This window comes from Brachycentrus maculatus, unplaced genomic scaffold (genome assembly GCF_059751285.1).
Source record: "Brachycentrus maculatus isolate JH-2025_06_01 unplaced genomic scaffold, ASM5975128v1 h1tg000345l, whole genome shotgun sequence".
Lineage (NCBI taxonomy): Eukaryota > Metazoa > Arthropoda > Insecta > Trichoptera > Brachycentridae > Brachycentrus > Brachycentrus maculatus.
The window spans coordinates 247,920-536,277 of record NW_028281094.1 but is presented as its reverse complement, the minus strand read 5'-3'; the positions used below and the strand labels follow the sequence as shown (position 1 = coordinate 536,277).

The window sequence follows — 288,358 nt, the reverse complement described above, 5'->3', positions numbered from 1 at the left end:
TTACTTTTATGACGTAGGCATACATATGTGTTTATGTTATTTTACAAATAGTAACATATTCCTATATACATATTATTATGTATAAAAATATGAGTGTGCTGGAAAAATATGGAACAATTTCATGAGCCAATACGTTCTTCCTAAAGATTCTAATCGTAAACTACATATTACCAAAATAATTGATGAGAATATTTTTATTTCCCGATAAATAAATATTGGAAAATCATAAACTAGGCTGAGATAAGTATTATCGAAAAAATTAAAAACGGTTTCGAGATGGTTTGGATGTGAATCGATTGATTGAAGAAAGAGCAGTTAAGACAATGTAATACCGAGGAAAACTTGGTTTGACAAAGTTTTTAAAACTTAAAAGCCGGCAGGTTAGGAATAATCGGCGGGTATGTGTGTGGAGATCCATGAGTATGGAAGGGCAAAGTTTGTTTGCAAAGACAGATTGGTGTCGCGTTCTATTCTCTCTGCCTACCTCTGTGATGGTTAGTTGGTAAGTTATTTTATTTTATTTTACTAACGCAATTAAAATGATATTTTAATAAAAACATTCTAAGGAATATTTATAAGACTGGAAGCATCTATTTGTTCAATAAAAAAGATAAAATGGGATACAAATCGCTCACTCCTTTCAAGAACGTCATAAATCAAAAAACTTGATTATTCAGGATAACGTTTTCAATGTATAAAAATATAAGACAATGTATTAAAAATAAATATCAAGCCACTTATTGAACTTTTTACTGTGCAACAGATCTTTTTAGGTAAAACCTGAAGGTTTTTTCTCCATATTAAAAATATTTAGTATATTTCAAAAAATAATTAAACAATACCTTTTCTTTAAAATGCAAAAAAAACACTTTCTGCCCTGTAGCGAGTAAATATTAAGTTAAAAATATGCCGCTTTTGCTGGGATATAGTACATTTCCTGGGCATTCCGAAAACATGCTCACCTGAAAATTGACTATTTTTGATTTATGACGTTCTTGAAAGGAGTGAGCGATATATGTATGTAACGTAAAGAGATTACAAAACTTCCAGTACAAAATAGTAAAATCCGAATAACAGTAAAATATTGTGCAAAGTTATTATATCGCAGTTGCGCGAGTTTTGTGCATTGCAGATTACTCGAGATTGCACATTTGTTGCATAGTAAGTAGTGCAGGGACGTGAATTATTGTTAGCGAGGCTTTCTTAGATCTTTGTCAACACTTCTGATTTATACACGGGGCGTGTTGCCACACTTCACTTTATGTGCAGCCAGCCACCCTGCCAAGTATTGCAACCCCCATAAAGTTGCCAAGGGAACTTGTCACCGATGTAAAACATGTCCCCAATTTGTGAAATTGTCGCTGAAATATCATATTTTAAATTGATACAAAGTGCTCGTTGGAGGGAAAATTGTCGGATACAAATAAAAGTATAATATGTGCCTGTATATTATATTTCCAACGGCTCACTTATGATAAAGGCACGAACGAACAATTTTCTCTTCTTTGAAATCGTAGCTATTATAAACACTTATATTTAGTGTCGGGTTGTAGTCCCGTGGTTAGTGTCGCAGTCTCTGAGTTAAAATTTTTGAGTTTGAATACAGTCTACTGCAATTTGATACCCAATTTGGATAATGAAACGCTTTGGCCCAAAATATTATGTGTACATTGTAAAAACAAAAATAATTCTGTTAAAAAAATATTTCTATTATAAAACACTGTTCTCCCTATTATTGAATATCCTTTTTGACTGGATTCTTGGAAGTTGTATTAATGATGTATTTTAACAAGCGATTTCGATTCAAATAAATATTTTAGGAAATATTAAATATTAAAATATGAAATAATTTTACTGCTATAATTTGTATATTAAAAAAATTCAAGAATTCTATTTCAAATCCGTCACATGTATATTATATTGTACGATAATATTCTGACATTTCCAGGAATGTTATTCATAATACATGTATAAAACGGAAATTGGTTTATTTATTCAATGCAGGGAAATGTCTGGAATGGTAAGCTTTTGTCATATTATTCATGTCGTATCATTATGAAATTCTTAGATCAATCGAACTATTTTTGATTTGGGCTTGTGTTTATATTTTTATATTTATATTTATTGTTTACTATTCTATTTTGATCATAATGTATATTTCGTTCATATTTCATAATGAACATGAAGAAAACAAAATACACTCAGTTTTATTATTTGATGTTTCTATTCAAAATATACGGATTAAAAACATGCGTAGTTAATATGTATTATTTATAACATTGTTTCACTTGCATACATATAAAATTTACCAAATTTCCTAATAAAAAATATTATATGTGTCGCTTCCGTAGTATAGATGTCGAAGTGTTAAGCTATCGTACTGCAGGTCTCGGATTCGATCCCAGGAAGATCAAAATAAATGTAAGTGTTTTTTACATCTAGTATTTATGTGCTACAAAATATAAACACATAGTTCTTTTTGACAAGTGACCGGATTTCGTCATCACCGACTTCATCAAACTGATCACTAACAGATCAATCTGGTGATATCAAAACGACAAAACCCAGTCACTGGTCAAATAAAATATATGTGGAAAAAATATATAGTTGTAATTTTTATAATATCTATGCAGAAATGCAGTTTCACTACGAAATGTCAGAAAAAACTGATTTTTGCAGTAACTTTAGACTTGTACCTTATAAGGCAGGCCTAATCACCTTTCTTTTGTATATGTTATGATCAAGATGACACTGCTTATAAACAATGCAGTGCTCTATGCACTATTAGATGCGGATAAGGGTTTAAAAGATAATGCCTCACAAGACGGAAATAAAATTGTACTATCTAAGGAAATGTATTTCAAGCCTATGCAAATTTTTCCGCAGTGCAAAATGGGGTCACACCAAGCACCTGACATTTCGCAGAGTAGTTAGAATGTCTCGGATAGTATTAAAAATCGATATGTATTAAAATCTGAAACAAAATTCAGGGTTGAAACTTGACAAAGATTAAGATCAGTTCAAAAGTTGGTGCGAATTTGAAAGTATACGAGAAAGTTATCGAGGTTAAACTTGAATAATAAGTTTGGGAAAAAGCCGCAGTTTGAAGCGCAAAATATCTATCTTGGGATTTAAGTTTATCTGCCGATTTGTAGGGAACAATCAAGGATCAGCGAAGGAAATCCCGAGGGCTTAAATACCGCCAAACACGATACAATGAAAGTCGAAATAGAAGAAGTTAATTTTCTTATCTAAAATAAATCTTGACAACAATTGTTATTTCTTAATTATCATCATATACCTAATGAAAACTAACATATTATGGTAATGTTCTCTAAATGAGGTTTCCCGTGCAATTAAAATATAAAATATTTTTTTTACGTATAAAAGTGTCAAGGAGTTTCAGTTAAATTTTCATGTATAGTTTGTGCTAAAATTCATATTTGAAAAATTAATTGTATCATAAATTTATGTAGGCACTTTTTCCTATTTTTAATTTTCCCATGGAAATTGATAGATTGGTTTACAAATCTGCTATATGGCATCACCGATACTGCACGAAAAATTTAGGTACTTTTCAAAAAGGAATAACCCGCAAAGCGTCTATTTTAGATGCTTGTCTGCAGGTAGGATATTGAAAGCTGTCTCACCGCACGCCCAGATCTGAAACAGATCTGCTTCCTGACAGATCTGCTCTTGCAAAGCAATTTTTTTTAACTACGTTGTGAAATTTATTGAAAATGTGAAACAATATAAAACAAATACAAACATTTATTTTGTATTTTAAAAGCATTGGGTAATAAAACACTCTCCTTATAATCCTTTGTTTACTTTATGTAATAAAAGTGGTATTACACAAAGTAAACAATGGAAGATAAGGAGAGTTTTTTATACAAACATTGTTCGAAGTGCACAAATTACTTTAGAAACCACAATTAAAATACATAAGTTCTCGTATGACCCATCCAACAAACGTCAATTCAAGTGTTGTTTTGACAGTAACTAGAATTTACGCCATTAACTTTAAATTGGATTCATTCAAAATTCAACGGAATGGCGGTACATTCTCGCCTGGAACGAAAAACCTCCGTCATTTCATTCAAAATTACCCCTAACTTTAGAACTGTAAAGTGCAAATGTTAATTTTGTTTTGTCGCTCTGGAAGTATCTACTTGTGCTTTTATTTGTTTAAAAACTGTATTTTTGGTTACTTTGAATTGTTTTTTCGTAATTTAGGAAATGAAGGGGTTGGTATTTGGTAAACTTTTTGAATAAATAAAATTATTTTGTTTCGCGATCTTCCTGGTGTCTCAAATACACTCATTTATTAAAGATTTTATGTCTTTACTTTAGTGTTGGTAGTCTTTTCTTTAGTGTTGGTTGTAGTAACTTGCCTTCATGTAGTAATATTAATTAATCATAAAAAATCTAATAACTCTTCTACCATACAATGCAAATTAATTTCACCTAATGATTTTGAAGCACCAATAAATAAAAACTTATTATTCCATATAATACATTAAAATTTTATCATTATTATTGCGATACGTTTTTAATTTTTTGAAATATTAATCAGTTTTTTTTTAATAAAATTTCATTGGTGGCGATTAAAAAATCGCTAATTGGACGAGAATTGAAACTGAAATTTCAAGAAAGTTTCAATTTCTCTATCATGTACATCGAATCGGGAGTGAATAAAATAAAATGATTTATACACAACGATAAAATAAGATAAAGTACATGAATACGTCAGATGCTATATATAAACAGCGAAGTACCACGCATTGTGTTTTTACAAACCTAACGAATCAGTTTAAAAAAAACAATAGGTTCACTTTTTTCTCGTTTTGTCGTAAACATCAAATTATGAACATACACCTCTTATTTAAGTTACTAAAAACTAAATCAGCATTATTTATTCAAGCACCAATAAATGTTAGTGTGAAAATTCAATAAACATTATATTTCTTTGAAAAAAATTCTATCGTTGTATTTATTTTGTGATGCTCTCTCTCTCTTTCTCTCTTTCACACTAAATGTCTCTCATTGTCTATTTTTTAAGAAGTTTCACTTTTATCACGTGTGCGGTGCTACACGCGCATTTTTTACATAAAAAATTACTCATTTAAGAGTAGACTGAAATAATTCACATAATTTTACATATTACGACATTTTACATTATTTTTGGCTTTATATTAAATACCGAATTTTGGTACCAAAATTTTAAATAAGTAAGAATTACTCCACTTTGGGAAGACATTGAGTTTTTGTAATAATATTATCAAAAGGTTTCAAGGCTCACTTTGCAGATACTCAACCTTAAGTATTTCAAAACAACTCAGTCCAAGAATTCCTTCCAATATTGATTTGCTCGTCTAATATATTTTTATATCGCCCGAACTTAAGAAAGACGGCTGAAGAAGGTTCGAAAGAGGGTTGTTATAACAATATAATGTACGCTACTAACTTTGTTATCTTAATTTATTAACTTACTCGTAATACCTCCATTGTTGCTCTGAAGCTAGAACGAAGAGAAGCGTTGTGATACTGTTTTCATTTTTCCGCCTCTCGTCAAAAATCGCGGGAAACATCTCGTTCTTGGCGCGGACAAAAGATGGCGCCTCTCCCCGCAGGATCCCAACCGTCTGAATTTGCATAGAGCCCCGTGGAATTTATTCATCAAGTCCTAAATGAACATCGTGAATGTGCCACGTGGATTTACATATTTCTTGTTCGCTTTGGCTAAACATTAATCTCCTTAATCTCGGGATCTACAACCGGGCCGCGGAATGTTTGAATAATTTTATGAATTTAAATTGTTGTAATAAAAATTTGATAAACACTGGCAATCGTTTAGGATAAAAGCACTGAATCTGATATTCAATTCATTCAAATCCTTATCCGCACCCCAATGGTGTATAGGGCACTGCATTATATAAAAGCAGTGTTATCTTGATCGTTAACACACGAAGGAAAGGTGATCAGCCCTCCGCTTTAGGTACCAGTCCAGGGTAATATTGAATAAATATTAGAGGGAAAAAATCACTTATATTTATTTGACCCCCCGAAAACAGTAGCCGAGCGTGCTGACCATTACGCTACGGAGGCGGACGATAATCTGATAACCGAGCCATATTATGATAAGCGATCAAATTAACACGTCTCTTTCTTATGCCTAACATGTGTCTATTCTTAATATCTATTCAAATTAACATGTGTCTATTCTTATATCTGTACAAATTAACTCGTGCATATCTTCTGCGCAACACGTGTCTATCGTATATTTCAATACAAAATAACACGTGTCTTTCTTATGCATAATACGTGTCTAACCTATATGTCTATACAAATTAACGCGCGTCTATCTTATGCGCAACACGTGTCTATCTTATATATCTTTATAAATCAACACGTGTCTATCTTATGCGTAACACTTGTCTATCCTATGTCTATACATATTAACACGCGTCTATCTTATGCGTAAAATGTGTCTATCCTATATGTCTATACAAATTAACACGTGTCTATCCTTTGCTCTGTTGCAACGGTTGGGCGGAATAAGCTTGTGGAAACATCATATCTAAAGCTTTTATTGTTACGAATTTTAGTTTTACGCTTAAGACGAACTTATGTTGATTTTATCATTTATTATTTAAAATCACCATAATTAACACATTATTTTTATCACGTTTGGTTCATTTGAAGAATTGTGAGAAAAACGTGACATTTTAATGTAAATATTCTTCCAGACGACAAAGCGTGCTAAAAATACGTAATTGCATCGCGAAATACGATGGTACATAAAATATTTCGGACAATAATTCGCATATGCAGTGCTTCATATAAATCGGAGGTCAGTATTAACCCCTGGGACATATGGTTTTATATATATTTTGTCCACCTCCGTAGTGTAATAATGGTCAGCGCGCTCAGCTACCCTACTGGAGGTCCAGGGGTTAACTCCCTGGGGGGGTCAAATAAATATATGTAATAATATAATACTCTACGATAGTGGAAAGAAATAAAACGATAGCATTTAAATAAGATATATTTAAATTATTTTTGATCTTATTTAAATGTCAATTGAATTAAGTTTTTAATTTAAGAAATGTCTGTCAATCACAGAATGCAGTCCGGTCTATTTCAGACGTCAAGAGGTTAACAAGTTCCTTATTTCATAAACGGTGAGCATTATTACGTGATTTTAACAAAATAGCCATCATGTTAAAACTGGCCTTGTGTTCATTACCATTTAATTCCGCAAATTCTATTCATATAATTAAATCAAATAGTTTATTTTCATTTGTAACGATAAAACAATGCGTTCTCAGATATTTGGTACTCATTGTAGACAGGATAACATAAACGTAAAGTATTCAGCAAATAGTTCCCGCTTCCGGTTTTATGTTAATATTCCGAATCATTAAAATACATTATCACTACCTCACATAATATCGTCCCCTTTCAGGAAAAAGTCACCGTAGTAACTAACAAACACAATGTTGACATTTGTAAGCCTAGAACACAAAACGATAAAACGAATGACATATAATTTAAACTAATCATTTCTATTAATTATTACTTTCAATTTTTTTTTTAAAAATTGAGAAATTTACTAGAGAAATTTCCATGATGCCTTCAGTCTCAAAAGAAACGATTTTTTTTTCAAATTCTTCAGTGTTGTATCCGATAAATAATAATACTAACATAAAATAAAAATAAAGTATTGTAAGGATATCTACATAATATTAAATAAGATAAATCGTTAAATTGGAATATCGTATAGATATAAGTTTGAAAACAAAGCTTTGAATTTTTATACAAGGATACACCTACATTTTTTAACTTTTGAGATCTCAGCCTTAACTAGGAGACAATGCTCTGGTTACAGAAAATTTTGAAATAAGTCCTAAAGTTTAGAAAAAAGGGATAGCCATTTAAAAGACAAATATTTAAATACAAAAAATTTGTAGAACTACATGAGTATTATAAAAATATGCTTTTGACATTTGAATTTTTTTATGTATAGTTATTCGAGTATACATATTTAAGAAGCTTATAAGGCTAGAGTCTTCGAGATAGAATAAGAAACGCCAGGATCAGGGAAATATGCGAGATCGAAGATTTCGTTAGTTGGGGAAGGCAACGAAGGAGACAATGGTATTCGCATGTGAGGAGAATGGAACCATCCTGACACCCCCACATCGCACTATATAGCCAATCCCATGGTAGACGACTCCCGGGCAAACCGATATTCATTGCATCACCTTATGAAAAAATTCGAATTTTTTCGTATATATATTATATTCTCTGAATTAAGCATTAATTCATAAAATCTTTTCAAGCCGTAATTTTACGAAGGTGTCGCGCAGTATTGTTTTTCCAAACCCTTCCTGAAATTTATCTCTGAGTTTAACTTATCCCTTTATTATCAGGACTGAAAAATCTTAATTAGAACGATAACTACCTTCCAAGCCCTTAGGCTTAAGTCTTTTAAAGATGCTACATCATCACATTTCTCTAAGTTTTAATCCAAAAAACACTTTGAAAAATGTTAATTGAAAAGATTTTTTACGGGAGAGATATTTAAGAAGGTTAATTAAGGTTGTATATAGATAGAAAAAAACTAAAAGAAACCAACTTAAATTTGTTAGCGTTGAATTTTTTCTTAAAACATATATTTAAAAAAATATTTTCACAAATATTCTATTTTATGTGTAGAAGACGATGTTTTAAACTAAATTGTCTACTTATTGGCATTTCAATATAGATGAAGAAGAATATGGAAGTCTGGGCATTAACAAGGCTTTGGATCAGTCATAGGTTGATTGAAGTGATCACTTTATATAAGTGTAACATTCACCATTCTACCCATGATTGACAACCAGACTCAAATTTATGACACCCACATTTCAAATAATTCACACGTCTCTTCATGGGTAAGTTTACGGCAGTATTTATGGTTGATTTGTGTAAGCTTTTTATTGCGCAGAGACATTTTTACTTTTTGAATGTATACAAGTTCTCTTTCGAATTATTTTATAATCTGCGAGATGCCTGAAAACAAGATTTCTAATTTTTATAAGCTTATAATTTGAGCAGTTGTTTTACTAGCTACATTTTGGGTGTGTTCAAATACTTGTTCACAAATCTAGATTTCTCTACTCAGGAGTTATTTGAAATAACTCCTTAGTGGAGAAACTTTAATTTGTGAACTGATAACAAAACTTCAAAAAAAAAATTCTTATGTAAAATTATATTTATTTTTCTATTTAACCTTCTTTTGTATGCTAATTCTTCGACACCATCATTATAAAAAAAATAATAAAAAAATTAAACCATATCCGCTCCCTAGGTGGAGCATATGGAGTCCACAAACTGTCTCCAGGCTTTTCTGTCGGCTGCCAGCTCCCTTTCATCCTCCTAAGTCAGATCCGCGTCCCGAAGTTCTGACGAGAGCTGCCGACGAATTGTCAGCAGTGGTCGTCCTGGGCGGCGCGAACCTGATGCCTTGAACACCATCATAGTTTAATAAAAATACTTAGTATTTATTGAGTGAAATTTTAATTTACAAAAAAGGTGAAATCTTTTTTCAACCACCCATCATTACACCCTAGTCAATTCATACAACGTCACAAGGGTAACATGGAATATTTATTTATTTTTTGTTTGAATTAATCAAATGTTTACATGTCAAAACGAAGTTTGAGGGAAAAGTTTTTATTTAATCTTCTCTAAACCCTTTTCAAAGAACCCTAAACTACTCGATGTTGACGTATCGCATTTGTTAGTTTGAGGTTATTCCCATACTTGGCAGTTTTCAGATAGGAATCCAATTTCTTGGAAATGTCAAACTAATGATGTCCTTACCAACTTCGGTTGTAACATAGTTTGACGTTCAAACTTTACGTTCTAAATAAATGTTTGAATGACAAGTTTCGGATAAATAGTTTCGATTCGTAAATTTACCATGTTCATATATTTAACATTATACTCATGTTTTTACCAGGCTATATATATAAAAATATAAAACCCTTATCCGCACCCAAATGGTGCATAGGGCACTGTGTCATATAAACGCAGTGTTATCTTGATCGTTTATACATGAAGGAAAGGTGATCAGCCCTCCGCTTCAGGTACCAGTCCATGGTAATTTTGAATAAATATTACTGTGAAAAGATCACTAATATTTATTTTACTCCCCTTGGGAATCGAACCCGGGACCTCCAGAACGGTAGCCGAGCGTGCTGACCATTACACTACGGAGGCGGACAAAACAAAATACCGGGCTATGCATATGAATATAACTACGTTTGGCTTGTTTTAGATTTCATTCATATTCGAATTAATATGTTTTTAAATTTGTTGTTGATATTTTGGTTGCATTTTTTTTAAGTTAAAGTGGACGTGCAATAGCGTATTTTTTTTTAATAAGTGGACTTGTGATATATGTATTTAATATTGTGTAATTTTTATTATATTTATATTTATTTGAAATTGTGTAAAAAGTAAGTTTTTTAAGTCAAAGTGGACGTGCGATTTATTTGAAATTGTGTGAAAAGAAAGTTTTGCTTGGCTGAAGTGGACGAAATTGTGAGAAATGATTTTTTTTTAGTTTAAGTGGACGTGCAATTTATTTTAATAAATGTACTTTAAAAAAGTGCAATCGATTTGGAATTGTTTATAGCTAAATCAATAAAAAATCAGTAGAATTCTATACATATACTATCTTAAATGGCTGTATAGAAATTTCAGCTTTTTTGTAAGATTAGACGTGACATTTAAAATTGTTGTTACACTAAAATATTTAAAATGGCAATTGAAGTGGCGAAAAAGTTGAAGAAAGACGAGGAAAATTATGAACAACTAAAAGGCAAGGAAATTCTTCAAGTAAATCGCTCTTTCCAGCAGTAAACTTTGGCTTTATCCCATAATTACGATTCAGGTCAAATGTTCCGGAACTGCACCAGTTTGCAGTCAAACTTTTCAATACTTCCTGCGTCTTGGGGAAGTAATCCTGCTTCCTGCTCCTCCTTGCTAGCTAAATGGTACCCAAATGGCGCGGGGTTGTCGAATACTGAACTGCTTCGTCGATTTGTCCGAATATATTATATTTATGTAGAAATATATTATTTATTTATTAAAACTTATTACAACATTTTGAGTGTGTCCAAATACTTGTTCGCAAAATCTGGATTATCTCTAATTACAGGAGTTATTTTCATATTATTTTGTGACATCTCATCAAAGATGAAGAAGAATTTGGAAGTATTTGAACAAACTCAAAATGTTGATGTTTTCTGGCGTTTCTCATGTATGTGATTACAATCCAGGATTCGGACCTCACATACTAATAAAAGAGTTTCTGCTCGATGAAAAGCTTATTTTCATCTCACCAATAGATGTCTCTAGTGAAGTTCTAGTGATTCAAGAACAATGTTTTAAAATCGGTTCACATATGTAGAATTTACCAAGAATTTGACTAGTGGTGAATGTCTTCTAACCAACCAAAAACAACCTAGTGATATTGGTAAAAACGTTTGATATAGATAGCTGTTTGCAATTATAGATATAGCTGTTTGCAATCAGAGGGTAGATAGTGCATGAACATTTAAAAAATAAACATAAATTACAAAATGATATTAATGAAGAAGGCAAAGAAAAAAGACAGTTAAGGGAAGGAGGTAGAGGGAAAAACTATGGGAGGAGGTTTGATGGACAGTGAGGAATCTAATGATAGATACTAATGCCTGAGACGTTTCTTGAAAGTTATAAGAGAAGGTGCATTTTTTTACAAGGAAAGGTAATTCATTACATAGTCTGGCCACTTGGACAAAGGAGGAATTACTGAAGAATGATGTGTTATGGCGAGGAATGGAGAGTGTTCTTTCTTGGACAGAACGATATATTCCACTACGCGATCTCCTAGAATAAGCAAGCTTTTTATATCAACCACAGCATCTTGTGTCGACTTCACAGGATAAAACATTTAATGTTGGTAAGATGCGAAGCTAAACAATTTTTTTACACTTACTAGAAACAGTAAAATGTAATGTTTGCGCATTTTATGCGATAATAATGTGATTTAACAATGAATTACGGAAAGTAATTTGATGAGACAAATACATCACGAAAAATTACTTAAAGACGTACAGAAATAAGTTATTCAAAAACAGTTAAATCCTTATATAGTTTTGTAATTTTGGTAATTAAAAAAATATTAAAACAAGTTTTAAAAATTGTGATCAACCGATCGAATATAAGTAATACTATCCTCAGCTCTCAATATTTTCCCATTCCTAGAAATAATATTCATAAAAACTCTACGCCTCCATCACCTTTCATTTCAAACTTCATTTGATTACCCACTCCTTTGTCTCTTATGATTTCTACAATTTATTTTGTCATCTCATTTTTATTATCAAATTGAATACAGGAAAAATTAAGTTATTTCGTGTTCAGTATAAAAATATAAACTGAGTTATTTGGAATTTTTGTGACCGTATTTAAATAATTCCATTTCGAACCGTAGACCTTGTCAACAAGAACAAATTGTTTAAATATTTTGTTTGTATGTACAAAGTTAAGTACAGGTCGCTTCAAGTAGCTTCAAGTGTCGTTGGACGTCTATTAAGAATGGCAGATATTCCCTCCATGGAAAATAAGTTTTCAACAGCCGTTTCCTTCGGAAAGGATGTTGTTATTTTGTTATAAGGGAAATACTTTGCTACATCTCTCGGGATGCGGCAGGACGACCTCCACCGGTGAAGTTTGTGAGAAGGATATCCTTAGTCTTGGTGCAATGTTTCGTTGATGTCTAAAATTGAAGGAGAAAAGAACACTTTAGAAATTGTGGTTTTCAGTCAAATAATCCCATGGATCTAGGAATATCGGATGATGGAAGTAAAATTATCACTCAAAATAGAGCACTTATTTCGAACTTAGTAACCTCTATATTAATATTTTAAACGGGTTTTTACATGTATGGTGATTTTTTTGTAATTGATAAATAAACTTTATGTACATATAATCGTCACTATGATTTGTTGGTTGATGGATATCCGAATATCTTTATATTTGTAAAAGAGTCTAAATCTAAAAATCTCTGGTAATTTATGGCCCTTTTTCAATATATTTGTACAGATTTGTATTTAACAAATCAAAGTTTTGAAATCATCGTGTAAACAAATTGTCAAATAAACTGTTTTTTTATAAACATTATCAAGAAAGCATTTTTAGCGTACAAATACGAAAAATACAAAATAAGATTTTGATAAATTTATTCATTGAAATCGACTATGCTAATACACACACGCAGACAAACACACATATATTCTTCTTCTTCTTCTTCTTCTTATGTGTACATATGTATATATGTGTGTGTGTGTATGTGTACTCATATGTATGTTTGTGTTTGTGTTTGTTTCCCCTAGTCTCCACCTTGTGTTGTGTAATTTTTGATCAAGCTAACACTGCGTTGATCAAATGCTATGCTTTATGTATAATTTGTTGCGGTTAAGGGTTAAAACAGGACTACAGAAAAGTATTTTAAATGTTAAAATAACTGACCATTTATATAATATAAAATTGAGACTTCCTTGGGATATATAAAATTTTAGTGTTCAAAATACCTTAATGATATTTTATCTCAATTATGTATTTATTTAAGGTTTTGGATGGTTTTCATAGGTCCCGTTATCTCTGTTTATACAAATATAAACGGAAATCGGTTTGACTTAACCCGTAAACTCGTCATAAATTCATCATACAGAGGAGGAAAACTCGGAGGGAAATTAATTACAATACACCTGAACACGTGAACAATGCACCCCGTTTCGGACGTTTCAATGGGGATAGGCGATCGAACAAAAATCCCGCCAAAAGCGGGTTCCAAAAACAAAAAGCCAATAAGGAACAATGGCGCCGCGCGCACCGGACCGCGCATAGATTTAGTAATTTAATTAGCCCGTGTGCGTGCGTTTGATGTACAAGGATTGCCTCACTCGGTAATATATTCAGTCAAATAATAGCGGAGCCCATTGTCTGACTTTATTCGGCCTCATAAACACGGCCAGCCAAGGACGGGATACAAAAGTGTGTGAAAACATTCGGCGGCCATTGTTCCTTCTCGGAATAATGCGATTGGACGCCGTTTTGAACGCCGCAGAACACGGTCCTAGAAGTTATCAGCGATATTTAATTAGTCCGCATATTATGTTGTCTTTGCGATGGGCTATTTCGAAATGGATCATAATTCACTAATTTAAGTCAATCGTCATTTAACACATGTAAATACCTATTTATTATAATTATTATTATCACACCTGAACATGATGTGCTGAGTAAAAAGCTCTAAGGTTTATATGACATACATATTATACAACATACAATAAAAGTTAAATTAAGTGAATATATATTTAGATATATATATATATATATATATAAATTATATATATATATATATATATATATATATATATATATATATATATATATATATATAAATATAAATATATGTATATATATATATATATATATATATATATATATATATATATATATATATATATATATATATATATATATATATATATATATATATTTATATTTATATATATATATATATATATATATATATATATATATATATATATATGTATATATATATGTATATATATATATATATATATATATATATATATATATATATATATATATATATATATATATAAATATATATATATATATATATATATATTTATATATATATATATATATATATATATATATATATATATATATATATATATATATATATATATATATATATATATATATATATATATATATATATATATATATATATATATATATATATATATATATATATATATATATATATATATATATATATATATATATATATATATATATATATATATAAACATATATATATATATATATATATATATATATATATATATATATATATATATATATATATATATATATATATATATATATATATATATATATATATATATATATATAAATATATTAATGTATATATTGACAAATTTAAAGTTCCTACCTACTTTATGAAAACTAATGTCCAAACATCTCTGAAAATTGTTCAGAAAATGTTTATGCACACATAAGTAAAATAGATATGTACACAAGTTTTAAAACACGAAAACTGAGTATGAGCAGTATATTTTCTTGTAAAATCGTGCTTCAAATGAAAATATATTACTGTTTCTACTTCAACAAAGATATAAAAATGCACAGAAAATGAGTGTGTCTAACAACCTTTGGAAAAAGTGCGCTCTTTGTTATACTATAAATTCAGAATGAAAGCGGAAAGCGTTGGTTATATTTAATGAAAGTTGATTCTTAAAACAAAATAACGAATCTTTCAAAACCTTGCTTATATTCATGTGTCTGCTTCAGAGACTGTCATAGAAGGGGTCGTACCATAATACAAATCTTGTATAATATTTTTAAATCATAAATTGTGGGGGTCCTCATCGAAAAGTTACATTTCCAATATCGCAAGAAAACCCTTTAAGTGTAAATCTGTTCGGTATTCTTTCAAAATCTTAATTAAAATTACCAATTTGAAATAATGAAATCGCACCAAAACGTAGCAATTTTACATGGAAGAATTCCTGATTACTTAAAATCTTAATAAATGGAAATGTAACGTTTTGGTGAGGACCTCCACAATTGTACAACAGCCTGTCAAATGACAATGGGAAAAAATCATGTTTTATGCATCTATGAATGGGAATTCGAAAAAAACACATTTATTTTCTTTATTTTTTATATTTAACCCTGACACCGTTTATTTGTTGTTTATTTCGATCCATTTACTTGTTGTTTTATTTTATTTTTCATATTTGCAATTTCAAAAATGGCTGACTAAATGTTGCACTTACCGCATAGTCAAGTTAGAATATTTTAATTTAGTGCTTTATATTTTTTTTGACATCTCATCAAAGATGAAGAAGAATATGGAAGTCTGGGCATTTATGGGGTTGACGACCGTCTTAGGCTGGTTTAAGTTTTTCATATTATTTCAAAAAATAATATGAAAAATAACTCCTTTAATTAGAGATAATCCAGATTTGTGAAAAAGTATTTAGACACACTCAAAATGTTGTAGTATTTTAATATTTAATAACGGACAGAATGGTGAATGTGAGAACAGTGATCAAGCCAAGCCGTTCCATAAACCCTGGGAATGCTTTGGCTTCCATATTTCCTTCTTGTAAAAATATGTATTTTGTCTCTACAAAGACATCTAAAAAATACCGTCCTAAGGGATCAAAATCCAGTAATCAGTAAAGTAAATAAAAAATAATCTAATTTTCTATTTGAAATTTCAACATATTTAAATTTAAGTTTTAATTGATATATATTTCTTATTCGATGTGTAATGATTAGGATGTTTGTCCACCACTCAAAAGGTTTTCGATTAGATTAATGATGTAGATACATAAATATACATATGCAGACCAAAGCAGTTGTAATTTTAGATGGCCTACCCTTTATGTACAATAACGTATTTTGTCCTATTCCTGCGACAAAAAGTAGTATAAAGCTAAATAAAATAATATATGTTATTATAATCCAGGATTCGGACCTCACATACTAATAAAAGAGTTTATGCTTAATAAAAAGCTTCTTTACATCTCACCAATAGAGGTCTGTAGTGAAGTTCTAGTGATTCAAGAACAAGGTTTCTAAATGGGTTCATATATACAGAACTTCCAAGAATTTGAGTAGTGTGGTTGTCAATAATGGCTAGGATTGGTGAATGTTACACGTGTGTAAAGTGATCACTTATACCAGCCTATGACGGTCTTCAGCCTCGTAAATGCCCAGACTTCCATATTCTTCTTCATCTTTGATGAGATGTCAAAAAATAATATGAAAATAACTTCTGATATTGGAGATAATCCAGATTTTGTGAACAAGTATTTGGACACACTCAAAATGTTGTAAATAAAATATACTTTTTTAAAGCAAATACGCGATGGAAGTACAGTATTTTTGTAGACTTGCTACTTCAACGTGAAAACTGGAATTTCTTCCCCTGAACTCCCTATTAAGACAAGTGTTTACCCCATTTGACGTCATAAGATGTAGCTTACGATGCAAGATGCAATTTATTTCAGTAACTGACTGTTTTTCATCCCATTGGGGTGGCATTGTATTGTGTAGGAAGATTTGTTCTGCTGCATAAGTAAATGATGAGCAGAACGCTATATATGGTATTCATTGTTCAGACGAGAAATTTGATATCCTGGATTCCTCTTGTAAAAGCACATCCATTGTCTGGAACTCGTAAAACATTAAATTTAATGTTTGAATGCAGTATAAAACCTAAGGGAGTACCTAAACGCGAAATGGAATATTTGCATAGCTTATTTCTCTCCGCGAGCAATTATTTGAAAATAAACAAAACATTAAATTTAATGTTTGAATGCAGTATAAAACCTAAGGGAGTACCTAAACGCGAAATGGAATATTTGCATAGCTTATTTCTCTCCGCGAGCAATTATTTGAAAATAAACAAAACATTAAATTTAATGTTTGAATGCAGTATAAAACCTAAGGGAGTACTAAGGGAGTACCTAAACGCGAAATGGAATATTTGCATAGCTTATTTCTCTCCGCGAGCAATTATTTGAAAATAAACAAAACATTAAATTTAATGTTTGAATGCAGTATAAAACCTAAGGGAGTACCTAAACGCGAAATGGAATATTTGCATAGCTTATTTCTCTCCGCGAGCAATTATTTGAAAATAAACAAAACATTAAATTTAATGTTTGAATGCAGTATAAAACCTAAGGGAGTACCTAAACGCGAAATGGAATATTTGCATAGCTTATTTCTCTCCGCGAGCAATTATTTGAAAATAAACAAAACATTAAATTTAATGTTTGAATGCAGTATAAAACCTAAGGGAGTACCTAAACGCGAAATGGAATATTTGCATAGCTTATTTCTCTCCGCGAGCAATTATTTGAAAATAAACAAAACATTAAATTTAATGTTTGAATGCAGTATAAAACCTAAGGGAGTACCTAAACGCGAAATGGAATATTTGCATAGCTTATTTCTCTCCGCGAGCAATTATTTGAAAATAAACAAATTTAATGTTTGAATGCAGTATATAACCTAAGGGAGTACCTAAACGCGAAATGGAATATTTGCATAGCTTATTTCTCTCCGCGAGCAATTATTTGAAAATAAACAAAACATTAAATTTATGGTTAAATAGATAAATAAAATAAACCAAATAACTTAATTTACAAAATATTTGATCAAATTATGTATAAGCTAAAATAATAAAATGAAAAGGATATTATCTGGCGTTTCTCATGTATGTGATTATAATCCAGGATTCCGACTTCACATACAAATGAAAAATAGTTTCTGCTCAATAAAAAGCTTCTTAATCTCAGCAATAGATGTCAAGCAACAGTGAAAATTCTAGAGATTCAAGTACCTACAATGTTTCGAAATTGGATCATATATATAGAATTTCCAAGAATTTGAGTAGTGTGGTTGTCAATCATGGGTAGAATTGGTGAATGTTACACGTATGTAATACTTAAACCAGCCTATGACGGTCACAAGCCCCGTTAATGTCCAGACTTCCATATTCTTCTTTATCTGTGTAGAGATGTCAAAAAATAATTTGAAAAATTTCATTGATTAACGTTTTATGTTTTTCAAATCAAATGCTAAGCATTGGCAAATTGTTCAAAATTCAATCACAAACAATTGGAAAGAATGATAGGAAACGAAGATATGAGGAAGAGAAATATGTTGCAAACGCCCAGACCAATTGAAAACTAATCTTTCTTGAATCCATCCACCTTCAATTGATAGGAATTGAACCCTCCACGCCAATTTCGCAGTCGAGCGCCTACCCAACTACGTAACGGCGTACGCCGAATGTTGCTGCAGAATACTATCAATAAGTCAGTACTTTAATTTAAATTTCCCTCTCACTTAATGATATAAGATCTAAATTTGTGTCCTAACAATAGTTTAATGTTTACAAATGTTTGCGTTATATGTAAGTTGTAATTATTTTATAAACCTAAATTTCACAAAGCAAATTTGTTTAATTTATTGTTGAATTATGATTTAAATGAAGATTAGTGTTAAATTTTTGTAAATGAAGGTACAAATTGAATAATATTTAAAAAAAAGAACTTTCATTACATTTTTGTAATTATTCGACTTTTGTAATTTTATAACTTTGTTCTCAAAATAAATTAAAATTCATATGTTATTAATTTGAGAACTGAAATAATTTAATTTGAAATAACGTAATCATTTTCTATAAATACTTTCTATAAATACTTGAAGTATTAAATCTAGATCTTCACCTAATTGCTTTGATTTTCGAATTGAAATTGGCTTTTGGCTTATCATGGGATTTTCTTATTGAATACTTTTTTAATGTTAAAAAAATCAAGTTATTAAAACTTTTGACGTTAGTTAGATGGTATTTACATAAGACTTTTTTTATGAAAAAATTAATGAAAATAATCCACAAAATGTATTTACTATATATTTTTACGGAGGTTTGTTAAAAACGCACAAAAAAATGTCATTTGAAAATGCTTCAGAAAATTAACTCAAACAATTTGTCACAGGAGTTTTTCAATTGATTTTTCAATTTAAACAAAAAAACAAAAATACGGTATTATAAAAATACGGTTATGTATGAGAAAATTAACATGCCTTTTTGTACATGTTTTAATGTATAATTTTGTAACACAATATATATATATATATATATATATAAGTAAACGAAAAAAATAATAATGTCTCACAAAAAAACGTTTTTCAATTATTATTTACGAGTAATTATTTGCGTTTTTTTTTAAGAAGTTACGAAACTATTACTAAAAAGTAAACATTCTGTAGAAATACGTTTTTAAAAATCATTTTTAGAGTCAAAGAGGTTTATAAAAAAAACTATGATACTGCCATTGTTGACAGTTTTATAATTATAAAAGTATTTTGTCAAAAGACCGGGGATTTTGATAGTATCTCTCTGTTTTCTGAGTTTTTTTTAGTTTAAACACAATGAATGACTGTGTCGACATCCACGCACGCAAAAATACTATAATTGCTATTTAGGTCGTGTATTTCGCCATCCGATTGTATGGGTGCCCATATATAATTATGGTTTATGGTAGGATGTGACGTTTATTATGATTCACCAATACTTGATGTGGCGAAATTTGTAGAGTTGCAAAACAGAAGGAAAATTATGTACACAATTTTTAAGCTTTTTTAAATACTCGTTTTCTTTAACAATTATTCTTCTTCTTATTATTATTATAGTCCTTGCGGCCTGTTTTTCAGAGGGATTAGCCTCCTGCGACGTCGATTCCCAGCTATCGACTCATCTCTTTGGTGGTCTGCCCGGGTTGTCTTTTACCATGGGGTTGGCCGTACAGTGCGATTTTAGGGGAGTCTGGATGGTTCCATTCTCCTCACATGCGCATACCATTGTCTCCTTCGTTGCCTTCCCTACCTAACGACATCTTCGATATCGCATATTTCCCTGATCCTGGGATTTCTGATTCCATCTCGAAGACTATTGCCTGTTACGCTTCTTAAAGTCTTCATTTCTGACACTCTAAGCGCGTTTTTTGTGGCGGCGGTGTCTGCTCTACTTTCGATTCCATACGTCATGATGGGTCGGACACAAGTTGTGTAGATCTTGATTTTGCTGCCGATCTTCATCTCAGGGTTGTTCCATTATTTTTAACAATTATTCATTATTTTTATTTTAATAACTAAATTGTACAATAAAATTTGTATTTGAAGCACAAACTTTAAATTTTATAATTTAAATATAACTTTGTCTTTGTATACTATTATAGTATTAATCTGTCTTGATAAAGCAGAGGTTAGCTTCGAAACCGGTAGATATTATAATTAAGTTATAATAAAATATTTATAGTGATTTTAAATTAATGTTACATTTTAATTAAAAATTGTATCACTTGTCTGATGATGTCATTAATGAAACCCAATCACTGGTTAAGTAAAATAAATGAGAAAAAAACTGCTTACACTGTGCTTTATTTTTATTTATATAATGAAGTTCCATTGAGGCATGCGAGTAAAAAACACATACATGATTTTCTAAAATACTATTTTGTTCATCCTGTTTTTCTCATCAATACTATTTAAAAAATCCATATTTCTTTTATAGAACCACATATGTACTTTTTTATGTGTTATTTTATAAATATATCCTTGTACAATAAGTCTATGAAAAAGAAATGTCTATAAAAATACTAGGGAAATATTTAAGCGGCATTTAATCGAAACGATTTAACAAAATATAAAAAATGCATTTCATGGACATTAGTTATGATTTACAGTAAAATCATCATTGTTATCATCATTAATCTTATTTGATACAAAAAAGACGAGTATTAAATACAAAAATATCTTTATTATTATTCGTTACAAGAAGTGAAATCACAAAAATACACTACGCAATTATAAAACACAGAAAATCAATTAAGTATAAATACAAATTTGAAGGACAATTTAAATCTTTGGTACAAATTTATTTGAAATACTTATTTGTCTCTTCTCCTGTACATTTAACATTGCATATTTTAATATAAATATGATTCCTCATTATGTGTATATAAAAACATAAGTTTTCTATTTTGGGGTGTCAACAATTATACGTAAATGTAAATAAACAAATGCTAAGCGATTACAAAACAGAAGATCAACCTACTAATATTTTTAAAGATAAATTTCAATATAATGTTCTAAAAATAGTAATTATATCATCAATTAGAGGGTTAAGTTCTGTTTTGTTCATTTAAGAAATACATGCATACATTTCTGCTTTTACTTTTTTGATTATTAACTAAGTAGTACTTAAAAAAAGGGAATTAAAAATTAGCTTAGGGATAAATGTATTGTTTAACACGTATACATAAAAAAACATCATTTAAAGAAGTGAAAAAGGTGGTCAATCGATTCCAAAATGAGATCGAGAGTTACGATTATAATATTTAATATTAAATCTTCCCAACTCAAACATTTTGAAGAAAGGAGGTATAATTTTTAAATAATGTAAAAAAAATATAAAAAAGTATTTTAATGTTCATGGAAATTTTTTATGTGGCAATTTTTTTAAAACTTGAAACTAATGTATGTTTTGCGAATTTTATCAGCTCTTAGTAGGATGCACAGATTAAAATACGACGAGATAATGTCCATTGAACCCTTTCCCTAATAATACGACTCAAATTAGGTTGACAGTTTTGAGGGTGTGTATGGTAGCTGTTTAAGATGATTCAAAAGAAAAAGTGATACTTCATCTATAAACGTTAAAATTTAACTCAGTTGCAAAGTATATTTATGAATCTTTTTTTTCGGGGATTGGAGTAGTTTCATCATTTTTCTGCTCCCCTTGGTCCTTGTTTTGGTTGTGATCTTGGCTATCTTCCGGGGTCCTGTCATTCATCGCGGGAGTTGATTTTTCAGCTGAGGGGCGGTCGTAGAGGTAGTCTGGTCGAAGAGGGGGAGCGGGTCTTCTCCACCCACTGCCTGGATTGCTACGAGGGCAGAAAGAAGATTACTGCAGTTAGTTATGATGTTTTCAATCAGGCAGATGAAGAAATTGGTAAAATTTTGCAGATATACAACAAGTATTTACATCATATTTGAAGTGAAAAATATCCATTTTTAATTGATGTATTACTTAGTAAATACCACTTTTTCTTAAAATCTACTGTGACACGTGTTTCGATGCATTCCGTATCATTTTCAAACACCGTATTTTACCACAAAGTGACTGCCGAATCAATTATTGAAAAAATGAAAAATACCCTTTTGAACGTAGATTAATCGTCACACGAAAACAACTATAGAAAATGAATGCTGGAAGTTTAAATATAAAAATAAAACACTTACTTTAGATGTTTTCATCAACAAGTTAAAATCATCAGGTTATTCGACAAGGTCCAAATTAATAAATTTTTGAATTTCAAAATCATATTTATAATTTTTTTTAAAGAACAGATTTTTTTATTATTACTTTAAATTTTAAAGAAAAACCTTATATTCAATTTTTGAATTTAATACTATGGGAGCCATTTCCGAATTCAAACGCTGTCCATTAAAATTAGTTCCAGTTATTCCTTTTTGACATTGTAGCTTTTGCAGCAATCTAACAATATTAATTTTCAGCAATAATTTAGTACTAAAGGATATTAATCGTTGAAATTTAGCTTAAATAAAGGGAATCGGCTATTTTTATCATTTCAAACATACATATTTTCCCCCAATATGTATAGACTGACATACATGCTTATTGTTTATTAATATGGCAATTAATTTTCCCCATTTTGCGGGAATTTGTTCAAAATAAATCGTTTACCCAATACGCAGTCCTTTGTACTGAGCCAATTAAATTCATTCAAGGATATTATTAATGACGTCGATATTTCGAGATTTTAAATATACATCCTCACAATCATATTTTACATTATTATTACGGGCCGTTTTAGACGTACTAACAAATTATTAATTGGCCAGCGTATTGGGTTAATAACAGGGATGAAATACTTCTATTATGATAATTATTTTATTGTTTTGAAAAAACAAGCTTTCCCGCTTATTTTTATTTCGTCTTGTATCTCGTTTTGTAAAAAAATACCACAAAGTAAATGTTATTTATATAATAAAGTAACAACTATGTATTTTAAAAAGATTAAAAAATACGTTATTTACAAAATCTGGTGTAAATCAAATAGTTTTCATTTTTTTATAAATATAAAGGTATTGTGAGTGCAAAAAATTAAAAGAAGAAACAAAATCGTAGTTTATCATCAGAGGCAAGGTAAAAACACCAATAAAACATTTTCATTCAGAATTGACCTATGTTTTTCATCCTGCGGAATCGGATAGTCTGGACCACAAGATATAGCTAGTACAGTAGCCCGTAAGAAGAAATCTATCCTTAAAAAAAATAATTATATCAAAAACTTGTAAAAAGTGATTTTTACTATGTAAAAGTTGACATAAAAAAAACTTTTATTTTATTTTATACGTGTTGCTAGTTGAATTTGAAACGCATTACAATTTGAACTGAAAATATTTGGCGCGATATTTAGAATACAGTTATGAAAATGAAATTGTTTCCTGTAAAACTTTCAGCGGTTATCACTGGAATATATTACATTTTATTGTAATGCAGTTTTGAAATACCAAAAATTTGTGGATTTAAATGTTTTTATTGGAAACATAATATTTGAGATACAATCCTTTTACAAAACGGACAAAGAATATTATATTACTCGTACAATAAAAAACGTTTTTCACTGGTAAGTACTTTTGTAAATCATATTTAAATCAAAACCAAATGTTGCACTTGCTGCCTTACGGTGTTTGAAAATTATGTGGAACGTTAAATTAGATTGGATAGATTTTACCGCAAAGTGACTGCCGAAATCGTTAATGAAATAAAATACCGTCATTGTGAAAATATATCATGAAAAAATATTATCATTAAATTGGTCATTTTTACTTTTACCTAAATTATATATTATAGTTTCCATTTCACCGTAGTACAAGGGAAATAAATGGGAACGTATTATTTTGAGGCATGCTCGCTATGCTATTTCGTCATAAAAATAACAATTTGAATAATCATAATATCCGGTCGATGTATTTATTTCATTTCACCAGTTGAATTGCGTAGGTTGTCACGGTGAGGGAATCTATTGAAATATTCAATTATTTTATCCAATACTAATATAGTCGTATATTCAACGGACGCTGGGTAAAATACCGTTTTTCGATACATAACGGTAAAAATTTCACAAATTCGTTGACATGTCATTTATTTTGCATCCGCCTATTGTGAGAACGCGATTTATCATACCTACTAGAGGATATTGAATGTTTCGAGGACGTAATAAGCGACGTCATGAGGTCAAATATAATAATTAAACGAATTAAAGAAAAATACAACATTTGGAATATATCCAAATACTTATTCACAAATTAGGATTATCTCCAATTTGGAGATAATCCAAATTTATTAATCCTAAAACGTTATTTTTGGACATCTCAACATATGTAGGTGAAGAAGAATATGGAAGCCTAGGTGTTTACGGGGCATGTGACCTACGTATCATAGTTTGGATAAAATATCAATTTACACTAGTGAAAAATTATTAAAACTATTTTACCCGTGATTGATACACGCTTCCATAATCTTCTTTATCTGTGAGAGATGTCAAAAAAATTGTAAAAACAACTCCTTAGTGGAGAAAACCCAGATTTGTGAACAAGTATTTGGACATACTCAAAATGTTGTGAATTAAAATAAACTATGTATTGATTTTGCATTGACTTTAACACAAGACGACGATTTTCATTTCAAATTTTAATACTTATTTAAAAACATTTATTTAAAGACTACTAGTTCTGAGAACTACATATGATCAACAGGTGAAAATACAAACCGTTTGTATTTTCCGTATGTAGTTTGTATTATCACCTGTCACTTCGTAACTGAATTTATAACCAAACTCTTATAGTCTAAACGCAGACAAGTTAAAATAACTACAATATTATCCTCTTAGAAACATGATGCTTACAAAGATAGGTACAAAATAATGCCCATAACTGAATAATGAAACTTTTTCTTTTATTTCACTTAAATATAAAAATAAAATACTTTTGTGAGACCACTTTTGAGTTCATTTATGACTAGCCTCGAGAACAACACAAGTGTTCATAATTTTATGTATTTTCTTATAAACGAGATCAACTAGTTCTTAAAATCAGTCGTATTTACGTGAATATACTTTTGATATACTATAAATATACTATAAATGTAGTAAAATAAGTGTTTTATTAAAAAAATATACATATCATTTAATTCTACAAATTTAATAACAAATCAATAAATTATGTAATGTATTTTAAATGTTTAAAATATTATGGAATATAAAAATAGCATGTGAGTTGTTGTAAAACATGAATTTTCAAAGCAACTCACTCTAAAATAATTAAAGACTGCCTTTGGATTTTCAAACTAAAACCAAAAGATAATAATAAATATGACTTAATCGAAAATATAATGAGGTCTCAGAATGAAAGAACTCAAATTGAAAGTCAAATAAGATAAGAAAGTAATTTGAAATTAAACTGGCTAAGCCGTATTTTTTCTAAGAAGTATAAATTATTTGGATACATTTTCTTCGAAATATAATTTTACAAACAAGAGAAAACGGCTTAAATTTTTTACGCTTAGTCATAATTGAAAATTGTTTTGAAGTATAAGAAATTCATACAATTTTTTTCGTATAAAATTATTTATGTAATACGTTCTAAGAACTAATATTTCTGAAGGAGAATTCCTTGATTAGTTTTTGTTATAATAATCTTTCGGAAAATATTTTGGGATTTAGCAGGAGGAATATTTTGTGTAGATGTAATATCACACAAAGAAGATAATTGAAAACAAGGATCCATTTTTATAATATAACTCTTCAATTTATAGTAAAGTAAACCCTCGATATAACGGACCTATATTTAACGAATTTCGGATATTATGGACAAAAAATCAGGAAAAATGTACAAAAAATAAATAAAAGGATCTGTTTATATTACATGCTCTGAAAAGTGCAGCCGCATTTAAACAATTTTTAGCGGCCATGATAATCAAGGATGCAAGGAAGCAAACAAAACTTGATTCTTTTTTCAAAGCAACTGAAACCGAAATTAAGTGCGTCGATATCAAACAGCGACATCACTTCACGACGAGTGTCCTAAGACAATAAATATAATTTTATTCACTTTATAAAATAAAATAAAACTTTGTTTTAACCACTTTTTATTGATACACTTTAACCGGTTTCGACAAGAACCTTGTCATCCTCAGGGTTTATGTAATAATTCTAAAACGTTGAAATACTCAAAGTTAGGTTATAGTTAATTACCCTTCCCTTACGATACCAAAAACTTCCACGTAAGAAATGTTACATTTAAGTTTTGTACTGGTACTTATTGGTGGAACAGCATTTTATATAATAAAATAAAAAACTCAGTATGTAGTACACAGTATGTATGCACAAAGTATCTGCAAGAATCATTCAAGAAAATAATTTTATTTGTGTTTTGTGTTATTTATGTATATCTAAATACAGTATTCATATTTTGAAATTACTTTTTGAATACCTTTTTTATTTTTATTTTTTAACTGACTTTCGGCATCCTTAACAGACACCCTCTGCCTCTAATTAGTCCGTTATATCAAAGTTTTACTTTACATTTAAATTGGGTTAAAATGATTACATTTGAAGGATAATAAGATTAAATATTAAATAACTTCAAATTACAGTCATAGAGGTTTTCTGATCAAGCTAATGAAGATAATTTGATACAAACTTATAATTCAATTTGTACTGTAATGGAGCTTAATACAAAGTTATAAAACTATCCAACAAAAGGCGTTCCAGCTGTTGTAAGGATTTATAATTAAGCTCGCACCGGGCTCCAAAATACCCCATCCAAGAGAATAAAAACAAATGAAATTGCGTCCTGGATATCGTAATTCCCAGTGATTGCTGATAATTTGGTGTAAGGGTTCCAAAAGGGTCCGAAAATACTGAAAACACAATCTAGGCGCAGGTCGTCGGCAGAATCAAAAAGGGTCGTAAATAGAGTAATCATTGATATCGAGAGAATTTATAGGACACTGGATGCTGATAAGAGCTCCGCACATACATATATTAGAAAACACTTAAGGTGGGCTTATTTCAAATCGACGAGTTTTATCTAAGAAAGAAACGCTGTTTTTAAGATAAACGTTTGTTCTTTCGAGCATGTAGCTCACTCCTTTCAAGAACGTCATAAATCAAAAATCGTCAATTTTCAGTTGTGCATGTTTTCGGAATGCCCTGAAAATATACTATATCCCAGCAAAAGCGCCATATTTTTAACTTAGTATTTACCCGCTACGGGGCAGAAAATGTTGTTTTTGCATTTTGAAGAAAATGTATTGTATAATTATTTTTTATAAATATACAAAAAAAAAAATTCAAATGGAGAAAAAACCTTCAGGTTTTACCTAAAAAGATCTGTTGCACAGTTAAAAGTTCAATGAGTGGCTTGATATTTATTTTTAATAGATTGTATTATATTTTTAAACTTTAAAAACGTTCTTGAAAGGAGTGAGCGATGTGTCAGCATTCGAGTAATATCTTAGAGAATTTCAAGAATATTTTCATTATGGTTGAAATACGATTGGAAAAAAACTTCATTTGTAAAACCATCACAAGTACGCTAGATTAAAAACATATCTCTTGAAATATAAAAGGTTTATGTGAACGGAAAAAGAAAGGATTAAATGAATATTTGTATTTTTTTTCCTCTTACACTTTTTGCACTCTGCTTATAAATGCAAGGTCATGCTACGGGTAAGGGATTCTTGCACTTTTGCTATAGTGCTTTCCAGTATGCGTTATGTGGGAGTATATTTTTTTCATTAAAAGCATTGTTAACATTGAGCTTTGGTAATAAAATACCTTCCTTATCATTTATTGTTCACTTTGTGTAATGCCACTTAAAAACACTACTTCATGACTACCGGTTTCGGAATAACTATTTCATCATCAAGTTAATTGTAGTCTACATTTGACCTGATGATCGAATGGTTATTCAGAAACCAGTAGTCATGTAGAGGTGGTATTAAAAAATGTTAACGATGAATGTTAAGGGAAATATTTTTACTAAAAAACTATAATGATATGAGTTTTAACACAATTAATGGTACCACCTTAAAACTTATTAAAAACATATTTTAAATTATAAAATTAAACATGCTATTGAAAATATAGTAGGGTATATTAAAAGTACTATCAATCTAAAGCGCAGTGAAAAACAACTTTTTTTATTTCCTGAAGCGCGTATTCTGAAATGGCATTAGACTGAAAAGAAATTTCAGTTTCTGAATGTTTCATGAAAGGAACAAACGGTAGTCAATTCAATGCTGAAAGCCTACAACAAAATTCTGCTCCTGAATTTACATTCAATGTAAAATGTGAATTTGTTTAACAACTCGAAGGGCGGTCGCGTCATTTATCTTGTGTCACTTTGCTCCAGATCGAGGGGTGACAAACATCAACCAACTAAAAATTAGGATGCGAGAAAATTCGTTGATTGGTCGAACAATCGCATGGTAACAAAAACCCTCCTAAGTACAATAATAAAAATGGTGGTTATAATAGAGCTAATTTAAGATAATTATTAAACATCTTTTTAAATTCTCTATAAGTAAAAATAAAAGATCATCGAAAATTAAAGTAATCTCGAGTTTAACGTGTAGTGTACCATATATTGTGTCTAGTAAGTTTGTTAATATTGAACATATTGTTGATATCGTTGAAAGAACTTTAATTATTTGTTATTTCTGTCATTATGTAAAAACAATTAAAAAAATAGATTTATCAATTTTTATTATAATGCAATTCTTCTTATATAGGTATCCATTCCATCAGTATTGATATGAATTCGCACATTTTTGAAGTCTAATATTATTACAAGTTTTTGAGATAGTGTTTTTAAAACATTTTTTAATAAACTCGTGTTTACCCTAAAAAATCTATGTAAAGTAAACGTGTTAGTTTTTTTAAATTAAATTTTACTCAATCAATACAAATAAAAACTTTCAAAATACCTACATGTTTCTATCACCTTCTGCAACATCGGTCTTCAATCCAGTACTGGATGAAGGTCTTCTAAGGGTTTTTTTAAGCATTAATATATTTCTTAAAAATGTTATGTATTCAATAAATATTTATAAAGTTTTAAAATAAAATAAAAATAAAATAACATAATTGGTTGATTAATATAACCTTTCAGTTTTCTTATTTTAAAAAAAATTCAATTAAATTTCAAAAATAAAGTGCTATAGGTAGTGGAGGTAGATCAATCATGATCATCAAATCGATCATGTCATTCGCCATGTTATCCATGATTTCATGACTGTGTTACGTGAGAAAGTAACGCATGATTAATAAAAAAAAACAAATTAAGTTTTTTCAAATGTACCCTCGGTACGTTAAATCTCGGTGAGAACACATTATTGTAAATCAAAATTAAACATCCGTGTACGGTATTTTTGTAAAAGTTAAATTATTTTATACTCTCTCTTTAAAATAAATATAGTAAGAAATGTTCTTACGAATTTTAAATGCCTACATATATTTCTGCCTTATAAAAGACTACAATACATATGGTGTTTATAGAAGTAGTGAATCTTTAAAAAGTTACGAATAATAATGTGTTATCTATTTCAAAGAAAATATATATTTTTTCACAGATTTTAAATAACTTTTCGGTGAAAATAGTTTTATTGGTATTCATGACACAAAAACAATAATAAATTTAAAGAGAAAAAAATAAGGCATTCAGAAAATGAGAGCATTGAATCTGAACAACCCTTGTCGCCAAAGGGGTGTATGGCTCTGTGCTACACCCATGTTCAATGTTACCATCGTGTGACATGCCAACCTGCGGTCTGTAACATTTTTGGATACACCACTGGTTATGTCGAAAGGGGCATGTTTCCCAAACATACAAGCGGAACTTCCCAAACATAACACTAGATTTTTTTGTTAATAAAATTCATGATTGTATGAAACTTTTGATGAAAATATTCAAAATATTTTTTTTTTCAAATAAAATTAACTAGGCGAAAAATCCAGGGGGTACAAAAAATCATATAAAATAAAAAAATAGTTTTCTTATAGAACTTTAAAAAAAAAATTATACCTCCGTAGCATTGTGGTTAAGACGTTTGCCTACCATGCTAGAGATCCCGGGTTTGATTCCCGGGGTGTCAAAATAAATCATTGATTTCTGGAATCACTGATCTGAGCTGATATATGAAGCGCAAGACTGATTGCATTCAATGTATACAAAAACTATCCTATTGAATAATTAAAATGAAGAGTAAAGAAATTTTTCTATAATGAAAGTTAATTTAATCACAGAACAATTTTTAATTTGTCTGCAGCTGAATTGTAAACAAGTCATCATAACAGAAGTTGGAAAGTATATTATAAAAGTACATACTTTAATCTTTGCTACTTTAGTATGTCTTATGGAATATATTTTTTTATATCATGATAATGATTCTAAATAAGTCGATTTAAAAAATACCAATTTTTTTCATTTAAAATTTTGCTTTTGTATTCTACATCACTAATCTACACTTGAGTAATGTTTCAAAATTGGTCCTCTCACCCTTTAACTAATCCGGTAAATGTCACTGCTAATTATTCTAGGCGGACTATAGCGTACGAAAACTGTTCGGAGCAGTTAATATCATTAACATCCCTTATACATGCAGCCGCCTTGAGAGAAATATAGCGAGAGGTAGCGAAATAATACGCTAACTCTAATTTTATTAATTTACCAATAAAGTATGTTTAAAGCTCGGGAAATTGCAAGTACCGTACTGGCCCGAAGTAATAAATTATAATTAGTTACTGCAGAAAATTAATATCGAACACTTTATGAAGAAGGTAATATTAATAGTGATAAAGTATGACCCGATACTTAAAATAAAACCATAAACAACACAGTGGATGGAACTGCTCAATAAATTTGATTAAGATTTTCATGTTTTTATTTAACTTTTTCGGTAAAATTTGGTTTTAATATCATAGAACAATTAAGATTGTAGTGTCTAAGATATTTCTAAAATCCTAAGGGAGTAACTTCGTTTAAAAATTAAAGTAGAATTAAAGAAGTTACTACGTTCGCAAAGTATGATAAAATTATACAAGTTATATTGTCTCTTAAATATAAAAAAATGTGGATATACATCGTCTACAAAATATAGTAAAATAAAAGAAGTTACAACGTCTATTAAATAAAGCAACAATGAAAGTAACGAAGTCTATAAAACATAATAGAATAATAGGAGTAACATCATATAGATTAATGAATTATATATTTAGAATAATGAATGTTACAATATCTACCAAATATGACATTAAAATGGAAGTTACAAGGTCTACAAAATATGATAAAAATAATAAAAGTTTTACCATCTTCAAAAAAAATGTAAAATGGGAGTTTTATTGTCTTCAAAATAAAATCGAATAAAAGGAGCTACAACGTCTACAAAATATAATAGAACGATTGGGTTACAATGTCCACAAAACATAAAAGGACGTTAGATATTACGAAGTCTAGTTTGAGGTTAGAAAATTATAAAACAAAACAAAAAGAGAATTTTATAATTGATTATGTATTTTTCAACTCACCGTTGATCACTCCAGCCACCACTTCCTGCTACTGCACCCGCGTACCAGGTACCCCCACCTCCAGTATCGCCCCTACTGCCGCCGTAGTTCCAGCTTGAAGCGTAACCCTTATCTGAATCTCCTCCCCATGTCGATGTCGCACCAACGTCTGGTCTCCCAGACGCGAAATAGTATCCCCTTCCGCCTTTGTCGAACCCAGAAGTCCCTCTGTATGTCTCATCCCAAGGTCTGAAACTCCCCTTAGAGTATCTGTCATCTACCGGCCGGTTGTCGTAACCGTACCGGTCATCGTTCCTGTCATCGGGTATATAAGGCCTAGCAGTATCATAACCACCTTGTCTGTTGCCATAGCGATCGTAAGACTGCCATCCACCACGGTCTCGATCACGGGGTCTGTCTCTTTCTGGTGGATAATAAGGTCTTCTTTCGTACCTTTCATCTTCATAAGCGGGAGCTCTATCATACCGCTCATCAGGGTAGTAGGGTCTTCGATCGTAACGATCGTCATACGCAGGTCTTCTTCTTTCATATGGATCGTCGCGTAAAGGAGGGCGGCGATTATCGTAACCATTTCCTCTATCATCATAGGGATCATAATTGCTTGGTCTGTATCGATCTCTGTCTCTATTTCTATCGTAATCTCTATCCTGATCTCTGTCTCGGTCTTTATCCCTATCCCTGTCCCTGTCTCTGTCTCTATCTCTATCCCTGTCATCGTAACGATCTCTATTTCCACCTCCTCTTCTATCTTCTTCGGGTCTACTATCATGTCGGTTGTCAAATTTTGTATCAGGCTTAGACCACCGTTTATCATCTACTCCATCGCCACTCTTATTTCTATCGCTTCCTGAAGGTCTCCCATAACCAGAATTTCTGTCATCGTTTTTATTGATTCCTTTATCGTCATGTTTATTATAACCTTTATCGTCGTATCTATTATATCCCTTGTCATCGTGTCTGGTATCCGTTTTTTTATCGTCATTTTTGTTATATCCTCTGTCATCGTGTCTATTGCTGTCTCTATCCCTCTCATTATTGCGATTACCATATCCCCTATCCCTGTCCCTATCACGATCGTTAGGTCGAGGTCCATATCTGTCATTTTCTGGATACCTATCTCTATCGTATCTGTCTCTATCATTTCTATCAGAAAATCGATCGTCGGCGCGACGCGGTGGCCAGTCATCACACCTACCGCAGTTGGGGTTACTCGCTCGTGAGTTTCTCTGCACAGATGACTGACCTCCCGCATACCTAGTTATCTGAAGTTCGTTGCTTTTAGGGTTTTGAAATAAAGAAGGTGGTGCTGGCGTTGTTGTGGATAGTAGTGGTACCGGTATAAATGTGTTAGCCCATACAAAATCTCCCAAAACCAGCAAAATCACTAGGATTTGGTGTCGAAATTTTTGTTCCTTCATCTGAAAAAATAATAAAAAATTCAATCTGTGTTAATGCAAACATTTGCATGCATTGAAAATGAACAACTTTCAACGAAAGTCTACGTTAAAATACATAAATAGTACGATCGAGCGAATTTCTATGGCGTTCAATATTGCTATTGGAAAACGTTTACTTGGAGCGTATTCTCCATTTTCCTTTATATGAGGAAAACGTAAACTTTTCTACTACCTCGAAAATGAATGGACTCGTAATTAGCAAACAAAACCCGGAAAATGAACGCCAGCGAGTTTAGTGCTAACTGGAAATACTGCAATAAAGTTTAGGCATAAAATAATAAATAAACTTATGTTCGACGAGTGATGAAACTTTAACAAGAGCATAAGCTATGTTTTTCTCTAAGTGGGTATAAAAAAAGCGTCAAAATAATTTATAAATTCATATTTGTAGTGATTCATCTATGACTTTCAACTTGTGATCTGCCGGGCTTGAATATGTATTCCGTTTTTTTTACTACTTATAAACTAAAACGTCTTGAATATCAATAAAAAGTAATGCAAGGATAATACAACATTAAAAGCCAAGTCTTCCGTCAAAATTGCAAAATTTGTGAAGGGTTTAACTGCAGAAATAGTTTGGAAAAACCTGATATACTGTATTGACTTAATATATTTAAATTTTAAGTAAAGTGTGTTGAAAGCAACTTAAGTATTTACCAATATCGAAAAATGAAAAAAAATCTCCATTCCGTTAAGACATTATGAACTTCATTCCAAATTGATAAATATTTTTCAAACTGTCTTCAAACAGCTTAGAAACGGAATTTTAATTTTACCTATATTCTATTGTATATATATATATATATATATATATATATATATATATATATATATATATATATATATATATATATATATATATATATATATATATATATATATAAACAATTTTTGGTAATACTTCAGTAACTCCATCAATAAATTATTGTAGGTTTGATCTCCAAACCCTCAATAAACTTTGTTTAATGCATGATCTTTCAGTACTACAGCGACAACTTACAAATTATACCATATTAAATTACATATTTTCCTACCGGTGAAATAAGAATAATGTAAGATGGCAGGTGCATATCTATAACGGTAAGACATAAATACAAAGTTGAGAAAAAATACTGAAATATTGAGGGTTAGATACAATATTTATAAACAATGATTTATTTACAACATTTTGAGTTAGTCCAAATACTTGTTCATAAAAGCTGGATTATCTCCAATTATGTTTATGAGTTATTTTCATATCAAAGATGAAGAAAAATATGGAAGTCTGGGCATTTACGGGGCTAAATGCTCAGACTTCCATATTCTTTTTCATCTTGGATGAGATGTCGAAAAATAACAATGATTTATACAAAGTCAGAATATTGGTTAATAAATAAAGAAACTGTCAAAAGTATAAAAAAACGAGATATTCATTTTTTTAGTTACCTAGATATTTAAATCCCACCTATATAAAAAAAGGTGTTAGTTCTATTTCCAATTAAATGTTTCAACAGATGGGGATTTCTACTTGCATGTATTTTTTTTCTTTGTCACATAAGATGAATAAATGTTTCAAAATAAAGGTAATGATAGACTGTGTAGAATAGTGAATGTTTCGAGTAGGTATATAAAGTTATCACTCAATGAATGGTTTTAATTCCTGAAAATGTCCCGACTTCCGTAAACCCCTAATAATATTTATTATAATGTATCGAGTGTTTAAGCGAGAATTATTATAATGTTAAGAGGAGGGGTGATCACCTTTCCTTCATGTGTTAACGATCAAGATAACACTGCGTTTATATGATGTAGTGCCCTATGCACCATTAGGGTACGGATAAGGGTATTAAAAAAAATAATGTATCGAGGTCAATCCTCGAGTAATGTAAAATTTAACATAAGAGAAATGTGTACTTTCTCGTTTCATTAATTTTCATTTAAGCCACAAGAGCCACAGCCACGCGTGGCCGGGTATAGCTAGTACTTAGTAATATTGGATAAAATACTTAATTTAAGTATCAAACTTAATATTACGCCGCTTCCCCATAGTGGTAAGCAAATTGAATAGAACGCAATATTAATCTGTCAATGTTATCAATCATCGCCTCTTCCACTTCTAATTTTATCGATTGTGTTTATCTGAGTAAACATTTTATTCATACAAATAAACTGACAGAAATAAAAGTAATTCGTCCCTCATGAATTTATTGAAGCAAAAAACTAGAAGTGGTTCTGATGATTTTCTCGACGAATCGAAATGGTATTATTTTATTGACGCGTATTTTAAAAGTAACGTCGGCGTCGGAGGAATATTAATGGGGGCCAACTGCACCAATGGCTGTCGACAGAATGGGAGGAGAGTACGTGAGAAAGGAGGTTTATTATTATTTGGATTCGAAATGGAATGCATTTGCATGCCAGAGCCGATTTACCAAAAATGGTTTCCGAATCATAAACCGATCTTACAAGCTTTTCTTGATGTTTGAAATCCTGAAATTTCAACGATTTTATGTTAATATGACTGTAAATGACAAAGCTATGAGAATATCGTAGTCGTACAGGAGAAAGTGACCAACTAATAAAACGTAAAATGTTCAGGAGGCCCCATTTAAGTCAGTTTTGCTTGGCAAGAAAATAAACATCAATGTAGTTAGTCATTTTCAACAAATCAATATATTATACTTTACAAGTTTAAAATCCTTTGGGATTTTTTCAGGGCAATATCAAGCTAGTAAGATGTCAAATAGTAATGACCACGGTTTTATAAAAAATGCACTTGGTCACTTTCTCCTGTATTACTACGATATATTGGCTGAAATTTTTTAAATGACTTAGACACTGTTATCAAAAAATATATTTATGAATATGCATATAAATTAGTGTATACTTATATCGACTCCTATACCATTTAACCGTTGGCGATGAAAGTAACAAGGGTGTGCATGCCAAATACAACAATAAAATGCCAAAAATAATAAATAATAAGAAAAAAATATCATCTCAATCGGGTAATTGAAAAAAAGGAAAAATTACCCATAAGTAACATCTCTTGCATTATATAAGTATTATTTTCCAACTAGTATCACCCATACACAGACAAATGTTGGTTTTCGGTATGTTTAAAAAAAATATATTCGTAAGATAGATTTAAATATATTAATTAAGACGGGGATCTTAAAAGTACTATCTTACTAGATTGATGATTGGCAAATTTAAGAAACTGATTAATGAGTTAAGAAAGGAAGAAAAAAACATCAATCATTGGGGCGGAGGTTGGTAAGAATCACAAACAGAAGATAATGAAAATGTAGAAAAAAGAAAATGAATCGACGAAAGAGTTGGAAAAGTAACCTTTATTTTCAATTATTCAGAATTAAGTTTTGCTACATTATTACGAAAATATTTATGAGGCGTTGATATTTAAAATTGGCATAAAACATTCATTTATATTTCGCCTTGTAATTAGGATCCATATTTTTATTGCTACAAAGTACTAAAAAAATAATATTAAAAAAAAAACATTTAATATCTGAATTGAAAAAGTCAGACCATAAAAATTCAATTTAAAATTGCCATAAAATATTCATTATTATTTCGCTTCGTAATAAGAATGCATATTTTTATTGCAACGCAGTAGTAAAAAATAATGCAAAAATGTAATATCTGAATCTTAAAAGTCTGTGAATGAATTTTCATTTAAGAATAGCCCTAAAATATTTAGAAACAATTCACCGCGAATTAAAAATGCATATTTTTAAAGTCTGAATCTGATCATTAAAGAGTGTGATTTTTTTTATAAGGCCTGAAAGTTTTTGATTTAATATGAAATTATGTTATTACTTTTTATTTTTGTGAATTTCGGACTACATATGTTAGAAAACTGTTAATCAAAATATTTTTTCATGTAAATATATTTCTTAGTTTTTTTTGTCTTTAATGTAGTTTTAATTGTATGATTTGGATTTTTTAGTTTTTTTTCTATTTATTTGAATTTTTCTTCAAGTTTGACGTTTAACCTAGTTCTGTTTTATTTATGTTTTAATGTTTCTAATGATTATGTTCTAGTTACTTTTACTGTTTTGCAAGTTTACCTTTTTCTCATTTTTTTCTACAATAAATATCTGTCACATCAATTTCTTAAAGTAAGTTAGCTATCTAAATCTAATAGCATTTTTTAATGTAAATATTACATCCATTAACATGTTAAGGTTTTTAATACATATCTATTTTTTATCTTTTAAGGTTTTTTAAAAATGTATTGAGAATATTCTAAACGTAGCTTTATACAATATTTAAATAAATATAGCAACATGTTTTTGAGCAATGTATGAGTATTTTAAATTAATTAATATGTCGTAATACCTTTAAGTTATTCCAAAAAACACTTATTCACGTTTTATTTTCCACCATTTTTGCACTAAATCAAACGTCTAAAGATGATGACAACCATTTTCCACACAACACATTTTTCATACACGAAAGTTTTTCATAAAAAGAGTCTAGAATATGTATCGAAATTCGATTTGAAACACCAGGAGAACACGATGTAAGCTGTCGGGATTCTTGGCCGGATGCGCGGTCTGCCTACCGGTGTCTGCCCAACTAATGTACACCCACACCACCTCCTCGCGTTTATATGGCTCTGGTAGATTTATTCTCTCGGGCCATTGTTTTATTTATCCCCCCGTGATAATTAGGTCCGTCGGATGACCGGCGATAGAGGTGAGTACTACCTAACATAGAATGGGCTATTTAGCACTGCCGGCGTCGGAAGGGGCGGTATAATATAACGCGTAGAGCCAAGTGAACACCGACGAACATGTCATGTTCTCCTTGCCGGATGACAAATACATTCAGGAAATTTTGTAATAAAATGCGTAAAATTTAGGACTGTGAAATAACTGTTTTTTAATAATGATTGATTGCATGGCTAACTATAATTTGCTTTGTTTGAATGTCATTCATGTTTTAATGTACGTATCGTAAACACATGCGATTGATTATAATAATACATGATTAGCAATGAAAATGTACCGTAATTATATATTTTTATACAACGAAGCGGAAAATATCCAGTTTTATGACAAAATACCGGAACTCATAAATTTGTATCACCATAAGCATGAACTATTCGAAATCAAATATACAATTTTAGAATATGTATATTTTTCCACCATATGATACATGAATTACGTATACTTATGAAGGGTTCTAACAGAAACAACTATAATTTATTGTTCTCTGATCCATCCTACATATCCAAACCATTTAAACACACATTTCTTAATTTTATCGATAGTGCTATTTTCAGCTTTGCATTACCTTATTTCACCATTCGAACATCTATCATACATCGTTTTGTCGCACATTCATCCGAGAAATCTCATTTTGACTGCATTCAGAGTACTGTCATCCTTTTTGTGCCTACTTCATGCATTACTTCCATACATTAGGGTTTACTACTTAAATATTACTGATGACTACTTATCATATCTACATATGTATTTTGTCCAGCTCCGTAGTGTAATGGTCACCACCCTCGGTTACTGTACTGGAGGTCCCGGGTTCGATTCCCAGGGGGGGGATCAAATAAATACAAGTTATTTTTCCACCCTAATATTTATTTAATATAACCCTGAACTGGTTCCTTAAGCAGAGGGCTGATCACCTTTCCTTCATGTGTTAAATATCAAGATAATACTGCGTTTAAATGAAGCAGTGCCCTATCCACCATCGGGTGCGGATAAAGATTTTAGGGTGAAGAATATGACTACTTATATACTTTTACAAAATATAATTTATATTTGAAGTACTAACTTTGTGATTTTGCATTTTATAATTAAAATGTAACTTTTTTTTAAATCACTATAAATATTTTATTTTAACTTAATTATAATGTCTACCGGTTTCGAAGCTAACCGGTAGACATTATAATTAAGTCATAATAAAATATTTAAAGTGATTTAAAAACAAAGTAACATTTTAATTATACTTTAAAAAACTTTCTAAAATCCTGAAATGAATTGAGTGAGAATACAAATGGCCTATTAAGTATATTAAATAATTCAATTGTACGTAACAAGTACTAACGCGCCGTTATTTTTCGCTCCTTTTTGTACGTTCATGCGTATGTCGTGTTCCACCCAATTTATGACTTGTGGATTCTGTTCCATACAACTGGTTTTTGACCGTTTAGTTTTCAATATACGGCCCCTTTAGCTTCCGTGAAACAACGTGGTCCACTTTAACCTATTAATACTGACGACCTACTGAAAAAAAATGTAAGTAAATATTTCAAATAAAAATGAGTATATAAGTATCTTCGACGTAATTTTGAATGAAAATTGTGATTTTACTAGCTTTTTATTTTACTTTTATTATTTGAAAAATCTTTCATTCACACCTGTACTTAAGCCAATGCAGTTTATGGTGTACAAATTTGGATTAACACGGTGTTAACTTGATCTTTAAATACATCGAAATACGGTCATCAGTCCAGATTGTTTGATCTGGGAGTGGTAAATATGGTGGGACATAGATGACGTGTCCACTTTAACCTATTAATACTGTAAGTAAATATTTCAAACAAAAATGAGGATACAAGTATCTTCGACGTAATTTTTAATGAAAATTGTGATTTTACTCGCTTTTTATTTTACTTTTAGTATTTGAAAAATCTTAAGCCAATGCAGTTTATGGTGTACAAATTTGGATTAACACGGTGTTAACTTGATCTTTAAATACATCGAAATACGGTCGTCAGTCCAGATTGTTTGATTTGGGAGTGGTAAATGTGATGGAATATAGATGACGTATATATTTATGCACTGTGGAAAGGTATATATCTATGCACTGACCCTTATTTTCATTCAATGGTGCATAGGGTACTGCATTGAATTGACCTCTTGTATGGTAGCCAAATGCTAACAACTACATTATACAGGAGTACAAAAGTACAATACAACAGTGGTAGTATACATGTAAACAATTTTATCATTTTTTCACCTTTTCAACCACGCTTTATTTTGTGATCTATGTGTATATAATAAATAAATTAAATTTTTAATAAAGCTTTACGTAAAAGCTTTTAAGTTACAAATCGAATCAAATGGATTTTCATAAACTAAAAATGTGGAATTTTATAATCGGAATAGTAAAAGCTCTTATTTCTTGTAAATTATTTATGCGAATGACAAGATTGATGTAAATATTCTGTAAAATTCCTAAATAAAATTAAATTCAATTCAAAATAACGTGAGACAATATATAGATCATCTTCAAACAGCACCCAATGGTGCATAGGGAGCTACATCGTATTGACGCAGTGTTATCTTAATCGTAACTTACATAGATAAAAGATGAGAGATAAATAAATATTAGAGAGCAAAATCACTTATATTTATTTTCACCCCTCCTGGATATCGAATCCAGGACCTCCAGCACGGTAGCGAAACACGCTAACCATTATTATCATCACTACACCGTGAAGGCGGTGTATATACCTACACAGTATCATTAATATATGAAAATATTGATATATTGATGGTACTGTGTACTAACGTATATTTTCAAAGTTAACTCGGGAATCGAACTAAACACTCTAAGTACAGTAGTTAAACATGTCACTAACCTGTGCAGTGGATAATGTAATATAGTTTTATTTTACGGTTTTGTCCAATTTCATGGTACTTCATAAAAACATTAGTTCCACCGCATTGAAATTGAAGGAAACGGGAGACAGTAAATTTGCAGACACATTACTCTCAGCCAGTTCTACTTTTAATATCCTTCGAGCCGACCTTCCTAAGGCTTCTAGAAGTTACGAGCCAACAGCAGTTATTCTTATTTTATAAGCGTTTACAACCTCAAATCTACCTACTGTAATAAACGACGATAGTTCTGCCAAGGAAAACTTCACAGTGGATCGCCAAAAAAATATTGAAATAAATTAATTTTTCACATGATATGAGGTACTGAATATCAAAAGTATTATACCAAGTAGTATTTTATCATGGATAGTAATTAAATTATGCGGATTTTTTTTGTTTTTAAAAATAATAATAAAAACGGATGAATGCTATATCTTCTTCTTCTTCAAACCCTTATCCGCACCCCAATGGTGCATAGAGCACTTCATTATATAAACGCAGTGTTATCTTGATTGTTAACACATGAAGGAATGGCGATCAGCCCTCCGCCTCAGGTTTAATAATAACCAGTCCAGGGTTAATTTTGAATAAATATTAGAGTGAAAAAAAATCACTTTAATTATTTTACCCCCTCCCTGGGAATCGAATCTGATATCACCAGAATGGTAGCCGAGCGTGCTTACCATTACACTAAGGAGGCGGACAATATCATGAATAGTGCTCAAATAAATCATATATTTTTTTAAAAATAAAAATGGTTCAATACGATAAAATCATGAAATAATATAATATAATGTGGCAAAACGATGTATGTTGGTGAATTTTACACGTGCATAAAGTGATCACTTAGCTTATAAGTCATGAGTTGTCTGAGTAAATCCTCAGACTTCCATATTCTTCTTCATGTTGAGATGTCAAAATAACTCATAAGAATGGTACCTGAAGCGGAGGGCTGATCACCTTTCCTTCATGTGTTAACGATCAAGATAACACTGCGTTTATATGATGCAGTACTCTATGCACCATCGGAGTGCGGATTAGGGTTTGCCATATGTGTGTGTCATAAATAATAAAACATTGAAAATAAAAAAATAAAAAAAATATGTGGAGAAAATGTAGATTTGTTAACAAGTATTTGGACACATTCAAAATGTTGAGCAAAAAGAAAAGTTAGTTTTGTACTCGTTAAATATTAAAGCATTTTTAAATACAGACATTTTTAGTTTTGAAACAAACGTATTTACATTGAGCTTTTCATCGAATTTCTTCAGAATAAATCAGCAGTAGCGTCTGTTTCCGGTACGCAATCAACGTATTTTCGCACAAAAATTGTGAATCCTTTTACGATCTGATCTCAAGCGAAAAATGTTTCAAGGCGAGGAATGATTTGCCGGTTGCGTTAATGAATTCAACCTAACTATGCGGCTGCAGACCACGGAAGGTATTATCAAAAATACACCTTAAATAGGGGAAGGTGTGGTGCCTTTAAAACAATTTGAATATTTTTTCTTCTAGAACTTTTAATTTTTATTGTCTCTGTTAAATATTATATTTTGACATCTCAACATAGATGAAAAAGAATATGGAAGTATAGGCATTTACGGGGCTTATGACCGTCATGGTTTAAGTGATCACTTTACACACGTGCAACATTCAGATGACTTCCATTTTCTTCTTCATCTACATTTTTTGAGATGTCAAAAAATAATATGAAAAATAACTTCTATAATTATAATCCAGATTTCTGAACAAGTATTTGGACACACTCAAAATGTTGTCTCTGTTAAAATGTGACTTATACACCACAAATGGTACTTTATTAAATTTAATTACTTAGCTAGCTTTACCCGGCCACGCGTTCCTGTAGCTCAGTCTGGTTAAATGAAAAATAATTTTTTAAAAACGACCACATTTCTAATACGTTTTAATTTACATTGCTTGTGAATATATACTATTTTAACAGCATTGAAGAGCTACTTCATTTGCCATTAACAATAAAAAGTATTGCAGTTATTTAATAAAATAGAAAATAGAAACCTAACATTTCTAATTTAATTCATTTAACAGTGCTTGTGATGCAACTGAAATATTAAAATCAATGAAACAACAATGTAATCAAAAACATTAAAAATGCTAAGAGACAGAATCATTTCACCAAGCTCAATGAGTATTACTCGCGTTGCTGTTAATTATAACAGATGGCGCTGCCATTAAGCTTAAAAAACATAACAGTCACAGATAAAAACATTAAAGGTGTATTTAAAAAAAAAAAACAAAAATGCAAATTTCAATGTGCCAAAAATTTCAATGAAATCAGCTAATGACTTTAGAATATTAACGATTTAGCACATCAGCATTATTATTTATACAGATAATCACAATTTTTAAAAAAATCTATTGATATTTAAGTTTTAACGCCTTGTTGCTCTCAACATTCATACTTATTTCTTCTCACTATTTTGATTCCGCAAAAATTACGATCGTTACGTGAGGTAATAAACTGTACATCAACCTTTAAATGGCTGTGAAAATCGAAGAGATTAAAAATTAGGATTAGCGAATAAACAACTCACTCCAGAATATTGTTTCTTAGTATACAAATTAGAACCACAATAGAAACGTCGCAATACTTCTTCAAATTAATGTTTTTAGAACAGTATGCAAAGACACAATACCTCCCCTCTTTACAGAAATCATTAATTTTACTAATGGAAGGTCAAAAGAAAAATGAATCTGGCTCTTTGTTCCGAATAACTCTTTTCAGGAAATTTGCATACAGAGTATGAAGAAGCCAAGTACCAACAACGCACCGGATGTTATCGGCCGTGAAATTTAATCATCGAGAAGGTCTACGTTGCAAATTAATACGTTATAGGATTTCAATAGGTTGCGCCTGGTAAAGTTCAACTTCATACCATATATTCAATGGCCGCTTCTTTTCTTTTTGAGCTTTGAAATCTGCTGTTTTTGAGTGAATATCACTTGTTTAAGTTTGATGTTAAGTTTGCTTTAAAAACTTCAATTTTAAAGACCCGACCGCTCTTTAACTTTTTTTACTGCACACTAGAAATATTTACAGAAAATTATAAGATTATAGGTAAATTTATTTCCTTTTTAAAGTTTGAGTTTTATCTAAGAAGGAATCACAATTTCTTTTCATACATACTGGTATACACGAAATATTCACTTAATACGTAGATTGAAGTCATAAAACCAACTTTACTTTTTAAATTAAGTTTTACCTAGTAAATAAGTGGTATTTACTTATTAAATCTTAAATTTAAAATATATAGATTTTACCACAAAGTGACTGTCGAATCAATTAATGAATGATGTACTTTATTGAAAAGTTATATTTTTTAATTAACGTTTTACTTAGTAAATACCACTATTTCTTAAAATGTACTGTGACACGTGTTTCGATGCATTCCGTATCATTTTCAAATACCGTAAGTTATATGTCTGGATCCCCTTCAAAGTATTCACCTTCCTGACGCTCACACTTATGCCAACGGTGTTTCCACTTTTTGAACCAGTCCTAGAACGCTTCCATTGTGATGTCCTTCAGCTCATTCGTCGCATTTGCCTTAATCTCAGGAATCGTCTCAAATCTTCTTCCTTTCAAAGGTTTTTTGAGTTTGAAGAACTAAGAATAAGTCAGAAGGAGTAAGATTAGGTGAGTAGGGTGGGTGGGGAAGAACAATGATCGAGTGTTTGCCCACAAACTCAGGAGTTATGTAACCTGATTGGTCTGAATCTGATGAAACAACAACGCTCCAAAATCTATTTTTACCGTTTTAAACTTTATAAAAGCTTGTATAAGCTAACTTTACTAACTTAATAACGCCTGTTAAATACCAAGAGGCCAAAATGCAAAATAAATAATCTCTTTATTCAAAAAATGGTATCTAAATCGTCAATATGTTCATAGTATAAAATGGTTTTTAAATCATCAACATTTTCATATTTGAAAGACACCCATGATTCTAGCGTTAGAAGTTAACATTTTTAATGTTAGAGTATGGGTTTTTTCGAATTGTATTATCATTTCAAGTCTATCACAAATATTCACCCGACTTCACCATTTACAATCCCATAGAAACTTGCATAAGCTAACCTTGCTTATGACAGCTTATTTTGCATACATATCATTTAGCAATTAGAATTTCCTTATAATATTTTCTTAGACAAGTAAACTTAAGAACGTAACTAATGGCGAAATAATTTGAATAACACGTTTCCCGTCATACAATAAGTGGCCTTAAGTCTGTACAAGTCCCGTTGAGATATTATCAAAATTTAAAGATACCTATTTGTTTTTAATGTTTTCGCCATTGTTATCGAGTAGATTATTCTCACAAAAAGATGTTGAACAACATTGTTTGAAAATGCCGATTACGCTATCGGTTTGACAAAATGCTTTGTACTATAAATTGAAGTAGAATATTTACTTTTACTATCTGATTAATGCGTTTTTTTAAATATTTGTTTGCATCATACACTTATTAATTTATTTATTGATATTTTTTTAATTTTTTAATATTTATGGAAAACACAAAATGATTTAAGTATAAAAATAAAACACTTGCATTAATAAAATAATAACATTATAGTTTTTGTAGTTTTTGTATTAGAATTTTTTTATTTGACCAGTAATCGAGTTTTTTACAACTGTATAAAAAACTTTGTCCGCCTCCGTAGTGAAATGGTCAGCACGCTCGGCTACTATTCTGGAGGTATGGGGTTCGATTCCCAGGGGGGGTAAAATAAATAAAAGTGATTTTTACACTGTAATATTAATTTAATATAACCCAGGACTGGTACCTGAAGCGGAGGGATGATCACCTTTCCTTCATGTGTAAACGATTAAGATAACACTGCGTTTATATGAAGCAGTGCCCTATGCACCATTGGGGTGCGGATAAGGGTTTTATTTTATATATTATATAAAAAACTACATACTTAGTTGTTATTTTATTATATAAGATTCAGTTCCACCAATAAGTATCAGTACAAAACTTAAATATAACATTTCTTGCGTGGAAGTTTTTGGTATCGTAAGGGAAGGGTAATTAACTTTAACCTGACTTTGAGTATTTCAACGTTTTAGAATTATTACATAAACCCTGATGATGACAAAGTTCTTGTCGAAACCGGTTGGATAAAGTGTACCAATAAAAAGTGGTTAAAATAATTGTGTTATTTTATTAAGTTTAAATATAACATTTGTATAAGACTTAGTTTTGAGTGTATTAATGTAAATACATTAAGATCAAAGTAATATAGAAAGTCATATTAAACAAATATTTTACTTTTTAATTAAAATTACAATTTATAATCAGTAATTTGTCAATCTTGACCAAATCATACCATCTGTTTCTAATCTAGCTACTTCCATGATATAATTGTAAATAGCTTTTTTACTAATTAGTTAATCATTTAAAGACTTCATGGAAAACAAAAGAAGGATGAATATTTTTGTAAGGAGTATAATACAGTTTAGAATGTAATAAAATGTGTGGATTCATGATGGGTATATCGTAGTCGTACAGGAGAAAGTGACCAACTAACAATACGTAAAATGTTCAGGAGGGCCATTTAAGTCACTTTAGCTTGGCAAGAACATAAACATTAATGAAGTTAGTCATTTTTAACAAGTCAATATATAAAACTTCCAAGTTCAAATCACTTTAGGATTTTTTTCATGGCAATATTAAGCTAGTAAGATATCAAATAGTCAATGATAATGTTTTTGTAAAAAATGCACTTGGTCACTTTCTCCTGTATGACTACGATATGTTTGATTGGATGGCGTAAATAAAAGAGCTCAGGTTGAAAGACAATGGAAAAGGTAATGAAGGAGAATAACAAGTACCTAATATAAAAGCGAAAAGGTCGTATAAGTAGTCAATAATTAGGTTTTTGTTAAAAATGCACTTGGTCACTTTCTCCTGTATGACTACGATATACGAGATACGATGTAAGTTTTATATTTATGTAATCCACAGTGCGTTTTGCTACCAACTGTTTAACGCTAAAAATAATGATTGCATAAATAATGCAAACTAAATTTTCCCATGGGAATTATTTTGAAAGGCATACATATATTATAAGGGAGTAACATACCATAACCGAGTGCACGACTCGTGTTAACTACTGGTTTAGACAATACGTTCATTTACGAACCGCAGTAATCACCGCTGCATAACGAGTGCATTTCCATTTATTATAACCATTACATTATATTGCATCGTTTTGTTTATTAAACCTAATCGCTTGGTTAGTCCCACAGAACCCAGTTCAATTAACTCGCTTAATTAACACCTTGAGATACGTGTTAATATTAATGAACAATGTTTTACGGGGTTCATGACATTGTCACAAATTGTGTAGGTACATCACATTCGTGCATGAAAATGTAACACCATGAAAAATACAATTTTCGATGTAATGATTTTATCATATTAAATTTGCTGGCCAAGCTAGTGCATGAAAATGTAACATAATGAAATAAACTAGTTTTGATGAAGTTATTTTATCATATTAAATTTGATAACCAAGTATTATTGTAGCTCAGTTAGGTAAAAGGAAGAAAAAAAAATTGATTTAAAAAAAAATTCTCACAATTTTTTTTTACTTATTTTCATTTATTTTTCAATAGGATTTGACGTATTTGCTACGCATTGCACAATAAAACAATATTTAGGAGTTTTTTTAATCAAATTTTTAAAATCATATTTTCATATGGTGTACGGAGTGTGTGGAAGTTTTTACGGAAGGGGAGGGTAATTAACCATGAGTATTTCAATGTTTTAGAATTTAGTACATGATGATGATGACAAGGTTCTTGTCGAAGCCGGTTGGATAAAGTGTACCAATTAAAAGTGGTTAAAACAAAGTTGTTTTATTTTATAAAGTTTATATAATGTGCCACAAAGTATCTGCAAAAACATTCAAGAAATACAATTATTCTATTCAAAGTACATTTTATTCTATTCTCTGCATTCACTCGTCTGTCAATATCTAGTAAAAAAAACATTGTAATATTCAATATTTTACTTATTATTACAAGCCATTTTTTGGCCAGATTTTTTTATCACCCTTAGAAAGCCTTCAAACTAGTTATCCGAAGTTATTTTCACTACACTGAAATTCTTTTTACTCATTCAGGCATACATGTTTCTCTCTAAACCCTAAGATTTTAAAATCTCGGCGAACAAATCTTAATCCGGGATTCAAAGGTTAAAGGTTCGTGTTTTCACGAGTGCCTTATTTACTAGTTACGTTAGTAATGTAATTTGCTTGCAAATTGTACTTGAGTTGCTCTCGAAAGAGCTGAATAAGGAGATCCTTTAAAATATTTACAACTTTCGGTGGCAATTCCAACAATAAAATACCCCGCGTTAATCCTGTGACGTTGCTTTAGCTAGTATTTAAAAGATAAGACAAAATTTAGCGTAGGTTGTGATTTATAATTACAAAATATCATATATATATATATATATATATATATATATATATATATATATATATATATATATATATATATATATATATATATATATATATATATATATATATATATATATATATATATATATATATATATATATATATATATATATATATATATATATATATATATATATATATATATATATATATATATGTTTGTAAAGTGCTTTTTTAGTAAAAAAAATATATTTTGACCTTTTCTTTTTGATATTGTTCGTTTTAATGTTTTAGTAATATATTATTAGATTAAAACCAATATTTTTAGCTTTTCCACTTTATTTTTATTTGACCAGCGACCGGGTTTCGTCGTTACCGACATCATCAGACTGGTCAGAGGTCGATACGAAATCCACTCTATTATAAACCATCACACCTGGTCAGAGATGTCGGTAACGACGAAACCCGGTCGCTGGTCAAATAAGAATAAAGTGGAAAAGCTAAAAATATTGGTTTAAATCTAATAATATATTAAAATGCAATTCTATCACGAAGTGTCAGTGGATAATATAAATCTTCTAATAATGGTTTTATTTTTAAACTCATAAATAATAACTTTTCAAAAATTCAATTCAGAGCATGAATTAGGGACATAAATTATGTTTTCTTTAATTTATTTGGCAGTTACTTTGTGGTAATATCTATCCATTTTAAGTTTTATAAGGTAAATACAACAGTTTCTTAAAATGTATAATGAGACTTTCGATGCATAATATTTCCCAAAATTTTTAAACACCATATTTGTTTGTAGCTTGTAGGTTTTTGAAAATGATGCGAAATGCATCGAAACCTTACAATAGTTAGAAATAGTGGTAATAACCAAGTGAAATTTAAATCTTATTTAAGCTTAATAAAATAAAAGTGAAATAAGCTAAATCGTTTTAGTTTTATTTTACGTTTATAATATATATATATATATATATATATATATATATATATATATATATATATATATATATATATATATATATATATATATATATATATATATATATTTATATATATATATATTTATATATATATATATATATATATATATATATATATTTATATATATATATATATATATAAATATATATATATATATATATATATATATATATATATATATATATATATATTTATATATATATATATATATATATATATATATATATATATATATATATATATATATATATATATATATATATATATATCTATATATATATATATATATATATATATATATATATATATATATATATATATATATATATATATATATATATATATATATATATATATATATATACATATATATATATATATATATATATATATATATATATATATATATATATATATATATATATATATATATATATATATGTATATATATATATTTATTTCTGTACGCTTACGAGTATTAATAGATACACAGTGTTTGTTTTGTAATACCATAAAACAGGTATTACCTCATTTTCATGTTTCTGTACAGTACATATGTTTGACCTCATTTATAGTGCTGCCAAATCCCAAATATTGCGATAGTTATTCATCAAATCGCATATATGAGAGAACTACGTAACAATTCAAAATTCATGATTTTTCAAGAGTGTGCTATGTATATCTATCAATTTATCAAGTTCTATCAATTTGGAAGGCAACTATTTTTGTTTTTATTTTACTGCTGAATAATTAAATGGAATAATGTTTTAGCAATACGATAATATGTGTACAAAAATAAGTTCTGGTTTATTCTTTAATAGGACACATTATAAATACCTCACTTTAACGCTCATAAAGTGTATTGTGACGTCGTTCTCAGAAATGAGTTATATCTTCTTCAGCGGCCTTGGGATATCATACTCCGGTCAACTTTCACTACTGAAGAGGTCAGACACCATAAACAATGACCCCAACTTTTTATTCTAAAAGCCATTATTATTGTCATTAGTTATGGTACAGTTAACACGAGCAGGGGCGTTCAAGGGAAACAGATAAAAATAAAAGCTTTAATTGCGATAAAAACTTCGTCAGATAAATATTATGGTTTTAAATGACAGAAATTAAAAGGGAAAATTATTTATAGAACTTGAAGGATTTTTATCCGAATTTCTAAATAAAAGGGTATTGTAAAATACCCTTTTATTTACTTTATAAAATTAAACAACTTTGTTTTAACCACTTTTTTTATTATTAATATACTTTAACCTATCGGTTTCGACAAGAACTTTGTCATCATCAGGGTTCATCAAATTCTAAAACATTAAAATACCCATAAAAGGGTATTAGTTTTGATCAAAAGTGTCGACGTTAATTTTGAAGCATATACGTTTATTTATATATGATTTTATAACCTCATATAAAAGTATAATTACTATAGGCGACTCAACTTGATATGTAACATATTTCGTTCTTTTTATATCAAATCAATCAAAGTCTGAGCATCCCAGAGCTGGTATTTGGCTGGCTGAAGCGATCACTTTAGATACTTGTGTAATGGTCACCATTCTGCCCATTATTGAACATCCATATTGCATTAATTTTTGAAACCCTAGAAAAACTCAGGCTTCCTTCTTCTTCAGTTTAAAAATGATAGACGTTTCATCAAATTGAGACGCCTATAGCATTTATTTTATCTATTATTTGCATTGGAAATTGAAATACAATATATTATTTTATGTTCATAATCTTTTGTACAGTGATTATAACAAAACAAAATCAAAGGGAGACATTTAAAAACGGTCAGTAAATAAGACATAAAACTTCAAATTTAAAAATAAAAAAGCTCAATTTAAATTAAGCGTGTTGTCTGCTATAAAGGAAATTTCATACTCCCGGTCATGGCGCAATATAATTTTAATATGTCTGCAGACAATAAACGAACAGCGTTTTCCTGCCAAACGTAATTACGTACGTCCAATGACGCTTAGCGGAACCTGTGTCTAATATTAATAATTATACACACACGGCACCCGGCCAACGTCCGATACAGATAATACACATATGTACCTACTACGTAACGTTCAATGCTTTCAACGTTACCAACGTTTAGGTTACCGCTTTTCAATTTATTATACATAAAAAAGTGATTGAAAACAAAGTTGTTTCATTTTTTTTAAATTCGTATATTTGTTTGTATGTATGTTTGTACTCTACAGACTCTTATGCTATTTTGAATTTTTTAATGAGAAAAAAATAGAGTTTTATTTATGTATAAATGTCAGACCGTAATTATTTTATTTTAATGACCTGATGATGGAATGATTATTCCTTAACTGAAAGTCATGAATTAGTGCTTATTATTAGTGTAAGTGGTATTACACAAAGTAAACGATAAATAATAAGGAGAGTGTTATATTACCATACCACAAAGTTAAAAATAATTTTTATACACAAAATACAGGTAGGTTTAATTTATTTATGAGTTCATCAAACAACTTTAAAAAAATAGAATTGAAACAAACGAAATGAGATCATACTATCCTTCAACTGTTAGAATAATGAAATATATTTAATAGTGAAAATAGTTTTTAAGGGTAAATAAAAAATGTGTGCAAAATACTTTGAGGATAAAGTAAGTGAGTAATATGTGCCTTTTTTGTGGCCGGATACTGCTAGTATATTGAAAAAGTCCATATATAAAGCCTTATGCATCACAATCTGCTGATATGTAAAAACGAAGTATTCAAACTTACTAAAATAATAAATCGTTTCCCAATATTGCCGTTTAATTCTACTGAGAATTAATTTTTTGGACACCATTGTTCAAAAATAAGGGCCGCCAATATCAATCGCTTGGGCAATTTTATTTTGAAATATACTATTTTATTATTTACATCATCGACACCATTAAGAAATAGTTTAGCTTAGGCAATAAACATATTGAATGCACGTAAGTACAAAATGATATACACACATAATACTGCCAGTTTAACATTAGTCATGCCGGGAAAAAACTGTCTGAAAAAAGTATTTGGCAACCGTCGTGTCCTTGCCACTGCTGACTCTAAGGCGCTATTAGACGGTGTTGATTTTTCAAATTTGACTGAAAGCTATTAAATTTAAATTCACAGTATAATCGGGTAATAATTTTGAACAAACTAACTAACCAAAATTTCGTTTCTCCATGGGGAAACGAATGCCACACCATTCTATCTTTGCAAACATTCATCAACATTCATGTTTATACCCGCCGATTATTCCGACTCCTGACCAGACAGCTTTTATGTTATTTCCATTACAAATACTTGAACGTACCATGTTTTCTTCAGTCTTTCTCTGGTCCGATTTCTAACCACATTTATCTCATAAATTTGTTTTACCATTCGTTCCACATGTCCAAACCATCTTAATACCCCTATATTATTTTTTATCGATAATGCTTATCTCAGCCTTGCATTTCTTCCTTATTTCACCTTTTTTATATCTTTCACACATCGTTTTGCTGCACATTCGTCTGAGAAATCGCAATTAGACTGCGTTCAGCTATTTTCATCAAGGTAAGTGTACTTTCATTCAGACTACATTAATTAATTCTGTTTTCATCGGTAATAGATATTTTTTTTACAAAAATTTATTGTTAGATATTCTCAAATTTTATAAAATATCAATGTGAAAAATTCAACAATTACTATGGAATATGTGTTTTCACTTCGGTCTCTACCGATTGTTTAATATTTTTGTACTCTGCGTTCTTGAATAAAATCTAAAATAAATTTACATTATAAAAGTCATGTTTTTCTTTACACTTGGAATACTGTATATTAGGAATTGGAATGAAAATTTATATTACGCACCGGTAAATTACAATAATACTATGTTAAATTCACACTCAATTGTTTCTGTTTTTTTTTTCATTGTAGATAAGGAAATAATATTCGATTGTTTGTGTTCAAGAGCGTTCGCTGGCTGTTGAAACAATAATTAAAGTAATTTAACACTTAGGTTACTATCAATCATATTCTCATGCTAATGTTATAGCCGTAATTTAAAAGCAATTGTTTCATTTAGGCGCAAAGTTAAAATAATATGAAGCAATTTTTAATGTCAAGTTGATAACTCTAGGATTTGCTGTTTTGAATCCTTATGAATTATATGAATTTCATATTGTCTACCTTAAGAGTTTTATCCGCCTCCGTAGTGTAATGGTCCGCATGCTCGGCTACTACGGCAAATGTTTAAAAAAAACACAAGTTTAAATGTAAGTTCAAGCCACTTATGGGATTGAGGCAAGAGCATATACTTCTAAAACAAAATCTCGACTTTTAACCTCCGAGATGAAGACTCTCCGATCCATAACCGGAAACACATTGCGAGACCGAGTAAGAAATACCAACATCCGGAGCATGTGTAAGACGTTGGGACGACAACGAAGGCGATACTAGAATGATCATGTAAACAGAATGTCAGATGACAGGCTTCCACGTATCGCCCTTTAAGGAATCCCTTAAGGACGCACACCCCCAGGCAGACCTCCAAAAAGGTGGAAAGACAGCTGGGAGTCAACATCCTAAGAGTTACAAGCGGAGGTACAAACAGATCCTGAGAATCTAAAAAAAGAGGAAAAAGTTTAAACAAAATTCCTTTTAAACTATATCAACGTTTGCATAGTAATATCTCATTGTCTGGTTCAACGAAACTCTCTGGGGTCGAGAGTTGTGTAGCATGAATGTAAGATAAAAAGTTTTGTGTGATTTTTTATTATATTTCTTCTAACCCCAAATATCTTTATTAACACAAAAACTCGGCGAACGAACAATTCAGCCGAAGCCCAAATTGACGGAGAATTTTTTTCTTTCATAAAAAGATACAAAACCACCCTCGTTATTAAGTTCTTCATATATACTCATGGTACAGAGGTCATTTAGCCCGGTTTATTCGAGTCACTATGCCAATGAATGTGACCTCGTTCGGAATAATATTTCGAAGGGCTAGCTAGCTTCAGGAAGAAAAGGAAAAAAGAGATCCGCAAACCAAATCTGACACTTGACGCAGAGCCTTAAAAAAAGTCGTAAAAAATTTCTTCACATTGACTTAAAAGATAATATTTTCTCATTCCTCGCTTATTCATAGGCAATACGAGGTTTGAAAACACCACTAGAAAAGATCCAAAATTATTATTAGTATTTGTATAAGAAGGTATTACTAATGGTATAAATTTTATCTGCCTGGGTAGTGTTATGGTCAGCAAGCTCGGGTACCGTACTGGAGGTCCCGTGTTCGATTCCCAAAGGGGGGTCAAATAGAAAAGTGATTTCATCACTCAAATATTTTTTCAATATTACTCTGGACTGGCAAGGCTGATCATCTTTCCTTCATTTGTTAACGATCAAGATAACACTGAGTTTATACGATGCAGTGCCCTATACACCATCGGGTGTGGATGAGGGTTTGAAGATACGTTATTTGAAAAATGGAAACCCATAACATACGAGTATGAAAATCTAACTTCTTTAAATTTATCCGAGTGCAAAAAAATACTTAAAAATATGCTTAATAATGGAGTAGTCAAGTTTTTCAATTCGTTTTGATGGTTTCCGGAATCAAAGTTCGTTAAGTGACAACTTTGAAGGACAATACAAAATAATCATATGTGAAAAGTTGTTAATGTTTATATACTCGCATATATGTTTTTGTCGAAAAAATCGGCAAGTTTGTATGAGGAGGTGAATGAATGTGGAAAAGGCGAATAATCTTTAAAAAGAGTGGTGTGCCGTTCTGTTCTCTTCTACCCCTGATATCCATTTCAATGATACAATTTATAATTATTTTTTTAAATTTCTTTATTTTACTTATATTACGACTAATTTAAACTATTATTTACACTTAATTTACATAATTATATATATATAATTATTATATATAATTATTTTTATTGGAATATACTATTTGAATTTATTAAATTAGAATATATTTTGTCGGAAAAAGTATTGAATATCATGGTTTTTATCATTAAAAAAAACATTTTCTCATTTTCAATGGTAGAATGAACAATTGACCATATAATAATATGAAAGTCTGAAATTTAAAGCCGAATGTAAATGGTGTACCAAGAAATCATACTGTATAGGTATAATTATTGTAAATGGCTCTCCTTTAAAAAAAGTACCTTTTCAAGTATACCATTTTTAAAAGGGTTTTTTTTATTATTCGAGAACCTTTTTGCTTAGTTGGCTATATGTTTTTCTTTGTTAAAAGGACTTGGGAATGTGTAGTTAGGAACAAGCAGTGTCCACTTCATAAAATTGAATAGGCTCTGAAGGTTCAAGTACAGAAAAAAATCAATATCGATAGTTTCAATGTTAAATCATCCTATAAACCTTCCCATAAAAATATCGTTAGGCATCCTCACAATCAAATAAAATATTTTTTGACGTAACATTCCGATATTCGCAAAATCAATCCAATACGTTATTATCATCCTAAGCTTATAAATAAAAATATGGCTTGCTATCTCGTTACCTTGATAGTCATATAATCTTATTTATACAACATTTTGAGTATGTAAAAATATACGTGTTCACAATTTCTTTTTTTTTTGTATACATTTATTTAAATCACAATTTATACATATTTAGAACTTTTTTTTTGCAGAGACCCACCAAGCTACCTTGTGTGTCTTGTCGGTGGAGTTCTTTTTTAATACATTTTTTATTGTTTTTAACGATTTTGACCTAATAAAGACACAAAAAAGAGAAAAAAATTAAGAATATAAACATTTTACAATTTTCATAAAATTAACTCTTGAACATATACATACCTATTCCTTTATTTTGCCTTTGTTCCATATTTTATTTTGACCTCTAACATCCGTCGGCAACAAATTAAAAATGTTCGGAACGATATATTGCAGTGTTCGACTCCTATATTTATTATTAATTCTTGGTTGTTGAATCTTGATTTTCTTGACTTAGGAGTTATTTTTACATTTTTTTCACCTCTCAATATAGATGAAGAAGAATATGGAAATCTGAGAAGTAATCATCCTATGCCGGATCATAAGTCCTGTAAATATAAACTCTTCTTGATCTATGTTGAGATGTCAAAATGTAGAATAATTTTTGTTGAATTCGAACTTTTTAGCACAATGTCGGTTGAAGTACATTGGAAAATTATTTAATATAAAAAAATACCGCTGAACGGAAAAAAAATGCGGACATTTTCAAAACATTAAGATTAAAATAAATTCTATGATATAAAATATTTAATTAAATTACACCTCAGTATTTAAAATAAAAAAAACAGGATTTTATAAATACAATTATTTCAAATCAATAATATACTAACGTAAACTTATGCCTTTTAGTTTAAAACCCTGTCATTTAATGAGATTATTTTTATTGTGGTTGTTCAAAACTTTTAACCCTTATCCACACCCAATGTCGTGAATATTAAAATTGATTATTGTTATTAATTTCGCCATTTGAAGCATCATTAGTTATACAATCAATTAGGGAATTCATATCAATAACGAGTAGATACATTTATATTCTTATACCCACAAGATTTGTGCGTAACTAAAAATAAAATGTATTGCTTATGAATTTATTTCATAGAGCTAATTTATAAATTTATAAAGTGTGTTTAACTACCGTGCTGGAGGTCCCGGGTTCGATTCCCAGGAAGGAGGGCGAAAACAAGTATCAGTGATTTTACACTCTAAAATTTATTTAATATTTAATAGTACCCTGGACTGGTACCTGAAGAGCAGAAGTGATCACCTTGCCTTCATGTAATTGACGATCAAGATAACACAGCCTCAATGCAGTGCTCTATGAACCATTGGGTGCGAATAAGGGTTGGGAGATATGAATAAAAAAATATGGATTTTAAATAGTTTTAAAAATATTGAAATAAACTTTATATTTGTAATAAGTTATATTTGAAGCACTAACATATCTTCTACACCATCAATATAACTTACTTTAGTGGTAGCTGCAGAGGTCAAAAGGTGAAAAAAACGTTGTTAAAAGAAAACGAGAATGGCGTAGGTGGTAAAAGTGTTTGGGCGGCAAAGTATTATGGGCGGCAAGAAGAATGGGCGGAACTTTTATGGGCGGCAGAAGTAGTTTTTATCAAGGATAGTGTAGGAGTCCCCACTATATGAAGCCGTCAAGGGCTGTTAACCCAAATTGAAGCGGAATAAGAAAAAAATATGTAAGTATATTGAGAAAATATGAATGCATATATGTATGTACGTACATTATGTAAAGATAAATATGGAAAAATGTATACAATATAAAAAATTTCTTTAACTAATTTTTACACTTGTCTTTTTTTTAAACATGATACTCAAATAGAATTTTCGAATAAAAAAAATAAAAAACAATAACCAAATTACAAAAAAAAAGAAATGCCAAAAACTTCCATGTACTCCGTACACCATATGAAAATGTGATTAAAAAAATGGGAAAAAACTCCTAAATGTTGGTTTTATTGAGCATTGCGCAGCGAATACGTCCACTCCGGACGACAACTTGTGGGCTACAAATTTGAAGTTTTTGGTATCGTAAGGGAATAGTAATTACATAACCTAAATATTAGTTTTGCGATGTTTTAGAATTAGAACATAAACCCTGATGATGACAAGGTTGTTGTCGAAACCGGTTGAAAAAGTGTACCAATAAAAAGTTGTTAAAACAAAATCGTTTAATTTTACAAAGCATATTTTTTCGCCCATAAATTGTAAAACATATTGCATGATTAAAGACGTAAACGATTGTGGCGTCACTCTGTCAGGCATGTACAAATGGGTTAGTGTATAGGAGCATGTATAAAGGTATCTATTGCCAACAAAATGAACTCTCGGGGATAAAAAAGCGAAGACCACAGATTGGCTAGTTGCTGCAGTCAATGTTCTGTCCGCAGTGCGGGGAAACATTAACAGGGAATTCTCTACTATACTTCACTACACTTTCAAGTTACTATTTATCAACGACTGGTTATAATTAATGATAAAAGAACAGGTAGTTATTTTACATACAAAGCATAATTTTTTATGTTTTGAATATGTATGTAAATAATAAAAACACTTTTTTTTAAATAATCACATATATTTGGACACACTCAATATAATGTCGCTATGTCATTATAAATAAAAATAATAAAATAGAAATACAAAAAGTTTAGAAAAAAACAGCAATTTAATTAAATGTTCATACATAAGCACTTGTAGTTATGGCCAGTTCAGTAACTTGTTTCGGCTGTGATGAGAGCGCGAGCGGCTGGCCCAAATGTCGTTACTCTTAATGTGTTGGCCCCATATAAAGGGGGCACAACACAACGTACCTTCCCGTACATGGGACGCCTCTATTCACCACACGGACATGATATCCATCGCCCCGTATTGAAAGTTAAGCAGACCGACCGCGGAGCATCGAACTATATACGAAAATGTCATGGCGTTTTACTTTTTGCGATTTTTCATACAATGTACAAATTCGATTTAGTGAAATACATCCAAATTTGTGTGAAAAAGTGATTCATATATATATTTTTGTAAAGAATGAGGAATATTCAATATTTACAAAAAAATACTCCGATTTTATACTATTTCTGTGAGCCTAAGCGGCTCATTATTAGAAAAAGGTATCAAATTGTGATAGAGTGGGTTTGAACCCAAAAACTCTGACTCAGGAGTACGCGACACTAACCACGAGGCCACAACCCGACGTTTTGGCATTCGATTTTTCATAAACTTAATTAATTGAATTAATTTAAATAAAAAAAAAAAAACATATTGAGCTTCAAATTCAGGTGTTTCATGCACACATATAATGAACAAACGAGTTAAGAAGGAAATATTTTTTAAAATACGACTCTTAAAAACACTTTGACGATACCGGGCAATTACAGGTAAGGGGGGTTGATATTCATAAATTTAAGAACTTAATTAAAATATCATTAGCTGGTATACATGTTCTATAAAATATATGATAATCAAAATTACGAAATTCATTATTATATAATTTATTCACCCGTTGATTTCCCAACCGACGTACATTATGGATAATTAAAATGTTATATTCCGACCCTTTTTAACGTTCTGTAAACAGACTATAAATAAAGATGCTAATAATACTGGCACAAAGTGCCGTGAATAAGTTTAATCGCAACTACTTAAAAGTGGACTGTGTAATTAGGGAAACGTGGTTTGGAACATCATTTGTCACTAACTTCGGATCAGTCTAATTGAATTCCGAGAGCAGTTTAAAGTTCAACGATTTGAAGTTTTGATGGCTTTGAAACGTTGCCATCCGAACGGCGGGGTGCATTTCGCGTTACGAAAAATAACGATTTGAATATAAATGTTGTCATCAAATAAAATAATTTATTCACTTAATCTATTTATATTTTAAACATTTATAAATATATGTATTTATAAAATGCCAGTTTATTACTTATCAAAAATGAAAATATAACCTCAGTTAATGTGCCTTAGATTTCCAGATATTTCCACTTTTATGAAGTGCCCGAACATTTACGCCAAGTCAGTTTTTTGAGTGTCACTTTTTTAATTTTTCATATTCTAGGATTCTAATTTATGTTTCACAATACTGTGTTACTATTCTGTTGATCACAGTCCAAAATATTACCAATACTGGCTTGCCTTGGCGGAAAAAATATATAAATGCCCAGTCAATGATTTTAAAATCAATCTTTAGGTGACTCTGACTTTGCTAACCTGGCACGTTATTTAATATATATAAGGTAAGTGTCTATAAAACTGACCTAGCCCCTATTGCTGACCTATTTCAAAGAAACAACAGATAATAAGACACTGGTTCAATTATTACTAATTTTTAATATTACCAACACTGCAGCCATGCTTGTGTTATGTGATGACAATGTTTTACAGTCAATATTTTGATTTTTCATATTTGAAATATCAGTTATAGTTTGGACATCTGGCAAGTAGCGCGCGCACACGGAAAATCCTTAACAGACAAGCCTAATCTTTCAAGTTTTATTTTAAAGGTGTATTATTTTTATATGATTGATATTTACTAATATTTTATATGTGTTAGTTAGTTTAGTGTATTGAATTTACAAAAAACAAAGTATTTGTGAAATAACCATATGATTAATACAATACATTTATAAAATAAAAGTTGTCAGTATTACATTCACCCGAAATTTCATTAGTTTCCTTTACTGACCTATAGGTCAGTAATGAGTAAGACGAGAGCATTTTTAAAGTTTACATAAATTTGTGAAAATTCTTAAATACGTAAATTTCTTGCGTGCTTTGGATAGCATACAGTTTTTGGATTATGGGGCCCTAATTCTGACCTATATATTTTTGCTTGGTTTTATAATAATAATAAATAGTTTCAGCGGTCAGTAATAGAAACGAATCTAGATCAGTATTATAAACACATACTATTTCAGAAAAGGAGTTTCGTTCTGAGCCATCTTTTTGTGATTTTTCTAATGTTAAAATACAATTTACTTTTTCTTTTTTAACATAATATCAACAAAAAAAACCTTGTTTATTATCAAACATAAACTGATTCCATTATACTCGCATGAGTGATCACCTTGCCTTCATGTAAGTAACTATCGAGATAACACTGCGTCAATACAACCTCAGTGCAGATGCAGTGCACCATCGGGTGCGGATAAGGGTTAGTAGATATATATATATATATATATATATATATATATATATATATATATATATATATATATATATATATATATATATATATATATATATATATACATATATATATATATATATATATATATATATATATATATATATATATATATATATATATATTTAAATATATATATATAAATATGTATATATATATATATATATATATATATATATATATATATATATATATATATATATATATATTTATATATATATATATATATATATATATATATATATATATATATATATATATATATATATATATATATATATATATATATATATATATATATATATATATATATATATATATATATATATATATATATATATATAATATATATATATATATATATATATATATATATATATATATATATATATATATATATATATATATGTGTATATACATATCAGGCACACTACCATCATGCTCTAATAATACACACCCAAATGAGGTTACTTCCTGTAAACCTCCAAATCCCACGATCTTAAATGTTCTAACAGCGTTTAACTGTCCCGTTCCGAAGGGGATATCAATTTATTTACTAGCGCTGTATCTATCTCCACAGTTTAACCATCGGCGGTAGATCCCCAAATTTGCACGCGTGTGAATCGTGTTTTCAATACGCAAGCGTTATTTGGCAAATACAGAGTGTTTTTTTTCGTTTCTAATAAGAATTATTATTAATTTAAATTATCTACTGAAATTTCTTGGTGCAATTGCATTTTCATATTTATTTTATAAATATCTACCTTTTTACACTAATTAAATTGTCATAATTTTAATATTTACTTTACCCTAACAATGAGTGGAAAATAATTGACAGATGATATGATTGAGCAACTTCTGAGCTATACGGACACTGATGTATGTATATAAGTGATGATGAATTCCATTTAGGGTTAGAAAATAAAGATTATGCTTCCGACGCCGACTCAGATAACTATATAATCCAAGAACTTGATGAATCTGACTCTAACAGCGTCAAGCCCGTACATATGGTAGACAACAGTAGAAATGAAGAAAATTTGTTCACTACCAAATCAGGCTACAGATGGACAGATATTCCCAAACCCAAGTCCAAACTGTTCATACAACGTAATGTCATTTTTGTATTGTTTCTCGCTATCTGATTTTTTTACCATTCTTTGTTTTTTTTTTCACCATAATATACGACAAATTAGAAACCCGCTAGTATGTACCGAGTAGTATGCTTCTCTCTCTCTCTTTCTCTCCTCACCCCCTCTCGCTTGCATCGTTTCCGGCCGAAGCGCCTAGTGTCCAGTGATGCTTAAACATTGGGCGGAATTGAATTGTCATTTCCGCAGAGAACTTCTTCACAACTATGTTTTTTTGAAAGTTATTGTTTATTGCAGAAAATTCAAATTTAAATGGAAAAAATAGAATAACAATAGCATGATAAACATTTTGACATTAGTCGAATTTGTGAAAAACCTGTATTTTTAGCATTTTACTTGGGGTATTGCCAGTACCCCCTTCGGAACCCGCGGATTGTTTTTTTTTTACTCTGGACAGGAAAGGTTAAGCAGTCTCTGTGTGCCAGAAGATAAAGTGGCAGAAAAGAAGAAAAAAAAACTGAAAATCACCAAGGGTCTTCAAAAAATCTTCCTCGTAAAAACTAAAATAAAATGAGTCCTGTATTGTAAAGTAGGAAGGGGAATTTTTTAGGAATTGTAATAAATCCCAAAAAGGATGGTTCCGCTTTGATCAAGGTCGTGGTATGCCTGAACTGGAAGTGCCAGAAAAACAGGATACTATATAGTATACTTCAGAAGGAATCATAAAAACAATTCCAGAACCGGTGTGACTAAATGCTAGAGGAAATTATTCCATTCCAGAATTACTTATTTATAGTGTGCTTAAAAAAATACATTAACAATACATTTTGTTTAACCAATATGTTTTTTTTAATAAATAATAATTTGTCACATAAGTACTTACTTTAACATTTATTTCCATTACAAATACTTATATCTTACACCAGTTTACATATGGTAAAATATATTAAAATATGAACTGAGTTGTCTTTTTCACTCATAGTCAGTAATAGGGGCAACAGCGGTCAGTATTATGAAATAATCCATTTCGAATAGGTCAGTATTGAATACAAAGCCTTTAAGTGTTTATTGCGTGGATTTTAATATATGCACTTGACTTTTGACTATTATTTTTTTAACTTTGTAAGGATAAAACTATCCCATTAAAAAATAAAAATAAATTAAAAAGATTATCAAGCCGTTTTAATATTAAATAAATATTTTAAAAATATGGACCGGCTTAAGACAAAAACTAGGTCAGTATTATAGCCACTTACCTTATATACATATATATATATATATATATATATATATATATATATATATATATATATATATATATATATATATATATATATATATATATATATATATATATATATATATATATATATATATATATATATATATATATATATATATATATATATATATATTGGGTTGATGCAAAAGTTTTGACCGTTTTTTACATTTTTTTTTTTTCTTGTGTATTATTTATTTAATAAATTATATAATTTTCATCAGTTCTTATAACCTTCTCCCATCTTTCTATTAACTTATAAATACCAGTAGTGTGAAATTCCGTGGATTTTAATGCGAAAAATGAAGTAAGGGATGTTTTTACCTGCTCTATTGAATAATTTTTTTCATCATTTAAATTTTTTTGCAGTGATCGGAATAAATAAAAATCAGAAAGAGCAAGATCTGGAAAATACAATGGATGCTTGATAACATCCCAATTTAACTCATTTAGCTTGTGTTGGGTCATCATAGCCACATGTGGTCGCGCGTTGTCGTGATGAAACACTGCCCCTTTTCTGTTTACCAATTCTGGTCTATCCTTTTGAAGGACCATGTTCAATTTGGATAATTGCTGACAATATCGTTCTGCTGTACTTGTCTTATCGTGTTCCAAGAGTTCAAAATACACAATACCCTTATTATTCCACCAAACACAAAGTATAACTTTTTTTTATGGATTTCGGCCTTCGAAGTTGTTAATGGGGCTTGTCCAGGTATAGTCCAATGTCTTTTTCTTGTCATGTTGTTGTACACGACCCATTTCTCATCTTCCGTCACCAAACGATGCAAAAAAGGTTCATGTTTTTGTCTCGCACTCAAAGCAACGCGCGTTGAAACACGATCCAATAAATTGGCAGCCGACAATTGATGATGTATCCAAACGTCGTACCGCGAAACCATTTCCATACGCTTCAAATGTCTTAATGCGATTGTTTGGTTGACTCCCATCATTGACACAATCTCCCTGATGGTTATATATATATATATATATATATATATATATATATATATATATATATATATATATATATATATAGATATATATATAATATATATATATATATATATATATATATATATATATATATATATATATATATATATATATATATATATATATATATATATATATATATATATATATATATATATATATATATATTAATATATGTATATATATATATATATATATATATATATATATATATATATATATATATATATATATATATATATATATATATATATATATATATATATTATATATATATATATATATATATATATATATATTAATATATATATATATATATATATATATATATATATATATATATTTATATTTTTTTAATCATTGTTTATAGAAATGGAAAAAAAAGAAAATAGAAACCACAGCGCTTGCAATGCAAATATAAAAAAAGTATGGAACAGCAATGAAATTAAAAGCATTAAAAATGCTTAGGGACAGCAGTTATCAAGAAGCATGCTGTTCGCCATGGGCAACTGGCACTGCCATTGCTGTTAAAAAATACTAGTCAGCTGCTATATTTTTACTAACGCAAATGGATTAAAACACATGCATTATACTGCGGTTTTTAAGAATTTGAGCAAAAGCATACTTTAATCAATTTATTTACGAGATAAAAGCTTAAAAAGCTTAAAAACACGCTCGTATTTGAATTTAATGTTGTGTCGAAATTTCAAATCAGTTGGTGAATAACTTAAGGTGATATAAGATTTTGAACAAGTGAATATTTATTTGACATTGTAGATCAATCCTTCAGGTACCAGTCCAGGGTAATATTAAATAAATATAAGCCTGAAAAATAACTTTTATTTATTTAACCCCCCCTCCTGGAAATCGAGCCCAGTGCCTCCAGTACCAACGCCAAGCCCGCTGACCATTATACTACGGAGACGGACCTCTACAAAAACAAGTATGAATAATCGTCATATTTTATGATAGGGAAATAGTCGCAATTCGCTCACTCCTTTCAACAACGTCATATATCAAAAAACTTATTATATTCTTAAACAAAAAAGTTTAAGAATAAAATAAAATGTTTAAAAAATAAATATCAAGCCACATATTGAACTTTTTATTATGCAACAGATATTTTGAGGTAAAACCTGAAGATTTTTTTCTCCATTTGAAGAGTATGTAGTTTATTTAAAAAAATAATAATACCCTTTCTTCAAAATGCAAAAAACATCACTTTCTGCCCAGTAGCGGGTAAATATTAAGTTTCAAATATGCCACTTTTACTGGGTTATAGCACATTTTCTGGGCATTCCGAAAACTTGCACAACTAAAAATTGACGATTTTTTATTTATGACGTTGTTGAAAAGAGTGAGCGAATTGTTCACACTCAGTATTAATACATATAATGCATAAATAAGTAAGGTCGGATGTAGGAAATGCACCAGTACGCCAGTTTGCAAGACATTGACCCCGCGCGGTCACAATGTCCAATTCGACTTGTCATGACGGGGTTATGTCGGATGTGGAGGAACAAAGAAACGGTGTCAGACCGGATGCGGATGTTTGCACCAGTACCTCTGCACACAGCGCACACACGGAAGGACTGGGAAGTTTATTAGTCATTTTTGTAAAATTTTTAATTTGTTCTTGTCGAATCTTGGTTAAATATGTATTTTTATACCGCTATGGAAATGTGTAGTACTATCATATCGACGTACCCTACGTAAAGTGCTCTTACTACAATTTTTGTCGATTTTGAGATATTTGGTGTACGTTATAAACTGACCGTTATCTACAAATATAAACAAACAAAAACATTTTCTATTATTATTTTCAGGCGTATAACACGCTATCCATATTGAATTTTCGATATGAATTGAACTCCTAAAACGCTAAGTACTTAATTTTGACAAACCATAAAGTTTTAAAACGATTCAATACATTATTTTGTCGTATTTTTTAATGTTCAATACTTATTTAGAATTTCAGATAAAACCGTTAATAATTAAAAAATACGTTGAAAAAAATCTTCTAAGCTCTCTCCTGTAAAGTAACAGATTTGCAGATTGAGTACTTTACGTAGAGGCCGTCGATATATAAATATATAGATATACAAAATTGGATAATATGGCTTTTAAATTTTAAGTAGGCAACAAATATTTTAAATTATTTATTTTGTGTATGAATAGCATTGCTAACTTTGTGGTATGGTAATATAACACTCTCCTTATAATTCATTGTTCATTATATTTTGAAACAGAGATATATAGATATAAATATATATAATTTCATTTTAATGACTTGAAAATGAAATGATTGTTCCGAAACCGGTAGTCACTAATTTGTGTTTATTAAAGTGGTATTACACAAAGTGAACGATGAATGATAATAAATTATTATTCTTTTAACATTCATCCGCACCTTTTAACTAGTTGACAATATTTGAGTGTGTCTAAATTTTATTCACAAATTGTGGATTTGTTAAAATATAGATGAAGAATAACAATCTGGGTATTAACAAAAAAATCTTACTCAATTCAACCATGGATGGTGCCAAGAACTTACATGTAAAGGAAGGCGTTAATTAAAGGATATAACTTTCGAAACTCAAGTAATGTTGTTGTTAGTCATAAATAGAATTGTGAATAATATGCATATATAAAGTGATTACTTAAACCAGCCTCAGATAGGTTAAAAACCCTGACCCTGATACTGATAATACCCAGACTTCCATATTTTTCTATGTTGAGATATGAATATAACATTTTGAATGTGTTTTGTGTGAATATAAAATGTGGGCGATTTTTTGTGTATGATATTTTTATTTAGATAATAGCATGAAATAAATTAATAGAATTTCGTTCACAGCACAACAATCAAAAGAACACAAATGTAGTTGAGCTGTGGTCCCGTGGTTAGCGTCGCGAACCATGAGTCAGAGTATCTGGGTTCGAACCAACTCCACTCTCAACCTTTGAAGGCCACAACTTGTGACCTACAAAAATAGTATGAAATGAAAATATTTGTGTATGTAATTATAACACAAATATTTGTCTTTTTAATAAATAATGTAAAAATTTAGTTGAAAAAAATAATTTCGACTCTAATTGAAATGAGGATTTAAAATTAAAAGGTTAACATATTCATTACGTTAGATGTTGTTTGAAAAGTTAAGAAACTTGTTTTATTTACTTTTATAACTTTTTGCCAACGATTAATTGTATAAATAAGGAAAAATATTAACAAAAAAATCAATTGATTAATTTAATAAAACTGAAATACAAAGAAACTACGGAAAATGATGATTTATTTTAAATGTCGTAGAAATTTCAGAAGTTCTCTACCCCTGTTATATTGTATCTTATTGTCTCACTTCACAATTATTGATACACTACTCGTATTTGCCATAAGCTTCTTGCTTAAAATAACCAACGACAATTTCGTACAATACCACTTGATTTTGCGCTGTGAAGAGTATCTCGGCATTTACAACTGAAAACCAAATGCCATACAACATGATTGTCTAATAATTATCATCTATTCCGAAACAAAACGCCAATCAATTCGCCGAGACGGAACTCGTTATGTATGTAATACGAAGCTTTCCATCATTTTGGAATCAATCTTTCCCACCCCTCTTTTGTTTGCCTGGGAGCGCTTCCAAACTACTGCCGGGGTAGAGTGGTATTGTTGCTTCAGTTCTGAGATAATTAATAATCTCAGATGATGTAATGTGATAGGGAGTGTAATTAACCCCCGGGATAAATAAATAACATGTGAGGGTTGGCGTGTGGTGAGATTCGAAACAAGAATGATAGACAAACAAGTGATCGGAGAAACTTATCCACCGCAGTGTAAATATTTAATAGTATGTAGCAATCGTACAAAGTTTGTGAATTTGTTGATGAACCTAATGAAATTTTGCGTTCTACTGTTTTACGAGTCAAAACGTGATTTATCTACTTCTAATATAAAACAATACCATTTAATAAATGTAATAAATGCTTACGGAGTTTTCAATTATTGTAGTACCACTTTGTCTAAAGTTATTTAACGTTTAAAGGGTATTTCACTGTCATGCCGTTTAAAAAATATGTGTATCACTTAATAAATATTGTAAAACTAATTTTTCAATTACAGGTTAGAATTTTGGAAGAAGTTACCATGAATAGGCCACAGCCTACTATTCCACTCGGTCTTTACACAAAGCTCATAAAATATGACAAAAAATTATGGAAATAATTTGAACTTGAATTTGCCCAGACTTCCATATTCTTCTTCATCTTTGATGAGATGTCAAAAAATAAAATGAAATAACTCCTGTAATTGGAGATAATCCACATTTTGTGAACAAGTATTTGGACACACTCAAAATGTTGTGAGTAAAAGCATAGTAAATCAAAAGCAAGTCAAATAATAATCCCAAACCTCTATAAAAACAGTTATGACTTTTATGATAGAATTGAATATGACAATACGTAAGAAAATTCAAAGTAATTGAATTTCGAGAATGAATTACGTTAAAAAAGACGTCAAAAAAACTAAATTTCTAACTCATTAAGGTCGTATAGTAGTTTATATTCTCTTACAAAGCTTATAAAATTTTTGTTGTTGTTAAAAAAGTCGTACAAGATTTTTTTAAAATTAATATTTACATTAAATAAATTAAAAAATGTTTGTATGGTTTATTTTTAAGCTTTGGGAAATTCTTCTTTTACTGACAAATAGCTGTCACTAAATCAAAATCACCATTACGTAGATTGTTGAATCCATGTTCTTTTTAACGGTTTTTCTGTTATGGATATAAAACAAAAATATATTGAGTGAATTCTGATGAAACTGTTTAAAATGCTTCAATTTGGCAATATTTAAAGATGAACAATACATCTGGCAAAAATTATACGAATAATGTACAATGCAATTAGCGTTATACAATCCTTTGCAAAAATTACTTGCCATGGCGGTACTTGGAGAAAGATTCAATTCCCTTTTTATTTCACCCATTTTTCGTTGGAAATAAAACGGTTATTGAAAAAACTTTTTCAACTGAAAATTGAAGAAAAAGTTAAAAGTAAAATTTCCAATATTCTATGTAAGAAATTCATCATATGCACCCTACCTAAATTATTCTTGTAACTCACCAACGACATCTGGTGTTTTTCAGCCAAACTTTGTTTCCTGAAAGTTGTGGCCTGAAGAAATGAAGGCTTCTTATTTATCATCCCAGAAAGTAAAGTATTTTTTACATCGATGGAAAAAATATTCCAAAACCGGCATATTTTAAGAAAATTGTGGCTGTAGTTTTAGAAATCGGAAATTCATAGATGATAACTTTTTTCTACAAAAACATCAAACGGCGAACAAAACATCAGGTACCTTTATCTTTGTGATTTAAACGTCTTCTCCACTAAATTAGAAAATCAAATAAAATTATTCACATTTTAAGAATAAAAAAATTATCAGCCTCCCTCTAGAAATTAAAAATATAAAAGGCACAAACACTCTAAAAAAGAAACTTAACGAAAACTACAAACATATACAGACTATTCAATAAAAAAATAAACAAGACAACACTCTCGTACAGCATAAATATATGTCTTCCCCTGTTATTTTTTTGTAATAAAATAAATCTGATACTATAAACAAACAAAAATAAGAAAAAAGACCCTCTCCAAGCAGAAGAGTCAGTCAGTCGCTGGAGAGGCTCAGCTCAACTAAAATGATAGGATTGTGTTATGTAGAAATGTATTGAAATTATATTAAATTTTATTAAAATAAAAATAATTAAAAAACGAGTGTGTAAATCTGTGTTAATCCACTTACTTTAGTAGTACTTTTCACCAGAATTTCAAAACATCTGTTAGTTTTTTAAACTAGTCGTGTGTAAACAAGTAATACAAGTGTTAAATTAAATTTTTAAAAAAATAATTTGTGTTGGATTTTTTGCTATAGAAAATGAAATTGTTAATTTATTGGTCACCGATTCAGTTTTTGTAAAACAGTATAAGTATGTATTAATGATATTTTATCACATGCAATGTACATAATATGTATAATAGTTTTGAACCTATTGACAAATTTATGACACGTTAATGAATCATGGACAAGTTTATAAACTGGATTAAAACTGACATGTTTATTAAGCCTTTTAAAATGGATAACCCAAAGCTAGTATATGATGGTACTGCAGTAAGTCTAAGGGATGGTCGTTGAGCGTCGTTTTAAGCAAAAATACCCATAAATATTTATTTATATTCATGACCTAAGCGGATCATTTCCGGGTTAAAAGCACTAAAATAAACCATTTTACTCACACATAGGTAAATATAGGGCAGTGAATGTATTATTTATCATATTTTTAGATTCATAAAGCACATTTAATACGACAATGTATGTGTTTGTATTTTTTCTTCATAATGGGGTATTCAATAACCCCCTTAAATAACATGATTAATTTTGTTACAATTATATTATTAATTTAATTTTGTTATATTAGATTGCTTTAAAAAGAGTTGTTTAACATTTTATTTGTGTATTTATTGAATTTCAATGTAATTTATTTAGATGGTGTAACAGTGTATAAACATATACCTACACACATAATTCAACAAGTCAAACAAGTTTTTAATACTCATTTATGTTATCCGTGTTCAATTTTTGTAAAATAGTTTTTCTATTCATTATTTCAAAAAGTCGTTTTTCAGGATTTTGAGCTGACAATATAATTTATTTAAATATGTATATAAATATATATATTTACATATCATGAATGAGGCGATAATATGATACAATACCTCATGCATTTATATTACTTCAAGTAAAGTTGGCTTCTTGTCTGAGAATGACGTCACGGAGTTTTAATCTCTGCTTTTGATGGGTGTTACATGTTGCGAAAGTAATTAATTGTCATCTTAGTTAAGGAAACGTCACAAGCAACCCTGCTTAAGAAATAATAAAACAAAAATATGCTTACGTTGTATTTTAATCTTTGAATGGTTAGTTATGTTTTGATAACTCAGTAAGTTATGTTTAAACTAAGAGCTTTAATGAAGAAATAATGGTTGTAAAAAAATATTACCCTGATATTTTTGTAATTTTATAAATTTAATGTTTTCTTATGATTATTTCATGGTTTAAACATTTTTTTTTAAAATCAGATTTTAAATAGTTTAGCATTATTTTTTTGACATCTCATCGAAGACGAAGAAGAATATGGAGGTCTGGGCATTTACGAGGTGCATTTATTTCATCTTTGATGAGATGTCAAAAAATAATATGAAAAATACTCTATAATTAGAGATAATCTAGATTTGTGAACACGTATTTGGACACACTCTAAATGTTGTGAGTTGTGAGTGTCAACTTTGTCATTTCGATGAAGTGCTCTATTCTTGCGCACTTGGGACAGATGAAGAAGAAAAATAGATTAAAATTTAATTTAATGTTTTGTACTTATAAGTACATATCTTGGTTGCACTACATTTTATATAATATGAAAAAATAACGGTGTAGCTAATTTTACTTTTATTTTAGTGACCGGGTTTCATTGTTACGTGCATCATCATATCAATCTGGTCACTAACCAAATAAAATAAAAATGAAAAAAGCAATTTCGTTAAACCTAACCTAACCTAACCTAATCAAACTTAACTTAATAACAAACTAAACTTAACCTAACCTCATCTTGAAACCGGCGTGAGTTAAATTAGTAAATTAATATAGTTAAAATTCGAATTTGTCTATTTACCACACCAATTATTATAAAATACACCATCCCTGATGGCTCTCAAGTAAAGCTTGAAACATTACAATCTATCCTTGGAACCGTAACTGTCCCTCATAACATTATTGGTTACCTTTTCCTCTCCTCCTCAACTCTTGAACTGATCCCCCATTTTTTACCTCCCTAGTTTTCAACAATTAACAGTTAATTTAATTGTTGTAATTATTTTAAATAAGTATTGCAATTAATTGTATTTTTATAGTTACATATCTACCCTCTAATTGTAAAAAGCCATATAAGTTTTAACACTTACTAGTCCAATGTTGAATCTCATTCGACATCGATTTTTCCTCTTAGGTCCCATGTCGGATGTTATTCGACATTTTTTTCATCATTAGTTTTATTTCTTTAAATTCCAAGCTTACATTTTTGTCACTCGTATCTATTACAACAGTATGTGGAGCAGAGGACAAAAGATTTTTCCAAATGGAATGTAACTGTCTACCTAGATTTTTTTTTTAATTTTGGGGTACCGGAAAGGGTTAAACTTTTTGCCGGTTCGCTAGACCGTTTTTGGTTGTTTGTAAGATATTGCTTCTCTGCAATAGGCCCAACATTTTACGTGTATTAAGTACAAGAAGTTAAAATAAATAAAGCATGAAAAATAAATAATTACTGTTAAATAAATTATTACATTCGCAGAAGTTTGTTACACGAGCTTAACTTCTAAGTACCATAGTTCATATCAGCGTAATAAAGTTATGTTATACATATACTTGTATAAGTATTCAATATTAATTTGACAAAACGCAGAACTGTCGTAGTATTCGCATCCTTAACCGTTGGATTCAATAATGTAAATCTTAACTTGCAGTCGCGTTTGGCAGTTTCGATTTATGCATCGGTTCGATTAATGCACCAATGTACATGCACTGGGTCTCTCAAAAATTAACAAGAAAAAAAGGTAGTTTTTTTAGCTGTTATAACGTGGACATTATACGCCAGTATATTTTTGTATTAATCGTTCGCTCCTTTCAACAACGTCATATATAAAAAAAAACTTGTTAATGCCCAAACTTCCATATTCTTCTTCATCTTTGTTAAGATGTCAAAAAATAATATGAAAATAACTCCTGTAATTATGTAGAGACAATCCAGATTTTGTGAACAAGTATTTGGACACACTCAAAATGCTGTAAATAAATTATCTGGTCAAATTATAAGCTTAAATAATACAAATAAAAATGATATTTTCTGGCGTTTCTCGTGTGTGTGATTATTATCCAGGATTCGGACCTCACATACTAATAAAAGAGTTTCTGCTAAATTAAAAGCATCTTTTCATCTCACCAATAGATGTCTTTAGTGAAGTTCTAGTGATTCAAGAACAATGTTTCAAAATTGGTTCATATATATAAAACACCCAGAATTTGGGTAATGTAGTTGTCAATAATAGGTAGAATTGGTGAATGTTACACGTGTGTAAAGTGATCACTTAAACCAGCCTATGACAGTCGTCAGCCCCGTAAATGCCCAGACTTCCATATTCTTCTTCATCTTTGATGAGATAACAAAAAATAATATAAAAAATAAAGGCTCACTTAAAATCAAATTATGGTCTTATTTTATTACCCCAGAGTGTATCCATATTGCATTGAGCGCATGCAGTCTGGTCGGTACTCTATCATAGCTGCGGGTAGAGCTAGTGTAGGAAGGGGTTGTGAGCGGGGCAGGGGGTAGGAACCGGATATTACCTCCTCACTCCTGAAAACGTACTAGCAGAAGTGATAAAGCATGACCATAGCAAAGGGAGAATTTAGTACTAATTTTGTAATGCAATTACATTCCAGGTATTTGGATAATTAAAATAAAACGTTTGGAGTTTAATATCACTGAAAAAGAACTCGAAATTGGTGCCGGTAGATTTTCAACCGTGATTTTCTAGCCAAAATGAAATTATCCGAGTGGAAACTGAAAATTGATGATGTTTTTTGTTGTTATTTTTGCTACAACCGATGCCCAAAGCAGTATGTATTTTTAAAAGAAAAATGCTTTTTTTAGGTCAAAGCATTTAAATTGTGTCTTAAAATTTTTGTGATGAATAAATCAATACTTAATTGAATAAATCGGATTTCGAAATTATTATCCTCCCTGAATGCAGAATAAAACTTGATTTGTTTAACCTTAAAAACATGTTTATACATAAAATGTATCTTCATTTATTCCTAAAAGTGTTATTCATAAGTGGATGATGGAAATGGACAGATCCGAAATAGATGTCGTATTTGATTGCATGACTTTTTTTTTAACTTTACAATTATCAAATAAATTTTGTAAAATGTAAAACTCAGTGAGGGTACATTATTGTTATTTGTTATTTGCAACTATATAGATGAAAATAAATCAATAAACTTTATTTTTATATTTTCTGCCTTACATAGTAAATTATTATTTCATTTGTGTTATAATCTGTTACAAAAATTTTAATCTGTAAAGTTTGTTACGTTATTACGAAATCATGTGGGAAGAGCGAGTTCGGATCGAGTGGTGAGTATAGCAGCGGACAGCAGCATAAGAGGTAGCCGACCCCCAGGAAGACCATCTAAACGATGGAGAGATAGCTGGTCTTCCACCTCCCAGGAGCAGACCCGAGAATGACAGGACATAGTCCTAAAAAAAGAAGAAAAAAAGGAAGAAGATTTCATCTTGCTGAATGCTGTAATATTATGGTTTTAACATATTGTATTTTTTGTAAAGTTTATATATTTTTTCGTCGTTTAATACAATCATTGTGTGATTGCCAATATAAACATTATTTCACGTAACTATTTTTGGTTTCAGGTAATTAATCAATGTGGAAAAGATTGTTTGAAAAGACATATTGTTTTGAAGTTCTATTCTCTCTGTCTACCCCCGCGGAGAAGCAGCTTGATGGTTAGTTAGTTTGTTTGCAATATATTGGTTATTTTAACAATTATCTCCTAATATTGAAAGTATTTTTTTGACAAAGCACGCACAATTGAGTGATTGACATCAAAAATTATTCTAATAGTAAGGATTTTTTAACGATTTAGTTTAAATGCCCTCACAAGTAACCTGATGTCTGACATAAGGGTTTCATTGGGTTTACACATGTTAAATGAAAGTTGTATAAAACATGCAGAGTTCCTCGGAGAACCATTCTACAAACAAACTTTCAATTTAAAATGTCTAAAAGTTCACGCTGAAAATGTCCCCGAAAATTTAATTCCCATTATAAGTCAAGGTTAGAACAACATTCTGACTTCCGGCATGGCATCAGAATATAAAGCGATGTCACTTCGAGTGCGATTAAAGATAATATGTTAACATTTAAACATGCAACCCAACTATCACGATAAGCCTTGTCGGGAATAAGACAATGCTATACAACAATGTGTTGGTTTTTATGTGATACCAACATGAATATCACAAAGTAGCAATTGTTCAGAATAGTACCGTAGTAACTCAAACTTTGACCAAATTAATTTATCAATTATTAAAAGACTCGACCCTAAATATTAACTTGATAGAAAATATTTTTAATCTATGGAAAACCTCATAATATATCGACATACGAGTATTTCGAGTAAGTATTATATTTACATATTATAGTTGTGGGTGTATATTAAGAACTTTCATAGTTGTATTGACATCTCAATATGAATGAAGAAGAATATGGAAGTCTGGGTATTTACAGGACTAACAACGTGTCAATGATTTGAGTGAACATTTTTTACAAGTGAAACATTAACCGTTCTATGTACCTATGATTTTATATGAACTCTTTATATTCAAAGTAACTTTAGTTTGGTAGAATGGTGAATGTTACACGTGTACAAAGTGATCATTTAAACCAGTCTTTGACTGGTCGTAAGCCCAGTAAATACCCAGATTTTAATGTCCTTCTTCGTCTTTGTTTGTTGAAATGTCAATAAAGAACTTTTTGTTGAAAGAAGTCGTGTCATTTATGGGTGAAAAATATTTGCCATCTCAGAGGCATAAGTTAATATAATTATGATTTTTTAGTTCTCCAGTTTGCAATAAGGTAACTCAGGTGTACGATTTAAATTCTACGATTTTACAACATTTTTACTGTGTCCAAATACTGATTTACAAATCTGGATTTTCTTCAATTAGGAGATTTTTTTTTTTGTATAAAATATAAGCTAAAAATAAAAATGAAAAGTGTATTTTCAAGCATTTCTCGAGTACGTGAATATAATCCAGGAGGGGAACCTCACATACAAATTAAAGAGTTTCTGCTTAATAAAAAGCTTCTCTCATCATAGATATCTCCAGTGAAATTAATTTCAAACAGTTTTATTTTGAAATTAATCATTATAATCAGAAGTTCCAAGAATTTGAGTATTGTTGTCAATCATGGGTAGAATTGGTGAATGTTACACTTGTATAAAGTGGTCATTTAAAACTAACCTATGACGGTCGTAAGTTTTATATTCTTTTTCATCTTTGTTGAGAAGACGAAAAATATAAACAAAAAACAAAAATCTATGATTTTATCAGTTTCCATAGGACGTGATTTTACTTATGTACTAGGTAAACTATCTTACCTTTAACTTAAATATGTACTATACTAAACTTCAACTAAACTTCATAATTAATTAGGGTCCGGTGAAAGCGCGGTGGTCAAGGGCTCGTTGGGGGTGACGGGTCAAACTATGAAAGTCATGAAATAATGCATCGGATAATCTCAATATTATTAATATTTAAAGCATTTACTTTGTGCATATTAGTGCATGTTTGTTTTGCAATCCCTAGTGCATGATGATCCTCGAGTAGACCAAAATCGCATTCGATCAACATTTTATGTTATAAGTGTGTGAATAGTGCTATGGTAGTGACGTGTAGTATTGTTTGCATGCTGTTGTATTGATTGTCCTGATGAAGAGGTGGGTACGTCTCAAAACCTGTAGACAAAAATCTCGGTGAGTGGTATACTAATAAAGCGTGGTGAGTGATATACTAATAAAGCTAACATTTTTGTAAAAAAAAATGTAAAAGTAATGCATTGGAAGTTGTGTTTGTACAGAAAATATATAGAATACGAGTACTATTGAAGACAACACGGGTGTGTTGCCTCAGTCACAATGAATAATAAATAAAATATTCACTTTATCTAACTTACTTTAGATGAGTTTCCAATTATGTTTCCTTCTGTGCGTATCATGTCAGTTGGACCCGGCGTCGACTATCTCTGAGCAATTGACCTTGTCTCTAAACAGCGCCTTAGCGGTTCTGATCCCCGTATAATTTCGTTTATTCCATAGTCTTTTTCCATTTGTCTTCTGCCCACATCTCTTCGACCTTCTAATTTGCCTTTTATAATTAGGTCCAATAGCTCGTACTTCTTTCTTCTTAACTCAGGCTCTAAAAAAGACACTTTCCGGACTTTGGTATCAGTCAGCCACTGTGAGGTCAAAATAAATGTTAGCGTTATTTGACTCTTTTACTTATTTAATATTACCCTTGGCTGGTCCCTGAAGCGCAGGAGTGGTTACCTTCCCTTCATGTAATAAACGATAAAATTAACATATCATCAACTTAAAGCAGTGGCTTGCATAGCATCAGATATCTATAAGAACCTGTAGTAGTATTGAAAATATTAATAATTTTTGTATTGATATAAAAATATGCGAATATTATGGATGAATTTTTCGACATCTCAACATAGACGAAGAAGAATGTGGAAGTCTGAGGGCTAACGACCGTCATAAGCTGGTTTCAGTGATCACTTTACACATGTGCAACATTTACTAATTCTACCGATGATTGACTCTACTTGAGTCACTAGAATTTCACTAGAAACATCTTTTGGTGAGATGAAAAGCCAAAACTTCCATATTCTTCTTCATCTATATTGATATGTAAAAAATATGAAAAATAACTCCTATAATTGGAGATAATCCAGATTTGTGAACAATTATTTGGACATCCTCAAAATGTTGTAAATTATGGATGAATATATTTCAAGAAATTATTTTTGAAATCTAATTTCTCTCATCTTTTAATTAAAACGAGATACTTAACAGGTTACTTAAAATGTATTAAAATCATATCTTACAAAAGCACTTTAGCGTGTTTATTGTTATTATCCAATAAGACACTCTTATCGTAATGAAATATCTTTAATTTAATGTGCTTATATTTTTCAAGGAGAAAATTGGATATCACTAAATGGGATTTTCCCACGAATCGTGTTTCAACTTGCAAAACAAATTAATTAGTGTCTATGGTGGTAAGTAATTAGATATTAGGCGTTAAAATGTATTACAAAATATATTGTTGGCGTGATGAAAATCAAGGGAAATAATTATCCTCGTTAATGTTGAATTTCGTTTTCAAGGCTTTAGCGAACACGCATCACTTCAAATAATTATTTTAAAGTAAAAAATATCAGATAATTAAGAGTTTTGTGTTTTCTTCATCCCGAGAAGATTTTAATGAATAAATTTTATTACAATAATGTTTTCATAACATGCGATCCCTATCAATCATCGCAGAACAAAGCCAGTATTAAGAAAATATTTATTTTATTTTATTAGATGTTCAGAAATATTTTTTTATTACGCTTTACGTGGAAATTAACATGATCTAACTTTTTTGTTAAAGGAATAATCCGTAATCCGTCTATTTTTTATGCTTGTCTGCAAGTATAGGGAAGGTAAATGTGAAAAATACATCACAAACATCCAGACTAATTGAAAATAAATCTTTGTTGAATTCATTTTGCAATTGGCGGGAATCGAACCCGCGATGCCAGTTTTCCAGTCGAACGTCTACTGAAATACGCCACAGCGCCTGCCTTAATACAATGAGGGCAATATCTGAATTGATTTTGGCTATATGCATAAAAACTACGGATCATTTTTTCGGTTATTTTTTAGTTGATGGAAGGGTTGAAGCTATCAGTAAATCGCTTTTTTATCAATTGATTTTCACGTTTTTTTTTTAAACAAAAATGTTAATAATATTAGTATATAACCACTCACCGAGATTTTTATGTCTACCGGTTTCGAGGTGTACCCGTCTCTTCGTCAGGACAATGACTACCACGCATGCAAACAATACCACCCTTCACCACCACAGCACCATTTACACACATAAAACTACGCAAAATGTTTAACACAAGTGATTTTTGTTAATATATATTTTTTTTAATACCTGAAATTATATGGCATGCTTATATAATAATCCATGATTTAAAATTGGAATGCCGAAAATTCCTTAAATTTTGATGTCTCAACACAGATGAAGAAGAATATGAAAGTCTGTGTATTTACAGGGCTTTTTGACCAATTATAGACTGGTTAAGTGATACACTTTACATACATGTATCATTCGTCATTCTACCTATGATTGACACGAGTAGAATGACGAATGACAATGGTAAATGTTACATGTGAGTCAAGTGAAAAATAATGAATGTTTAAATGTTTATATTATTGTACACATATGTATACAATCATCAAAAAATTTATTAACATAATTAACATATATTTTTTTTGCAGAGACACATCAAGCCACCTTATGTGTCTTGTCTGTACACCTCGAACTGTTTACAATGAGAGAAATCATTCCTTGATGTTTATTATTATTTTTTCTAATTATTTTCAAAATAAATACATAGATAAACATAGATAAACCTCTTACAATTCTGATAAGCAAGCAATTTTCCTTCTCAAATAAAGCGTCTTTATTTCAAAAGGAGATGAAAATAGTAAAAAGAATTTTGTTTCCCTGTTTTCAGCGTTGAAATTCGCTTGCTATTTGTTTAAATGTGTTTGTTCTCTTGTAAAATTTTGTATTTCAGCGTATGTGCCTTTGTACAGCGATATTACTGAAAAAGGGTACTTTGTTTCTTTGCTAAGAATTTCACCGATTCCTGAATGTTTGCTAAGATTGTTTAAGTCTCAATTCAGATAACTTCTGAAGTTTGTATCTACTTGAACAAACATCGAGACGGGGTTTACCCTACATTCGAGGAATAATTCAATAAATTTGTGCACATAAATCGGAATGCTCCGCACTGAGCGTACTAGTGTATTCTCACAGTATGATATTTTATTGCAATATTAAGCTGTCAAGAACTAACGGCAGTTCTGCACATTCAAATAAAGTAAGTATTTTTCAGTATGTTAAAGATAGAGCACGTGTGACTATCGAGCCGGAGGTCTCGGATTCGATTCCCAGGCAGCCAAATTTAATATCAGTAATTTTTTACTATGTAAAATACTTAATAAAATGTCAACTTGGACTGGTATCTAAAAGCCAATGATCAAGATAATACTACATTGATATATTGCTGTGGTTCTTCTTCTTTTTCTAATCCTTATCCACACCCAATGGTGCATAGGGCACTGCATCGTATTGATGTAGTATATTACCTTGATCGTTACATATATGAAGGCAAGGTGATCACTCCTCCGCTTCAGGGACCAGTCCTGGGTAATATTAAATAAATATTAGAGTGTGAAATCACTAACATTTATTTTCAACCCTCTCCCCTGGAAACCCCAGGACCTCCAGCACGGTAGATAAACACGCTAACCATTAAACCAGGGAGGTGGACCATTTGGTGTAGGTAAGGTTTTTGTTTTTTGTGATGACATTTTAAACAGATATAAACACATATGTGATATCAATGTCACAATGATAATTTATCATAGATATAAAAAAATAGAAATCTGGGTATTCACAGGGCTTACGACTTGTCATAGGTTTTACGAATAAACTACAAACACGGAAAATATTATCCCTTCGTAAAGACCCGCTTTATTAATCCCTCACACCAAATCGATATCCGTTTATCTCTTAATTCGTATTTGAAGAGTTCTTTCATCCCAATTTTATTTTGATTATCATCCATCCGCGTAATTATTATTTTCCAAGAAATAAATTTTCTCATCGCCTATTTTCAATCATTTATAAAAGACTAGATGTTGTGTATATGTATAGATGTTGGTATTCACAGGATAAGTACAGGGTTTCACAAAAATAAACTGTGTTTTTATCGAGAAACATAAATGGAGAATGATACCTTTTTCTATTTTCATGAATTATTGTCATTTAAAATAAGGCAGGCAAAGTAGTAAAACATTTGTGTTGTCTTCTATTTTTCAAATTAATATGTTGCCAACAGAGATGAATTATCTTTTATAACCATTTTATCATTAATTGATTCGGAAGTTATGTACTTTGTGGTAATATCTATTTTTTTTAATTAATGGTTTACTTGGTAAATACGACTATTTCTCAAAATCTAACGTCATATCGCTCACTCCTTTCAAGAACGTCATCAATCAAAAATCGTCAATTGTCAGATGTGCATGTTTTCGGAATGCCCAAAAAATGTACTATATTCCAGCAAAAGCGGCATATTTTTAACTTAATGATTACCCGCTACAGGGCAGAAAGTGTTGTTTTTGCATTTTGAAGAAAAGGTATTGTTTAATTATTTTTTTAAATATACTAAATATTTTTCAAATGGAGAAAAAACCTTCAGGTTTTACCCAAAAAGATCTGTTACACAGTAAAAAGTTTAATAAGTGGATTTTTTTTTTTAAATGCATTGTATTATATTTTTAAATTTTAAAAACGATCAGAGAAATCAAGTTTTTTGATTATGACGTTTTTGAAAGGAGTGAGCGATATGTGTTTCGATACATTCCGCATCATTTTTTTTCGTACAAACGGTGTTTGAAAATGACGCGCAATGCATTGAAACGCGTATCACAATAGATTTTTAGAATTAGAGGTATTTACCAAGTAAAACTTAAATTAAAAATTATGCAAATTGTCTGATTTTTTTTTTGTAAGCTGGTGGTGAAATTCAACACTTATTTTGTTTATTAGTTTAAGCTGCCGTTCTTTAAGAGCTTTATGAAGTGAATAGCTTCATCCTTTTTACCATTGGTGAAAATTATTTCGATGCCTTCCATGTAGTTTTTTTTATAAATTATTTAATTAATGGTAATATTAGTAGATAACCATTCACTGAGATTTAAGTCTTCCTTAATCTTTTTTAGATTCTAGTTTTTAGATATACCCGTTTTTTTGTCAGGACAATTACTAAACAAGCATGCATCTTACTACACGTAATTAACTACATACTACACGACACAGGACTTTTGTTACACTAATGATATGATAGTGACGTGTAGTGTTGTTTTCATACTGGTGTAGTGATTGTCCTGACGAAGGGATGGATACGTCTTACTAACATTTTTGTAAAAAAAACGATAAAGTAAATGCTATCACCGCGAGACCACTAGCCACCAGATACTAGTCTAATGATATCGGTAAAGAAAAAAACTCGTCACTGGTAAATAAAATTTATGTAGAAAAAACTATTAACTTGTTATTTTATTCTATAAAATGCAGTTTCAACAAGAAATGTCAGTAAAACACTTTAACACCAAAAATATGTTATAACGTTCTATTTTTATGTATCATATAACTGAACTGTCGTATACAAAAATACAAAGGTATTAATAATAAATAATCTATATTTTTTTCAAATAAAATGACAATTTTGAGATTTTTAGTTCGTTTAAAATTTAAATTGTTAAATTGGAGAATTTAAAAAAAAATTATGTAAGTATTTATATTTATAAATTTTATCATTTCAATTTGTTTGATAATAGAAATTATTCGTATTTTGTAATTTTAAAGGGATGTTATTAACGCCACAGTTTCATTAAAAACAGACATTTCATAAATTTCACTGTGATTATGTTATTATAATTATCCACAAATTATCCGGAGCGCATAAATGTAAAGAAGCACATACGAAATGTTTAATTTACGTTTTCAAGCTTCTCATTCCAGAGCGGGAATCAGAAAGGAAAATTAGATTTATAGGTTAATAATATTATAAGTTTATATATCAGCCTGAGGCGCCTACCGACCGCTTTGGTTATATCATTCTGTTAGTCCTTTTGCCAACACATGTATTTGAAGGCGTAAATTTACTTGCGCTGAAATCGCTGAACCCAATCTAGATAATTCTGTAAAACCTCGATTTTACGGAATAATTTGGCTGAAAGGATGACCGTGAAAAGCAATGTAATTTTAAAAATTTAAATTAAGTTTGTAAATTTATATTATTTTAAAAAAAAAAAAATTAATAAACAGATCCAAAATACCAAAACACATCAAACAAAACCTTTTTTGGCAAAAAAAAAATTGATAACTTTGCAATAAAGCTTTGAGCCTTCGGAATGGAAAAAAGTTAGTAAAGGCTGATTAGTTTATCGTTTTTGTTATTATTTGTAATTTTAAATTGTGTGTAAAACGAAATATAAATAAATTATATTAGAGCGGTACCTAAAACGCATGACTCATCTACTTGCATTAATGCAATTAACGATCAAGATATCACCATATTGATCCGATGTGGTGCGTTATGCACCATTTGGGTGCAGATAGAGGTTAAAAAATAAGCGAACGGTTCATTTCAGGTAAGCATATATGTATTTATTCCACTAAGAGGCAAATATTTAAACTATCAATTATATAATTGTCCATTTATAGATGTTTTTTGGTAATTCATATGTGAATAAATGTTCTAATTTTTATTGAATTTTTGAAGGTCAAAACAGCGGTGATTGTAAATTAGGAATCAAGTTGTAGTAAGGAAAGCCCGAACATGAAAACTGACTGGGAGTTTGTGACACTAACCACGGGACCACAACCCGAATCAACAACATTTACTACTCAATGGTGTTAATTCGATGATACCCGACTTTTTGCTACATCCTGTAATGCTACCCAATATTAGACCATGTTTAAATTATTATCTAACAGTATTCCACTGTATTAATTTCGCTAGAAATTTGAATCGCTTTTCTATGCTCCGTATTGTCGCGGGGAAAATTTAGCAGATCGGAATGATTTCATCCCTGAATGCCCTTCTCACCCCTAGCTCCTCCCCTTGTCACGTTGTTTACGACAAGTTCTCTTGTTCGCCGGCTTAATGCCGTGTCGGGAATGTAATAATGAAATTAAATCGCTATAATATAATAATTAAGTTGTGACAGTGCTGTTTATAAATTCAACAACCGTTATAATAGTGTTTGCGCTAAGAGCATTTACTTGCTTCAGAACTTGGTGACGAATCTCTGCTAATGGCTTGATTAGTACAGTAAGTCCTTACTTGCGTAATTACTTCGTTCCAAAGGTGTTCGTGAAAGCCGAATTTTTTTTTAATGATTTTTTAGATATATGGTATATAATATGCACTAGTTTCAAAGGATAAGTTACATATCGCTCACTCCTTTCAACATCATAAATCAAAAAACTTGATTTTTCTGATCGTTTTTAAAATTTAAAAATATAATACAATGCATTAAAAATAAAATCAAGCCACTTATTGAACTTTTTAGTGTGCAACAGATCTTTTTAGGTTTAACCTGAATATTTTTCCTTAATTTGAAAAATATTTAGTATTTAAAAAAATAATAAATCAATAACTTTTCTTCAAAATGCAAAACAACACTTTTGCCCTATAGTGGGTAAATATTAAGTTAAAAATATGCCACTTCTGCTGGAATACAGACCATTTTCTGGGCATTCCGAAAACATGCACAACTGAAAATTGACGATTTTTGATATATGACGTTGTTGAAAGGAGTGAGCGATATGTGAAAACAAAATAGATCTACATGCATATATTTAATAAACTATTAATTTTAGAAGTTAATAATCAGATTCGTACATAATTATTTATGTGTACTTATTATATATACATAGTTACATTTATCTAAGCTTAAACTACTGATTTATTATTTATACTCCTCTATCGTTGGTGATTTTCGTAGATTGCATTATAACTGTGTTGTTTTACTTAGTATTTTTGTGAGTATCCTACCTTCAGATAAGCCTTTAAAGGTTTTGTGGGTCGATACTTTGGAAAAATTGTTTCTTTTTAAAAACGAAAACGTGGATTTTTTTTTAAATGCCTCACATTTTTTATAAATCGTGTAAATGCGAATTGCCGTTAGTCGAAATCACGTAAGTATAGGACTTGCTGTATTATTAAGACCCAGTATTCGATAAATAAAAATTTCAATTTCTTTTCACGACATTTGCCGTTATTTTTTTTCACTGTTTTCGTATTGAAAAAATATTTTTTTCTTCGAAATAAATAAAGTTTAGAAAAGAAAAGGGTTTTCGAAACGTATAACCACTTCCAATATCAAAGTCAAACTAAAATCAGTTGGTATTTTTACCCGTTGATGACAACATCTGTAGTTTTTAAAACTAGTCATGTTTAAAATAATAATCTTTAAAAGTGGAATTATAAAAGTGTTTTATTTTTTGTGTAAATACAAATGTAAATAAGAAACATAAATAAAACAAGGTTTTTACTGATATCGTTTATTATCTCAGACAGGGTTAATATGCAACGCATCTTTTATAAACAGTTCATATTTACATAATTTATTTATATTAAGTTTTATATAATGGATATTACAAACTATTTAATAAACATTTTTATATATTATAACATACATAAATAATACTTTGTGCTTAAGACGGAAAATACGAAACTAAAATAATATCTTAAAATTATCACTTGGATTCGGTTAGTAAAATTGAATATTGAAAACGTTTGCAACGTAGTATTTTCATACATATTTCTTTTACCATTACATTAAAATGATAAATCTGATCTTGTCCTCCTCCGGAGTGTAATTGTCAGCACGCTCGGCTACCGTTCTGGAGGTCCCAGGTTCGATTCCGAGAGGGTTCAAATAAATCAAAGGTGATTTTTTCATTCCGATATTTATTTAATATTACCTGATGTGGAGGGATGATCACCTTTCCTTCGTATGTTAACGATCAAGATAACACTGTTTTTATATAATGCAGTATCCTATGCACGATTGGGGTGCGGATATGGGTTTGAATGAGAAAAAAAAGATAAATAATAATAAACCTTAAATAAGATTTATTATAGGTGCATCAACTGAGACATCTATTAATTTTATATGAATGATGTTGAAATCGAAGCATCCCAGGGCTTACGACCTGGTATATTCCATGCTTAAGTAATCTCTTTATACGCTTGTGTAACGTCCAACTTTCTTTCTGCCTATAATTGAAGATAAATATTGCATTTTTTTTCAAGACGTATGTGTGCGCTGTTGTTTGATTTTCAGATTTTTCGATGTTGTGGTTATTTTGATAGATTTCGAATTTTCAGCTGGCGGTGTTGCCATCAGTTGAGCATAAGATCACGACGAATTTTATTTTTCAATTAATATTTTTTTCTTTTGAATTAACCATTATTTCAATAACTTAGTTAGTAAAAATGTAATATTTAAATACAAGTACAATAATAAATCGATTTGTGGTAAACTAACTTTTTAAATTTTGTTTTCAATAATGGTAAATAAAATATGTATGAAAAATTAGAAAAAAATCTAATAATTATTTTAAGAGAAGGATTTACTTGTTTAATTTTATAAATCAAATGTGTAAAAATTCAAAATAAAATCGATTCAATAATACATTCAAACTAGGTTTTGAAAAAAAATTATTTACAACAGAGAAAACAAATATTTTGTCAAGTAACATAAAATGATGTTTCCTTATCGGCCTACATTTTTTTATGTTTCAATATATCAATATTTAATGTTACAAAGTTCTATTTACAATAATTACATTATATCACCCCAATGCTTTGAATGTAGGCTTTTATTTTTATAAAAGCTCAAAATTTAAATCAAACATTATGAATACTAAATACCTATAAAATTATACAATCTTATGTCATAATTAAGCATATGTTAACGATTATTGTTCTACAAATTTAGATATTGGGATATATACATTTCGTATGAAAATCATGAATTACTATGGTTTTATTTACGGTTATTATATATGTGTATATATATATATATATATATATATATATATATATATATATATATATATATATATATATATATATATATATATATATATATATATATATATATATATATATATATATATATATTATAAATATATATATATATATATATAAATAAATATATACATATATATATATTTATATATATACAACGTATATATACAAACAATACCCAAAAAGCTAAGTAACAAATTTCTTAACATTTCACAGTCGCAATATAAAATTATTTTGGCATGAACTTTATTTTTTTTGTTACAGTTTGACAGACTTGAAAGGTTTACCTATATCTTGTTCTCCATATTTAAAACAAAAATGACAAAAGAAATACCTTGATTTGATTTTTTTAAATGCATCTGCCTGTATACAGCAATATATATTTATATATGTGGCAGCTTTAATAAAATATTTTATATTTTAATACATACATATACTCGTTTATACAACATAAATACGAACGTAAAAGGTTTCGTACACTGTTACTCCACATATAATTTGATAACAAAATTCATTCACCCGCCATACCATTTCAAACAAAAACACGTCAGTTTAGAAAATAAATAAAAAATATTGTTTTTATAAAATAAAACAACTTTGTTTTAACCACTTTTTATTGGTACACTTTTTCCAACCGGTTTCGAAAAGGACCTCGTCATCATCAGGGTTTATGTACTAATTCTAAAACATTGAAATATTCATAGTTAGGTTATGCAAAGTTGTTTTATTTTATAAAGTTTATAATATGTGCCACCAAGTATCTGCGAAAAACATGCAAGAAAAAATATTGTATTTGAGATCATCATTTACAATAGTTTAATTTTGGATTGACTTATTAATAAATAAAACTAAAGTTGAGTAGCAAACTTTTCAAGATCTCAAAAGAACGAGAATAAGGGGGTGTTCTTTCCTTTTTCGCAGTAAATTATTTCAAGGGTTTATTTTAAAAACCATTTGTGAGAAGCTTTCAAAATGAATTAGATCTTGGAGTTTTACGCTCCGACGAGTCCGATTTGCGTTTTTTCCTTCGCACAATTTTTCGTTTACTAGGAACATTTTTATTTTCATACTCTCTTGAAACATCAAGAAATAGTATGAAGTTCAAATCCTTGTTGAAAGGATTTGACGACACCAAAATGTCGGTTCGTGGTCCCGTGGTTAGTGTCACGGACTCTTAATCAGAGTTTCTCGGTTCGAACACACTCTACAACAATTTGATACCTTTTTCTAATAATAAGCCGCTAAGGCTCACAGGAATAGTATGAAATTGAAACATTTTTGTAAATAATAAAAACACAAATATTTCTCTTTAAAAAAATGAGAGTAATGTTTGTTTTACGAATTTCATACCCTCAATTCACGTTGGAAATTCAACAATTCAAATTCATTCATTTGATCTGTTATTTGTTTGATTTAGAACTCGATCTTCCAGAAGTCGCTGCTGTGCGGCTGCAGGTCCGATCAGGTGGCCGGCGCGGCGGCGTGGCCCTTGCGGCGCGCCTCGGCCTGCGTGCGGACCTGGTTGCCGTGGGCAGCGATGTCCTCCCGGAAGGCCAGGAAGCCCAGCTGGGCGTGGGAGGCCTCGTTCAGCGCCCGTGACCTGATGCAGGCCCGGTACTGCTCGGCGGAGAGCTTCTGGCTTCCGCTTCCTCCGGAGCATACCTAGGTTAATGAAATTGAGTTGATATAATACATATTTATCATTCTTTTTCTTTCTTCTAACCTATTTTTAAAAATATATTAGTTTTTATAGAAAATTCTCTCTGCCTTTTATGTGCAATGATTTATAGCATATTTAGTTTTTGTGTTTAGATGGTTTGGACATGTAGAACGAATGAGTGAGGAATGAACGGTAAAACAAATTTATGAGGCGAATGTAAGTGGAAATAGGAGCAGAGGAAGACCGAGAAAAACATGGCACGATCAGGTATGCCAAATACTTGAAAGTGGTCAGGTTAGGAGTCGTAACGATCGGCGGGTATGTACGAGGAGATGCATGAACGTGGAAGAGGCGAAGAATGTTTGCAAAGATAGAGTGGTGTGGCGTTCTATTCTCTCTGCCTACCCCTGCGGGGAAGTTAGTTTTTGTTTTTTTTGTTTATATATCTTAAAAACTAAAACAATTTAATGCTTCATAATAAACAATAATAAAATGAATAAGGTTGATCTCTAAAAACAATACAAAAGATACAATGAATTCAATATCTCATTTCAATCAAGATTTGTCACATATGTAGCTCACTTATTTGTCTTAATTGTGATATTTTCTAAATAAGACACCACTAAATCCGATAGATCTTTAAGTCCTATTATTGTCTTATAATTTTTTGCCAACTAAATGCTTTCTTTTACACATTCTATTTCCAATTAAAATCTTTCTTTTTCAAAAATAGGAAATACCCACTCAAAATGAGGAATATCTTGTGAAAAGTTCTCATCACATTCACAAGAAGAGTTTTGTCTGATTTTAAAACGGAAGAGGTATTCACGAAAAAAACGGAACGGTATTCACGGAAGAGGTATTTGCTCCACGACCCGTAAAAAATTGAGATAATGCAAGTAATTTTCTATGTCTTTTTTTAATGAAAATTCAATTCTGATAGAAAATAAAGGAAATTGTTAAATAATAAAAATGCTATGCCATCTGAACGCCCCAAATATGTTACGATGACTAATAATGTAGTAATGCTCATACTTGATTGAACACGTCTTTTATATTTGTATTCAAATGAAATGGGAAACTTTTGTGAAAAAAAACAGTAATGCCATGCTAAAAATCACTCTTTACCTTTTAAAATATTTCCATAAATATAAACCTAATAGCTGCATTTATGTTAAAGAGATGGTGCCATCTTTTACCCGGACTTTTCTATTATGCACTTCAGTTTCCAGCGCCATTTCTCTACCATCTACATAATGCAAGGAAGGATTTTTAATATCTTTGTGATTTAAGATTATTGAATATTGAATTTCATTTTGAACTGTGAACGTGAAAGCTTCCTTTCTCGTGGCAAACTAATAGATCGGAAATCTCAAAGGAATCTGGAATACTGGTAAAATGTATAAATTTAGATTGCTTGTTTAATGTGCAATATCTCCTATTCAATTACTTCGGCGAACAATGATGAAACAATAAAACTTAGATCATGTTTCATGTATTTTAAATTATATTGAAACACTTTAAGAACGAAAACTAGGAAATTTGTAGTGATCTAGTCCAAAATATGTAGAAAGTCTACCATTATTGTGTTGTGGTTAGCACATTTGGACGTTTAATATACAATTGTATTCCATTTTCATTTTCAGCAATCTAAATTTTAAAGATCAAAATGAAACAATACTCTTTTTTTATAAAATAAACCTGAAAAATTAAAATTACAAGGTTTCAGGTTGAAGTAAATCTGCATTCGTTATATTGATTGCATTATTTATGTTGGTATTTAAAAAATAAACTAAACATACCAGTATTATTTGCAAGAATAAAAAGTCGTAAATAAAGAATATTAAGAATAAAAAATAACATGTTCACGCAAAGAATAAAAATATATTTTACACAATACTTGAAAATTATACAATAAAACAATTAAAAATAAACATATTTTATTTAAGGTAATTTATTAATTTGGTTAAGGATGATGATAAAAATTTACAATAAAAATTATTTTGTAAAAGACCACTTTAATATTATTCGTATCTTAAATTGTAAAAATACTAGTTGTGTTTACATTAAATAAACTTAAAACTGGTCCTACGCAAGTGTTTAACTTATATTAAAAAAAATATTTTCAAACTGGAAAAAGTTAATCAATTACAAAATATAATTATAATACATATACTCGTATACTCGTATGACTAGCAAATCTATAGAATTCTTCATTATTATAAATGTAAAAAAAATTGACAAAAAAGTCCCGATAAACTGGTAATAAAGCATCAGGAATAATAAAATGTTGTTATTACATTCATTCTGGTAAAATATAGTTTTGGTTCAATATATGAGCTTTATCGTAAATAGAATCGAAATGGCACAAAAACAAAAATGAATAAAACCCAAACCAACCTTCGGATGCCAGATGTGGAAGATGCCCGGATCAGTGGCGCGAACAACCTTCATGTGTGACCGGACATACTTCCGGTACAGCATCACATCCTCTCCCCCCCAGCCAACTATATCCTCGTCAAACCCGCGCACGTTCAGGAAGTCGGACCTGGAAACGGAACGACAAGCATGAGGTATTGTTTTTGGATTCGCAAGAAAACAATATGACGAGGGTATTCGACGTCCAATACAATATAATATTATATTTAGTACGCTTGAATCATGCGAATATCTGAAGGGTGTATGTTGTTTGTGTCGAATAAACAAGGAACATAATTGATATCTAAACGTTAATGAAAGAGAATCTAATATAAGGGTATATAAATGGCTAATGACCTGTCATAGGCTGGTGAATGGAAATATTACGACACGTTATATACAATTGTTGCTGCGGAGGAAATTTAAATAGAATTAGTGGCTTTCTATTTTTAATACTTTCCTCTTAAATACCTTTCACTGATAAAAAAAATTCTTCCAACATCTCTATAGATTTCATTTTTGACTCAATACTTACGACTTAAATTTTGGAAGTTGTTTTATGTTTAATTTACACCGTCTTTAATATGTTAGTACTCGGCACCGTATACTTTTCACTTGAATCTCAAAGATTTGGATGGAGGTGATCAACGAATTATAATATAGTTCACCCATTTGAAGCTTGAACTTCTATGGTAATCACCCCTTCAAATATCGTAAGCATTTATTTGTCTTTAGAAGAAAGGCTTGTATATAATTATATATGTATATATATATATATATATATATATATATATATATATATATATATATATATATTTATATATATATATATATATATATATAAATATATATATTTATAACGTGGTAATAATTTTCTTTTGTAAATTGGGTGCAAATAATATGTAAAGTGGGTGTATAATAATAAAATAAACAATGTGTTGCTTTGTAATTAAAGTTTATATTTAAAGTTTATTCTTAATTTATCTTTATAATATTTTTCCATTTATCTATCTGATTCTGACAGTGCAGAATATTATATTTTTTCTATCTCATGTCTTTTGTTTTATTCAGTGCGACATCTGGTAGTAGATCTGTTTTATGTAGGTACTATATGTAAGTACTTAATAAAATGTATAGGTAGGTACCTAGGTATTTTATGACATATATATATATATATATATGTCATAATATATATATATATATATATATATATATATATATATATATATATGCGCAACATTACTGAAAAGTTTTTGTCCAAAAACCAAAAGCTTTTCTGTGCTTTTGTGGATTTGCAGAAAGCGTATGACCGAGTTGATAGAACGAAGCTATGGAAGGTGTTATCTGAGTATGGGGTAAGCAGTAAACTTATCCAAGGCATAGCATCCTTGTACGAGGATAGCACTGCATGCATAAGGGTAAGTGGTTCATTTTCATCCTGGCTTAGCATCTCTAAAGGTGTTAAGCAGGGATGTGTAATGTCACCGTGGCTGTTTAACCTATACATGGATAATTGCATGAAAGAACTGAAAGATTTAAATGTTGGAGCCAGAATGAATAATTTGACTGTCTGTTGCCTTTTGTATGCTGACGATGCTGTTCTTCTTGCCGATAGCAGAGAAGACCTGCAGGCGTTGGTGACAAAAGTGTATAATGTGTGCAAGGAAAGTGACTTATTGATGAATGTTAGCAAATCTAAGATTATGGTTTTTGAAAGAGAAGAATGCAGATCTGAATGTGAAATATTGGTAAACGGAGAGATTCTGGAACAGGTAGATGATTTCGTGTATTTGGGTAGTATGTTTTCTAGGGATGGAAAGATTGATAAAGATATAGAAAGGAGAGTGAATGCTGGGAACAAAGTGAACGGTGCACTGAAATCAGTTATAGCAAATAAAAACCTATCAGCGGAAGCTAAACTGGCAGTGCACAACGGAGTCCTGGTTCCAACTCTAATGTATGGAAGTGAAACATGGAGTTGGCAAAAGAAGGATGAAAGTAGACTGAATGCAGTCGAAATGCGATCTCTCAGAAGAATGTGTAACAAAACGATGTATGATAGATGTGCGAATAGTGAAATAAGGAAAGAATGCAAAGCTGAGATAAGCATTATCGATAAAATTAAGAAAGGTGTGTTGAGATGGTTTGGACATGTAGAACGAATGAGTGAGGAAAGAACGGTAAAACAAATTTATGAGGCGAATGTTAGCGGGAAAAGAAGCAGAGGAAGACCGAGAAAAACATGGCACGATCAGGTATGCCAAATACTTGAAAGTGGTCAGGTTAGGAGTCGTAACAATCGGCGGGTATGTATGAGGAGATGCATGAACGTGGAAGAGGCGAAGAATGTTTGCAAGGACAGAGTGGTGTGGCGCTCTATTCTCTCTGCCTACCCCTGCGGGGAAGCGGCGTGATGGTTAGTTAGTTAGTTAGTTATATATATATATATATATATATATATATATATATATATATATATATATATATATATATATATATATATATATATATATATTATATATATATATATATAACTCATATGTATTTTGAAGTAATTTTTACATTGTAAAAAGACAAAAAAAATTACTTCATAATAATATCAATTTCATACACAAAGTAAAATACTCTTTTAATTTACGCGCTAAATAAACCATTTTACGGTTAAAAAAAACTCGTTTCATTTAACCTTTACACCAGACTGGTGTTTAGCAGTGGATTTAAACTTTTTATTAAAATAAATATTAAATCTGTTTCAAATTGAAAAATATGATTTATCCTCCAAGCTACAAGTTAAAATGGAACGAATATTGAATAAACCGTCAGATACTGAGGTAATTTTAATAAATGTCTAACAATTTTGCTTTGTAGTGACTTTTTTAAACTAAGACCTTTAAGGTTGTAACCTTATTTTATAACACTATTAAATACTAATAGATACGTATTTTATTTTACCTGAATCTTTTCGCTTTGATTTATCTGCTATTTTTAAAACATCAAAGAATGTGCTCTCAAAAGAATGTGCGACAAAACGATGTATGATAGATGTTCAAATAGTGAAATATGGAAGGAATGCAAAGCTGAGATAAGCATTATCAATAAAATTAAGAAAGGTGTGTTGAGATGGTTTTGACATGTAGAACGAATGAGTGAGGAAAGAACGGTAAAACAAATTTATAAGGCGAATATAATTGGGAAAAGAAGCAAAGGAAGAGCGAAAAAAACATGGCATGATCAGGTACTCCAAATACTTGTAGGTGGTCAGGTTAGGAGTCGTAACAATCGGCGGGTGCGTATGAGGAGATGCATGAACATGGAAGAGGCGAAGAATGTTTGCAAAGACAGAGTGGTGTGGCGTTCTATTCTCTCTGCCTACCTCTGGGTGGAACCAGCGTGATGGTTAGTTAGTAAATTAGTTTTTAAAATATAAAACAATTTTCCCAACTTTCGTAATTTCGCAATGGCTTTGTAACGAAAAGTTCAAAAAATAATTATGTTGAAAATATCTTATTGCTTTACTCGGGATAAGGGTACGCGGGGGTGGACTTATCCTACCTGAGCCACAAAACATTCATCCCTTTGTAATGGGCTCAAGGCATACGCGGAAAGAGGAATTACCAAACCGAGCATGATGATGCAACCTTCTAGGGGGGATTGCTTAATAAATGAAAATTGAGCTTTATGGTTTTTCTCGCTTTCAGTAAAATAACGTTTCCGTCCTGAAACCAACCCTAAAGTCCTGGTACCAACTCCAATGTATGAAAGTAAAACACGGAGTCAGCAGAAGAAGGATAAAAACAATCTTATGCAGTCAAAATACGATTTCTTAGACTTATGTGCAGCTCAACGGAAATGTATCATTACAAAATGTAATGATTCATTTCCGAATAGTGAAAAAAGATAAACCTTATCTATAAAATTTAGAAAAGTGTGTTGAGTTTGTTTGGACGTGAAAAAATTAGTGAGGAAAGGATGGCAACATAAATGTATGAGGCAAACGTAGTTGGAAAAAGAAACAGAAGAAAACCGAGGAAAACTTGGCGTGATGAAGTTTGTCAAATACTTAAAAGTTTACGATATCTCAAAGAAAAGTGCAAATTTGCATAATGGCTTAAATTATGAGAGATGTGTTGAGATGATATAGATATGTGGAAACAAATAAGTTGAATAAGGAAAAAACAGTAAAAAAATATTGGGCTAATGTAGTTAGAAATAGGAGCAGAATAAAACCGTGGAAAACTTGGCACAATCTAGTAAATTGAAACCCTAAAAGTGGTGAGTGTGATGGAATTATGGGCGAGTATGTATGATGAGATACATGAATGTGGAGGAGGCAAATAATCATTGAGAAGACAGAGTGGTGTGGCGTTCTTTTATCTTTGACTACCCCTTCGCCGAAGTGGCGTTATTGTTATTTTTTAAGTTTAGAATGTAAAAATCTTTTTTTTCAGTGTTGAAACAATGCGTTAGGGACCAAAGGGTATTATTTTTTTATTATTTAATTTAATTTGAAGGCTCCTTTGCTGAGTTCGAATAAGCTCCTTAGCTACTCTGGTGGTAGTTTTGATCCAATGTTTATGGCAGGACCCTTCTGCAATATGACCTTTTAACCAACCCTCTTTGTCCCGGGATCAAAATGTGTACCCGTTTTTATACGATCCAGGAGAAAATTGTGTTCATTTGGTTAGGAAAGAGTAGATTTTTTACATCCCCTTACCAGCGGTCGGCAAACTTATTAGTCAATAGAGCCAGATATCTACAGAACAACGATAGAGATCTCATTCAAGAAACAAATTTCTCAAGCTTAAGACTATGTTGATAGGTATGCTGTTAATTAACTTATTTTTTATTTATTTAGAAATTTAACAGAACATTAACATATATCGCTAACTAATTTCAAGTAGGGAGAGAGAATAGAACGCGATACCAATCTATCTTTGCAAACAATCTTCACTTCTTTCATATTAATACATCTCCTCACGCATACCCGTCGATTATTTCGACTATTAACCTTACCACTTTCAAGTATTTGAAATACTTGATCTTGCCAAGTTTTCCTCGGTATTCCTCAATTTTAAATCAATCAGTGTATTACACTAAATATGCATTTCAATTATTATTTCTTTAGATTTGTAAGCTTCATTATTTCAGAAATGATTCACATGAGTCATCTAAATCGACTAATGCAGTGTGACTCACAACCCTATAGTCATGTTTGAGTCACGTTTACTAGATTTAAGATTCTTTAAGCGTTTAAATATAAACCGCCTATAAGTAGATGGAGATTTTGTGATGCTAAACCTCGCTTGATTATAGCCGTAGTTTGAACAACTGGATATCGGTATAAAAATGGAATCAATAAAGATAGGATTTGTAAACCTCCAAAGTCTACATTACAAGAACAATCACAAAAAGCAAATTAAAACGGATTTGAATTCCATATAGATAAAAAAATAATTTTAACTTATTGATTCGACAGTCGTTTTGTGGTAATATCTATCCATATAGTATTTGGACACACTCAAAATGTTGTAAATATCTATCCATTTGTAATTTACGTTTTACTTTGTATATACCACTATTTCTACGGTTGAAAATAATGAGGCATGCATCGAAATACGCGTCACAATATATTTTGATAAATAATGGTTTATCCTAAGTTTAGTTCAAATTTAAAATGAAAAAAATATTTAATTGACCTTTTGTTCCAAATCTTATTACTTTCAATTTTCGATACTTAACTGCTTTCGAATAATAAGAACTGCTTTTCCTATATCTATATCAGGTAAAATATGCATATATAAACCGCAATGGAAGCACCATTTGTTGGTTTAGCAGCAACATACTCAAAACTTTACATAGCTTATGGCGGACAATATTTTTCTTGACACCTATCCTGTGATCAAATTGTTATTTCAAAGATTTGTACTATTTTCATTAATGCTTCACATTCAATGACGATAGAAACATATTGGAAGAATGTATTTTCTTTTTTTATTTATTTTTCATTTTACCAGACTGAGCCATAGCAACGCCTGGTACAGCTAATTTATGGTATTATATAAATAAGTGTTACCAATATTACACATCAAACCAAAAATTATTTAGAATTTTATGCATCATAAAAAGTTTTTTTTGTAGGAAACATATTAAAATGTGTTTTCTATTTTTTTTTCAATTTAACCAGACTAAGCTATAGCCAAACGCTTAGTATAGCAAATTTATAATATAAAGAAGCGTTGTCCAATAATATTCAATACATGAATAGTTTCATTTTATATGCATCTAAAAATGTTATTAAAAAGTAGGATAAGTTAAATATAAACAAATATGTGTTCAAAATATGAATGATAATTATAGACAAAAGGGAATGTGAATGGTGAAATAACAAATCACACGTAATGCGTCTTGTCATCTCTCAGATTAATACTAAGCCACGTGCCAGATCTACATTGCGAAATACCATTTCGGAACATCAGATTCTGACATATTAAGGACATCTAGAAAAGGGAGAGATTTCCAAACTCGAATTATTTGCCTTCTTGAATTTTTTCTGTAATACAGGAAAAAACTCAAGGTATTCACGTAAACAAATTCAGGGAAAAATTCATTCGTATGAGGGAAAAAAATAAGGGTAAATAGCATCTTTTTTAAATAAGCATAATGTGATTATGTGAACTGGCCAATAACAGGACAGCAGGTCGAAAACTATCTTAATAACTTCTTTGTCCACTAAATTCTTCCATTTTCATAAAATCTTCATCTGTGTTGGGATTTCAAAAAATTATAATAAATATTCAATTATTTTCAATTAAATTTATTTATTAATAAACTTTATAAAATGTGCCACAAAGTATTTGCGAAAAACATTCAAGAAAATATTTATTTATAGTTGACATACACATTACAAACTAAAGTTTAAAGCGTATTCATTGACTAAAAAAATCGAAAATAAGCAGGAATATGTGTAGCTTTTTCAAAATCTTACTTTCAATATCTCTATATCGCATTTTTTTTTAATGTTACACTTACCCGTTTTTTTATTTGCTATATTAAAATGTACGTTATTTGTATAAATATAACATTTTCTTCGCCGAGTCATTCCAAGTAGTTTAGTTTGTGATTTTCATTTCCATCACATACAACATGTAAAAAGTGGTCCGTATATGAGGGATAGAAAAGAGTTTTTTTATTAAAATTTTTATGTAACATTTTCGACACTGAATAATTTCAATAATTAGTTTGAGCTATGTAAAAGTCTCATATAAAATATTTAAAAGTAGTGCGTAGATGAGGCATCGAAAATGAGTTTTGTAATTTACATTTTCGTATAACATTTTGTACACTGAGTAATTTTAGTAATTTGGTTTGTGATTTGCTTTTCTTTTATATTTGTTTTTGTTTTAACGTGGTAAGTAGATGTAGCATTATTTTTTGTTGTTATTATTTTACATTTCAAAAGGACTTTTCCTTTACTGATTCAGTCTTTTTTTTATATGTAAAAGTGGTGAGTATATGAGGCATTAAAATATATACATTAAAATGTATACATTTTCTGTACTGATAAACTTGTGCTTTTCATAAATTTTCTATTAAAAATATTTAAAAAGTGGTGAGTAGATGAGAAACTAAAAATAAGTTCTGTAATTCACAAATTTTGTGTAATTCCATTTTAATATGACATTTTAAAAATACATATATTACTTATTAAATGTGTGTGTTACGCATACATTTTTTTAATATAAAATATGCAAAATATGGTGAGTAGATGAGGTATTTCAAATTAAATTATCACATCATGTTTTCTGCACTGAGTAATTTCAACAATTTTACTTTAGCTTTGTTTATCTTGTAAATAAAATATTTAAAAAGTGGTAGGTAGATGAGGTATTAATAATTAGTTTTTTATTTATCTTGTGAATCTATTTAAATTATTTCCAGTGTAAGGGTATTTTATAAATATATTCTGGGTATTACTATTAATTTAAGGTTAAACGTTATGAAGGGTGAAACGGGTAGACCTTGATCCATTTACATTTACCTAACTGAATCCCTTGAATATACCATGAAGGATGTGGTTTCAGAATGAATAGTGATAGATTGAAGATAGTGAAGATGATGGTTATGTCCATGAATACGTTCGTGAATGTTGCGCTGGCTGTAATGCGGAAGTAATATTGATTTATCGGCTCTAACCGTACTTAGGTTAGACCACGTGTGCACGTGTGTTGCTGGTATTCATAGACATGAAGTGTTATATATTTATCAAAGTAATAGTGATAATTTGGGGTGAATTGTAACCTGAAATATAAATGAATTTTTTTTTCAGTGTCTGAAATAATTTAACAACAAAAAAGATTCAACTGATTTGTGAATATATGTCCAGTTACACATGTAAAATATTATTTTTTGTGATATATCTCTCACTCCTTTCAACAACGTCATATTTCAAAAATCGTCAATTTTTGCTGTGCATGTTTTCGGAATGCCCAGAAGATGTACTTAATCTCAGCAAAAAGGCATATTTTTGACTTAATATTTACCCGCTACAGGGCAGAAAGTATTGTGTTTGCATTTTGAAGAAAATGTATTGTTTAATATTTTTTTTTAATACGCAATTTTTTTTCGAATTGAGTAAAAAACCTTCAGGTTTTACCTAAAAAGATCTTTTGTACAGTAAAAAGTTCAACAAGTGACTTGATATTAATTTTTAATACATTTTATTATAATAATAAACTTTTAAATCGATCGCCTGAAAAATCAAGTTTTTTTATATTTGACGTTGTTGAAAGGAGTGAGCGATATGTGAGAATTTAATAATTTTCTCCAAATAAACATTACCGATTTGTATTATTTTTTTGACATCTCATCAAAGATGAAGAAGAATATGGAAGTCTGGGTATTTACGGGGCTGACGACCGTCATCGGCTGGTTTAAGTGATCACTTTACACACGGTCGTCAGCCCCGTAAATACCCAGACTTCCATATTCTTCTTCATCTTTGATGAGATGTCAAAAAATAATATGAAAATAACTCCTGTAATTGGAGATAATCCAGATTTTGTGAACAAGTATTTGGACACACTCAAAATGTTGTAAATTACCGATTTGCCTATATTCTATCTGAAATCATAAAGGTATTAGTTATTTTTTTAAATCATATAATTAGAATCGTTTTATTATTAGGATATTTTTTCAACTAAACTAATACTTTTTTATTAGATTTAAGTTTTTATTTATTTATTGATTCGGCATTTACTTTGTGGAATGACATTTTGATTTTTTTTTGTATAAAACACTTGCAATAACGAGTTTTATTTTTATTATACACGACTAGTTTCGAAAAATTACAGATGTTTTCATCTACAGTTGAAAATTAAAACTAATCAAATTTTTTTTTTTAAATTTTCACCTGTAGATGACAACATCTGTAAGTTTTCGAAACCAGTCATGTGTAATAAAAATAAAACTCATTAAGTGGTTTATTGCAAATGTTTATTTTTTTTTAAATAAGTTTTTACTGACTTTTGATAGAATGGTAAATGTAAACATTTGCTTTTAACCACTTATATAACTCAAGTGGTAAAAAACAAATGTTTTTATTTACAATCTCATTATGTCTTACCACAAAGTGAACGTCGAAACTAAAAATAAGACTAAAATTTATATTTGAAGCACTAACTTCGTGATTTTACATTTTATAATTAAAATGTAACTTTGTTTTAAATCACTATTAATATTTTATTATAAATTAATTATAATGTCTACCCATTTCGAAGCTAACCGCTTCTTTATCAAGATTGATTGATAATCATTGAAATAAACCTTTCATTAAAAAATAAGGCATTTGATAGAACAGCATTTTATATAATAAAGCAACAACTCCGAGTATATGTTTTTTTCAGTTTAATTTCTACATTCTACACTCGCCTCATAAATATGTTTTACCGTTCTTGTCTCACTCACTCGTTCCACATGACCAAACCATCACGAGTTTTTTTTTTATAAAATAATTATATACATTTCGCTCACTACTTTCAACAACGTCAAATATCAAAAAAACTTAATTTATCAGGAGATCGTTATTAAAGTTTAAGAAAATAATAAAATGTATTAAAAATAAATATCAAGCCACTTATGGAACTTTTTACTGAGCATCAGATCTTTTTAGGTAAAACCTAAAGGTTTTTTCTCCATATGAAAATATTTAGTATATTTAAAAAAAAACCTTTTCTTCAAAATGCAAAAACAACACTTTCTGCCCTGTAGCGGGTAAATATTAAGTTAAAAATATGCCACTTTTACTGGGATATACATAGTACGTTTTCTGGATATTCCGAAAACATGCACAACTGAAAATTGACGATATTTGATATGCCATAAGAGATTGTTGAAAGGAGTGAGCGATTTATACGTATAATATTGTATTCAGAGACGATATTCAAGTTTATTTTCCCTGAACAGGTTTCATTACTCAGCCCTATGTGGCAAGCATCGGGGTTTAATTTGACTTCCGACTAGGAATATGAAGGATGTTGATCAGTTGTGTTTGCTGATATCAGCGGTTCTGATTGCATAATGAACACATATTGGTTCAAAGTGTTTGCCTTGGTACAAATTTGCCAGTAATCAAGGCAATAACTGCGTACTAACAGATACGAAATAACTAATTTGTTACGTATTGGTAATAAAGAAGATAACATTTAACATTCTACCTATGACACAACTCAAGTTTTGGATCATGTATATACCATAAATCCCATATGAAATTATTGACTTGTTATTTCATATGAAAGTGCTTACAAGCAACTGTGGTGGACTAGAGTAAGCTTTTTAAATGTATAAAATAATAGAATGTATAAAAAATTCTTCTCAAATTATTTTACATACTAGAAGACGCGTGAAAACATGATTTTCATTTTTTACTAAAATCATAATTTGATCTGTTTCACAACATTTTTACTGTGTCCAAATCCTTATTCACAAATCTGGGTTTCTCCACTAAGGAGTTAATTAAAATATATTAACATCTCAATACAGAAGAAGAAAAATATGGAAGTCTGGAGATTAAAATTATTATTGGTACTTACAGTAGTCATGGGTATTTTAGTGAATTTTACACCTGCAAAAATAATTTTAACTAGCCTTTGACAGGTACAAAGCCCTGTAAATACCCGGATTTTCAGTTTTTATCTTTGTTAAGATATCTGAATAAATAACTTCTTAGTGGAGAAACCCAGATTTATGAACAATGATTTTAACACACTCAAACTGTTGTATCTCAAGTAGAGTGTAAAATGGTAAGAATTTGAGTAGTGTAGTTATCAATAATGGGTAGAATTGCTGAATGTTACACGTGTGTAAAGTGATCACTTTAACCATCCTATGACGGTCGTCAGCCCCGTAAATGCCCAGACATTTATATTCTTCTCTATATTTGATGAGATGGAAAAAAATAATATGTAAAATGGTAGGTTATTATTTTTTCCCACTTGGTTAAAACTAAATTTATATGAAAATGAATTCTTTATATTATGATGTATTGTTATACCTTTATATCTTATTTACGTTTCATGATATACACAAGTTCGAGAAACGTTAATACGTAACAAATTTGGATAGCAGTTACATTTGCTGGATAACAATATTGACAGGTTTCGGTTCCATTCCTAGCAAGCTTAGTCTAGTTTAATTTCCTTTCCCCCATATCCACGTATTACTTCCGCTTCCAGTTACCCCGGCACATTTTATCACTTAGTAATTCCCCAAACTAACACTGAATATTTAACGCCTATCTTGCATGCGATTAATGTTATATGGGGGGCACCGAGTTCAGGTGCGGATTAATTGTTAGTTCTTTGTTTCCAGATGAGCATGCAATACTTCCCGGTGAACTTAAGATAAAAAGTTGGTTTAAACGGAAAAATCTTATGTTTAACTATGTAAAGTTGTGAGTATTATAAAAAATATATTTTTTCTGATTTATGATTCTTACTTTCCTCATCATTCTTCGTTTTCTTTGTGTAATAGAAGCAGAGGAAGACCGAGAAAAACATGGCAAATACTTATGCCAAATACTTGAAAGTGGTCAGATTAGGAGTCGTAACAATCGGCGGGTATGTATGAAGAGATGCATGAACGTGGAAGAGGCGAAGAATGTTTGCAAGGACAGAGTGGTATGGCGCTGTATTCTCTCTGCCTACCCCTGCGGGGAAGAGGCGTGATGGTTAGTTAGTTTTTTTTTTTAAAATCGACTTTTCGACTAACGGTTTAAGAATGACTATCTATGTTCTCATCAGGTCAACAATAGACAACTAAAGACAGCTATTGACCTGATGGTGGAATGGTTATTCTGAAACCGGCAGTCGTGAAGTAGTTTTTTAAGTGGTATTACACAAAGTGAACGGTAAATTATTAGAAAAGTGTTATTTATATTACCATTCCACAACGTTTAATGTTGTAAATTTTATTTGGTATTAACCTAAATAGACTTAACGAAATCCGTATAGGAATATGGATGTTCTATTATGGGCAGAATGGTGAATGTTACACAAGTGTATGAAGTGATCGCTAAAGTCAGCCATAATAAATACACAAGTAAATGATTTTTCTAAAAGTCCTTTATTAAATATGTTTCCAATCACTTATCATCCCTGATACCTTTTGACTGTGACTGCCACTCAACACAAAAAAAAAGCCACTTGAGATCTACCCAAGCTCCTTTACCTAACCGTCAAAATATTTTGAATTTTGTTGAGTAGATAGTGTTTAAGTATTGATCAGTCTTGATAAAGAAGCGGTTAACTTCGAAACCGGTAGACATTATAATTAAGTTATATTAAAATATTTATAGTGATTTTTAATCAAAGTTACAGTTTAATAATGAAAGTATCCCAGTATGAGAGTATCCCAGAGATGACGACTTGGCATTTGGCTAGAATAGCGTATAATTACTTTATACTTTTGTAATGTTTACCATTCTGCCCATTATTGAATATCTATATTACTAGATGGATGGATTTCAAATCATTAGATCTATGTAGGTTCATAACAAATATAATTTTAAGATATTCTCACAAATTGTATTTTCAAAAGCAGAATACCCACTTTTTTTCTTTATATTATATAAAATAAACTACCACTGCTTGAAATAAATGAAATTCCTTTTCTATCCCTTTATTCCAGCTGCATGCTGGTGGAGCGAAAGTTGTTATCTCCGCAGTTCTGTCGAGAAGCTGGGAACGTTGGGTCCATTCACAAGTGGCAGATAAGGGTTGTCAGAACTAAGGGGTGGCAGAGCTGAACACTCAGGAATTGGGTGTGAATTGTAAATAGCGTGTGCATATTTTACGTGGATTCCCGAAAATAGGAAATCCGACAGTCGGAAATATGAAGTTTTACTGTCATTCTTATAAAGTAATACATTTGTACTAACCACCCTTAACTCTCTCCTGGGGTAGGATTATGTTTGGGTATATTTTTATGTTTTGTAGATACTATGATATTTTATATTAGATATTTTTAGATTATGAAACACTGCAAAACAAATGAAATAATTTCAATCTTTATATTTAATTGAATTTTCCATACGATATGTATTACCACGTAAATTTACCCGGAACTAATGAATGTTTGTTTAAGGCAGTTGAAATGCACTTTTCTGTTATATTTTATATGCAATAAATTTTCTCTTGTACATACGTTTATTTTACCTTGTACGAGTGTATGGTGCCAAAATATGTCAAAATAGAGAGGCTGAACTGTACTGCCATACCTTTTTTTTCCATACGATATGTATTTGAAAACCCTTTAGTAAATCTGTAAAAATTTCTCGGTATTGTTTAATTTTTTTTAAATATATGTACAATATATTTTTCAAATGGAGAAAAACATTCAGGTTTTATCTAAAAAGATCTGTTGCATATTAAAAAGTTTAATAAGTGGGTTGATAGTTATTTTCGGTACATTTATTTTATTTTCAAACTACAAAAACGATACCCTAAAAAATCAAGTTTTTTGACATATGACGTCATTAAAAGGAGTAATCGATTTGTAATTTACCTTGTTTTTATAGGCAGGGTACAAACACTAAAGGAAATTAAAAAACATTTTTGAACATGTTTCCACTACTACTGTTACTACTAATACCATCACATTATTTCTTTACACCAGTAGTCAGAAATGATAAAATGCCACACTCGTCTGTTCTGACATACACTCCTACCTTCTTCTACATCCATACATCTCGTAATACATACTCTCTAGTGACGAAAATTTTCAACACGACTAGATTTTAGGCTCTGATTGATTTGGTCGTACCGAGTCTTTCTGGCTGTCTTCCATCTGTTTTCCCATTAAAATTTGCAAAATATACTTTTTTAGTTATTTTCTCCTTATCTATTTACTACGTATGTATCAGAGTAACTTTCTTAATCGTTAAAATTATTTTATGTTTAATTTTTGCTTAATAAACAAAAACCGTTTTTTAAAATCTATTGTAACACGTATGTTGATGCATTCCGCATCATTTTTAAACACCGTATGTGAATCTAAGAGTCGAGTCCTTGGGACGTTAAAGGTTAAAAAGGGGTAGGTAATTTTAAAGTAAAATTAAGATAAGTTTTACATGCGGTTTTTTAAAATGCATCGAAACACGTGTCGCAGTAGATTTGAAAAAATAGTGGTATTTACTAAGTAAAACTTAAATTAAAAATTACAGTCTAATATTTTAATGTTTTATAAAATGTGCCACAAAGTATCTGTAAAAAATCAAGAATACATGTAGACTTATTGAAATAATGTATTCATACTCAGCGATACATGTAAGTAGTTTGTATATTTGTTAGCAATACACGATTTTATTGCTGGAATTTTTAGTCACTGAGATATTGTAATTTTCGGATTTATGATGAAAGTCAGAATTATGGTACCATCTAATATTTTCGAAGAACGTACTTAGATTATTGGAGTATGTGTACTTGTGGAGTTGCTACACGAGATCGAATAAATTCGCGAATCAAAATGGTGGATTATCCGATTTGACTTTTTACATTTATCCCACTGCTGGCGAAATTATATCTCTGTAAGTAAAGAAACATTCGTTTTTATTGAGGTATTTCAGAGACTTAACGTCATGACTTCTTGAACTTTTAAATGAACCAAATGGCAAATCGTAAGCCCTGGAATGCTCAGATTTCTATTTTCTTTCGTGTAAAAACGGTACAAGCTTCATCTCAATTGAGATACCTATAGTGTGGTTGAACTGTACTTACTTAGATACAATACAACTATATACTATACGTATGTAGGTACAATACAACTTTATACACAAATGTGTGTACATATTTAAAATATATACAAACAAATGGACATTTTTTTTCATCAAGTCTTCATATAGCAGTCTAAACATTGTCCGAATACAAATTTCGATAATTTCATTTTGTTAAAAAATGATGCAGAATGCATTGGAACATGTGTCGTAATAGATTTTAATAAATAGTGATATTTACCAAGTAAAAAATTAATGCAAAGCGAATTTCGGTAATAGGGTCTTCGCCGTTGCTGGTCCCGCGGCGTGGAACAACTTACTCCCGAAACTGAGATCTATCCAGAATTCTGCCGAATTTCGATCTTAAGTCACCTTTTCCAAATCTCTTACCCACAGTAACTAGATCGAATCAAAATTTTCACCCTAACTTTTATCGTAAACATTAATTTTACAGTAAAAGCATCACGTATGTATTTACATATATGTAAATATAATATTAAGAAGAAAAAACTAAAAAATTAAAAATGATCATATTTAGTAAAGCCCCTGTTTTTCTCGCGATAAAAAGTGCATTAAAAGCTCGCTATATTTATTATTATTACCAAGGGCAATTAGAACATATGACAATGCTAGTATTTAAGTAGAATTTCCATCTAGAATTTATTAAAATAAATTATGATTTAAGAATTAAATTATATTTGTAATTACAGAGTTCTTGTAATTAGGGATTCTACTTTCAGATCATCAAATCCCAGAACGTATTTCCCTCCGTTATTTAAATTTGTTTCTCTCTAAATCCACTTAATGCCGTTCGGTAGAACTCGTAAGCCAAACCAGTTCGAGAGGGTTTTGTAATACATCCTTTAGGATATGTCCCGAATAAATTACTTTTCACTTCATAAAGTAAATTCATTTAAATTCTTTAAGATCGGACACAGACGGTTTTGTAATTTACGCCTGTAGTAAAGATCCTGTCACATAAAACACTTAAATGCTCGCAATGTATATCTAGTTACTTTAAAGTTAATGCTGGATTGAGTTATGTTTGAAGTTGCACGATTGTTTATATTTTTTTATTCACATAAATCAGAAAAATTATAAAACATATTAAAAATATATTTTTGCAGAGACCCACCAAGCCACCTTGTGTGTCTTTTCGGTGGAGTTCTTTTTACATACGTTTATTTACTGTGTTTATCTATTTTAATCTAATATACACACAAAAAAAGAAAGAAAAAAAAATTAAACTCTTTAACTATTTTCATAGAATTAACTCTTGATCATTTAGGTGCGCATTCTTTTATTTTGCCTTTCTACCATATTTTATTTTGACGTCTTTGAACGTCATCGGCTACAAGTATAAAATAGATTGGGGTATTGATACCTCGCATAACTATCCACATATATAACTAACTAACTAACTAATTATCACGCCGCTTCCCCGCAGGGGTAGGCAGAAAGAATAGAACGCCACACCACTCTGTCCTTAAAAACATTCTTCGCCTCTTCCACGTTCATGCATCTCCTCATACATACCCGCCGATTGTTTCGACTCCTTGTTATCTATATACTTATATGTAAATATCAAATTGTAAGAACAGAAAACTACCTAACTTAAAATCACTTTAATTTGCCAGCGCAATTACAGCGCCTTATAGATGATTTTTCATGAAATAAGCTTAATAAATTAGCCACATTTAAATTTTATTTTAAGTATTAAAATCAAGCACTGATTTTAATGTTCCGCAGTGCAAGGCGTTAACTCATTCAGATTTATTTATATATTTATTTAACATGTTTAATGGAATTTTTATGAACAAGTTTAGTAGTTTTTACATTAATAAAATATTATAGAAATGTGACATATCATATCAACAACAACAAAATTAATGATTTTTTAAATTTTTTGAAAAAAAAATTATTGGAAAAATTACACTCATATTACCATTCCGAAATCTAATAGTGATATGAATATAGTTTTTTTTTTACAGTTTCTTGGTTATTAAAACAATTAATGTTTCTCCTAATAAAGATATAATTTTTTTGATAAAGCACCCACAGTTGAGTTATATGTATTAATAGTAATTCCACTTAAAACATTTTTGCATGAGATGCATGAACATGAAAGAGGCGAATATTGTTTGCAAAGACAGATGGTGTGGCGTAATATTTTCTCTGCCTTCCCTGCGGAGAAAAAGCATGATGGTTAGTTAGCTGTTAGAATTTTTTTTTTTTTTTTATTTAAATTTATAAAATAAGTATATATTATATTTATTCAATATTATGCTAGACTGGTACCTGAGCGGAGGGCTGATCACCTTTCCTTCGCGTGTTAACGATCAAGATAACACTATGTTTATATAATGCAGTGCCCTATGCACCATTGGGTGGCGGATAAGGGTTTGAAAGTGTTGAATGTTAAATCTCGGGTTGTATGACTTTGAATGTTTGACAAAGGTATGTACGTTGAAAAGGTGGTGGGTAAACGTTTTCGAATAAATCATAGAATTTATGTCGAGGGTGGGAATTCTAGAAAACCCTTAATCCGTACTTGCCGAAATAAGCCGAGACGGCAGAATATGTAATCTGTGGCAGCCGCTGGACCAATAAATCCCCCCGGGGTATTCCCCACCCGAACACACACTTTTAAGGGTTAAGTTTCATACATGGTTGATCGATTCGAACCTTCGACCTGTTTGCGAATATGTAATTCGACCGTAAATGGTCGTAAAGCATTTTCATTTATTTTGGTATTTGCTTAATTTTGTTTGAAAAGGAAAAGTCAACATGATGTATGAGGCAATAAAATAAATAATGTACCTTTTTGTCATTAACTAGATATACCTAGCGTCGCGTTGCTGTGACTCAATCTGGTTACATAGAAAATAAAGAAAATATAAACTACACATTTTTAATATGTGTAATATCAAAAATTTTGTGGGTATAAAATATTTAAGTTACCGTCACAAGAAACATGTCACCCCTTATGTTAAGAATCGCGTGTTACGTTCAACAAATGGCGCTGCCATTGGGGTAAAAACATGTTTTTTTTCAAATGTGTGGTGTGTATGAAGAAATACATGAATGCGAAAGAGGTGAAGATTGTTTCCGAAGACAGATTGGCGTGGCGTTCTATTCTCTCTTCCTACCCCCGCGGGGGAGCGACGTGAGGGTTAGATAGTTGATTGGTTTTATTTTATCTACTACCTTTTAATACATAATAATATAGTTTCAAGTGTACTTTTTTATTGGCATCTCAACATAGATGAAGAAGAATATGGATGTCTGAGTAGTTACAGGGCTTATGACCTATCATTGGCTGGTTAAGTGTTCACTTTACACGCATGCAACTTTCACCATTCTACCCATGATTGACAATCGCACTACTCAAATTTTCGGAACTCGTTATGTTGATCAATCTCATGACTCACTTCATATGAGTTCACATCAGCCATCTATGTTGGGTTGAGAAATATTTTATTATGCAAAAACTTTTTTATTCGTCTGATAAGTGGAGGAAACCAAAATTTGTGAAAAAGTATTTGGACACACTCAAAATGTTGTCAAAATTAGTTAGTTAGTTAGTTACAACATTTTGAGTGTGTCCAAATAGTTATTCACAAAATCTTGATTATCTCCAATTACAGGAGTTATTTTCATATTATTTTTTGACATCTCATCAAAGATGAAGAAAAATATTTACGGGGCTGACGACCGTCATAGGCTGGTTTAAGTGATCACTTTACACACTTTGGCCCCGGTAAATGCCCAGACTTCCATATTCTTCTTCATCTTTGATGAGATGTCAAAAAATAGTTAGTTAGTAAGTTAGTCTCATTAATTGAATCGGCAGTCACTTTGTGGTAAAATCTTTCCATTTTTAATAAATGTTTTACTTAGTAAATACCACTATTTCTTAAAATCTACTGTGACACCGTATGGTGTTTGAAAATGATGCGGAATGCATCGAAACACGTGTCACAGTAGATTTTAAGAAATAGTGGTATTTACTTAGTAAAACATTAATTAAAAATACTTAGTTAGTCAATAAAAACAAATACATCAATATATTTGGCTTTAGAAAATCACTACTGAAAAGTCAGAATACCATCTCATCAATGAGATATAAACTCTTCGCCTTAGCAAAGAGCTAGCTTGATATACCAGGAACTGGTTAACAAGCAAATATGTCCTGATGAAGTAGTTGATTTCCTTCTCACAGACTTCCCAGCATAGCATTGCTCGGCCAACCCCAAGGTATACGACTCCTGGGCAGACCACCAAAAAGATGGATTGACAGATGGGAATCAACATCGCAGGAGGCTAATCATAAAATTTATTTCATTCACTACCTTTGAAAACAGATTTACATATAGTTTTAAACACATTATTTGGACACACTCAAAATGTTGCAAACGTACGCATTTGACAAAAATATTTAAATGACTTGTGAAAACATATTTTATATTTAGGGTAGTAAATTCGTGGTTGAGTTTTCATGAACTACCTTTATCAAACATTACATTGTTTGAAATGTTACTGGTAAATACCGCAAACCAATATTTAAAGTCCGGTATCCTCATATAAAATGAAAACGTAACGCTCTTACCATCTGAAACTCCCTTTGAATACATAATGTATTAACTTCTTATCCATTTACATCTGTATATTGACATGCATGTAAATAAATATATCATAGTCGTACAGGAGAAAATGACCAACTAACGAAACTTAAAATGTTCAGGAATCAATTTTAATAAGTCAATATATACAACATTTAGAGTGTGTCCAAAATACTCACAAACATGTTCACAAATCTGGATTATCTCCAATTATAGGAGTTAATTTTCATATATTTTTTGGACATCACATTAAAGATGACGAAGAATATGGAAGTCTGGGCATTTACGGGGCTGACGACCGTCAAAGGCTGGTTTAAGTAATCACTTTACACACGTGTAACATTCACAAATTCTACGCATTATTGACAACCACACTACTCAAATTCTTGGAAGTTATATATATATACATATATAATAATAAAATAATAAAACCCTTATCCGCACCCCAATGGTGCATAGGGCACTGCGTCATATAAACGCAGTGTTATCTTGATGGTTTACACATGAAGGAAAGGTGATCAGCCCTCCGCTTCAGGTACCAGTCCAGGGTAATATTGAATAAATATGACAGTGAAAAAATCACTTATATTTATTTTACCCCCCTTGGGAATCGAACCCGGGACCTCCAGAACGGTAGCCGAGCGTGCTGACCATTACACTACGGAGGCGGACGCCTCTATATATATAGTTCTATTTATTGTGATTCAAGAACAATGTTTCTGAATTGGTTCATATATAGCTAACTAACTAACTAACCATCACGCCGCTTCCCCGCAGGGGTAGGCAGAGAGAATAGAACGCCACACCACTCTGTCTTTGACATCTCCTCATATACACCCGCCGATTGTTTCGACTCCTTACCTGACCGCTTTCAAATATTTGGCATACCTGATCGTGCCAAGTTTTTCTCGGTATTCCTCTGCTGGTTCATATATAATAAGAACGTGTTATTTCTATGCAAAACCCCGACAAAATAAAAAGCACAATTATCAGTCCGTTAATAAACCATGGTTCGATGTCACAGCCGAATATCCATCCCTCGAGACATTTCCCACACCCGATAATCTCGCACTTTTCAGATAACATCCCGTATTTCATGCATAAAAATTAGATGCCTTAAAACATGTCGAATCTGAACGGAATACAAATTTATTCAAATCTGTTGAAGATCCAAGATTCAATACATAAATCACAAGCCTGAGCAACCGGAATCATGATTTGGTGTTCTATACTTTAGACCCTTATCAATACCGGAAGTGCCCCCCGCGGAGCCCGATGGGAGTCGTAACAATATCTTGTTACATGTACACACCGGAAGTCCCACGGGAGAACGCATCTAAACTCTGCAATTTTATATGTAAACGCTGCAAGCATTACTTATGTTAATTTTTTTCATATTTGCCTTAAGTTTTAGAAAATTAAGTATTTATGATGTAAATATACAATGTTGTTGGATTCCTTTCATATGCGAGTAGTTTACTAACCTAACCTAACTTGACCTTTCCATCACACCGCTTCCTTACAAGGGTAGGCAGAAAGAATAGAATGCTACACCAATTAGGCTTTGCAAACAATTTTCGCCTCTTCTACATTCGTGCACCTCCTTATACAAACCCGCTGATTGTTCCAACTCTTCACCTGACCACTTTCAAGTATTTGAAGTACTTGATCATGACAAGTTTTCCTCGGTATTCCTCTGCTTCTATTTTCAATCACATTATTTCTTCACTCATTCGATTCACATGCCCAAACCTTTTTTCGCAACACACCTTTCTCAATTAAACAAAAAATAAAGCTATAAAAAAAAACAATTAATGTTTCATTTCAATTTGAGACATAGAGAATTGTCTTTTTATTTTACATTTTCTTCGTAAAAATAACGATAACTGTAATAATTTTATACTTGTTATTTCAGACTGTAGGATATTAAATAACTAAGCGTTATCTGAGTTAACGGAAGGTGCTGGTTAGTTTGCGGATTAATTTTAAACGACTCTAGGAGGGTTGGAAACTATTATTTAATGATAAGATAGCCCCTATTGTTGAACATTCCGACTCGCAAATATAGCGAAGGAACTGGGAATGGAACGGAAGTCGGGTTCCGTGTGATGGATTGCTGACGTCATCCAACGGGAAAATTAATATGGACATTAGGTTCACAATGGGAACTTGAAATATGTGTCAGATTATATCAGTGATTCCCAACCTTATTTGTACGATGCCCCACTTTAACTAATCAAAACATTTATTTTTTTAAATTATTAATAGATCTAGCCGAAAGAATTGATAATTTACTAGAAATCTCTTATTGTAAATCCAGACTCGCGCAAAGATACTCATTTCTCATAGCTCCAATTTTTTTTAATTCATTCCACAAAGACATTATGTAAGACATTACCTAAGTTTTCTTCATTTTAAATTTGTACTTAAATTATTTAATAAAAAAAAACAAATTTAAGTACCTTTTTTCTATTAAACGTTTAACTCATATAGTACATATTTTCAATATTATTTATATTTAAAGCATTTACTTTGTGGTTAGACATTTTTACCTATTCATTTTTTTATAAAAATGTAAATAATATTAGTATTTGACCACTCACCGAGATTTTTATGGTGCTAAGGTGGTGAAGGGTGGTATTGTTTGCATGCTGTGTTAGTAGTGATTGTCCTGACGAAGAGACGGGTACGTCTCGAAACCGGTAGACATAAAAATCCCGGTGAGTGGTTATATACTAATATTATTAACATTTTGGTAAAAAAAAAAATAAGTACATATTTGTTAACTTCGTAAATGCCAGACTTTATACCATATTCTTCTTCACCTATGTTGAGATGCCAAAAAATAATATGAAAAACAATTTTAAATTGCCGACCTCATATTCTCCAAAAGTCAGTTCAATTTCTAATTTTTTTTTATTATTTATTTATTTAAAGTAAGAAATATTAACAATTTGCGCATTGCCCCCCAAGACATTAAATTGCCCCCATGTGGGGTGTGCGCCCCACGTTGGGAATCACTGGATTAGATGGTAATCTTTCTCAGAATAGAACTGGTCAGAAAGCGTTATAAACGCAACCAAAATAATACAATTAGTTTAATTAACAATACCCTGTTTATTGTGATAAAGTGGTCGCTTTTCGAGTGACACAATTTGAGGTACTGTAAATTGAACGTTACGTTTATTGTTTCTTAGGCATAAGTTAAACAACCGTTGGAATAAATTATTCATTCGGAAGGGGAAAGCTATTGTTTGCACAATACTCTATACAAAGCTCCCAACCGATGGCAGTTCCATCTGTCAGATTCATCTGAGATATGACAGCGGTTACTCCGTACTAAATTTCTTCATTTTTTAAACCCTTATCCGATAGTGCATATGGATATATAAACGCAGTATTATCTTAATAGTTAACACACGAAGGAAGGGTGATCAGCCCTCCGCTTCGGATACCAGTCCAGGATAGTTTTTAAAAAATATTAGAGTTAGAAATCACGTAAAGGTAAAATAAAAACTATACCGTTTTTTTTCACTTTCATTATATTTAACGTCTGTCCACGAAATTTGATCACTGGTCGAATAAAATGTGATTAAGTTCTATATTTATGATAGTTGTTGTTTAAAATGCATATTAAATGCAGTTTTACTTAGAAATGCTTGTATAAAACTTCAACCAATATGAAATTATGCGATACGAATGTTCAATTATGGGCAGAATGATGAAAGTTACACAGTATTGAATGCCAGGTAATAAAATACACATGGTTTTAAATAAGACAGTAATTAAATATACATATATACGAATATTCACACAAATATATTGATTTCAATAGTGTAATTTACAATGATGGATAAAATGGTAAATTTTACACGTGTGTAACGAGTATATGATAATATTTTTTCAAATAATTAGGTATATTTATAAATATTTTGTAAAATTTGCTCGTGGTACGGAAAAACTCTTTACTTTTATAATATTTTGTAATTATGTGTATAGTGAAATAAAAATTAATAAATAAAATACGTCGTTAGCCTTGTAAATATTCAGACTTCCATATAATTTACCATCAATTTTGAGATGTCAATATATTGTGGAGATGAATCCAGAAACTGTAATCAATGATTCCAAACATCCAAAACGTTGTGAATATATTTTAAGGATCTCCTATTAATAACTTCATTATGTTTATTGAAATATTGGTTAATTCTTTACTTGTTCTTACCTATATTGGCAGGTCATGCCATATCCGAAATCTCTCCAGAATCCCGTGTCCCTGGAGATGAGCAGCTGGTCGGTCTCTGGAGGCACTTCTCTACCCTGGAGTGTGTACACCACGTGTGGGTTGTACAAGCTGAACACGACGGGATAGTAGACCTGGAACAAAACACATAATATCTACATTATATTCATATCTACGTTTGTACTACAAAACACATTAGGTATTTTTGCATATGTAAATAAACCTCTGATTCTCACGGAACATATAAAAATGGAAGTGTTTATCGTATTTATGATGCTGGATGATGATTGAACGAATATGTTGGATAGAAAAAAGCGACTAATAAATAATATTATTAAAAAAATCAGTAACCAACAGGCTGCTTTCGCAGGGATAAAAAAATAATCGATAAAAAAATTGGTCAATTTTATAGGTTTATAAGTATGTATACGTACACATATTCAATAATTAAAGAAAACACTTGTTTATACCACTTGAGTTTTATTAAGGACTACATGTTTCAGAAGTTAAACTTCCATCAATCAGGTCTGTATAATAACTAAAATATAAAATATAAAATTGTTCTATAAATAAGGAGAGGGGAAATTTAGGGGGAGGGGGTTAGTCAAGGGGCGGAGTTTGAAAACAAAGGAAAAATGGAAAACAAATGTGAAGAATTTTGAAACAATATATTATTTAATAAATTATTATGAGAATTTAGGTTTTTTTGGTTTTCTAAATTTTCAAGATAATTCATAATTTGGCCTTTATATGGAACAAGGTGTAATAATTTTAATTTATGAGAGTAAAATTAGTGATAAGTATCCATTATGTGATTTTCAAATTCAAAGTTTAAAAAAAAATCATATATATTCGTATACATATATATTAAAAAATATAAGGATTGAATTGTTTGCTTCGATAAACAGAATTCAGTAGGCCAATTTTGTACTCCCTGGAAATGTAACTCTTATGAAACAAATATCTCAATATATTCTGTCAGTAATGTAATTTTATTCTAACATTACAATTCTAATGTATAATTTCACAACATTTGCGATAAAGTAGAAATCAAGGGAGCCAAAAAGCAATCCAAAATATGAAAAACGATAAGTGATAGCAGTTGTGCTGTCTGCCATAAGTAATGCTTAATATTGCGTGTGTTAATATACGGCACTGCTACCGCAGTAAAAATATTGTTAAGAAAACTTTTTTTGTAAATCAACTCTTTTAACATTTTTATATAAAACCGAGTATTGTCGAAGTTTAAAAACGGTTGGTGCGGTGAATAACTTAAGATTGTGGACAAAAAAAATTTGAATATTTTCAATTATAAAGCTACATATTTAAAAAAAAAAAGGTTTTAATGTGGCTTTCACATGGTTCAATAACAAACTTTTTTTAGTTTTAATTTGCACCAGAAGATCAAAACAACTCTCGTTTTCGAAACTAGTCGTAAATAAAAATAAAACTCGATAAAGTGGATTATTCAAGTGCTTAATTTTAATAAAATAATCATGTCATTCCACAAAGTTAATGCCGAATCAATAAATAATAAAACTTTTTTAAAGTTAATAATAATACATGTTGTTTTAATTTACATATGTAAGCTATATACCATATTGTTGATATTAGGAGATTAAAAAAAAACACATATTATATTCCGTCGGCCGGTAGCTTTATGCTTTGTTTGGTATAAATAAATACCTTCATTATTAATGAGAAAGGAGATACCCTCAAATATATTATACAGTATCTGACAAAATTAATGATACCTCTCAATATTAAGCAGCATTTTACATTTATAGAATTTACTGGTGGAATACTAAATAATTTTCACGTATTAAAAAGCTTCACAAATTCTCAGCTGATGGCAGAACCGTCGGCCAAAATTGCACGTCTATTGAAATCACAACTAATACACTGTAGGAATCTAATAACACTGTATATCTCACATTTCTTTTAAAATATAATGCAAAATGAATGTTTACTAATAAACGGAATGGTGAATATAAAATATTATTTTTTAAATTGACATTTTAAAAAAGACTTCGTTTCCCTTCTCTGATTTCTTAATCCAACAACATTGACATTATAAATCCGTTTTTGATTTTTTAATTTTTAATTTTTTACTTAGAAATACCACTATTTCTTAAAATCTACTGTGACAAAAATATGATCGAAAATCCGAAAATTACGGTATCCCAAAAACTAAGAATTCAAGCAATAAAATCGTCTATTGCTAACAAATATACAAACAACTTTCATGTTTCACTGAGTATGAATATATTATTTTAATAAGTCTACATGTATTCTTAATTTTTTACAGATACTTTGAAGCACATTTTATTAAACATAAAACTGCCATTTTTAATTTTAGTTTTACCTAGTAAATACTACTATTTCTTAAAATCTACTATGACACGCATTTTGATGCATTCACAGTAAGTGAAGCGTATTCTAAATTTTAGAGTTGGGTCCTTGGGACGTTGAAGGTTGAAGAGGGGGTAGGAGCTGTTTCTTATTTTTATTTATTTATTTAATTTTAATTTTAATTTTATATTTTTATTAAGAATTAGCTTCACATACGGTGTTTGAAAATGATGGGAATGCGTCGAAACACGTGTCAAAGTAGATTTTAAGAAATAGTGGTATTTACTAAGTAAAATATTAATTAGAAATAGATAGATTTCACCACAAAGTGACTGCAGTATCAATTAATGAAATTATAAATCCGTTTAACCATTCATTTATTCCACGTGTCCAAATATTTTTATTCTTGTTTCCTTTCCACGTTTCTCGATTTGCAGTATTGGAATAGGTATCTGATAGAGTTGTGTGGATTCTATTAAAACGTCTTGGATCTTCTAAGATGTTTATTCTCGTTGAAATAGATTAGTTGAGTGATTTGGGACGCTTACCCAAGTATATGGATATTTGCGATAGGACAACTGCCTGTTTATTCGAGTCAAAGGTTAATGCGAAAATGAGTTAGAGAATCCTCTCAACTTGTATGGAATCTTTGTAGTTATTTATCCTAAATAAATCAGTCATTTAAAGATCATAGTGTTAACATCAAGTTTCTACTCGTGTTAAATCATACAAAACATTAAAATGAAAGCTTACCGATTGCATTCATTGTTCATTTGCAAGATTAAACATAACATATGGATATAGATCTACAACATTTTGAGTGTGTCCAAATACTTGTTCCCAAAATCTGGATTATCTTCAATTAAAGAAATTATTTTCGTATTATTTTTTGACATCTCATCAAAGATGAAGAAGAATATGGAAGTCTAATATTCCTAGAATTTGAGCAGTGTGGTTGTCAATAATTGGTAGAATTGGTGACTTAGAATTGATGTTGCACGTGTGTAAAGCGATTACTTAAACCAGCCTATGACGGTCGTTAGCCCGGTAAATGCCCAGACTTCCATATTCTTCTTCATCTTTGATGAGATGTTAAAAAATAATAGAGATATAGATCTATAAATCTGGTTGGTTTACTAACATACATACATTCGGAATAGTATCTGGAATTTATGATAATTTTTTTCAACTTTTAGCTCAATTTTTGATTATGCAAAGTTCAATTTTCCTTTCTCTTTCTTTCGATCGCTATAAAATGTAATTAAATCAATATTAAATAGACCACTGCACTCACACTTTCATCAAAAACTATATTTTTACTCGAAAATAATTTACTACTACTACTACCATCACGCCGTTTCCTTTTACATGAGTAGCCAGAGAGGATGGAAGGCCAAGGTTTTCTGTCCTGACACACTCCTAGTTTTCTTCACGTGTGAACGTGACATCTAGTAATACATGCCTTCTTATTGCGTATAATTTTGACACCACTAGATTTTTGGCTGTGATAAAACAGATCGTACTAAGTCTTAATCACTCATAATTTAACAACTGTGTGCTTGAAATATAGTAAAATGATTAAGGAAACACTTGTTTTTACACCACTTGAGTTTATTAAGGAAACACTTGTTTTTATACCACTTGAGTTTATTAATGACTACTAGTTTCGGAAGCTAAAATTTCATCGTCAGGTCTGAATAAAATGATTAAGGAAACACTTGTTTTTATACCACTTGAGTTTATTAATGACTACTAGTTTCGGAAGCTAAAGTTTCATCGTCAGGTCTGAATAAAATGATTAAGGAAACACCTGTTTTTATACCACTTGAGTTTATTAATGACTACTGGTTTCGGAAGCCAAACTTCCATCGTTACAGACTTAAGTTTAGCTTCTGAAACTAGTAGTCATTAATAAACTCAAGTTGTATAAAAACATTTTAACATGTCTTACGACAAAGTAAATGCCAAAACACTAAATAAAATATGAATTATGGTGTTCATAGAATTTTAGCCAATGACTGTATTACCAATACATATATTGTTAACTTGTGTTTCACTCAGCACACATTAAACACAAAACATAAAGTTAACGCTATCACGAGTAAGACGTGTGCTTTGTACCCAACAAAAGGATTATCACATTGGGCTTTCATTTCCCTTGAACAGGAAGGTATGAACGATAAAGGCGACGCTGTAAAGGATTTGCTGGAAACTTTACAGTATCACAATTGATACCGAAACCTGCTGAATAAAAGGTAGTTATTATCTTGCGCAAAAATTAGACACCGTCGACTAAATCTAAATTTGCATAACAACAGAAAACGTACTGAAGAAAAGCAAACACGTAAATGTTCAAATTTAAATTCATTTACAAGGATTTTACGCTCATATTCCTTTGGTAAATTTATATGTTACAGTATTTATATAATAATAATAATAAAACCCTTATCCGCACCCCAATGGTGCATAGGGCACTGCGTCATATAAACGCAGTGTTATCTTGATGGTTTACACATGAAGGAAAGGTGATCAGCCCTCCGCTTCAGGTACCAGTCCAGGGTAATATTGAATAAATATGACAGTGAAAAAATCACTTATATTTATTTTACCCCCCTTGGGAATCGAACCCGGGACCTCCAGAACGGTAGCCGAGCGTGCTGACCATTACACTACGGAGGTGGACAGTATTTATAAGTACGTTTTAATTTTTGTTCACAAATTTGGGCTTGTCCAGGTATTTGTATTGATATCTCAACATTTGGAATTTGTAAGAAACAACATCGAATTTATCATAAAAATTATTTTAATAAAAAAACAATTGTTATCAATCGATATAAATCACAGTGTTTGAAGTGTGTGAAATGGTCAGCACATTCCGGACGTCTCAGGTTCAATTTTCAGTCAAATAAATGTATCTTATTTTTTCACTCTAATATTAATTCAATATTACCCTGGACTGGTACCACAAGCTGAGGGTTGATCACATTTCCTTCATGTTTCAACGATCAATATAATACTGCGCTAATATGATGCAGTGTCTTGTGCACCATAAGGGTGTGGATTAAGGTTTGAAGAAGACGAAACGTTTGTACAAAATTATAAATCTTGAAAATTTATTCATTGGTCATTTTGAAATTTTTACGTTGCATTTTAATACGCGTGTGTTTTTATGTACCTGCGGCAGGTATTTTTGCTTTTGACAAATGAAAAGTGTTATTTTTAATAGTTTTTTTTATAACAATGACAGTGCCATCTGTTAAACGTTGCTAGGGATTAAAAAAAAATACAACATTTTGATTGTGTCCAAAAACTTAATCTAGGAGATTAATTTAGGAGTTCCTTCAAAAATAAGTTTTTTTCTTTTAAAATTCTCTTAAAAATAGTTTTTTATTGAACTAAATATATGTTTACCTACTCTGTCATAGATTAATCCTATATCTTGGAGTTCCAAAAATATGAGTAGTGTGATTGACAATCATGAGTAAAATGGTGAATGTTGCACGTGTGCCAATTCATCACTTAACCAGCCTATGACAGGACATCAGCTGTGTAAATATCCAGACTTCTTCTTCTTCTATATTTAGATGTCAAACAAGGTAAATAACCCTTATTACAACAATGAATTTCGTTATCGAGTAAATATAAAATAAATTGAATCGAGTAGAATGTAAATTTTGGTAAATCGTCCAAAGTCCACCCCTTCCTGGAGTCGGATATAAACAAAAGAACGTTTGAAATTTATGGCGCGACAAGTCTCACCATTTCTGAAACCTTTTTACGACAGAAGTAATAATAGAAGCGATCCGTATTATCAAAACATTTCATTAAAAATTAAACATTTTCCCCTTCATCCCCTTATCAAAATATTTTGTAAAATGACAAAGGTTTTAAATTTAAATTCTTGTATTGTATATTATGAACAAAACAACAATCGTTTTCTCTTAAAATCGCCAAAAATATTGCTTGGGAATTTCTTTAATTTATGTAGAGATAACGAGATTCCAAAACGGTTTTATAGTAAAAACAATGCAATACCAAAGAAATAAACAGAATTTCAAATATTTAGGAACCAAATATTTCAAAAACCTTGTTACAGGTTTACATTATTTTTAAAAAAGAATATTATTATTTTTTAAACAAATTGAATGTCATTAACATTTTTGACATATATGTGTAAATTGAAGAAACACAAAAAAATATACAAAGAAAAAAACTATTATGTCATTCATAAGTATAAACAATGAGTGTAAGTCGCTTTCTAAACACAAGAGTTAAGTCTCTTTTTGGAGAGGCAGAGTGTAACTAGTATTAAGATGTTTTAAAGGTAGTAATGTCTAGAAAATGAATTCAAACAATGTTACAAAATATCGGGGTGTTAATGTAAGAAAAAAATATGAAATCATAATCCTTAACGTTTCTTATTAACCATTTGAACTGACAAAGATACATAATATTCAATAGCTCTTGATAGGAGTAGAACTATAATAAATGTACGATAAAATATCAATTTAAGAGTTTCTTACACATTTATTTTATACATCAAAACCCTTGCCATAACTTGAATTTAGTTATTTTTTTATATAATACATTGCTTTATTCATATTGTAACAAAAATTATAACAAATCGTGGTTAAAACTGATTTAAAATTGGATTCATACGAGGAATCTTTGTCACTGGTCAAATAAAATAAATGTGGAAAATACGATATGCTTGTAATTTTATTTTATGAAACATTTCAAATGAATTTTCTTATAACTTAAGCATTATTTCAACTATAAAGCTACCAATAACATTGACTTCCATTTATTTTAAGGAAACATTTATTTAAAAACCTATCATCGCTGGCCCTAGAGTCGTATTTAGGTTTTCCAATGAGAAGCAACTGACGACAGATACTGTTGCATAAAACATTAGTTTTGAATCAAGAATGCAGTAAGCAATTAAAAGAGAAGTTAGACGAAAAATATAACCAGTTAAAATGATTTTATAGGAAAGGTTTCAATTTTGTAAAACATGTCATAAAATTCAGTTTTTACAATTTTGTAATAACTGGTTATAAATTAAAACTCTATATAAACATAAATATAAAAATATGTATATATATATATATATATATATATATATATATATATATATATATATATATATATATATATATATATATATATATATATATGTATATATATATATATATATATATATATATATATATATATATATATATATATATATATATATATTTTTATATATATATATATATATATATATATATATATATATATATATATATATATATATATATATATACACAATATATACATATATATATATATATATATATATATATATATTTATATATATATATATATATATATATATATATATATATATATATATATATATATATATATATACACACATATGTGTGTGTGTGTGTGTGTGTGTGTGTATGTGTACTATATCTGTTTATGCGTGCGTGGGTAGATAAAATGTTGAAACCATTTGTAAGATCAATGTGAATATTCTATGGATGAATTTAAATCGGCAATAAAAATTTATATTCCACTTACCAAATAAAAGCAACGCTTCCGCCTCATAAAATAATTTAACGCAAAAAACATAACTTGTAAATATTGAAACCGAACCAAATGAAATTTTTGAGGGTCTTCAAGTTGGAGAATAATAACCAGCGTAATAATAAACTTCCGATTCAAGTTACCAAGAAACACCGCTAATTAAGTAATTATTTAATTTCACGAGTACCCGGGGCTTTACTTTGGAAGTCGTCGAGAATAAGGCACTTCATATTTCTAAATTTATTACCCAAGTTAGATTTCTTATTAGCAAGGGAGCCCGAGGGGATGGAGATGATTCCGAAATAGTGTCACAACGGCAGGATGTAGGATTTATGACGTGGCATTAATTTTTCTCATAAATATTTGTAAAGAAGATGAATCTTGATAGTAGGAAACGCTGTACACTAAAAGGAAAAATAAAGTAAGGGAAAGAGTCAGGAAGGGTCAGGATGATAATGTCAATTTAAGTAGCGGTCATAATTCTACGAGGAAACCCGCTTTTTGTGGACTCGACTTTGTTTTGTGCCCTTTTGTTAAGGAAAATAAAACGTTTCCTTTATTTAGAGGATCTTTATTACCACCTTTTTCTTAAGGCATTACAAATAATGCCTCTATGAAGTATTAAACAGTCTTTTTCTTTCTTAAAGGATTTAATTTTTCTCGTCAATAACTCTCAATTAAAGTTTGAATGACCCATTTGTTACTATAAATGACAAAAGAATGAGATTATAAAAACATTGAAAATAAACATATTTATAAATAAAAACATAGCTTGGTTGTAAATTTGAGTTTAGTGTAAAGCTTTATAATAAAATTTTTAAATAAAAATAAAAAATATAAAAAAATCTAACCAACCATCGAAGCTTCTCCACAGAGGTTTACAGAGAGAATGGAACTCCACGCCAATCCGTCTTTGCTTCGCCTCCTACCCGCCGATTATTTTGATCATTCCCAAGTTTTCCCCGGTCTTCCTCTGTTTCTTTTGACAACCATATTCGCCTCACATACTGTTTTTCTATTCTTTCTTCAATTATTTGAGAATAATGTTTTCTAAGAAAGAGTACTGCCTACCCCGACGTGGAAGCGGCTTGATGGTGAGTTTATCGTAAGAATATATAATTTAAGAAAGTATGATTTAAAAATTATATGAATAACTTTAAATTTAAATGATCAAAAGTTTCCTAATCGTTTAAACTTATTTGGTTACAATAAACTACAGGTTGGGCGTGAAGCCTCGAGTCGAATAATATTTCTCTTATAATAAACTTCATCTCAACCCGAACTTAAGATTTCTAATTCGTTTTAACCTTCCTCGTCCCGAGATTTAAAAACTACGCATGTTCCAAAGGGGGGTATTTGAAAGACCCTTGTGGCATTCATTGAAATAATATTATTATTACATAGTATGTAAGATTAATATGGAATTTGCGATGGATCACGCAAAAATAGCATGTTTATAGATCGACTGCGTGAATAGTAGCGTGAATGATAGGAATAATGCATATCATACTTACTGTCACGCTTTCAAGCAGTTATGTCGCGCAGTAGTTAGAGTGAAAATCAAATGACTCGGGTAAGTTTGAACTAAAGAGGAGCATTAACTACAGAGGAAGATCCGCTTAACCTACTGCGAAACTGGCGTCGCGGGTTCAATTCCTGACAATTGCAAAATAAACTCAAGAAATATTTATTTTCATTGGTCTGGGTATTTGTGATGTATTTTTCACATTCATCTGCCCCATCCTTACTATTATACCTGCAAACAAGCCTCTAAAAGAGGTTTTGCGGGTTATGTTTTTGAAAAATAAAAAATATATTTTTAGAATATTTTAAAACAAAGAATGCTTTAGATTATAATTTGAAAATTAGAAAGAAAAAAAAACTTTTATAATATATAAGTTATTGAATAAAACATTGTTTTAGGCAGATTTCAAATATTCCTCGCTGTCCCGTGTAGGTTAAGATCAAAATTTAATTTATGGTAAAAATTCAAAACAGGCTTCTGAATAAATGAGATAAAAAAAAATTTTTTCAAGCTTTTTGTTGTGGGTTATTTCTCAGTATATGAAATATGAGTGATTTCACTTAAAATGTATTATTATCTCCCTCGTATGAGATTGAATAAATAAAAATCAACCTAGACATTATTTACGATAACTTTTCCCGTCGTAAATTTTCAAAGTATCAATTGAAATTGTAATAAGCAGAAACGAGAAAATATATATTCCATCTCAAAGTCAGGTTGATAATATGCTTTTCCCGGGGCTAAAATTTTGGAAGTAATTCTCGGAGATATCATACTTCCAAATAACTTTTACAGTTGAATAAACTGAAACGATTTAAGCATCTTTAGTAAATCTTCTTTTGTGTTTTTCCAGTTCAAAGAATTTGAATCTGATAAATACTTGATAATGAAGAAATATTTTAAAACTAATTCATCTTTTGTATTCATCTAACATATTTCTTATTATTTTCAAACAAATAATATAAACGCGTGCTATTTCTTTGGTGACATCTATGGTTGAATTATTTTATATGTTAGGAGACGCCTGAAAATTCCATTTTTAATCACTTATATTTATTTTTAATTATTTTGGTCAGTGTGATGTTTTTGGTTGAAGCATAATTATAACTTTTGGAATTTCAGTAGTGTGCTTGTCAATCGTTGATGGCGAATATTACACTGGATAAAGTGTTATTTTAAACCATCTGATTGTAAGCCTTATAAATACCAAGATTTTAGTAGGAAATCCTAATCGTCGAAAAATTAATAAATAAATAAAAAAGTGATGTAAATAACAACTAAATGCGAAATCCAAAATTTGTGAACAAAAAATTTGATGCACTCTAAATATTATAAATAATATTACTATTAAGTAATCATTTGAATGTTATTTGATTAAAAATATTGTGTTTTGATACAATATATTCATTACCATAAAATCACATAAATCAATAGGTATAGCATTGATGGAAAACGTAACGGTCGATGCCCTATTTAAGGATTTCATATCATAACATAATTTAAAATATCTAAATTATTTTTTTTCAATCTTGGTAATGTAAAAAGTAATTGTCAAATTGTCTTGTCAATGTAAAAAGTTCGTTGATGATTGATGATGAACTTTAAAATCATCATTCTGTTGAGAAAAAAAGTAAACAAACAGAAAAGTTTCCATCGTGCAAGCTTTACTTATACATTCAAGCTTAACTTAATCATCACTTATACATTTAAGCACATTTTCTTAAATTTGAGAGCTAGACAACAGCAGCAATCCAAACCAAGAATTTTAAGATTTTGTTTACAGCACGGCTGCCTTCTCTTACTTTCTCTCCCTCTCTTTCTTTTTTTTCCCCTCTCTATTATGGTTATGATAAGGTCACAGTTTTAAAATATTTCAAGATATATTGCTTCTTTTGTTTGTAAAGGTTTTTTTCCATTTGTGTTTTTTCAACCAATTTTTTTGTTACCTATTTCATCCGTTGAATTACTTTCATTTTATCTAATACCACAATAAACTTTTCTTATATTTCTCTGTTTATCATAAAAAAATCATAACTTAATCATTATAATAAAAGATAAAAATTAAATAGATCTGGATACAAACCTTCTTTCCCGGTTTCGTGTTCCACCTACATCGATCCAGAAATCTGGCACTAAACACTATGTCCACATCACACATGAACAACAAAGAGTCCACACTGTCTTCTCGGCCCGGCCAGGATTTCTCTGCACCAACCCTCAACCCCTTACCCCTCGAGAAGGTCTCGTTCAAGGCGAGCAGCCTCAAGTTATTGGCACTTCCTCCACTGTTGCGAGTCATCAGGACCCTCGACATAATAGCCCTGGCCTCCGAAAGACCTTCTTCACCAAAATAAACAACTGTCAGCAGAACTTTTCTATCGTTCTTTAACCCGATCTTTACAAACTTGTCCATGAAACTTTGGAACGTGGTCGTCCTGCCAGAGAGAGGCAAAATGATGTGGATGAGTTCCTTTTCCCTCGCCACCGGCAATGTCTCTGTTCCTATGTGCTGGATAGGAGCAAAAGGCCTCATGAGAGTCACCTTCGTATACCCGTTCACATTATGGTAACTAGACACTTGCGTCTGATGAGAATGTTCGCTGTTATGATGAGTATTATTTTTTACTAGTTTAGTTCTAAAATACAGTTCAAATTGAGTACCTGTCGTGGGTTCTAATCTATAAAGTCCTTCTAAAAAATCATCTAAATTATATTTCACACTCTTATTATTACTTTTGTTATTTTTACTTGTTGAATTTTTGCTAAGCATATCTAGTGCTTTCACCAAAGCTTCGAGGATGTCTTTTCTTTTGAAACCGATTGGCTTTTCTACTACCCTCTTTCCTAATCCTAAGTCTATGGGGTAGACCCTGCTGAAGGTAAAGTGATTGAAGGGGATGAGCTCGTACTCGTTGTTGAGAGGCAGTCCTCGGAGGATCTCCGATGAAGTGACTTGCTTCCTGATATAGTTAGCGCACTCCCCGTTCCCTAGGGATGAAGCTGATGCTGATATGTTGAGATTTATATTGAAGTTTGATGGATCCGGCGGGAGCGGCTGGGAGTTACTTGCAGCGAGGTTTCCTGAAACAAAACACTCAATTAGGGATACAAAGATACATCTCCATATAATAAGTAAGTTTACTTAACAGAATATTTTAAAAAATACGCAGTGAAGTTTTGTCGCCTCTTGTTAGGTGTATTTTTTTTTAAATTCAACACTTGTATAAAACTCACTATTATTAAAAGTTTTTCCTGTCGATGAAAGCAACTGTTTTTATTTCATTGTTTCGGCAATCACTTTGTGGTAAGATATGATGAAATTGTAAAAGAAAAACACTTTTTACCACCAGTGGTAAGTTTATCTTTTACAAAGCAACAGTAGCTTTCGAAACTAATCGTGTGTAATAAATAAAACTAAATTTTGTGGTATTATGCAAATGTTTATTTTTTTTAATAATTAACGTGTCATTCCATAAAGTTATGCCGAATTAATAAATAATGTAAGTGTGAAATATATGAATTAATTGAGTAAATTTAAATTCCATCACCTCCACGCCTGCATTATCTCTCACCTCAAATCTTACCTAATTAATCTTTATTTTTTCTGCCTACCTACCTCTACCTCTATCTCTACCTGTGTTATTTCTCTGTGCTATGTTTAGTATCGATCCATTCTTGAAGAAGACAAGGGAATTTGTCGAAACCAGTTGGAAAAATAGTACCAAAATATATTTAAAAAAATACAAAGTTCGTGTTTTAAGAATTTTTATTTACTTTGTAAAATGTACCACAAAATATCAGAAAAACATTTTTTATAATTTATATTTGAAGCACTAACTTTGCGATTTTCTATTTTATAATTAAAATGTAACTTTGTTTCAAAATCACTATATATCAATCACTATTTATAGTGATTTTAAATCAAAGTTTCATATTAATTATAACATTTTTAAATTTGAAAATAATTATATTGAAGTTATTGTTAAGTGTATTATTACGCAAGAAAGTTTCAAAGTTGACAAAAAACATTATCAAACTGTAATTTTTCTTTTTTTTCAGTATAGCCTTTTTTCTTTAGTTGGAAGGGCAGGGAAAAATGAAAAATTCCAGATAAGTAAATTGAAAATACATTTTTTGAATTTCTTTATCAATTAACCTTGAAATTTAACTTGCTTTGCGATTATTCACAGTTAGCGGTTTATTCAACCATATCATAGCAACTGTCCAATTATAAAATATCTCCCTGAATTGTAAGCGTTGTGATAAAATCTTTCGCGGAGGATATCTGAACCAAAAATGAAAATGAAAATTTTATGACAATTTATGCATAAAATATAATTTGAAAGCAGAATATTATTTTATGTATATTTGTTATTAGCGAATAAAACATTTAAATGATAAATATATTTTATTTACAACATTTTGAGTATGTCCAAATCTAGATTATCTCCACTAAGGAATTATTTTGACATTTCTGCATTGATTAAGAAGAATATGGAACTCTGGGAACATTCTGTGCCACGGGATTGATTAATACATCTAAGAGTCATACAAATTTGATTAGTGTGGTTGTAAATCACGGATCAAACTGTTGAATATTAGTAAAGTGATCACTTCACCAAGCCTATGACGGTCGTAAGCCCTGTTAATGCCCAGACTCAAATTCTTCTTCATCTATGTTGAAATGTAAAAAAACATATTTTACGTTATATTTTTACAGGAAGTGGTATAGTATAAGTACAACGTACCTTAGAAATATATCATTCACATCACTCAAAATCTCATGTAATATAACGCCAATTTAACCCTTCGAGTGACACGTGATCATTTAAAATTCTCAGCGCCACGCTTTCGGTAGAATTTCTCAGCTATGCATCCATACAATACAGTATATGTATACTTGAACTTATATGTGGAACGATGTGCTAAAGGAAATCTCTCGGATGTACTCCTATGTAGAAACACCCTGCCAATAATGCTTCTAGAACTAACAGTAGGTTTCCTTTGCGAAGAGTAACTAAATTATCTGATTTATTATTGTATTCATAGTCACATACAAAACAGATATCCATGCGAATCAGAAATAATTTGCAAAAGTTTATTTAATCAGCTATAAAACTATGCAGCTGAATCCTACATTTATTACCAAAGACAAATTATTATACTGTTCTTATTATTTTTTCGAATACGCTTATATTTTTTTTAATGTGGAATGGTAATCTCAGAAAAATAAAATACTTAAAAAAAATTATTCACGGATTTACGGATAGGTGCTTAGCTATAAAAGTATAATATTTAAATATTACTTTTCATGTATGACGACAGTAAATTTAATTATGTGCTTTTACTAACTTTTTTTTAAACAGTATTTGTGCCTTTATTTTTTGCAAAAATACTTCAATACCGTATTATTTCTTCGAGCTATTATTGAAAATAGGTATCAAATTGTGATAGAGTGGGTTCGAACCGATAAACTCTGGCCACGGGACCACAACCTGATACTTCTATTTCGTTTTACTGTTCCAATGATATGAGATGACATAACGAAATTTCGGTTTAAAAAAATATTTAAAAATTTTTTTTAAGGTATCGACTAAGTTTATTCTTCAATTTTATGCATGGAGAAATTAACAATAGTGTACCAACGCTATATGAAGCGCAGCGAGACATTTTTCTGCAGATAAGAAGGAAATATTACTAAATGTAAATTACTTTAAGCAATTTCCTTTGTTTATGAAACGCGTTCTAACTTGAAAACTAAAACACGCTAACAATATGATACAAAACGGAAGGTGGGTATAACGATCGGAGGTTCACATGGAGATGCTTACGTCTAAAAAGAATGAGCCGGGTTCTGCTGACTATGTACATTTCTTCAGAGTCAATAAAGACTTCCGTTGTTACATCAGAAGTGTAATATTTGCTTGTGGCGCCATCTATGTTCCGTGTTCGGCACATAATATGCGGAAGATCACGGAAATATTTAAGGAAGAAAATAAAGAGTACATAATTTTAGTAATAAATTAGGTACTGAGTAAGCCCCTGAAAATTTGTTTAACTGTGAATATGAGAGTTCATATGGAAACATGTAGAGCGACTCATCTCCGATGCGACTGGTTAAAGAGTCTACCGCACACAGCCGCATTGAAATGGTTAACACAAGTAACCGCACCTCAATACGAGAATACTGGGTAACGGAGCGAATATTATCTGTCACACTTAATATAATTAAATAAAAATTACTTGGATTTCAAATTAAATAAAAGTGAACATTTAATACTTAAACATATGGTTGTTTTTAAAAAAAAATTATTTAGCTTAGACTCTTTAATTCAAATGTATGCAAGATCCAAACCAAATTATTTTACATACTGGGAGATGCCTGAAAACATGATTTTCAATTTTTATGCAGCGTGACAAATTTTTTGTGAACAAATCTGGGTTTTTCCTATTTTTTTAACATTATGTGTGAAGTGATGTGAAACTTAAGTAAATGATTAGAGATAATTACATACTCATATTTACACAAACACACACATAAACATCCCTTCTCATATTTCTATAATTCCATATATATAAATATATATATGTTTATATATATATATATATATATATATATATATATATATATATATATATATATATATATATATATATATATATATTTATATATATATATTTATATAAATATATATATTTAAATATATATATGTATATATATATATATATATATATATATATATATATATATATATATATATATATATAAATACATATATATATATATATATATATATATATATATATATATATATATATATATATATATATATATATATATATATATATATATATATATATATATATATATATATATATATATATATATATATATATATATATATATATATATATATATATATATATATATATATATATATATATATATATATATATATATATATATATTAACATTATTGAGACTCTCATTTTGAGACAATTACATAGTTTTACATAAATAAATATGTACAGATCCACATACATACATATATACAAATAAAAGAACATATCTATATAGACACATTAATGATACGTAATTAACAATAAAAGTAATTGGTGTAAAAATCATAAAATTTGATAAAACAATAAGCATAAACCCCTACATGCAAAAATTTTAAAAAATTAATCAATTTAATACAGGTATCCAATATTTATATCTACGACTTCTGAAAAACGCTGAAACATCCCTTGAATTTCTTTTTCTTGCAGTATTTTTAAATTTAAAAAAAAACGCTTTTTCATGAAAAGGATAGTATGCAATTAAACATATTTGCACCCCTATGTTCTGACTTCTAGTAAGTACAGAAAAGCAACCCTTTTCTTATAACTCGCTAGTAGACTTCTGAAAATGGTTGACTTCTACTCATTTCGGATTCCATTCAGATCCGATGCTGAATTTATTGGTTAATGCTAAATGGAATATGATTTATCATATAAATATTATCCAGATTTATAGGCCAGGAATCCAATTCCAAAGTTCATACACGACCATAATATTATTTTTATTCAAATGTCTTGAACGAGTATTTGAAAGGAAAAAATGCAATGAATTTACAATACGGTAATTTAAAATAATATTCATGTTGTAGATATATTATGTTTTTCAAATTATTTGCAAAAAATCGAATTCTTTAAATTCATAAATGATGACAATATCTTCAAAATTAAATCAAAGAATATATGGATAAAACTAACACAATTTTATATTGTGTACGTATTTTATTTATTTAATTTATTTTCATGCGCATAATATCCAGAAAGAGAATATGATAAGAATATTAGAATATTTGTTTAAGAAATGTTAGTTATAATATTATATATGTAGTTATTCGTTACAATTTTTTTTAGATTATTTTTAAATGGAAACCTGTAATTGGACGATTTTAAACTTTATAGCCTCTGATGATGACAAGGTTCTAGTCAAAACCGGTTGAAGAAAAAAGTTCCAATAGAAAGTGGATAAAAACAAAGTTGTTTTATTTTATGACGTTTATAAAATGCGCCACAAAGTATCAGCGAAAAACTTTCAATACATTATTTTTTTTGTAAATATTCTGTTAATTTTGCAATAAACAAATAAATAAGTATGAAGAGAATAAAGCAATGAAAACGAATATGAAATTTAAATAATTTTACTTATTTTAAAAAGTGTATCTTGTAGAAATTATTCAAATCAATACTTTTATTGATTTCATGGATCGATTTTTTTTAAGCATTAATATTTTTGGGTAACGTTACGTTGTTTTTTTTTAATCTTGAAAATATTTGAATATTGTACTGTTATGTATGGCAAAAGTACTTGCACAATTGCTGACATTTCTTGTTTTTAAAAATCTAGATCCTTAGAAAAATCCTATATGAAAGCATTTGAAGGATCCGTCGCTAATATGAAATTATTACAATCAGTACGCTACTTGCCTTACAATCTCTTCCTTACAAGGAAATGTCATGCAGACATAAATTATATACACGAAAAATAAGAGGAAAATAATTGACAATGGAAAACATGGTATTATATTTTACATCAATATTACGGGGTATGGTTTGGAGAGAGCTTTGAATATTGCGATACTTGGAAAAGTATACACATCCTTTTCATATATACTCGCAGAAGGTCTTATAATGGAGTAGACATTCATTATTTTCCTCGTGATGCCACTAAAAGTATGCACAATTTTTTATTGAAGAATTCTTAGTATACAATAATAAAAACTAATAAACTTGTCCAAATTTTGAGAAAAAAATATTTTTAAACTAAACATTTTTTCTCTTTATTATTGAGTGTATTTAAATCAAAAAATGGTTTTTAAAGGGGAAGGGGCTTATAAAAAGTTAATAAAATAAAACAACTTTGTTTTAACCATTTTTAATTGGTTCACTTTTTCCAACCGGTTTCGACAAGAGAACCTTATCATCCTCAGGATTTATGTACTAACTATGAGTGTTTCAATGTTTTCGAATTCGTTAATTAATTAATTACACTACGGAGGCGGACAAAAATGCACAATAATAAAAACTAACAAACTTGACCAAATGATGAAAAAAAAAACTATTTATATTTAGTAAATATTTTACGAATTATGTTTATTTTTACAAAAACATTTGTAACGTTTTAAGTGCATTTAAATCATACAACACCTCACAGGGTTAAAAATATTTTTATCTCATCAAGTTGGAGTGGCGTTCTATTATTTTTCCCTATCTCTGCAAAGTGACGTTATATTAAGTTAGTTAGTTTTATTTTTAAAATCAGCGTTGAAGTTAAAGAATAAAAAAAAATATATTGATTTTTAATGGAAAAAAAACTAAAAAACTCATTTGTAAAAATACCCTAAAATATCCAAAGCTATAAAAAGGTTCTATGTACACTAGTTCGTTGATTGAAACCTTTCAGTTTTATTACTTCCGGATATTTGGATAAAGTGACGTTGTATTTTCAGTAATGGAAGGCGAACAATATCTTGGAGAGAAAAAATTTCACTCAATTCTGATCTGGGATTATCTACAGCTTTACAACAGTATAACAAAGCATTACTCTTTTGTGCGAGACAAGCAGTACATTTATAAACTATGAAGAAAATTGGCAAAAATAATGGACCGTTTGAAATGCTCTTTCCAAAAAGCAAATTACGAATCATTTTACGTGTGGATTAATCAGAATACTAGAAAATGTGCTATTTTTTGACATATCATCAAAGATGAAGAAGAATATGGAAGTGTGGGCATTTACGGGGCTGACGACTGTCATAGGCACGTGTTACACGTGTGTAAGTGATCACTTTACACACGTGTAACATTATCCAATTCTACCCATTATTGACAACCCTACTCAAATTCTTGGAAGTTCTATATATATGAACCAATTTTGAAACATTGTTCTTGAATCACTAGTAGTGTGGTTGTCAATAATGGGTAGAACTGGTGATCTGACCATTCCCAAGTATTTTAAATATTTGATACGTTAAATTTATTTTTCTTTTCAACTACATACGATACTCATTATTCATCCGTTTTACTATCCTTTCCTTGCTCATTCGATTCACATGCCCAAAGCATCTCAACACGCTTTCTTAATTTGATCGATATTGCTTATCTCAGACTTACATTTTTACCGAATATTCCTCTAAGAAATCGCATTTACAGAACATAAGAGAGTGTTCTTCAAAGGAATAATTTCTCTAATATTATATACCTTTATTCGCAACCCAGTGGTCCATAGAGCACTGCGTCATATAGATATTATGTTTGGTTGATCGGTTATTTTATAAAGGCAATGTGATCAGTTTAACGTTTTAAGTACCAATATAGGGTAATATTTAAAAAATAATACAATGAAAAAACTCTATTGTTTATTTTGGTTCTCTATGGGAATCAAACCCGGGACCTCCAGCATAGTAGCCAAACACGTAAACCACTGCAATATGAAAGTGAACTAAATAAATCTTCCTTTTTTTGGTTCATAAATTTGTTAAATATTAATAAATACATATGTACATTAATGTACAAATTTATAAACAAAATTGACATTTTATTTTTTGCAGAGACCCACCAAGTTATCTTATGCGTCCTGTCGGTGATTTTAGATCACATTATCTAGAAAAAAATGTGCATCAATCTAAAAGTCTTATTTTCAGAGAGTACAATCCTGAAAAGCAAGGCGGTATTTCCGGTTCAGTTCTCAAGTTGTGAATCTCCTGACTGGACACTTGCCTCCGCTATTTTCTGTCTGGGCGATAATCCCGCCGGAGCCTTATTAGAGAAGCGAGGCTATCGGTTGCAGAATCGACACAAAGGGGTGTGGTCAAGTGAACCTCAAATTAGGGGCTGCTACTTGAGGGGTTGCTTCTGGCATTTTCCACACTGTGTAAATGATACCAATTGAACTGAAATTGACTCAGCAGATCGTATGTTCTCAACATCACGATAATAAGAGATTAATTATTTTACTTTAAATGATCTTATCACATAATCGTTTGAAACGTATTGCATTACGTTAATTGAAATATGTTTAAAATTAATTAGAATTATATCATTGTTGATTTGTAGTCCCATAGTTTAGTGTTCTTAAGTATTATTAGATTAAAACCAATATTTTTAGCTTTTCCACTTTTTTATTTGACCAGCGACCGGGTTTCGTCGTTACCGACATCATCAGACTGGTGAGAGGCTTTACAAATTTGTATGTTATATATAAAAGAAGGCAGGAGTTGATAACCATGATTTGATATAATTAATTTACTAAAATTAAATTAATTTCTCATAAAATTATATCAAATCATGGTTATCAACTCCTGCCTTCTTTTATATATAACATACAAATTTGTAAAGCCTCTCACCAGTCTGATGATGTCGGTAACGACGAAACCCGGTCGCTGGTCAAATAAAAAAGTGGAAAAGCTAAAAATATTGGTTTTAATCTAATAATAAATTAAAAATGCAATTCCATCACGAAGTGTCAGTGGATAATATAAATCTATTAAAAAATGTTCTTAAGTACTCTAGGTGAGAGTTTTTGAATTCAAACCCACTTTACAACAATTTTATATCTATATTTAATGATGCGCAGCTTAGGCATATGAAAAAAATTATGAAATTGATTTTTTTATAATAAAAATAAAAAACATGAGTATTCTTCTTAAAAATAAAAATTCAACTGTTTAAAGGTACATTAATTCTTATAACAAATATTCAGATAAGAGGAATTAATGTGAATATTTTGAGTGTTCATAATTTCCGTATGTGAATGTGACAAAATTACAATACAAATTGAAAGTTTCTGCTAAAAAAAAACTTATTTCAACCATAGATATCGCCGACGAAGAAAAAACTACCACAGTGGTTGTCAATCATGGGTAGAATAGTGCACGTGATACAGTGTATCGAGTGATCACTTAAACCACTCAATAACAGATCGTAAGCCCTGTCAATATACAGATGTCCATAAAAAACAATCACCTATGTTGAGATAATAAATTAACTAAAAGATATCGAGAATTTTTTTAAGACTGGTGTTTTTCTGTTTTTTTTTATTTTTATTTTTTGTATTTTTCTTCTTCTCTGCCACATTATCTTCTGGCCAAAACAGACACTGCTTAAACAGGTGTTAGAACATTTAAGATTGTAGGGTTCGGATGTTCACAAGGAGTTGCCTCATTTGGGTGTGTAACATAAGAACATGATGGTAGTGTGCCTGGTATTGTTTGATATATATATATATATATATATATATATATATATATATATATATATATATATATATATATATATATATATATATATATATATATATATATATATATATATACATATATATATATATATATATATATATATATATATATATATATATATATATATATATATATATATATATATATACATATATATATATATATATATATATATATATATACATATATATATATATATATATATATATATATATATATATATATATATATATATATATATATATATATATTATATATATATATATATATATATATATATATATATAAATATATATATATATATATATATATATATATATATATATATATATATATACATATATATATATATAAATATATATATATATATATACATTTATACATACCATAACAAAAAAACGCACCCTTTTAGTAGTCTATAATTCTGATTTTCTGAAAATTATGGTCATATTACATAAAAAAAAAATTATTTACATGACAGATAACATATTTTTCCATCTACCCTGGATTATGCCGTAATGAAATACTCAAGTTAGGTTAAGTGAGCTTAGAGTCACTAAATTATGCCATTTGGGTAACGTTTATGTATATCCGGTTCTACCTGTCAATCTTATTGGATTAACGTGTTAAGGAAGACAGCTCCGAGTTTAGCTTAATGAAGTTAGAGTAAGTCTTCCTCTGTGTAGCGTTTATGCCAGCATGCATTATATAAGACCACTTGAATTATGTATTTCGAAAAGGTATTCCAAAACGCCCAGTACAATTTTAAAGGTTGACGAAAAATATAACCTTTGTAAAAGTTTTTTTTCTAACGTTAATATGTTTCCCAATGTGCAATTATACAGCTATTTATTATTTTTTTTGAAAATGTATTTAAATTTTGGATTGATTTTTATAAAATTGTTTTTTAACCTTTATCTACACACTAATGGTGTAAAGGGTATCGTATTAACGCAGTGATATCATGATCGTTACTTACACGAAGGCTTAGTGATTTTACACTCTAATATCTATTATTTTATTTTTTTGACATTTGAGCAAAAGTACGGGGATTATGGCCGTCATAGGCTGGTTTAAGTGATCGCTTTGCATACGTATAATATTCTTCTTCGTCTATGTTGAGATGTCAAAAAAAAGATAAATAACTACTATGATTGGAGATTATCTAGATTTGTGAACAAGTATATGGACAATCAAAATGTAATCTCTAATATCTATTTTTAATGAAACGCAGAAGTGATCACCTTGCCTTCATGTAGAAAACGACCAGGAAAACACTGTTTTAATATAATACAGCGACCTATGCACGAATTCATGCGGATAGGGGTTAGAAAAATATTTGTTTACATAAATATTTATATATATATATATATATATATATATATATATATATATATATATATATATATATATATATATATATATATATATATATATATATATATATATATATATATATATATATATATATATATATATATATATATATATATATATATATATTTATATATATATATATATATATATATATATATATATATATATATATATATATATATATATATATATATATATATATATAAACAAAGAGTAATAAATGGGGTTTTTGCATTATGATCGACGGTAAATAAAAATATCGAGACCTTTCTTTTAAATACTAGAACAAAAACATATTTTTTTCTTTGATTGTAAAATTCCTTGAATTCTGTTGAAAAAAGTAAAGTTGGTGCATATTTACGTTCCTGACTAGGCAGATAAAGCCAACTACAGTCCGGCTAGTAGCAGGTAGTAAGCACACTCCACCGGAAGGAATAATCTTCGTAGATAAGGGATGCGCTAATTTCTCTAACGACCTAATACCCACCCCCCGTAATATACCACCTACAATCTACCTACGAGCAGTGGCAAGCTTTACGTTGAGTTAATCTCGGTCCGTTCGGGGTAGTTCCATCGAATATAATTGCGAATAAATTAAAATTTTATTTAAATTGTATTCACGTTTTCCTTTTGTATTTTTTAACAAAAATGTTAGTATTATTAGTATATAGCCACTCACCGAGATTTTTTGTCTTCGAGACGTACCCGTCTCTTCGTCAGGACAATCACTACAACAGTATGCAAATAATACTTCACGTTTTTTTGACATCTCAATAACGATGAATTATTATATGGGGGTCTGGGAATTTACAGGGCTTACGACCGTTATTAGCTGGTTTAATCACTTAACACAAGTGTATGTTGAGATGTCAAAAATAATATAAAAATAACTCCAAATTGTACATAATCCAGATTTGTGAACAAGTATTTGGACACACTCAAAATGTTGTAAATACTACACATCACTACCATAGCACTATTCACACACTCATAACTACATAAAATGTTGATCACATGCGATTCTGTAGACCCGAAGACCAACATGTAAATGCTTAACATAAATGAAGAAGAATATACAAGTATAGGTATTTACAGAACTTATGACCTCTCACATTATTAAGTATATGAGATTTTTTGAAAATTGATTCACTTGGTAGATACATCAAGCTTTACGCAGTTAGTATTTTTTGTACCCCTTTCTGATCCACATTGATTTTTCATTTTATAACATTTTAACATCTAAACATGGCTGAAGAAGAATATAGTTATTTAATTTAATATTTTTTGTTTACTTATTTATCAAAGACATTCTATGTTTTAAGGATCTAATAATTTAAAACAAGCTGTACACTGATTTTGTATTAACAAAGTAAAATCATTACAATGATTAATATGCGTAAATTTCAATATCAATATTTTGTTAGTTATTTAAATCTTGTTTATAATTCTAGCACATCCAGCCCTGTGAAACTACTTCAGTATATATCCTTATCTATATAACTACCCCTTGTAAAAATAAACTCGTAAAAGATTCTGCAAACACAGCCAATGAAGTGCCAAGATAACTTTTTTTAAACGGATTCTTTGTATGAAACTTTCAACTCTAGATTGTGCATGCAGAGTGAAATTTTAAAACAAGGAAAATTATCAAAGAAAATCACAAAACATACATCAATTTATCAGCAATGTTATCTTTTTTAAATTGGCTTATAACCTGCCTTCTAAATTTATTTTCACAGTGCATAGTTAAATGCACATGCGCCATAAAATAGTGAATTTTCTTTTGTTTAAAAAATATATACGGTTATTTATGCAATATTTTTAGCGTCTCATAATATATTTTTTTCTTTTTGACAAGTTTTTCTTCAAACTAACAATGGCTTTATATGAATTTCATATTAACGTATTTATATTAATTTCATATTATTTTTTGACATCTCATCAAAGATGAAGAAGAATATGGAAGTCTGGGCATTTACGGGGCTGACGACCGTCATAGGCTGGTTTAAGTGATCACTTTACACACGTGTAACATTCACCAATTCTACCCATTATTGACAACCACACCACTCAAATTCTTGGATGTTCTATATATATATGAACCAATTTAGAAACCTTGTTCTTGAATCACTAGAACTTCACTAGAGACATCTATTGGTGAGATGTAAAGAAGCTTTTTAATATGTCAAAAAATAATATGAAAATAACTCCTGTAATTGGAGATAATCCAGATTTTGTGAACAAGTATTTGGACACACTCAAAATGTTGTACTTATTTCAATATGTTAAACTCAGTTGGTAAGTTTAATAACTTAAATGGTTCATTAATAGATTTGCCAGTCCTTTTGTGGTAGTATCTATTTTTAATTTAATCGAAATATTTTTCATAATAGATTTTCAGATAAATTCGTATTAACCAAGTAAAACTTAAATCAAATACTCAAATTGTTACACAAAATTATTTTGTAATTATTTTATAAGTGTAAGTTAACGGCGTGGTGGATGTTAAAAAAATATAAGTGGTGAGAATTAAAAGGAAAAACTGAGAAAGGAATATGTTACAGATGAGAGAAAATAAAGATAGTAAATACTTAATCATAATCTAAATTATTATTATTATATTTATATTTTTTTTTACGTGCTACCTCACTAAGAGAGCAGATTGCTCGTGTTTAGAGAGGGAGTTCGCTTACAGGGTTTGTACATATAAATAAGAAATATTAAATGGTAATCAAACGGGAGTTTGCCTTATATGTTTTTGTAAATCATTTTTGAAAGATTTTAAATTGATTATATTTTTTATTCTTGCAGGTAGTTTATTGAAATGTTTTATTCCTATAAAAGAATAGTGGTTTTGAGCTGCACTAGTATTATATTTTGGGGTATTTAAGTTATTTTGTGATCTTGTATTTCTAAAATTATGTGTCAATAATGTTTCCCTTTCTTTAAATATTTGTAAAATTGATGCTCTTTTAAAAATCGATTCTACAGTAGGTGCGCTAAATTCTTGGAAAATCAAGTTTGATGGATAGATCCTAGGTTTTTTTTAGATAATTTTTACAATACATTTTTGTGTTATTAATAGAGGATTTATAGTAGTTTTATAGGATCCTCCCCATCCAATAATTCCATAATGTAAAATTGATTGTATCAAGGCAAAGTAAATAGTTTTAATAGTCTTTAGAGATAGTATATTTCTGAGTCTGACAAATAAAAGTGGTTATTCTATAGTCTTCTAAATATTAAAAAAAATGAGTATGTAGTGCTTAAAAAATGAGATCTAATGTTTAAATCTAGTTCTAAAATATATTTATTTAAAAAAATTATAAAAATACAGAACATTTGCATGTTATATTATTTATTACATTTTAATTTCAACAACATTTGTAGATTTTGAAGAGTGGATGATTTTTTTTGTAGAGGCGGGGATTTGATTTCATTAATTGATTCACCAGTCACTTAGTGGATTATTTATAAATATATATTTGACGTTTGAAAAAGTGGTATATATGAATCGAAAATATTTAAAAAAAATACTGCGATGAAATATTAATTTTTTATCGATTGATGTAGCGGTCTTTATCACATACATATGACTTAAAATCCCATTAAACTTTTTATAAACATTTCATACCGGCGAACACATTAATACGACTATGAGTTATATCCTAAGGAAGTGAGAGAATTAATAACGATATTAAACGTAACTTTTGCATTAGTACATTTGTTGGTAGAGGAACAAATATTAAGGTAATTTAAATTAACATCAAACGGCAATTCGAATAATTAATTACCTGATATAATTGTAACATCCTGTATTAACTACTTTATTATATTAGTCGCCAAAGCATTTGTCTATTTGATAAGTTAATTTCCACGTTCTGTGTAAACTGTAAAGGAGTTCAAAGCGTTATGATACGTAATACCTATACACAAGGTTCAATGGCTGTTTTTATCTCGTTAAATCGAAATTTTGCAACTCCATATATAATTGAATTCGATATAATGATGCAGTTTGGTTCCATTAGCCGGAATCTAAATATAATATAGAGTAAATTCTCAATAATAATTTTAAAAAATTGCCATATATTTTATTTCTCTTATATTGTACAGCAAATGAAGTATGGGGTACTGCATCAGATCGATGCAGTGTTATATTGAAGGATTTTAGCACGATCAGTCCTGTGCTTCTTGTACTAGTCCAGAGTGATATTAAATAAACGGGAAAGTAAAAATCATTAAAGTTTTTATGACCACCCTGAGAATCGAACCAGGGACCTCTAGCACAAAAGAGTGGCAGCCAAACGCGCTTACCACCATACTACAGAGGCGGATATATTTAAACTAAATGCAGTGGAAATGCGATCTCTCAGACGAATTCTTGGCAAAACAATGTATGATAGATATTCTAATGGTGAAATAACCATTTCAAAAACAATAATGCGATAATCAAAAACAATTATCCCTGAGATAAGAAAAGAGCGTTGAGTTAGTGTGTTTTCGAATAATTCAAAATACTCAGGTCAGGAGTTGGAATAACCGGCGGGCATGTATGACGCAGAAATGTGGAAGAGATGAAGATTGTTTTCAAAGATGTATATATTTTATTTATATATATATATATATATATATATATATATATATATAATATATATATATATATATATATATATATATATATATATATATATATATATATATATATATATATATATATATATATATATTATATATATATATTCATATATATATATACATATATATATATATATATATATATATATATATATATATATATATATATAATATATATATATATATATATATATATATATATATATATATATATATATATATATATATATATATATATATATATATATATATATATATATATATATATAATATATATATATAAATATATATATATTTATATATATATATTCATATATATATCTATATATATATATACATATATATATATATATATATATATATATATATATATAAATATATATATATATATATATATATATATATATATATATATATATATATATATATATATATATATATATATATATATATATATATAAAATTATCAATTTCACGGATTTTGGTTTAACATTCACCTACACTGTGAGACGATTCTTTTATTTCTTTTACTGCAGTATTCCGGATGTTTATCGGATTTCCGTTATCCGCTATGGGGAGCAAATGTAAATTCGTTTTGGAAGAAAATAGTAAGACGTGCTCTTGGAAAATTCTCCTCAGACACAGGACACACCCTGTAAAGGAAATATTATGAAAATGTTTCTTATCACACGTACGATCTACGGGACCGTAAGTGAATTGCAACGAATATCGAGGAAAATATTTTGAAGATGTACATATTTTGAATATCATTCCTGCCTGCTTTATCGATAAACCTAATGGAAATAATTTGATGTAAATCACGACAGTGAACATATTTAATTTATTTGCATCGTCGATTTCGACCTTCGGTTACATTAAATGAAAGAAGTTATTTCAGTTTTCCTAATAACCTTAGTTTATTTCTTTAATGTGCTTATTTATTTTAATCTAAACTATTTCCTTTACATTTAAATATGATTTGTTTTGTTTATTACCATAACCAATTAAAGTTGCTTTATTTTATTTTTTTGTAAAACGTTTTTTTTTCTTAATTTATTTTGTGATATTTTTATTGAATGCATTGATTCTAGTTTTATTTAACTGATTTTCGACTTAAACGTACATCTCCTTCCTCCAATTATTTTGTAGTATCGAGATTCAGCTGTATTTGTATAACTATTAGAGCTGTTTTTGAATTTGTTTTTAGTTTTAGTTTTACAAATCTATTTCAATCTTGATGTTAGATAAGTTGAGACGGTAAATGATGACATAATTTTGTTATAATTAAGAATCTTCTGCGGTAAGGAAAAAAATAAGATAATTTCTTAATTTATTCTCACAGGAGTTTCATTTAATAAGTCCGTAATTTATTAGTTTTTGAAACCTTAACAGTTGTTAAAATGACAAATTTGCAAGGAAACGAGTAATAAATAAGGATTTTTCAGGATTGAAATCCTTTTAGCGCCACCAGAGAATACTATTTATTGCTTCTCGTTCATTTTCCTATCAGTATTTCTCCCTTGGCACACTTTCTCAACTGATCCTCTCTCTATTTTCTTCCCCATGAAAAATGATACACGATCACTTATACAGAATCCCTTGCATCATCTTCTAACTGTATTCAAGTCACGATTGGTCTTACATGATATATAAACAAAATTAAGATGATGAAGTTTGGAGGAATCAAGGAAGAATAACCTGACTCAGTATAGCTCAAGAAAATAAATAGTTAACTATATTCTTCATATTTCTACACTGGGTTTTCTTTCGTGTAAGAGATATGGTTTTTGACAGTGCTAAACTCCTTAGTACGAGTATAAGTGAATTTTTCAAATAATACTGATTATCTACAATAATATTTTTTAAATTTTACTAAGTTCTCGTTCAGATTTCTCGACGTTCAAATTCATGGCGCTATGATTTTTTTTTTTTAATGTATAAACAAAACACTGAGATTTGCTTTCACCGAGTTTGTTTTTAAATTAGATTTATGTACTATTTTGAACAAAATACTACCAGAGAATACTTTAAAATTATATTTTTGAGACGTGTTTAAAAGGGATAGTTAAAATTGATAATTAAAGATGTTTTGTAATGTAAAATATAACGAAAATAATGCGTAAACATACTCTCAAGTGATTTTATAATTAACACTTTTTTAGCAAATAATCGTAAAAATATATGGGTAAAGATAGGTGTGTTTTTGTATATGTTTGTTTATGCTGAAGAAAAAAAAATTAAAAATATCTTTTCATCGCTCTAAAGTTTACTTCGTGTTTTTTTTAACGCGTATATCTCTGTTTTAAACAGAATTACTGAAATTTTTTTTTTAAAGATTATTGAAAAGACAAAGTAGATAACTGCTACCCAAATATACAATGTATGCAGTTTCGCTCATTATTTTTATTCTCAATTATCATTTAAGAGCTTTACAGACATCTGTATAGAAATATCAATTCAACTCGATTGAATCTTCTGATTTTTAAATTTTACTTGTTAAATACCACTTTTTTTCTTAAAATCTATTGTGACATGTGTTTCGATGTATTCCTCATTGTTCATCGAAAATGATGCGGAATGCATGAAAACACGTATCACAATAGATTTTAAGTAACATTGGTATTTATCAAGTAAATTTGAACTTAAAAATGGATAGATTACTGCGAAATCAATTATTGAATAAAATAATCTCGTGATATAATTTTATGCATTCTTTTTGTTTCCGTCAAAAGGAGTTTTGAAATTTTCATTATTTATCAGTTATTGTTAGTTATAAACCAATTTACATTAATAATATGAAAAAAACTGTAATCGAATCACAATCAAGTTCTGAAAACACGATTCAGTTTCACGTTTTTCAGTTTTCGGAAGTATTGTCGTGCACACCGTTTAATAAATCACTTCTCCAATAAATTGCTTTTAGATTTACAAGGAATGATTGCGTGACTGCGCTGCACGCACGACGACTGTAAGCTCTGGTGTACACGTGCATTTAGCTAAAGCACCTATAGCTAAGTAACCTATGAAATATCCATTGACTATCTGAAGATGCTCTTTACTGCGTCTAAACAATATCCGTAGCAAAAATGTAAATAAAAAATTCAAAATTGTAATAACTGTTAACAAGGCAAATATGCCATTTATTTATTTGGCGTTTACTTTGTGGAATGGCGTGTTGATTATTTAAAATGAAACTCTTGTTTCAGACCACTAATTATTAAATTTCATTTCTCACGACTAGTTTCGAAAACTAAATGTGTTTTCATATACAAGTGATTACAAAAGTAACGTGCAAAAAATTAGAAAATCGGCGATTTTTATACCGAATTAGATTTTTTTGCCCGTTAGTTTTTGTGACCACCTGTAGATCAGTACATCTGTAGTTTTCAAAACTAGTCGTGTGTAAAAAAACTCGATTTGTAGTATAATACAAGTGTTTAATTTTAAATAAGGCATATATGCAATTAGGATGTTGAGACAACCTTAGGTACTTAAAAGACGCAGATTTCGCAGTGGAGAAGATGAAATAACCATGCATTCATACACACGTTAACCATATATTCATACATGCGATCAATTCGCGTCTATGGTATTATGTGTTTAAGTTCAATTTATTTATTCTGAAAGATTTTTGGCGTTTATTATGATTTGAATAACATGTTCTCGTTAAACTAAAGTTAAAACACGACTTAGTGGTATTACGCAATGTGACCGATGAATGATAAGGAGAGCATATTTTGTATATTAAAAGCATTTTTAACCTTATGGTATGGTTATAGAACACTTACTTTTGAACTAATGTAAAACCATAATTATTTTATTTTAATAAACTGATGATGGAATGATTACTCCGAAATCGGTTGTCACGAAATAGTGTTTATAAAAGTGGTATTACACAAAGCGAACGATGAATGATAAGGACAGTGTTATATTACCATACCACAATGTTAACAATACTTTTAATATACAAAATAGAAAGTTGATTCACCTAAAATATTTGTGGAAGTATGATATACACTTCAATATTTAATGAAGACATAATAATATCTATTAACAATTTCAATACAAATCATATTTTTATAAAAAAAAAAGTGATACAAGCAGTCGTGCGACAGGAATATTTCAGTGTACACTATCCCTAAACTGAACTACTCGCACTCCAATCATCTCGATAGAATCTAAGGGATTGTTTATTATAAAACCTATTTTGCTTTGCTTTCAGCTAATAAATAAAAAAATATATATATTTTCGATAAAACCTTAGTAATGGAGAAAATAAACCGAAATGAAACATTTTTTAATTAAAACCAAAACTTTGTTTTTGATACTTTTCTTTAACCGATTTGGTAAGAATTTTGTCATCTTCAGGAATTGCCATGTACTAAATCTATAACAGTTAAATATTCATAGTTAGGTGAGTAGGCGAGATTAAGGGATGTAAAATAAAATATTATTTTTTGACATCTCATCAAAGATGAAGAAGATTATGGGAGTCTGGGCATTTACGGGGCTGATGACCGTCAAAGGCTGGTTTAAGTGATCACTTTACACACGTGTAACATTCACCAATTCTACCAATTATTGACAACCACACTACTCAAATTCTTGGAACCAATATGTGAACCAATTTAAAAACATTGTTCTTGAATCACTAGAACTTCACTAGAGACATCTATTGGTGAGATGTAAAGACGCTTTTTATCAAGCAGAAACTCTTATCTGAAATAGAAATTGAAATCGAAAAAGTATTTGGACACACTCAAAATGTTGTAAAAATAAAATAGACTACTCATTTTTGTAAAATTACACCAAATTAGATTTAAAGTTTCAAAATTTAAGCTTAAAAGCCCTGTTATATCGTATAATATGTACAATATAATACATGACGTTTCTTCCCATTCTCTCTTCTGATCATGCAACCAACACACCCTGAAAACGGCTAAGTTCTCGTAGTTAATCTAAGTTTCGGTTTTGAGGGATTACCGCGACTAAAGGATTAGGCAGGATGTTTATAAATTGTTCCTGACACTCCAATACCGTACTCACAGAATACATGTTGTGCGCATGGGTAGATGGTGACAATGATCTGACGCTTTTTTGTATTTATTTTAGGGGTAGGCAAGACATTTACCTTGGAATTGAAACATACTGTTTATTTACAACATTTTGAGTGTGTCCAAATACTATCACAAACATCTCACCAATAGATGTCTCTAGTGAAATTCTAGTGATTCAAGAACAATGTTTCAAAATTGGTTCATACGTATAGAACTTCCAAGAATTTGAGTTGTGTGGTTGTCAATAATGGGTAGATTGGTGAATGCTACACGTGTGTAATGTGATCACTTAAACCAGCCTTTGACGGTCGTCAGCCCTGCCCAGTCTATTTTATTTTTATAACATTTGGAACAAGTATTAGTGTGTCCTAATACTTGTTCACAAAATATGGATTATCTCCAATTTCAATTTTTATTTCAGATAAGAGTTTCTGCTTGATAAAAAGCTTCTTTACATCTCACCAATAGATGTCTCTAGTGAAGTTCTAGTGATTCAAGAACAATGTTTCAAAATTGGTTCATGTATATAGAACTTCCAAGAATTTGAGTTTTGTGGTTGTCAATGATGGGTAGAATTGGTGAATGTTACACGTGTGTAAAGTGATCACTTAAACCAACCTTTGACGGTCGTCAGCCCCGTAAATGCTCAGACTACCATATTCTCCTTCATCTTTGATGAGATGTCAAAAAATAACACATTGTTTATGTTTTGATAACTCAACAAATAAACAGCAGAGTATAGAAGTCTTTGTATAAATAGGGCTAACGAGCCGCCAAAAACTAGTTTTATGCTCAAATCAATATAAATGACCAACTGACTAACAACATGTTGTAGTATAACTGATTAAAAATGTTTTCAAATCATTTTCTTGTATGTTTAATAATTCCGGAAGAGTCTTACATATATTTCAAGAAGGTCTCAGCTAAAAAAAAAATTACTCAATTCAATCATATACGAGTATAATTCCGAAAACTTGCATGTGAAAGAAGGTCAATGAAATTATATTTAAATCTTCCAAAAATTGAGTATTGTAGTTGTCAATCATGTGTAAAATTGTGAATGTTACAGGTGTATAAAATGATCTCTTAAACTAGCTTATGAAAGGTCGTTAGATCTGTAGATATCGTTCACTCCTTTCATCAACGTCATAAATCAAAAATCGTCTATTTTCAGTTGTGCATGTTTTCGGAATGCGCAGAAAATGTACTATATCCCAGCACAAGTGGCATATTTTGAACTTAATTTTTACCCGCTATAGGGCAGAAAGTGTTGCTTTTGTATTTTGAAGAAAAGTTGTTGTTTAATTTTTTTTTAATATATTAAATATTATTTTAATGGAGAAAAAACCTTCAGGTTTTACCTAAAAAGATTTGTTGCAAAGTAAAAAAATCAAAAAGTGGCTTGATATTTATTTTTAAAACATTCATTTTATTCTTAAACTTAAAAAACGATCTCCTGAAAAAAAAGTTTTTTGATTTATGACGTTGTTGAAAGGAGTGAGCTATATGTAGATTCAAAATTTTATTCAATTTTTTTTGGGTATGTTCAAATCCTTGCTGACAAATCTGGGTTTCTCCACTTACGAGTTATGTTAACATTTTTATATTTTTTGTTTTATCAATATTGAATTTCACTTTATTTTTGCCGTAGCATAACGTTCTTATAATTTCAAGAAAAGTAAAATAAGTTTCAATTAAACATTTGACATACGTTCTGAATGCACTGTGAAAACTAAAAATGATAAATGCATGCATGGATATCAATTTGTACGGCGTTATCGTTATTGATCCTGTCTAAAATAATACCCACCAACCAGGAAAACATGAGTTATAAGGAAAACTTCATCTAGAAACTTTGAATCAGGCATGAAACTGATGTTGCTTATAAATGGGTAACAAAGTTTTAATGCAGTTTACTTAGGAGTTTCAAAGGCATTAGAAATGCATCGCACTCATTGTTAGACTACTTTGCTAATAGCTCATAAGCTTAATTAATTATATGAAGTCATTTTGTTATTTATTTATTGATTTGGCGTTTAATTTGTGGAACTCCATTTTAATTTATTTATTAATTGTTAAATTAAACACAGATTTTTTGAGTCAACTAAGTTGTATTTTATTGTTTTAAAAAAAAAACATAAAAATTAATATTGTGACAGTTGGTTCGCCTAGTCATAACTAATGTAGGCATTTTCAAACGAATGTTCAACAGTTAGTTTAAAAATGATATAACTAGGGGAAACAATTGTCACAATATTAATTTTTATGTGTTTTTTATAACAATAAAATACAACTTAGTGACAACATTTTGAGTGTGTCGAATTGGTGAATGTAACACGTGTGTAAAGTGATCACTTAAACCAGCCTATAACGGTCGTCAGCCCCGTCAATGCCCAGACTTCCATATTCTTCTTCATCTTTGATGAGATGTCAAAAAATAAAACTTAGTGAACTAAAAAAATCTGTATTTGATATAACAGTTAATACATAAATAATTTATTAATACTAATTTCGTTTAAAAAAAAAATCAACCCGTCACGAGCTTTTGAAAATTATGTCTTATGAAGGCCAAAAAAGAACATATTTATTACGTTTATCTAAAGTATTATATTAATTAAGGATGAAAACTGAGGGTGCCTAACCCATTATATATAAGAAGCTAATTTTCAGTCACAACATTTCTCGCGATTGACTCATATTATGATTCATTTATGACATTCTGTTTAGATACAGCAAACTCGACCAAATTTTTATTTGAGATCAAACAGCTATTTATAAATGTATAATAGAGGTGAGAAGATCTAATATAGATAATATAGATATGCAATCAAATAAGACATGATAGAAGGCACCCTTCTATCGTGTCTTATTTGATTGCATATCATAAAGAATTTACTTTTGATGTAATTTTAAATAAAAGTATTTTAAAATATACCCTTGGCATAGGAAAACCAAGTAAGGGCACATTGTAATAATTTGTAATTTGTTATTATGTATTTGATGAAAAATAAAAAAAAGGAATTATGAACTGAGTAAGGTGCTACATAAAAACGTAAAATTTCGAGTTACATAGACGTATGTCACTTGTTGTTAAGGATTCTCGTAGTTAAATTTTAAAATATGATCTTTACATAGTAAAAGACGAGAAAAGGAAGGATTATGACTGCGGCAGATCGTGATAGAACCTCGCTCCCTTCGCGTATCATCCTGTATCCTACATCCCCCACTTTGTTCCCTAAACACGTTCTTCTTCAATTCTATGCTTCTATTACTTGGCTTAGTTGATTCTTTATACATGGTTCCCCCTTTATTTTGAAGTGTGTGAAATTTTCACACGTGAAACAAAATAAAAATGAAGTGTGTGGATTTTCCATGAAAATTTATAAATATTTTTTTAGTATTTTGCGAGTAAATTAAAATTTGCTTTTGATTCGGTGGTCACATTTAGGTCATCTATTCATCAATCCATTCCGAATTGAAATATGAATAAAAAAACTGAATTAAATCCTTAGAATATCTTACTTTTATAAATGTGCATTAAGTGGGATGCATTGAGTAGTATTTAGACACATTGAATAATATTCTTACATTTTGACTAATCGCTATAACAAATATTGTTTTCCTTACTTTTTTTACCAGTTTTTGTTTTTGTGTTATTTATTTATTTATTTTGAAAAATATTGACTCTTTTTCGGTAAATTGTGATACCACAAATCAGTTAAACAAGATAATTTTTCTCAATATAGGTGTCAAAATGTTTACGTATGATATGTAAAAAGGAACTTTTGAGCAATCTTTAGGTACTCTAATGATCATGCCAAAGTGAAGTGAGTTGATATGTTACTACAAATATATCAGAAACATTTATCAGTCTTTGACTTATTTTAATGGTTTCGTTAAACAAAACTAAATAATTATCATTCATAGTTTTTTTTCTTTGTTATTATTTTTATTTAGAATATTTGAAATAAAATTATCGAATTGAAATACGATTAAATGATAATTTTTTTAAATAAATCTTAACATATAATACCGATTTGTTCCTTACTTTTAATTTTTATTTCTTTATTAACTAAATTAGTTTTTTTTAAACATTGTAGAATCGATCCAATGCTTACAAAATGGTTTTACACATTAATTTACAAAACAAATTTTCTTTGGTATATTGAAAAACTTGTAATAATTGTTTTAAATTCACGAACAAGCAGAATTTCAATAATAGTGCCATTAATTTTGTTCAAACGAGTTTTCATTGACACATTGGAAAACTTGCCAAGGAATTTACTTGCCCATACTTAAGGGTTGCAATTAATTGGCCCTTATTGCCCTGATTTATTTTCTTTCGACATTCCAGCTTCCATTAACAGATTAAGTAGTCTTTGTACAAACACCATCTGCAGCTTTATTGCAATTTACATAAAGCAATCTGACGGGTCTTTACTTACCTATTTAGATTTTTCTCGCTGAAAATGCAATCTAAGGAAGAAAATAACAAAGTAAATTGTTTAACTGCCGTTTTCATTGTTTTGGTTTCTTGTGAATGTTTTTTACTGTAACAGCTGAAAACGTGATTTTATGAAACGTCTCATGTAGTTTTTTGTGCTTTTATATGACGTCAAAAGATATTATATTATATTTAATAATACAGTGTCAAATAATACATGAGACAAAAAATAACTGTACAAAAACGAAGGAAACGATAAACACCATTTTATTTTTCACAGTCCACCACAATGGGATTAATTTAGGTACCAAAGTATGACTTTTAATAAATACGAAGATAATTCATTGTCAACGTACCAAGATACGACTCAAATGAATGAGATTATTTATAGTCTTACTTACCAAAATATGACTTAAATGAATACTTAAAACAATCCCGAATAGGTACTTTATTTTACTATTCACGCAAGTCATATTTTTGTACGTAGCCTATGAAATAATCTAAAAGTTTGTTGCTGAAATTCAAGTTTTATTTTTGTTACAAATCAGTACGTATTTTTATGTTTTTTTATCATTTTTTCCAACAATTATTTTTCTGAACACGTAATGCTATCATTCTTGGTTCGAATTCTTGGGGGTCAAAATAAATTGAATTGATGTTTCATTTTATTTGTCACTTCATAAATACCACTTTAAAAAAAATATGATACCTATTTTTATGCGTTTCGCATCATTCTTTGCCGTTGAACGTGAAATTTTATTTAAAAATTTATATGTATAGATTTAAATAAATAGTGGTTTAACCAAGTAAAATTTATTCATTTGGTTTCTGCATAAGATGAAATGTCAATCATTTTACTTTTTTTAGCTGATGGCAAATCAGCCATATTTCAAAATCTATTTAGGTGAATCCACGTGTGAAAGAGATCCAATGCCATTGCGTATATACAAATTCCAAAAATTAATACTATATGGATAGATAATGGGTAGAATGGTGAACGTCACACAAGTATATAAAGTAATAAATCAAGTCAGCTAAAGGCCAGGTCGTAAACTATGGGATGCATAGATATTTCATTTTTTTGCATATAAAAAACAAGATAGAAAAATAAACAGCATGTGAAAGTGTAAATTGAGTATAAGGCATGATGAAATGTAAAAAAAAACATTCGTACTTCGGATGCGGTATTTCTGCGGAGCAAGCTTGTTAGGATGACCGAGATAAAGAAAGATGAATGGCCCGAGAAAGAAACCTTGTCAGGGTAGACTTTTCCAAAGCTAAACAACCAGGTGTAGATTGAGACACCTTTAATATTGAAATCGATTCGTTTATCTAATTTCTTTACATAATTAATACAAAAAACCGATAGCTGTTCATTTCAACCTATTAGATCATTAGTTTACCAACTCGCAGTTAAGTTCGGGAAAAGGTTTTTAAATTCATTTAAATTTTATTCAAAAAAAGTTAGAAGCCTTTGTATAAATAAATAATCACAATACTGCTAAGCTATTAAGCAAATGGTTCCTGTAAGCCAAAAGCTACTAATGTATTCTGTGGTTGTAGTTATGTCATACAAATTAATTGCACCTGCCATTCCTGTGCTAGGCAATCTGCATAGCAACGATGTCTTAAGCACCCGGCGCAAACAAGATGTTATTATGTAATACAGTGGTGTAGTACGTACGGTGGAGTGTGTTGGTAGCTACAGACACATTGGACGTTATAGCAATGTATGCCCTGAATATAAATTTACATAAAAAGAATTTTTTCAAATCAATGTCTCAGATAATATTACGACTACGTATACAAATAGAACATACTACGTCTTATTATTTGAGTTGCAACGCCAAAGTAAAATGACATATTTTACCAGGTATTTTTATTTATTTTTTATTCATTTTAATTATTTGCAATAATTCTTAAAACACAATACAGCTATACACAATACAGCTTTGACAGAAAGACAAGTTTTAAATTTAAAGATTTTACAAATTATCCTGAAAAAATCAATGACCTTAACGAGATCTGCAATCTTACATATTCATTTAAATATTAAGAAAGGCCAAAAACCTTTTCTACTCAGGAAAAAAGTCTTCAAATGCATAACTGCACTTCAATACGAATGACAATTTAGAAGAAAATATAATCGTTTTCATTCGTAATGATTTTTTTTTAATACTTTATAAAATTTAATTATCTTCTTGAAGAATACAAAGTGCTTGACGAAACCAGTTGAAATGATGGTACTTAAAACAATAGTAACAAAAATTGTCACAGATTATCATAGATATAGCATATTTTATCGTCGTGGACCCGATGTATTGTGGAAATTATTTGCAGGACCAACCTGTAAGTTGTTGGATCTGCAGTTTTAGTCTTTCAATTTCCGATGTGAGTCTCTCGAGTTCAGCTCTTCCTTCCTGGTCCCTTCTCTCCAGGAGTTGGACGTATCCTGCCTGTTGTTCCTGCTGCATCTGACCTTGGGAGATGGCGTCTCCTTGGGGTTGGTGAAAAAACTGGGAACCTGGTGAAAGAGAGAGACAATATAAGTACCAACAAAACAAGATGCAAATAATTTTTATTTGATAAATTTATAGGGAGATTTTGGTGTTTCAATTTATTATTTATTTGTTTTATTACTTTATTTATTTTTTCATCATACACATAATAGCAAATAACAATTTATAATAATGTGACCTCAATGAGTTTTCCCGTACCAAATGCATATTTTACAGTACTTAATTACTCGTACTCGTATAAAATTATTTGAAAATTAAATTGTTTATGACATGCAATCAAAGAAGCCATGACTGAATGATGCAATCTATTTGACAGACAAATAGACGCCATGGTGTAGTTGGGTAGACGTTTGATTCCGAAACTGGTGTCACGGGTTATATTCCCGCCAAGTGCAAAATCAATTCAAGAAATAACTATTTTCTATTGGTTTAGGTGTTTGTGATGTATTTTTCACATTAACCTTCCCTATCCTTACAATCCTACCTGCAAAAAAGACTATAATAGAGGCTTTGCAGGTTATTCCTTTTTTTTAATATATTTTTTTTTAATCTTAACTACTCATCTCCACTATCCATTAATTAAATCCACCTCCATCTCCACTATCCATTATTAATTATTAACGAAACTTTAATACAAAGTTTCGTTTTTAAATTACTTTACGGATAAGTAGGTAGGTTGTACAATTTTATAGCATAGTAATCAAAGTTCGTTTGACCAAAAGCTTTATGTGTAAGACATTATTTGATGGTTTTTGATCTTGTGGTTCTATGTACGTTTTCAAAATATGTTGATTTTGATTTATATGCTTTGCTATGAGGTGTTTTTTTGTGATATGTGAGAGTTCGTTTCAAATGCAAATGCAAGAATTGTTTTAGCGTATAGTTCTTTGACTGTCATATTTAAAAATTTGTTGCCTATTTTCCTTGAGAGAGTCCGGCTCAGAATCATAAATATTATTGTCAATTTAAATTTTTAAATTAATTTTTAAATCAAACACACAATTTTTGAGTTCACTAAATTGTATTTTGTTTGAAGAAAACACATAAAAATTAATATAGTGACAATTGTTTAGCCTAGTTATGGCATTTTCAACGAATTTTCAAACATTCGATTGAAAATGCCATAACAAGGTGAAACAATTGTCACAAAACTAATTTAGATATGTTTTTTTTTTAATAAAATACAACTCGGTAGACTCAAAAATATGTGCTTGATTCAAAAATGAATTTGTTAATTAAAATGGAGTTCAACAAATTAAACGCCAAATCAATGAATAATTATTATTGTCATTATTTATTTTTGTCATTACTTTATTTGTATATCATTTATTTTTGTATTGCATTATATTAACTATGGTTAAAAATGTATATTGATTATTTATACAATTTACTTATTTATTGAGTTGGCGTTTAATTTGTAGAACTCCATTTTAATTTATGTATTAATTTTAAATCAAACACAGATTTTTTGAGTCTACTAAGTTGTCACAATATAATTTTTTATGTGTTTTTTGTTAATAAAATACAACCTAGTAGACTCAAAAAATCTGTGTTTGATTTAAAATTAATACATAAAATAAAACAATTTACTTATACTTATAAATACTTATACAAAGTACAGAAACACTTAAGAAGAGTAAAAACGTTTAAATGCTTCAACTTACACAATAAAAATAAAAATAAAACTGTTAACCTTTATTGTGGTGAGTGGTTGAACTTTCAAAGCGTTCATTTTTAACTCAGAAATTCATTTTGAAACTTTCAGTATTTCATTACTAGCGCATGACGATGAAATTTCCAACAAAGTACGCCAATAAAGGCGACAGGCTATTTTATTAATTTCCACACACGTGAGTGATGATGGGAAAATTGTATTTTTACTCGCAGAATTGCCACGAGAATTGACACAGCGGATCGATGTGTCATCGTGAGTCAACATTTTCAAATTGATTTTTAAGCATCGTCAGTCTCTTGTTCAAAATACGACATGTAAAAAAATAATGTGGTCTAAAAGTTCAACACAGTAATAATTTTTTTGAATTTTTGTTTTTATTTTATTAAAATCAGTCGATGCACTGAAATCAAATCTGGTGATAAAGCTAAAGAGGCAGTGTACAATAAAGTTCTAGTACCAACCCTAATGTTGAAATGTGAAACATGGAGTAGGCCAAACAAGGATAAAATAAGACTGAATTTAGAAAAAATGCGATCTCTTAGATGAAAATGTGCAAAAAGATATGATGTATAGTATGAAGGATTTTCGAATAGTAAAATAAGTCAAGGCGCTTTTTTGATACAAGAAAGGTGTGTTGAAATGGTTTAAACATGTGGGATAGCCGAGTAAGGAAAGAACGGAAAAATAAATATATGAGGTGAATGTAGTTGGAAATACAAGTAGAAGAAGACCGAGAAAATTTCGGCATGATTTACTTGAAATATAATAGTTGGGCGTGGACAGTTAACAGAAGCATATTAAGATGGATGAAAACTTGGCACGATCAAGTATTTCCAGTACTTAAAAGGTCAAGAGTCATCATCACCGGATGGATATGAGGAGATGCATAAATGTGGAAGAGGCGAAAAGTGTTTGCAAATACAGATTGATGCGCTGTTCTATTCTTACTTCCTTATCCTGCGGAGAAGCGACGTAATGGTTATGTTATTTTAATATACATATTTATTTTTATTTTTTACACTATTACAATTATTTTGACTCCCGTGCAGACCACCAAAGAGATGGATCTACAGCTGGGAATCGATATCGCAGGAGGCTTATTCCTCTTCGAAACAGGCCACGAGGTCGACATCAAGAAGAAGAAGAAGAAGAAGACTTTATTGCAATCGATTTTGTACCGTACGATGTAACGATGGGTGTAGATTGTAAATGTTTCACATTTTCCCACCTTTATGATTTATGAGAATCAACTCTCCAACATGTCAGCCTCGTAAAACATTCCTTGTACTTGATAAATTTCCCTTGAGCTTACGTAAGTTTTTTTTTCTTGTATTTTCCTGAGAAATTTGCGTATCTAATCTTAGGATATAATAAAACAGGGCTTTGTAGAAATAATACACATCCAAAGAAAATTGTGAATTTTGTATTATACTCCTAATTTATTTCTTTCACATTTGTGATAAATTTTCTCATACATTTTGTACACAAGCCCATTATTTTTAAATAAAATTTGAAAATGTAAAATATTTTATAAAAATTAATTAATACGCTTGGATACTTACATGGATTTAAGTCTTACATTGAAATTTCTTTGTGGGACTTAAAACAGCAACTTCATATATATTTTCCACTTTACTATATTTTTCACAACATTTTGAGTTCTTCCAAATAATTGTTAACAATTTCAAGGTTTACCATGAAGATGAAAAAAATGAAGTCTTAATATTTATAGGGCTAACGATCTTTCATAGGCTTTACATTACACACGTGGAACTTTCACCATTCTACCAATGATTGACGACTTTTATTTAACTAAAATCTTTCCCTACTCAGCCTTTATTTGACACGCTTTTTATTTAGCAGAGACCCTTTTGAAAACTTAGATTCTGTAATAAGCAATATTTACATATATATATATATATATATATATATATATATATATATATATATATATATATATATATATATATATATATATATATATATATATATATATATATATATATATATATATATATATATATATATATATATATATATATATATATATATATATATATATATATATATATATATATATAAATATTGCTTTGAAGATTTTCATAACTGTTTACTTTGAAACTTGTCCAATATCGTATACTTTAAACAGTTCTTCGTTCACTTTATTCTCAAATGTTATACGACAGTTTCATTAGACAGTTAGTTGGTACTTTTGACTGCAGATACGTTAGAGTAGAGATCTGTGATCTGCTAGATGGAGACGGAAGACATGATATTGTAGGAATACTGGAAAAACGTTTCTAGAAAACGTTTTTTTATGTGAAAAGTTGGTGAACGTTACGCTTTTATGAAAACATATCGATACAAAAAAGGGAGAAAACACTATATACATACAGATACTATCTTCAATATTATCGCCCCGAATGGATCATATATTTTCACCATTTAAGGCAGTGATCTCCAAACTTTTTTAACCGTTTTTTTATGACGAAAATAATCATTAATTGTACCCCTAGCCTTTACCTTCTCGAGTGGACTTACTCTTTATATTTTACGATAATTTCGTGTTTTTCATGAGGTAAAATTCTAGGCAAAAATTCGATAAATGAAGAGAAAAACTGAAGAAAATCATTTAATACCAAATGTATACTTGGTTTTCAAACCCATTTATGAAACTATTTTATTTTAATTTATTAATTTTGCAATTATTTATAAGAAGACAAACAGTATAATATTTTGAAGAAAAATATGTCTTTAAAAAAAATCCATACCCCTTAGGGTATGTAAATCGCTCTTTTAAGACCACTGATTCAAGGTTTCAGGTCACATATTTTAAAAACTTAGATCTGATATGACTTACATTAGTTTTCCATTAGTGACTGATAAATCGCGTTATTTTTTCACCGGAGGGGGAATAATGAAGTCACAAAGCGTCATCAATTGAAAACGGTGTCGGCAAATCACCGGCCCTTGACAGGAGCTGCCATCATTTCAAGTTAATTGACTCCACGTCGATCAAATCGCGATTCTAATACGATCAATCCTCGCTTTATTTGACGTTTATTCAACTTCATACATATTTTCATCGCGGGGACGTAATGCTCGTGTTAAAGGCGTCGAAGCCATATTTAGAATACGGCTCAATTCGTGTCGTCGATTTCGATCGACATTTTTTTCATTTTATTGAATTTTTTTAGGAAAAAAACTGTCGAATTTCGAAAAACGTGAATTAAATAAAAATAAAAATTTTAAATAAACATTTGCATAAAAGTTTTTTTTGAAAATGCAATGTTAAATATATATATTTTTACAATCATTGTAGCGCACCAAGGTATAGCTGTAAAAATACATGACACACAGAATTCTGTAGTATGACTTTTAATTTTTTTCAGATCAAGCTCTATAGGGACAATAAATTAAATAAACAAAATACAAAATTATAAAGTTAGGTATTTTCTTTATTGCTTCGGTATTCACTCAATGGTAAGACACGATAAAATTTAAACGAAAATAATTGTTTTTTACCACTTGAATGGTAAAAAACAAGTGTTTTCTTTTAAATTTTATACAGTTAGATATGAATACTAATAGATTTATATTATCGACTGACACTTCGATTTATATTATTATTAGATTAAAACCAATATTTTTAGCTTTACCACTTTATTTATATTTGACCAGCGACTGGGTTTCGTCATCAGACTGGTGGGAGGCTATACAAATTGCTATACAAATATCATATAATACTTAAATTCACTCAAATTAAATTAATTTCTCAACAAAATTGTATCAAATTATGGTTATCAACTCCTGCCTTGTTTTATATATAACATAACAATTTTTTTAGCCTCCCACCAGTCTGATGATGTCGGTAACGACGAAACCCGGTCGCTGTATATAAATATTTTGCCCTAATAAGATATATTCAATGTTATGGTAGGTTGTGTAATCTCGATGAACGCATATTTTATGTGTTATATACCTAAACTCGAGTGTAAAGAGTGTGAATATAAAATAAAATTTCTACGCACTGCTGATAAGGAGTTCCGTATTCACAACGTTTGGAGTTTTTGGGTCCCATAAGCTTTGTATGATTATTTCTCTATTGTCCCTAAACGTGGTGAATGTAGAATAAGAAATTATTTACATGTTTAAAAAATTACTATTAATTAATACATTTTGAAGTATTTTATTTTATTAAAACAATAATATTATACGTAAAGTATTTTTAAAGGCCTCAAGAGAACTTTTAAAAAAATGTTTGAGTGTTTTCGGATTTGCGAATCTATTGTGAAGCTTTATAGACTTTCCAAAATGTTCTAATAAATTCACTGACCACAAAATGGCTAGAGAACTAACTAATGAAGACCTTTATTTGAACCTTCTTCTTCTTACCCTTATCCGCACCGTATGGTGCATAGGGCACTGCATCGTATTGATGCAGTGTTATTTTGATTGTTATTTACACGAAGGCAAGGTGATCACTCTTGTGCTTCAGGGTCTAGTCCAGGGTGATATTAAATAAATTTTCGAGTGTAAAATCACTAATATTTATTTTCACCCACCTTGGGAATCGAAATCAGGATCTCCAGCACGGTAGCTAAACACGCTTACCATTACCATCAGTATTAACAATTAAAGCATTAATCAATGACAGTGTGAATATTGAAAAAACGAAATATTTTTTGTATTTTTATTTTCTTTTTCTTTTTCTTTTGACATACTCTCTCTTCTTCAGATAAATCTCTCTTATTCTTTTTTTTAATGAAGCTTCATGCGCATTTTTTAGTTAAAATGGTTGTCTTCGTTTGACAGGTTGTATCATCGTTCTTAGTATTAACTTGATGCCTTTGAGACGTTGAGCCTTTGGATGCACGTGTGTCAGATCCTTCAGGATATGTCAGACCTAATTATCCCGGCAATCCATTATGCCAGTGTCCCACACCAAGGGTATTTAGGAACGTAACGTAAATCTACGGCTCATATTCATACAAATGTATCCGAGTGTGTACAAAGGTTTCAGCTATATGTAAGAGTATTTCGTATTTTCAGATAATAAGATTAACCCTTAGTCGGTTGGTATGAAAACACCTATGTAACTCTTATGCTGGGCACATGGTCCTTTTTTTAAAAAAAAACATATCATTGATTTAAATTAAATACAAACTTTTTTAAATAAGGCATCATTGAGGACAGTTTGTATGATATATCCACGACATTGAAATATATTTCTTTTTTTTAACATCTCAACAAAGACGAAGAAGAATATGAAATCTGGCCATTAACGGGGCTTACGACCGTCATACGCTGGTTTGAGTGATCACATGTGTGTAATATTCACCAATTCTACCCATGATTGACAATCGCCATACTAAAATTCTTAGAAGTTCTATATATATGATCCAATTTCGAAACATTGTTCTTGAATCACTAGAATTTCTCTAGAGACATCTATTAGTGAGATGCAAAGAAGCTTTTTTATTGGGCAGATACTCTTTCATTTGTATGCGAGGTCCGAAGGCGTACACCAAGCAGAAAGAAAAACTTACATATGAATAAAACCCAAATTTGTGAACCAATTTTCGGATAAAGTGGTCTTTCTGATATCCGGTTTTGTGCTTTATCTTAGACATGGGATCCCAAACTTATTTGACCCATAACCCCCCTTTTTAGACACAACATTACGCAAGGCCCCACTTGATTCGTTATACTTACTGTCATCGAGGTCATCTGCAGGTGGAGTGGCCGAATCCAGTCCGCAGTGACTCAGCAGCAGGAGAGACAGCAGGGAGAGCGAGCAGATGAGCAGAAGCGCGCGCGCCAAGAGCCGCGAACCCAGCGCGCGCGCCATCACACGCCTCCCTCGCCTGTAACAGCAACGACAAAGGGTTAACTAGTAAAATTATAAAAATTATCTAGAGCACGACTATGATAGCCGCTTCACCCACAACCAAGGGTTGATGGTCCCAATAGTGAACAATAAATATGGAAGTAGAAAAATTTAATTCAAAATTTTGAGCATTCTTAATTTGTCACCAGCAGAGGTAATAGTTCAAACAAAAATAAGGACTAAAAGTTTAAGTAACTGGATAAAGATCCAGGTAATTAAAAAATGATAAATATTTTATTTTTACACTCTCCTTATCATTCATTGTTCACTTTGTGTAATACCACAAAAACACTACTTCATGACTACCAGTTTCAGATTAATCATTCCAACATGAGGTCAAATGTATTTTTTTCCTTTTTTGTGTGTATGTTATGTTAAAATAGTTTTTTTCATTTTGATTCAATGCACTATTGGGTACGAATTAAACTCAGTTGTAGTAATATTTTTAATAATATTTGTTATATTAAACGAAGAAGACTTCGCTTTATCGACAATGATCAAAATGTACCAGTTTCAAATAACTCAAAATAAAAATTAAACTTGTATGTAATAACTAGAGTTTTATTATATGATAATATATTGTGTATTATCTTTTGTGAAAGATAACCAAACCTAATTTCACAACATTTTGGGTGTATTAAAATTTTTGGAAAAAAATTAACAATTCTTATATGGTTACAGAAAATTGTTTGAATTTTAACTGACTATTTTAGGCGTTAAAAATTCATGAGGAACTTCAAATTATTCCCCGCTAGTCTGCATATTACTATTATTTATTGAGAGTATAACACATATTTTTGTACTAAACGCACAGTTAAACTTTATTTCGTGGTATTATTTCCTGAACGTTATTGAAAAAAATATATATCTATGAAGGATGAGTAATGGACAAGGCTGTGCATATTTAAGGACAAGTCAACACGGGCAAAGCACCATCTTTGGGGCAATAAATAAGGATAGTTTGTGAACTCGATGCGGTTAATGACTCCAGCTGTGGATTTAACTGTTTATGCAACAAATAACGGAACGCCGTTGGTTCCACTGAAATAACTTTTAGATCCTGGAATTCCTGGGGCCATTATACAAGCATAACTACTTCCTGAAAGACGTCTAAATTATTTAACTAAGAATTTCTGAATAATTTAATCAAAAGGGTGGAATTTAAAACATAATTCTCAAGTAAATTAATTTATTTAAATTTTTATCATAATCCAGATGCAATAATAATAATAATTTTGAATAATTAAGATTATTTGCAATCGTATGTTTGTTGTACGGAAAAAAATAATTTTACTGCCTTTTATGCATTGTAAAATGAATAATTTTATTTGTATTTTACTATTGTTTTCTATTCCATCTAACTGACTATTCTAAAATTCTTCCACTTACAGCGAGATATTCGATAGCCTACAACTTTTCTTAAAACCCAGGTAACATTCAACGTGATTGAATTTTTTTTTTGAAACACCATTTTTTTGAATTTGAGATTTTTTCTCGTTTTTAGCAGAGTTGTGTGGCGTTCTATTCTCTCTTAGCAGCGTGACGGTTAGGTAGTAAGTTACTTAGAAACAACGTTTTTGTGTTTAAAAAATAGTTTTACTTAAATAGTCATAAGTATATGGTTTTGAAAAGGAAAGAGTTATTGAAATGTAAAGAGTTAAATAAATTATATATTTTTTTTAAAAACATTTTCAAGAAAATCAAATTCCAATACATATTCTATAAAAATGTGCGCGGAGACACGTCTGGCTTCTTGCGCAATCCATCATTTACTGAATTGTGTGTTTGCGAGCACCCCCCTAAAATTTACTCTCCATATTCGTTATGGCGAATGTGTGACCGATCACGATTATACAAAGTTATGAAAAATTTAATTAACGATCATGTGAGCACTTTTAAAATATCTACGCTTTAAATTGTCGTTTCTTAATTCCGTTTACCGTATATTGATAATATTTTATTGACGATATCCGGGCCCCATTACGATCAGAATCCTGAATAATAGTTAAACTTAACCCATTTCTAATAGCTTGTTATCAAACGCTTAACTAACTTGGCTAGAGTTAGATATTCGTACCAAACAAGTTCGTAACATTTTATTATCCATTGAGGTGCACACGATTGCAGTTATGATTGTATATGAAGCACCCATAAGGTATTGCAAAAGCACTTATATAGAGCGATAATCATTAAACCAGCTTTGGAAGTTCATTTCCCGAACTAAGCAGACGAATAGAAACGAAGCTTATAACAGGTTCTTCTTCAAACCCTTACCGAACCCCATGATAAATAGGATACTGTATCATATAAACGCAGTTTTATCTTGATTGTTAGCATATGAAGGAAAGGTGATATCCCTCCGCTTCAGGTACCAGTCCAGGGTTATATTGAATAAATATTAGAGTGAAAAAAATCACATATATTTATATGACTCCCTCCCCCTGGGGATTGAACCCGGTATTTGGTAGAATAGGTACTTGCATAATACTCTTCAAATGAATAAAACCCATTACTTATAAAGTAGATTTTTTTTTAATTGCTTAAAAAAATATATCGTTCTTTCTCGACTCATTCGTTCCACATGTCCAAACCATCTCAACACACCTTTTTAATTTTATCGATTATGCTTATCTGAGCTTTGCATTATTTTTTTATTTCACAACTCAAACATCTCTTCCACTCTCTTAGAAAAAATTGTAAGTTAGGATTTATTTCTCAATTTTCGTAATGGAGGCGCTTGTAAATACGGTCCTTTACGCTTCCCATCCATGTGTGTTAGGGGATGTAATTGGAAAAGCTTTTTGCCTCTCCTCTTTAAACATGAGAGAGCTTTCATATGTTTATCGTCCAGTATCTCATTTTTTTTCTCGAAAAGTCTCAGAGAGGGAATCTTAAATAAAATTAAACAATAAAGGAGCGGGATTTATGCAGCGACCGAATTTTATTTTTTTGTATTTTTTTTTGTTCTCTTTCTTTTGTACTTTTTGAAGACGTGATCGAGTAAAAGAGTTTATTTTTTCCACCAACCCTGAAAAATGAGCTTAGCCATTTTGTGTGGGTGGTACTAAAAAGCGAGATTTTTTGACTTTGGGAGTGTTTATATATATAATATAAGTGAAGAACATACATACCATAAATCGGCCCTGGGTGCGTGATTTAGCCAATATATCAAAAATTAAATTGTAGAGAAGGGTATTAAAAATTACACATGTTTAGGATTATAAGTTACACAATGTAGAACGAATATGGGTATGCAATCCCGAGGTCGTTAAGTTTACTGATTTTTTTCTTTTCCAAAATACTTTTCATTCTTCATTTTTTCCTCTATAGTAGTACTTTCATACAAATTTCCTTCATAAACGCCATTTGTATCCCATTTAATATATTCCACTCCTTAATTCGAGTATTTTTAACGCAGGACTGACCACCTTACATTTCATTAATTGATACGGCAGTAACTTTATGCTAATATGTCTTTATTTTGAATTTTAATTATTTCCTTGAGAAACAATAATTGGTCAGAACAAAAAATTGAATCATTCATATTATAACAATAACGGAGATAACCATAAAATTATTTATTCAAAATGTCATATGCAGTAACATTAAAAAAAAATAAAAATTATTATATAATCCCATAATTAATAATATGACAATAAATAAAGCCTCCCTCCTATTATGTTCCCGCTCACAAAATAAATAAATAGATAAAAAAGCTCTTATCTCCTCTTCACCCTTCAACGTCATAAGGACATTACTCTTTTATTTAGACTAAGCTTAACATCGAAACACGTGTCACAATAGATTATAAGAAAAATTGTATCAACCAAGCAATTTTTTTATTAAAAGATTGGTTGGTGCAAGAACATTAAAGAAAAAAATAGGTAAGAAGAGAAAAATAGTAGAAATCATAATAAATTCTTCATCTTTGATGAGATGTAAAAAAATTATAAAAGCTCTTGTGGTGTATAGCCGTATACGTAAAAGCTGGAGTAAAAAATTGCCATCGATTTTTACCAAATGAAATTATAAATTAAAAATATAATCTGAAAAATTGTTGTGTGATAAATTCGCCTTCAATATGCGACAGAACTTTTAAGGGCTTAATATTTCACAATCCCCACAAAGTACTATGTACAGTTCTCTATATTACACACACCCCATTTCATCCCTTCATTGTGCCCATATTCAGACCGGGTTTTCATCAGCCAATGAAGGCAAAATAGCCGTAAGCTCTGCAGCATTCGTAGTATCCGCCATCCCACACATATATTCAACTACGTAGTCCGAACAATGTGGGTCGTATGGAAGGTTCGAACATTCTGGAAAATAGTTGTTTGAATTTTCAATTGATAATTGATGATACATTGTATGCAAAATATGGATAAACGAAAATAATGAAGCATTGTTTTGCTTACAATCCAATTATTTTTTAATTCTTTATTTTAAGGGTGTCTTTTAATTGGATGCCATTTTTATTTGGCAGAGAATTTCCAAAGCTGTACCGAGAACGGGTGAAAAAAGTTAATTACTGGATATATGTATATCCAAAATTTGAGTAGTGTGGTTGCTTATTATGGGTATAATGTTCGTAAACCTTGTTAATGTTCGTGTTATAATGTTCGTAAACCCAAACTTCCGTATTCATCTTCAACAATGCTGAGAAATAAATACATAAATAACTGTTAGGTTATATATCCAAAATAAAACATGGTTTGTTGAATTAAATTCTTCATTTATTTGTTTCGTCTTCTTAGGACATTATCAAACACGTGTTTGTTAATGTCCTAGGAAGATGAAACGCGTCACCTATTAACATATACATAAATAACTGTAGAATTCAATACAACAAACCTTGTTTTATTTTGGATATATTACCCAACAATTCAATATGGAATTCTACCAACTGTCTGCTGTTACAATAAATAACATAAATAACTCTTTATTGGACCAAACTAGATATGTAAACAACGATTGGGATACACTTTAAAAATGTGAATTTAATAACTGGTCGAATTATACGTCGAATATAAATGAAAAATCAAGCTTTCAAGAGTCTCCTAGTACGTAAAATAATTAAGCTTTTATCTTATTCAACGCCATACTACTTTTACTTTTACATTTGACTTCAAATTCTTGGAGTTTATTTATATATATATGGTTTAATTTTAAAACATAGTCCTTCAATCACTAAAATTTCACATAAGTAAAATTCAATTTATTAGTTAGATGAAAGAATTGATTTTATATAAAATTTTTGTTGTGTTATTTGGAGAAGAATATATTTTATTATAAAAAAATATATATTAGATAAAGTATTTTAATGATGACGTCCGAATTTCAGCGAGTGTTACCACGATGAGTAGGAACGCATATATGAGTATTGTCTCCAATTACACCATTGATCATAGCAGCCATGTCGTCACAAGAAGTGCTCGCGATCCTATTAAGCTCGCGAGCCGCAGGAAGTTAACTCGAGTTAGTGAGTCTCTCCTCCGTAATGACAGTTCTCGAGTCCGCTATAATTCCCGAGAATTCCCGGCTTATGCCTTGGAAGTGTGGAAGGCAACTCGAGTAATTGTGCTCTGCGCTATTCCACACGCAAAATGTCCCTTTAATTACCCACATTCCTACGTATCCCGGCTAAATACCTCGGAGATAGCAAAATGATAAGTACTTTTCGGGAAGATGTCATCCTGAACGAAATCGGTCCTCAAATACGTTAGACATTCAAAATTATCTCCGTGGAATTCGATCATTAAAGGTTTAGAATTTCAAATGAGTAACACACTTTTGAATTAATTAGCATTAATTACAAAGTAAACAACGGAGTCCTAGTTCCAACCCTAATTTAAGGAAGTTAAAATGGAGTTAAGTTAAGAAATATATGTGGCGAATGTGAGAGGGAAAACAGAACGAGGACGATCAAAAAAGACTTGGCACGATAAGATCAATCAGAAACTAAAATCTGGCGGTGTCAAAAGTCTGCGTAATCGGAGGGCATGTATGACTAGATGTATGGATGTGAAGGAGGTGAGGAGTGTATGTCAGGACAAAAGAGTGTGGCGTCCCATCCCCTCTGCCTACCCCTGCGGGGAAACGGCGTGATGGTAGTAGTAGTAGAGAAGTAAGAATGAAGTAGGCAAAAAAGGATTCAAGTAGACTGAATAAAGTTGAAATGAGATCTCTTAGATAATTATGCACATAAGAGTCCTGGTTCTGACCATAATGTATGGAAGTAAAGAATGAAATAGGCAAAAGAAGGATGAAAGATGGTCGAATAGAGTTGAAATATGATCTCTCAGACTAAATGTGCGTAAAATTATGTATGATGTTCTAATAGTGATAAGAGGAATGTATGCAAGGATGAGATAAGCATTATCGATAGAATTTAGCAAAAAGTGTTTATATATTTTGGACATGTGGAACGAATCAATGAGGAAAAGGCGGTAAAACAAATTTAAGAAGCGAACGTAGTTAGAAATAGAAGCAGATGAAGAACTAGGGAAAAAGTTATCACTTAACCAACCTATGCCAAGTCATAATCTCAATAAATACCGAGACTTGTTTATTCTTTTCAAATATATTAATATTTCAAAAAAATAGTTTTTACTGGTTGTTTAATTATATAAAATGCAGTTCTACTTAGAAATAAAGTTTTCCTTTACTTCCCAATTATTTAAATCTAATTAATATTCTACCTCGTGATTTGAAATCTACTTTACTACCTAATTACATTCAAACCTGTTAAAAGAAGCATCTGTAGCTTCCGAAATAAGTCGTTAAAAATTAATATAATACTCAGGTGTTAAAAAAAAATATGTTTTCATTTACAATTTACTCATGTCTTAACACTAAGTGAAACAATAAATAATATTACTTAATATTAAGTATAACTAAGGTTGATATTCTCTATAGCTCTCATCATCAACCCTTGAAACATTTTATGAAAACTTTTATCACGAGAAAATGCTCAACAAAATATCCAGCGATCCATTAGTGCGACGGCAGTTGTATTGAAACAATGCAATTCAGTTCGCCTCCAGAATTTGCATTTCACCATCTGCTTACCCCGAACACTACTTGCGACACGTATGAGTTCCACATCTCGTGTCACTTTGCAATTTAAAAAGAGGACGTTTCCAGTTCGCGAAACAAATGCACACGTTCCGCGTCACGCCGTATTGTGTGCCTTGCACTTTTAGCGACATGCCACGAAATAGTGACGCGATGGGAACACTTAGCGCTGCGAATCAACGGCAAACTTGCGTTGAAAACTTTACAAACTTTTCATTTCGATTCGCGCATTCCCAGTGGAGTTACTCACTCAAATTAAACGTAGTAAATTACATATTAGAACATGTTTTTACACATATCGCTCACTACTTTTAACAACGTCATAAAAAAACTAGATTTTTCAGGAGATCGTTTTGAAAGTTTAAGAATATAATGAATGTATGAAAAATAAATATCAAGCCACTTATTGAACTTTTTACTTTGCAACATATCTTTTTAGGTAAAACCTAAAAACCCGCTACAGGGAAGAAAGTGTTGTTTTTGCATTTTGAAGAAAATGTATTGTTTAATTATTTTTTTTAAATAAAATAAATATTTTTCAAATGGAGAAAAAACCTTCAGATTTCATCTCAAAAGATCTGTTGCACAGTAAAAAGTTTAATAAGTGGCTTGATATTTATTTTTAAAACATTGCATTATATTTTTAAACTTAAAAATCATTCTCCTGAAAAATCAAGTTTTTTTTTATTTATGACGTTCTTGAAAGGAGTGAGCGATATGCCATTTGAATCTTAGAGCTTTCAACGCAAATTTCAACTCAAACCTTTCTTATAAATATAAATAAATAAATAAAATCTAATCAACAAGTATGTAGAATTTTTGTTTATTTTATCAAATAGGTATTTAAAATTTATACAAAAAATAAACTCATCATTGCGATTTTATTCCTTTTCTTTTAATTATATGAGTGAATATTTATAATGAAATATTATTGTATTAAATTTTCTTACCAACGTTTTAATGTTTGCTTTTGTTTTCTTATTCAAGCTTCTTTTATTTTCATACATCTATCATACATGCTCTCCGATCGTGTAGACTTTTGACACCACTAGATTTTTGGTTCTGATTAACTCGTTCGTGACTCTTTTTCGGCTAACCTTGTTGTGTTCTCCCGTTCACATTCGGAAGATAATTTTAGAATTTAAAGAATCGTTTGTCAACATATTTTTTTTAACTTTGAAGTTAGTACTTTAAGTTTTGAGCCAAACCAAAAATTATCTCTCAGGTGCTCAAGGACAATCTTTAACAAAAAAAATTAAATTCAGTGAAGTTTATTTTTTCGATGTGTAAAGATTTTTTCTTTCTAATTCTAGTTCTATTATTTTTATCTCCTTATTGAATGTCATATAAGTCAGTCAAGTCATTTTTTAACGCAAACATTCATTGAAAACCCCACTGTACGCTTACTGAGAGCTTGGTGTAAAAAACATGTGTAATTTAGAGTTTTATTGCGTATATTCTGACATACTCGCACTTACGTTAATATCCAGTAAACGCGAGATTAAAATGTTTCCCTTGTATTCATTCAAAAAAGCAAATACGTATATGGCGGAAAACAAAGAAAAAACATATGATTTAATGCAAACATCAATAGAATATTTTTACCGTATATTGTGTGAGATTTACATTTTTATGACTCGTACAAAACAGCGAATATTTCAAAAGAACATATAATAAAATCACTGAATTTAGCCTATTTCCAAATTCGTTGTGAATGAATGGGTGTAGTTTAGCACTTAAATATATATCTTTATACAATATAATAATATTTTTATTGTGTACAAATCATTGTTAACAAATTCTGGTGTAGTCTCCACGTTTACTCCACATTTTGGAGGTTATACTTATACATCAATTGACACTTTTTTCACATGCTTCTTCTTGGAACCATCTATGGTTAAGTTAAGAAAGTTTTTTTTATCTTTTATATTTTTATTAAAGACCTTTATAAAATGTATGTAAGATTCTTCTTGATAATCTTACATACTTGGAGACGCTTGAAAATTTAAAAAATATATATGTTTAACTTATATTTTGACTAGTTCATAATATTTTGAGTGTGTCCAAATCTTTTTTCACATTATCAATATTTCATAGTAAACTTTTTTTTATAATTACATCTATCGTCACACTCTTGAATAACTGGTGGTGTAATGGTTAGCGTATTTATTATTCAGCTACCGCGCTGGTACAGGTTCGATTCCCAGAGGGGGGGGTGAAAATAAATATAAGGGATTTTACACTGTAATATTTATGTAATATTACCCTTGTCAGTAACGATCATGATAATACTGCGTCGATGCGATTCAATGCCCTATGCACCATTGGGTGTAGATAAGGGTTAGAAAGAATATATGAGATGCATGAATGTGAAAGAGGCGAATATTGTTTGACGAATATTTATTCTCACTGCCTACCCCTGCGGAGTTAGTTACATAGTTCGGTTGTTTTAAATTTGTTTATTCATATATACAAAATCTGTTTAAATGAAAACATATGTGTGTTAAGTTAGACAAATGTGCTCCAGATATGCTTTTTAAAAAAATGTAGAAATCTTAGTTTACATAGTAACGGTCGGTATGTCATACTTAAATATCTAGATAAAAAATGTTTATTTGTAATAAATAATGATGCTATGAATGATGTTTGCGCAAAACATTATAAGATTAAATTGAACAATTCAATTTTTCGTCATAATTCGATATTCTTAAAAGCTCGCTTCTCTGCTTTTCGCAGTAGACCATACACCGTAAATAACACAAAATTCCTTGTAGTAATTTTTACACTTAAGTGACGCATTTCACAACGCTTGGATAAGTTAAGCTTTTAGCGTGCGGTAGGAATGCCTTAAATAAATATAGAAGGCTGGAAAGATCCATTTGTCTTAATAATCCGATTAATTAATGACAAAGCTCTCCTTTTGTTTTGGACCAATTCCCTAAGATGTCTATTCATCTTGCCGTTCTTAGTGAGAATTAATAATACACCTTTTCGAGTAAGCTAAACAAATTTGGTATTTTTATGCCCAGAGAGCCGGTTCACAACCTTTTTATCCAGTAAACATAATATAATATGTTCATAAGATACGCTTGAAAAATACATTATTTACCTTTTTTTACTCTCACAGCCATTATTAACATTACTGAACTTAATAACTTAGTCTACCCGAGAAAAAATTACTTTAACAACACATATATATATATATATATATATATATATATATATATATATATATATATATATATATATATATATATATATATATATATATATATATATATATATATATATATTGGTGATGACCAAAATTGAATTCTTTATGGGAAATTTTATTAAATTAAAATAAAATTCCAAATACATACTCGTATATGTATAACTATTTTATTTTTGGTACATTTTTTCAACTGGTTTCTACAAGCACCTTCTCATCTTCTGGGATGGCACATATCCATTCCTGATGGTGAAAAATTGCTTATCAAAACCGGTTTTAAAAAAGTACCACAAATAAAATTGGTTTAAAACAATGTTAATGCTTATTTTTTATAGATATTTTTGTATTTATGTGTGCTTTTTTACCCCTATTTGCACTAAATAGTGCATTGAGCACCACGTAATATGGATTCAGTGTCAACTTGATTGTCAATTATATTAAGTCCTGATCTTTGTAATCATTTTACTGAGTAAATGGACTCAAAGTGAATGACTTTATTGACATGTGTATTAGAAAAAATGTACGAAAATAAATTCATAGAGAAAAGAAAATAACAGAAATGGCTAGGCAATTCGGAAATGCAAATACGTTTTCAGCGAGTGTAAGTTGTAAACTGCTAATTTGTAAGTTCTGTTGAGAGAATCTATGAACCTACTTGTTTACCTACCAAAATTAATTTGTGTTAAAACCTACAGTAATTTGATAAATTAAGTATTTAGTTTAAGTAGTTTATCGATTCAAGAAAAAAAACATTGACAAAAATAAAATAAAATAACTTACTACAAAAGTAAGAAATTCGAATTTTTATTTTTATTTGAAGATATTGTTGAAACACGACAACTTTGATTTTTTAACTGCATTGCAAGAGAATATATGGTAAGTTTAATGATAGCTGGAAAAACTTTTCAAATACCTAAACCCATAGGTTGAGAATCTGTGGAATTAAGCGTGTTTAATGAACCGAGCATTATTTTTTGTAAAACAAAATGTCGTAAGAATTATAACATGACATTTTTCACGAAATAAATTTGTAGGTAGCTAAATTCATTTTGTGTCCTTTACCATTGCACGACCAAAGGCTATATTATCTACCTTTTTTTCTATTCTAAGGTTAAACGTACACAGAGGAGGGTGTAGATTGTAAAAGTAAATGTTTATTATACAGTTTTAAATGGGTGAATTAGTAAAGACATTTGTATTTTTTTTCAAAACTTCTGTATTTAATAACATATGATTAATAGAGTTATAATCTCCAAAACGGTTTGAAATAAAAACATGAAACACTGAAATAATTCTTGATATTTTCATTTTTGATACATAATGAAACCTTTTTATTTGGTTATAGCTGTAGTTCTATTTTTTTCCACAAATATTATACATATATGTATAGAATCAAAAAGTTTTTTGCGGTGTAATCTTAGTTTATCTGAGAAGTAACGAATTGAAATGAGTTAACGAGACCTCAATTAGGTTTTTATCTACCTTTCATCGTTATTAGTTTTGTAGTTATTTTTTAAATTTTGTCGTATTTTTACCGCATTGACATTTATGTATTTAAACATTGTGTCGCAACCTTTTTCTATTCAAGGTGCACCTACCAAATTAAGAAATGTCAGTGGTGCAAATTTACCATATTATGGTAACATATTTAACATATAATGTTTAATGCGAAATGTGAGCCTACTTTACTGAGCACAGGCAATCAAAATTTGGAGCAATTGTGTCATTTTCTTTTTTCCGCGGCAAACCAACTAATCACCACGGTACACCAGTGTGCCGCGGCACACATTTTGCGGAACAATGTGTTAAAATATCATGAATACGTATTTTGTAAACAATCTTATTACAGCTAAGATATAAATATATATATTGATGTGGATATAAATGAAAGAATGTATTATTTATTGATTCGGCATTAACTTTGTGGAATGACATGATTATTTTAATTAAAGTAAACACTTGAATAATCCACTGAATTGAGTTTTATTTTTATTTACGACTAGTTTCGAAAACGACAGATGTTTACATCTTCTGGTACAAATTAAAACTAACGGATAAAAATATATTTAGGTATATATAGGTTAATAAATATAGGTAGGGGGGTTAAGGAACAACATTTTTTGTAAAAGGAAACATTGATAATAATGGTGACGTATTTTGAAACAGTAATTTAGAAATACATAAAAATTTAAATTCAGATAAAACAATAATTAATAATATACTGTTTAAAAATACGTCACCATTATTATCAATGTTTCCTAAAATTTTTCCTTAACCCCTCTGCCTATATTTATTAACCTATATATATACCTACATGTATTTTTATTCGTTAGTTTTAATTTGTACCAGAAGATGAAAACAATTGTCGTTTTCGAAACTAGTCGTTAGTAAAAATAAAACTCAATTTAGTGGATTATTCAAGTGTTTAATTTAATTAAAATAATGAAAGAATGTATTGACGATAGATTTTTTACAAAAAAACTTAAACCATGCAATGCCGCTTCAAAAAAACTTATGCCGTTGACATAAAATATGGATGCCATGTAACTAGAAGTACGGGAACATTATTAATTTATTATGATTTCCACATAGTTAGTGAAGTTATGTTGCAATAAGCGGACGTGGGGTTATGTAAGGACGACAATATGTCATGTTAAATTAATACCGCGTACGGAGGAAACGTTCGATGGTGCACGAGTTAGTACCAGACAAAGGAATTTCAATATTCATCGTTAAATCGTGTTATTCTAACTACGTTCTTGTATTGATACGAAAAGGTACCGATAACACGATCGTAATAAAATGTACATCCGAATCGGACGACACTAAATTGAATAAGAATTCTACAAATTTATTTTAGGTTTTTTACTGACATTTTTTGGTAGAATTACATTTTGTTTATTTGTATGTAAATATGTATTTGTATATGTATGTATGTGTATATATATATAGGTATAAATGTATGCATGTATGTTTATGTTTACAAGTTTTTAGTTAAAATGATTTTTATTGGATTTTATATCATATATATATATATATATATATATATATATATATATATATATATATATATATATATATATATATATATATATATATATATATATATATATATATATATATATATATATATATATATATATATATATATATATATATATATATATATATATAAATATGTATATATATATATATATATATATATATATATATATAAATATATAAATATATATATATATATATATATATATATATATATATATATATATATATATATATATATATTATATATATATATATATATATATATATATATATATATATATATATATATATATATATATATATATATATATATATATATATATATATATATATATATATATATATATATATATATATATATATATATGTATATATACACACATATATATATATATATATATATATATATATATATATATATATATATATATATATATATTTATATGCCTATTGAACCTTAGAGGCTTGCACACTTTACTTCAAGGTTTGGAAAAGTGATAAAATAAATAAAAATAGATTTATCTTTGTAGTATTAACCACTGTTATTTTACTAGACCAATAACCGGGTCACTAGTAACAACAACTTCCAAAATTTAAACAGTGTGATTGATAATAATGGTGAGAATGGTGAATATTTTACATTGTTCAAAGTGATCCATTAAACTAGCCAATAACTGGTCGCAACCCCAGCAATTGCTCAGACTCTCATATCCTATATCACGTTTATTGAGATTTCAATGAAAAATATTCATACAATACTAAAAAAAAAAGATATATCAATTTAAAAATGAAATTTTGAGATCCTTCGTGAAACTGAATTCAAAAGGCTTAGACACGCGATAATATTTTAAATGTATAACTCTCATAAAATATTTTTAACTGATAAAAAGATCACCTACGATTATGTACTATTGTAAGTTTATGAAGATTTTCTCAAAATACCATATAATCATAGTAGCAAAAAAATATTACAAAAGAAAACATTTGAGACCCTTTAGATTTCTTAATGTAAATGTTTACAATTTTTTTAAATATCATCATTAAACTCTTATCCGCACCCCAATGGTGCATAGGGCACTGCATCATATAAACGCTGTGTTATCTCAATCGTTAACACACGAAGGAAAGGTGATCAGCCCTCCGTTTCAGGTATCAGTCCAGGGTAATATTAAATATATATTAGAGTGGAAACATCACTCACATTTATTTAACCCCCTATAGAACCCGGGTCCTCCAGAATTAAAATTATTTTGCATTTTCTTACCAAATACTTATTTACCAAACGAAAGATGATATAATATCCGCACCCAACCCATCCATTATGTTTACTTTACCGAAATACTCGTTACGAATCACTGAACCAAAAATCAAGCGGTTATTTTATTTTTCCAACGTGTGCTGAATATGGAAGAGTTTTATCGTCTCCGATAACGAAGGGTTTAGATAAATATTAGCAACTAACGGACCGCGCGGTGAATTTCTCCATGCAGGATATTTATTCCAATCTTAAAAGGCTCTGAGATAAGACTAATAGTGATTTGTGTTTAGGGCTTAAAGATTTTCATCGCGAGCATATATCTTCAGGTATTACGGGAGCAATGAGGTATTGGCATCTCAGAAAGGCATGAAGATGGATTGGATAATAAAATAAATGTTTTCCTGTGTTATTAGTTTCAATGAAAAATATTGGACTCAGCACTGTAATAAAAAAAATGGACCATAAACAAACGTAATATAACTAACTGACTGACTAACATGCCGCCTTCCCGCAGGAGTAGGCGGAGAGAATAGAACGCAACACCAATCTGTCTTTGCAACACATTCTTCGCCTCTGCTGCATTCATTCATCCTAAAAATTCCTTCGTAAAAATTAATTGTTAAATAAAAAATATTGTTCAATTAAGATGTAGTTATTTGTGCTTTCTCTAACCCTCGTCCACATGTAATGGTGCATAAGGCACTGCATAGTATAGAAGCAGTGATGTGTAGATAGTTAAATACAATAAAGAAAGGTGTCAGTCCATGACGATTGAAACACATATAACTTACTAATTAACTAGCCAACCATCACCCTGTTTCTCTGCAGGGGTAGGCAGAGAGAATACAATCTGTCTTTTAAATAATCTTAGCCTTCCGCATTTATGCACCTCCTCATACACACCCGTTGATTATGCCGACTCGTGACCTGACCACGCTCAAAAATAATTTTAATTTATTTTTAAAACGGGGACACGTTTGATTTTCTTTTCAAAGACTTTTTTGTAAGTTTTTTTTTATAAAAAATATATATATATTATTATTTATTATTTTGCGGTATTATGGTGAAAGTAAGAATATATTTATAATATGTGAGTTGAAATATTTACGTAAGGAAAAGTTTGAATCCTTCTTATATGTAGGTTCTACTTTCTCCTTAATTCTCACCCCAAGGACGCAGTAAAAGTGGGAAACTTTTCAAATCAATCAGACTCTCAACAACCTGTGTTTTAAGGAAATTTATAGGAAGGATTTTGAAACCATTTCGATATGAAAAAATGCGTGATTGATGAATCTGAATTCATTTCTTCGGGGAATTCGTAACTTTTATTAACGAGTATAATATATGCTTATATGTACGTATGTAAATATACTTATGGTATGTAGCAAACGTGATTTACTAACATTTAAACCGGATAAAAACACGACAGGGAGAAATACACCCATACACGAATAGGTGTATATATAAATGTGAAACTTTTTATTGGAATCTTAGGTATACGAACTTGGAATAAAAATCATAGATTATAATTAAATACAAAAAAAACAAAAGACTTAAAATCGATTTGAATTTTCATAGTTCTTAGAAAACCAAATCATTGACTTTAAAAAACTTTTTATGTTATATATTGGAAATTTATTAGATTAATTTATGAAAAAATATTATTAATGTAAAGCCCTTAGTCTTAAAATGTTATTTATTATTTTAATACATATGAGGTTTTATAGTTAAGGTACCTCAAAAACACTCACGAATGAAAAAAAAATTCTCTTATTTGGGTTGTAATTTTTTACTGGAATATATTAAATACTCATTAATCAAAGATGAAGAAAAATATGGAAGTCTGGGCATTTACGGGGCTGACGACCGTCATAGGCTGGTTTAAGTGATCACTTTACACACGTTTAACATTCACCAATTCTACCCATTATTGACAACCGCACTACTCAAATTCTTGGAAGTTCTATATATATGAACCAATTTAGAAACCTTGTTCTTTAACCCAGACTTCCATATTCTTCTTCATCTTTGATGAGATGTTAAAAAATAATATGAAAATAACTCCTGTAATTGGAGATAATCCAGATTTTGTGAACAAGTATTTGGACACACTCAAAATGTTGTCTCATTAATCAACAAAAATTTCAAGTGTTTTCAAATTATTTTTTCGAATTTAAACATCGTGTAGCTGCGTACCCATGTGTGCTAATCATTATACCTGTCAGGTGAACTAACTGATTATATATCCATCAAGTTATTGAATAACGAATAAGAAAACACCACATGAATCTTATGGAGTATTTAATTTACCATTGAATGCAGATAATAAGTCTATAAAAAACGTATATTTCTTTAAAATTGGGTTATCAATTGTAAGGAAATGTGATAATAATAACAAAAAACCTCTCACTAAGTTTTTACGACGAAAAAATAGAGATATTTCAAGATTAAGGCGTGGTCGCTAACTACCCCCTACATAGAAGCTCTCGTTCGGGTGATTTAAGGAACCCTTGGATGGAACAAATTACACTCTTACAGCACACGAAACTTTATCGACCAAGTGAATTATGAAGATGTAACTAAGGCCGTGCCAAAACTGAAGGTTCACTATTAATTATTGCTCTCTGTAATGACTCGGTTATGTAATAAATTAATCCAAAGAAGATTTGTAACTTTATTTATATTATACGGTGCATAATGAATTTTTACATCCCATTTTAATAACTGAAAAAAGACTCATAAGATAATAGTACTAATTTCTTTTTAAAAAAAGGAAAATAATTATCGAAATAAAATACTTTTTAATAATTCAACTAATTTTTTGTGTTTTTTTCATCTTTTAATTTTTAAATCAAAAACAGATTTTGTGAGACAACTAAGTTGTATTTCATAAAAAAAAACATAAAAATTCATATTGTGACTATTGTTTCGCCTAGTTATGGCATTTTCAAACGAATTTTTGTTTTGATTTGATAAATTTCGTAGCATCACTCTTAAATTTTTCCATTTTGTTTTTTTTTAAATTATATTTATATGTATAAGTAAGTATACGACCTAAATTACAACATTTTGGGTGAGTCCAAATCCTTGTTCAAAAACGTGGATTTCTCCATCTTACCTCAAGAAAGGTGAAGAAAATATGGAAATCTGGCTTACGACCCGTCATAGGCTAGTTTAAGGCTGATTTAAAAAAACAGCATTAATTCTTCTTCTTCTTTTAGGACTAGGTCCTGTCATTTTCCCGGGAGGTGGAAGACCAGCCATCCTTCCATCGTTTAGGTGGTCTTCCTGTGGGTCTAATCCCTCTTATGTTGCTGTCCGCTGCCACCCTCACCACTCGATCCGAACTAGCTCTTCTCACATGATCTCTCCAGAAACGTCTTCTTTCTCTTCCCCATCGCACAACATCTTCAACATCGCAGATTTTTCTTATATCTGAGTTTCTAACTCTGTCGCGAAGTGTTAGGCCTGCAATGGGTCGAAGAGTCTTCATTTCCGATGTCCTAAGAAGGTTTTTTGTTCTCGCGGTGTCGGCTCTCGCAGGATTAATTATTTAGTTAATTTATGGAAGTAAGTTGTCGATGGTTTTTATATTAGTTAGATCGTTTAGTTACGTAAGTACGTTTGGTTAACATGCAAAAGTTTAAGGTTTATTTCCCGTATGGATTTTTTTCTAATGTTTTATAATATGTTGGACGGGAAATCGTGAATATCATACTCGTCGATTATTCCGACTCCTGATCCTATTTCCAACTAAATTCACCTAATTTATTTGTTATACCGTTCATTCCTCACTCATTCGTTGTCCAATTTCCACATGTCCAAACCATCTCAAAAAACACTTTCTTATTTTGATCAATAATGCTTATTCTCGACCTTGTACTATTTCCTTATTGAAATAAATGTTTTATATTTTTTGTAAGAATTTCTTCTCTAACAAAATATAGCTCATTCGTTAAGAAAATTGGGCAATTAAGTGGTATTATTCAAGTACGTACTTAAATTATTTCCTCCGCTCATATAAAGAAAAATGTTTATTAACTTTTTACAGTACCAAGGAGCATTTCCCTCTATCCATTAACGTAGCTTTTGTGGTCATAATTAGCAATTTGGGAAATGGTTCCATAAGTTTTTTGGTCTCATTTGGCCAATTATTGTTTCTCCCGCCGCTGAGATAGAAATAATATACGTAAGTAATAAAAGTACTAGAATTGCCCACTTATGTTAACGGTCTAATCACAGCTATTCTTTGGCTTAGTGAGTTAATGGCATCTCCCAATGCCATTAAGAGTTTCCTCAGAAGAATTTTGGCATCGGGAATATACTCAGTGTGATAAAAAATAATAATATCAACGGACCTCTAGAACCATTTTGTTCTCGACAATATATATAATAATATTATATCACAGAAAAATTCCCATTAACAGTATATTAGTTACATAACCCCATACCACTTACTACCTTTTAATTTCATCTTGCGTTCTGTGGTGGTTTATATACTTAGTAACCATGCATGAGATCCTGGGATACAAATCATTACTTTAAAAAATAATAATATCAACGGACCTCTAGAACCATTTTGTTCTCGACAATATATATAATAATATTATATCACAGAAAAATTCCCATTAACAGTATATTAGTTACATAACCCCATACCACTTACTACCTTTTAATTTCATCTTGCGTTCTGTGGTGGTTTATATACTTAGTAACCATGCATGAGATCCTGGGATACAAATCATTACTTTAAAAAATAATAATATCAACGGACCTCTAGAACCATTTTGTTCTCGACAATATATATAATAATATTATATCACAGAAAAATTCCCATTAACAGTATATTAGTTACATAACCCCATACCACTTACTACCTTTTAATTTCATCTTGCGTTCTGTGGTGGTTTATATACTTAGTAATCATGCATGAGATCTTAGGATCCAAATCATTATAAATACAGTAATTATAAATGAATAAATTAGTTTAATGAAAATTTTCACTTCATATTTATATACATCGATGAAATACTACAGGTATAACAAATTTAAAAAAAAACTCAATATAAAATAAGATAATTATGTAATATAACATAATTATACGTTGAACGTTAATTATGTTCAATATATGTTCCAGTGAAAAATTTATGATATTTATTTTGGCTCCCTGGAAATCGAACCCAAGGCTTCCAGAATGGAAAGCAACCGCAATTATCACAACATTTTGGAGGCTGACATGTTTTTTTCGTTCCAATTTTTTATTATTCCTTTTTAAAAATAAGGAATTGAATTACAAATGTAAATTTTTGTATTTCTAAGATTTATTTAATGGTATGTCTTACTTATAATTTTAATGTGTATGTGTGTGTTATTTGCATGTACACATGTAAATAATTATGAAAATATTATATTGTGAGGCTCCTTAATATTTCAATCAATTAACCCCCTTTCTCACTATTCGAAAAAAATATCAAAAAAGTACAACTGACTTGGGAAATTGACCACTTTCAATTCAGTCTGATTCTAGTTCCAAACGTAAAAAATGACATCAAGGTCGGTGATTGGATGGTACTTTTTTCCTTAGTTCTATAACAAACGACTGCCATATAGTTTTTACAAAGGGTCGCGATCCGCTGTTGAATCTCCATCAATTGCCAACCCTTTCCTCAGTATCAGGGGTCGGTACCTACTTGGCAGTTCAAGAATAAATACACCCCTTCCCGTAGAATTGCCCGAATAGATCTCCCGTTCTTTCGCGAACATCGCACTGTGAACCGTCTTCTAAATTATACATTGAAAAATTAGGTCTAAAGTTTGAAATTATGCTGTATCTTCGATACTTGCATTAAATTGTGCATACATCTGAATATTGTATGCATGCGCAATCAATCGTCTGACCCTTGACTAAAATTTACACATACTCTTTTTACTACATTTTTAGACTTAACAAATAAAAATATTCAAAACGATTGTAATTTTGCCATTCTTCGTATTTAAATTTATATATTTTATAAATATATTTTATATTTTATATATGTATATATATATATATATAAATATATATATTTATATATATATATATATATATATATATATATATATATATATATATATATATATATATATATATATATATATATATATATATATATATATATATATATATATATATATATATATATATATATATATATATATATATATATATATTATATATATATACTTATAAAAATAAATAAATATTTATTTAAATCCTTAAAGTAATGTAAATTATTAACATAGGTTAGGTGAATATAACAAGGAGACACATTTAAAAAAAAGTGATATTATTTACGCTTTTATTTAAATTCTTCAATTTAATGTTTTTTTCAGGTTGGTCTTCAAAGGATTCAAACTGTGAAAGAGTAGAAGAGCGACCTTAGAAAGTGACTAAATGTCCTCGGATTACAATGGACACATCTACGTGATATCTTTTTTTTTAAGTATGGGTATATAGTTTATTGAAAACATATATTAGTAGTGCAAAACAAATGGATTATTTGGAATTTAAAAATGCCGTGAAGTAATTTAGGCCACGAAGCGTGCATGAGACAATCCACAGTGTGCAGAGTCCCGAACAGCGATCGGTTACCCGCCAATCCCTTTATCGTTGTAAAGAACGCTTTCCTTTTGCCCTCTCACGCCTCTGGACTCCTGGTACTGAGAAATCTCCTCCCTTGTTTAACATTCATTACAATCGTAAGTTTGCAGTAAAACTTGCAACGAGATTTTAAATTTCAAAAGATTTACGATGGTAATTTTCAAAGGCAAGATTGTTAAATACAAAGTTTTCGAGAAAATACGAATTTATGTTACACAGGTAAATGTAATCAGATTCAACCGAAACTTACCAAATTGCATATCCAATTGAAGGTAGGAACAAAGTTTTAACGACTGTTGAACTGATAAAGTAGATATCATTCGAGTGCTTTATTTTTATCATTTTCATTGGAATTCTAACATGATTTAACTTTATAAAATAAAACAATTTTGATTTACCCACTTTTTCAAAAAAAATTGGGTTAAAACAAAGTTGTTTTATTTTATAAAGTTCATAATATACGCCACAATGTTTCTGCGAAAAACATTCAAGAAATGATTTAACATTTTTTATTCCAGTTTTACTTAAGAAATACCAATATTTATTCAAATATATTATGACACGTTTTGATCAATCAATAGATTTGAATAAATATTATAGAAATATTGACCTAGGAAAAAAAAAAAATAAATAATGGATACATATTACCACAAAGTGACTGCCGAATCAGTTAATGGAATGATTTTCTCTTGTAATTATTAAAAATATTCTCGATTAAAAAAATAAATAAAAAATAAAATCCAAGACATTTGATTGAACGAAACAGATCCAAGGTGTAACATATATCTACATATATTTATATTAAAAAAGGGTTTATTCGTGGAAAATCTTAAATCTCACTATTTACTGATTGCATTGAAGTTTTGTTACAATGTTGACTTTGAAAACGCGCGTTTTTATAAACTTATGACAGATAAAAAAAAAGTTTTGTTTTGATTTTTTTTAATTTAGCTTCAATGGCAGCGCCATCTGTTAAACGTAACAGTAACGTTAATAATGTTACTACCCTTACGTAATACTTAACACTGCTTCTGGTAAATAGCATGCTTTTCGAGAGCTGCTATATTGTCCACCCACAAGTATTATGAAATTCGTCAAATAGTTTTTTTTCTTTCTTTTACATTTAACCAGACTGAGCCGCTGCAAAACTTGAGTGGATATAGTAAGTTTTAATTAAAACGTTTTAAAGCGACGATTGTCCACAAACTTAGACTTGAAAAATACCAATATGGTTTGTAATTATATTAATACAAATAAAACTATGTACCTACCAATTAAATACTAAATGTACATTTTTGAGGAATAGTTTTTTATTTATTTATTTATTTGGCAGTCACCTAGTGAAAGGATGTTTCTGCTAGTGTAAAGTCTTATTTTAATAACAAACAATATAAAAATAACAATAAATTAAAATATTCATAGGTTAAATGCGTTAAGCTTTATCATTTTATAAATTATGACCGCAATTGTTTTTCAATCGACTGGTTTTTTTATGAGTGATTGAAAAACAAAAAAATAGGCTCAAATTTGTATATCTCGGAATATGAGGTAATAATGTTTTAGTATTTTTATTCCTAAGTACCAATAATAAAGACTGGAGTCCGCCCTAAAATACTTGCCGTAATTCGGCAGTAAAGGCTACATTCCCCTGTCAGAATTTACGATTGTGTTTAATAGCCTTTCAACACGAGATTCTTTTCAAAATAACAATGTCAGATTTTTATTGTTATCCTCGTTAAAACGGCGAGAATTTTAATATTCGGGTTTTATCTGGTAGCAGGTATGATTTAGTGAATTCTCCCGTACGCCGGATGTATGGAAATGTGCGTAAACGATTTGGCGGCACCGCTATTAGTGTACGCAATAATCGTCTCTATCGCCTGACCGTAACAGATTAGACAAAATGTTTGTTTAATTTATAAAGTACTTAATACGGAGTAATAAGTCCAGGGCATGCGAAATAATATTTATTTCACTATATTCTCATTTCAGTTTAAATTACTCGTACCTACACAAATGTGGGTTAATTATAAATTACTTTTGAGATTAATTCTCTAACAAGCTGAAAACTTAATCCAAGGATATCGTAAAACAAAAAGTATTAAACTAGGCTTCTTAATAATTGTAGCACTTATATTATATTCTACGAGGGAGATTTAAATGATGTAATTTATATTTGAAGGACCAACTTTGTGATTTTCCATTATATAATTACAATGTAACTTTGTTTTAAAATCACTATGAATATTTTATTATAACTTAATTATAATGTCTACCGGTTTCAAAGCTAACCGCTTCTTTATCAAGACAAGCGATTAATATAGTCTAACGATTAATAGAAGACTGATTAATACAGTCTTGAAGCGGTTAGCTTCGAAACCGGTAGATATTATAATGAAGTTATATTAAAATATTTATAGTGATTTTAAAACAAAACTATATTTTAATTTTAATTTAAAGGATGTACTATTTAAATATTCAGCTCTTCATAGTTATCTTTCACCACTTTTAATTAATGTTTTACTTAGTAAATACCACTATTTCTTAAAATCTACTGTGACACGTGTTTCGATGCATTCCGCATCAAACAAACATTCAAGCATCATTCAAACACCGTGTTTGAAAATGATGCGGAATGCATCGGTGTTTGAAAATGATGCGGAATGCATACGGTGTTTGAAAATGATGCGGAATGCATCGGTGTTTGAAAATGATGCGGAATGCATACGGTGTTTGAAAATGATGCGGAATGCATCGAAACACGTGTCACAGTAGATTTTAAGAAATAGTGGTATTTACTAAGTAAAATATTAATTAAAAATGGATAGATTTTACCACAAAGTGACTGCCGAATCAATTAATGAAAATCTTTCACCACATTCGCATTTCACATATTCCGTTAACTATCATTACTTATAAACGTATCCTCTTTCAAAAGTTCACTAATATGATCCTTTTATGGAACTCTCAGATGCCTTATTTTATTTCCTGACTATTATTCTAATATATATATATATCTTTTGGTCCTTATTCGAATCTTTGAGTTGAAGTGTGCGAGCCTCTTAAATGCATATGGCATATATTATATAAAGAATAATTAAAATAATAATTAAAGTTAAACTTAAAAAAGTTTCAAAAGATGCATAAATATACACACGTATACTTATGTCTGAATAAATTGAAAACGTTAATGCTTCATCTTTTAAAGAGGTTTTTGTGATCAACTTATCACAAAGTCACAAATGGAAAGATTCCCATAATTTGCCCCTAGCCTTCCATTTGGCAGGATCTTCTGAAATGAAAATCTTTTTTAAACTTTGTTATATAAAAAACTTTGTTTTATTTTATAAAGTTTATAAAATGTGCCATGAAGTATTTGCGAAATACATTTAAGAAAGTATTTTTTCGTAATTACCTTGCATGTATCATATACATCATTCAGTACGGTACTTTTGTACACATTTGATTAAGAAAGAAGTAAAAAAAAGAGATCATAAGCATAGTAAATAAAAACTTTAACTCTCACAAAAAAAATACAAATATTTTCTTCATCTTCTAATCATTTATCTCACATTTTTCTCTATATATTCTTGCGTTTATTGATGCTAATGAATGCTCCAAATAAAACCACGTATTTAAATTTAAAATTAGAAACCCATGAAGCAAAATTTTTACGTTTTGTTTATTTTTTTCATAGACTAAAAAGTGGTTCCTAATTTAATTTAAATTTATTTAAATCCCTTACCGCACCCCTATGGTGCATAGGGCACTGTTTCATATAAACGCAGTGTTATCTCGATCGATTACACATGAAGGAAAGGTGATCAGCCCTCCGCTTCAGGTACCAGTCCAGGGTAATATTGAATAAATATTACAGTGAAAAAATCACTTATATTTATTTGACCCCCCCTGGGAATCGAACCCGGGACCTCCAGAACGGTAGCCAAGCGTGCTGACCATTACACTACAGAGGCGGACTAATTTAATTTAGCAAATTTTTATTTTTCGAATTCAGAATCGTGCTTTTATGATTAGCAAGTTTAAAAAAATATATCTACATGATGCAGTATATTTCGTTTCATTGTAGCATCAACTTCACGGTTTTTTTTTGTCTCATCATTGGTTTTAAAGCAGGTAAGCATTATATGGCAAAACAAGTACTTACATATAATCAGAAACTCATATTCCAACAAAGGGTGCCATCATTTTGTCCTCATTTTCATAATTACATCATTAATTTCCATACGACGCAGGCGATTTGTAAAAAAGAGAAAATTATACAACAAACCCCATTTTTCTCCTACTTAATGGTACTTGCATACTATTCCAAATATTTTTAGGATGTGATGATTCTTTTTAAATTTGTAAAATCCCAAAAAACAAAAAGAGGCATTTAGATAAATATATATAATTTTTTTTTGGATCATGTGAATTTTTCCCGCATGTTTAACTAACTCATTTTCACAAGCATCACACAAAATCAACATTCTCCATGGATTTATTACTTTAATATTATAGGTATTCTTAATGAATTTCATCTTCTTCTTCTTCTTCTTCTTTTTCTAGATCCTAAGGATCTGTTTGTGCCCCCGCTTGTAGCTCTTAAGATGTTAACTCCCAGCTGTCTTTCCAATGAATTTCATGATATTTATAATGTATTCGTTGAAATATTTTTTCACTCTATCATATAATGGTTTATCGTTAATAGGGTATTATCACTCGGGAGGAATATCTAATTTAACATACTCAACCTATGAAGGATTGCGTAAGACTCGTTTTGTGTTTATAACAGCCGATATAATCAATATTTTCATTTATCACTTTCTTCGAATTCGCCTTCGTAAAAACGTTGTTTTAGTAAGTTGGTAACGAATGATGTCACAGAAACGAATCCACACTACTATTATTACAGTTCTATAAAGTAGATATATATATAAAGGGATACGCCCCATAACACACCAGATGACGTTAAATAGGAAGACGTATAGCGGTGTCCGTTTTTTGTTTTATTCATATATCTAATGTTCAAACCTTCATATTTCCCTTACTTCACTTCAGATTTTAATAAGAATGTTACCGATAGCCTTGTAATTTTTCGTTTTAACTTATTAGCCAATAATAATACATCATGAGAATAATCCATTTTTTGCAATAAAATGTAGATTGAAATATAAAACACTAGTATAAAATCCCATTTTTCAGTTTATTAATGTAAACGTCATTTTTTCGAAAACAACTTGTTTAAATATAAAAATGTTGTAAATTTGTATTTTCATTTGTTTATGAAACATCAATAGTTTTAGAAACTAGTACTGTTGACATTAAGAAACTGAAAAAAGTGGTTTTGTAAAAATATTTTATTTTTACAAATAAGTTATTCTACAATATATACTCCATATCTATCATGAGATATTGTAGCCAATAAGTGTCGACGTCTGAATCTCAATTTTCACAGTTTAATTTTTTTTTAATAATAAAAACGCGAATAAAACTATGATACCATCTGAGCCATTAACTTACGCGTATTTCTAGATGTAAACATTTAAATGCCCAGCACTATCCATCCAATAAACAAACCATAAAACCCAAGTTCATATTATATCATCGTTTGCCATTTGATTCTAAAAATATTTCTAACCAATGTACGAACAGTTGGTTACGTCAGATATATACAGCGTCCTTGCTTAAAATAGTAAATAAACACTTGCTTTGATTCTGTTGTAAATCTTGTATTTCGCAAAACCACGAAGTCTCTAAAAATCTCCCGACGAGCTCTATGAAAGCACGTCAAAACTGTGTTAGAAGATTTGAGGGTTGCTTTCTGGATGTATTTTGTATATTAAAAGCATTGATAACTTGTGGTATGGTAATGAAACACTCTCCTTATCATCCATTGTTTACTTTGTGTAATACCACTATTATAAACACTTATTCGTGACTATCGGTTTCGGAAAATCATTCCATGTTATAAAAATAAAATAACTACGATTTGACTTTCTGAATGATAAGTTTCTCATAAACATTAATTATGTGAAGGTTTTCTGCTAACTTCCTTATTTTAACAAAAAATGTCACCACAGATTAGATTTAATTCTTTTTATATTACTGTTTTTTAAGAGCAAATGCAAAAACAACTTTGCATTTATCGAATTTAATATATTTAAAAAAAATGTATATATATATATATATATATATATATATATATATATATATATATATATATATATATATATATATATATATATATATATATATATATATATATATTTACATTTTTTTAATATATTGAATTCGTCAGCGAACATAACGAAGATTTATTAGTTTTGAATCAACTGTAAAAAACCTTGCACCAAAAACCGTAAACAATTAATGTTAGAGATATTTCAACTACAAATATTAATAAAAAAAAAAGTAATTTGTATCTCAGGAATAGTTGAAAGTACGGCAAAATCGTAAATTTTTACCTTCAAAGGTGCGTATCATTAGTCCTTGCATTCAAAGTAGGTGTTTTAATCTCTGTGTGAGAAATCTGCGTCATAAATAATCCTTCCTTTATGCATTGAAGTAGACATTTCAGATAAGATAAAAAAAGACGTTTTTGAGAACGTGACAAAAAAGACAAGGAGGCTTAGGGCCGCCGCGCACGCACCGGTTTTTGTCGTTCATCGCGACATGCGTCAGTTTAGTCGCGCGAATCTGATGAATACGGAAATGAGATATAAAAGAGTCGTTTCTTAGAAATACGTGTCCTCATTATACCTACATTAAAAAATGTCACTTTTTTGTAATTTCAAATTTACGAGAAAAATATGTTCTAGATTGAACATTGATGAGTTTTTCTCAATACCAGTCTAGAAATAGAACTTACAAGTATAGACATAGGCACACAATAACATTCTTTAATGAACATATATAAAATGAAGTAAAAAAGTTTTTAAGTACCATATTATGAAAAAAATAAGTATGTAACGAAAACGTAAAAAAAACTCTGTTCGTTGTTACGGTTTTGTCTTTTTTTTAATATGTGCGGTGGTATTTTTTTGTCTCAATTCATCTGAAACTTGGCATGATCAGGTGTGAAAAAAACACTTGAAAACGGTCAGGTCAGGAACCAAAATAATCGGCAGATATGTATGAGGAGACGCGTGAATGCGGAAAACGCGAAGAATGTTTGCAAAGACAGAATAGTGTAGCGCTCTAATCTCTCTATCTACCCCTGCGGAAAAGCGGCGTGATTGCAAGTTAGTTAGTTTAAGTTCAAATATGAATTTCTTGGTAAAATAATAAAATAACACAGTTTAAAAAAAGAAAAACAATATCTCGAAGCTCAATTCATCTTCACCAAATTCTTTAAATCCAATCATATTTTTTGCTGATAAATAATAATAAATAAATATTTCATGAATTTAAACTTAAAATATCGGATTGAAAAAAAACCTTCCGGAACTATGTGCGAGATAGTTCTAACTTTTATCCAAACGCAAAGTCTACCTGATTTTTTTCAAGAGTTTTCAAAATGGCCGACAGATGGCAAAATCTTCAGAAAAGCACTGTGAATAGAATGCGAACGCAAAAGCAGTGATTTTTAAAGGTCAACCCTCGTTTACGAAAAAAAAAATTACAAAAGTTAGTAAAATCACAACTGATGTTACCGACACAATACTTGTGAAAGTATATTTTTCATGTGTAAATTTTAACCTAGCTCACAAATATGTCTTACACTATAAGCTATAGAGTTATTTAACATAAATGAATATTTGAAAATAGTTAAAAATTACCATTATTTTTAAATAATAATCATAAAACCCTTATCCGCACCCTAATGGTGCATAAGGCACTGTGTCATATAAACACAGTGTTATCTTGATCGTTTACACATGAAGGAAGGGTGATCAGCCCTCCGCTTCAGGTACCAGTCCATGGTAATATTGAATAAATATTACAGTGAAAAAATCACTTATATTTATTTTACCCCCCTTGGGATCGAACCCGGGACCTCCAGAACGGTAGCCGAGTGTGCTGACCATTACACTACGGAGGCGGATAAAATTTACCATTATTATTACAATTAATTATTTTCAAATTCAACACATTAACCTTTTTAGTATTTATTATTTAAAAAAAAGTAAAAATTGAAATATTAGTGAGAAAGTTTCTACATAACTTGTGATTTAACAAAATAATAATAAGCTGAGAAACTTAAACTATGACAGCAGAGACAAGATAAAATAAGTAAATATAAGACTAGTTAGGCAGAGACTTTTTTTCATTTTATGTGTATTATTCTTCATCTATGCTGAGATATCAAAAAATAATGTTGAAAACAACTTCTAATTGGAGATATCCAGATTTGCGAACAAGTATTTGGACATCTCGCTCACTCCTTTCAAGAACGTCACAAATCAAAAATCGTCAATTTTCAGTTGTGCATGTTTTCAAAATGCCCAGAAAATGAACTATATCCCAGCAAAAGAGGCATATTTTTAACTTAATATCTACCCGCTACAGGGCAGGAAGTGTTGTTTTTGCATTTTGAAGAAAATGTATTGTTTTATTATTTTTTTAAATATACTTAATATTTTTCAAATTGAGAAAGAACCTTCAGGTTTTACCTAAAAAGATCTGTTGCACAGTAAAAAGTTCAATAAGTGGCTTGATATTTATTTTTAATACATTGTATTATATTTTTAAACTTTAAAAACGTTCTCCTGAAAAATCAAGTTTTTTTTATTTATGACGTTCTTGAAAGGAGTGAGCGATCTGAAAATGTTGTAAATTTTTATAACACCCTGTTAAAGTAACAAATTCTCAACCGTCTACTTAGGTAGGTACGTATCTCCATGTTCAAGGAGAAATTTTTCTATTTTCGTACATAAACCCCCGTTTACAGGGGGCGGGTACGTGTTGGTACCCACCACAATCAAGATAAGTCCAAAAGTTGTTTGGGAGAAAAAAGTTTCCATTGTGTTCGCCGGTTTTCATGGACAGGTTTTCCTTTGACAAATGGCCTAATAAGCCTAATACAAATGTCGGCGTAATAGAGACCACCGCGGTAAGATTGCAGAACATGCTTTTAAACTCAAATGATTATTATCTACAGACGCAACGGGACTCGTTTTACCGAAAATTATCAATACCTTGCAATGGTGGTTTTATCATTTAAGAAACAAGATTTACTACACATACGTTATATGTATTTTGATGAAATGAGATATCGCTCACTCCTTTCAAGAACGTCATAAATCAAAAAAACTAGATTTTTCAGGAGAACGTTTTTAAAACTTAAAAATATAACACAATGTATTAAAAATAAATATCAAGCCACTAATTGAACTTTTTACTGAGCAACAATTTTTTTTAGGTAAAACCTGAAGGTTTTTTCTCCATTTGAAAAATATTTAGTTTATTTAAAAAAATAATTAAACAATACCTTTTCTTCAAAATGCAAAAACAACACTTTTTGCCCTGTAGCGGGTAAATATTTAGTTAAAAATACGCCTCTTTTGCTGGGATATAGTACATTTTCTGGGAATTCCGAAAACATGCACAAGTGAAAATTGATGATTTTTTATTTATGACGTTCTTGAAAGGAGTGAGCGATATAGTATGTTTATATAGTTTTTTGAGCCCTAGCGAAAGACGTGACCGAACACTTAAAAACATTAACATACATAAATTCCTTATTATTTTTTAACATCTCATCAAAGATGAAGAAGAATATGGAAGTCTGGGCATTTAAGGGGCTGACGACCGTCATAGACTGGTTCAAGTGATCACTTTACACACGTGTAACATTCACCAATTCAACCCATTTTTGACAACCACACTACTCAAATTCTTGGAAGTACATCAATTTGTTTCGCACTTGCCCTTTGATATATATGTGATATATATGCGTGGAGATGATGAAAATCGTCAAAAGTTGTAACCCTTAAGAAAAGCTTTATGTCATCTTCAAATAACAGAAATCGTGAGTTTAAAATTACATTCTTTATTATTATTGAAAATAGACAATAAAAATGGACGCAGGTTAGAGCCTTGATGAATACACAATAAATTATGGAAGTAATATACAAATTGTTCAACTTTATATATTAGGGGAAAAAGAAGGAATAGGAACAAGCAGGAACAACAAATCAATAAAATAATTCAATGAAGAATAAAACATTTTACGTAACGCCTTTCAATTTGTGTCAAAATAGAAAATCTATTACATAATCTTTTTTACAAAAAAAGGCTTTGTAAGAATGAATAAATAACTTTTTTATAAGTTCCATAAATCGTTTTATTTTAGAATCAATTTCGATAAATTTAATCGACATAATTTATTAAAAGCATTAAAAACTTTCATCATCCGATCGACAAAATGCTTATAAACGTAGGAAGACATGTCCTTTTCTATGTTTTACGTAAAGTATTCAATAATAAAATTAAAGTAAATAAATAAAGCTCCGCTTTGACCGCAAGTTCTAAATAAAGTTCTTCAAACAATTTAGTTAAGTGTTCTTGACCAAAGAAGTTTGATTCAAGATACTACAAGAATAGGATAAGTCATAACATTTAGCTTACAGAAGAGCTTATGCATACATGTATCTATTCGTTTAGAAATCCATTCAGCAAAATCAAGAACTTGATACTGACTTCAGCGAAGTTCTTTGCAATTTTCGAAAATTGTTGTAAGGAAGTTGTAATCGTCTCCAAAAAATGGCTTAATTGAACTCATTTCCGTTGTTTTGTTTAAATGAAGCTTAGTTATGAATCTAACGAATAGCATTTTTTCTCTACTGGTAAATCATTTACCCTTTAAATTGATGAAATTGTATTTATACATTGTAGGGTGAAAATCTCAAGGTTGGATAGAATAAATAATGATAAATATTTAATTATCATATTAATTAAATAATGTATTTTGTCTGCCTCCGTGATGTAATAGCTAACGTGATTAGCTACCGCGCTAGATGTCCCAGGTTCGATTCCCAGAGGAGGGGTGAAAACAAATATTGGAGATTTTAGACTGGATACTGGACTGGTACCTGAAGCGTAGGAGTGGTCACCTTGCTTTCATGTAAGTAATGATCAAGATAACACTGCGTCAAAACGACACAGTGCCCAATGCACCATTGGGTGCGGATGAGGGCTAGAATATGTATTTTTTTAGTCTGACATCCAATTGTCATATGAGTATATTTTATAATTACAACATTTTCAGTGTGTTTAAATACTTGCTCACAAATCTGGATTATATACATAAATGAATACATATTAAGAAAAAAATGTATAATTAATTAAAAATGACTAAAAAGTTACTTTCAAATTAATAAGGACCCTTCAGCACATTGTAAGAAAAATGTATAAAGGAAAATATAATTTGTACGTGAAACGGAGAAAACATTTCATTACGTTACGCTGTGTCTCTCATATTTCACGAGCAGACTTTTTCTAGGGCTCTTAAGTAATTATCTGCAGCCTTTTAGCAAATCTGAAACTTGGGCAATTAGCTGAACAAGTTTCCAACAACACTCTCCCTACACTGGTCATTTCTTCAGTAAAATAGTTACTTAATACATCCGACCACTTGAAAAAAGCGTTAATGAAGGTTTACTTAATGTCCAGGATAAGAATATCCTTGCTGGTATTATTGATTTATTTTTATTCAGTCGATTGAACATGGCATAAAAAGGGTACTGACAGAAAACCTGGTATCAACTAGTTCTTAAGTTAGCCCCAGTGTGTTTAGCAAGAAGTTTTCGTTGGCGGAAAAATTGTATTCCGATTTATCCGTATTGATTTGCCTGATGAGAAAAATATCACAATACATTAATTTTATTGACTAACCTTAGTAGTATTAGGGCCGTCTTGTTTCAACTTGGTGACTATTTTTTGCACCGGCGAATTTTCTTTATTTAGAATTCGTATATATATATATATATATATATATATATATATATATATATATATATATATATATATATATATATATATATATATATATATATATATCATACAAAGGCATCGCTTGTTTTTGGTTATGTATTTTATTTCCAATTTCAGTAAAAGCCGCTAGAAGAAAACGAAACTTATTAAAATAAATTCATAGTTGGTAATATTAAAAGCACAAATAAAAGCACTAATCGTAACGATATGTTATTAATTAATTAAAAACTAGCGATTTCAATCTACATGTAATAAAAGTTTTCACAAAATATGAAAACATTGTAAATATTCGTTATTTCATCGAGGATATTCCAAGTACTGAACGAAAAACATGAGTCACGTCTGAGATAACCTACTAATGGCACAACTCGTGGACACTCCATACATACTGGTGACATTTGAATTATTTATAACCCTCGCGCGAATAAACATTGAACGACGAAAGACGGCACAATACAAGGTAAACCTAAAAATATGAATTATTTATAGGAAGGCATGAATAAAGGTTGTCAATTCCCAACCAAATTATACGAAAATCATTATTGTGACGTATTCCAGATTTTACACGTGGAATTTTTGTTCACGTAAAATAATACTACGATCGCAGAATATCGACACGAATAAATTTCCATAAATATTAATAACGCCAAATCCGATTATAAACAAACTGATCTCATAATGGAGTTTCAATTCCAATAACAAATTTTGAAAATGAATATCATTATCGATAAATTGATGAAGTAAGAACCAAAATCATCTTAAGATTAGAAACATTCATTTTGTTTGAAACCTTTTCGTACTTAATGGTACATTGGGCACTGCTTCGGATCGATGTGGTATTAACATGATCCTTTAACAACATTTAGAGTGTGGCCAAATACAAATCTAGAATATCTCCAATTATAGGAGTTATTTTTTTTATATAATGTCCAGACTTCCATATTCTTCTTCATCTTTGATGAGATGTCGAACAAATAATAAAACATGATTCATGTTTGTACTGACATTTCTTGGTGGAACTGTATTTTATATAATAAAATAACAACTTTATAGTTTTTTTCCACTTGTATTATGTTGTGTCGCGTGGATATTCTAGATGCGTTCACACTTAATATTTCTTTTTACGAATATCTCCATTTTCTGGTCAAAAGAATCTGTTCTGAAATGAAAGGGATGAAAAAGTTAATTGGAATGAAGCAAGTTGCAGCAAAGAGTACCTACTCTATAGAAGTCACGTTATACCAGACCGATTTTTTTTAATACCTCTGCCTGAAATATGTTATACACGGTTTTAAATTCAAAGACTTTAAAGTAATAGTCAAACATAAGAATTTAATATTCTACAAAGTAAATAGAGTGAGAGCATATATTTTTAATATTGCCAGTATGCATTTGTATGTAACTGCATATAGTACCTACACATTTTATCTACATATGAATACGCACGTGTAATATGCTACGAGAGTAAGTATCGTATAATGTTTTTAGTATTTATAACGCTTTTTTATTTAATTTTTACTTGGTAAATACCATTTTTCCTCAACATCTATTGACAGGTATTTTGATGCATCTGCATAATTTTCAAACACCATATGTGAAGAAAGGTGATTCTAACGTTAACAGTAGTGTCCTCGAGACGTTGAAGGATGAGGAGGAAGCTGGAGCTGTTTCTTTTTTTTTATTAAGAGAGAAATATTTGTGTTTTTATTATTTACACAAATATTTCAATTTCATACTATTTCTGTGAGCCTAAGCGGCTCATTATTATAAATAGGTATGAAATTGTGGTAGAGTGACTCTGACTTAAGAGTCCGCGACTCTAACCACAGGACACTTTTATTTTAATTTATTTATTACATTTTATCCGTTTTTTATCAGTGGGAACAAAGATAATAGGGGGATGGCTTCGACATTGTTATATTGTTAATTATGAGTTTCTGTTTAGGAATTTTCGTTTTAATACATTTTTACGATTTATTCGTTATCGTTGTTGTATATGTGATCGAAATCTATTAAATGGATAGTTAAGTTTCACATACTGTGTTCGAAAATGATGCGGAATCCATCAAAACACGTGTCAAAATAAATAATTTTGTGAATCGAGTAAAACTTTTATTAAAAATTGAGAGATATGACCACAAAGTAACTGCTGAATTGATTAATACATTTTATTATGCTTTTGGAAATTAAAAATATTGCAGACAATTTCTGAGTGGGGAACTAATCTTGAATCTCTGATTTAGAGTCTGCAACACTAACCACAGGACTATACCAGGATATATTTAAAAACGCTTTTCCATTTTTTTATTATTTTAAAACAAAAAATATTTTTTTACTTAAATACTCTAAAATATAAACGACAAAAACCTGGTTTAAAATATTACAGTATAAGTAATTTGAGAAGAAGAAAAAACATGTTTCAATTTTGTATTCAAAGGTATTTAACGATCACAGATTTACGTTGGAGTAAAACAAGAACCTTCTTGTTCCCTTGTAATATTACACCTATTTAAGTACAAAGGCTTCGTTTGATAATAATTAGAATCGAAGAGTTTCATTTTACTTGTCGTGGCGAAATGTTTTTTCAAACGGCTTCCGTAAATCTCTCTAAAGCCCCGTGGCTGAAAAAAGTTCAAGGAAAGCTCACTAAAACTCCCCTTTGCCATTTTTTATGTAATTAATGAATGCCCCAAAGGGTTGAGAGGATAGTAACATGATGTAGTAGAAAATTTATAAAAGCTTTCATTGCTTTTCAAATCCGATTTGAGGAGAAGAAATTCCACCACTCGAAGACAAAAAGCCTCAAAAGAACACAAAGTGAGAATTTATGAAATATAAATATTATTTTTTTTTTAAATCAAGTTTTAATAATTTCAATCAAACGGATTGAAAATCACATTTTCGGTATGTTAAATAATTCGAAAAGGATCTTGCATTTTTTAAAACAAGAGTCTGCTAAATAAAAATAGTTATTCAAGTCAACCATAGATTCTGCCCCGAACTCACATATAAAATGACATATAAAATGACATATGAATTATTTTATTTGAGTTCCATAAAAACATTAGTGTGATTGTCAATTGTGGGTAGAATGGTGAATATTTAACGCGCGTAAAGTGATCACTTAAACCAGCCATGTGAATACCAAGAGATCTATGTTCTTCTTCGTTTTTGTTGAGATGTCAAAATGTTAAACAATAAAGTTATATATATATATAAAAAAATGTATTAAGCTTTTTTATTTATGTTTATTTTCAATTAGATATTTTTTATGCTCAAACGAAAATACAAACATATTTATAAAACATACTCTAAAAGTTCTCACCATATGTTCTAGTTCCGTTTAGAAATTAAATGCTTTTGTTCAATCCCACACAAACAATGATTAGTTTTATTTCAATCCAATATCAGTAAAACAATCAAGCAAAGTGTTTCTCGAACAAAGATAAAAGCAATTACATATGCTCTTATACTCGTAGTGCCTATCACTGTTAGAGGGTGTGCTGTATGGTAATACTAAATGAAAGGTAAAATCTACCTCAAAACAACAGTTTTGATAGCAGAAGGGGAGTTAATATCCCTATTCCAATCAGGATCCCGAAATTAAAAAAAAAAATGTAAAAAAAAACAAAGGAAGAAGGAATAGAAAAAAATTTAATAATCTTTGATTTTAAAAACACAAATAGGCTTAACTTTAATAAGAAATGAAAATAAATCTTAAAGAATTTTGGATGAGATTGATATGTTAATTGCATCGCAATTTTCAAAACCGCTCTAAGATTTACCCTAAATCGGTATAAGGATCAAAATAAAAATATTTTTATCAATTAAAAAATGCAAATTACTGTTTTTCATTTGTAAAATAATTAAATAGTATAATAATTTTTAAATTTCATAACAAAATTTGATTTCGACATTACAATGTTATAATTTGTTCCTAAGAATGCATATACTTTTGACCCTTCTCCGAACTTAATGGTATATAGAGCACTGCATCAAATTGATACGATTATTAATTTTATAAATGCAAGGTGATCACTACTGCGCTTCAAGCACCAGTCCAGGGTAAAATTCAATAAATATAGTCATATTGTTTTTCACTGCCCCGAAGCTCAGCATAGTAGCTTTATGTATTTATACATTTTGGAGGAGGATAAAATGAATAAACTAAATATATTATTTCGAGAAATAATAATAATTGAATTGATGAAGAATAATTAAATTGAATTGAATAATAATTGAATAAACTTTGTTTACATACTGTTACATCTCATCATTTCTGTTTTAAAATTATTATTTTTTTATTTCGTAAGTTTTACAACACATGGGATATATCCCTTATTACAACATTCGGCGTCCTATCTATAGTATAATTTACAATTTAAGAACTTTCTAGGCATGTAAAATTAAAAGTAATATTTACCGAGATGTGGAGTCCGGCGATTCCAGCAGTTTTGACATGCGGCCAAAATTGAATCTGAAAAAAAAACTTAAGTATTGTAAACACAATTTCGTACCAGGCAAACGAATTTATATACTGAACATAACAAAGACCATTGAAAAAGCTCAGAGAAAACTCGCATTAAAACAGCTTTCGAGAGTAACCCAAGCAATTGAAAGCATTGAAATATGGCGACATCGGGTGATGTCTTTCGTTCCCTTTTTATACAATCCAATGATAACGGCCGGGGGTGTGTCGTTATTATAATTTATTTGGAGGCTCTCGTGTGGACCGATGTTCGAATTCCTAACGGTTCGAGGTATTTGCATAACTACCCTAGCCTCCTACTACCCGGTCCTGTTCCATAACGAGCAAGGGGATAACGGATAACGACTAACGACGAATGATTATGTCCCGTTAATCAATTATAAGTATGATTGATAGAACGGAATTAGCAGATTGAGTATTATCGAATTTTGGAGATGCTTGAATCCTAAATTTTTTGTCTAATATTTTGTTTCGAAAAATTGAGTCAAAATCAATTGTTCTTTTTAAGCAACCAAAAACGTTTTAATGATATAAATTGAAAGTATAGAAAATGGTGATATTACAAATAATATAATCTATTTGATATGTGATGTAGCGTAGTTAAGTTGACGCTAGACTGTTAAAATGGCGTCTTGTGCTCAATTCCCGCCAATTCAATAGTAAATTTAAAGATTTGTTCTGTATATTAAAAGCATTGTTCAATTTGTGATATTGTAATATAACACTCTTCTAACTTTTCAAAGTTGTATTATACAAGTAAACTATAAATGATAAAGAGATTGTTTAAAAAAAATAATTCAGGTGTTCTGGGTATGGTAAGTTATATTCCATGCGTTCCTTTTCTATAACATCTCATTAATTTGCAGACATGCAAATCTATAACCTCTTAAATAAATCATTGAGGAATATTCCTTTAAAAATAATTAAAACTTGAATTACATTCCCGTATATAATTTTCAATCTGACCTTTATTTAATATTACCCTGGAATCATAGGACTGATAACTTTTCTTCTCTTATTTAACGTGAATATAACACTGCTTCTATACTATGCAGTGCTCTATGCATCATTGAGTGGTGAAAAGGGTTAAAGATGAATATAATTTTTGCTTTAAAAAGAGATAAAAATAGCAAAATAAAATACAAATAAATGTATATTTTATACGAGTACCTCACACGAAAATAATTCACACTTAAAATATACACATGTAAACTGTATGTATAAAATGAATAAAATGTACATTTTACAATGCTATTTTTATCTCCTTTTCAAACAGAAATATTCATATATTTTCTCCTAAAATAAAATTAATATTATAAGAAAGTTATTTGTATTAAATTGACATCATAAAAGTGAAATTATTTTTCAAAAATTTTGGAGGGTCACAATATCTCAGACGTTGATTTAAAAATAGCCTGGCACGAGTAAGTCCTTACTAAGAATATATTAGATGTTCAACCTTCTGAACAAAATAAAGGGTTGCTGGTTCAACCCTTCGCGCGCGTCTTATGTTTTCTCTCAGGTGATTGTAGTGCCAGGCAGCTTTCTTACACACCCCTATGTGGGGGTTGATGTACCCATAAAGTTACTTAATGCGCTACCATAAGTGCTGAACTGGAAACTTAGACATTATTTAACAATGACGCGAATAATGACTCGCTGACACGAGGGACTGAATAATAGATAAGTCGTGATGTAACGCATACATCATTTTTTAAATATGATACCACAGCCTTAAATGTATTAGCATTACTGTCTGGTTCATTTCACATCTGTCAATATGATTTAGATGATGGAAACGCGTTAGTGAAATTTTGGTCAAAATAGTATTTTTTATATTATTAACTACACAATGCATGATTAATAAGATGGTAATTTTTGACTTTTTAAATATAAATTTAAAATTATATTTTGTCGTTTTGGACAAAATACGTTACTTTAAATAACGTATTTTGAAATGTTTTAAACAAGTTTTCTTACTTTTTTTGACATCTCAATAATATTTATGAAATCTAAATATATACATGGATTTAAAGTCTAAATCCTTGTTCGAAAAAATAGCGTCTCCCAGTTTGTAAAATAATCCGGGAAGGGTCTTAAGCTTACTTAAATCCACTACTCACACACGAAGCAACGTGTTTTATATATGCATATATATATATATATATATATATATATATATATATATATATATATATATATATATATATATATATATATATATATATATAAAAATATATATATATAAATATATATATGTGTATATATATATATATATATATATATATATATATATATATACATTTATTTGAGTTACAAATTTGAGTAGTGTTACACGTGGGTAAAGTGATCACTTTAAGCAATATATGACAGGTCTTTAACCCTGTAAATACTTCCGGATCTTATTCAATGATGTCGAAAACGCAGAAAATTTTTTTTCGTTGCCGTTATTATTCATCAACTCCTCAGCGTTCCCCCACAAATATTAAGAAACGAATTAAACTGCATTACTTTCGGCTTTCTATTGTTCCGGGATAATACATAGTTCTAAATCGATTGACCGATATGGTTGTACTGTCTTTGAGCTAAGGAGGTGTTCACTTTTTCTAAAGCTTTCAGACTTTTATTTTAGTTTCTTCTTCTTCTTCTTGGTGAAGGTAGCCTGTTTTAAAGAGGGATTAGCCTCCTGCGATGTCGATTCCCAGCTATCGATCCATTTCTTTGGTGGTCTGCCCGATAGTCGTCGACCATGGAGTCAGCCGTACAGTACGATGTGGAGGAGTCTGGATGATAAAATTCTCCTCACATGCGCATACCATTGTCTCTTTCGTAGCCTTCCCTACCTAACGACATCTTCGATCTCGCATATTTCCCTTAACCTGGCGTTTCTTATTCTATCTCGAAGACTCTTGCCTGACATAGAGTCTTCATTTATTTTAGTTTCTTAAGGTGGAGACTGACCGGAGCATTTCGTCGTAACATAACGTCGTAATATCGCTCGCGGCGAGCATCACCGAGCATTCGAAACTATGGATGGAGCGCTCGATTCGGTGTACTGACTGCCTGAATGCTCACATCGTAACGTGTTACGTTACGACGAAATGCTCCGGTCAGTCTCCACCTTAATGTACAGTTTTAATTGTACACGGAGAACGCCAATTATTTTTGAAATTGTTACATTCGGGGTATAAAATTCGATTGATAGTTGTAAAAAATCGGACACCAAAAGGCATAAATTCAAAGCGTCACACTTTTACTGCCGGTTGTGGAAGGTGTTCGCGTCGTAAATTTTGGTGAGCCATAAAAAATACGGTCGCACCGTAAATACGCTAAATAATGACCGCAAATATCCAATAAAAACATAACGCGCTTATTCGCGGGAAATACAATGCGTATCGAGTACTCCTGCGTTCCAATCTGGATGTTTTTACATTTTTGACTTTATATATATATAGGACGTCCATAATATAACTGACCAATTTTTAAATGTGGTTTAAATACACTATTTTTTTTCAATTATGAATCGTCGAGGTACCTTTAAAAGTTCGCAAATCAAAAGTTAATTGTAGACGAATTATTAGGAATAAAATAAGAAGTATGTAATTTTCAATTTTATTTTTTATCAAACTGGTGTCTGATGATGTCGGTTACGAGAAAACCTGGTTGCTGATGAAATAAAATTCATGTAGAAAAAATTACACAGTTGTTATTTTATTCTATAAAATGCAGTTCCACCAAGAAATGTCGGTACAAAACTTAAATCTAGTAGAATCATTTTAAACTTTTTATTTTTAAAACCAAGAAGTGAGAATTCTTTCATATTAAGTATAAAAATCATTACATCGTTTATAGATTTAACATATATAACTTCAATTGAATAACGTGATGATTTAAATATAGAAATCTAATTGTTCAGAAAGACCATTTTTGAGTTAAAATTTTTCTAAACACTAGTAGTTTAGGAGAACTACAGACTTTCTCGGCTATTTAGTTCAACGGACGACCAGTAATGGATAAATGTCACAACATGTGATTATTGGCTAATAAATAAATATGAAAAATCACAAGACAATCGGTAGTATTCTTATTGAAATATGTAGAGAAATAAGGGATATATGAAGGTTTAAACATTAGATATTTTTATAAAACGAAAAACGTGCGTTCGCATACGTCATCAAAATTCCGTCATCGAACGTTTTATGAAGTCATATGGTTTATTGTCCATGGTTTATAGACCTGTAATAGTAGTAGTATGGATTATTTGTTTACCACTACACTGCCATTTGTGTTATACAAATATGAGAGGAGGGAGGTGGGAGGGTGGTTCCATAGACATTAACAAATAGAGCCGCCAATAATTTAGCAATGACACCAACATTAAAATCACTCAATCATTTCTGTGACGTCATTCGTTGCCAACTTACGAAAATAACGTTTTGTCGAAAGTGAATTTTCCAAAAGACAATGATGAATGAAAATATTAATTATATCGGCTATTATAAACATAAATCGAGTCTAATACAATCTTTTATAGGTTGAGGATGTTAAATTAGATATTCCTCCCGTATGACAAAGATCCATTGCTGGCGAATTATAAAACTGCACTCCCTCACTATTTTGATATATTATTGAGATTTTTTTTAAACGTAAACACACACGGGTAGTTTCTAGAACATCTGTAGTCCTCAAAACTAGTCGCGATTTCATCAATAAATTCAAAAGTAATCTTATAAAAGTTTCTCTTTTTTACATTTAAAGTAAATCTTTATAACAGCTCACAAAAGAGATACTTGTAACTCGAATCTGATAATACCAATCTGGAGACAGAATGGAATAATCATTATCTTAAGTGTACTCCATTATTACAATGGACCTCTCAAACTGTTATTCTCCCACCCTTCGATCTTTTCCAGTAGTTCAAATAGATTAAATATCAGTAAATATTGTAAAGGACTATATTGTTACTTTATCCTTTCTTCGGGCATTCTTTTCTCGAGAAAAATACAAAGAATATCTCATTTCCGAGTAATTTTACCTTGTCCTTTGATATGTCCCCTTCTGCGGAAATATTTGAAGCGAAAGGCAAAACACTACCCCCTCTACGAGTGCAATTAACCCTTAACAGGATATTGCTTTGTGACCAAAGCGGTTACAAAATTGTTACTATTTTTAGATAAAAGCTATCTAAAGTTTTATCAAAAATACACTTATTCAGTAATATACTATTTTCAGGAAGAAAGGATCACAATAGTGTTCCTATTCTCAATTCTACAGAGAAATAAATAATTATACTAATATAAGAGTTTCTGTTTTATAAAAAGTTTCTTTACATCTTACAAATACATATCTCTAGTGAAGTTCTAGTGATTCAAGAACAAGGTTTCTAAATTGGTTCATATATAGAACTTCCAAGAAATTGAGTAGTGCGGTTGTCAATAATTGGTAGAATTGGTGAATGTTACACGTGTGTAAAGTGATCACTTAAACCAGCCTATGACGGTCGTCAGCCCCATAAATGCACAGACTTCCATATTCTTCTACATCTTTGATGAGATGTTAAAAAATAATATGAAATTACATTTCATCCATAAACATGATTTCAAATATTTCAATTAACCAGTTCCCAGGTTAGCCCGAGTGTGACTCGGGCAAGGATTTTGCATTGTAGTAATGAGCCCGAGTGCTGCTCGGAAAAATCGTATTTCGACTTCTCAGTTTTGATTTGCCTGAGAAAAATATATTTTTGTGTATTTTTTTATTGAAAAACCTGACGGAAGCATGGAGTTTCTCAAATAAGGGTTGAAAGTAGAATGAATGAAGTCGAAATGTGATCTCTCAAATATCCCTTTGAAAGATAATCACATTGGTTAAATTTTGTTTTGGTATAAATTTGTATAATTATGAATTACTAATTGACTGTAGAGTTTCCAATGAAGTTTTTTTTCACTCATTTAAATTGACACAAATCCTTATTTTTTTTTTGTAAATACAGGAAGCGATGGTATGAACGTAGAGCGTGAAGTTGACATATATTTATACATACTGAATGTCGTAAATAATGATATACACAAAATTTTCATTATTAACTTCTATCGGAGATGAAGAAAAATATGAAAGTCTGGGCATTTACTGGCCTGACGACCGTCATAGGCTGGTCTAAGTGATTACTTTACACACGTGTAACATTCACCAATTCTACCCATTATTGACAACTACACTACTCAAATTCTTGGAAATTATAAATATTTGAAACTATTTTGAAACATTGTTCTTGAATCACTAGAACTTCAATAGAGACATCTATTGGTAAGATGAACATATTCAAACTTCCATATTCTTCATCATCTTTTAAGAGATATCAAAAATAATATGAAATACAACTCCTATAATTGGAGATAATCCAGAATTGTGAACAAGTGTTTGGACACACTTAAAATGTCGGAACTTCTATCAGTACATGACAAAGTTATCAATTCCGATATTAACTAACATATATTTTATATAAATTAAATAGTTTCGCAGATATTGTTATCATTATCTCTGGAATGAATGTACTCATAATTGATAAATTATCATCTATAACAATAAAGAGAATCTATGGCTGTAAGTTAAAAACTTCACCAAGTTATGTAACCTATTATTCCTCCACGTTCTGATTTATTAAAACATAAATTGAAGTCCACAATTTCTCTGTCATTAAGAGTAAGAATACGCCGATAAATTACAGCAGCCTAATGGAAACATTAGCTCACTTTATTCCGCAGAGAATTCGCGTACATTATAAGGAAATATGTCTCTATAATAATATATTATCATAAAACATCGACAGAGAGTTCGGCATTGTGTCTGAAACCAAAAAGACACATTCGTATAGTATTACAGTTTTTATTAGTTATTTCACTTCATTTAAACATCCATATTATACGAAAAAAAACGAATTGATTATGCCTATGTTACACAAGAATATATTTCATACAAAAAATACATTGTAATATTTTATAATTTTTTTTTTAATAATCATGTATTTTTTTATATCCTTAATTGAAAATAATAAGTTTGTATTTAGCGGAAGTTCCTGTCAAAGCACAAGAGCTTAGTTTCTTTTTTGGAGGGGCACAGCGCAAATCGAATTAGATGCTTTATAAGAAGAAATATCTAGTAATTAATTAAACGGCAGCGTCAATAGAGTAATATACATAGCTCATGGCGGACAACGTGCTTCTTGACATCGTTATTATCAAGCATTTTCAGTGTTTTGATTGCGTTGTTGTCTCATGGCTTTTTAAGTTGGTAACAAATGTTTTGTGATAAGTGATAAATTGTGAAAGATTGTATTATTTAAGATAGGGCAATCGATTCTATAATGCTATTGTGTGCACTTTTTCCGTGAATATAAAATATTCTTTGCAATATAACATATTGTTTTGCCGAATTCAGTATATATAAAAAAATGTATTTCCAACGCATTGTCAAATTGTCCACGAGAAAGACATGGATTTCCTAGTTCAAATCAAACTCAACGAACATCAAATAAATGCTTTTTGTTTTTTCTTCGTCATTGAAAAACAAACAATACCAAGAACCTATATAAGGGTCAAACTTACATTTTCCCAATATTTTGTGTCATTTGGTTCATTATTTCCAGAGAAATAAAGTTTTTGATCATTTTATATTTCAATTAATTAATTAACCGCGTCCAAAATTTACAAAAATCCGCTTACAGCTAAGACAAACATATCGCTCACTCCTTTCAACAACGTCATAAATAAAAAATATACGATTCTCACTTGTGCATGTTTTCGGAATGTCCAGAAAATGTACTATATCCCAGCAAACGCGGCATATTTTTAACTTAATATTTACCCGCTACAGGGCAGAAAGTGTTGTTTTTGCGTTTTAACGATAAGATATTGTTTAATTGCTTTTTTAAATACACTAAATATTTTTCAAATGCAGAAAAATTCTTCAGGTTTTACCTAAAAAGTTCTTTTGCACAGTAAAAATAAGTAGCTTGATATTTATTTTTAATACATTTTACTATATTCTTAAACTTTAAAAACGATTTCCTGAAAAATCAAGTTTTTTTTTATTTATGACGTTGATGAAAGGAGTGAGCGATATATTCAAAATCTGTAGTCAATTAGACATGTAAAGAAATAGCTTCCGAGATTAGCGGTACGTATATCAAACATATGCTCTAACGTTTTATATATTAACATATACTTATGAATGAGATGTTTATTCATATTATTTATAAAATTATTTTTAAGGTAAAAAAATCCTAATGATAAAAAATATATGTCATCGGTTTCTACCTCCTTAAGTTTTTAAGTTCTTTTTTAAGTCGAGTTTTGTTGGAGTTAACGATAAGCCACTTAAATGGAAGGATGAGCTTCCCGTTTACTAGGGACTTTTGCTTAGAAGTTCCAAGTTAGGTGCTACAAATCTGATATCCTTAAGGCGTGTTTCAAAATCTTAAAAATGGCTTCTGAATTCGTAATTAAACTTACTTGTAATATCATTAAAACATCAGGCGCGGATTTTAATCAACGGTGGTAGATTAAAGCCGTTTTTTATTCGACGATAAAGAAAGTAAAAATCACAAAAAATAATTAAAATCAGAATTTCAAATGAAATTATACATACTTCTTGTTTAATTAATGACGAGTTTGTTTTAAAAATAAATGTTTCATTCAATACTTGTGTGAATTTCTTTAATGTTAAACTTTGTTTAATTTAAAACAAATTGATATTATTAAAAATATTTTTTGTTCTACTTATTTTATTAACAACTTATTAATTTTGAAATAAATACATATTATACTTTAAACTTGTTAATTTAAAAACGAATAAAGTTTTTAAAAATATTTTACGTAATACTTGTTTAATTAAAAATGCATTGATGTTAATATTTTTTTATATTTTTTGTAATTAATTTTTTAATAAAAAATATAGCAAATACATATACATGTAGGTACATTGATTTATTTAAAGATAATAACATTATGGTCAAGGCTTTTGCCCCATATTTAAAAGAAAATGAACGAAAAATGGCTGCAACATGAGGAAGAAACTAGCAAAAATTCAGAAGTCACTCGGAGTTTGCACATTCGTATTTGTTAACGTATTAGTTAATTGTATCTTGAGTAAAAAACATCAAATATTGTAATGAAATATTTATATCTTTATGTAACTATGAGTAACTTTTCTTGGTACGATTTTTATATACTCACACTGCGTCATGATAATTTTTTCGTGACAATTTATACTGTTTTTCATATACAACTTATATCACTAACAGCGTATATCTTTCTTTTCTGTGACTAACTTGAAACATTATTATAATTGCCTTCTAAATCCCAATTAAATAATACGTTCTCACAAAGTGATAACCATAAAAAACTTTAAAGTATCGTATCTTTCCTGTTAAAAACACATAAAGATATAATTTTTAATCCATTTTTTTAAAAAGAATTATGTTCAAAAGTTTAAATTTATCTAAAATTCAAGTCGCCTGAATAATTTCCATTTTTCACATTTGTAAAAAAACGTTTTCCCCATTGGATACATTCGTTCTCCCAAATATGTACGAATGTTCGTTCTCCAATTTCGGAATTCAGGCACGATGTTGGTCCGTGGATGTATTACAAAACACAACATTCATATTTTATGGTCAGTAAAAACATTACCGATTGTTTTAATTCAAATACCCTTTTATACACCATCAATCATTTTGTTTCGGGAGAATACAATCATTGTGCGTCACAAAACGGCAACTTTATTCGTGTGTATGTAAAATCGATTCTTTTGTTCGGATTGTTTTTGTGCGTTAAGGGTTAATTAACTTGTATTTTTAACACAAACAATGAAACTATTAACGTTAAAATAACATTTTCCGACCAAAATATCCCTATTTATTATGAAACAGCGTCATATGCTGAATTACACAATAAGAGTACGTCCGATAGTAAAAAGTAAATTTAAAGTTTTTTTTGTCACATAACATTAAATGTGTTTATGTTTGTGTGTGTGCAAATGTTATGTACGTATTATGTATATAGATATATGTAACCAGAATTTGTTTATAAGTCTATCTAAACTAAGCGGGTTTAATACTTATCATTTAAATTTCTTAAAATCTATTGATACGTGTTCCGATATATTCAGCATCATTGTTAAACACCGTATCCAGTGTTACTATTCCAATAAACGGTGTTTAAAAATGTTGCTAAATGCTTCAAAACACTGGGCACAGTAGATTTTAATAAGCAGTGATAGTAACAAAGTTACCATTTTAATTTAAAATGTACATAGTGGAATTTCGTTGGACCCACACATACTCTTATTTTATTTTCATGTTTTGAACATACCCAAAAAGTTTTTACCTGCAAATATTTACAAAAAATACATTTTTACTTGGTATTTTTGTCCCTTTCGGATCTTAAAAATCTTGATTTTACAAGGATTGAAAAATAAAAATTCAAAACATCTGTACCATTGGCCCCTATCATCGAGAGAACGAAATGATACAAGGGTTAAATTTTACAAAATGTTTCTTGAATGTTTTTCGCTGATACTTTGTGGTACATTTTATAAACTTTATAAAATTATAAAACTTTGTTTTAATCACTTTTTTACTGACACAATTTAACCTACCTATTTATTTGGTTTGTTTTTAATGTTTTTTAATTAAAATAAACCCTGATGATGACAAGGTTCTTGTCGAAACCGGTAGGATAAATTGTATCAATAAAAAAGTGGTTAAAACAAAGTTACGTAATTTTATAAAGTTTCAAAATGTGTTTAATTTTCACGTGGGTAAATGTTTTTTTAAGTAGAAGAACACACAATTTTGTAACTGATTGAAGAAAGATAAGACGGAAATACACACCTGAATTTTGGATTCAAACAAATACGTAAAAATTTCTCTTCTCGGTTCGTTTGCGAATGTAGACGTGAGTAATGGCATCTCATATGAAAGGTATCTATCGTAAATCAGGTTCCAGGTTATCCCTTTCCTGAGCAACTAGTTCCAGAGATTCGAGGCCAGTGGCGGGCGGCGGCTTCTAGAACTGGAATTGGCAAAGTTTTCTCATATGCTACACCTTATCCCCACACCTAAGCTAAGACAATGCCTGGCTAAACCGCCATAAAGAGTTTGAAGGACAATTGAATTTTATGGAGAAAAGGCGAACCTTTTCTTCCAACGAACGAGGAAGAAATTCACCGAGACTTAAAATTGAATTATAAAAAATGGTGTCTCATTAATTTAATTCTTTTAAATCCAAAAATAAGGATTTAATAAATCCACGTCCTTTACTTAAATATACTTTTATATGAGTACGTATGTACTTAAATATACTCATATTAAATATAAGTATTAACATACTCACGTACAAAAAAGTATTAAGAATATATTCCACATCTAATATAAGGAAAAGTAATTGAAGATTTTTTTTCATTGTCTTTTAAAAAAGTGTAAGATACCAAGTATTCAACAAAATAAAAACAAAAATTTCAAATTCTTGATATTCAACGAAAAACTTAAATATAAATACTGTTAAATGTTATATTTCTTCTTAATACGGTTTTGTAAAAACTATTATGAAATTTATATGAAGTCAAAGAATGAATTGAACTCGATTTTAAAAAAATACTTTTTTCTTCTGATTTTGAAACAGAATATTCACAGATATAATGCAAGCGAAAAAATAATACTTTGGAAAACAAAATTAAATATATTGAATTTATCTTTTTTTTTTTGTTTCTATACATAAATCATAAATTATACATATTTAGAACTTTTTTTTGCAGAGACCCACCAAACCACCTTGTGTGTCTTGTCGGTGGAGTAAAATAATACTTTACTTTTCGTTAAATAATGTATAGGACTCGTCCTTAAGGCAAAGAATGTATTGGACTCAATTAAAATAATAATTTGCAACATTTTGAGTGTGTCCAAATACTACAAATAAAATAAAAATAAGTACAAACCTCCATTTCATCTTACCAATAGATGTCTCTAGTGAAGTTCTAGTAATTCAATGTTTCAAAATAGAGCATTTTGAGTGTGTCCAAACACTTGTTCACAAAATCTGGATTATCTCCAATTACAGGAGTTATTTTCATATTATTTTTTAACATCTCACTTATCTCATTTCATCTAGTGAAGTTCTAGTGATTCAAGAACAAAGTTTCTAAATTGGTTCATATATATAGAACTTCCAAGAATTTGAGTAGTGTGGTTGTCAATAATGGCTAGAATTGGTGAATGTTACACGTGTGTAAAGTGGCCACTTAAACCAGCCTATGACGGTCGTCAGCCCCGTAAATGCCCAGACTTCCATATTCTTCTTCATCTTTGATGAGATGTCAAAAAATAATATGAAAAATAATACTAATAATAAAAACACATTTATTCTTCTGATTCTTAAACATAATAATAACAGAAATAATACAAAGAAACAAAAATAATACTTTCGAAATCAAAAGTAAATGTATTTTACTTTTCGTCAATGAATGTACTGACCTCGATAAAAAAAAACACTTTTTTCTTCTGATACTTATACAAAACATTAACAGATATAATACAAAAAAATTATACTTTCGAAAGCAAAAGTAAATGTTCTTCACTTTTCGTGTAATACGAGACTCGAGCAAAATTCTGTACAAAAAGTCCTCGGCGAGTAATTTGAGACAGAATATTTCGCCAAACAAAACTGAAACACAATAAAAGAAACAACACAAGTCAACTCAGCAAAAGTTTGTTTTATTTATAGTAAATATACTTAGGACTGCTTCGGTTCCGAGGAAAAACTCGTAAATTAGCAAAGTTGGACGATAAGCGTTGATGAAAGTATTAACTTAAGTTTTGTCAATGCCGAACTTACTCCTCTCACCATACGACTTATGTACGTTATCTCGAAATAGATAAAATTTAACTTTTTCAACCTTTATGGAAGCAACACTTTGTTATATGGTTTTCTTAACAATGCATTCACAATACAAAGAACACAGAATTATAACATATACAATGGAATTGTATTTGTAGTACTGATGGATACCGTTCGATAATTATGACACACTCTCGTCGTGGGTTTGATTCCCGCCAATGATAAAATAAATTCAAGAAATATATCTATATTTTCAATAAGTCTGGGTGTTTGTGATGTATTTTTTACATTAAGCTTCCCTATCCTTACTATCCTACGTGAGGATAAGCTTCTAAATGTAGAGGCTTAGTGGATTATTTCTCAATCCCATATAAATAAAAATATTACATAATTTACTCTTTTGCACAACAAACGCAACTAAGACAATGTTTAATAATTGCGTAATCGGAAGCTGCAATTCGTAGTCAATATATTTTGTTTTAAAAAATCTATTATAGGTTTGTATGTACGATAATACAATCAAAATTCATCTAATTAATATGTATATTTAATGTCAAGTTATTATTTTTATTTCAATTTTACTTGATGAATGCTATTATTTTTAATGCTATTATTTAACTTCCACAAAGGCGACTTCGGCCAGCTATATTACCTCATGGACGGTATCGATTGGGGAGATCTGTATAACAAATCGGATGTAAACGAGGCGGTACAATATTTTTATTATACTGTTGAATGTGTATTTGATTCCTGCTTCCCTAGAAGATCTCAGGCTGCTGGTGGAAGGCGATATCCGAAGTGGTTTTCTAGGGATATTATTAGAGACATACAGACTAAGCATTTCTATCATAAGAAATGGAAAGCTTCTGGCTGCCACAGTGATTATGAGATGTTTGGACGTTACAGATCTGTCGTGAGACGTAGCATTCGATTAGCATACCGGGAGTTCATTACCAGCATGGAAAATGGTATTCTTCAGGATCCAAATACTTTTTGGGACTACATAAAGTCTCAAAAGGCGGATGGTGGGAATATTAACTCCATGACGTGGGGTGAAAAAATAGTACGGGGTGCAGACATTGCCGAGGCGTTTGCAGGTCATTTTAAGACTGTATATAGTAATGAACCTCCGCTTCTTGATATTAGCATTGCCAAGAAATGTTCGCCGACCGGTGCGCAGTTTATTGATGTTTGTAATATCAATGAGAAAGATGTGGCCGACACTATAAAAAAATTAAGTAACACTAATTCTCTTGGTCCAGATTTCATTCCAACTTTCTTCCTAAAAGGCTGCGTGGATTTGATTAAAAGACCACTTTGTTTTTTGTATAATCTTTCAGTGAATACAGGGGTCTTCCCGGAAACATGGAAGATGTCAAAGGTTACTCCTATACATAAGAGTGGCTCTAAGTCATCCGTAGAAAATTATAGACCTGTAGCTGTTCTTTCTGCACCAGCTAAGGTATTTGAAATCATAATAAGTAAAATCGTCGCTTCCCGAGTAGAGCCGTTTATAATTGATGAACAACATGGATTCAGGAAAGGCCGATCGGTTGAAACAAATCTGATGGTTTTTACGAATTACGTCACAGAAGCTCTAGACGCGGGACATCAGGTCGACTGTTCATATAATGACTTCGCCAAGGCCTTTGATACAGTCAACCATGATGTCTTATTGAAGAGGCTGTATGAGATCGGTTTCTCGGATGGTATGCTAAAATTAATGGCGAGCTACCTTCAAAACAGAAACCAATACGTCTCCTACGGTCTATTTGCGTCAGAGTCCTTCAATACTTTCTCGGGTGTCCCGCAAGGTTCTAACCTGGGTCCATTATTGTTTTCTATTTTCATTAATAATATCAAGAATGTAATTTTAAACTCACGGTTTTTGTTATTTGCGGATGACCTAAAGCTTTTCTTAAAGGTGACAACTTTTGACGATTTTCGTCTTCTCCAAGCAGATATATCAAATATATGTGAATGGGGAAGACGAAACAAATTAATGTTTAATGTTTCCAAGTGTTCGATCACGTCTTTCACTAGGGCCCAAAAAACATTATTTTATCGCTACAAAATGAACGACCAAAATCTGATGCGAGCATCGAATGTTAGGGATCTGGGCGTTAGATTTGTGAGCACCCTGACATTTCACGATCATATAGAGGCAGTCAGTAGTAATGCATTGAAAATGCTAGGATTTGTTCTGCGTACTGCCAGGGTTTTCGAAAATACCCGCGTGCTGAGAACTCTTTATAACTCCTTGTTGCGAAGTAGACTCGAGAGTGGCTCGATGATCTGGGGGCCACACGAGCTTAAGTACTCTCTTATGGTAGAGAAAGTCCAAAAGAAGTTTTTGAGGTATCTCTACATGAGAGAGTACGGCTATTATCCTTGGCTCTACCCGACCCAGTTTCTCCAGGGTATGCTTGGCTACAATAGTTTAGAGACTAGAAGGAATGCGTATTTGATTACGCATTTTTATCGATTGTTGCGCGGTATGATCGATAATCCTGAAATTATCCAGAGCATTGGTCTGTATGTTCCCGATAGTTACCTAAGACAGCGTCGGCATAGATTGTTTCAGATTCCTATACACAGGACCAACCTGCCGATGGTTATGCCTGTAGGAAGAGCTACCGCTATGTTGAACAATATCACATTGGATATTGATCTGTTCCATGTGTCCGAAGGAGTTTTCCGAAGCGAGATTCTTCTACACATTTAACAAGAGTCTTCTTGTGTAATTTTTAATTTGTTTTTTTAATATATACGCCTTAAATGTTTGTTTGTAATGTATATATTAATTATTGAATAAATTGAATTGAAATTGAATTGAATTTTTTAAAAATCTTTTATGGCACGTGTTTCGATGCGTGCAGCATCATAATCAAATATATTGACAATGATATTAAATACATTGAAACACATGTCACAGTAAATTTTACGAGACAATGATAATGTATAACGTTCATTCTGTTACAATTTCTGAAAGGCAAAGAAAGAATGTTCGTTTTTAGATTATTTTCTTAGTTGGATTAGTATTTGTACGTCGGTGGAACACAATAATTCAGCTAAAACTTTCAGGTAAAAAAACTTTCCAGAGCTTTTTATCTCAATAAGCTGTTTCATAGATCACGTGATCCTTGTTAGGGCGGTCGAGTGGGGGATGGAGAGAGCTACGTGCAAGAGAGGCAAACTTTTAATGGAAATAATATTGTATTTTGAACTCAGCAAAAATTATTTCCCAATATTTTGAGGTTGTCAGAAATGAATCTGCGGGAAGAAATGAATGTAAGGAAATCACAACCATATTTTATTAATGAAACATTTCAAGAGCCTTTGCTTATTTTGATGAAGTTCAGTTCCTATCCATAAGGTATCAGTGTGACCTCTTTTATTATTGTGACCTGTTTAGATCTATTGTGATGGATTTCAAAGTTATATCTGACCTTAGGTATTTGATATAGGGTATTTGATATGGCTACAAAGTGGGGAAGGAGCACTCCTACATTCTCGGGTTTAATTAGGTAACTTTCCAGGATGCGATTCCTTGTATCAGTTATAAATTTTAGGTAGCACTGATACAACAGTGTCTTATAGTATTTAAAATACTTAATTATATATCATTCATTTGATAAAATTTTATAATTTATATAATAAAATAATATAAAAAGAAAAATGTCTATAATATGCAATAAAATAAGATATGACCGAATGAAGCCAAAATATCTTTGTATGCATGATGTATTTATATTTATAAATATGAAATATATTAATTTTAAGTTTACAAAAGTAAAGTGTCTTTAAAACATAAATTTGCAACACTTTTATAGATTGTTAAATGTTATAATATTATAAAAAGAACCAGAGATATTTACTCCACAGATTTTATCATTTTATATCATAGACATAATAAAATCGAAATCGCTAACATGACATATTCACTGTAGAAGTTAAAATTTAGTTCCGAATTCGTGCCTTACCTAACCATTGCGTTAATCTTCTAGCTTTGCACATTCCACTAGTAAACCTAACAGTGAACCTAAATTCATTATTGTTGTATGTTAATACCCCAGGCAGCTAATCCTTAAATAACAGCAGATATTGCATGCTCAGTTAATACACCACATTTTGAATAAACATATCTAGGTACTATTATCAGTATCAAAAATCTAAATCAAATAAGAACCAAAAACAAAGTAAAACTAACTAACTAACTAACTAACCATCACGCCGCTTCCCCGCAGGGGTAGACAGAGAGAATAGAACGCCACACTACTCTGTTTTACTTTTCTTTCCTCACTCATTCGTTCTACATGTCCAAACCATTTCAACACACCTTTCTCAAATTTTATCGATAATGCTTATCTCAGCTTTGCATTCCTTCCTTATTTCACTATTCGAACATCTATCATACATCGTTTTGTCGCACATTCTTCTGAGAGATCGCATTTCGACCGCATTCAGTCTACTTTCATCCTTCTTTTGCCAACTCCATGTTTCACTTCCAAAAACAAGGTAAATAAATAAAAAATGTAATTAACAGCTTATCACTAACGCATATGTTTTGCTTCAGGACTCAAACGTTAAGCCGTAGGTCTTAATATCTCTTTCTACTAGTTTCAATATTGGGGATTGGTTGACAGCAACGTCCTGCATCCCTTCCTTCATCCCAATTTGTCTTCAGCGATCTTCTTCAACCCTTTATAGAAGGTATAACTTCTGTCGTGGCATATTTGGTTTAGATACTTCCGGCAAAGACGCCTTCTGCTAATCAACCCCTCATAGTCAAAAATATCGAAATCCTTTAGTACACAACCATGCTACACGATTTACACACAACGAAGATTTGATAGTCCCAAGAATTAACAATAAATATGAGAGTCGAACACTGCAATATATCGTTCCGAACATTTTTAATTTGTTGCCGACGGATGTTAGAGGTCAAAATATAATATGGATCAAAGGTAAAATAAAGGAATGGGTAAATGATCAAGAGTTTTCTGAAAATTGTAAAATGTTTATATTCTTAATTTTTCCTCTTTTTTGTTTGTATATTAGGTAAAAATCGTTAAAAACAATAAAAAGTGTATTAAGAACTCCACTGACAAGACACACAAGGTGGTTTGGTGGGTCTCTGCAAAAAAGTTCTAAAAATGTATAAATTGTGATTTAAATAAATGTATACAAATTTAAAAAAAAACATTAAATAAAAAAAAATGCATTCCCTGCAGTAAAACGTGTGTAGCAGGACATAACCCATATGGTGTTTGACAGTTGCTTGGTTTCCTTTATCCTCCTGAGATTTTTTTCATTCGTAATGTGGTCAATAAATTCTAAGTTTTCGGTTATGGGTTTACATCTCGAAGGCTTCCGATCTTCTTTGATCTTTTTCACCCATACATTATTTCTAGCAGCCATACATCAAAACACTTTTCACTTATGTCAGGACTAGTTGCTTGTTACCTTGTTTTTATTATATTTTACAAAACATAGCGTGTACTCTTAAATTAACTATTTCCTCTTTACTTATTTTTATTTTTCCATGGCCTCTATTCCTAGTCAATCTTAACTTTAACACTCTCCTTATCATTCATCGTTCAGTTTATGTAATACCACTTAAATGGTATTACACAAAGTGAACGATGAATAATAAGGAGAGTATTATATTTCTTTCCCACAAAATTAACCATCCTCTTAATATACCATATTTTAACTCTATATTTTATACCTTTATTTATTAAATAGTGAACACTGAATTCCGTGTCAACACATGGCAGATAAACTATTCGTTCATTTTATAGAATAAGTAACAAGAAAATGGTTGAGTATAAGTTCAATATTATTATTTTAAGACCTCTAGTTTTTATTTTTACAGGCATGAAAAGTGTTATAATGTTACAAACCGTGTTTCATTACTAAGAATAATAATTTACGGTGGCATTTTCGAGATGGTTAAACGATATTTGTTTTTTTACCTAGACAGTATTTATCTGAAATTGAAACGAGATGATTTTTAACGCGCTAACTATCGTTGGTATTTATAAATTGTAATCTAAACACGCCAGAGAATCAAACAATTAATTTAAAAACCCATTTTTTAACAATGAAATCATATAAAATTGTTTCTATTTTAAGATTCAACCACAGACCTATTACAACTTAACATTTATGGATCACAAAATTTATTTACTGGAAATAATTGAATTGAAGGGTTAACTAAAAGAAAATATAAACTGAGAAGTTCAAATGCATCACTTCTCGTAAAAAAAATGTATGAGAAGGGAAGCATCGCGTGATAGTATCTTTGTTCAATACATTTTAGGACATTCAATTCAGCCATTCTCAATATTGCGTGTATTAACGACATATGTATATCCAACTCCTAACGGCAAAGTTAGGTTGGTACACATTAAAGTTTTACTTTATTTTGTCGTATTTTTGCTTTTTAGGAATTTTTTCAATACACGCAGGTTATCCAAATATCCATGTCGTCAACATTGATGAATAATATCGATCGAGTACAAACTATATTAACAGAGTATATGTTATGTTCAACAATTAAAATAATACTAGTTCATTTTATTACAATTAAGGATAATCACTCTAAAACAATCCTAACATATGCATTTAAGAATCGCTCTACATATTATCACCTCCGAGCAAAGCACACAAATCACCCCAACACACTTTATGGAAATATACATAGAACGACAAGATCACAGAATGTATTCTGTCGGTCAAAATGTAACACATACCACTTTTGCTCAATGGAACATTGATTATTATTTTATAAAGTTGTCCAACCGCTTACCGCTATCCACAAAGTCATTAAATAACGAAACTAAGCAAAAACAAGTTATTCATAAATGGGTAACAGATGGAGGGCAGATAGCAAAGGCAATCAATCATTTTGACATTAATAAGTCAACATTATTAACGTTAATTAGCAAGTAGAATTTGATAATTGTTAAAAATAACTGGTCATTTCAAAAGTCTACGTAACTGAGATTCTCTTATATGAAAATATTGCAAAAAATACTTCGAAGGTACAAATACATCAACATATATACATAATCATAAAACCATTACAACGTTTTTAGTGTGTCTAAATATGTACTTGTTCACTAATCTGGATTATCTCCAATAAGAATTATTTTTTACATTATTGTTCACATCTCAACAAAGATGAAGAAGAATATGTAATTATGGACATTTACAGGGCTTCTGACTGTCATAGTCTGGTTTAAATTATCAATTTACACACGTGTAACATTCACCAATTCTACCCATCCATCCTATGACGCTCCCCACAACTTACACCCTACAGCCTATAACGGCCGTAAGCCTGTAAATGCCCTGAATTTTTAATTCTTCTTCATCTCTTTTAAGATGTCAACAATAATGTAAGTCATTTATACATGTAAGAAAAAATATTAAACCAACACGTATGTGCGTAATGAGTATGATTCCTTTTTGGCTAATCAAATATTGAATTTCTGACGTTTTTTACGCACATTATGTATTCTGTCTAAGAAAACATGTCGGCAAACCCCTTGGGCAGGACTTGAAACTTTTTACATCTGGTGTCATTACAAGGGAAGAGGTTGCGAACATGAAATATTCATAAGCTCCTATGTACCGTGTCGCAGTCGCTTACATACATATTTACACTGCCCAGCCAAGAGTCGTGTGATATGTCTGAAAACCTAGAAATCAGCAAAATTTGAAATGAAATGAAAAGCAAACACAAAAATATCCTTGAATTTATTTTTATGCTTATTTTTTTTAAAGTGATATATTCCAGCAAATGTTATTTTCCATCTAAATGGATAAAATGATGAATCAATAGGTAGTCTGTATTTGACATTCAAAATACCAAAATATGACGTTTTTAAGATGAATATAAATTTTAAAGTGTTTCATAAATTTATGTGTATGTATTTTATAACAGTCGCATTTTCCAATAAATTTTATTTTCTTTCTCTTTGTTAAAAAAATATAAATAAAAAGTAGGTTTTTGACATACGTAATACCTAAATATGAAATATTTCATATTTATATTTAATAATAATAAAAACAAAACCCTTATCCGCACCCCAATGGTGCATAGGGCACTGCGTCATACAAACGCAGTGTTATCTTGATCGTTTACACATGAAGGAAAGGTGATCAGCCCACTTCTACAAGTACCAGTCCAGGGTAATATTGAATAAATATTACAGTGAAAAAATCACTCATATTTATTCTTACCCCCCCTGGGAATCGAACCCGGGTCCTCCAGAACGGTAGACGAGCGTGCTGACCATTACACTACGGAGGCGGACATTTATATATACTTAGATATATTTTTTTTAAATCACATTTTACAACAATTGTAATTTTCCATCTGTAGGTTGGTATTAATTATCATCCAACATACGGGTAATCTGTATTTGTTGTTCATAATACCAAAATATGACGTTCAAAAAAACAATGTCATTTTATATTTCTTATTTTTATGTTTTTTTTATAGTCACGTTTTCCGGCAAATGCTTTTTTTTATCTGCAGGTTACAATGAAAAATCAATGGGTAATCTATATTTGACTTTCCTAATACCAAAATTTTAAGGAACTTATTTTAATGTTTATTTTTTTTAACAGTCACATTTTCCAGGAAATGTTTTTATCTGTAGGTTAAAATGATAAATCAATGGGTAATCTGTATTTGACGTTCGTAATACCAAAATACATATTACGTTTTAGAGTACAATATCATTTTTATTATGTTTCATAAAAAGCGAATTATACTTGTTTTCAGAGCGATACGAAGGTATTATTTTTTATCGACTTGTGTGAATTGTAAAACATTTCACCTTTCATTGTCAATATGTATTACAGAACATACTCGTGGTAAAAATATTTTTGTTCGGTTTGAGATATTTGTTCTTGTTATTTCGCAAATTTTCGTATTATTATTTATATTCGCAAGTTATTCCCGAAATTTTATACTTTGTCAATTCTTCAGCTATTAAAAAAAAATTAAAGAGTCTTGGATTCAAGCATCTTCTTTCATCATCTTTAACCTAGATAAAGACAAAGTGTAATTTTGGGCATTTCCAGGGCTTACGACATATCACACGCTGGTTTAAGTGTAACTTATACAAGTGTAACTTACCTATTACATACCATATGTTCAAAGTGATCACATAAACCAGCTTTTAACAGCTCATTTAACCTGTAAATGCCCAGATATTTAAATTGTTCTTCGTTTATTTCTGTGATATTATTGATAAAATATCAAACTCGAAATTTAATAAATCAGAAAATATAATTTAAAAAAAACTGAAAAATTTATAACAAATTCAAATCACGATTAAATGATCGAATAATGTGTGTCGGTTTTTTTTTCAATAAATGTATCTACATGCCGGTATATCATTAAATGTTCATAATAAAGTAAAATTTAACAAAAATAATACTATTTTATTTATTGTTTCGGCATTAACTTAAAAAAAATGCTGTTTGAGAATGTTTTGAACAGCTAATAATGTCAAATAGAGATTCGATACCATAATTAAAATGTAACATTGTTTTAAAATCACTATAAATATTTTATTTTAACATAATTATAACGTCTACCGGTTTCGAAGCTAACCGTTTCTTTATCAAGACTGATTGATAAAGAAGCGGTTGGCTTCAAAACCGGTAAACATGATAATTAAATTATAAAAAATATTTAATGTGATTTTAAAACAAAGTTACATTTTAATTACAAAATGGAAAATCACAAAGTTAGTGCTTCAAATATAAATTATAGATCCGATACTGTTTAAAATCAAATATATTTCATTAAAGTGAGTCGTACAAACCGTGGATTAAATGAAAATGAAACATTCGCCAAATCCTCCCATATCATATTGATTCAATTCACCAAATCGCAATGAGTTTCCATCGGTCTACGGTTGATTGAATTCATATCTGTTTGTTTTACGCACTTAATCCATAATAACCGCCAAGCGCTTCATAATTTGTTGCACGTTTTACCTTTTGCCAATATTTGCTTAATAAATTTCCGAATAAACACGAACATCGAATGATCAGTTTTTTATGTGGAGTTTTAACCTCATGCTGAAACTAACATCTTGGTTGAAAAAAAGTGTATTAAAAGAATAAATGGGCGTTAATTGTAACGTGCCGTTGGGATAATTTTGAATGAAAACAGCACTTTACGAATAACCCATTAATATTATTACATTTATTGCTATTATTACAACTATTACTTTTATTAGAATTATCGTTATTCTTATTGCTTTTGTTATATAAGAAAAGTAGAGGCGTTTTTCAGAGCAGCAGAGAAAAATAATCTTTCTTTAGTGATCAGCAACGTTGGGTAGACCTAACACGGCACCGAACGTAAAAAGAAAAATTATGATTATCGTTAAAATAGTAAAATAATAATAATAGGGCACTGCGTCATACAAACGCAGTTTTATCTTGATCGTTTTACACATGAAGGAAAGGTGATTAGCCCTCCACTTCAGGTACCAGTCTAGGGTAATATTGAATAAATATTACAGTGAAAAAATCACTTATGTTTATTTTACCCCCCTTGGGAATCGAACCCGGGACCTTCAGAACGGTGGCCGACATGCTGACCATTACACTACGGAGGCGGACAAAATTGCATGATTATCGTTACTGACCCTAATGTTAAAGATGTTATTTTATTAAAAAATTATTGTTATTTTTCAAAACATATAAATATTGATGATGTTTATATGTGAAGGTGTTTTTTATGAAGGATAAAAACTGAAAAACGTTTTTTTATTTTTATTTCTTTATAAAAAAACATCTAAAAATTGGTAGTAGAATAAATGATCTGTTTTTATTATCACAACCATTCAGATGCTTTTAACGTATTTCTGTACCGTATGTTGTATTATCGACCTTTATAAACGCCTCAGGATGCTAAGGTACCGAAAATGTAAGACGAAAAAAAAATGTATGCCCTGTGAGGAAAACATGCAATTAAAAATATTAGTAAAAATAAAAATAAAATTCTCGAACATTGACTAGACATAATAATCATATATGGTTATCAAATATTTTGTACTTATCGCTTACATAATAATAAGGCAATTTGTATATATTTTTGGCATGGCCCCATGCACAAACGCGCCAACGTGTCGGATTACTTGCATTTTGCATAGAAAGTTGTCCAAATCTCCCCAAACACCCGGATGTCATGGTTTAGTATATCCTAATGAAAGGCAAACAACGGATGTTACCTCTGAGGACATCCAACTAAACCCGTGATAAGTTAGTGTCAACACGATACAAGGTACAAAACATGATCAATAAACTTGGACGTTCAGATCCATCATTCCGTTCAAATGATTGACTTGCGCTTCAGGAAGCATTGAAATCTAGCTTTTGTTAGCCAATCAGTCAGTATCAACGGATTATGTTGATATAGCTTTGTAACTAACTAACTAACAATCACGCCACTTCTCCGAAGGGGCAAGCAAAGAGAATAGAGCGATACAACACCCTGTCTTTGCAAACATTAAACACTTCCTCCATATTCATACATCCCTTACATCCCCAAATTAAGTCAATCAAATGATTTCACACATATTATTATAATAAAGGAAAACTCAATAATAATACTTATTTATATTGTGAGCGTAATTATGTACTGAAATAAAATATTAATGTTTCCTTTAATACCTGTGAATGTAAAAACAGTGTAAAATCGGGCATATATTTACTTTCAATTCTAGTGCTTTCGTGTTGAAGCACTATCAAAATAAACGCAGCTTTTAACTGCATTTTAACCACTTGAAGCTTTTAAATACATTAGCCTTTAGAGAGCAAAATCACAAAAGTTATATATTTTCAACAGTATCTATGTTTCTATTACGTACTACAAACAGGGAGTTTAAAACCCTTTGAAAGTGTATCACATTGATTAAATGCTGTTTTTGTGTAAAATTTGAATTACTTTTAAATAAATTTAGGCATGAAAATTTACTGTTGAATGCTGAGTTTCCAATGAAGGTTTTTTGTTCTTAAATTGATACAAATACCCATTTATTTATGACCACAAAAAGGGAATTTATCAGAAAAGTATGCTGCAAAACGATGTATGACAATTTCTCAAATAGATGTGAAATAAGAAAAAATGCATCATCGAAAAAATTAAGAAAGGAGTATTGAGATGGTTTGGACATATACTAGAGTAAATTATTGTAAGGACCCAACCATTCCTAAACCCGGAAATATGTACAATATTTTGAGTGCGTCCAAGTTTTTGTTTACAAAACTGGGTTTGTTCTCTTAGTATTTTGATATCTCTTCATTTATTTGAATAAATAAACATAAATAACTAGTAAGTGGATGAATCCATATTCATAAACAAAGATTTGACTCACCCAAAATATTATTAATAAATAAGTGGTACAATTTTTTTTTAATACAAAAATTAAGTGATGTTCTAAAACGTTTTCTAGTACGTTCAATAATTCGGGAAGAATCTTACATACGTTTTCATAAAGACCACTGCCAATTAAAAAAAACTTACCAAACTTTACCATAGATGGTCTTGAGAACTACCATATGAAATAAAGTTTCATTTGAAAGAGAACACACAACTTCCAAAATTTGAGTTATGTGGTTGTCAATCATGATTTGTGAATTTTTTTTATAACCCTTATCCGCACCTAATGGTGCATAGGGCACTGCATCAAATTGACGCAGTGTTATCTTGATCATTACTTACATGAAGGCAAGGTGATCACTTTTGCGCTTCAGGAACCAGTCCAGGGTAATATTAAATAAATATTACAGTGTTATATCACTAATATTTATTTTCACCTCCCCCCCTGGGAATCGAACCTGGGACCTCCAGCACGGTAGGTAAACACGCCACCATTATACCACGGAGGCGGACAATGTGAATTTAACACGAATATAAAGTGATCACTTAAACCAGCCTTTGACAGATCGTAAACCCTGTAAATACAGAGACTTCCATATTCTTCTTTATCTATATGAAGATGTCAATCAATGATTTTTTACCTTTGTAATCGAATGATTCATGGAAGCAAGGGTTGAAAAATAGTTTTTATTTCCAGACAAAGTGAGCGAATTCTGTATACATTGAGAGAATGCACATAAAACCGAACCAATTGCATCAGTTTCCATCCCGAAAACTGCAATTCTAAAGGCTTAACATCCGAATTAAAAAGCCTTCAAACGCTCCCATCCCCATTAATCTTCCAACGGAATAAAACCTTTGATACCATCGAATCGTTCAGAATTTTTTTAATACCTTAAATGGGTTTAACGTTTCAGTTTTAATATGCGGAATGGGTTTTTGAAATCTTTCATGTTACGGGGCGTTACGCACGCAAGCCAATCTACCACTGACCTCTTGTATAACTTGTTATTTGATATTTCATCTTTTTTTATTTTTGATGTAACAAATGTAGAAAGGAGAATAAGAATCAAAAGGATAAAAACCGTCGAATGATGGAAATATTACCAGTAATCTGAAAAGGTAATAAGAAAAACAATTATTTAAATTTATTTTTCTATACTTATTGCGCAGCTATTTACCGACTTTTCAAAACTTTTGCTGGATTAAAATTGTTTTGTTTAATTTAATTTAATTTTTCATGGTCTGTCTACGTTTTTTGTTTGTTTGCGATGACATAATTTATAAAAATAAACCGTCTTAAATAGATGTTTAATACCTTAATATAACTTTATTTTTAATTGACGATTTTAAACTAACGAATTTTCTTATAAACCATGGAGTTGATTTCGTTTTACAGTCCAAATATAGTTTCGGTATTTTATAAAATAAAATACCAGCGGTTCATTAATCCACACGTAAACGATAAAAATAATAAAGCCAGTCATTAAATTCGTAAAGTTTATCAAACGAAATTCATCATCAGAATTATGTACTCACATAAAAAAAATAGCAGTTGATTTATTTTGTAAATATGAAATACCGAATATGGTAAATGCCTATTAAATGCTTCATTGATATCAAAGGTATCCAAATAGATAGGATTAATTAATTTGTTTGTGAATTTATGGCTGACAGATTTTTAATCACTTTTATCATATGAAACACACAGCGTGAAGGGATATGCAAACTATGTATTTTAGTGATAAATAATTTCTGATTATTTTTTATGGTTAATGAAAAATAATAGGCGCGAATATGTAATTCATGTAAAAAAACGTTTACTATATTGTAGTAATTCATAGATTACAAAAAAATATCTGTTTCAAAGATAAAAGAAAACATTAATGCATATATCGCAAATTGAAATATTTAATCTGTAGTTTTTCAGTATTGAATAAATTCTTGCATTGAATATTCATGTCCCCAAGTTACTTCGAGAAATTTTTCCTGGATAATCAAGTTCTTTGTAATATAATAAGTCGAAAAATTAGGAAAGATTATTTTTGTATATAAAAGCTTGTTTGAAAAATACATTTTTTTCATACATATATTTATACGTTTATTAGATTCAAGTTTGTTTCTTTATGCTGAAGGATCCAGGGCTCGAATCCTAGATGGGCATTAAAATGAATATAGGTAATTTTTCACTCTAAATTTTTTTAATATAACTCTGGACTGGTACCTGCTGTGCATACTTTCCGTACTTTCATATAATCAACAACACAAAATAACACTGATTCGATATAATGCAGTTTCCTATGCACCATTGGGAGCGAATAAGGATAAGAAGAGAAAGAATTTTATTGTTGACATTTTTTGAAGGACTATGTTTTACATATTTTATTATTAATTAAAGTGTAAAAGCTATTTAGAAGGTAACAGAAGCAAAGAGAGACGAGAGAGAATTCGGACGTCCTGAAGTATAAATATCTGAAAATCCTGAAAAAAACTGTAAAATACTGTATCAGTATGAGACTAGATCTTTAATTTAATATGAAAAAACAATAAAGCATTAAAATATAAAATTAAACGTACTGAAATCAGAAATTTTCCGATCGAAACAACAGCTGAAATTTTTCGTTCGCACACAATTTTCTGCAGCACATATTTTTATTTGTTGTTCTTTTAATCCCGTACGATTGAGCGAGACAGAAATAAAAACATTTGTCGGTTCGTTATCTCCGGGCGGGAGGATACAAAGAACCCAGTCATGCATTAAGACTTTTATACAAACAATATCCTTTTTATTAGTGAGGCTCCATTCAGCCGGAGAAAATGAGATCACCTTTTCTGGAAAGAGCCTTCATTTAATTATACGATTAGTCATCGTTACAATTTGGGGATGAACGATTGGGCCGTTAATTTTATGAGTGTTCTTTTACTACCCTTCTACACTTAGTCTGAATGACGTATCTGACATTTGGAAGAAAAACATTACTAGGATTTCTGCTTTCTGAATAATTCAGCTACAATATTTTTTTCCCGGACGATAATTAATATTTTGTTAGATCCCTACAAAAGACTTAATATAATAATATGTTTAGTACAATGTATAAATATTATATCTTTATACGCGTTTTATAAATATGTGTATGTATGTACGTGTGTATACGCGTGTGTGAGTATGATCATTCTGAATATTGCGGTGAAAAATAATTATTTGGTTGTCATTTTTAAATGTTAAAATCTCCGTAAATTGGCCCGTAAATTAGCCCCTTTAGGTTATTTCTCACGAAAATGGCGCTACCGTCCAGTAAAAAAATAAAAAAAATAAATACACGCCTTTGTACTTTGCATGTTTGGATCATATGCTTACTCCCATTTCACTCCCAGTAATTTTTTTTTCATCACAAGATGTATTTTTATAACTCAATGTATATAAATATTCATAATAGAGTATTTGCGAATATTTTAATGATAATTCAATGTTTTTTGCATACTTCGTGGCACATTTTATAAAACTTTCTAAAAGAAAAATAGAATATTGATTGTAACCACCCTTATTGTCAAAAAAATATTATTAAGACTAAAGTGGTTGAAACATAGTTCTAGTTTTGTTTCAAAATATGTTGAAAATGTTTCTTGAAAATTTTTTGCAGACGCTTTGTGGTACAATTAATAAAACTTTATAAAATAAAACTAGAGCTTTGTTTATAACCAATTTTATTTGTTTACTTTTCTCCAAACGGCTTCGACAATAACCTTATCATTTTCAGGGATATACTTAGTCTTAAATTGTATAAATCTAAATAATTATAGGTTTTGTACATGTCTATACTCGAAGATAACAAGGTTTTTGTCGAAACCGGTTAAAGCAAAGTATAAAAAATAAAAGTGCTTAAAAATAGTGTTCTAGTTTTTTTATAAGATGTTTATAATATATGTAGGGTTATTTGAAATGTGATAATAAAATATAATAGAATATACAAATTGTGGAAAAGGTACGAGTATGATAATAGAAGGATGGCAAAACTATATAAATAAATATATATATATATATATATATATATATATATATATATATATATATATATATATATATATATATATATATATTTTTTTTTATTCATTTAATATATTTACATTTTTATTTATAACATAATACATTTGAATCATTTACACATATGGAGAACTTTTATATTTCGATTCGCTGTTCCTCTATGTATATACTACATACGACGTCATATTACTTATGATTTCCCATAAATCTACGTTAGATATGTCAGTTTTTCTCAGCAGACAAGATTCGCTTTTGTCTTTTTTGTCGCCATTCGCAAAAATCCCCGATTGCACAGCCGTTAAGCAAATGTTTGCGCTTTGCGTTTATCGAGATTTTTTCCGAATCTGAAGCGGCCTTAATGAAGAAGAAGGGGGTACCGGGACTAGGGAATAAAAGCGGGAATCGCCATTTTGAGCGGAATGTATGCTGTTACAATGGAGATGAATGGCTCCGAGTAAACTTCGGAATTCGAACGATTTTCCAAAGAGAACACTTTTGATTTATACTAAAGAATATTTACAACGGTGGATGATCAATAATTTACTGAACGTATTTCGGCAAACGAAATACAACACATGGATAGGAAAAAAATATAAAAATATTTACTTTAAAATTTTAATAAATAATTTTACTTCAAATTTTAATTTCATGAGAGCTGTTTCGCCTTGTAAGGGCATTATAAAACTGAGCAAATATATAACTTAATGCTTATATTTCAATTTCATTAATTGATTCGGCAGTCACTTTGTAGTAAAATCTATCCATTTTTAATTAAAGTTTTACTTAGTAAATACCACTTTTTCTTAAAATCTACTGTGACACGTGTTTTGATGCATTACGCATCATATGGTGTTTGTGAAACACGTGTCACAGTAGAATTTAAGAAATGGTGGTATTTGATTAGTAACATTTTAATTAAAAACTTATATTTTAGTTTAAAACTCTAAAGCAAATAGCACATTAATTAAAAAATACGCTTAATATTACCATGTACCTTACGGAATAAGTTTTTTTTACATTTTTATATTTAAAAAAAACACATACGTAAGTAAATAAACATGTTTAAAACTATTTTTGAGTTTATTAATTTAAACACGACTAATTTCGAGAATTACATATTTTTTCAGTTTGTATTTTCTGTCTCATCAACACTTTGTATTATTTAACATCTGTAGTTCTCGAAACTAGTCATGTTATATTTTTAAACTCAAAAATAGTCTTTAGTTGTATACAGAAAACTATAATTTACCTATAATTATTGTCTTATATTCAAATATTTGTGTTTCGTATGTATTTATTGTATGTTTTCAGCATAAGTTTCATTTACAATAAATTATCAAAATATTTCAATAATATTTCCAACCCCTACTTATCGATCATTATGACTTTATTATTCAATAAAAACCAGAATAAAAAATTAAAAGTAAAATTACCAAAAGACTTCTTTTTGCTGAGAATTTTTTTTAACTATGAAGTAAATAGCACTTTAATTAAAAATTACGCTTAAAATTACCATGTACCTTACGGAATATGTGTTTTTTACATTTAAATATTATTATGTTTTAAAATAGATACATTTGTAAGCAAATAAACATGTTTAAAACTATTTTTGAGTTTATTAATTTAAGCACGACTTATTTCGAGAATTACATATTTTTTCAGTTTGTATTTTCAGTCTCATCATTTTATTGAACTCTATTGATTTTTCAAACTATTTTTCTACCAACAAAGATGGCGTCTGTTGTTGATCTGTTTTTTTTTAAACCCCTGTTGTTCGTCTTTATTGGTGATTTGTCTTTAAAATTTCTGTTTAAAAATATGTATATGTTGATAAAACACGAAAATTTTATTGAACTAAAGAACCTAACAAAAAGTTTCACCAATATAATAAATAATAATAAAACCCTTATCAGCACAGTGCATAAAACACTGCGTCATATAACGCAGTGTTATCTTGATCGTTTACACATGAAGGAAAGGTGATCAGCCCTCCGCTTCAGCAACCAGTCCAGGGTAATTGTGAATAAATATTACAGTGAAAAAATCACATATATTTATTTGACCCCCCTTGGGAATCGAACCCGGAACCTCCAGAATGGTAGCCATGCGTGTTGACCATTACACTACGGAGGTAAACAAATAACGTTAAATTCACCAATATAACACCATCAAAATAAAAATAAAAATCTTCAATTGAAAATTTGCTTATATCACTTAAATTTTATTATGACAGTTGTTAAGATGTATACAGCATCCTTTTTAAACACCAGTGTTTGATAATGGTACTAAATGCATCAAAATACGTGTCATAATAAATTTTAGAAATAATGGTATTTATAAAATAAAATTCAAATAAAAAAGATTATAAAACAAAGTGATTAAAAATACCACTTTATTAATGAAAATCTTAGGTTAATTTTGAGATTTTCAACAAAAATAATTAACGGATTATTCCAGAAGACGGATGTTATATGTATATGTGTTTATTTGGATATGATCCAAGATTCGCTAAATTTCAAAGCATTTTTTTGTAGACTTAGGCAAGTTTGATATTTGGCGACAAATCTTATCTCAAGAATCATTTTGAGCTGTGTGTATTTGGGTCATGTGTTGTGAAGGTACGTTCCTTGGCAATTCAAAAAAGCCCCATTCAGCGAGAAGACACAATAAAGCACCCTCGTCATGTTTTGAAAAGCTTCCTTAGCGACAAAGCTCCTAACGGATGGAGCTTTCAAGCGATCACACATCAGCCGAGAGAGAGCTTTGGCGGTATATTTGTCAGCCGAAAGTTTGTTTTTGATGTTGCCCTTGAAAGATGCTGAAAACTGCTGGAAATCGATGTCCCAGTTTTACAACAAAACCGCGTGTAAGCACCATTCGCGATGAGGGCTGAACAAGGAATGAATGGAATTAAATCCAATTTAAAGTATTTTCATTTGGTTACATTATTTACGCTTTGTACTCGTCTTTGCTACTTTCTTATTTAGTGACTGGCATAGAATTAAGTGATATATTGGACTTGATGTAGTGAAATAATTGAAAAGATTAGGAAGAGTTCTTTGCGGTGGTATGGACATGTGAAGCAAATGGATAACGAGAGAATGACTAAGAAAATATATGTGGCGAACGTGAGAGGGAAAACAGAACGTGGACGACCGAAAAAGACTTGGCACGATCAGATCAATCAGAACCTAAAATCTGGCGGTGTCAAAAGTCTGCGTAATTGGAGGGCATGTATGACTAGATGTATGGATGTGAAGGAGGCGAGGAGTGTATGTCAGGACAGAAGATTATGGCGTTGCATCCTCTCTGCCTACCCCTGCGGGGAAACGGCGTGATGGTAGTAGTTGTAGTAGAAGTAGATATAGTGACGTGAAACCTAAATTTTCTAGATTCTCAAGAATAATTTGCTTAGAATTAGGTAAGACAGAATAAAACAGACATAGATAAGATTAAAGTTTAACCGGTTATTTAAAATTAACCGGTTGGATAAATTGTACCAATAAAAGTGGTCAGTACAAAGTTGTTCTATTTTAATAAGTTTATAAAATAGGCAAAACATTCAAGAAATTAAAGTTAAAATTAAAAACTGATTTTTAAGAGTCTACTAAATTGTATTTTGCTTTTAAAAACACTAAAAAATAAAATTTGTGACAATTGTTTCACCTTGTTCTGACATTTTTAAACTAATGTGAAGATCAAATAGGGTTAACTGAGGGTCATTGTATAGCTATATTATCTCTCCTTTTTAAATTTTAATTGAAACAATAAATCAAGTTAAGTAAATAGCCCTTATTTAATGATTCTCTTAATTTTTTATTCGTACCATATACGAGTACATTTTTAAAAGGAATAGCCCGCAAAACCTCTACTTTTTTAGAGGCATGTCTGCAAGTATAATAGTAAGAATTGGGAAAGTAAATGTAAAAACACCCATGAGAAACACCCAGACCAATGGAAAATAAGTATTTTGAATTTATTTTGCAATTGTTAGAAATCGAAGCAGTTTAGCGTCTACCCAACTACGCCGTCAAATATATGTCGAAAATATACTATGAAAATGGCATGCAAAACAAATCTAGCTTCAGATAAAATAGATTCTGCACAGTAGAGAGTATCTTTATCGTTTTATCATTAGTTAATTAATTTTCTCTTATGAAAAATATCTGATGTTTTCACGTGAGTGGAGAGCAATCTGTTACCAGAGTGTTTATTCAAACGCTCTCCATCCCTCGACGCGGTCGGCCTTTTTAGTTTTTTCCGTGTGAAAAACCACTCTGGAAAAATACCGCATTGCATTTTACGGAAGATCGTGACGGAAATCAAATTTTATTTATTTCTCCAGTGAACAAAATAGAACGCTCAGGACTAATAACATTCGTGTTTTTTTAAGACCAGTCCAAAAAAATGCCATGTTGAGAAAAAATATTTTATTTGAATTTAATTCCAATTTTACCAACAAATGTTATTCAATACCACTAACTAACCATTCATGATTTCATTTCATAAATACCAATAAATAGCACCTCATGAGTACCAAAATCTTTTGTAAAACGTATTTCGATTTATTCAACATCTACTCTTCTTTATCTTTGTTGAGATGTCAAAATTTTAAAAATAGTAAGTCTTTAAAATATTTATGTTTATTCAAAAAAAAAAAAAAGCAAAAATGTTTTGTTTTCCGGGTACCTTAACTGAGCTCAGAACGAATGAATTTAAATATGTATTTGTTTTCACACTCCCTGGGAATCGAACCAGGGACCTCCAGCATGGTAGCTAAACACGCTAACCATTGTTCAATCAATTTGAGTGTGTCCAAATACTTGTTCACAAATCTGGATTATCTCTAATTATAGGAGCCATTTTCATATTATTTTTTGACATCTGACAATGGCTCCTATAATTGGAGATATTTGGACACACTCAAAATAATCCGGGAATCGGATCTCACATACTCATAAAAGAGTAACTGCTCAATAATAAAGCTTCTATTCATCTCACCAATAGATGTCTCTAGTGAAGTTCTAGTGATCTAAGAACAAGGTTTCTAAATTGGTTCAAATATATAGAACTTCTAAGAATTTGAGTAGTATAGTTGTACATAATGGATAGAATTGGTGAATGTTACACGTGTGTAAAGTGATCACTTAAACCAGCCTTTGACGGTCGTCAGCCCCATAAATGCCCAGACATCCATATTTGTCTTCATCTTTGATGAGATGTCAGAAAATAATCCTTTGTTACGTCAGAACTACGCCGAAAATACGGTTAATTACGTAACGCCAGTAAAGTGTGGCTTTAAACCTTTTTAAGCGTCATACTTTTACCTTTGGGCGGTTTTCGTTACGTTTCAACATAATCTGTTTTTTTTAACCATACCAGCCCCGAGTGGAATCGTTTATCTCGACTCTAAGGGCGCCTACACGGTGGAGCCTAACTGGTAGCATTTTGGCTGAGTATTTTGTCGGTGGGGTTGAATTAAGCGCGTCCGTTAGCATTTGAGCGTGTGTAAACACGTGTTTCATAGCTTTAGGTGTCATTTTCTTGTCACAGATGCATGGCGGATACTAAATTTTATAATCGTGTAACTTTCAAACATAATCCATAACTACTTTAAAAAAAAACTTAAATTCTAATAATAATTCAATAGATAATATATTGTTTCAAAAATTTTCACCTTTGTTTTCCGTTTTTCTTTTATTTTTAAACTCAACTCCCTTTACTAACCCCCTTCCTCCCCCTAACTTATCCCACTCCTTATTTATAGAACTGATAACTATTTTTTATGTCTTAGTTATATTTAAACCATAACCTTACCCTTTTACTCCCTTCCTCACACACACACACACATTCCTACTCTTTTTTTATTTATTTTTTATCTCTTAATGTTTTAATAGTTAATTATAACATAAATGTGGAATTGTTTAATTGGCTTTTTTTATTAATGTAACTTTTTTTCTTGTTAATGTAATGTGATGTATATTATTGTCAATGTAACTTCAAAAAAATTTATACTTTTTTTTAAATGTAAAGCTGTACAATTCCCGAACAAATTAAATTAAATTAAATTTATACCTAAAAATGAAGGCAAAGCTTTCGAAGCAAGTCGTAATAATAAAATAAACTCAAGTGGTATAAAATAAGTGTTTTCCATTTACAATTTCATCATATCTTACAACAAAGATAATGCTGAAACAATAAATAAATTACATTATTACCAATAAAAAAATCTAGAAATAACTTGCTAACCTTGCTTCTCGGCAGGGGTAAGCAATGGGTATAGGACACCACACCACTCTGTCTTTGCAAACATTCTTCGCCTTCTCCACATTCATGCACCTCTTCAGACAAAACCACAGATTATTCCGACTCTAATTATAAAAATAAAAATGTAAATACATTTTTTATTCAGTATTTATTGTCCGCCTCCGTGGGGTACCGGTGGTCCCAGGCTCGATTCCCAGGGGGTGGGGGGGTGAAAATAAATATAAATGATTTTACACTCAAATATTTATTTACTATTACCCTGGACTAGTCCCTGAAGCGCAGGAATATAATCACCTTGCTTTCATGCAAGTAACGATCAAGATTACACTATATTAGTACGATTCAGTACCCTATGCACCATTGGGTGCGAACATATATATATATATATATATATATATATATATATATATATATATATATATATATATATATATATATATATATATTTATATATATATATATATATATATATATATATATATATATATATATATATATATATATATATATATATATATATATATATATATATATATATATATATATATATATATATATATATATATATATATATATATATATATATATATATAATATATATATATAAATATGTGTGTGTGTGTGTGAGTGTGTTTAGTAAAGAATTCATTTTGTATTATAAAAATATAATAAAATGTGAACAATAGATGATAAAGAGAGTGCTTTATTACCATACCATAAAGTTATCAATGCTTTCAATATACAAAATAAAATACATTGATTTTCAAAAACTGTTACTTAAGTCAACAGGGCTTTAGAGCTTTACGTGCGGGCGGCTAGGTCCTGTTGTGTCTGTACCTTAAGCAAGGGGTGTGTTTCGGCGTTACGTAAGTCGGGGGTAATTTCGTCAAACAGGGTCAGTCCCTCGACATGGAGTAGAACTAATGACCCTCGGGGGCTCCGAGGATAATGACCCAACATTGTATTAGCGGGTCTAGCATAATTTATCCCTCGCCTTCGCTCAATCAACGAGATATGAATTACAAGGACCTACCCGGAATCCTGCCGCATTAACAAAAACAGGACGTGAAATATTCAACTTTTTCTCTTCCGCTTTTGTTAATAAATGCGTGTTTGTGTATACTGTCGTTAAGGCACTGAAACGAATTGCCAAACATTAGGATGCGAAGGCTCATATGTACAGTAGAACCAATATAATCCAAACATCCCCGTAAGGGTAGGCTGAGATAGTAAAACGTCACAGCACTCTATCAAAAATTATTCGCCTCTTCTTCTGACTCCTGAACTGACCCGGCCAAGTTTTGAAGCATGGAACAAAAAAGGATGAAAATAACTGAAATCAGTCGAAATGCAATCTCTCAGACGAACGTGTTGCAAAATTATGTGTGATAGAATATTGTAAAAGGAAATAATTCAAGGCTGACGTAAGCAAAATCGATAAAATCAATAAAGGTGTCTTAAAACGGTTTGGACACGTGGAACGAATGAGTGAGAAATGAATGGTAAAACCAATTGATGAGGTGAATGTAGTTGGAAATAGGAGCAAAGGAAGATCGAAGAAAATTAAGCGAGATCAAGTATTTAAAATTACATATCAATTTTTTTGACCATTTTAAAATCCAACCTCATATCAATTATTAATTATGATTATGTCATTTGGAAGTAATATAAGTATTTTTTTTTAATTTAAACAACAACAAAATGAGAAATATTTACGGTGTTAAAAATGATTTAACAAAATATATCAAAACACTTTTTTTTACATCTCATCAAAGATGAAGAAGAATATGGAAGTCTGAGTATTCGTAAATGCCCAGACTTCCATATTCTTCTTCATCTTTGATGACATGTCAAAAATAATATGAAAAATATCTCCTTTGATTGGAGATAATCCAGATTTGTGAAAAAGTATTAAAAGTGTATCATAAGAAGTGTCACAATAGATTTTTATAAATTGAAGTATTTACCAACTTAAATTTAAATAAAATACAAAAACTAAGAGTTTATATTTCATAAAAGATTATTTCAATTTCACAGTTTTTTTGTTAGTCTGAGCGGTTCATTATTAAAAATAATATTAAATTATGGTAAACTGGGTTCGAACCCAAAAACAACTCTCTTTCACCCTTAATATAGGCAGCTCTCAGCCAATTTAGTTCGGTAATGCCGAAGCAATTTCGATATCAAATGCTTTATAATAAATATACTATATAAAATCCACGTTTTAAGTCAATGTTCAATTAGATGAGAATCTAACCTTATAACTAGTTACTGAAATTGTTAAATGTTACAATGCAAGAGAGGATATAAAATAACGATTATAAACCATTGTTAGGTACGCCAAAGTAGTATATTGCATGCTCTCTTAACGGACACAATAGAAATAATTTTAGATAATAAAAATAATATAACAGCCAAGCACACACTCGAAAAATACTTATTTTTGAGTATACGGAAACCTTAAGAAAAATAAGAAAGAAAGGAATGGAAGAATGAATAGGCCTTTCTTTATTACATGATATATTGGGGTCAAATTTAATGGTATTGATAAAGCAAACTTTTCCGGGGCGGTTCATTGAATAACTGATCATCCACCCTCAACTATAAGAAACCAGGAAGCCTTGTGTCATCTATTCTAACTTAAATAGAAGTTGCAGAGAAAGGTTTATTTATGAATTAACTTGTAGTCTTTTAAGGGCTTTTGCGCTGTATTATTTTGTAGTTAGAAAATTTTCTTTCGTTTGTATTATTTTTTATACCTGATTTTAGTATCATTTTCTTGATTCAAATATCCCCATTTTAGTGCAAGCGCAGTCCTATGGAAACTATCATGTTTTTTTTTTATATTTGATATTGTATACTAATAATAGTAATTTTGGATAATTTATGTAGTGCCATTTTCATGAAATATACATCAAGTGCGCTAGAGAATATATAATGCGTTCTCAAAGACAATTGTGCGGCAAAACGTTGTATGATACATGTTCGAATGATGATATAAGAAAAATGCAAAGCTGAGATAATTGATAAAATAAGGAAAGGTATGTTGAGATGTTTTAGGTATATGAATCGAATGAGTGAAGAAAGGATAGTTAAACAAGTTTATGAGGCGTTTGTGGTTGGTTATAAAAGCAGAGGAAGGTCGAAGAAATCTAGGCATGAACAAATATGTCAAACACTTGAAAGTGGTCAGGTCAGGAGTCGGATTATTCCGCATGTATGTATCTCTGCTGACCACGTAAGCTAGCTAAATGCCAAGTCGTAAGCCCTGAAATACACAGACTTATATTTTCTTTCTTTTAAAAACGAAAGATGCTTTTTCTCATGTTAAGACATCCATATTATATAATACAATAATTCATCCCTTTAAATAGAATATAACTGATTAATTAAAATATTCATTGAAATACGTATTATTTAATGAAGGTACATAATATGTACTACGAACTCTCATTTAATTTCCTTGTCGATTTCAAAAAACGTCTTCGTTTAAAATTTTTTCGTATATTAAGCTACACAATCAGTTTATTTCTAAGAGATTTTCAAGCATGAACATAATTAAATTTCTGATTTCCGGGAATAATTTATTTAGAGAACCAAAATTAATTTATCGGAAGAGATTGTTGGAAAATTAAATCAACGTTTACACAGAACATTACTTGACCTTTAAATGTGAATCTCAAACATTTTCGCTACTGATATTAATAGACACACCTATGTATTTTAGTAATCTAATATGAAAAAAATAATTATTTTTAACGTAAAAACAAATTAATAACATTCACAGAGATTTTTCTAGTCAGTCAATTCTATTTCAAAATTATTTTTTTTTGTTCCTTATCCACACCTAATGATGCATTGGACACTGTTTATAAAAATTCAACCCCTTTTTATTATATCTTTGAGCAAATATAATAGTATTTATACTCTATTAAAATATAATATTATTTATATTATATATTAGTTAGCAACGCGTTTTTGTGGCTCAGTCTGATTAAAAAGAGAAAAATAGGAAAAGAAACGTTTCAAAATAATATATGTAACACTGTAATCGAAAACATAGAAAATGCAATGTGGCAGCAGTTGTCAAAAGGTACGCTGTCCGCCATTAGCAATTTTCAGTATTGCTGTTACGTTCGACAGATGGTGCTGCCATTGAGTAAAATAATATTTTTAACATAAGACATGTTTTGTCACGTTGTGCAAAAAATTGGAGGAATCGTTGGATTACATAAGAAGATTCAAAGTTTTGAACAAATAAATTTTTGCATTTTTATTTGTATAGATTTATAACATTTACATATGCTAATACTTGCTTATACAAATACATATACATACTTGAAGACCTTTTTAAAACACTGCCTTCTAGATAAATCGTTAAAACAGGGATTAATTAGGGATTACATTCATGCCTCAAACTTAAAATATTTCATCTGAATTCCAACTATAGTTTTATAAAGTTTCAAAACAAATCGCATATCTATTTTTTAACTTTTGTACAAATAAAACAACTACGATAAATTTACGTAAATAATAAAAAGAAATGTTTGTAAATAAAAAATATAATAAAGCAATTCAATTCACGAACTGTGATTCGAATTTCAATAGATTTTTTTAGTTATTTTTTATTTGACTTTTAATTATTACTGTTATAGCCAATTAATTTTTTTTTTTGAGATTGATAAACTAATTTTATTCAAAATCGTTGATTATAAAGTTTTATATATTAGAATTTAGGTATAAAAGGTCGTATAAAATAGAATCTCTCTGCGATGAAAAATAAGATTTGCGTAGCCGTTGAAAAATCTCACAAACCACAATAAAACGTTGAGCTACTGAAATTCTATATCCGTATCATTTCGGAAAACATTTTGAGGTCGGATTACGAAGAGTCACGCCAAGGGACGTATTCTCGAATCACATTTGCATTTTTATGCCATAAATGTCAAGATTTGTATAAAAATGTCACTTACCTTATTCAAATAGGAAAAGGGCCATACTATTTCTCTACTCCACTCCCATCCGAGCCTGTTATGTCACTATTAATCATATCATTACATTTATCACGAATTATCCCGAAAACTAAATTTAAAATCACGAAATCAGGCGATAAATAACGGGTATAGGGTCTTTCAAACGTCACTTACAAATTTTCTTATAAATTTTATAATAATTTTTCTTTAATATATTACTCTTCAAATAAACACGTCAAATAATTTGCATTCATTTAAAAAATGTTTTTAATTTCGATTGTGTATTTCATTACACTGTGTCAATTTTATCATATATAATATATTTTATTGCAAGCATCAACTGTAATGGAATTGGTAGAAGTTTCGTCAAACAAATACGTCACTTAACAAATATTTTATGATTTTCTAACAAAACATACGTTCGCGTGAAACGCCGCTTGATCCATATAAACAGATTGATAAAACATCAAAACATCGAATTAGCACCACTTAGAAATTCACGGGCGTCGCGACGCGACGACGAAATAGTTAAACCGGCACAAACGTAGCATCCAATGTATCTCGGCTTTGTCTTTTACGGCGGAAGCACGTTTTTTGAAAACAAAAATACGTCGTTTTGTGTTTTATGACCTGTCTGCTGGATAAACGACCGACCTCGCTAGCGGCACTTTCCCGAATGGCACATAATTTCAGGCGGTGAAACACATTTTCGTCGGCCAGTTTTGCGCATGCCTGAAAAATGGCAATACTGCCGGCGAGAACGTTTATCCATTTAATCACTCATTAAGTCCTCAAAAATCTCTATTTTTCACTAAATAATCATTGAATAATCAATTTATTTTTATGACAAAAAACGCTATCGAATATTCTTGGCAAATAAGATACCTCGTGTGGGTCCAACTGTACTGGAAGTGAGAGGCTCTCAGCTGTTATTTGGCGCATGCGCTTTTAAGCACAAAATGGTTTGTTATGACATGAATTGATAATGTCCCCGTTCATAAATAATAATGATACCGACAAACTTTTTTTTTTATAATTGTCAAACGCTCCAACTGCAGCTAATATTTAGTAAGAGCATTATTTATGTGGATTGAAAAAATAAAACAAGGAAAATATTGTCAAAATGTAATGATTTTGTTTTGTAAATTGTGAATTATTCAAATTTTATAAGAGAAAATGTTAGTTAATTTATTGATTTTAGAAAACATTAAGGAGGTACACCAAAACTCATTATTTTCCACGTTTGGGTATTATTTACATCAAGCATTAACATTACTTATTTTACCAAAAAATATTGTTACCCGCCTTTGCGGTGTAAAAATGGTTAGTGCGTTCAACTACCGTGCTAGAGACCCGAAGTTCGATTCCCAGGTAGGATTAACATAAATATATATATATATGATTCTTCACAATATTTATTTAATATATTCCTGGACTGATACATGAAACGCAGTATTGATAACCATGCTTACATTTGTAACTATCGATATATTACTTTGACAATAAAATGCAGAAAAAGACGAATAAACGCTTTAGGAAATTTATCTTAAATAATATTATTTTTTCCATGAGAAATAATCAAAGTCACTAGTAAAAGGCTTAAAATAAAAAATGAAAACTTATAATTTCTTTACAGATTTATGTCTAACAAAACACGGTATTTTTTAGGCAATTTTAATTATTTTATTTAAAGAGTTAAAAAGAAATGAGACATGTAAAAGATAAAAAATTCAAATTTCCATTGAACGATTTAAATTTTAATAAAGGTTAAGATTACGTTGAACGCAATCTAATATTTCAAACTTCTTTGAAATTTTTGGGCAAAATAGAAACTTTCAGTATATTTTAATCATTTGGTCTAAATTGTAGCAATTTTTGCAATGTTATGTAATTAATTGTCTGTTTAAAACATGTATCACATATAATTGAGTTCTTATGAAATTTGGATGATTTATACTGGTATGTAAGAACATAAAACTACCATGATGGAAAATTTACAGTGAGCAATTAAAGTTCAGTCCATGTTGAACCACAGAATGCAGTTGGTCGCATTATTATCCAACATTATTCACCACACAATGCAGAAATGTGTGTAGTCCCTTCCACATTTGCATCCACGATGTCCACATCCGTCGACTAACACAAGTTAAGCACAAACGCATCGACCATAAGTTAAATAAACGGAGAAAGTTGTAATTTTTCTAAACATCCTATATAAAAAAGTGGTAGTTTGAATGTATTCCAATAATTTTTGTAACAGTGCCAATACATTACAATAAAAGTTCATCATATAGAAAATATGAAGAAAAAAATGAATGACGGTAAAATTCAATAAAACAAAATTCTACCAAATTATTGTGTGTAAAATAGTGATTCCAATTTTTTTTCACAAATCTGAGTTTGTCCACTTAGGAGTTATTTTTATTGATATCTCAACATACAAAGTTGAAGAAGAATATGGAAATCTGGATATTTAGGAAGGATGAAGGGGGATAGAAGGTTCTTATTATTTTTTTACCAGTGGAAACATGAACAATACGGGGAGGTTTAATCATTATCATATTGTTAATTTCTGGTTTATATTTATTTTCTTCCTCCTAAGTGATGTGGTTAGTGCTTTTGGTTACAATGCCGGAGGTCCCGGGTTCGCTTCCCAGGGAGGTTAAAATAAATATAAGTGTTAATTCACCGTCGTTTATTTTGAATATTAAAATAATTTAAAAAAATACTTCATTTTTCGAACTCCTTACCTTTCAATAACTCTTTTCTTTTCAAAAATATATTTATTGCGAAGAAAAACTTATGTCTTCAATACAAAAATGATTTTAAAATTATGGAAAAAATTCAACTACCTGACTTTAATGAATATTATATTGTGGGCTATTTTATTTTGTGAACTGTTGGGCCTTAATATTGCTTCAACATGATGCAGTGCCTTATGCACCATTAGTTACGGATAATGGTCAGAAAAGGTTAATTTATTTATTTCCAAACCTCGTTTCTTTCCGTCGATAAATTCGCCGAACGTTTGGGAAATTCTAGTTACACGCTTAGTTTCGCACGCGTATATCATGCGAATTTAAATTTTACGAAACGAAATACAGTCGCGGTGGACTGTCCCACATTACTGGGGCCGAGCGAGCCATCCTAATGCCATCCCCGAATGTTTAAACTTCGTAAATATTCTACCCAATTACCCTTCCTCTCGAAATTCACGAGAAAAACTAAATAAAAGATCGGCGAGTTTTCTTTCGAATTCACCCCCAAGATAACGAAAGCGCCGTGACTGGAATCGCAGAAACCGACGTCTCTAAAATCCTATTTATACCCGTACTTTATCCCGGTTTAATATCGCTTCTACAATTTACTTAGCCGCCCTAATATGAACTAAGACTAATCTTTACTCCTTGATTCTCCAAAAAAATGCGAGAGAATTTTATTTAAATATCATGTTTTTATTATTATTTCATTATAAAAAGTTTTGGGGTAAAACAATGACAATTCATGAAATTGAGTTTAGATAAAATTTGTACATATATCTTATGTAGTGCTTTATTTTTTTATTTAATTTAATTTCGGAATTAACTTTGTGGAATGACACCTAGATACATTTTATTTAAACAAAATGACAGTTGCTCAGTGTAAAGTAGGGTAGACTGGGTACGGTTGAAACAAAGGACGGTTGAAACAGAGCAAATATCTTGCAAACCGTATGCGGTAGGGTGAAGGGTCCAAGAGACGAACAAAGCGGACAACAAGTTCAAACACTAATATCAGTGTTGCATCGCTCGCCGCACGGTGCAGTTGCTTGTAGGAGGTCTTATTGTATTTTGATAACCAAAAGTAAGTATTTTTGTTCCGAGAATTTTCCTTTTATTACGGTTTCTATTGAAACGATATTATTGAGTATGATTTCGTGTTTGAAATGAAGCTTGTAGAACACGATATAGTGATTAGTTTTAATGTGCCATTATTGTTAACATTACTATTTTCTGTTTTCCACCTAAAGGAGGGGTTGGGGACGGTTGAAACATTTTTTGTGGGTACGGTTGAAACAACATATTTTTTCAGTTTTCCTGTTTTCTTGATGCCGAGAGTACGCGCAAGAAAGGCTTCGAGAGGGGAGGTCGACTTGTCGAGGTATACATACGCTTATGAGGAGGTTAAAGCAGGAGATTCACTGCGAAAAGCGGCGGAGAAGCATGGATTAAACCACTGTTCGCTCATTATATATATACGAAAGCGAGATGCATCTGGTGAAGAAGAAAATGGGATATGAACCCCATAACGAAGTTTTTAATAAAGAGCAGGAGCAGGAGCTTGCAAAATACTTGCTACTAAAAAAAAAAACAGAGAAAGAAGAGGTAAGAAAGGAACATGAAATAAGGTTGAAACGGATGAAAACTAAGTAAGTCAAGAAAAGATTGGATGGAGGAAAAAGTAGAAGGATCGTTAAAGGAAAAATAATCATAATACGCAACAGGAATCATCATCAGAAGAGGACGAGTGCTATTGTCTTGTTTGTCTGTTACTGTATTCAGAGAGCAAATCCGGTGAAAAGTGGATACAGTGCACCACTTGTAAACTGTGGACTCAAGAAGACTGCACAAAAGGTGGTCTTAGCTATGTTTGCCACAATTGCGACTCGGAATGATCCCAAAGCTAGATTTTTGCTTGATTTATGACTAATCAAAATGAAAGAAGTGTTTCCTTTTAGTTTATTCACAGATTATTTTCGTTAGATTTGTTTTTTTTTTAAATGCCATTGTTTTTAGTTGTTTTTGTTCATTACATATCTGTAGACTGATTAATATTGTCATGCGGTGCCATAATTATTTATAAAACAAACATAAATAATGAATAAAACGTCTTACAATATTAAATATTGATTTATTTGCGTGTGTTTCAACTGACCCCAATCACTGTTTCAACTGCCCCTGGTATGGGGACGGTTGAAACAAATCGGATATATTTTTTAAATTTGATCTGCCACTAAAAATAACACACCGGGTACTGAAATAATAATTCCCATTAGTAGACAGAAACACACTCTTGTATTTAATGCATCTTCATCATCGCTTGACTTGTTAAGAACAATTCTATGGACAATATAAGCAAAATTGTTTCAACCGTACCCAGTCTACCCTATAATCACTCATTAAGATTTTTGATCACTTTGAAAGTGATACACGTGTGAAAAGTGATCACTTAATCCAGCCTATGATGGTTGTCAGCCCCACAAATGCCCAGACTTCCATATTCTTCTTCATCTTTGATGAGATGTCAAAAAACAATGCTTTTTTCATCTATTAAAAAAATGTAAAAACATAACCCATATGATTCACTTATATTCCTTAATAATAATTATTATTATTACTATTTCATCATGATTTATTATGATTCACTTATATTCCAAATTTTTTATCAACTGACTAATAAAACAATGACGCCGCTTACATAGGTAGGTAGAGAGAACGCCGCGCTAATTAATTAACGCGCTCTTTTACATTCATGCATCTCCTCAAACATATGACCTGACTAAATTCAAGTATTTGAAATATTTGATCATGCCATGTTTTTCTCGGTCATCTTCTGGTTCTACTACCAACCATGTTCATTATAGACATCCCATCTAACCACTTTTCTAATTTACATGAATGTACACATAAAACATGTAAGGTGTTTTAAATTTAAAGCAAACAGTCGGCATATACTTACATATAGGTACACGCACATACACATATATATATATATATATATATATATATATATATATATATATATATACATACATATATATATATATATATATATATATATATATATATATATATATATATATATATATATATATATATATATATATATATATATATATATATATATATATATATATATATATATATATATATATATATATATATATATATATATATATATATATATATATATATATATATATATATATATATATATATATATATATATATATATATATATATATATATATATATATATATATATATATATATATATATATATATATATATATATATATATATATATATATATATATATATATATATATATATATATATATATATATATATATATATATATATATATATATATATATATATATATATATATATATATATATATATATATATCTTAACGGCTACCCCATTTATTTTATTTGGCCTTTTCTCCATTTTTTTTCCCTCTTAACTCCGCTAGCTAGAAATTAAAAATGCTCGAAACTACGTTTCGTGAACTATATGTACGAGTCTTTTCCAGTATTATTTATTTAATATACAGACACATGAAGGGCCATTGATATTTTCCTCCCACATACTGGAAAACTCAAAAGACCATAGCGGTGTTCTCAAACTGAGCTATAAATAAACAAGCCGAAAGATGCTAGGTTTGTTTACGCTGAATATTCCATTCCTTGTCCGTTACGGTTCGGTTCACGTCTAAAACGGAAAAGAAATAGTCCCCAGAGGTTTGTCGACCAAACAACGTTTTGAGTTTTCGAAGAAATATTCGCACGCTTTTTTTTTAACAAGTTAGGGAAATTTATGGCGTTCGCCGTGCAATATATTTTCATTTAAAACAATACGGAAGCTTAACACATCTTAGACACGGTAGTCCTCGTAGGTTTATATTAAAACAGTTAGTTCGACATTGATGTCCCTAGACTCTGAAGGTATAAAATATGTATAAAAAACAAAATAATACTATACTCTATTCACAATATGTCTGTAATAGTATTTTTTATTTATTAAGATACATAATTGAACATATTGGAAACCAGTGATTTCCATGGATCTTTCTCGAAAGACATCTAGAAGAAGATAAAAAATTCATGGATGCCCAGAAAAGTAACATGATTCGAAGGCATGTACTAGGTGACTTTGTATATGATAGAAGGACCTTTAACCTGAGGGCGATAGTCTACAAAGACGATATGTTGTGATGGAGCCAGGAAGAAGATAATATAATAATAATAAAACCCTTATCCGCACCCCAATGGTGCATAGGGCACTGCTTCATATGAACACAGTGTTATCTTGATCGTTTACACACGAATGAAAGGTGATCAGCCCTCCGCTTCAGGTACCAGTCCAGGGTAATATTGAATAAATATTACAGTGAAAAAATCACTTATATTTATTTGACCCCACTGGGAATCGAACCCGGGACCTCCAGAACGGTAGCCGAGCGTGCTGACCATTACACTACAGAGGCGGACAAAGGAAGAAGATACATAATGAAAAATACATACTACCATCTGAAGTCTAAGTCAAGGGCCAAGTCAAATGTTTGGAAGTGATGCATGAAGTTGGTAAAAAAAAGATGAAAGTAGACAGAATACAGACACTTATTTTCGAAACTTTAAATCTTTTCGTCTTAAGTTTGGTGAGGTGCTAAGTCATTGGCAATTTACAATATTTATTTTATTTATTGTTTTGGCATTTACTTTGCGGTAAAAAAAAACAGTTTTTATTTATTCACTAACTAACTAACTAACCATCACGCCGTTTCCCCGCAGGGGTAGGCAGAAGAATAGAGCGCCACACCACTCTGTCCTTGCAAACATTCTTCGCCTCTTCCACGTTCATGCATCTCCTCATACATACCCGCCGATTGTTACTACTCCTAACCTGACCACTTTGAAGTATTTGGCATACCTGATCGTGCCAATGTTTTTCTCGGTCTTCCTCTGCTTCTTTTCCCAATAACATTCGCTTCATAATTTTTTTTACCGTTTTTTCCTCACTCATTCGTTCTACATGTCCAAACCATCTCAACACACCTTTCTTAATTTTATCGATAATGCTTATTTCACTATTCGCACATGTATCATACATCGTTTTGTCGCACATTCTTCTGAGAGATCGCATTTCGACTGCATTCAGTCTACTTTCATCCTTCTTTTGCCAACTCCATGTTTCACTTCCATACATTAGAGTTGGAACCAGGACTCCGTTGTGCACTGCCAGTTTAGCTTCTTTATTTATTTGTATGTGTAAATATTTTTTTTGTAATGTTAAAATGTGTAATGATTTTTTTAAATGTAAAAGGAAAACATGAAAAAGCATAATACCATTTTTTATTTGATTTGTTGTAAATGAAAAAGATTAGTTTCGAGAACTGCAAATATTCTCATTAATATTTGAAGAGCAAACAGTTTATTTTTCAAATACATAATACAAAAATTTATATCTCTAAACTCCGTCCGCCTCCGCCTCCGTAGTGTAATGGTCAGCATGCTCGGCTACCGTTCTGGAGGTCCCGGGTTCGATTCCCAGGGGGGTTTAATAAATATTAGTGATTTTTTCACTGTAATATTTATTCAATATTACACTGGACTGGTACCTGAAGTGGAGGGCTGATCACCTTTCCTTCATGTGTAAGCGATCGAGATTACACTGCGTTTATATGAAGCAGTGCCCTATGCACCATTGGGGTGCGGTAAGGGATTTATTATTTTTTAACTAGTCGTGTTTGCATTTTGGTATTATCTCAAACGTGGTATAATACAGTTATTTTATATTTATATCTAAATCATCCTGTTATTCCACAAAGTTAATAATTAATAAATACATAATATAATATTAATAAAATAATAATAATAATAATTTGGGAGATCACGGAGCAAAAATGGTTAATAATGTGTACGTAGCCACAGATTTAAACGAACGGATATTATGAGATCAAATATTTGAGTTCCTCGTGTTCTTAATTGTGTTGATTCTGCTATGATAACAAAGCAAATTTGTACATTATTGAGTACTCCAGAACTCAATTTTGCACAGAATATGTATTTTTAACTTCCTCCACAGGACTAAAGGCAATTATTGGGCTAAAATATTAAACCTTGTACGAGTATTATCAATTTCCTTGCACAGTGTATACTCCGTGAAGATGTTTAATACCAAAAATATTAGATAAAGTAAAACGATTTTTTAATGGAACATTATTATGTATTCACTGTCTGGATTTGCAGTGAAATGAAGCGCTGTATAAAATATTTTAATTTGTAAGAAAACAATAATAATAATAAAAAATGTGCAAACCACATTTTTAAAAATAGACTTAAAAAGTAGTTAAAAATAAAATTGATCTGTTAGTCAACGTCATATTACAACATTTTGAGTGTGTCCAAATACTTGTTCATAAAATCTAGATTATCTCCAATTACTGGCGTTATTTTCATATTATTTTTTGACATCTCATCAAAGATGAAGAAGAATATGGAAGTCTGGGCATTTACGGGGCTGACGACCGTCATAGGCTGGTTTAAGTGATCACTCGTGTAACACACGTGTAATATTCACCAGAGATATCTATTGGTAAGATGTAAAGAAGCTCTTTACTAAGCAGAAACTCTTATATTAGTATGTGAGGTCCAAATCCAGGATTTCAATCACACACATGAGAAACGCCAGAAAATACCATTTTCATTTTTATTACTTAAGCTTATAATTTGACCAGACAATTTATTTAAAACATTTTGAGTGTGTCCAAATACTTGTTCACAAAATCTGGATTTTCTCCAATCACAGGAGTTATTTTCATATTATTTTTGACATCTCATCAAAGATGAAGAAGAATATGGAAGTCTGAGCATTTACGGGGCTGACGACCGTCATAGGCCGGTTTAAGTGATCACTTTACACACGTGTAACATTCACCAATTCTACCCATTATTGACAACCTCACCACTCAAATTCTAGTAATCACTTAAACCAGCCTATGACGGTTTTCAGCCCCGCAAATGCCCGGACCTCGATATTCTTCTTCATCTTCGATAAGATGTCAAAAAATAATATCAATAAGTGGTATTATACACATGTTCAGTATTTAAAATAATCAACATTCCTATAAATGAAAACATTAAAACTGAATTAAAAGCATTTGCGATAGACGAGATGAAAATTTTATTTTACGACTTTTTATGGTGCTCGCACAACTAAATTGCAATGATTTCCCTAATGGCGTATAATGATGGGAAAAGTATTATACTTCAGTAGAAAAGATGTACCGCGAAAGCTTTCAAAGACTTTGTGGTTACAGATTCGAGGCTTCGTTTTAATGTCAATTCTCTATTATCCTGACACGTTCTTGCTAAGTACTTGAATCCTTAAGCATGATGGGTAAATGGTTTGGATTTTACACTGCACCGCGCAATTAGGTAAGTGTCGACATACATTAAGGATTAGATCTGTTGTATCTTAAGGCAACTAATGTACAACCAAATCAGGGCTCTCAAAAAACTGTCCGAAATTAAAAGTAACTCTTAAGTCAGAGTTTCTCGGTTCGAACCCACTCTACCAAAATTTGATACCTATTTCTAATAATGAGCTGCTTAGGCTCACAGAAATAGTATGAATTTGAAATATTTGTGTACATAATAAAAACACAAATATTTCTCTTTTTAAAAAATAAAAAAAACACAAATATTTCTCTTTTTAAAAAATAAAAAAAAACGGATTTCTTTTTTTTTTCAGTCAAAACGGATTCTAACCATCTTCGAACAATTATTTTGAGTACATCATATTTTTTTACTTATTTTGAAAAAAGGGTTATTATTACTCTTTGTTTTTATATATCAACAAAGATATATGATGGGATGAGGTGGGTATATGATACAGGGTTAACGACTTGTCTTTTATATATGATAATAAAAATAATAATAAATTTTTATTCCAGCTTGACTAATTGGTGGGTGCAATACTTAGTCAGCCACATATATGTTTTACAATATTTTTTATAAAATAAAATTAAAATTACAAAATTAACAAATAAAAATAATAAGGAAAAGAATCAAAAACGAAAGGAAAAATAGTAATTTTTATAAATTTACATATATATATATATATATATATATATATATATATATATATATATATATATATATATATATATATATATATATATATATATATATATATATATATATATATATATATATATGTATATATATATATTATATATATATATATATATATATATATATATATATATATATATATATATATATATATATATATATATATATATATATATATATATATATATATATATATATATATATATATATATATATATATATATATATATATATATATATATATATATTTATAAATATATATATAGATTTATAAATATATATAATAATAAAAATAATAAATTATTAGATTATGGGTTCTTACAGAAATGGTGTGCACATTAGTTTGCGTTGGTTTCAAGAAGTGTTGTTCTAAATGATTTTTCGCAATAAGTATGTAGAATGGAGAACTAATACCATGTTTTTTGCAAATAGTTTTTGGATCATTTTGGGAATTTGATAAAAATACAAAACTATGTCAAAACTCGAATCTAGTTCTGAATATTACCATAAACCAGTGAAAATTTCATTACACAGTGTGCATGTGAAAACAATTTAGGGAGCTTAAATAAGCGAGTTTACTTTCTGACGTTGAGTGCTGCAAAATATGAAAGTCCATTATTAAAAAGATTCGCTCTTGAATATATGAATGAAATTATTTTGTCTGCCGTAATCCCCCTCCATGCTTTATATCCCACCCTCTCTATTTCGCAGATACACTTTCAAGTTGCTTTTTAAATATGATTTTTCTTTGTTTTAAAGCTACGAAAATAGGCAACGTTCATTAAATTCGAAAAAAAGAGCTACGGTTGGTTTTTCACTTAAGTTCATAAATGAAAAATTTGGAAAATTGTATTGTTAAGTTTTACTTAGCAAATACCACTATTTCTTAAAATCTATTGTGACACGTATTTTGATGCATTCCGCATCACTTAAAGTCCAGGTGTAATTATTTTATTGTATAACCTTTATACTGTAAATTGGTATTGTATCTATTGTTTGTTATGTATGTTTTCAAATAATTTAAAAACAAATAATAAAAAAATATTAAAAAATCTATTAACAAGTAAATATTTCGGCTCGACTCAGGCCATGCCTAAATAGCCGTAATACAAATAGTAAAAGAAGATCCTCTCAATTTGTTTCTTCTTGTATTTTGGTTACGTAATATTTTTTACAGGACTAATTACTAACTACAGGTTTATATTTATAGACAAAATATATTTTATTGTGTACCAAAAGGTGAGTGATCGCAAAAATTAAAAAAAAAAATTTAAGGAATTTGACGTATGGAGAATATATTTACTAACTGATAGGATTTATTAAGAAGCTGGTTTTATATTTTTTTATTTAATATATTTTTTTAATACGGGTTGACAAACTAGGCCACATGATACTTTTCAAATTTAGTCAGTATCTTTTTCCTTCAGTCGAATATTACGGCAACCGTTTTCGGGTATATTTGAGGTTTTTAATATAATTTTACTTTTAATTAAACTGAAGAGTGTTTTATATTTCCATACTTTAATTAAGTCGGGAGTTCTGTTTGATAAATAAATTAGTTATGTAAATATATGAAAATAAAACCTCTTAATTCGCCTCACCATAATAATTAAAACATCTCCAAAAACCCGTAAAAATAAACATTATATCGTATAATTCCACTTGAATGAAGATAAAAACTAAGTTTGATTTGGTAGAGTTTTTTTATGAGTTAAATTTTAAGTACTTTTGAATTAAAGTTTAATAATTAGAGTTTATTTTATGAAACATTTTCTTTTCATCACCTTTACCGGTTTTTTATAAGCCCGCAAATGTACATATTTTTCTGTGTGTGAAGTTAAAATAAATAAATGAATAAAAATTATTTAATAATTGTCTGTTTATTCCTCCTTCATTATATACATATATAGGAGTTTCCAAAAATACACTTGCGCGGTTGTCAATCATGAGCAAAATGGTAAATGTTACACGTGTTTAATGTGATTTCTTAACCAGCCTGTGACAAGTAATAAACCGTGTAAATATCCAGCCTTCTATATTCTTCTTCATCTATGTTGAGATGTCAAAAATGTTTATATGTATATATATATATATATATATATATATATATATATATATTATATATATATATATATATATATTTATATATATATATATATATATATATACATGTATATATATATATATATATATGTATATATATATATATATATATATATATATATATATATATATATATATATATATATATATATATATATTTGGTCGCCTCCATAGTGTAGTGGTCAGCGCATTAGGCTACTGTGCTGAAGATCCCTGGATATAACCCGGGGGTCAAAATGAATTGAAGTGATTTTTCACCCTAATTTATTAGATTTTTATTAGATTTTTCCCCCGCCTGGTACCTGAAATGCAGGGCAGATCACCATTTTACAAGATAAAAAAAAACACTGTTTATATACGATGCAGTGTCCTATGCACCACTGGGTGCATATAAGGGTGAGAAGAAGAAGATTAATATCGGGTTGTGGTCCCTTAGTTAGTGTCGTGAACTCTTGAGTCAGAGTTTCTGGGTTCGAACCCACTCACACCACAATTTGGAACCTATTTTTAATAATGAACTGTAAGGGCTCTTGTGCACTACACGGAAATTTTCTGTCCGGCAATCGTTTTTCAAATAAAAGCGACTACGACAGTTTAGTGTGATCAAGTTCACGTGCACCGTGATCAGGCACCGATCCGGAGAAAGACGGACAAGTGCACAAGCCAATCATACGTTTTTTTATGCTAACCGGACTGCCGGACAGTAAAATTCCGTGTAGCGCACAAGCGTTCTTAAGGCTCGCACAAATAGTATAAAATTGAAGAGTTTTTGTAAATAATAAAAACACAAATACTTATCTTAAAAAAATGTGATAAAAGGATTTGTCGTTATACTTTGTTTTTTTTTTTGGTAATATAAACAATTTTAACATTCTCATATCGCTCACTCCTATCAAGCACGTCATAAATCAAAAAATTTGATTATTCAGGAGAGATTTTTTAAAGTTTAAACTTAAATACAATGTGTTAAAAATAAATATCAAGCCACTTATTGAACTTTTTACCGTGCAACATATTTTTTTTAGTTAAAACCTGAAGGTTTTTTCTCCAATTGAAAAATATTAAGAATATTCAAAAAAATAATTAAACAATACCATTTCTTCAAAATGCAAAAACAACACCTTCTGCCCAGTAGCGGGTAAATATTAAATTAAAAAAATGACTCTTTTGCTGGGATATAGTACATTTTCTCAGCATTCCGAAAACATGCACAACTGAAAATTGTCGATTTTTGATTTATGACGTTCTTGAAAGGAGTGAGCGATATATGTACATACAAACTAAATTAAAGATTAACATTTTAATATACGTATCTTTAGCACTGGAATGTAATAATGAAATATTAAACAAAATGCTTCTCATATCTGTCGTACAGGCTTGAATATTTACCGTAAAAATAATATTTTGGATCCTCTACGAAGGATGTCGAAGGGAATAATTGGATAGGAGATGAAAGGGTGGGTTGGTATGTGTGGAGATTAAAAATCCACGCTTCACCGGTTCTACAAAAAATGATTTGCATTTTTATTTAAAGAAAACAGTATTCGATTAAAGCCTGAGTTGTGGATGTTATTTCGACATGGAAAATTTAAATTTATATCACATTTCCAGTATGTTAAATATATAAAATCAGAATGGAAAATAAACACACATATGAAAAATCCCTTTGTTTCTTAGATGCTCAGGAGTGAACATTGTGGCTGATAAATATATTTTTTAATATTTCCCACAACACATCAAACAAAACCTGCCTCGTATCTCACACACCTTATTTGGTCAAATGAACATTTAAAGTGTGTCCAAATGCTTGAAAAAATAAATATAAATAAAATAAATAAAAATAAATATCTGGATTTTCTGAAATACAAGAGATTGATCATTATTGATGTAATTATGTTTAAAAAACGATGCATATTTGACGTAGGGATTAAGGTTAGAAGCAGGGAGACATTTCAAGACCCATTAACTATAGGAAAACGGAAATCAATCAATCAGCGTCACCTTCTTTAGCAACCATCGTTATCCTTCTCATGTCCTCCCCTAAAATTTCGAAATATATTTGATTTTTATCCATCGCCACGGTGGATTTTAATGACATATTAATTGGTTCGCGTATTACGTATGATAAATATATAATTTATAACATATCTGTTCGTTCAAGAAAAAGATGTGTTGATATTAACGGACGTCAAATGTTAATAAAAATGTAGCTTTTCAGAAAGCACAAATTGACAATCCATATGTAAATGAATAAATAAAAACATCTGCCTAAAGAAATTATAAAAGAATTATACAATATGAAATAAAAGTATAAAAATAACAGTTTGCATATCCATTTTTCGATATTTTTCTTCCAAAAAAAAGGTAAATTAAGCTCATTTTATTGATAAATATTCACCGTTGAATGCACTTCTAATTTATTTTCTTTTGAATTTATTTTGTTTTTTGTTATATGGTTTAAGTAAAAACTGTCCCTTCTTACTTGATACTTAAAGATTTAGCAAAACTTTTTAGTATATCAACATAGATGAAGAAGAATGTGAAAGTCTGGTAATTTACAGAGTTTACGACCTGTCAAAGGCTGGTTTAAGTTCATATATGTACAAAATATTGTGAATTTTACAAAAAGCCAGGGGTTAATCAACACCACTGTGATATTTTGATAACAATATATATTTCTTGAATGTTTTTCGCAGATACTTTGGAACATTTTATAAACTTTATAAAATTAAACAACTTTATTTTAACCACTTTTTTATTATTAGTACACTTTAACCTACCGGTTTCGACAAGAACCTTGTCATCATCAGGGTTTATTAAATTCTAAAACATTAAAAACATTTACAATTTGATAAATCCTGATGATGACAAGGTTATTGTCGAAACCGGTAGGTTAATGTGTACTTATAATAAAAAAGTGGTTAAAACAAAGTTGCTTAGTTTGATAAACAATATATATTATTATCCACCGATTTTCAACTAATAGTGGTTTCGAATTTGTTTGCGGATTATCGTTTTCCATTCAATTTCCGCGCGAAAAATTAAATTTCAGGTCCGTGGCCTGAAAATCGGTGCCAGCTACGGCAGTATTTCATGAAAAACGAATATAAAATGTGTAAGCAATAAACATTTTGTGGAAAAAGAAAAATAAATGAAAATTTCTTTACTACATTTGACGTAAAATATATCGCGTGAAAAGCTGCGAAAAAATATAAATTTCAATAAAAATAATATTACCCCAAAATGTGGATAGGCGACAAACATTGCTACCTTTTATTATGTGTGTCTACTTACTGAAATACATATTTCTTGTTGCCTGAAAACTGAAAGAATAAACAACTGTGCTTTTCACGTAATATAAATATACGCCCATATCTGATAAGCTTTATTCGATTTCCTGAAAATGGAAATATAGCTTCGTAATCTATTACGTTTATGTTATTATTAAGAATTTTAAGATAATAACGGAAGAATACTTTATCTACTTTATGCGAGTATGTTTATATTTGATCGCGTGCTTTTATAGAAAGTGTTTTTCAATAATAAAATACCTAATATAAAAGTTTTTGTATAAGAATGATAAATAATACCCATCGAAATCATATAATTGATGTAATACATTATAAGATAATGTTTAAAACATCTCAAATAAAGGAGTGTCAATTATTTTTTAGAGTTTTTAATTTATATTTTACTAAGTAAATACCACTATTTTGTATATCAAAAGCGTTGATAACTTTGTGTTATGGTAATTAAACACTCGCCTTATTATTCATTCTTCACTTAATAAAAATGGTATTACACAAAGTGAACAATGAATGATACGGAGAGTGCAAAATACCACGTTTTATTAAAATCTATTTTAACACGTGTTTCGATGCATTCCGCATCATTTTCAAACACCGCAATTGTGGTATTTAGTAACCAAAACTTAAATTAAAAATGAATACATTTTAAATGACTGCCGAATCAATTATTGAAATTATGTTTTTCAAATTTAAATTAAATATATTTATTTCTTATCCACGTTTTTTTTATAAATATTATGGTTCCTTTTTTACGTTCGTGAATATGATCCATAATTTACTGGCAAACCTTGCAAATTGATTGTCGATAACGACGAAACCCGGTCACTGGTCAAATAAAATAAAATAATAATTAATAATATGGAAAAACTAAATAGTTGTTAAAATTTTGAGATAACTTTTTGTGTTGCCATATGTTCCAAAAAAATATAATAATATTTCATGAAACGTGAGTGGTATTTGAATTAACAAATAAATAAGCTTTTTATTTACACATTTTATAAGAAAATGAAAGTTAACCTACAAAATCATCTGCCACGAGATGGTCCAGCGAATATAACAAACAATACATTCAGAAGTAATATTTCAGCTTCATCAGATGAAACGTTTTAAGTACCTACTCTCATACAAGTTATTGTTAGCAGTAACTTAACTCTCCCATAGCTGTTGTGGATAATATAACAATGGTCAACAACAAAAATTATTTTTCATGATGTGGTATCGTAATGTAAAAAGCAGAATTTATTGCCTGGGAAAAATATGGATTAATAGATTATCAACTCTACATAAAGTGCGGACTTCTTAAAGCTTGCCCATAAAGCAGAATTTCCAAAAGTTTTGAGAGAAATTTGAAATGTTATCCCTAAATTAAACAAAAAAAAACATTTTTTTACTTGTGAAATACTTCTTTTTCTAAACATCTATTGTGACAGGTGTTTCGGTGCATTCCGCATTATTTTAAAATACCGTAAAACAAGTTAAACTTACATTAAAATAGGATAGATATTACCACAAAATGACTGCCGAATCAATTCATCAATTTATAAATAAAACAACTGTATTCGATCACTTGTTGAGTTTATTAATGTGAACATGACTAGATTCACCAGTGCTTTCATTGTTCCCTTAAAACAAACACTTAGGGCGTTTGTCCACTACGCGGAATTTTACCGTCCGGCACGTCAGTTATAGTTTTAAAACGATGATTGGCTTGTGCTTTTGTCCATCTTTCTTCGGATCGGAGCTCTTGATCGGTGCGTGACACGTTAAATTCGATCACGCTAAACTGTCAAAATCGCTTTCATTTTTCAAAACCGGATTGCCGGACGGTAAAATTTCGGGTAGTGGACAAGCGTCCTTACTTTCTATTTTACTTCCACCAGTTATTATCCGATCCACCTCTATCAGTACCTATTTTATCTATTTGTTGTTTATCAGTTTTTATTTTGATGAGATTATTATTATTACTGTTGATGAGAACATCTGTAGTTCTCAAAACTAGTCGTGTTTACATAAAGAAACTCATAATGTGACCTTATTTACAAATTTATTTATTCACAAACTTAATTCTTACAATAAATAATATGATCGTGAGTTAAATTGTAATTTTCCATCACATTATGATATTTGTCATTTCATTTTTTTTAAATTTATTACTTGTATTATGATATTTGATTACTTCGACTTTCTATTCGTATAACTAACAATATACCATTTTTAAGTCATAATATGTATAGGAGTAATAGCAACAACCAAAAAGAGATATGTGTCCATACCTTATTCATTAATTGTGTTTATGAAAAATAAAGTATATATGTAGATGTGTGATTTTAAAAGTGGATTCTAAAATGTTTGGGGAGCCCTGTTCTTGCCGTTGGATCAAAATCAAGTCTTGGTCGTGCCAAATGTGAATTTATATGGCGTCTGGTGATACGGCTTTTCTTTTTCTGAAATGTCTGTCCTACCCATAATGTATTATAGATATTTCCAAAAAACATCTCATTCACCAAGACTTGAAAATGCACAGCTGTCTCAAGTCAGTCCCTTCACATCGATGATTAAATCGGAAAATATGTAATAATAATGAAAATATGTTTTATAAATACCCGTGAAAATCAAAATAAAAGTGTAATAAATTTACCCCAAATCTTTATGCTTGAATTGGATTGGAATGTCGATTTTATCATTGTTTTCGTACTATAATGATTTCGATACAGCATTTTGAGTGTGTCCAAATACTTGTTCACAAAATCTGGATTATCTCCAATTACAGGAGTTATTTTCATATTATTTTTTGACATCTCATCAAAGATGAAGAAGAATATGGAAGTCTGGGCATTTACGGGGCTTACGACCGTCATAGGCTAGTTTAAGTGATCACTTTACACACGTGTAACATTCACCAATTCTACCCATTATTGACAACCACACTACTCAAATTCTTGGAAGTTCTATATATATGAATCAATTTAGAAACCTTGTTCATGAATCACTAGAACTTCACTAGAGACATCTATTGGTGAGATGTAAATTTGAAGAATTTGAGTAGTGTGGTTGTCAATAATGGGTAGAATTGGTGAATGTTACACGTGTGTAAAGTGATCACTTAAACCAGCCTATGACGGTCGTAAGCCCCGTAAATGCCCAGACTTCCATATTCTTCTTCATCTTTGATGAGATGTCAAAAAATAATGATTTCGATATATGATAATACTTATCTACATACATACCAGCGTGGTCAAACGTGTCTGCCATGTGAAGTAATGGTGCAAGTAAACAAATCTGCAATCATCTCAAGATGTCTGAAAAATTCTTTATGGAAAACCTTGATGACAATCGGCAGCAAAATTAAAATATATAAATCTTATACGCGACTCATGATGACATATGGGATCGAATGTAGAGACATTAAAAATATTTTTTTACACCAATGCATTGGTGTAAAAAAATATTTTAACCCCATTGCAATGGGGTAAAAAATTGTTCTTACCCCATTGGGAACCGAATCTGGAACCTCTGTCAAAGTAAACGAACACACTACCACTCACTATGAAGGTAGACCGATTACAAAAAAAAAAAAAAAAACAAAAAATTCAAACATGATTTTTTTTAAATTTTTTATTTGAAACAATAACTTTGTGATTTTCCATGTTATAATTAAAATATAACTTTATTTTAAAATCACTTAAATATAATGTCTTCTGGTTTTAAAGCTAACAGCTTCTTTATCAAGACTGATTAATACTAAAACACTGTCTACTTAACAAAATTCAAAAAGAGCTTCGGTAGATCTTAAGTGGTTTTATTTTTTGTGTTGATTAGTAGTTACAGCCAAAAGGGATCAGGGATGTTGAGTGATTGGAAACATATTTATTAACCGACGGAAAAATATTTTATTTGTGTATTTATTAGTTCTGAATTATTATCAATTGCTTTTTTAATTACTATTTTATCTAATCAAACTAATTTAACTCCTCCGTTGTATGTTTGTAATATATTTAGTCCTTTGTTTTTATCAAATGTGTGATTATTTTCTATAAGGTGATTGGCAAGTTGTGAATAAGTTTTAATATTTAGACATCTCATATGTTTTTTCCATTGATTTTTTTTTTATTAAAAATTTTTGAGTGTCTGCAAAATAATAAAATAAGCCGTCATTTATACTTGTCGCTTTAAACCATTTGTTTTCTTCAGTTGTTGCGTTATAGGTACTTGAAAAATGCGGGAAATTGCTCGTTTCCCTTCCGCTAAGATTGGACTACTTCTTGCATTGTGACGGATCGTCCATATTTTCTTATGCGTTCATGTTTCTTCTCCCACTCCCAACTCTATGCACACCCCACACATCCCCTCCAACACAACGAGGGTAACTAGGGAGAAAGGGAGCAGTTATAATATACATCGTTGATTTATTCCCAGTGCCCTACTCCAAGTTCCCCAGAACGAACATCAACCCGTAAACGTGCAGTGTGTTTTCTCTAGAACAAAACATCTTCATATTAGGTCAGAGTTGCGAAAATTTACATAACAAAATCATTTCGACATAACATACGAGTAGTTGTACTTATTTAGATTATGTTATGTTCAGAGCGAGAAAAATGGTCGCTTGTTTAATGAATGTCTTCATTCATCTCATTTATTTCATTGTTTGTGCTGATTTAAGGTTTATACAGTTAATTAATTTTAGTACTATGTCATTACTATTGTACATGTCCACATTATATAATACTCGTAGAATAACAACTGTTTAGTTTTTCCACATATATTTTTGACCAGTGACCGGGTTTCGTCGTTACTGACATCCTCAGACTGGTGGGAGGCTAGACTAGATTTAATTTACATTCAAAACTCAATTTCTAAAATAAAATCATATGAAATCATACATTACGACTTCGCTGGTCTTACTTAAATTGTATGTACTTTGTTATGCGCCAATATTGGCTAAGTACACGTTTTAAATTCATGTAATGCGGAGTTAAACTAGTTAAGTAGAACAGAAACTGAATTCACAATATTTTGTTCACAAATTCTGTATTTACTACACTTAGGAATTATTATTTTTTTATAATTAAAATGTAACTTTGTTTTAAGTTCACTATCAATATTTTATTATTACTTAATTATAATGTCTACCGGTTTCGAAGCTATCCGCTTCTTTATCAATACTGATTAATCAGTCTTGATAAGGAAGCGGTTAGCTTCGAAACCAGTAGACATTAAAATCAAGTTATAATAAAATATTTTGAAACAAAGTTACATTTTAATTATAAAATGGAAAATCACAAAGTTAGTGCTTCAAATATAAATTATATCATTTTTATTCATATTTCAAGTGAAACATATCCAGAATAAGTGAACATTTTTTTACAAACTCTAAATATTTTAAATAAAATAAAATAATATAACTGGACAAAATATACGATTATTGAAATTTTAATGATCCTCAGGCGTCTTTAAGTATGCAAAATAATTCATGAAAGAATCTTACATGCATTTTATGAACGTTTCTCCTAATAAAAAAACTTTAATTTAAAAACAGCCTGTGAATGCCCAGATTTATATATTCTTCTTCATCTATGTTGCGATGTCAGAGTGGAGAAACCCAGATTTGTAAATATGTATTCGGACACACTTTAAATGTTGTTAACACTATTTAATAATGATTTACTTGTACCACCCTTGCCAATAATCTTTACCTTCATATAAGAATTTGAATATTGTGGCTGTCAAAAATCGGTAGTATTGGTGAATGTTAAACGTGTGTAAAGTGATCACTTAAACCAGCCTATTACAGACGTTGCCCCGTAAATGCCCAGATTTTCATATTCTCCTTCATCTTTGATGAGATGTCAAAAAAATAATTTGAAAAATAACTCCTATAATTGGAGATAATCCAGATTTGTGAAGTATTTGGACACACTCATAATGTTGTTCATATAAGAAAATGATATATGATCTATGACAAGATGTTGATTTTAGACTTTTCGTTATTTTTATTTTTATTATATGTAAAATGCTCCGACACAAAGAAAGCTGCATCGCGTCGATAGCTTGTCTACATTTTATGATGGTGCATCAAAATATGCAAAATGTAAGTTATTTTGAGTCGAACAAGGAGAAAATTGCAACGTCTTGAATTATGACCATCTTTGGTACAGGATAACAAAAGGTTATATTGTTCTGTAGAAAAATAACATGATTCCGTCCTTCAAATACGTTTACATTATGTATTCTTAAAATGTTATAAGTCTATCTCCTACAATTCTACAGTATATTGAAAAACGTCTATCCTGTCAACAACAAAAAAATATTTGACATTTTGTATGTTAATTTTTCGTTATTACACAATTGTTTTTTATGTGAAAATTTTTAAATACACATTAAAGTTTTTAGAAATAAATTAAGAAAAAATAATTTTTATACGTTAAAATGAAAATTGTTTCTGAACTTAATAATTGCTTCATATTACCTACAAAAAAACAAAAGCAAAAGATTTATGTATTAATTTTAAATCAAACACAGATTTTTTGAGTCTAATAAGTTGTATTTTATTAACAAAAACACATAAAAAAATCATATTGTGGCAATTGTTTCGCCTTGTTAGGGCATTATCAAACAAATGCCCTTACATTTGTTTAACAAATTAAAGCCCAAATCAATAAATAAAGCAAATGATAATGAAATTAAAGAACTACCATCACGTCATTTCTTCGCATGGGTAGGCAAAGAGGGTGGGACGCCATACTCGTCTATCCTGACATAGACTTCTAGCATCCTTTACATCTATTTATCTAGTCATACATGTCCTCCACTTACGTTGATTTTTAACACAGTCAGAAGGTAGCAACATCAGCCCAAATTCCACATCTATCAAAATTTCAACTATCATGCGAAAGAAATCCTACAAAATCCCGTATGAAAATCTATGAGATTTTATGCAATATGAATGTTCATTAATGGACTGATCGACGAACGTCATACGAGTGTATAAAATGATCACTTAAGCCAGCCGAATACCAAGGAATGCTCAGAACTTCATCGAGTGTACATAAATATCCAAGTACCTACCTTTAATGTTCTTGGCTATGTAAGATTAGTGTGTTCTTGCATAACATTGTGCAGCAGTCTAGTTGTTCATACCGTAAGATCATAAATCATATCGATTTCCATATACAGGGTGCTAGTTCTAAAAGGCAAAAAAGAATTGTGTTAAATACAAAATCCCTCTTTCGAAAATGGCTAAAGAATGAAATGTGTTACAAATTTTATAGGAATGCCATAAACTCGAATCAAATTTCGTATACAATCGGTTATTTATCATTATTATTAAAATAAAGTAAAGTTAAACATGAAACATTGGAAAGTATTATACAGATAAAGTATTTTTTCATGCTATTATAATGTACATAAATTATAAATAAATTATATTCTATTCTAACCCAATGGAGCATCGGGCACTGCATCGCATTGACGCAGTGTTATCTTATTCCTCTCTTTATGTCCTATGGTTTTCAAAGCGGTTATCTTGAAGGCAAGGTGATCACTCCTGCTCTTCAGGAACCAAACCAGGGTAATATTAAATAAATAGTATAGTGTAAAATAACTTATACTTATTTTCACCGCCCTCCTTCCTAGGAATCTAACCCGAGACCTCCATCACGGTAGCTTAACACGCTAACCATTACATTTTTAATAAAACACTTGTTACACATCCCCAATAGACTCTTAAAATATTTGTCAAATATCAATTAAATGTTCATTACAATATCATGTATGTGTCGCCTACTTTCAAAATCTGCCAGATCCATGTAAGTCGATTTTACAAAAAATGCAAAATTATATTGGTAACATTAACGTTTAAAAGATTTAAAAGATCTTTAGATAAAATGTTATGAAATAGAGAATTTTCCCATTTTTTTAGAAAATAATTCGGTATTTAAAAAAAAAACGAGATACAAACCGATAATGACGTCATATTAATTTTTGACCTATTCCCGCTCTCGATTAGAAGATATGTGTCAGAGCCAAGTTTCGTGAATATAGCAGAATTGGAAATACAACGCTGTTTTTAAATATTTTTGAGCAGGGTTTTCAAGTAATTAAATATTTTAAACAATAAAACCCACAATTGGCATTCCGATAGATCATACATTTTGAAATCTTTTAAAATTGGATCTGGCGGATTTTGGAAGTAGGCGACACATATGTATTATTATTTTGACGAATTATATAAGTATAGGTTGTTATTACATAGTAAGGTGTTTTAAAGTAAAACTATAATATATCACTGTATTGTGAGCTTACTCGGATTCTTAAAGATTCCATACATGCTCCTTGAAACGCTGAGCCAATATTCATACCTACACCCTGTGTACATAAAACAGCCACCCGACTATTGAATGGCCAACAGCCGAGCTGTGAATCATCCCCTGTAGTTAAGTGCCCTCTGGGGGGTGGTACTGGAATGGACGTTGACCTCCGAGGAATATTAAATTGAGAGGGAAAATTCATTTCCATACATGCGGTCTTGGGTATCTTCATATTTACATAATATATTGTATACACGCTTCGACCTGCAAACTGATTTATTAAATGATAAGATTTATTTTGTTTTTTTTCATAAAAAAATCATTTTTTAAATAAAAAATGTTATTTTGTTTCTTACAAATGCATAAAAGAATACTTAAAAAATATAATTTAGTTTTTGAAGCACTAACATTGTGATTCTCCATTTTAAAATAAAAATGTAATTTTGTTTTGAAATCACTATAAAATCATTATTGTGATTTTGAAACAAAGTTACATTTTAATCACTTAAAAAAATGTAATTATCATGGCTTTTTCACTTCATGTCAAGCTTTTTACGAAAAAATATATGTGAAAATATCATTGAAATAATCACGATAATACCATAGGTATTTTATCATTTTGATGAATTATATAAATATACAATAGATTACAATTACGTAGGCGCAAACATTGTTTTGTCTGATTGATTTTGAAAATTGAATAAAAATATAATTTATCCGTGAAATTTTCACTTTTTATCTTTTTTTATCTTATGTTTTCTGTTAGTAAAGTATTTGTAGTTTATGTTAACACTTTTATTCTAATTTTAATTTTTGCAATATCTATTGTATTCTATTGTATATACTCACACACACAGGCCATGTCTTTGTGGGACCTTTTATTGTTTTTATATTATTTTTATTTTATGTATTTGTGTTTATATTATGTTGTAAAATGCAAAATAATACAAAGGTGATCACTCAGTCTACCTAATGACAGACAATTGCCTTTTAAATTCTCAATATCGAGTAGTTATACATTAGATACGAAATATATATATATATATTATTATTGTATAATGCACAAGTAAAAAAATGTTTTTCTTAAACCATTTCGTATAACACCAAAATTATTTTTCAGTATTTTAAAAAAAATGGATCTCAAATTGCCTGGCAACACAGAAAATGTACAGCTTTTATGATATGAAATGAACATGTCACTCCATGTAACCAACGCGAGATAAGTGCATCTGAGTTTGACAGAGATATTTTCTCTCAAAACTTCAATCTAAAAGAGTACAATTTTGGCACAAGTAAGTACCCATGTAACTGGGAAATAACCTTTTATAATACGATTGATAAATATTACATTAAAAAAATAGTAAAAATTTACTGAAAAAATATAATCAAAGATCGACGAAAAATCAAAAGAAAGGGCATTAACAATAACTTGGCTTTAAATATTAAAATAAAACACTCTTATATGACCATTTTAAGTGTATTAGTGAAAATAAACTTGTTTCGAGAACTTCAGATGTTCTCATCAATAGGTTTATTACTTTTATATTTTCATAATTTATTATGGTATTCCACAAATATAAGGGTAAATCAATAAATAATTTTCAGTTAGATTGATCTCAAAACTTAAATCATATTTTTTTATCCTTCATTAAGAAAGGATTGTAATGAATAACATAAATAAAATATTTAAAAAAATAATTAAATGAGATCGCGCAGAACAAACATACTCATACTAAATCGCTCAAAATTGAAAGTTGACATTGACAGACCCGAGAGAAAATTTTCGAAAATTGAATTAAAACTTTTAGACAAAATAAAAATTAGACTATAATAAATAATTCTTTTTTCTTATTGAAGTTTATTAAACTCTATGATTTCCTTCAAATGATTTCAAATGAAATTTCAGTCTTAAGTTAGATGAATACAACTTAAAAATTGAGTTACACATTTATGTACTTTGTATCTTACGGAAGATCGTCAAATATGGATTTTCGTCGGGCATCACAGGTTAATACTCAAAACTGTCATTTTTCGCGTCCATATATCACTACAATTTTAAACATACAAGTGCAGTTTCAACTATAAATAATAATGTCACTTTTATTTCCGTTTCCGTTCATACGATCCAAATTTATTACTTTATTTTCTTACTTTTATTTGAACAAAATATCGTAAATTCGTTAAATATCGGAACTTTGTAAAGTTTCACACACGATTCTGTAATAATTCGTAAAAGCTATCAACCCATACACGGAAAGTACATTAGCTAATTGAAAACCAATCTACTTTTTCTTCTTAAAACAAAACAGTTCTCCGCTTTCACGAGGTAAGCCAACATAAAACATAAATTACCAATATTCAGCAAGGAGAAATATATTGATGATACTATTATATTCAATTCGTTATTTTATGGGTATTTATATATATATATATATATATATATATATATATATATATATATATATATATATATATATATATATATATATATATATATATATATATATATATATATATATATATATATACATGTATTTAATAAATATTATTTATAAATTAATTAAACAAAGACAATTTATTCAGTTACCTTTATAGTTACCAATTTCAGTTTTTTAATATGTTGAACACAGGTACATATATCGTTTGTGAAAATGGCGAAAAATGACACCACAGCAACTAATCAATTCATAAGAGATAAGATGTTTTTTTGACGATGAAAATTATAAAACCATTTTTTAACCATTTTCCGTCACTCAAAAATCTCAAACAAAAATCACGTATCTTCTGTGACGAACATTTCAAAAATATTGACAATATTATTGATCGTGTCGTGGGCACTTATTGTATTTTAATCCAAAATAAGAAAAATACCTCAGAAATTGTCTTAATGACATTTTTGCATGACTAGCCAAAATTTACCGTTTCGGGCTGAATTAAACTTTTTTCTAGATGAATTACTTGGATACTGAAATAGCTGATTCTATATACGTAACGTCATCACTTTAGAAAGTAATTTGTAGTTAAAATATGAATAAACTGCTAGAGTTAGAAATGAGAACCATTATCGGAAACATGTGTTTCTACCACGACATTTTTCTTCTTCTCAAACAAAACTTTTATACTGCCTAACCTTTATTTATCGCCCATCAATTGGGCTAACATCCTGTGATAACGTAAGCGATATTTTTTAATACCGAAAACAGCCTCAAATGACTTAAATGTGTATAACTTTTTATAGTCAGTAATAAAAAATTATAAAAACTATTTCTTATCTTTATGAACTTAACTAAGTACTCTTAAAAAAACTTTGAGACTTATAATAAATATATGTATGTATGTATGTGTTTGTCCGCCTCCATAGTATAGTGGTAAGAACATTTGGCTATCACGCTAGAGATCTTGGGAGAAAAATGAAGGAGGTCAAAATAAATAAGTTTATGTGATTTTTTTCATTCCAATGCTTATTTGATATTATCTGAAACCTGCAGCGCAGGATTTATCACACTATCTTCATATAATTAACTGTCAACTTAACATTGAATCAAATTGACGCAGTGCACTATGCACCATTGTCTATTTATGTACATTGGTTGGTCTACTAATATGTATGTTTATAAATGTAATTTTATACAATATTATTACATTATACATATTGATGTGTGATTCGGTCTGTGAAACATACAGATACATACTCATTTTTCATAAAATATATATTATTATCATTTTTTACCCCTTTAGCCGCCACTGGTTTAAATTCTTAAATTTTTTAAGAACCGAATGGAACTGATGATAAAATTAATTTAGATATTTTATAGTCCGACAGAACGAGTTAAGAGGCATCTGTCGGCACTTGGTTGAACTAATTAGTATCCTCGCCAAAATGATTGAGAATGTTAACTTTTTATTTTAGATTTGTTTATAGATGTCTCAATAAAAAAAAAGTGAACACATTTCAAAATGCTAACGGTTCATTGTTTTGCGTTAAATAGTATTTTTCCATGATTTATTAATTATTGGCATCGTACAGTATCTTAATACAATATATATTTAATTTCTTTTATAATATTTTTTGCATTGAATAAACTTAGCAGTGAAATATTGTATAATTAAACTACAGTGAAACCTCTCATAACGAGTTTAATTCATTCCAAAATCTTACTCGCTAAGCGAAACATTTTTTGTTGCTCGTCCAAATGTTTAAACCGTAAATAAAAATGTGAATTTATGATAAATAATTAATCTCTTTTAACTAGAAAACTGTTTTACGACATTTGTTTTTGGCGACGCTTCAAAATTTGGAAAAATGTGTCACAGCATTATCATTGAATACATTTGTAGCACGAATAGCCACCTTCTTATTAGTTTGATGCTTCTTAATGTACGATGCAACATTTTCCCATGCTTTCAAAGCTCTTCTGTGGTCAGCTCTTGGCTGTTCTCTTTCACAAGCTCTTCAATATCTTGTTATCCACCTCGAATCTTATAATATTGGCTAATAACATAATCACGTTGACTCCAACAGACTCCACAGTTACTGTTTCAAAATCACATTTGACAACACTCTCTGGCCTAAGTTTTTTCCAAGCAGAAGTGAGGGTCCTCTTGGTAAACCTCCTTCCCAAGCCGCGAAAGTCCCGGTTCACAAATGAATGTCGTGAAAAAGGGACTTGACCTTCCTCTGTTACTCGCTATGCGAAACATCGCTCGTTAAGAGAGCAACTTTTTCAGATTTTTTTGCTCGTTTTGCGAATTACTCGGTATGAGAGGTACTCGTTATGAGAGTTTCCACTGTATCTTGGTTTTTAAATCAAGTAGAACTTTGATAGTTTGTAACATGAAAGTTCTTTATTTTAGGTCGTTTTATTTTTTATACTGCGTGTGGCTTTTGACCATACTTTCCTGCCATCAAATTTAGATTTCTAACCAACCTTATCATTATCAAATTAAGAGGATATAAAATAGAGTTTTGAAGGTTGTAAAATATTATTGTTAATATTTTACAAGCAGTAAAATTATTTCACAATTGATTAGAAATTATAATCCATAAAAGTAAGAACGGTTCGTTTAGATTACATTTATTTTCTTTTAGTGGTCCTGAGAAGGCCAACAGTCTTTGAACCAGATCCAGGTATGAGACGGAATTTGCAATGAAAAAACATAGTAACTAAACTTAACTAATAAAAACAGTTTTGACAGAAATAGTATTTGGCGGGCACCGGGATCCATGTCAACCGTCAATAATTCACGAAAACATTTGCTTTCGTATGGAAGCTACAACGTAAACTAAAAAAAAACTAATAAAAAATACAATATTATCATTGTATATATTTTAATAATTTCATTTGGCTCTCGCCAACGACCATACCATGTTGAATGCACCGGTTCTCGTCCGATCACCGAAGTTAAGCAACATTGGGCGCGGTCAGTACTTGGATGGGTGACCGCTTGGGAACACCGCGTGCCGTTGGCCTTCTTTTATTTTCCTACTTTTAGTTTTTATTTTTTAAATATTTTGTTTGTCTATTGAACGCATTATTTCTTAATTACTTTTTATTTATGGTTTTATATTAAAAAAATACATATATTTTTACTATACAGTATTAAAATATTATAAGCACATAAATTGACTTCCCCATTACTTTTTAAATGTGGTTTATATTTTTTAAATTTGTATTTTGTTTATATACAACACCCCAATTTTTCAGCATGGTTGGTAAAATATGTATTTATATTTTTAATATACACATAAGTAAAATGTCATAAGCTCATAAAATGGCGTTAATTAATATTACCATGTACTGATGATGCCCATAATAATATTTTTTGGTAATTTAGCCCCATTTTAGGTTAGGTCCCTTTACATTTGATAAACAAGTGGGTAAAAACGATGCATGAAATAAACATTTCTATTCTAGGTACATTTTGATTATGAATTTTATGATTCCAAATTCCTGGGTATTTAAAAAAATAGCAAAAAAAGTAGTATTGGAGGCGCCGGGTATCGATCCCGGTACCTCTCACATGCTAAGCGAGCGCTCTACCATCTGAGCTACGCCCCCCATGCCATGCACTGCGATAATAACAATATATGAAAACGTCAATATAACAAACATTTTTAGTAAACTTTATAATAAAATTGTATAGATGTCAGGACATGCCTCTAAATGTAAGCGTATTCACGAAAAGTCACTAAGTAAAATAGCTCGGAATAAAATTCACATTAGGTTACTGCCATCTATGGATAAAAAACGAAACTTTTTAGTAAAAAATATATGTGACGTGATGTGTGCTTGACCAAAAGGTTGACGACCTCCACACTACCGTTGTTTTTCCAATACAAACGTGTAACAATTACTTTAATATATGTTCGTGTGTTTACCTCAACTGACACAATTAAAAATATACAAATTAATTTACGTATTAATTATATATTAGTTATGTTAACGCCTAAAAATGATACATTTTAACTATTTCATCGAAAGTTGACCGAAATTCCGCATTATTCACTAACGTTTTTTAGTAAATTACAATTTACAATTGAATTAAATGTCAAATGTTTTTAAATGAAAAAGATCTTGATTATGATACAAAGAATTTTAAAACTACATAATAAGTACTTATATTGAAATGCCCAATTTGGTGTATTTATTTTTCTGACCAAATGACAAGCGACGCTACTGACATCTGTGTCATATTTTATAATCGCAATAATTGAATAAGCGATCGATAAACCATACGAAAACCATAGTTATTCGATTTAACCGTTTATTCTAATAAATATTCTATTGTTAAAAGTTATTCGATTAATTCATTAAAATTATCAAATTACTTGTAATCAGAAATCGTGCTGTCATCCTTAAAGTCGAACAACTTAATCGATTATAAAGATTACAAGATAGTAGTCAGAAAATACGTTTAAAATGAATAACTCGAATAATTCAATCATAATACGAACACAGTCATAATTTCAGCTAGTGAATTCGTTATACGAAGCTTATTACGAATACAAAATTTTAAAAGCAATCAACATTTAAGATAAAGCTGTGTTTTGTATTCGCTTTTACATGCGGGTAAGATATTACAAATATAACTAACCAACACTCCGCTTCACGCGGGGGTTGGCTTTGAGAATAGAACGCCACACCAATCTTCGCCTCTTCCACATTCATGCATCTCCTCATACCCGCCGATTATTTCGACTATTGACCTGACCGTTTTTAAGTATGTGCCATACTTGATCATGCCAAGTTTTCCTCAGCCTTCTTCTGCTAGTTCTAACTACATTTGCCTCACAATTTTTCTACACCTTTCTTTCCTCACTCATTCGTTCCTCATGCCAAAATATGTGAAAATATTTTCAACTACCACTGTAATATAATATGAGCACCTATATGTAAATAAAACCTCCGTAGTGTAATGGTTAGCGTGTTTAGCTACCGCGCTCTAGGCCGCAGGCTCGATTCCCAGTTGGGGTAAAACAAATATTCGTGATTTTTCAATCTAAAATTTATTATAATACTATAGTTAGTTGGACTAGTAACTGAAAGCAGGATTGATCAGCTTGTCTTCACGAACGATCAAGATAACACCGAGAAAATACGCTGCAGTGCCCTATGCACCATTGGGTGCAGATAAAGGTAAAAAAATAAAAAATAAGTGTTATTCAAATAGAAGACACTGCTTTTCATTTTTTTCATTTGATTTTTTTTTTTAAATCGACAATAGCATTCAATCGATACTGTACAAGTAAAACCACGTTTCATCACTAATATGTATGTATATATTATTGTTTAGGAAACTGGTTTTCTATTCATATATTGTCCACCCGTGGTCTTACCGTTTAGATATTTAAATTTTAATATTCAGAGAAAGGCAGAGATTCTGTAACGGAGATAATAAACCTTTTCATCACATGTAATCCATTCAATACAAGATTCCTTACTGCATGGCTATGTAGGTACAGGATAGCACAAAATCAATGACCCTAATGAAAAATGTTATAATTTTTGTAAATGGCATCGTACGTCAATCATATTTGACATTTATGAACTAGACAGCTGCAGTATACAAACAGATTTGATAAGAACAACAAAAATGTGTATCAATCCTAGCGGCAGCCACTTGACAAATATCATATTTTTTACTTCATACTGAAAAATTATTAAGGTCCAAACAAATATTTTCACTACTCATAATCATTTTTTTCTAATGTGATAAAAAAGTTGTTTAAAAACAAAATTAGATGATTAATTTTGCGCCACCCTGAATCTGTATACCACAGCTGTCTAGTTCACAAATGTCAAATATCATTTGCAAAAATTATAACATTTTTCGATAGTATGACTAATTTTGTTGCACCCTGTACTCACTGCTCCATAGGACCAGCCCCAGTTTCACAGAAAAGTATTTATTTTACTATTACTTAAGTTTAGCTTAATCTTTACACAACGCTTGCCAGTCGCGTACTGACTTATATATTTGACAGTACACTTGTTTCTAGATATAATCAACGAGCGATAATTCAGTTATAACAAAGAATATTTACAACATCTTGAGTGTGTCCAAATACTTGTTCACAAAATCTGCATTATCTCCAATTACAGGAGTTATTTTCATATTATTTTTTGACATCTCATCAAAGATGAAGAAGAATATGGAAGTCTGGGCATTTACGGGGCTGACGACCGTCATAGGCTGGTTTAAGTGATCATTTTACACACGTGTAACATTCACCAATTCTACCCATTATTGACAACCACACTACTCAAATTCTTGGAAGTTCTATATATATGAACCAATTTAGAAACCTTGTTCATGAATCACTAGAACTTCACTAGAGACATCTATTGGTGAGATATAAAGAAGCTTTTTACTAAGCAGAAACTCTTATATTAGTATGTGAGATCCGAATCCTGGATTATAATCACACACATGAGAAACGCCAGAAAATACCATTTTCATTTTTATTATTAAGCTTATAATTTGACCAGATAATTTATTCACAACATCTTGAGTGTGTCCAAATACTTGTTCACAAAATCTGGATTATCTCCAATTACAGGAGTTATTTTCATATTATTTTTTGACATCTCATCAAAGATGAGATGTCAAAAAAAGCTTCTTTACATCTCACCAATAGATGTCTGTAGTGAAGTTCTAGTGATTCATGAACAAGGTTTCTAAATTAATTTATATATATAGAACTTCCAAGAATTTGAGTAGTGTGGTTGTCAATAATGGGTAGAATTGGTGAATGTTACACGTGTGTAAAGTGATCACTTAAACCAGCCTATGACGGTCGTCAGCCCCGTAAATGCCCAGACTTCCATATTCTTCTTCATCTTTGATGAGATGTCAAAAAATAATAAAGAATATTGACTTATGTAAGCATTAAGTTTAAGAATTGAAAAATATACCTATGCACTACTTACAGTTCATATTCATATTGTGATGACAGTCTTATCCTTAACTTACTTAAGTGTTCCTTAACTCTATAAATTCTTTTGGTACAACTGATTGAGTGTAAAGTATATACCCTGCTCTGTCTTTGTGTACCGTTACTGTCACCTAAATTGAAGTGTTTGAACAATATTGGTGTTCTATAACAATATTTGGTTATGGTCTACATCTGAAAGCGGATCACGTATTTGGACCTCGTAAAGATTAACAGAAATCTGTATATCTTGGGTCATTTAATTTTTTTAATGGGCACCTGTCTGTTTGAAGCTTTATCATTACTCCAAAATTTCAAGGTATTATATAAATTTATTTGACTCACCGTTTAAAATTATAAGTGCTAAATAAATATGAAAACTCTCTTGAGATTGAGAATTTAAGTTCAAATAATAAAACATCAACTTTATGGTTTTGCCACTTTTATTTTTGTGATTTTTTTATTTATTTGGTTGTTATTTTATTTTATACAATGTAGTAAAAAAATCAGTACAAAACTTAAATTTAAGTTCATATTATTAGATCGTATTATTAGTCCAAATCAATAGGATACTATAGGATACTATGGCATCCATTTTCCACGTTGAAACTTTAAACAGATTATTTATTAATTTGGCGTAAATCATGGTTTTTGAAAGAGATGAATGTAGATCTGAGTGTGAAATATTGGTAAATGGGGAGATTTTGGAACAGGTAGATGATTTCATATATTTGGGTAGTATGTTTTCTAGGGATGGAAAGATTGATAAAGACATAGAAAGGAGAGTGAATGCTAGGAACAGAGTGAATGGTGCACTAAAATCAAAATCATTTATTGAGCTGATAGTTTTAGCAAATAAAAATCTATCAGCGGAAGCTAAACTGGCAGTACACAATATAGTTCTGGTTCCAACCCTTATGTATGGAAGCGAAGCATGGAGTTGGCAAAAGAAGGATGAAAGCAGACTGAATGCAGTCGAAATGCGATCCCTCAGACGAATGTGTGGCAAAACGATGTTTGATAGATGTTCGAATGATGAAATAAGGAAAGAACGTAAGGCTGAGATAAGCATTATCGATAAAATTAAGAAAGGTGTGTTGAGATGGTTTGGACATGTGGAGCGTATGAGTGAAGAAAGAACGGTTAAACAAATTTATGGGGCGAATGTAGTTGGAAAAAGAAGCAGAGGACGACCGAGGAAAACTTGGCATAATCAGGTATGTCAAATACTTGAAAGCGGCCGGGTCAGGAGTCGTAATAATCGTCGGGTATGTATGAGGAGATGCATGAATGTAGAAGAGGCAAAGAATGTTTGCAAAGACAGAGTGGTGTGGCGTTCGATTCTCTCTGCCTACCCCTGCGGGGAAGCGGCGTGATGGTTAGTTAGTTAGTTTGTTAGTTAGGCGTTTAATTTGTAGAACTCCATTTAATTTATGTATTATTTTTTTCAAACGAATATTCACATTCGTTTGAAAACGCCATAACAATTGTCACAGTATTAATTTTTATGTGTTTTTTTTAATACAATACAACTTAGTAGACTCGAAAAATCTGTGTTCGATTTAAAAATGAATACATACTCTTAAATTAATACAGATTAGCCATGATATCGTATCGGACCGTAACTACTGCATTATCTAGGTTTTTTTTTATAATATTGCTGAAATGGACAATCCATAGTGTAAATCTATGTTCGTTGCAATAAAACCAACAATGCACCATAAAAAGTGATAGTAAGCATAAATTACGTATTTTTTTTAAATATAATTGTTTATGAAACCTTTCTGTGTTTAATTTCTTAGGCAAAAAGAATACCTGTGTTCTGGTATACGAAATCCACTTGATTGAGAACAACGCATCAAAACCTGTACCTAGGTCAGTGGTCACTTTCTATACAAACTTTGCTGGTCCCGAACGGATCTATAATTCCATTTAATGATAACAAATCAAAGACCGCACACAAAAAAGGGAGATGCTAAAAATGAAACATTAATGAAAACGCTTAAAATCCACAGCTTTTTTTATGAGTTCCCTTTTCCGGTCGAGCCTTTGGGCAAAAATTCCTCACCAAATGAAAGGCATAACTCGTTGGCAATACATACATTATGTTGAATACCTACCTAATTATGTTTTACAATCTGAGAAAAAAATATCTATGACTACTTTCTGCAAAAAGTATTTGATTATATGAATGTTAAAATTTATTATCGCAATAAATAACTGTGCACACTATGATGAACATATAGGATTTTCCAAATAATCCATCGGTTTAATTCCAGGTATCTATTAGCTATATGAATCGCGTGTTTTGCAAGGGTGAATATAGAAAAACGTTTTATTTGCAATATATAAAAATTACCTCAAATTAAATAAATAATCGGTATATTTTATAAATCACTATTTTTTATTGACATCTGAATATAGATAAAGGTTTTTTATTTAGGATAACAGAATCAGAATATGTGATTATTCTTGGCGGTTGCATCATATATGTAAAAAGAAATAACTACAAATATTCGAACCACGTAAATCCTTTTTAAGTTAAACCGCTCAACCACAAGCCAACACTTTTTACGGAGAAATGGTATTGCGAAATAATATTGGTCGATCATTGCGAAAAATTCGATTATTTAACCAAGTATCCATGTGTGTATTTTAATTTCAAATATACGAGTACATTAAACAATATTAAATAATATACTCGTATTTTCAATTTTAAAAAAATAAGTGTGTCCAAATCCTTGTTCACAAATCTGGTTCTCTCCTCTTAGGAGTTATTTATGTTTACCTCTCCACAGAGATGAGGAAAAATATGTAAATCTGGGTATTTACAGGCCTTACGACCTGTCGTATACCAATTTAAGTGATCATTTCATACACACGTAACATTCACCATTCTACCCATGATTGACAACCACACTACTCAAATTTTTGAAACCCGTATATATCATATAATTTACACTTTCTTTTATATGCGAGTTCTTAGAAGCATCTTTGGTTGAGTTTAGTTAGCTTTTTATTTTGCAGAGACCCTTATGAAAATGCATTAATGTTTCTAATATATGTACTTATAATTAAACTACATATCTGTTTTATACACTGCAATGCTTTAAAAAAAGCACGTTTTCAGGCGTCTCCCAGTATGTAACTTGGGTAACTTGGGTAGAATCCTAAATTTCAAAACGGTTTCTGCCAAATAAAAAGCTTATTTAATTCAATCATAGATGCTGCCTCATTTCTGAGTTCACACTCACATATGAAAGTAGGTACGTATCATAATTGGGAAATATATAAATATATACAAAAATATTTTTCTTTAAATTTTTTGTTTTTTTTAGATGCTCTCTCTCTCTCTCTCTCTTCCTCTCTGTCTCTCTTTCTCTCTTTGTGTCTTACGCTAAATCTAAATTATTTATTTATTTTTTAATAAGTTTCACTTCCACTGCGTGTAGGCAGAATTCTTTTTTTGTTTTTTTTTTATTTATTCATTTTAAAATACGCTGTTCTGTAAATTTACGTCCCAATAATTCGATATTTGTAGCGGATTTTGAGTACCTACCTGGCGTTCCAAAAAGTGCTGACGGTATCGCCATAATTTGATGATGATATCGACCCCACCTAAATATCCTTAACTACACAAATGACTGAGAGGCATTGCATCAATACTTCCTGAATACGTAGGTACTTGTTTCTTACACAGGTACCCACATCGCTATCAAACTGACAAAAATAGATGCAAACGACCTTAGGTTTTTTTGAGATTATGCTTGTCTTTGTTTTTCCTTGTGGTTCAAATTTACATTTACTTCACTTCACGTTTTGACGAAATAATTCAAAGTTTCAACAACGAATTTACGTGTGTGTGGTATGTACTTATATAGTATTCACATATGAAATATGCAAGTGTTCATATAGTCAGGTGTGCCGAAGTAAGCAGCCTGCGGCGACTATTGACCTACAAACAGAAAGGCTTTGCATTCCATATTATAGGGAAAACGTGAATAAAAGTTGTACCGTGAATCGAAAATATTTCGCTTATAAGGGATATTTTTGTAATACTAATTCTGTCATAATTTTATACTCCATATGACAATATTATCTGCAGAATATTTGCTTTAGTCTTTCATCGGATTATTATATATATATATATTAAAATATAATAATAATAATATTATATTAAAATAGTTATGTTATGATAGTAAGAGGTACAAAGAGTAAAATTTCTGAGATTTAATGTACAGTAAAACCTCGATATAACGGACTTATTGTGGGGGGGAGGACCGTTATATAAAAATAAGTTTAAAAAAAATAGAATATGAACACTGTATCTAGATATAAATAATACAAAATGCAAATAAAATTATATTTATTGTATTTGGATACACGATCGTGAAGTTCGGACACGTGTTTGATATCGACGCGCTTGATTTCGGTAATCCTACTTTAAAAATTTAATCAAGTTTTTTTGGCACTTTTGAAGTTTTGAGGCATAATTTGTGATTATCATGGCCGCTAAAAATTGTTTACATGCGGCGACACTTGAATTTTAGCATGTATGGATAATATTAACACGACGTTTTTTTTTTACATTTTTTTACTTTGGCCGGATTTTTAGTCCACTTTATCCAAACTTCGTTAAATAGAAGTCCGTTATATCGAGGATTCACAGTATAATTTTTATTTTATCTTTTTTAATTTAGTCTTAATTTTTACATAATTTTATTAAATAAACTTAATAATAATAGCTTATGAGAACAAGACAAATGTATTTTAAATTATTCACATATACGTAGGCATATGTACCTCTGTCTTACGTTCCAGCTTTCACGCCGTAAAATCAAAGGTAGGCATTAAGTGGGTAGGAACTTAAAATCTTAATCCTTTCCTCGACTGGTTTTCTATTAAAGCCGTCTACAAATGAATACTTCAAATAATCGTAAACAAAGGCTGAAATCGTATTTAGAGTCCAAACAGGACAAGACTGGAATGCGTTCACCATTTACGTATAGAAGTGAACAAGAACTTGGTACCTGCACCGTTATGTAATAATAATGTAACCGACAAATAGCGTATAATTAATTCATTCATTCTTAGCCTCGCTTGATATTCTTGACCAGTGAGCTGATAACCGTTAAATCTTAGCACAAAATGCTTAGTCGTCTCGAACATTCCTGCTCTGCCCATCTAGGGAATAAAGAAATTAAAAATACTCATCAGAAATAATTATATTTACCACTATAACGCATCCTATTAGTCAACTATTTATCTATGCTGACAGACTAAATTTTCTATGCCATCGCCGCACGCCCATAGGTCAATTACATATGTTTGTAATTGATATGTTTATATTATATATATATATATATATATATACATTTACGGGGCTACCGTCATAGGCTGGCTTAAGTGATCACTCTATACACGTGTAAAATTCACCAATTCTACCCATTATTGACAACCACACTACTCAAATTCTTCTAAGTTCTATGTGTATATGAACCAATTTTTAAAACATTATTCTTGAATCACTAGAACTTCACTAGTAAAAAAAAATACTAAAATAACTCCTGCAATTGGACATTATCCAGATTTTGTGTACAAGTATTTGGACAACTCAAAATGTTGTAAAAAAAATTATACATATATATATATATATATATATATATATATATATATATATATATATATATATATATATATATATATATATATATATATATATATATATATATTTATACATATATATATTTATCCGCTTTTGTGGTGTAATGGTTAGCGTGTTTAGCTATCGTGCTAGAGGTCCTGGATTCGATTCTCAGGAGGAATTGAAAATAAATATTAGTGATTTTCCAATCGAATATTTAGTTAATATTATCCTGGACTGGTCCCTGAAGCGCAGGAGTAAGTATCGATCAAGAAAACACTGCTGAATACCGCTTTGAAGACCATGGAACATGAAGAAAGGAATAAGGTAGCCTTAGAGAATATAGGTCGATGACATTGTCCTTGTCATTTACTAAAGTGGTTTGAAAAAGCTCAAACGAGAGAAGTATGGAAAAAATAAAAGAGGCCTACATCCAGCAGTGAAAAAACGTCTAATAAATAAGAAGAAAATATTTATAATCATCGATGCATATGTTCAATACCATCAATCTTGGGAACTACACGTCTAAATCACTCCAGATTTTGGATACATGTTTGTTCTGGCTTTAAAAAAGTTTCTGTAAATTTTGGACCCACTAGGTGGTGCTATAGTCGAGATATAAGTGTGCGTGTTTATATTATATATGTAGTACCGACATCAATGATATCCAATAATAAGAGTTCGACGTACTCTTGCCTTGTTATGTGTTTAGGATTTTAGTCAATTTTAATCTTAAAAACTTTATTTTAATTAAATTAAATTAAACCTTTCCTAACTTTAAAATACGAATATGTTTACAAATTACGTTCCTAGAAATCATTACTCATATATTTTCATATATTCATATGTATTCATATTAAAAATCAAATCAATAAATAGTGACATGTCTTTCAAGAAGGTCATGAAAATGATCGAGAATTAAAAATTAAAAATACATTGATACCCAACAGATTTGTTTCTTAAATTCCACAAGGAATATTTTTATTCTTTGCGTTTTTTTCCACATAATAGTCAGGTTGTTTTGATTACAGTTTGCATCAAATAACTGTAAAGAACAAACTGTAAATAATTTTTTTTTTGGAATTTCTTCAACATACCTTTCTTTCTAGAAAAATATAGTGAAAACTCGTCAAAATTATATGAAAGATACATATCGTGCATAAAATGACCCAGTTTTTTACTTTATGCGACACATTATAATTTAGCTTATACTTAGCTCTGAGCATATTAAGAATTCTTTGCAAATTACAGTCATTTGTTCCTTGTTTTATTGGTTAAAAATACAATGTAGGAGAAAACTCGTAGTTAATAGATATAGATGTGATATGGAGTGAGAAAACAGGATGCTGAAATGACTTTGGTAGTCATTTTAAAAGAAAATAAGAGCATTAAAAGATCATCACAAGGGCGTTGCACAAATTACAAAAGGTAGCTCTTTTAATGACGCGAACGAGAACCACAGCGTGTATTATTATTTTGTTTTTTATACTACTCATCATAAATTTCTAACTAACTAACTAACTAACCATCACGCCGCTTCCCCGCAGTGGTAGGCAGAGAGAATAGAGCGCCACACCACTCTGTCCTTGCAAACATTCTTCGCCTCTTCCACGTTCATGCATCTCCTCATACATACCCGCCGATTGTTACGACTCATAACCTGACCACTTTTAAGTATTTGGCATACCTGATCGTGCCATGTTTTCCTCGGTCTTCCTCTGCTTCTTTTCCCGCTAACATTCGCCTCATAAATTTGTTTTACCGTTCTTTCCTCACTCATTCGTTCTACATGTCCAAACATCTCAACACACCTTTCTTAATTCTATCGATAATGCTTATCTCAGCTTTGCATTCCTTTCTTATTTCACTATTCGTATATCTATCATACATCTATCATACATCGTTTTGTCGCACATTCTTCTGAGAGATCGCATTTCGACTGCATTTAGTCTACTTTCATCCTTCTTTCATAAATTTCACAGCAATTTAATATACAATATCTTAATGAATAATAGAGTATTCTATACATATACTTATGTAATATAATTTAATTAACTTGTATTGATTTTTAAAAAATGAATGCATTTAAATCAAACAAATTTGTTTATAAAAATTATAAGTAATGTTTTCATTTTGTGTGCATAGTTTTACCTTCCCAAAAATTTGATTTTAAAATACATATATTCCTCCGAAACCAACGCTTTCGATTATTTTCTTCATTATTTTAAAATTAAAAAAAAAAACACCGGTAGTGCAAATTTGAGAGAAATCGATTCAATTGTTAGTTGAAATCATAATGTCCATTTTACATGTTAAAACATCCGTTTTTATAACGGATGTATTCATATTTTTATTTACCATGTCCAAATTTTATTTATCAAATGCTGGATTTAGGTAAGATTTTTTTTAATTATGCCTATCTTAACAAAAATGAAGGAGTTTTTAAATGGGAACATGGAAGTCTGGGTATTACGATGTGTATAAACCGGTGAATGTAAGACAGTTTTCAAAAATGATCATTTAAACCAGTGTTTGACAGGTCGTTATCTCTATAAATACTCAAGACGTCTTCTAACTCTTATCCGCACCCAATGGTGCATAGGGCACTACATCGTATTGATGCAGTGTTATCTCGATCGTTAGTTACATCAAGGCAAGGTAATCAACCCTGCGCGTCAGTGACCAGTGCAGGGTAATATGAAATAAATATCAGAGTGTAAAATCACTAATATTTATATTCACTCCCCTCCTGCGAATCGAACCTGGGACCTCCAGCTTGGTAGCTAAACACGCTACCCATTACATCACGGAGGCAGACAACAAGACATCTATATTCTAATTTTACTTAATCATTTATTTAATATTTTTTACTGGATATTTAAGGTTTGTTATACATAAAATAGAAAATAATATTGTAATATATAGCCTATTTTTGGTAAATAATTATATATACTATCTTTTATTAGTACATAATAGAAAAGTTCTTCAGATTTGAAATAATAAAAAATAATCAACTTTTTTTATTAATTGATTCGGCGGATACTTTGTGGCAAGTTTCGAGTTGTGGTCCCGTGGTTAGTGTCCCGATCTCTTGAGTCAGAGTTTCTGGGTTCGAACCCACTCTACAACAATTTGATGTCTATGTTCAATAATGAGCCGCTAAGGCTCACTGAAAAAGTATGAAATTTAAGTATTTTTATAAATAATAAAAACAGAAATATATTTCATTATTACAAAAAATACAAGGTCTATTCAAAAAGTATCCGACCATAATTAATGCTTCTCTATATATCTATTCATATTTCGATATTTAAAAATGATGCGGGATACATCGAAACACGTGTCGCCATAGATTTTTCAAAATAGTAGTTAGTACCAAGTAAAACTTAAATTAAAATATTATCATCCTACCTAGAAATTCTTCTCGTGGGAGATGTATGTATTTCCAAATCCCTATATTTTCTCGAAATAGGCTTTGGGTCTTATCCGTTAGTCGGTATTTAGGTGTAATTTACAATTACACCTGAATACTGTTGTATTTACAACAGGTGTTATTTTTCATCCTTCCTTTTTAGTATATTATCCTGGAAGGTCTTTTTTATGATCTGCGAATCTGCACAAGTCTTTTGTTACCGGGGACGCAGGACTTTGGGAGGGGTGTCGTTTATTAAATTTTTATAACACGGTAAACGTGCCGTGCATAATAGGATTCGGCGAACACAAAGATTCTTACTCATTTTTCACAGGGGTTGTTTGAAATCGCCTAAATACTACCCCTAATACATAATTATAGTTTACGTAGTCGGGCTGCGGGCTTCACAAATTTATTATTTCTAAGAAAACCCAGAAGAGATTTCTGGTAGGTAGTTTGTTTTAATTTTCAGTAATACTCTTTAAGCGTTTTTTTTTCTTTGACAACGATTTTTTTTAAATAGTATTTTTCAATACTTGTGCACAAGTATTAATTTTTTACAATTCTTATACTTCTTGTCCGACTCCATAGTCTAATGGTCAGCACGCTTGGCTACCGTACTGGAGGTCCTGGGTTCGATTCCCAGGGGGGGGTCAAATAGATATAAGTGATTTTTTCACTCTAATATTTATTCAGTATTACCCTGGATTGGTAACTGAAGCGGAGGGCTGATCACCTTTCCTTGATGTGTTAACGATCAAGATAACACTGCGTTTATATGATGCAGTGCCCTATACACCATCGGGGTGCCGATAAGGGTTTGAATATAATACTTCTCCTTGGGCTGAAATTACAAAAGCGTTATCCATGTTTTGTAGATACAATTAACGCATTTTTTTACGCAACTGTTTCTAATGATATTGGTACCTACCGCCAGAATGTTAATGTAACTGTTTTTTTTAACTTCTTTATAAATTCAGCCCTTTTTAAACATTAAAATACATTTATTACGAAAAATAACGGAAAATTATATAGACGAATCCAGTTTGAAGAATAAATCGAGCGACACAAAATCCCACAGGTTTCTTCTCTTACCAAGCGTTGAGTCGTCGAATCGTCGATGAGAAAAAATTAATAAAATTGTATGTTTTCATCATAATTGATAATCACTGTTCCTCCTACATTTTCTTTCCCATATACATATTATATATATATTTCCCATATACAAATATTACACAATCATGAATTAGTTAACAACTCGTCTTGTGCACCAAATGAGTGTCCATAGGGATAAACAAATATACCGTATTATTTTTAATAAAGTACGAAATTGCAAACTTTGTTTTTAACCATATTTATTTTTGGAACTATTCCAACTGGTGCATGTCGAAGCCCATCGGTTGGAAAAATAGTATGAAAAATAAAAGTTGTTAAAAACAAAGTTTTTTTTATATAAAGTTTGTAATGGTACCTACTACAAACTGTTTGCAAAAAAACATTCCGGAAATTATATTATCAATTAATATGTATGTATGTAGATATATACTTAAAAATGAAAGGGTACGTTTTGAATTTAATATAAATAAATTCATAAACCAAATCGTTATTTACAATATGATAGGAGTATACGTCCTTTAGGTAGATTCCTAATGATGTCACCAAAATAAAACTAAATTAGTAGCTAAATTTAAAACATTATTTCCCAAATTAGTCGCAAATATTATATATAAGTGCACAACTTTCCGAAATGTAATCAAATCGTTCGACAATCCTACTGATTCACTCAAAGGTAAATTGAATCGATATCTCATTAAGTCTCGATTAAAACAAAATTCCCGTAGCTTTCCATATAACGGAACCCGGTGTGATTATAATATTTGTGTCACAAAGTTGGTGGACGATCGGTTACTACAATGTTGCACGTACCATATGTAGCTGCATATGCTAGATATAGCATTTTTTGATGTTTTTTTATACCTTTTTTTTCAACAATAATACATTAATAAACATGTATATTCATGTATATGTATTTATATACATGTAAAAAAATATTCCTAATATATATGGTTATAATTATATTCAGCCCTTTCAGTACCATTAGGTCGGTTGATGTTTAAAAACTTAGTCGAGCATTTAACAAATGCTTTAAAAAAATACAAACTTTTGGGTAAAAATACGTAGGTACAATAAAATTAATAAAATATATTCTTAGAAAAAATAAACAGCTTTATAAAAAGGCATAATATAAGGTTAAAAATGCTTAAATTTTAAGAAAAATTGTTGAAATGAAAATATTTTCATACTGTCACATATGCAGGCAAAAGCAAACCTTTATATCAATATTTTTAATAAAATACATATTTACTATAGATATTTCCGTAGAAATTTAGATTGTATTTAATAAAAAATATATTAATTCATATTAATATTATATTATTATGAATGCGTAAACTAATAGTCTAACTTTATATAGAGCTATCTGAAATCAGTTATATAATATGATCCCATTCCCTCTATTTTCTTTATCCGCACTCAGCGGTGCATGGGGCACTATATATTAGATTGATGACAGTATTATTGTGATCAGTAACTGATGTAGAAGGTGGCGTTAATTGTAAATTTTCTAGTTATCATTTTAAATTGCGATTTGTCCACTAGTGGCCAAGTCTTGGGCATTATCGCTTGTTGGCAGTTGAAGCCAAAAATTTCTTCTGCTATTCGCTAAAGAAGTGATGTCGGGATGCCATTAACTTCGCGAACGATATTTTTTAGTGCAGAGGTGGTCGCCATAGACAATAAATCATATGACGTCATAAACGTTCGATGGCGGAAATTTGATAACGTACGCAAACGCACGTTTTTCGTTTTATTCAAATATCCAATGTTTAAACTTTAATATCTCTCTCTTAGTTCCCTACAGATTTTAATGAGAATGTTATCGATAGTCTTGTGATTTTTCATATTAATTTATTAGCCAATGATCCAACATCGTTACAAAAGCCTATTAGAATTCTCAAGCAGACGATGAAAACCTCGCGCTAAGTAAGTGAGCATAAACACCATATATACTTTGACCTATTAAAATTCACGAGTGGACAATGGTCGCTAACATGAGGCATTCGTGCAAAAATTCACTGAGACTGTCATCTCGTGACAGAGAAGTCAGTCACTATTTGCATAAAAAGTACGATGAAAACTAGTTGACCGCCAAATGCTTACAAGCTCGATTTTTTTGGAATGCACCTCACGCTAGTAATACGAACAACACAGGGGTAGGGCGGAGCATACTAAATAAAATAATCCCGTCTCCTTCACTTTACAGGAAAAAAGAGACAACTGTTAATTTGATGGCGTCTTTCTAAATCTCGAAGTGCTCTTTGAATGACATTAAATTAATCACAAACGAAAGATTTTGCATTAATAAAAGTATCCACCTAATTACTTGTCTCGCTCAGTTTAGTTCGCGACAGTAGGGCAGCAGACAGAGATAGCTGTATATTGATTGAAACTACTTTTGAAATCTCAAAAATTCGTGTCTACGTCAGGACTAAGGAATTTTAGCGAGCAATGAAGTGAGTAAAGCGTACAACTTTTGAAAATATTTGCGTTTCAGTCGGACATCAGGGCGCGTGGCGGAGTCGAAGGGAGACGCAAGATGTACGTCTGTTAAGTGAGAGGTCGACAGCCAGTTTCTTTCACGGTGCTTTTGGAATGAACGCTATATAGGTAATAATGAAATCGGGCGGATGCAACCTGACTAGGTTAACAGGAAAGCGATGACGTCACTCAAGTAATAAGTGGCGACGTCAGGA

General features: G+C 30.1%; 2 protein-coding genes and 2 non-coding genes across 7 annotated transcripts; 1 reads left to right on the top strand and 3 right to left on the bottom strand.

Moving 5' to 3' along the window:
- Nucleotides 1-21,514: 21,514 nt before the first annotated feature.
- Nucleotides 21,515-38,330, bottom strand: LOC148303809 (uncharacterized). Of its 4 annotated transcripts, none has more exons than XM_088269335.1 (4): nucleotides 38,165-38,327; nucleotides 32,367-33,784; nucleotides 29,772-29,828; nucleotides 21,515-22,631 (listed from the first exon to the last, which is right to left on the bottom strand). In XM_088269335.1, exons 2-4 carry the CDS (start codon nucleotides 33,782-33,784, stop codon nucleotides 22,433-22,435), a joined length of 1,674 nt encoding a protein of 557 aa, XP_088125461.1. In that variant the 5' UTR covers nucleotides 38,165-38,327; the 3' UTR covers nucleotides 21,515-22,432. The 4 variants fall into 4 exon arrangements, with proteins under 4 accessions (XP_088125461.1, XP_088125463.1, XP_088125462.1 ...); XM_088269338.1 differs by having other exon boundaries at nucleotides 22,578-22,654; nucleotides 29,768-29,828; nucleotides 38,165-38,330; XM_088269337.1 differs by lacking the exon at nucleotides 29,772-29,828 and having other exon boundaries at nucleotides 21,515-22,654; nucleotides 38,165-38,330.
- Nucleotides 38,331-88,341: 50,011 nt separating this feature from the next.
- LOC148303808 (chondroitin sulfate N-acetylgalactosaminyltransferase 1-like) lies at nucleotides 88,342-242,118 on the bottom strand. Its single transcript, XM_088269343.1, has 8 exons — nucleotides 241,441-242,118; nucleotides 200,779-200,832; nucleotides 163,016-163,167; nucleotides 155,454-155,630; nucleotides 127,387-128,384; nucleotides 115,832-115,983; nucleotides 91,702-91,849; nucleotides 88,342-89,303 (listed from the first exon to the last, which is right to left on the bottom strand). The coding sequence occupies exons 2-8, from the start codon at nucleotides 200,814-200,816 to the stop codon at nucleotides 89,103-89,105; spliced, it is 1,866 nt and encodes a 621-aa protein (XP_088125469.1). The 5' UTR covers nucleotides 200,817-200,832; nucleotides 241,441-242,118; the 3' UTR covers nucleotides 88,342-89,102.
- Nucleotides 242,119-271,408: 29,290 nt separating this feature from the next.
- On the top strand, nucleotides 271,409-271,527 carry LOC148303807 (5S ribosomal RNA). Its single transcript, XR_015838426.1, has one exon. It is a non-coding gene; the product is annotated as a 5S ribosomal RNA (ribosomal RNA).
- A 516-nt stretch (nucleotides 271,528-272,043) lies between these two features.
- Nucleotides 272,044-272,116, bottom strand: TRNAA-AGC (transfer RNA alanine (anticodon AGC)). The gene has a single exon. It is a non-coding gene; the product is annotated as a tRNA-Ala (tRNA).
- Nucleotides 272,117-288,358: the final 16,242 nt, after the last annotated feature.

What these genes read in the sequence shown, in the direction of transcription:
- LOC148303809 (XM_088269335.1), bottom strand. Translation starts at nt 33,784, where the DNA reads ATGAAGGAACAAAAATTTCGACACCAAATCCTAGTGATTTTGCTGGTT. An exon ending in GGTGGCTGGAGTGATCAACG is followed by an intron (nt 29,829 to 32,366) that starts GTGAGTTGAAAA and finishes AAAAACCCTTAG; the next exon opens with AAGACCTTCATCCAGTACTG. An exon ending in GCAGAAGGTGATAGAAACAT is followed by an intron (nt 22,632 to 29,771) that starts GTAGGTATTTTG and finishes CTGCCCTCGTAG; the next exon opens with CAATCCAGGCAGTGGGTGGA.
- LOC148303808 (XM_088269343.1), bottom strand. Translation starts at nt 200,816, where the DNA reads ATGTCAAAACTGCTGGAATCGCCGGACTCCACATCTCG. An exon ending in GCAGATCCAACAACTTACAG is followed by an intron (nt 128,385 to 155,453) that starts GTTGGTCCTGCA and finishes GTTTTGTTTCAG; the next exon opens with GAAACCTCGCTGCAAGTAAC. An exon ending in ACACGAAACCGGGAAAGAAG is followed by an intron (nt 115,984 to 127,386) that starts GTTTGTATCCAG and finishes GTTTTGTTCCAG; the next exon opens with GTCTACTATCCCGTCGTGTT.